The sequence below is a fragment of the Pseudophryne corroboree genome, chromosome 4 (assembly GCF_028390025.1).
Source record: "Pseudophryne corroboree isolate aPseCor3 chromosome 4, aPseCor3.hap2, whole genome shotgun sequence".
Taxonomy (NCBI): Eukaryota; Metazoa; Chordata; class Amphibia; order Anura; family Myobatrachidae; genus Pseudophryne; species Pseudophryne corroboree.
The window spans coordinates 504,166,029-504,454,386 of NC_086447.1; the positions used below are offsets into that span (position 1 = coordinate 504,166,029).

General features: G+C 43.5%; 1 protein-coding gene and 1 pseudogene across 1 annotated transcript; both read right to left on the minus strand.

The window, feature by feature from the left end:
* Nucleotides 1-16,646: 16,646 nt before the first annotated feature.
* On the minus strand, nucleotides 16,647-207,145 carry LOC134909859 (amine sulfotransferase-like). Its single transcript, XM_063917189.1, has 6 exons — nucleotides 207,046-207,145; nucleotides 158,345-158,444; nucleotides 81,037-81,166; nucleotides 62,614-62,708; nucleotides 47,945-48,125; nucleotides 16,647-17,051 (listed from the first exon to the last, which is right to left on the minus strand). The coding sequence occupies exons 3-6, from the start codon at nucleotides 81,053-81,055 to the stop codon at nucleotides 16,921-16,923; spliced, it is 426 nt and encodes a 141-aa protein (XP_063773259.1). The 5' UTR covers nucleotides 81,056-81,166; nucleotides 158,345-158,444; nucleotides 207,046-207,145; the 3' UTR covers nucleotides 16,647-16,920.
* On the minus strand, nucleotides 93,898-94,016 carry LOC134913663 (5S ribosomal RNA; annotated as a pseudogene).
* Nucleotides 207,146-288,358: the final 81,213 nt, after the last annotated feature.

Here is a 288,358-nt window from a genome sequence, read left to right on the forward strand (position 1 = left end):
GTCTCAGCTCAGTGGATATAGCTGAGTTAATTAAAGCAATGAAAGCCATTCTATCCTTAGAGGATTCAACAGAGCCTGTGTTATAAACCAAGGCACCTGTCTTTAAACATCCCAAAACAGTTAAGACTGAGTTTCCAGGTTCAGATCAGCTGACGAAAATCATGGAAGAGGCTTGGGCTATGCCCAATAAGAAGTTTAGAATTCCTAAGAAATGGAATTCCAATTATCCTCTTCCAGCTGGGGACTGTTTAAAAGGGAGGTGGCTCCTAAAGTAGATATGCATGTGATTCGATTATTGCGAAAATCTACATTACCTTTGCCTTCAACATGTAAAAAAATTGTTTTCCCTGTCTGGGGCAGTCATAAGGCCAGCCATGGCTTCAGCTTGGATGGCAAAGGCAGTGGCTGCCTGGGCTGATGCATTGGATGGGGATTTTTCAATAGAATCTAGAGAGCAAAAATCCCATATGGTACATATAAAACAGGCTGCAATGTTCTTGGAAGAAGCAGCATTGGATATGGGTACTATTGCCTCCAGGGCATCAGCTTCAACAATCGCTGCTCGCAGAGCAGTTTGGCTATGTATGTGGAAGGCTGATTCAGAATCTAAGAAGGTTTTGGAATCTTTGCCTTTTTATTGAGATATTCTTTTTGGTAAAGAATTGACAGATATTTTGGAGTCAGAAGCAGACTCCAAGAAGGTCAAGTTTCCTTCCATATACAAATTCAAACCTAAAGTTCCAGCTTTTTGGTCCTTTTGGTCTCAAGGAAAAGCTAAAAGAAAAAGTGATGGCAGGCAGTCCCAATACAAGAAGTCTGGTAAGACTAAAAAGCATTAGACTACCAGAGTACATGTTCCTATAGCACTGTCCCATCAGTGCTTTCTCAGGTTCGCTATCCTCCAACAGCATTTTCAGTTCCAGGCCCTACCTTTTGGGTTAGCCACAGCCCCCAGAGTATTTACCAAGATTATGGTGGTAATGGCAGCTTATCTCCGCCATCAGGGAATAAGAATTTTTCCATACCTCGACGATCTTTTAAATCTGGCATAGTCTCCGGAATTGCTCCTATGTCATCTGCAACAGACAATAACGTGTCTGCAAAGGCATGGGTGGCTCATAAATTGGGCAAAATCGTCTCTGGTTCCATCACAGCGGATGACTCACTTGGGGGTTGCACTGGATTCAAGTCTTCAGAGAGTAATTTTACCTCTGAACAAGATATCCAAGGTTCAGTCAAGGATTCAGGACTTGCTACACAGTCAAAAGGTATCCATTCACGCAGCAATGCGTGTGATGGGATTGATGGTGTCAACATTTGACATGGTGGATTATGCACAGTTCCACTCGAGGCCTCTGCAGCATCTGATTCTTGCCAAATGGATTGCAAGAGATGATAAAAATGCAGACTATGGTTCTTACGACAGAAGTAAGAAGGTCATTAGCCTGGTGGCTACAGACATCCCATCTGGACAAGGGGATACCCTTTTGGATATCAGATTGGGAAATTCTGACAACAGATGCCAGTCTCCAGGGATGGGAAGCAGTGTCAGGAAGGTTGTGTTTCCAGGGGAAATGGACCAAGGAAGAAGGTTGCTCGCCAATAAATATATTGGAACTTCTAGCCATATACATGGCACTGATTCAGGCAAAGGACATTTTTCGGGGAAAACCAGTTCAGATCCGCTTGGACAATGCAACGGCAGAAGCGTTCCTCAACCATCAGGGAGGAACATGCAGTCGAAAAGTGATGAAGGAGGTAAGTCACATACTAAAGTGGGCAGAACTTCATCATCCAGCCATGTCCACAGTGTTCATTTCAGGAGTCCTAAACTGGGAAGCAGATTTTCTCAGTCGACACGCCATTCAGGCAAACGAATGGGCTCTTCAACCGGAGGTCTTACAGATCCCAGTAGACAAGTGTGGGTTGCCAGAGATAGATCTCATGGCGTCCTGTCAGAACAACAAAGTTCTCGCATATGGGTCAAGAACAAAGGTTCCCAGAGCGATCTTTGTTGATGCCCTGTCAGTGATATGGGACTTTTATCTGGCTTATGTGTTTTTTCCAATCTCCCTATTGCCCAGGGTGGTGAGAAAGATACAGCAAGGAAAGGTTGTCATGATATTAATAGCTCCGGCTTGGCCCAGAAGGCATTGGTTCACAGATCTGCAGAGAACATGGATGGATGCCCCCCTCCTGCTCCCTCAACATCCAGATCTACTGATGCAGGGTCCTTGTTATCACAGACATCTGGATCGACTGTCCTTGATGGCATGGCTTTTGAAACCTCTATCCTGAAGTCAAGAGGATTCTCACAACAGGTAACTCAAACAATGCTCAGAGCAAGGAAACATTCCTCAGCTCGAATTTATCACCGAATATGGCAAACCTATATTCATTGGTACAGTGAACGGAAAATGGACCTTAGGTCTTTCAGTGTTTCCAGGGTCTTAGCATTCCTTCAGGCAGGAATGGATAAAGGTTGGAAGGTGTCTTCCTTGAGAGTGCAAGTGTCAGCATTGACTGTATGGTTCCAAAAGAAAATTGCCAACTTACAGGATGTGCGTACATTTTTCCAGGGAATGCTGTGCATTCAACCTCCTTTTGTTCCTCCTACAGTGCCTTGGGACTTAAATTTAGTCCTAAAGGTCCTTCAAGTTGCCCCATTTGAACCACTTAATGAAGTGGATCTTAAATGGTTGACAGCTAAAGTTCTCTTTCTACTGGCCATGGCATCAGCTAGAAGAGTGTCAGATTTAGGGGCATTGTCATGTTGTTACCAATTTATGATTTTTTATCCAGATAAAGCTGTTCTCAGAACTAGATCTTGGGTCTCTTCCCAAGGTGGTGTCTAAATTCCACCTTAACAAAGAAATTGTAGTCCCAGCTTTCCAGGTACTGGGCCTTTTTGCAGGAGATGCATCACTGGACGTGGTCCATGCCTTAAGGATCTACGTGGATCATACCAGTGCCATCAGAAAGACAGATTCTCTCTTCATTCTCTATGGATTTCAAGAGAGGATGGCCTGCTGAAAAGCAGACACTGGCAAGGTGGCTTTGCATGACGATTTCAGAAGCATATTCTCAAGCTGATCTCCCTGTTCCGGCTAATGTCTCTGCTCACTCATAAGGTAGGTCCATCATGGGCAGCACAATGTGGTGCTTGAGCAGAACAGATATGTAAGGCAGCCACATGGTCTTCCATTAACACATTCATTAGACATTATGCCATGGATACCTTTGCCTCTCATGACGTTGAATTTGGGTGAAAGATTCTCCTGTCCAATCAGGAGCGTCCCCACCACTAAATTGCTTTGGGAAATCCCAATGTTATCCTGTGGATAACCTGTGGACCCTGCCGGAGAAATATACGTTATGGTAAGAACTTACCGTTGATAACAGTATTTCTCCTAAGTCCACAGGTTCCACAGGGATCCCACCCTGATGCACCTGATTTGATGATCCTTTTACTCACTAACCTCTTCCTTTTTGTACGGAAGGGTGTGTATGTGTGTTCTTCTTGACTGATTAGGGCTATCTATGATGCTCCTGCCTTGAGCTTTGGAATACAACTGATTTGCCTGAGACAGGGGAATATATGGAACGGCCCATTGCATGCTGGGAGCCTGAAATGCTTTGACCAATTGGTGCAAATCCGCTGTCGCTTCATCATATCCCAATGTTATCCTGTGGAACCTGTAGACTTAGGAGAAATACCGTTATCAATGGTAAGTTCTTACCATAACGTATATATTGCACATATTAAAACAGGCGGCTATTTTTATGGAAGAAGTAGCCTTGGATATGGGTACAATTGCCTCTCAAGCATCAGCTTCAGCAATTACAGTTCGCAGAGCAGTTTGGCTACGTACATAGAAAGCTGACTCAGAATCTAAGAAGCTTCTAGAGTCTTTGCCCTTTACTGGAGATATTCTTTTTGGTAAATAATTCAACAGTGTTTTTGATTTAGAAGCATACTCCAAGAAAGTGAAGTTTCCTTCTGCATACAAATCCAAGCATATATTTCCAGCTTTTCGGCCCTTTCGGACTCAAGGAAAAGCAAAAGGAAAGGGTTATGGCAAACAGTCTCAATCTGACAAGTCTGGTAAGACTAAGAAGCATTGGACTACCCGAGGGCTGGCTTCCAGGTCAGAAGATAAGCCATCAGCCTGATGGTGCAGTCCTCCACCTGGGGGATCCCAGGGTGGGAGGCTGACTTGTTCATTTTGCACAGATCTGGCAGCAGTCCACCACGGATGCCTAGGTGTAAGAAGCAGTATCTCATGGTTATGCATTTGCCTTCAAGAAACACCCTCCTCAAAGGCTTTTTTTTTGTACCAGCCCGTCTTCAGTGGAAACGAAGGCCAGAACTTTTGCAAGTGCAGAAGTTGCTCCTGCGCAACGAGGACAATGTTTTTATTCCAACCTGTTTCTAGTTCAGAAGCCAAATGGATCATTCCGGCCCGTACTCAATCTCAAAATGCAAAACAATTACATTTTGGTGCCTCGTTTTCATATGGAGACTTTACGTTCCATTATTTTGGCCAAGGGGCCGGAGGATTTTGTGGTATCCCTGGATATCCAGGATGCTTACCTACATGTTCCTATGGCACTGTCCCATCAGTGCTATCTCAGGTTTTGCTATCCTCCAGCAACACTTTCAGTTTCAGGCCCTACCATTTGGACTGGACCAGAGTGTTCACCAAAATTATGGTGGTAATGGCGGCTTATCTCCGTCAGCCGGGGATAACATTTTTTCCATATCTTGACGACTTATTAATCCTGGCACAGTCTCAGGAATTGCTTCAGTGTCATCTGCAACAGACAGTAACTTGTTAGCAGAGACACGGTTGGCTCATAAATTGGGCATAGTCATCATTGGTTCCATCATAATGGATGACTCACTTGGGGGCTGTGTTGGATTTGAGTCTTCAGAGATCCAGGAGCTGCTACACAGTCAAGGGGAATACATTCACGCAGCAATGCATGTGATGGGATCTATGGTGTCGACATTCGACATGGTGGAGTATGCTCAATTCCATTTGAGGCCTCTACAACAATGTCTGATCCTTTCCAGATGTAATGGGTTACATCAGACAATGAAAACACAGACTATGAGCCTTTCTCTGGAAGGAGGTCATTAGCCTGGTGGCTACAGACATTCCATCTGTACAAAGGGAGACCCTTTTGGATATCAAATTGGGAATTTCTGACAATGGATGCCAGTCTTCAGGGCTGGGGAGCAGTGTCAGGAAGAAGTTGCTTCCAGGGGCAGTGGACCAAGGAAGAAAGTTGCCTGCCAATAAATATATTTGAACTTTGGGCCATGTATGGAACTCATTCAGACAAAGGATACCCTCCAGGGGAAACCAGTTAAAATTCACTCGGACAATACAACGGCAGTAGCGTACCTCAATCATCAGGGAGGAACTCGCAGCCAAAAAGCAATGAAGCAGGTAAACCACACGTTGAGGTGGGCAGAGCTTCATTATCCAGCCTTGTCTGCAGTATTCATTCCAGGAGTCCTAAACGGGAAGTGGCTTTTTTCAGTCGACACGCCATTCATGCAAATGAATGGGCTTTACACGCTGAGGTCTTAGAGACTCTGGTAGACAAGTGGGGGTTACCAGACAAAGATCTCATGGCGTCCCTTCAGAACAACAAAGTTCCCGCATACGGGTCAAGTACAAAGGATCCCAGAACAACCTTTGTGGATGCCATGTCAGTGAGATGGGACCTTCGTCTGGCCTATGTGTGTCCACTGATCCTCCTGTTACCCAGGGTGATGCAAAAGGTAAAACAAGGAAAGGGCGCCATGATACTAGTAGCTCTGGCTTGGCCCAGAAGACTTTGGTACACAGATCTGCAGAGGCTGTCGATGGATGTTCCATTCCTACTCCCTCAATGTCCAGATCTACTATCCCAGGGTCCTTGTTATTACAAGCATATGGCCTGTTGAACGTGCCTGGTGCTGTACCATAGAGTGCATGGCTTACAGACTGGGGGTGACTACACTCCCTTACTATCCCCTTTCTGTTATTCTTGCATTTTCTTGTTACTAACACTGTGTGTGTGTGTGTGTGTGTGTGTGTGTGTGTCTGTGTGAAAAGTCAAAAGCTGCACAGAAAGTTTTCACATGTAAAAAATGTTCTGCGAAGTTCACACAGTGACAGTCAGAAAATTCCCTGTTATGTGAGGATTGTGGGTCTGAGCCATCTGCTCATCCTTCACAGCAGCTGCAGGACGCTCCTGTTTGGACTACTCAGCTTACGGAGGTAATGTCTCTGTTAACCAAGGAACTAGAGGCTTCTCATCAAGATAGAGAAGCTTCCAGGTCCCAACACCTTGTCCAGAACCCTGAGCCTGAACCAGCAGAGGCTCGGTCCCTGGCAAGATCAGTTGACGGGCTCTATAAGGCAATGATGCCTTCCCAAACTCCGTCCTTAATTTCACCTTCTCAGGTTTCAAAAAAGAGGTTGCTAGCCTTAGTGTTACACGACTCTGACGTGGATATGCCTCTATTGGAGGAGGCGGAAGATGTACAGGATTCAGATGAAGAAAAGGTTTATGAGGAATCTGAACCAGTGGCTTAGGGTATCGAGGCGCTTATTACAACCATTCGTTTGGTGTTAAAGGTGGAAGAGCCGGAACAGGGCACTTCACGTCCTTCAAGGTTCGGCACCAAAAACTCACAGCGACATTTCCAGTTTCTGATGAACTGGATGCGCTCCTGATGGCAGCCTGGAAACACCGATGCAAAATATCAGGTATCGAAAAAATTTTTTGTCTTCCTATCCTTTTCCGGCAGATAGCAGAAAATTATATGAGACCCCTCCAATTATAGACCCCTCCGCGTCTCATCTGTCCAAAAAGACAGTTCTGCCGGTTTCAGGAGCAACCTCGCTGAAGGAACCGTCAGGTAGAAAGTTTGAGACTACCTTGAAGACGATTTACTCGGTGGCGGGGGTTTTACATCGCCTGGCGCAGGTAGGTTGTTGGGTCAACAAGGCTATGGAAGCCTGGATGGAACAATTGTCCTCAGGTTTGTGTGACAATTTGCCTCCTGATCAGCTGATACTTTTGGCAGAACATATTTGCGATTCAGCATTATATCTTTGTGAGGCCTCCAAGAACGTCTGTATCCTCGGAGCCAGAATTTCCGTTTTGGCTATCTCGGCCCGCAGAGATCTCTGGCTATGGCAATGGCAGGCGGATACTGAATCCAAGAGGTCAGAGGCGTTGCCTTTTATGCGCGAGGTCCTGTTCGGTGAGGATCTTGATACCTGGATTTTTCATGCCACTGGGGGTAAGTCGACTTATCTTCCTACAGCTGCTCCAGCTCCTTGACAGAACTATACAGGTCCTTTCGTGCCCCTTCCAGGTTTCAAAGCCATGCCAGGGGAGGAGCTTCCATCACCCGTGGCTCTCGAGGTAGAGGCAGAGGTTCAATGGCCTCAACCCAGCCAGATGGTAAGTCTTCCACCACACCCACTGCGTGAAGGGCATCCCTCTCACCTAGGGAACCCCAGAGTGGGAGCTCGTCTGTGGGATTTCAAGGAGGTCTGGGTACAATCTTGTCCAGATGCTTGAGTCAGGGATATCATCACTTACGGTTACAAACTTGATTTTCAAATACAACCGCCTCAATGTTTCTTCACCACGGGTTTGCCAGCTTCCGACGACAGGAGCGTCTTCTTGCAGGCGACGGTCCAAAAAGTCTTGTCCGCAAGAGTGCTGGTCCCTGTTCCCTCACATCAACGGAAACAAGGCTATAACTCAAACCTGTTTCTCGTACCAAAGCCAGATGGCTCGTCCAGGCCAATTCTGAACTTAAGGGATCTCAATCCTTTTTTGAGAATGTTCAGATTCAAAATGGAGTCCCTTCAGTCTGTTATTGCCGGTTTGGAACAGAATGAGTTCATAGCGTCCTTTGACATCAAAGATGCCTACTTACATGTTCCCATTTGGCCTCTACGTAAGGCTTTTCTCCGGTTCGCTATAGAGGACGCTTATTTCCAATTCCAGGCCCTTCCGTTCGGTCTCTCTTCAGCCCCCAGAGTGTTCACAAAGATCATGGCAGTCATGATGGCCCTACTTCGAGTGCAGGGAGTGACGATTGTCCCTTATCTGGACGATCTGTTACTGAAGGCCCACTCAGCAGACCAGTTGCTTTAAAAAAAATATACAGATAACCCAAGACCTTCTGATTCGGCATGGGTGTATCCTGAACTTCCCGAAGTCTCACTTATGCCCCTCGCAATGGTTTCTGTTCTTGGGGATGATCCTTGACACGGTTCGTCAGAAGATTTTTCTTGCTCAGGACAAGATCCTCTCTTCAGACGTTGGTGAGGTTGGTCCTTCGAAATCGTTGGGTATCGGTGTATCTGTGTACCCACCTCCTGGGGAAGATAGTGGTGGCGTTCGATGACCTTCCATATGGACCGTTGCACTCAAGGCCCTTCTAGCTGTGTCTCCTACATCAGTGGTCAGGATCTCGTCTATTTCTTCATCAGTGGGTGATGCTGTTTCCAAAGGAACAATTGTTTCTCCTCTGGTGGCTAATTCGACTCACCTGTTGGAAGGAAAACAGTTAGGTGTTTGGGATTGGACTCTCCTCACCACAGACGCAAGCCTGCGAGGGTGGGGGGCTGTGACCCCGGAACACCGGTTTCAGGTGGTGCTGGTCATATACTGTATACTCGAATTGGTGGCAGTGTACAAAGCACTTCTTTAGACAGATCACCTGCTTCATGGTCGGGCAGTCAGAGTTCAGTCCAACAATGCCACGACAATGGCATACATCAACCATCAGGGCGGCACTCGCAGCCGTGCGGCGATGAGAGAGGTCACCAACATCCTCCGCTAGGCAGAGGAAAATGCTCTGGCCTTATTGGCAATCTTCATTCTGGGGGTAGAAAATTGGGAGGCCGATTATCTCAGCTGCCAGGACATGCACCCAGGAGAGTGGACACTCAATCCTCAGGCGTTTCGTCAGCTGGTCCGCCGGTGGGGAAGACCACAGATCAACATCATGGCGTCACGCCTGAACCATCAACTGCCTCTTTACTACTCTCAGACGAGAGACCCGGTGGCAGCAGTCATGGAGGCCCTCACAGCTCCTTGGAACTTCCAGTTTGTTTATCTCTTTCCTCCTTTCCCATTACTACCTCGGGTTCTGAAACACATAAAGAGAGAAAACGTACTGGTCCTCCTAGTGGCTCCGGATTGGCCGCACAGGACTTGGTACTCGGCCCTACACCTGTTGTCAGTAGCGGAGCCTTGGCCCCTACCACTACAGGACGATCTACTACAACAGGGTCCTTTTATTTATCCAGACTTACGCAGGCTACGTTTGATGGCATGGCTGTTAAAAAGGCCATCTTGGGGAGGAAGGGGATTTTTCGTACGGTTATACCTACTATGCACCGAGCTCGGAAGTCAGTCACATCATCTCACTATTATAGCATTTGGAAAGCTTATGTGGCCTGGTGTGAACGCCTTCTTCATTTTCTGCTGGCGGGTTTCTCGGCAGGGCTGAGACTGAGGTCACTGAAGGTTCAGGTCTCTGCTCTTTCTGTTTTCTTCCGGAGGAAATTAGCCTTGCTGACAGAAGTTTAGATCTTCTTTCAAGGGGTTCTCTGAATACAGCCTCCCTTTCGCCCTCCGACGGCTCCATGGGACCTCAACCTGGTCCTCTCTTTTCTACAGTCTCCGTTATTTGAGCCTCTGGAGTCGGTGGAGATGAAATATATCACCTGGAAAGTGGTCCTGCTCCTGGCTCTGGCTTCAGCCAGATGGGTGTCGGAACTTGGGGCTCTCTCTTGCCGACCTCCTTACCTGGTGTTCCATGAGGATAGAGCTGAGCTTCGTACTCACATGTGATTTCTCCCGAAGGTGGTGTCCGATTTTCACATCAATCAGCCACTAGTGGTTCCGGCCCTCTCGGCAGATTCACCGGATTCCTAGTCTTTGGATGTTGTCAGGGCGCTTAGGATCTATGTAGATAGGACTTCTGCTATTCGAAAGTCTGATTCCCTATTTGTTCTGTATGATGCCGCCCATCCTTGATGGCCGTCTTCCAAGCAGACGTTAGCTCGTTGGATTCATCTTACCATCAGTTAAGCTTATTTGGCAGTTTCTCAAGAACCTCGGTCTTCCATTTCGGTGCACTTTACATGCTCTGTGGGACCCTCATGGGCGGCTGCCCGCGGGGTTTCCATGACTACTTTATGTTGCGCTGCCACTTGGTCAGGCCGATATACATTTATCAGGTTTTACAGGTTTGATACTTTTGCAGCCTCTGCATCACAGTTTGGCTGGGCAGTTTTACAGGACTCTCAGCACTCTCCCACCCGTCATGGGAGCTCTGGGTCGTCCCCACTGTAACTGCTCTCCAGTGTCCTCTAGTGGATGAAGGAGAAATCAGAATTTCGGTACTTACCGATAAATCCCTTTCTCCGATTCCACAGGGGACACTGGACGCCCACCCAGCGCTGTTTTCCTGCCTCCTTCACAGTTGTTTGTTCACAAGTTCCTTGGTGTTACCTTGTTTTAGGTGACTTAATTAACCTCCTCTGCTTTAACGTTGGTTTCTTCTAGTACTCCTCGGGCACAGTTTTAGTAGAGTGGGTTGGTGGATATAGTAGGGGAGGAGCTAGTCACATTGATAAAATTTAAAGTGCCAGCTCCCAGTTACTGCCTACTACTACAGTATATCCCCCACTGTAACTGCTCTCCAGTGTCCCCTGTGGAATCAGAGAAAGGGATTTATCGGTAAGTTCCAAAATCCTGATTTCATTGGTCACGACCTTTGTGGCACGTTGCCACACCCATTTTTGGCACAGTACCACTGAGACATTTTTTCTACTTGCACCGCTGATGATTGTTCTCCTATACCAGTGGTGGAACTAGCGTCAGTGCAGAGGCCACTCACAATGCAGAGGCCCATCACAATGAAGAGGCCCACCGCCACCGCCATTGCAATGAGTCACATTGACTCATTGTATGCCTCCGCCATCACTGCACTCACCGCCAGTGCCCAGGTCAGAGAGGCTGCCCTGGCCAGAGGCAAAGAGGGTGCTGCTATCCTCTCAGCTCCTCCCCCCAGACATAGTAGTGCTGTATACACGGATGGCCCGGCCAAAGTGGCCGTTCTCCGCTGTGGCTGTCTGACTCTCTCATTGCTGGCCTGAATGCTGGGAGGAGGGACAGAAGCTGTGGCCCTTAGAGTGGAACCAGGAAGCTGGAGCCAGCCATTTCAGCAGCCATGCAAAGTATGTTTTGGGGGGAAGTGGGGAAGATGCAAATTATGTGTGTGTGTAAACATATATACGTATGCACTGTGTGTGTATGTATGTATGTATGTCTGTGTGTAGATCTACATATGGTGTGTGTGTAGTTCTATATGTGTAACACTGTGTATGTATATGTATGAGCAGCTCATTATTAGTAGTCAGCCACCTTTGTGCCCTTGCCTCAAATAATGCATCTTGCTTATGCAACCAAGCCTGTCTCATCACATCAATACCCCTTTTTGACCGCCAGCAATAACCCGAATTATTGAACATGAGCACACAGCAACCCGGGTTGCTGGGAGGTCTGAAAGGGTCCTGTTGAAACAACCTGGGTCGAGCAACCTGGTATTTCAACTTGGATAGTGACCGAGAGTTCAACTTGGGTCATGGTGTAGTGTGAATGGGTAAGCAGGGTCGGCCATTCACACTATAAGAACAATTGAGCCAACCATAACATTACCAACTTGGCAACGTTGGACATGAGAAGCACCCATATATGGCTTTTGGGTGCAACCTAGCTACGCAGTGAAAAGTGGTATTATCCTGAAGATGGCACATGTTTGGTCCCAAAATGTTGAAGTAAAGTTGCATCATTATCAACCCTGGAGTGCCGTTCCATGTTTGTACACCTTAGGTGGTGTGTTACACAAGAAAGCTAATAATCTGCTTGGCCCAGTGCCCTCCTTTTACAGGCATTCACTGAAATATTATACAGTATATAAAGCAGTGGAGTGGCACTCATGGCACTATTAAACACACAGACTCCAAGCTAAATGCCTTGGGACATTTTAATACATTGGATTTATCTTGGAGTCTCTGCATATTTAATAGTGCCGTGAGAACTGCCCCACTGCTGTATGTATGTGTGTGTGTAATATATATATATATATATATGAAACAGTAGGTGTTTTTGAGTCTATAAATTCAGTAACAATGAGTGTTTAGTGTCGACGTTTCATAGAACAAATTCTTCCTTTCTTCCTTGTTTTGAGTGCCACCTTCTTTGTCTTCTCTACATGTTGGCTTTTGTAAATTTAAGAAGGGCACTGTACAGTATATATAAAATACATACAGTGGGGATTGAAAGTTTGGCCACCCCAGGCAAAAATTCATTTTAATGTACAAAAAGAAGCCAAGGAAAGATGGAAAAATCTCCAAAAGGCATCAAATTACAGATTAGACATTCTTATAACATGTCAAAAAAAGTTTGATTTTATTTCCATCATTTACACTTTCAAAAGAACAGAAAACAAAAAATGGCGTCTGCAAAAGTTTGGGCACCCTGCAGAGTTAATACCTTGTACTGCCCCCTTTGGACAGCTGAGACCTGGCAGTGTCATGGATTGTTCTCAATTATCATCTGGAAAGACCAGGTGATGTCAATCTCAAAAGTTTTAAAAGCCCAGACTCATCTGACCTTGCTCCAACAATCAGCACCATGGGTTCCTCTAAGCAGTTGTGTAGAACACTGAAACTGAGAATAGTTAATGCTCACAAAGCAGGAGAAGGCTATAAGAAGATAGCAAAGCATTATCAGATGCTCATATCCTCTGTTCGGAATGTAATTAAGAAATGGCAGTCATCAGGAACAGTGGAAGTTAAAGCAAGATCTGGAAGACCAAGAAAAATATCAGACAGAACAGCTCGCAGGATTGTGAGAAAAGCAAGTCAAAATCCACGTTTGACTGCACGATCCCTCCAGGAAGATCTGGCAGACACTGGAGTTGTGGTACACTATTCCACTATAAAGAGATACTTGTACAAATATGGTCTTCATGGAAGAGTCATTAGAAGAAAACCTCTTCTACGTCCTCACCACAAAAATCAGCGTTTGAAGTTTGCAAATGAACATATAGACAAGCCTGATGCATTTTGGAATAAAGTTCTGTGGACCGATGAGGTTAAAATAGAACCTTTTGGCCGGAAAGAGCAAAGGTACATTTGGAGAAGGAAGGGCACAGAATTTAATGAAAAGAATCTCTGTCCAACTGTTAAGCATGGGGGTGGATCAATCATGATTTGGGGTTGTATTGCAGCCAGTGGCACAGGGAACATTTCACGAGTAGAAGGTAAAATGGATTCAATAAGATTCCAGCAAATTTTGGACGCTAACTTGATGCCATCTGTAAAAAAGCTGAAGTTAAAGAGAGGCTGGCTTCTACAAATGGATAATGATCCTAAACACACCTCAAAATCCACTGTGGATTACATCAAGAGGCGTAAACTGAAGGTTTTGCAATGGCCTTTACAATCTCCTGACCTCAACATAATTGAAAATCTATGGATAGACCTTAAAAGAGCAGTGCGTCACAGACAGCCCAGGAATCTCAAAGAACTGGAAGACTTTTGTAAGGAAGAATGGGCGAAGATACCTCAAACAAAAATTGAAAGACTCTTGGCTGGCTACAAAAAGCGTTTACAAGCTGTGATACTTGCCAAAGGGGGGCAGTACAAGCTACAAGAATCAGGGCTAGGAAGCACAATATGCACTTGGGTCAAAAACTGGTTAGATAATAGGAAGCAGCGCGTTGTGGTTAATGGATATTTTTCAACTTGGACTGAAGTGCTAAGTGGTGTGCCGCAAGGCTCAGTATTAGGACTGCTATTGTTCAATATTTTCATTAACGACCTAACAGAAGGTCTAGAGAGCATGGTGTCAATTTTTGCAGATGATACCAAATTGTGTAAGGCTATAAATACAGAGGAGGATGCCGAGTCTCTTCAGAACGACTTAGTTAAATTAGAAGCATGGGCAGCCAAATGGAGAATGCGCTTCAACACAGACAAGTGTAAGGTAATGCACTGTGGTAACAAGAACATAAATTACACCTACCTACTAAATGGGGTAAATTAGGGGATTCTGTACTGGAAAAGGACTTAGGTGTCCTCATAGATAGCAAGCTAAGCAGTAGTACCCAAAGTAGGACTGCAGCAAAGAAGGCTAATAAGATATTAGCATGCATAAAACGGGGTATTGATGCTAGGGACGAGAGTATTATACTCCCGTTATATAAATCACTAGTGAGGCCACACCTTGAATACTGTGTACAATTCTGGGCACCGTACTACAAAAAGGATATCCTGGAGCTTGAAAAGGTACAGAGGAGGGCGACCAAACTAATTAAGGGCATGGAGACGATGGAATACAAGGAAAGGCTTGAAAGACTAGGCATGTTTACATTGGAAAAGCGGAGACTAAGAGGGGATATGATCAACATCCTCAAATATATAAGGGGACAATACACAGAGCTTGCGCGGGACCTGTATTTGGTTAGATCAACACAGAGGACTCGTGGACACTCGCTCAGGTTAGAGGAGAGGAGATTCCGCAAAATACGGCGTAAAGGCTTTTTCACGGTAAGGACAATACATGTTTGGAATTCCCTGCCCGAGGGAGTTGTAATGGCGGAATCTGTCAACACCTTTAAGAATGGGTTAGATAAATTCCTAATGGATAAGTATATCCAGGGGTATGGTGCATAGTCATGCATTATAGTTACTATAAATAGGGATAAAATGTAACGGCTGACAGCAGCATCAGTCAGAAATTTTAGTCAAATCATCATGCATAGGAGACCACAAATAGGTTGAACTCGATGGACAATTGTCTTTTTTCAACCTCAGATACTATGTATTAACTCTGCAGGGTGCCCAAACTTTTGCAGACGCCATTTTTTGTTTTCTGTTCTTTTGAAAGTGTAAATGATGGAAATAAAATCAAACTTTTTTTGACATGTTATAAGAATGTCTAATCTGTAATTTGATGCCTTTTGGAGATTTTTCCATCTTTCCTTGGCTCCTTTTAGCACATTAAAATTATTTTTAGGGTGCCCAAACTTTCAAACCCCACTGTATAAATATATTATACTGTTTTAAGATTTTTTTTATGAGAATGCAGTGTGTAGTATATGGGGGTCACTAATGCTATCTGTAGTGTATGGTCGTCACTAATACTGTCTGTAGTATATGAAGTCACTAGTGCTATATGTAATATATATATCGGTCACTAATGCTGTCTGTAGTATATGATGCCCTCCCCTCTCCTCCCCAATTTCTCAGAATTCCAGGCTCTTCCTGTCTGAAGCCGTCCTGCTCTAGCCACCAAAATCGGGAATCTGACATCACAACCTTATGACCAGCTCCGGCGCGAAAAAACAAGGAGGACAGGAAGAGTTGCCCTCCAATTGCTGCAGCTGGGCTATGGGCCCAGGTAAGTAAAGACCCTACAGAATCTAAGCCCAACCCATTTACACTTCTCCTGTGCCATCTGACCCATTCCCTACGTATATAGCACACACTCCACACAGGGTATCAGTATTGTTCATGTACCATGCAAACTAGTTTTCAGTCAAATCAGGATTATCCTGATTTGATTGAAAACTATTTTGTATTGTACATGAACAATACTGATGCCCTGTGTGCTGCTAGGCCTTGCCATCTTCCCCGTGGGGCATCACATTTTCTTTTGGGTGCACACCTTTGGCGCGCAAAAAGACCTTGGTTTGGGGGCCCCAGCAGGTTGTTGCACCTGGACCAACTGCTCACTAGTTCCGCTACTGTCCTGTACGTTTTTGATGATCAACACTTTGGATTTGTCTCGGGTTGCATTTCCCCAGCAGAAATGCATTTTCAGTAGCATCAGGATGTGCACCAAACCTATGTGGCCAAGTTATGCTAAGCATTACTTTTGGTATTTGGTTAAATACAAATCTTCGTTACACATATTGGGGTAATGGAGGTGTGAGGTGTGGTACCTCTGGACTGACTGAGCTGGATGGCCTTAGTGTGGCATACCTTTACATTCTATTAACACTTTTCACTTATTATTTTTTTAACACTATTTCTCTATTTTAATTGCATTTCATTTTTGTATCATTTTCTCTATAGCTTCGGCTTCCTAAATTCTAATTTATTAACACTATAGTTTTTACACTGGTATGCTACGCTGGGCTTTCTGGCTTATGCTGGTGTTTTGGGGTGCCACACCCTGCACCTAGATATAGCGCTAGGGACCCCAAATATACAGAGACGCCTTGATGCGGCTTTGGGGCTTATTCACACATTTGCGCAAATATGTGTAACGAAGATCTCTGAATTCTATTATCATGTGGAATTTATATCTGGTAACGGTTATCATTCAGGGTGCTGGGGGAAACAAATGCCTTTTTTTCTTGCTTAGAAATACCCCTCCCTTTTGAGCACCTGAATGATATCACTAAGCTAATTGAGCATCTACCAATATATATGTTAAATACAAATCTAAATGCTAGAAACAAAATCGTATGGTTTATTAGGAAGATATTTTGGAAACACAGTTAACAGTATGATGATAAAAATAAAAATCATACCAAATAACAGCAATAAAAGATCCATTTAATAACAAAGTACCATCAGTTCTATATATGATATGTGTTTTGTGCAGTAAAATCAACAGTATAATATGAAATGAAGTACACACTTTTGTTTGCAATATAATTTTTTAGAATCTGTTTTTAATTTCAATTTAATATTGCAACAAAAGAAAATGAGTAAAATATGGTTATTTATTCACATTTATTTAATTTGTTATCCAATAATGCGATAACTAGATCATGATTATAATTGTCATTTGTCATCCTGAATCTGGTTAGGATTCCGTTTCCTCATTGATGTCCCAGATAAATGTGATTGGCAGATCCCCCAACTTGTCTTTAAGTAGCTCATCAATTCTCTCACTTTGTGCCACAGTCATCAAATTTTTCCAGTCCCCAATAATACCTGCAGAACGAGACACATACCTATTACATACAGTAATACTGTATATTCACTTGTTGGATTAAACTTTTAGATGTGCAATTAGGATACAGAGTCAGGTTGCTGGAAATACATATACGATATGCCAGCGGTCAATTGACAGACACCGGCATCCCTATGCAGATAATCCTTGGTCGGGTAAGTATGTTCACCTTATCTCCTAACCCTCTCTTCCTGCAGCCTAATCCAAACCTCCCCCAGCCCCCCAGCCTAACCATAACACCCCCTGGTGGTGACTAACCCTCCCTTCTCCAGAGCCTAACCCTCCCTTCCCCACAGCCCAACCCTAACCGCCCCTCCCTGCAGCCTAATCCTAACCCTCCCCCCCACAGTCTAAAATTAACCTCCCCCCTATCCCGCGACTTACCGCTGAGGGCAGAGATCGATCGGGATTCTGGTGTTCGGGATTCCCGGCGCCAGCATTTGGATAAATGTCGGTATGCCAGCGTCAACATTCTAGCATTGGTATTTCAACTACCGGGATCCCGAACGCCCGTATCCTGAACGGATCCCGGTTGCTGCTCAGTGCTTTATTAAGCATTAAGGAGCTGGATACATAATACAAAGACCAGCAGCATTAGTGATACAATCTCGGACTTGGTAGAAACTTCAGAATTGCAGTTTCTCTGTCCATAGGGGGTAATTCAGAGTTGATCGCAGCAGCAAATTTGTTAGCAGTTGGGCAAAACCATGTGCACTGCAGGTGGGGCAGATATAACATGTGCAGAGAGAGTTAAATTTGGGTGGGGTGTGTTCAAACTGAAATCTAAATTGCAGTGTAAAAATAAAGCAGGCAGTATTTACCCTGCACAGAAACACTGTCTAGAACCCACCCAAATCTAACTGTCATTTGCCCAACTGCTAACAAATTTGCTGCTGCGATCAACTCTGAATTACCCCATAGTTACATATTTAAAGCATATATTGGGGATAACTTTTTTTCCTATTCTCCCAGCTTTAAGCCTACTCTTTGTTTCTATATCAATAGCTTTTGACATTGAATTGAATGGGGTACATAACAACATAAACCGTTAATAAATACGCCCATATATATTCATTTTATCAATATTATGCATGGTACCAGCTGTGGGGCAATATTAATATCATATATAAATACAAAACAAAAACACAATTGTTTTTGGCTCCAGTCAACACCACTGCAAATCTGTGTGTATCTAGAAAACTGATATGAAAGTACATATGAAGAGTTTGCTCAAAGCAGTTACGCTTCTAGGTCCTAATTCAGTAATGATTGCAATTCTGCTAACTAGCAGAATTTGCAATCATTTTGTCCGCATGCTGGGGGCCGCCTATCGCAGGACAAGGCTACCAAGCATGCTGACTTCTGCCTCCTCACCTTGATGAAGCAGAACTTGCGATCGCAGTGCAATTTCTGCTTCATAGTAGATTTTGTGGTTGCCTCCTGCCGGTGCACACAGGTGACCCGCCGCCATATCTGCGATCACTCCAACACCACGCCCAAGTTTCAGCGATGCCACCCCCGTTTGGCCTCTTTTGCCCCCACAATATTCCATCTCCGACTAGGATGCGCCCAAATCCTTTTATCAATTATTGCAGTTGGATCGCTTCCACAGTCAGCTTCCACCTCTGCATGCAGTAAGAGACTCTCTCCAGGTGCTACCTACCATTCTCACCTGTGCGTTGTTTATCTGCGTTCAGCACTGTGCTATTCCATCTGGCACTTAAAACAACCAGCTTGCTATTTACAAACTGTGTCCTGTTTTTACCTTGCTTGGCTTTGTGGACTTGTGAATATATACGGACTGTGTGAATCTTTTGCTGTTGGTTTCCAGACCAATCTGCGGAGCTACTATTGCCTAAGTTCACTGTCATCAGTTGCATTACTATTGTCTGCATATTTGATCCTGTTGCCATAGGCTTCCAGGCCGGTCATCACTGTTATTATTTCACTGGTTTACAAATCATCACCTGTCACTGGGGAATAGGGATAGCAATTGGTGTGTTCAGCATTGATGGCGAAACTGTGAGTGACCATCGATGGTCAGCATCAATTGTTTCACTCATCGATGGTCATCCCTATTATTTCAGTGAATGACCATCGGGCCAATCACAGCCATCTGATTCTCTCCTATCGATGTGAAAAACATTTGACATTGACCATAAACCATCGCTGATTAGGAATCATCGGTGGTTGATGGCCATACCTACCGGGGAATCTATTTCCAAATATTCTCGTACACATTCTTAGTTCTCCCAGCGGTAACTCTATTATTCCTCGGACATTTGATATACTTCTTTTTTATGCAGCAATGATATTATTGTCATTGTGGAGTCATCGGATTAGTGAGGGAGTTTCTTGACATAAATATAAATCCGAATTCCTAAGATTCCTAAACACATATAATATAATCATAAAACAGCGCATGTTATACTGTTTATGATCAACATTGTACCAGAGTTTAATTTCTAAATTTTTTTTTTATTGACAGGAGGAATCAATAACAAACAATATATGTATACAGTACAAATAGGCATGGATAGAATAAAATGTTAGAAAAAAAGGCATTTGTTTCCCCCAGCACCCTGAATGATAACCGTAACCAGATATAAATTCCACATAATAATAGAATTCAGAGATCTTCATTACACATATTTGCGCAAATGTGTGAATAAGCCCCAAAGCCGCATCAAGGCGTCTCTGTATATTTGGGGTCCCTAGCGCTATATCTAGGTGCAGGGTGTGGCACCCCAAAACATCAGCATAAGCCAGAAAGCCCAGCGTAGCATACCAGTGAAAAAACTATAGTGTTAATAAATTAATATTTAGGAAGCCGAAGCTATAGAGAAAGTGATACAAAAATGAAATGCAATTAAAATAGAGAAATAGTGTTAAAAAATTAATAAGTGAAAAGTGTTAGTAGAATGTAAAGGTATGCCACACTAAGTCCATCCAGCTCAGCCAGTCCAGAGGCACCACACCTCACACCTCCATTACCCCAATCTGGGTCTAAGATTAACCAGCAAGGAGCCACATGATAATGGCTCCTTACTACAATATGTCTAAGCTAAGAGCAACCTACCTTGGAGCAAACCCATAATGCTCCATGTGGCATGTCAGGGCCTGCATCTCCTCCTAATGCAGGAACCTCTCTGCCTCTCACAACAAACATATATATTGGTAGATGTAGAATAAAATGTTCCAAGTTTTATCTCACCACCATGCAATCCCCTGTGTCTCTAATCAGAGGTGCAATTCACATAAAACCAGTACACCTCAAAGTTGAGGTTTAAACCTCCTGGTTGTAATGTCCCTAGTTCATAAATGGTTCTCATTTCGGTTTTAGCTACTTGTTTTGTTAAATTTCTTTGCCTCCAGTGGCCTTTAACCTATTGGTTACCCAAAGAGCATTTGATGGCTAATGGAGAACAATTGTGTACCCTCTTACAGTGATTTGATAGCACATGGCTCTCCAATCCTTTATGGATATTTCTCAAATGTTCTCAGATTCAAACTTTTAATGGTTATAATGGATCACCCTATATAAAATAGACAGAATATGCATTCTATGATGTAGATTACATTTTTTGTATTGCACATATTAAACTCTTTGTCCTCAAAGTTTTTACCATTTATCTCTATCTCACTGATTTTTGTATTGCCTTTAAATTTAATCTCTTTGCAACCCATACGAGCCACATCGGTAAAAGCCCTTAGACTTTATTCTAGATTGTGGCTTAGTAGGAGGAAGGGCACTTCTCACAAGTGTGGAGCTATTGTTCAGTACTCACCTATAACTACATCTACATTTATTTGGAAGATACGAGTCTGTCACAAGATCTTTTAAAAGATATTCCAGTGTCTCTAGATGGATTTCTATAACAACTTGTATTGGCTATTGAACATTATAATAAAGGCCCACTCAAAAAATTTAAACTGGTTATCTTCACTCTCACATTTTTTAGGACTTAATACATGTTCTCTGGGGACCACTTCTGCTGCTTTTGTCACCAATCTTGGAGCATAGCCACAAGACAGGAATTTCAGCCTGTTAATAGACACCCTCTTTCGTACAATTGCATTTTAGGCTTCTCAATTGGCCATTGGATATTGAGTTTAGCCAATTTAGATGGTAATAACAGTCCCTCCTAATATAACATTTAGAATGTTTGTTTTGTAACATTTTTGGTTTGCAGAACATAATTTTACACATCTGCAGACACATCTAAAATAATTGTGTTGTCATTGAGATAAGTAAAACATGCCTGTAAAGATTCCTCTTCCCCAACTCCAAATAAAAAACACATCATCTAGTTAACAGGACCAGGTCCAAGTTATGCCAACATTTTTATGGGCGCATGGAAGAACAACTATGTTTGGGGTGAACATCCCCATAGAGTGAACCTGGGGTCCTGGTCCTGATACATAGATGATGTGTGCTTTAATTTGGAGTGAGGGATAGTAATCTTTAAAGGCTTTTTTTTACTTATCTCAAGGATAACACTCTGAATATTGAATTTACTTTTGATAGTAGTACAACATAATTTACATTTTTAGATGTGTGGAAAATTATGTTCCTCAAACCAATAATTTTGCCAAACCAACAGATTCTCAATGTTCTATTAAAAGGAACAGTTGTCACCATCCAAACTGGTTGAACTCAATACCCAGTGGCCAATTGAGAAGTGCCCTTCCTCCTACAAGCCACAATCTAGTATAAAGTCTAAGGACTTTTACAGATGTGGCTCATGTGTGGATTGCAAAGATATTAAATTTAAGGGTAATATGAAAATCCATGATAGAAAAATGGTAAAAACTTCGAAGTTAAGGAGTTTATTACTTGCAGTACAAAAAAGTAATCTACACTATAGAATGCATATGTGGCCTATTTTATATAGAGATAACCTCAAGACCTTTAAAAGTTTGAATTGGAGAACATTTGAGAAATATCCATTAAGGATTGGAGAGCCATGCGCTATCCAATATGTTTTTACTTTCTTAAAGTGTTAATAACGGCTGGTGGTCTATATGTGATATACGTATTCATATTTTTTATGTGATTTGTTTTTTTTATAACTGTAATAGAATAAGTGACACTTTTTCTTCAAGCGCTGTTTCTATTTGTATATTTTGGCTTCATAAATCTATCTTATTCTATTCTTTCCATAGCCTAAAACATTAATGGTGCTTTGATTTTCCATTATGTTGTATTCTATTCTAATCTGTGCTTTCTCCGCAATTTTGTCAGGTCCAGTGTGGGGAGATTTCTAGCCTTTCTATCAATTCATCCACGTGGGGCATGGGGTATGCATCAAACTGCATTTAGAAGTGTGGGGTTGGACCATTCACTGTTGGACTCTTCGATGACACTAAATTCTAGCATATTCTTAATCTTTTTAGAGACAGCCTTTTATTGTGCATCAGAAATTTGATATGGCTTTATGATTACATTGACCCCTGGTTCTGATATTGTCATGCTTTATTATGTCTGTTTGGCTGGGTTGCGCTGAGAACACATTCCTGTTCCTAATGAGGAATTCTTTAGCCTTGTTCTTTTGAGTAGCTAGCAGTATCTATGATGCCTTTACTTCAGGAACAGTGGGGATTGAAGTTACTGGTGGGTAAGGTTCAGCTGATTGGGCTACCCTATCCTTCCAGGGTTTAATTAGGTTAACAAGGTAAATTTGTTCAGGCTTTCTTTTACTTGGTTGGTATACTTTAAGAAGTTTGGATCTGGCTTGGGTAGGCAAGGAGTCTTGAAGTTAGTACTATGTGAGTATGGATGAAGCTGGGAGGCTTGATCCAGCTCTTGCTCATAGAGCGATCATAGATACTGGTATAGTAGGTTGGCACTGGAGAATGATGTTGGTGACTTGGAAGTGGATTGCCTGAAAGCATGCCCTGAATTGTAAAACATTATTGTACAGGAACAGATGCTAGAGAGCCAAGTAGAACTGGAATTAACTGGAACTGAACTGTAATGGAACTGGAACCGGACTGGAGCCGGAATGGAACTGTTATGTAACTAGAGCTGGACTAGAACCAGCAGGTGACCAGACTGGAAGCGGAATGGAGACCGGACTGGAAGCGGAATGGAGACCGGACTGGAAGCGGAATGGAGACCGGACTGGAAGCGGAATGGAGACCGGACTGGAAGCGGAATGGAGACCGGACTGGAAGCGGAATGGAGACCGGACTGGAAGCGGAATGGAGACTGGACTGGAAGTGGAATGGAGACCGGACTGGAAGCGGAATGGAAGCGGAATACTGGCCAGACTGGAACCAGCGTGCTGACTGAACTGGAACCAGCGTGCTGCCTGGACTGGAACCAGCGTGCTGACTGGACTGGAACTGAAGTACTGATTGGGGTGCGGCCGGAATGACACTACTCTCTTGTAAACTGGATGTATCAAGGGTAACAGAGACTTGTTTTTTTTACCAGACTGGAACAGAACAGTTAGGAACCGGAAAGCTGAAAAGAACCTGGGAGCTCAGTACAGATCTGTTACTTCAGGAGAAGAGACAGTTGTACTGGCAATTTGAGCCAGTCAGGAAGTGGGACTTATAGGGTTGAACATGAGGTCACTAGATACTATGGTCAGCTGCTGTTAGAGCAGCGTCCAGATTGACTATGGAGAGTCTACTGACTTAATCCAACATGTCTGTGTCCCTGCCTGGGTTTGGAGGGAACTCTGGCATTCAGTGTGAATCCTGATACTGAGTGAAACCAGAGCTCTGCAGAGAGACGCATTTAGGATTATACACAAAATGCTGAGAGTGCTGTGCAGGGACAGCACATATCAACTTCACTGACAGCTGGGCATAAAGAGCAGAGAGACCAGCTGCTGAACACAGGATCCTGCAGATTACTCACACAGAGAAGTTCTTGCACCAGTGGCTAATCAGCAAGTAACACAGACTGCACCTTATATGCTGAACTGCATGAGTGGAGGCAGAGGTAATACACAAGACATGAGGAATTTAGTCAGGATTGTGACACTTTATAGCTAACCTCATTCAGTTTTTTTCCTAATCTCAAACGGATTTTGCCATTTATCCAAAAACTTGCTTTCCACTGTGGGTATCAAAACAAGAACTCTATCCCAAGGGGCAAATGTACATACATGGGCATTCCAATTATATACTCTGTTTAGCAGGTTGGTCCTGCTCTGTATGTTGCTTGACAATGGGCACCGTTGTCGCAATCCTATTTATTGTAAACCCAATCATATATTGTAGAAAAATCATGCAGATTGGTATCGGTGCGCTGTGTGTTGCACACGTGCCTGATAGGAAGTGCGTCATGTGTTCCACATGACATCACTTCCACCCTAATCCGTGTATTCCGCCGGACGTAGCCCGTGCTCCATGGGACTTAATTTCCGCTTCCTCACTAGTCAATGAGTTCCGTCGGACATGGCCTGCGTTCCACGGAACATTATTTCCGCTTCCTTATTCAGTGAGTCAGAATTACGTATACTCTATTACCGGAATCTACCCCGCCTACTCCAGCCTTTTGCATTCCAAACCTCATTTCCGCGTTCCACAATATTACCGTTTAGCATGACATAATGATATTTCACTTGTGTAAATAAAATAATGTTAAAATGTTATTAATTTATAAAAAATTATATTAATCAATGGTATTAATTAATAAAGAAGCAAGGGAAGACATTCTAATTACAAGAACCACTTGATTTCAAACTCTTTGTTAAGTCCATCGGGAACGATGGTCCCAAACATATGAATCCACATCATCTCAGCTCTTGCCAACATTCTCTCTTGATCTCTCTCTTTTCAGTTAATTTTAACCTGTTGTATTCCCATAAACCACTTAATTCCTTTAGTACAGCAATTATCTGTGTTTTTAAAATGGTTTGATAAATTATGGGACTCTAGACCTTTTTTTATATTCCTGCTATGTTCCCCCATGCGTGTTTTCAATGCCCTGGAAGTGCGTCCTATATAAATCACGCCGCACATACATTCTATTAGGTAAATTACATTGCACGTATAGCAGGTAATAAAATCCATGATTTTATATTCCTTATAAATGGATTTTATTACCTGCCATACGTGCAATGTAATTTACTTACTCTATTGCTCCTTGCCAGGAGCTAAACACAGTACGCCTTTTATTCTATTGAAGCAATGTCTTGTAAAGAAGTGCTTTTATTCTTTTATGGATAGTACAATCTTAAAGGTGATATAAATGAAAATATCTTTATCTGGAAACAGTATTGCACCATATTTTCCTCCTTCTTCTTTTATATATGTGGATTGAGAAAACTTTACAAGTAATTTCCAATTTTCTTGTGAAGGAGGAAGTTTAATTTTGGAGTTCAATTTCTGATTAAGGACAATTATTTTTGAGAAGATTGGACATTGAATATAAGATCACTACATCTGAAATCTATGTGGTAGCGCCTGAGGTGTTTTTATCATTGTTTATTTTTCTGTGTTTTATAGGTGTTTGGGTTTCACCTTAAAACATCTAGGCAGCTTTATCCCACTAAGCGCCATTGTCTTTTTCAACAGCTGAACCACAAGGGGTCTCAATATTCACTTTCAGCAGTATTATAATGGTGGGTGTCACCATGTATGCAAGTTACACCAACAGTTGTTCGCTGGCATTTACCAACTCATCTTTCAGAATCAGAATTTTTATTGGCCAAGTACAGCTCCATGTGCACGGAATTTGTCTCCAGTCAACTGCATGCCAGAAAACATACATACATACACACACACACACACACACACACACACACACACACACACACACACACACACACACACACACACACACACACACATTAACATTCACAATACATACAATAATAGATCAAAATGTACCTCAAAAACTTAAAACAGTACCCTCTTATAGATAAAAACTGATGCAGAACTAGACTCTTTTTTTCAAGTGTTGAGCAAGCGAACCACTTGCAGAAAAAAACAAATCCAATATCTAGTGTTTTTTACAGGCAGTGCTCTATAGTACATAATGCAGAAGCATTTGGAACAGGGAACAGCCAGGATGCGACTGATCCCTTATAATATTAGTTACCCGTTTCTTCACCAAAGACAAATACAATTCCTGAACAGATGGACAATCAGCCCCAATAATCCTTTCTGCTGTTCTCACAACCCCTTTGATGCCTAAGCCTGTCATGTTCTGTAGCTAAACAAAACCAAGCTATACAGACTCAATTATAGCAGAATAAAAAAAGACAGCACATCTCTGGGAAGATTGAACTTTTTCAACTGACATAAAAAGTACATTCTCTGCTGAACCTTTTTTAACAGTAGCATCGGTATTGGGACCCCACTTAAGATCTCGTGCAATTGTGGACCCCAGAAACTTAAAAGAGTCAACCATAGACACAACATTGCCATCGATCACAAGTGGGGACACAGAAACCAAGCCCCTTCTAAAATCCACAACCATCTCAACCATTGTAAGAGGGTTTAGCTTCTAATTGTTCCTGCAGAACCACTTCTTTTTTTTTTTTTTAAACATACATTTTTATTGAAAATTTTTACACATAAATCGGGGAAACCGAAAGAAGAAATAGGGGAAACATGGGGGGGGGTCAGAATCAGATACCAGAATTGTTATAACATACGCTTGGTCCGGTAAACATTAGGTTACAATAGTCTTCTAAGAAGGTCACAAGAATAAAAGTAGAATAATATAGAAAGCATAAGGAGATACAGGAGGTTATAAGTCATATAGCGTTGACAAATCAATTAGCGGGGTGGCCACAAATGGATGAGCTAGACCAGCATTATATGTGGACCAGCTGGACCATTTCGTGAGAATGGAAGGTGAAGAAGATGAATATCTAGCTTCAGCTGTTTCGTAAATAAAATGCCTAAGAACTTTTTGTTGAATGACCGTCAATGAAGGAACAGTATCTGTTTTCCATAATTGGGCAATAACGGCTTTAGTAGCTACCAAGATATGTCCCAAAACATACCTGTCGACTGGGGGGAGATGTTCTGTGTATAGATGGAATAGCGCTAGAGCAGGGTCAGGGGGAATATTTGAACACAGGACCTTGTTAATCAACTGAAAAACTTCTTTCCATAAATGGCCGAGTAAAGGGCATTTCCAGAAAACATGAAAGATGTCTCCTGTATAACCGCACTTTCACCAGCATAATTTGGATTGTGAGGGACAGATTCTATGTTGTTTTTCTGGAATGAAATAAGCCCTCTGTATAAGTTTAAAAAACATTTCAGAATGGTTAATACATTTTGAAATCGTAAAAAAAGATCTAAATAGGTCATCCCATTCTTTATCTAAAAAGGTTCTATTTAGGTCCCTTTCCCATAGGTTCTGGGCCCTTAATTTACTCCTTTTGATGTTTGCTAGCTGGAGTTTGTACCACAACGAGATCCCGCCCCTATACGTTGGGGACACCAGATGGAGCTTAATATAAACTGGGAGGGAGGGTCTAGTGCCGTAAAATGTAGGGAATGAGTGTAGCCAACTTCTCACCTGCAAGTATTTGAAAAAATCTTGAGACCTTATTTCAAATTACTCCTGGAGTCGAGAAAAGGACATCACGGAACCCGCTGCATATAGATCACCTAGAGAGGAGAGGCCCTTCCTCCTCCAATCGCTCAAATCAATATTAAAGATTAGTGAAGAGAGGGATTCGAGTGACAGAGACGAGCACGGTAAAGTTATCTCATCTGAAGATGTTACCAATTTGTGCCATGCTCCTAAAGTGGTTTCAACAGATTTACAAGACCTCACCCCAATTCGCACAACAGAAAAAGGCATCCATAATAAATCAGGGAGCGCGACTGGCTGCATGCAATGGGTTTCCACCAATACCCATGATTTCGGGTTCCCAGCTTCAAACCAATCCCTAGCTTGAGTTAAGATACAAGCCATGTGATACATCTCTATGTCAGGGAAAGCAACGCCACCAGTATGCTTGGGTAAAATCAGGGTCTTTTTAGCAACTTTCGGTCGTGAGCCCCTCCAAACATACCTGGTCATAATTTGATTGAATTTAATGTATAGCAGTTTAGGGAGGGGCCTCGGTATGACGCGGAACAAATACATTAGTTGGGAGGAGGACCATTTTAGCAGCGGCAATCCTACCTAGCCAAGAAACTTTGTGCATCATCCACTCCCCAGTCAGCTCCGCAAATGCTTTTAATAAGGGGGTTAAAATTACGGTCAATCAACTCATCCTCCCCAGACAAATTAATTCCTAGGTACTTCAAGGAATGCTTCTGCCAGGCGTATCTATATAATTCTTTCATTCTGGAGATCACGTCTAAGGAAATATTAAACGGAAGGGCTTCAGATTTAGAAGTGTTAAGGTTATAATAAGAGACTTCTGAGTAGTGATGGAGAACGTTGTGCAGAGCTAAGAGAGATTCCTTGGGGTTCGTTAAGCATAATAATACATCATCTGCAAACAAACTTACTTTGTGTGCTACACCTCCGATGACTGGCCCCTTTATCAAATCTTGAGATCAAATTATAGCAGCCAGGGGTTCCACTGCCAGAACAAAGATAAGAGGAGATAAAGGGCACCCCTGTCATGTGCCATTAGTGATATTAAAACTCGGAGAGGTGCTTCCATTTACATAAACCCGAGGGCATGGAATATAGTGCTAGGATGGAGTCCATGATCCGTCCGGCAAAGCCAAACTTTTTAACGTCAACCTCATAAAGTCCCAATGCAATCTATCGAATGCCTTCTTGGCGTCTAATGAAAGAACTAGAAGAGGTTCTTTCTGTGCTGAGCAGTATTCAATTATATCGATCACCCTCCGCGTGTAGTCTGGAGCCTGTCTGTTCGGCACAAAGCCAACCTGATCAGGGCTAATAAGGTAAGGGAGAAAAGGGCTAATATGATTAGCAACCATTTTAGCGTATATTTTAAGATCTGAGTTCAATTGGTCTGAAATTTTGTACTGAGGTAGGGGGTTTCCCTGGCTTGGGAATGGCTACGATTTGAGCTTCCAACATTTCTTTTGGAAAGCTACCAATCTCTGAAGCTTCATTGAATACTGAGAGCAGCACCAGGGCCAAACTGTCCTTGAAGGACTTGTAAAAACCTGAAGGGTATCCATAAGGGCCTGGTGTCTTGTCTGCAGGTAGAGAATCTATAGCTTCCTCTATCTCATTGAAGGTCCAGGGGGAACTAATAACCATACACGACTCCAGAGACAGCGAAGGGAGCTCGAGACTATCAAGAAAATCCTGAATATCACCTTTCGTAGGTTGAAAGGTAGAGCTATCATCTTTTAAGTTATAAAGTTTAGAATAATAAGTTGCAAAGACTTTTGCAATCCCGTCAGGATCATGGACTCTCTTTCCACTATCCGAGTAAATAGTATGTATCTTACTCCTAGCTTTCCTAACCCGTAATTTGTAGCCATTAACTTACTGGCTCGGTTTCCATATACATAGAACTTTTGATTTAATCTATGTATGTTGCGGTGGACCTCTGCTAAATAAAAATAATTTACCTCATCTCTAGCATCATGCAACGCTTTCAGAAGAGTTTTATTATGTGGGTCACTCTTATGAGAGACCTCCAAAGAGGAAACCTTAAGTTCAGCGAGATCAAGTTTTTTTTCGATACTCCCTTTTGAGTCTTGCTGCTATTTGTATTGCAGTACCACGGAGTACTGCTTTGAGGGCACACCAAAAATTAAACACTGACATGTTCTGTGGAGAATTCTCAGAGAGGTAATGGGCAATAGTAAATTGGATAGCTTGTTTAGTTTCTGGATTTAAAAGACTCTGTTTACCCAAATGCCAGGGGCCGGAGAGACTAATCTGTTTGCTATATCCCACTTAATATGTAATAGGGAATGGTCGGACCACGACATGGGAAGAATAGAAATGTTATTGATGGATTGTGAGGTCCATTTGTCCGCCAAAGCAAAATCTATTCTCGAGTAGGTGGAGTGTACATGTGAATAATAAGCATAGTCCCTAACCGTTGGGTGTTTAACACGCCAGACGTCCAATAAATCATATTCTGCCAGTAGTTGGCGGAATCCGTGAGCATTCTTACGGAGCTGACCAGAGAGTGGGGTCTGTCTACATGAGTTATCAACCTCAGGGTCTGCAGTTAGATCAAAATCGCCTAGCAGAAGCAACGCGCCTTTGGTTAGTTGTACCTTAGCGCAGAGTTTCCTAAAGAAGACCAACTGTTTGGTATTGGGGGCATAACAGGACATTAAAATCACCTCTTTATTTTCTAGTTTACCCAGTACAATTAAAAATCTCCCCTCGGGGTCACTATATTGTGAAGTAAAAGAGAACGAACAGTGTTGAGAAATTAATATTGCAACACCAGCCTTCTTCGCTGGTCCATTTGCTAGGTAACAATGTGGGAATCTCGTATTAAAGAACTGCAGAGGCGCAGACTTAATAAAGTGTGTCTCCTGAAGAGCAACTATCTGCGCTTTAAGTTTGTGGAAGTAATTGTGTGCCATCCTCCTTTTATGTGGGGAGTTAAGCCCCTTCACATTCATAGATACTATGTTAACCATTGTAATGCGACATAGAATAAAATAAAGATGTATGTAACCAGCTTTAACATTGCATGTATAACATTCTGATTTGGGTACCAAGCGGTACTATCTATCAGATGGGGAGGGCAGAAGAAAAGAGGAAAGAGAAGACAAAACAGAAGAGAGAAAGAATTTGCCCCACTTGGGGGGCACAGTTGGATGCCTAACCATGGCGACTCTAAACTAAACTAAGGAGGGTAGTGGCCTAACCGCCAACACCCTGAGAAAAGTAATCTAGAGCGTAGCTCTACGGTACTCCAGTCCCGCCCCTCTGGATCGCCTTCCCTCCAAGCTAAGAAATGCTCGGTGGAATTAACAGATTAGTACATAAGAATAGGATTGAAGACAACCAGAGCGGGCGGGAAAAGCACCCAAAATACACTATGAAAACATCAAAGCCTCCTGAATGAAGGTAGAACATAATCATAAAACAAAAGGAGATCTCGTGGTAAACATACCCAACTCCATAGAGCTACTAATGAGATACAACTAAATTAAACATAAATGAGAACAGTGCAAACATGAGATGTAAATCATACTCAGATAGTCGTCACCGACTAGGCCCAGTTCCGCTGAAGAAGAAAAAACACAGGATACCAGCGCTGGCTGTACAAATTATAAAAAGACGGTTTGCTGAATATAAAATACAATCTATTAGACCATTAAAAAACAGGAATCGATTCCTATTATCGGATAGATAACACTTGTAATCATAAATCTCTCCCTGGAGAGATGTATTAAAAGTCCACTCTTCTCTGAGACATGTGTTGTAAAGGCTAGGACAATCTCCAGATAGCACTCTTCCAGTTCCGCTGAAGACCACGGTCAGGAGATGCTTGTGGGGAAAAGCTTGCAATGTTCCATTTCGTGAGGATCTTTTTACCATCCTCGACATTCGTAATTGCCACAGTGGAACCCTCTCGAGCAATCAGCAATTTTGTAGGGAAGCCCCATCTATATAGAATGTTCTCCTTACGCAAAATGGAGATGATGGGGTGTAGAGAACGCCTCTTAGCCAATGCATCACGGGACAGGTCACCAAACAACTGAAATGAACCGAGGGTCTCTGCAGACTCTTCCGGGGGTCTGGCAGATTTTAAGAGAGCTTCCTTCACGTGAAAGTAGTGCATCCTCATGAGTACATCACGGGAAGCTCCATCCAGAGCATTCCTGGCTTTGGGGAGCCTATGAATGCGATCGATAAGGAAGTCCACCTTTTGGTAGGAAGGGAGAAGCTTGCCGAAAAGTTCCACCGCAAAATCATTCAAAGCGCTGTTAGAGACATTTTCTGGAACTCCACGCAGTTTCAAATTGTTATGTCTCGATCTGTCTTCCAAATCGGAGATTTGATCCCTAAGGGCCGAGACTTTGGTCTGTAGCAACTAGTGTGAGGAAATAAGGTAGTTATGGGAGGCTACCACCTCACCCATTTTTGTTTCCAGATTGTCAGTGCGGCCCCCAATTTCATCTATAGATTTCTGGCAGTCTCTCATGGTAGCTCTAAATTTCACAGCCATATCGTCTTTAAACTTCGCCAGTAAACTTTTCATCACGCCCACTGTAAGTGAATCAATGTCCTCAAGGGAGATAGCTGGTCTGCCAGCTACAGTAGGAGGGGGCATTTTTGGTTGGATGGCGAGGGTACATGACTGGGTTCCTTAGAGACCTTGTTTTTCTCTTACTCAGACTTAGTGGTGAGAAGGGATGGTCTAAAATATGCCACCTGAGATACCGCCTTCTCACCTTTATTGTGTTCGGGAGGCATAGCGAAGACTATTGTGAAAAGCGTAGAGGCTATATATGCGAGAAGAGTTATAAAATATATCAGAGAGAGTTCCACGTGAAGGGCGATTTGTCATATCATGTCATAGAAGCAACGGGTAAGGCAGGAATGCGGTACTGAAATTACATAATTATCTTGCACAGGTGGCTGTGTAGAGGAGACCTGTCAAAATTTTTACAAAGGAGTTAATGGACTGGGCGAATAAGCATAAACAAAAAAAATTACTAAAAAAAAAAAAAGAGGTAAGCTCTGCATATATACAGTTGACCAACTGCTCAGAGTTTATCAGAGGGGGACAGCAATAGAGTCTTATACTGTTGTCTTCAAAGGGCTAAATGGTGGGGAGTCCTCTGTGAGCTGCTGCAAGATGCAACAAGTATAGGTACAGTCAGAGGCAGTCAGGAAGAAGAGTGTGCTCTGTAGAGTTTGTACCTGTTGTAGTGAGGCACACAGGCTGCAGTGCCCAACAAGTCGCTGGTACTTTCTAAGATGGCCGCCAGCCACCTCCCAAACCCTCCGGGCTGCGGGCTTCTCTGACCGGCTCCCTCCTGGCAAGAGAGCCGAGCCAGCTGCGGAGAGAGCAGTGGGTGGTCCGGCGGCTGCCGAGGCACTGTGATGCAGGAGGAGCGGCATTCAGCCGTGTGCTGTCCGCTCATGGTGTGCGCCGGCCCAGGTGCAAAATTGAGGTCCCGGCGTGAGGGATCCAGGCAGTCCATGGGAGCTCGGAAGAGTGCTCCCTAACTCCGCAGCTGGTGTCTGTTTCCCCAAGGAGGTGCACCGGGGCCCAGGTCGGCAAAAGAGGCAGGTGAGGGATCAGATGGGGAGAAATAGCTGCAGTTTATGTCCCCAGAAAGCAGAAGCTCCAGTCAAACGTGGCCGGTCTCCTCAGCAGCCAGGCCACGCCCCCAACCACTTCTTTTCTATATGTTGACTCATCCCTGTCTTTAATCAGACCAATGATAGTGGTTTCATCCACATATTTCAAAAATTTCACGGATTGCTCACCATCCACATAATCATTGGTATACAAATAGAAGAGCATAGGTGAGAAGACACACTCTTGAGAAGCGCCTGTGCTTATCCTAAGAACACTCAAGGTAACCTTACTGTACCTTCTTTCACATATTGTTTCCTGTCTGTCAAAAAAATGACTATCCATTCGCAGGTAGATACCGGAACCCCCAAATACAACAATTTGGAGAACAATATCGCTGGGATGATCGTATTAAATGCTGAGCTAAAGTTAATGAACAGGACACTTGCATAAGTACCAGGCAGGTCAACATGCTGCAAGATGTAATGTAGCCCCATATTAACCGCAACCTCAATTGACCTATTCGCCCAAAACACAAACTGCAAGCTTTCCAAACAAGGATCTGCCATCACTTTCAAGTGATTCAGCACTAAGTGTTCAAATGCTTTCATGACCAGAGATGTAAGGGCTATCGGTCTGTAGTCATTCAGGCTTGAGATGGCAGATTTCTTAGGTATAGGGACAATAGTGGAACACTTAAATCACGAAAGGACCACACACAGTTCCAAGGATCTATTACCTACTTAACTGACGATTTTTTCCCATCAAAACCGTTCCTTTTTTTTAATGTAATATACTTTCAAAAGTTTTTTTTTATATTTAAATATTATATTACGCAAAACGGCAGAATGGATCTCCTCATCAAAAACTGGGGGACACAGTGGGGCGGTGCGATCACATGTAATCTGACCATGCCAGTAAAGTGATTAAAGATCTGCATAAAATCAGGGGCCAGTTGCTAAGCGCAAAACTTCAGGACATATTTAGATACACCATCTGGGTCAGAAGCCCTATTGAGCTTTTGTCTGAATAGCTTAACCACCTCCACCTGGTCCACCTCAGTCCTTGAGGACAGCTCCCAACCTCAGGTGGAACAGTTGTTGAGGGTTAAGTATTAGATTTGAATTCAGGTCTTTCAAACTTGCAATAAAAAACATTCAACTCGTCGACCAATTTCTGACTCAGCAGCATGAGTAGGTGATTTCTTATAATTTGTAATAGCCTGCATGCCTCTCCACACAGATACAGGCTCGTTGGCCGAAAAGTTGTTAATCATTTTATCAGTAAAAACTTTTTTTGTTGGCCCCAATCTCCCTAGTCAAAGTGTTCCTAGCCTGGTTGTACAAAATCCTATCCTCACTGCTATTAACCTCATCCTTAGTTTGACGTAGGTGCCTAAGCTTGGGACTAAACCAGAGTTTATCATTACTAAAAACTCAAAGAGATTTTTATGGTACCCACACATCCTCACAGAAGCTGATGTATGATGTCACAATATCTGTTAAATCATCCAAATCATTAGCAACAGTCTCAAAAGTGCTACAATCTGTACAGTCAAAACAAGCTTGAAGTTTTGACTTGCCATCATCAGACCAACTCCTTACGATCCTTACCACAGGCTTGACCAGTCTGGGTGGATAGTGGAGTGGGCTAAATATTTATAATTTTTTGGTGGGAGAGCAGCTTGCGTGACTGCAGATATCTCCAGTTCCTGGAAATTGTTTTTTCCCATTAAAGCTAAAAAAATCTAACTAGAGAGTCCCACCTTTCATGAGGTACTGGGGACTTGGGGATCAGAGTTCAGGAGCCAGAGCAATCCACCAACAAAAATATAAAACTGCATATTAGGCGTGTGGAGCTGGGGCAGGGTCCAGCTGCTGGAAGGCTGATATCTCTGGCTCTGGGCAGAGTAGAGACAAGCTGCCAGTGTTCACCAAAAGGAGAGAGTCCCAGCTTTTGGAGTATATCCTCAGAAAAACTCTAAGTCAGACAGAACCCGAAATATCTGTCTGGGAAAAACAATTAACAAGCTTGGATGGGGACCATTGCTTTGAAGTCAGATATCTCCGGTTCCCCAGGGCCGATTTTCAAAAATATGGTACCCCTGGAAAGAGGGGACCCTCAGCTATCAGTCTAGGGCCCTTTTACTACTGGGGCCCTTGGGCAAGTGCCCATTGAGCCCATACGAAAAGACAGCCCTGCCAGCACCACCACGGACCTCTGCACCTGCCTCCACCTTCTCTTTATCCCCTCCCAGTGACTCCCTGCAGTGTCCTCTACACCCAGCTGGGGATGTCAAAGGAATGAGAGAGCAGCTGCTCAACCAGCCAGCAGCACCGCCAGCTGCACCAACTCTGACTGGGGGTGAGTGCCCATATGCGCTGCAGTTCTGCTCTGGAGTAGATGATCAGTGCTGTTACAGGGCAGATCAACCACACAAGGTGCACAAACATTCAGCACTGCAGCACAAAGGCAGCCATCAGCAGCATCATATTCACCATCAGCAGCCATCAGCAGTGCTGTATGTGAATTTCACAAGGGTAATTAAGCTTCCTGAATCTAACAATGCCTCTACATGGTTATCATCCATACAAATCTCACACGTGTTTTTCTCACTTCCAGCAGTGCGGGTATGGTAACCATGGGAACCACGACACATGTGTTCCACCAGGCCCGACTGCCGCATTCCACCAGGGCACAGGCAGGAAACCAGAACACGGGAAGCCTTCATAGCAACTCCTGGTGACAGGGGAATATATTATAACATTTTAATACATATTATCAAGAATAACACATACAAATACATACAGATAGTGGATAGGACAGGGTAAAATAAGCCACATCACTGAAGCCACACTCAATTCTACCATCAAAAGTAGCAGCATAATACAAAAGGAAAAACCCAAATAAATGTTCCAATTTATCTTTTCATTGAGTCCATTAGGGAAAATTATTCCCAACCTCATAATCCATTTGGATTCCCTAATCAACAGGCTTTTTGCCCTGTCACTGCCACGCAGTGACAAGGGAACATGATCAATCATAAAATATTTCAATGATGGCAATGGATGATTAAATTCTTTGAAATGTCTGGCAACTGGTTGATTTATCTTATGACCTAACAGCACCAAATGTATGACAGACCTATGAGCTGCCATTCTCTAACTAAATTTACGAGTGGTTTGGCCCACGTAGTAAAGACCACATGGGCATACCACTATATATAGTACAAAGGTTGAATTACAAAAGAGAACACAGCGTATATCATAGGTCTTATTAACATGAGGATGTTTGAAAGACTTGCGGGCAATCATGTGGCTACAAGTAGTACATTGGCTACACTTATAGCAGTCTGGTGGTTTAACATATACATTGCTAGGACTAGATTTATTTTTACCTGTAATGTCCGCCCGCACCAGTCTATCCCATAGATTTTGACCCCTTCTAAAAGTGGTAACTGGTCTTAATTCACTAAAGCAAGGCAGATTAGGGTCAGATTTTTCAGTGGGCCATAAAGCCTGGGTAGGTCTACTAACAATCGGACTAGCTGTTGTAAAATCAGATGCCCAAGGGATCATTTTTTCATTGTTCTTCTTGGATGGATTTAAGAGTTCACATCTAGGTAATAGCATCACCTGTTTTCTGCCTTCTTAAAGTCATCAAGTCATATCCCCTAATCTTAAATTTATCAATCAAAAGATCTAGTTGTTCAGACAACTTAGAAGGGTCACTTGTGATGTGCGCATACCGCATCATCTGTGACTTTGGCAACACCTTCTTCAGGGATTCTGGGTGATGACTTGATGCATTCAAGAAGGTGGTCCTATCTGTTAATTTGTGGTGAACGGTAGTTTCAAAAACACCATCCTTCAACAGTATATTAACATACAAGAAAATTTGGTGGCACTATACTTGTACGTAAATTTTATGGGCGAATCTAATAGATTGATCTCTTCCACAAGCGCTACAAATCTCTCCTCACCTCCTGTCCAGAGCAGAAAAATATTGTCTATATATTTGGTATACCAAAAAATATAGCCATTGACATTTACGTTTTCAAAAACATTTTATCCTCTTGTAAAAACATGAAAATATTGGCATACGAGGGGGCTATGGATGAACCCATGACACACCCTCATAGCTGTAAATAGAACTTCCTATCAAACAGGAAATAATTCCTGCTTATTGTCAACTCTAATAGGTGGAAAAACAGATCATGATTGAATAACACACCAGAAAGATATTTTTGTAAAAAACTCCTCATTGCTGACATACCATCACTGTGTGGTATAGACGTATACAAACTTGATATGTCAAGGCAACACATGAGGGTACCAGAGGGATCATCATGCAATTCCATTAGTTGATTTAAGAAAAAAGTTGTGTCTTTCAAAAAGTATTTCTTTTTGGAAAGTAACCTTTGGACAATGCAATCGAGCATAAAGTAACAAAATTATTGGAATGTTTAACGAGCGCAAAAAAGGATGCTGCCCACACCTATTCTGTACAATGTAACGGTGTTCCCTCACCCTAAACTGGACATATGGTATACAAAAATTGTACAGATAAGTATGTGGCGCTTCCACTTAAACAATCAATGAATAAATCACAATATGTATAGATTTGTGAGTTTACGTTCCTGTAGGATAAAAATCAGCAGGTGTATAAGGGCATCTTTCAACCGCTCCTCCAATTCAGTGTTGTCCCCATAACTTCATTGCCAGTATTCATAAAATATATAAATATACCGATATCTCATGCAATAGGTTTTTTTGGAACCAACATAAAAGACATTTAAAACTATAAAACAATAATATCCATAACATTAATAATAAGCACACAAGGTGCAGGAGAATCCATGTGTGGTAAAATATGAAAAAATTACCAGAGGGTTTGGAAACCGGAGTAGTTCTCAAAACAATGTAAATACACAGCCAGATAGCTACCCGGGAAGCTTTAATCTGGATACTGGCAATTCAGACTCCTGGATACCGCAGGGGAATTCGCCTGCACCTCACCAACGCGTTTCAAACCTATTCCAGGTTCTTTTTCAAGGTATGTGTACTCAGTACAAACATTTCCATCCTTAAATACTCCCACCCTCCAATCCTGATCTAAATCACATCCACATTACATCTGTTACAAAATGGCCACATCCATATGTTTACATTAATCATCATAGCAACAGGGTCATAACCTTATGTATTAAGAAAAGGAAATAACCAGGCATCCAGCCATAAAAGTTAAATGTTTAGTAGGAGTCCATAAACTTATACAGAATAGGACTTCATAAATTCAATCTTAATAAAAGATGAAAACTGCATACATTTAGCAACGCAATGAATCCTGCGTTGTCATGGTAGCCATAAGGACGTAATGTCATTTCCAAAGCATTGCCATAGCAACCACAAAAAGATAACGTCATTTCCAGAGTAACATAAACTTTGTTAACTCGGAATGATAATCTCAGTAAAACACATTAAATCAAGATCCCTTTCTTAAAAGGATCACTAAAAGAGGTGTTACTGTAATATTTAAAAGGTGTTATTGTAATATTTAAAAACCTTTAGGGACTTAATAATTACATAAAAAATAATACAAGAAAGGAGAATAGATACCCGTCCATGGCCACATCACACTAAATATTATTAAAACTGTATTAAAAACCACTAAACATTAAAGTTCCCTAATATATGAATCAGATCCGCTCGTCAAGGAACATACCCTGCGTTGCCATAGTAATGGAACAAGCGTACCATGACGTAATTTCCGGATTTATACAACAACAGTCCGTGTCGCCTGGCAACCAACGTGTCATCCGAACTGATAATAATAATAATAATCTAATTAGACTAATCCACAACAATTGTTTAGATGAATTCAATAGCAACAAACCTTATTACAATCAAAAAACACTTCGAAAAGAGGAACAATTTTCTATACATGGAAAGTACCATAAGCTGAAATAAAATGGGGGACAATAAAAACAGTGTTCATTGAAAGAGGAAATCCTTTTCTGTAATGTTCCATCAGAATAGAGTTCACTTCTTATCGAGGAGGGCCATCTTTCCAATATTCCATCCTATAGGTCTGTTGCATAGTAATTCAGTCAAGAATCTTGATCCGAAGGACATAATGACACTATCAATTGACAATGTCTATAATATTTGTCCTATTAAAAACACGTTAAAGGTTAAAGAACACAGTACGCAATTGGAGCAAAAGGTACCGCAAGGGTATGCGCAGACGCTGTGCACAGGGTGTGAACACAGGCATTGCAGATACTTACAGAATTAAACTAGAATAACTATACCTTAAGGAATGTACTTATACTGTAAACCTCTGTGTAGTGGTAGAGTGTAGATGCAACACAGTGTAACCTTATTAATTTAAAAGCTGTTCGAGCGTCACCGACGCTCTGAGAATACTTAACACTATAAGAAATACACAAATACCGTGCTTAGGGTCTAACGCCTTATATGAATGTTATACTTGCAAAAGAATAATACAATACAAGTCACACACTACAATATAACATAGACTAACTAACCAGATAACTACACAGGAAATACAATACAATACAATTACGTTTAAGGGAAAAAATGAGGGAGAAAGAGGAGAAGAGAGAGAGAGAGAGATATGGCTCACAATAACTATAAAGACAATATGGTTGCAGAGAAGCTTACACATGTGAGGAACAATCGCTGCGCAGTTAGTCAATGCTGAGAATCTTTGTGGAGAAAATACTTGAGCTTACCCATACTGGCTGTCCCTATATACACAACCCTACAATACCGCATGGGACAGAAGCTAGACTCCATTTTGGGAAAACTCCAATGATTCCAAAGACTGCAACACATGGTTGAAAGGGGGAGGGGAAGACACCCAGCAGCAGCTATTTCTTACAAACAAACTAATCTTATTTCACATTCCAAACAACTTCCTAGAACCATCTTATTCAATTTCACATTCCAAACAACTTCAGTATCTCAATAACCAGAGCATATTCATCACAAGACCAGATCACAATGTAACCACACATATCAGCCTGCCATTGCTACCAGCACATATTCCCAGATCTATCACACAAACAAGTTACAATATCCTATTTAAACCAGCACCATTGACCTTAAAGCCACCTGTCTATATTTCCTTATCTAGCCATGTGAATTCAATACTTAGCCTTTAGCTTGGAGGTCAGTCCTGGGGATGTAGCCGCCATGCTGCTGGGTGCCAGGTAGCTGTGTGAGTGAGTGAGCCCTGTGATTTCCAGTGGATAATATCATACCTGCATTCCAGCTGTGGGGGTGTGTCAACCACAGGAAGTGTGTCTTTCACAGTATGTGGGCTGTCTTGTATCAGGGAGCTGAGCATGTGAGCTTGGTTATGCAAAATGTTGGGTGATGACTAACACATTCCTGTCTTCTGGAGAGCTATTGTTTGGCGAATACAAAACAAAACCCTGTCTCTGGGTTTTGTTCGATATTCATGATGTCCACTTTCAGTTGAGACAATGACATCTCAGCAATCATTCTTCTGGAGACAAACCCTAACCCATTCGTAAACACAGGTGTTGGCCCTCCTCATTGAGTCTCAAAGCTCAGTGTAATTAAAGGCCATTGTACTCCGTCTGCGGGAAAGATACTGATTTGGAATACAATTAATCTTCAATTACTATTCCTGTGCTTAACTATGCATAACACCATGTGAAGCCCTCCCAACATGCAAACTATTGTTTGGGGAATCTCTAAGGTCAAAGAGCCATTTGAGACCCACTGATACCTGCTGGACTCAGGGGAATATTAACTTATAAAATACATTATATGGTTAAATTATGTAATGATTGAGTCGCACGCTACGAACACATAAACTCTACCGTAAATGCGCATACCGTGCGCCTGTGGGTGCACGCAACAGCGAGTATGCGCACGCACGGGAGAGCTCACGCATGCGCAGCGCGGACATGTATGAGGTGCAAATATGGCAGTGTGCATAGTGATATTTTTCTGACTTTGACACAAGATATATATATCACATTTAAAATATAGTATTTAAAAAGGTATTCTTTATTTAAAAAATGGTATTTTTCTTTTAAAAAAACAGTATTAAATAAACCATTTAAGATCAAAATCCAGATTCGTACCCCCAGGCACCAGGGTGTTGAACCTCTATATGAGCTCCATCATATCATGCTTGGATAACAAATGAGAACTAATATTAAATATCTTAGTTTTGCCCATCTCGGCATTAGACAATAGAGTAGCAAAAGAGTCAGTATCGATAGCCGGGGGCCTCCTTATCCTGATTTTGAACCGTGGGTTCACATGGTTCCGGTGTCCTTTTTTTTGCCTTTTTGGTCTTGCATTTCCTATAAAGTTTCTTTTTAATACCCCCTCTTTTGCCCCTTTGTGTCCTATGCTGTAATTTTACCTTCAGTTGGCCCGTCTCCTTCCCCTCTTTTTTTAGAACAGAGTGGGAGGACAGACAGTTTTAGGAGAGATTTCGAACATCTGAGAATTCTGAATAGAGATCAATCGGATAGACATTATAGGTCACCAATGAGGAGACCCCATTATAGACCACATAGGGATACATTTGAGGAGGATAATGAAAATTCCAGACAGAGAAGGGATGGAGATTTTAGACGCAATATTCTGATTTTACAGAGAAACCGGTTTGTGCCTCTGTACAGGGAAGGGGATTTTTTAGGGAGGGGAAGGAGATGGGCCAACCTAAGGTAAAATTACAGCATAGGACACAAAGGGGCAAAAGAGGGTGTTTTAAAAAGAAACTTCATTGGAAATGCAAGACCAAAAAGGTACAAAAAAAAGACGCCGAAACCATGTAAAGATGGGGTACAACCCACGGTTCAAAATCAGGATAAGGAGGCCCCGGCTAGCGATACTGACCCTTATGCTACTCTATTGTCTAATGCTGAGATGGGCAAAACTGAGATATTTAATATCAGTTCTCATTTGTTATCCAAGCATGAAATCTCTGTACTAGAGAAGGGCATGAAGTATGCTCCTACTAATTCTATTGACAAATTTACTACATTTGTAAACATACAGAAATTCATTCGAAAACTATGTATCATTTTTTTTGTCAAGGGAAACAGTGAGAACATTAAGAGAGATGGAACTGAGTGGAGGTACACATTTTAAACCTAGATCAGTATTTTATCCACAACATATGAAGGGGAGTCACACGGAGGCATTTATGAATTTAGTTCAGGATGATCTCAAAAATCTCAAGTATGATGGAGTGAGATGTAATCTTACATATAAAGAGAGAACGGCACTCAAAGAACTTAAGACCAACGCCTACTTGATAATCAAACCCGCCGATAAAGGCGGAGGGGTGGTACTTATGGACAAAGAGTGGTATATTAGAGAGGTAGAGTTGCATTTAGGAGATCACACAACATATCACAAATTGAGGGCAGATCCTACCAACAATATGTTGGAGAAATTGAGTTCCTTAGTGAAAAAATTTGGAGATCTAAAAATGCTTAATGACAAAGAACCGGAATTTATTGTTAATAAGGAACCTGTAGTGCCCATTATCTACTTATTACCGAAGGTCCATAAGGATCCATTGCATCCTCCAGGATGACCTATAGTCTCCGGAATTAATTCTGTCACAGCCAATCTGTCAGCAATGATCAACCACTTTTTACAACCCTTAGTGGTCACAAATAGATCACACTTAAAAGATACAAAAGATCTCTTAACCTTCCTACCCACGATTCCATGGGAAGAAGGCATGCATTTGGTGACAGCGGACATAAAGTCACTTTATACCATCATAAACCACGAGGCAGGTTTTTTGGCAGTCGCAGATTTCTTAAGTAGGAGTAACCTAGATACCATCACTCAGGAGTTTATTGTGGAAGGTGTAAGATTTATTCTGGTAAATAATTATTTCAAGTTTAACGTAGATTTTTTCCTTCATAAAGTAGGAACAGCGATGGGTACCAGGTTCGCCCCAAGTTATGCCAATATTTTTATGGGTAAATGGGAGAATGACTATATTTGGGAAACCAACCAATTCGGGGGGGAACCTGGTGTCCTGGAAACGCTATATCGATGATGTAGTCTTTCTATGGAAGGGTGAGAGAACAGATCTGGAGGAATTTTGCACCTATTTAAATACTAATACTTTAAATACAGAGTTCAGTTTCCACATTGATACAAAAGCGGTGGATTTCTTAGACTTAACAGTGTATATTGAAGACGGAAGATTGTGCACTAAGACCTTTACTAAGCCAATGGATTCACAAAGCTATATCGACCAAAATAGTTGCCATCACAAGAATTGGCTTGAGTCGATACCGAAAAGCCAATTCAAAAGAATAAGGCGCAATTGTTCTGATGAACACATTTATAGGCAAAAGGCAGATAATCTTGAGGAAAGGTTTAAAAAATGTGGTTATGATGAAATCTCGGTTAGAACAATGAAAAATGAAGTGGCTACTCTAGATAGAAATACCCTGTTAGAAGCCAAGGTCCAAAATAAATATAGTGCAAATCGCCTTGAATATGCCTTTATAAGGGGCTATAATATCCAACATAAAGCGCTTGAACATTCGTTTAGGAAGCACTGGGCCGTCATAAAAAAGACCCAGGTTTAAAGGAGGTCCTTCCTGACTACCCTGTATTTATCTATAGAAAGGCTCCAAACCTAAAGAATAAATAAGTACGGAGCGACTTACCTCCAGTACAAAAAGGAGGAATAATTAACACCAAAGGCTTCCACAGATGTGGGTGTTGTACTGGATGTAAGGAAATTAGGACAGATATGGGTAAAAAGGTAGATAAACTTGAAATCAATGGAAAAACACATGAAATACGAGATTTCATCACTTGCAACATCAAAAATGTCATATATGCTATAGAATGCCCGTCACCTATTTTATATAGGACGTACTTCAAGACACTTGAAAGTACGTGTGGGCGAGCATATTAGGAACATTAGGAAAGGGCTAGAAACCCATGCCTTAGCTAATCATTTCAGCTTACATCATAATTGCGATCCTAAACAAATTGTACGTTTCGTGGGCCTGAAACATGTGGAATGTAACCACCGACAAAGAAATCTATCAAAACTTTTAGTGAAGACAGAGATTCAACACCCTGGTGCCGGGGTGTATGAATTTGGATTTTGATCTTAAATGGTTTATTTGATGCTGTTTTTTTAAAAAGAAGAATACCATTTTTTAAATAAAGAATACCTTTTTAAATACTATATTTTAAATGTGATATATATATCTAGATAGTGTCGTTATGTCCTTCGGATCAAGATTCTTGACTGAATTACTATGCAACAGACCTATAGGATGGAATATTGGAAAGATGGCCCTCCTCGATAAGAAGTGAACTCTATTCTGATGGGACATTACAGAAAAGAATTTCCTCTTTCAATGAACACTGTTTTTATTGTCTCCCATTTTATTTCAGCATATGGTACTTTCCATGTATAGAAAATTCTTCCTCTTTTCGGAGTGTTTTTGATTGTAATAAGGTTTGTTGCTATTGAATTCATCTAAACAATTGTTATGGATTAGTCTAACTAGATTATTATTATCAGTTCGGATGACACGTTGGTTGCCAGGCGACACGGACTGTTGTCGTATAAATCCGGAAATGACGTCATGGCACGCTTGTTCCATTACTATGGCAACGTGGGGTATGTTCCCTGATGAGCGAATCTGATTCAATTATTAGAGAACTTTTAGGTTTAGTAGTTTTTAATACATTTTTAATAATATTTAGTGTGATGTGGCCATGGATGGATATCTAGTCTCCTTTCTTGTATTATTTTTTATGTAATTATTAAGTTCCTAAAGGTTTTTAAATATTACAATAACACCTTTTAAATATTACAGTAACACCTCTTGATAGTGATCCTTTTAAGAAAGGGATCTTGATTTAATGTGTTTTACTGAGATTATCATTCCGAGTTAACAAAGTTTATGTTACTCCGGAAATGACGTTATGTTTTATGGTTGCTATGGCAACGCTTCGGAAATGACATTACGTCCTTATGGTTACCATGACAACGCGGGATTCATTGCGTTGCTAAATGTATGCAGTTTTCATCTTTTATTAAGATTGAATTTATGAAGTCCTATTCTGTATAAGTTTATGGACTCCTACTAAACATTTAATTTTTATGGCCCGATGCCTGGTTATTTCCTTTTTTTAATACATAAGGTTATGACCATGTTGCTATGACGATTAATGTAAACATATGAACGTGGCCATTTTGTAACAGGTGTAATGTGGATGTGATTTAGATCAGGATTGGAGGGTGGGAGTATTTAAGGATGGAAATGTTTGAACTGAGCACACATACCTTGAAAAAGAACCTGGAATAGGTTTGAAACGCATTGGTGAGGTGCAGGCGAATTCCACTGCGGTATCCAGGAGTCTCAATTGCCAGTATCCAGATTTAAGCTTCCCGGGTGGCTATCTGGATGTGTATTTAAATCTTATTGAGAACTATTCCGGTTCTCAAACCCTCCGGTAATTTTTTCATCTTTTACCACACATGGATTTCTCCTGCACCTTGTGTGCTTATTATTAATTTTATGGATATTATTCTTTTATAGTTTTAAATGTCTTTTATGTTGGTCTCCAATAAAAAACGTATTGCATGAGATATCGGTATATTTATATCTTTTATGAATACCGGCACTGAAGTTCTGGGGACAACACTGAATTGGAGTAGCGATTGAAAGACGCCCTTATATGCCTGCTGATCTTTAGCCTACAGGAACGTAACTCACAAATCTATACATATTGTGATTTATCAATGATTGTTTAAGTGGAAGTGCCACATACTTATCTGTACAATTTTTGTATACCAAATGCAATCGAGCAGTTGAGACACAGGCTGTAACAAAGAATTCTACCCAGGCCTTATGGCCCATTGTAAAATCTGACCCTTATCTGCCTTGCTTTAGTGAATTAAGACCAGTTACCGCTTTTAGAAGGGGTCGTAATCTACGGGATAGACTGGTGTGGGCGGACATTACAGGTAAAAATTAATCTAGTCCTAGCAATGTATATGTTAAACCACCAGGCTTCTATAAGTGTAGCCAATGTACTACTTGTAGCCACATGATTACTTCCAAGTCTTTCAAACATCCTCATGTTAATATGACCTATGATATACGCTATGTTCTCTCCTGTAATTCAACCTTTGTGCTATATATAGTGGTATGCCCATGTGGCCTTACTATGTGGCCCAAACCACTCATAAGTTTAGTGAGAGAATGGCAGCACATAGGTCTGTCATACATTTGGTGCTGTTAGGTCGTAAGATTAATCAACCAGTTGCCAGACATTTCAAAGAATTTAATCATCCATTGCCATCATTGAAATATTTTATGATTGATCATGTTCCCTTGTCACTGTGTGGCGGTGACAGGGCAAAAAAGCCTGTTGATTAAGAAATCCAAATGGATTATGAAGGTGGGAACAATTTTCCCTAATGGACTCAATGAAAAGATAAATTGGAACATGTCACAATTTATTTGGGTTTTTCCTTTTGTATTATGCTGCTACTTTTGATGGTATAATTGAGTTTGGCTTCAGTGATGTGGCTCATTTTACCCTGTCCTATCCGCTATCTGTATGTATTTGTATGTGTTATTCTTGATAATATGTATTAAAATGTTATAATATACTCCCCTGTCACCAGGAGTTGCTATGAAGGCTTCCCGTTTTCTGGTTTCCTGCCTGCGCCCTGGTGGAATGCGGAAGTCGGGCCTGGTGGAATACGTGTCGCAGTTCCCATGGTTACCGTACCTGCACTGCCGGAAGTCCGGCTAACTGACCAGCGGCGGTGACTGTACCCAATTACTCGCTCCGGGACAGGTAAGTATGATTTATGTTGGGTATTTATATGGGGGGTGTTTGTCATGTATGTTGGTGAGGTCCTGATGAAGGAGTGGTAACCCCGAAAACGTTTGATTTTCAATACACCTGCTTTGACCATTCACAAGTCTCCTGAGTGCCATTTCTCATTTGGACTTTAATATGCTGCCTTTATGTGCAGCACCTGGAGCCGCTGTACTGAGCTGATAGAGTGCTGACTGCCATTGGATATATATATATATATATATATATATATAGAGGCATGCCAAGGCCAGTGACTGCATCTAATGATTTCACTGACTTCCTGAATAACCTGAGTATTACTCAGTTGACTGAAGTTTATGCAGAGGAATCGCGTTGGGTATGTGTTGCTGGCAGCCGGCATATCGATGCCGGGATCCCAGCTGCTAGAATGCCAGCAGGGGGGAGAGAACAATGAAACCCACTGGAGGCTCGGTGGCTCTATTCCCACTCTATGGGTGTCATGGACACCCACGAGTGGGAATAGCCCCTGTTTGCCTTGATTCCGGCTGTCAGTGGTCGGGATTCCGGCATCGGTATCCTGACCATCGGGATCCCGACTGCCAGCAATGTAACTACATCCCAAGGTATCAGATGCTGCATCATTGGATGTAGCAGCAGATCACAGAAGAAGCTAGGAAGCATTTATTTACACAAGATGCCTCATGTGGCATTGGCTTATTACATTATTACTGCATATGTTGGCTATGGGCAGGTACTATTTATGTTTCATCTGGAAATAAGTGAATACTGTATCAAATCCAAAAGTAAAGTACAGCACATATGTTAATACGTTAGTCTTTTGTCTTATTTATACTTAACCTTTGCGGAGCATGCCTCCTTTACTTTGGTCTAGCATATCCTCTGGAAGAAATTTATAATTAGCTAATGGATCTTCTTTCATGTTTTTAAATGTTGCTTTCTCCACAATTCTGTTTACTGCTTGGTCATCAAGCTTCACATCCAGAAACTGGCATATTTTCAGAACTTCAGATCGTAGATCCTAGAAAAACAAATGATCTTTATTTGGTTATAATACTTCTTACCCTACATGAAAAGTACAAAATGTTTTGTTTTTTTAAATACCATTTCATGTTATAACAAATAGGTCAATATTTAATTTTGTTAAAGCAATTACTTTACTAAAGTAAAATAAAAAAATTAAAAGCATGATTATCTTCCAGGCGTCATTCAGCAAATCTGCCTGAGCCCCCAATGGCTGCAGTGATTCAATGCTGAAAGAGGAGGGTGTCAATGTTCCTCCTACGGTATGTAAACTTACAATTGTTGTAACCACTTTATCATTAGATCAACAGTAGTTGTAATTTAGCAATAACTGAACAGTTGTATGATTTAAATGATGTGGAGTACTAAAAATACTAATTGATGTCAAAGCACCGGATTGGTGATTATATCCTTCCTCAGCTATAAGAAGAGCTGGGGCCAGTGCCATATACATAGTGACACCACAGAGCATCCCCTTCCCATATGACCCAAGCACTAAAAAGAAATATCCCAGGAATGGGGAAAGGCTCGAAAAGATTCTTTATCTCACTAACATTTGTTCCTACAGACATGTGATTACTCTCATATGAAAGAGGAACATCTGATCTGTCAAATAACAGTGACCCTTAGTATTGTCTGAGGATAAAATAATGCCTAACTTAAAAATGTGACCAGTCTGAAAAGTGACCAAATCAGCTCAGCAGTCTGGTGAAAGTAGCCTTAGCAAGCGAGAGGCGAATAGTGTGTCCTGGTTTCAATTTATACCTTACCCAATTAGACTTTTCTCCGGCTGGGTCCACAGGTTACCCACAGGATAACAATGGGATATCATGGAGCGACAGCAGATTGGTATCAAACGATCACAAGCTTTCAGGCCTCCCAGGATGCAATGGGCTCATCCTTATATCCCCGCCCACTGGCTCAGTCAAATCAGTTTTTTGTTTGGGTCGGCAGGAGTCGGACCATGGTCACAGAGCTGCTGTGTTAGACAGCCCTAAGCTTTTTTATTTTATTTTTATAGTCTTTTTTTATAGACTTACAACATTGTTTTGAGTGATCTTTCCTAACAGCGTCTTACACACATATTGGAAACAGTCGCTCCAACAACTCTTTGCTTACCCACGGTACCAGTGCTAGGCCTTAGGGATCAGTAGGCACCAGGATTAGTTTGAGGCTGCGATCCCTAGGGTTGATGTCAGCAGTGGGGAGTCATTCGCTCTCCTGGTCGCCCCTCCCCCCAGTTCATGACCAGTTCCAGGCGTCTCCCACCATGAACTGATTGCCTCACTTCCGTCTCAGACGCTGCCACGAGGCATCTCGGTCGCAGCATAGGCCGCTGCGTCTGTATACACTAAGGTTACCACTAGAGATTGGGTCGCAGACGTGTGCATCTGCATGCACTGGCATTCACTGAGCATCTGTGTCCACAAAAAAATACCGTAACGACAGTGTACAATAGTAGCGTCTGGATCCACTCAGCGTTCGCTAATGTATTGATCAATCCTGGTGTATCCCACTCTACAGAGTAAGGGTTATACAGCACTAAAATTCTATCTACTTTTGTTAGTATGAATAGTTATCTTTAGTGCCTATTGCATATGAGTCTGTGTACATTACTGTGGTTTTATTCGCAAATGCGTCTGAATACTTTAAATAAACTGTATAGAACAGAATTCAGTAAATGTACTCCTACATACTTGAAATGTGTTTGTAGTTGATAATATGCTCATATGACTAATGTATAACATGTGACTGACTGCTAGTGTGATTGCTGACTTTATATATGTTTGTCAGTGTCTCTTCTGAGCCTCAATGCTGGTGCTTGGGTTGGGGTCAGATTGATATCACTTTAATACAAGTAAAGTGATTACAGTCACACATTGTGTAGTATACTGTGTAAAGTTGATTATTATGTCTAAGAGCGGCAAAGGTGACGAGGTTACATTAACAGTAACACCATCATTTGTAGCATGTTTATCTTGTAAGGTCGGGTTATCAGCTCATCATCTGGCACATAATGGGTTATGTGCAAATTGTTTTTCGTTTCAGGATCCCTGTCCAACGACAAATAGATCCACCTTGGGCTATGTTTGCACAAACCTTATCCAGTATAGCTGACAGGTTGGTCCCCACAGCTTCATCCTCAGGAATAGGGTATACTATTTACCCATATATGTAGCTACTATCTTTTGGTTTAGTCCAAACAGCTTCCTCAAATCAACAAGCTCATAAACCAAGGTTAAATATATCATCAAATGCACAGGCTACACAGGATGATACATCAGATGAGGATAACTCCATTTACTCTTCTTCACCATATGAAGAACAGGTAAAAGGTTTCAGCTCAGAGGATATAGCTGAGTTAATTGGAGCAATGAAGCTATTCTGTCTCTAGAGGATTCAGCAGAGCCAATAAAAAAACTAAAGCACCTGTGTTTAAACGTCCCAAAACAGTTAGGGTTGAGTTTCCAGGGTCAGAAGAACTGATGGAAATTATGGAGGAAGCTTGGGCTACACCCAATAAGAAATATAGAATTCCAAGAAAATGGGATTTTTATTACCCTTTTCCAACTGGGGACTGTTTAAAAAGAGAAGTGCCGCCTAGGGTAGATACGCACGTCATTAGATTAGTTTGAAAATCTATTTTGCCATTACCATCAACATCATTAAATGATGTCACAGACAGAAGAGTGGCTGGTTTTTTGAAAAACATATTTTCTCTGTCAGGGGCAGTCATAAGGCCAGCTATGGCCTCAGCCTGGATGGCAAAAGCAGTAGTTGAATGGGCTGATGAAATGGAAAATGGGTTTTCAGCACTTACTAGGGAGCATGAATCCCATATAGCTCATATAAAACAGGCTGCACTATTCTTACAAGAAGCAGCAATGGATATGGGTACAATGCTTCCAAACCATCAGCCTTAACGGTAGAGCGATTTGGCTACATACATGGAAAGCTGATTCAGAATCCAAGAACGTTCTGGAAGCTTTACCTTTTGTTGGAAATATTCTTTTTGGTAAGGAATTCTGGAGTCGGAAGCCGAATCCAAGAAGGTCAGGTTTCCTGCCAGTTATAACCCTAGGCTTAGGGGTTCGGGATTTCGGCCATTTCGGTAGCAAGGTAAAGCAAAAGGCAAAAATGATTCAAAACAGACCCAGTACAATAAGTCTGGTAAAGCAAAGAAGCAATGGGCCACAAGAGGGCCAGCTTCCAAACCAGAACAGAAACCATCAGCCTGATGGTGCGGGCCTCCACCTGGGAGACCCCAAGGTAGGGGGCCGACTTCTTCAGATTGCGCACATATGGCATCAGTCGATGAAAGGTGCTTGGGTGCAAGAAGTCGTATCTCTGGGTTATGTTTTCCCTTTCAAGAAGCAGCCTCCTCGAAGGTTTTTTTGCACCAGCCCATCCAATATAGAGGCGAAGGCCAGAGCCCTGCAAGAAGCAGTTCAGAAATTGCTCTAATCTGGGGTAATTAGTCCAGTACCCCTGGCACAACAGGGGCAGGGTTTTTACTCCAACCTGTTTTTGGTTCAGAAGCTAAATGGATCATTCCGGCCAATTCTCAATCTGTTAATGTTAAACAAATACATTTGGCTCCCAAGGTTCCACATGGAGACGTTACGCTCCATAATTTTGTCCATGGAACCGGGGGATTACATGGTATCTCTAGATATACAGAATGCTTACCTGCATGTGCCTAGAGCACTGTCACATCAGTGTTACCTCAGGTTCGCTATCCTCCAGCAACTTTTTCAGTTCCAGGCCTTACCCTTTGGGTTAGCCACAGCCCCCAGAGTATTTACCACGATCATGGTGGTTATAGCAGCCTATCTCCGCAAGCAGGGGATATGGACTTTTCCATACCTCGACAATCTTTTAATCCTGGCACACTCTCAGGAATTGCTCTTGGTCCATCTTCAACAGACCATAAATTGTCTACAGAAACATGGATGGCTCATAAATTGGGCAAAATCATCTCTAATTCTGTCACAATGGGTGACTCACTTGTGGGCTGTATTGGATTCAAGTCTGCAGAAAATATTTTTACCTCTGGAAAAGATATTCAAGGTGCAGTTAATGACTCAGGAAATGTTACACAGTCAGACAATATCAATTCACGCAGCAATGCGAGTGATGGGTTTGATGGTGTCAACATTCGACATGGTGGAATATTCACAATTCCACTCAAGACCTCTGCAGCATATGATTCTGACCAGATGGAATGGAGTACATCAGACAATAAAGAAACAAATGATGATACTTCCAGTAAAGGTAAAAAGGTCATTAGCCTGGTGGCTACAGACATCCTATCTAGACAAAGGGAGACCCTTTTGGATATCAGATTGGGAGATCCTGACAATGGATGCCAGTCTACAGGGCTGGGGAGCAGTGTCCAGAAGATTATGGTTCCAGGGACAATGGACCACAGAAGATAGTCGCCTGCCAATAAACTTATTGGAACTCCGGGCCATATACATGGCATTGGTTCAGGCAAAGGACATTCTGCAAGGAAAACCAGTCCAGATCCGCTAGGACAATGCAACGGCTGTAGTGTACCTCAACCATCATGGAGAAACTCGCAGCAAAAAAAGCAATGAATGAGCTAAGTCACATACTAAAGTGGGCAGAACTCCATCTTCCAGCATTGCCCACAGTGTTTGTTCCAGGAGTCCTAAACTGGGAAGCGGACTTTCTCAGTCGACACACCATTCAAGCAAGCGAATGGGCTCTACACCTGGAAGTTTTTCAGACTCTAGTAAACAAATGGAGTTTGCCAGAGATAGATCTCATGGCGTCCCATCTGAACAACAAACATCCGGCATACGGGTCAAGAACAAAGGATCCCGGAGCGATCCTTGTGGACGCACTGTCAGTGAAATGGGACTTTCACCTAGCATATCTGTTTCCTTCAATCTCCCTGCTACCCAGGGTGGTGAGAAAAATAAAGCAAGCAAAGGGTGCCGTGATGCTAATATCTCCGGCTTGGCCCAGAAGGCATTGGTACATAAATCTGCAGAGGATGTCATTGGATGCTCCAGTTCTGCAACCTCAACATCCAGATCTACTGATGCTGGGTCCTTGTTATCACAGGCATCTGGATCGGCTGTCTTTGAGAGCGTGGCTGTTGAAACCTCTATCCCAAAGTCAAGAGTATTCTCACGACAGGTAATTCAAACTATGGCCCTCATTCCAAGTTGTTCGCTCGCTAGCCGCTTTTCGCAGCAGTGCACACGCTAAGCCGCCACCCTCTGGGAGTGTATCTTAGCTTAGCAGAATTGCGAACGAAGTATTCGCAATATTGCGAAAAGATTTTTCTTTGCAGTTTCTGCGTAGCTCGAGACTTACTCTTCCAGTGCGATCAGTTCAGGGCTCGTCGTTCCTGTATTGACGTCACAAACACACCCAGCGTTCACCCAGACACTCCCCCGTTTCTCCAGCCACTCCCGCGTTTTTCCCAGAAACGGCAGCGTTTTTTCACACACCCCCATAAAACGGCCAGTTTCCGCCCAGAAACACCCACTTCCTGTCAATCACACTCCGATCACCAGAACGAAGATAAAACCTTGTAATGCCGTGAGTAAAATACCAAACTTCTTAGCAAATTTACTTGACGCAGCCGCAGTGCGAACATTGCGCATGCGCAGTTAGCGGAAAATCGCACCGATGCGAAAAAAAATAACGAGTGAACAACTCGGAATGAGGGCCTATGCTCAAAGCAAGGAAACCTTCCTCAGCTTGCATTTATCACTGAATATGGCAAGCCTATATTCATTGGTGCAGTGAAAGATGTATGGATCCAAAATCTTTCAGAGTGTCCACAATCAATTTTTCCTTCAGGCAGGAATGGATAAGGGGTTGAAGGTGGCTTCCTTGAGAGTTCAAGTATCAGCATTGACTGTATGGTTCCAAAAGAAAATTGCCACTTTACAGGATGTGCATACTTTTTTCCAGGGAATGCTGCGCATTTAACCACCCTTTATTCCTCCTGCAGTACCTTGGGATTAAAGTCTGGTCCTCAGAGCCCTTCAAGGGGCTCCATTTGAACCACTTAATAAAGTGTTTCTTAAATGGTTGATAGCTAAAGTACTCTTTCTACTGACTATGGCATCAGCTAGAAGAGTGTCAGATTTAGGAGCGCTGTCATGTAAGTCTCCTTTTCTGATTTTCTATCCAGATAAAGCAGTTCTCAGAACTAAGTCTGGTTATCTTCCTAAGGTGGTCTCTAATTTTCATCTTAACGAAGAAATTGTAGTCCCGGCTTTTCAGGTATCGGGACTTTCTGCGGGAGAAGCGTCGATTGACGTAGTTCGTACATTAATAATCTACATGGATCATACCAGTGTCATCAGAAAGACAGATTCTCTCTTCATCCTCTACGGATTTCACAAGAGGGGATGGCCTGCTACTAAATAGAAGCTAGCAAGATGGCTTTGAATGACGATTTCAGAAGCATATTCTCGATCTGATCTTCCTGTTATGGCTAATGTCTCTGCTCACTCTACACGTAAAGTAGGGTATGGGCAGCACAACATGGTGCTTAAGCAGAATAGATATGTAAGGCAGCCACATGGTCTTCCATTAACACATTCATTAGACATTATGCCTTGGATACGTTTGCCTCTCATGACGTTGAATTCGGGTGTACGGTTCTCCTGTCTAATCAGGAGCGTCCCACCGCTAAAAATTGCTTTGGGAAATCCCATTGTTATCCTGTGGATAACCTGTGGATCCAGCCGGAGAAATATATGTTATGGTAAGAACTTACCATTGATAACGGTATTTCTCCTATGTCCACAGGTTTCCACAGGGATCCCACCCTGACGCACCTGATTTGAGAATCTTTATACTCACTAACCTCTTCCCTCTTGTATGGAAGGGTGTGCATGTGTGTTCTTCTTGCCTGAATAGTGTTGTACATAGTGCTCCTGCCTAAACATTTTGGAATACAACTTATTTGACTGAGCCAGTGGGCGGGGATATATGGACAAGCCTGTTGCATCTTGGGAGGCCTAAAAGCTTGTGATCGTTTGGTACCAATCTGCTGTCGCGCCATCATATCCTATTGTTATCCTGTGGAAACCTGTGGACATAGGAGAAATACCATTATCAACGTTAAGTTCTTACCATGACGTGTATTTTTAGTTTAAGCTTCAGTGTTCTAGGGCTTCAATAACTTTTAAAAATATATATTTTTTAAATCTACTAGATACAAACAGACACTTCAAAAGCTATATAAAGAAAATTGTGATGCAGTAATTAAAATTATACTTTTAGCTCAAATTACAATTTAAGAAATTCATGTATAAGTAAAACAACTGAAAGTGAATTATGTAGAAAAATAGTAATATAAAATAAATGCAAACTACAGCTTCTCCTAAACCGATTGGAAAAAATCTCCTGAACAAAGTGAATCCTTTTGAAATAAATGCTTTAAATTATACCTAGAAAAGAACTGTCCTTATCTGAAATAGTAAGAAAGACGGAAAATTAAGTGACTTACGTTGTTTTAGAACGTAATACAATTCAAACTAAAATGCACTTGTAATTTTCTTGCAATAGACTGAGACCTAAATGGTCTCTTAATTATGTCAGGCCTATCTGTATAACTAATCATAGTGTTTAGTAGGTTCATTTAAATCCTTATTCAGTATGCAATTTCTGCTAAGTAGCAGTTTCGGCAATCATAAAGTTGCCGCGCAGAAATTTAGAAAAAACGCCCATTGCAGAAATTGCGAATGCATCGCAATATGCAGGCTGATCGCAAAATTATACGCAATTACCACAACAAAGATTTTTCCTATCTACGCCATGCAAGGTCATCGACAATTATTGCAATACAAGAAGCTGGAAATGGTCATAGCTGATGTCAATAGGCTTCCTTAAAAAATACCTGGGTACGTCTGCGTTTTTTCAGACACACCGAAAAAATGGCAGGGTTCTGCCCAGAAATGCCGGCTTCCTGTCAGTCATACAGCAGCTGTGTACAAATAGCGGCTGAATTGCGATCACAATCTGTCCCTATATTTGCTCACATGTGCACAGTGCGAATGCTGCACATGCACAGTCATTCAATAATCAGCCGAATTGCGAATCGCAAATTTTGAAATCCTTACTGAATAAGGACACGGACACAATTTTCCTAATTTTGGCTCTGTAAGCCATCACAGCTGATTTGAAATGAAACAATGGCGATGCAATTGAAGTGCAGACTTTCAGCATTAATTCAAGGGGTTGGCCAAAGACTTTACATAAAAAGTTTAGAAATTGAAACCATTGTTAATTTATACACAGTCCCATGTTTTCAATGGCTCAAATGTAATTGGAAAAAATGACATAATCAGAAATCTGAAGTTCATTTTTAATAATTTGTTGAGGATAATTTGTAGATAATTTGCAGTATTCAATTCTTTTCACCCCCTTCTACACCCATTTTGTTTCTGCTGACGAGCGTGGTATAATCATTTCAGCTCGCTACATCTGGGGTAGCGAGGGTACCCAACCCTTTACGCAGCTAAACCTGATTACTATGGATGCGATATGTGCAATAACGGGGATCACTTTAGAAAGGAGATTGGGCGTGATATATCATTTGAATACCGCCCAATGACTGCCTGGAATCCACAAGCATCACCAAATGCTTTGCTGGGTTCCATTGTATAGATAGACAGTTATAAGATAGACAGTCATTATTTATTTATTTATTTATTAACAGTTTCTTATATAGCGCAGCATATTCCGTTGCGCTTTACAAATAGAACAACAATAATAGAACAAAACTGGGTAAACACAGACAGACATAGAGGTAGGAAGGCCCTGCTCGCAAGTTACAATCTATAGGGAAACAGGTATTGATACACACGGATAGATGCTACCTATTGCATAATGGTCCACCAGATTGCTAGGTTCTTAATGGGTTGTATGATATGATCACCCCGCAATGTTGGCCAAGTGTCAGGAGGGTGTGAGAGTAAAGAAAGACAAAATATTTGATTTTATGTATACTGTACAGAGAGGATGTAATTATATAGGGATGCACTAAAGGTTATGTGGGTGGGTCTGGAATTTAATAGGCTTGTCTGAAGAGGTGAGTTTTCAGGGAACGTATAAAGATTTGGAGACTAGAGGTGAGTCTTATTGTGCGTGGGAGGGCATTCCACAGAGTGGGTGAAGCCCGGATAAAGTCCTGTAATTCTGAGTGTGAACAAGTAATGCGTGTGGATGATTGACACAGATCTTGTGCAGAGCGGAGAGGTCGGGTAGGGAGATATTTTGAGATGAGTGAAGAGATGTATGTTGGTGCAGTTTGGTTAATAGCCTTGTATGTCAGTAAAAGTATTTTATATTTAATACTGTAGAATACTGGTAACCAATGGAGGGACTGACAGACCGGATCTGCAGACGATAAACATCTAGCGAGGAAGATTAGCCTTGCAGCTGCATTCAAAATGGACTGTAGTGTTGAGAGCCTATGTTTGGGAAAACCAGTCAGGACACTATTACATTAATCAATGCAGAGATAATGAGAGCATGGATTAGAGTTTTAGCAGTGTCTTGTGTAAGATATGGTCGTATTTTGGATATGTTTCTTAGATGTATGTAACATGATCTTGAGACAGATTGAAAGTCATTAGGTCGATCTCCTATTTTTGACAGTCAAAAGGTCGACAGGGTAAAAGGTCGACACAGGTTTTTAAGGGTCTACAACTTTTGCCTCATTTGCTATCCCTGTCACAAACTATTACCTTTAGTAACCTTGTGGTGAGCGAACGCATTTCAACCAGTGGTGTGCGGTGAGGTCAGTGGCTGGTGAGGCATTGCAGCCATAATGTCCGCAGAATCCTGCCGATGACCCCTACCACCACTGCGGCGAATGCCCGCTGCCTGCCTGCCTGCTGATTATACTTGTGATATATTGTACATTTTTATAGAAAAAAAAAATAGTGTTTGGGACTGGTAAGGGAGTGGGAGGAGGACATGAATGCAAATTTGTTGTCCAGGGCTCCCATTAACTTAATAGCATGTGGATGCAGCGCTATTAAGTTAATGGAAGTCCTGGACAACAAAATAGCCATCAGTGGGTGACAGGGAGAGGGTGACGCCAGAGAGAGGGTGACAGCAGTGGGTAACAGTGAGTGAGTGACGCCAGGGAGAGGGTGACAGGAAAAGCCTGATACCAGGAAGAGCGTGACGCCAGGGAGAGGGTCGCCATGGAGAGGGTGACAGCAGTGGGTGATGCCAGGGAGAAGGTGACGGGGAAGATGATGCCAGGGAGAGGGTGCCAGCAGTGGGTGATGCCAGGGAGAGGGTAGCAGCAGTGGGTGATGCCAGGGAGAGGGTGACGGGGAGGGTGATGCCAGGGAGGGGGTGACAGTAGGGAGAGGGTGATGGGGAGGGTGACACCAGAGAGAGGGTGACAGCAGTGGGTTATGCCAGGGAGAGGGTGACGCCAGGGAGAGGGTGACTGGGAGGGTGATGCCAGGGAGGGGGTGACAGTAGGGAGAGGGTGATGGGGAGGGTGACACCAGAGAGAGGATGACAGCAGTGGGTTATGCCAGGGAGAGGGTGACGCCAGTGAGGGGGTGACAGCAGTGGGTGACGCCAGGGAGTGGGTGACGCCACTGAGGGGGTGACAGCAGTGGGTGACGCCAGGGAGAGGGTGACGCCACTGAGGGGGTGACAGCAGTGGGTGACGCCAGGGAGAGGGTGACAGCAGTGGGTGACGCCGGGGAAAGGGTGGCTGTAGTGGGTGACAGGGAGAGGGTGATGCTAGGGTAAGGGTAACAGCAGTAGCAGCGGGTGAGAATGTTAAAGAGAGAAGTAAAGGGTGATGGGAACAGACCGTGAATGACAATTATATTGGTATTTACTTACATGGACCTGGACCTAGAACTGCGGGGATTGCCGGTGACAAGAGCAGCCTGAACAGGAACCTGGGGTTGGGAGAGAGAGAGTGAGAGAAGAGGGGAGAAGCGGGGAATCGTGGCCCCTCTCCCCCTCTGGCCAGACTGGACTGACTGGGGTATATTTACTAAGGTGCCAATTTCATTCGAGTTGGCTTTTTTTTTTCTAAGTGTGATCTCGGGAATTTACTAAACACAAATCTTGGCAGTGTTGGGGCTATTTGTATTGAGATACACTGCAGACTAAGAATTTGTTTTCTCAATCACTGCCGACATTAACCAAACACTGCCGGGAAAGTATGGAATTCCTAAATAAATTGAGCTTTCAAATAGACTAGCTTTTTGCTGGCGTGTTGTGATAGTCAGGCACGGATCAGTGAGATCTGTGCATGCTTATCTGTGGAAAAGGGTGTGAATGGGTAAAAAGTTAAAAAAAGAAATGTGTGGGGTCCCCCCTCCTAAGTATAACCAGCCTCGGGCTCTTTGAGCTGGTCCTGGTTGTTTAAATACCGGGGGAAAAATTGTACAGGGGTTTCCTGTATTTAGACAACCAGCACCTGGCTCTTAGTTTGGTCCTGATTCCAAAAATACTGGGGACAAAAGATGTAGGGGTCCCCCGTATTTTCAAAACCATCACCGGGCTCCACTAGCCTGGGAGATAATGCCACAGCCGGGGGACACTTTTATATTGGTCCCTGCGGCCGTGTCATTACCCCCCCAACTAGTCACCCCTGGCCAGGGTTCCCTGGAGGAGTAGGGACCCCTTTAATCAAGGTCTCCCCCCCCTTCCCTCCAGACACCCAAGGGCCAGGGGTGAAGCCCAAGTCTGTCCCCAGCACCCCTGGGTGGTGGGTGCCGGGCTGATAGCCATAAGTGTGTTAAAAAAAAGATTTTTGTTGTTGTTGTTGTGGAATTACAAGGCCCAGCAAGCCTTCCCCCGCTTGCTGGTTCTTGGAGATCCACAAGTACCAGAATGCAGGGAAAAAATGGGCCCGCTGGTACCTGTAGTTCTACAATTAAAAAGAATACCCAAATAAAAACACAACACACACACCTTGGCAGTAAAAATTTATTAAAACACACGCACTCACACATACTTACCTACAGATGGGTCCACGTTTATCCTGACCTTTAATAGGATTAATTGAGACTGGCCAGTCGGACTTAATCCCCTGCTGTAAAGACTTAATCCCCTGCTGTATTGTATTGTATTGCATCTGAGAACAAAAGATGAAGGGTTCATGTCAATAAGTCATGTTGTACCTAGGCGCAGAAAACTAGTCAAGATAACCGTGGACCCATCTGTACATCCCACGCCGATCACGTCCACTTGTCCAGTAGAGTCCAATAGGGGTACCTGTAAAAACTGAGAGAGATTACTTACTTACATCCCACGCCGATCACGTCCACTTGTCCAGTAGAATCCAATAGGTGTACCTGTAGAGGAGAGAGGGCGCACAAGTTGCTTTGTAAAAGAGTTTCCTCCCTATGCACTCAGGATAGAAATGTATGGATTTAGGTTTTTGGAAGGAGAGAGAACATGAACCTCGGATGAAGCTGTAGCTTCCGGCCTCCAGCTGCTCCTCTTGCCGGCGGAGGGAGCAGGTCTGCCAGCGGCTCTTGTCAGCATTGCCCGGTGCGAACACAGAGACACAGCGGGGAAAAATGCGGCAGGTGTGGGACTGTGGGTGACCAGGAAGCGGCCGACTCGGATGATGGAGAGGGAGGTGAGCACTCATGCATCAGCGTATGGGTGATTGGATCAGCGGATCCAGCCCTGGACCCGCTGTCCAATCACATCTAGCCCTATCGATAAGGCACTTATAATAGTGCCGCTTTCTCGTCGATTTTCAATGGGCTTTTATAGCCCACTGCTTGGCCACGCCCCCACTTTATCCTCATTCCCATTCACAATGGGAGGCACTGTTATCAGTACCTCTGAACATACTTTCATGTCTTACAAACAATATAATAATATAACGAAGATACTTATGACACAAAATATGTGTCATGAGTATCTTCCTTCTATTATTTTAATCATTAATGATGGGAGGCACTACCTCCCCTGCCTCCTCTGACTGCACGTCCCTGATGTCACCCTGCAGCACCTGGCTCATGTTACTGTGGAGGAGACGGTATTTTGGTGACACCTGGGTGTGGTCCACACCCCCCGCACACCCTTATGACGCCACTGGTCTCTCTGTACTGTGAAGCGCCGTCCAATCAACTTTGCAGAATTTGACTGTGTCAAAGCTGGCAGTATATCTCTACACTAGAGGTTCTCAAATGCAGTCCTCAAGGCACCCCAACAGTCTAGGTTTAAAGTTTATCCATGCTTGGCCACAGGTGACTTAATTAGTATCTCAGTCAATTTGATTTAACCATCTGTGTTGAGCCATGGCTATACCTAAAACCTGTACTGTTGGGGTGCCTTGAGGGCTGTTTTTGAGAAACTCTTCTCTATACACTTCTGTCACATAATCAATAAACACTAGTGACCCAGTGCCATTGGAAGCCATGCATGCCCATGCCATTTCACTCCTCTACCGTGTTTTATAGGTGATATGGTATGCTTTGGATCATGAGCCATTCCAAGGCTGCTTCATACTTTTTTCTTTCCATCATTCTGGTACTAAGGTTGATCTTAGTTTCATCTGACAAAGAATGCGGTTCTAGAACTGGGCTGACTTTTTTAGATTTTTATTGTTTATTGGCAACGTTTAATCTGGCCTTTGTATTTTTGAGGCTTATGGATGGTTTATATCTTGTGGTGAACCCTCTGTATTTGCTTTTGAAAAAAGGTCATCATCACCACTAACATCATCATCTACTTAAATATGCCACTAACATCACTATCAAATGCCTATAGACAACATGGCTAAGATAATGCTTTCCCAGGTAATTATGAAACTGATACATGTACATTAGTCTGAGGTTGTGTTACAAGTGTTATATTTAAAATCTTGCAGCATCTTATGCCAAGTACAATGATCTATGTATTACTTTGGAAGAATCACTCTGAATGACGACATCAATTATTAACCATTAATGGTCTAATGGGGTCATTCTGAGCTGATCACTTGCTGCAGTTTATCGCAGTGCAGCGATCAGGTCAGAACTGTGCATGCGCCGGCGCTGCAGTGCACCGGCACATGGCTAACAGCCGATGGCTGTCGTTGCCTAGCGATCACTTTTGCTTGATTGACAGGCAGAGGCGGTCGCTGGCCGGGAGGGGGAAGCATGGCGGCGTTTGGCCACCGTTTTGTGGGTGCGGTCCGTCCAACGCAGGTGTGGCTGTACCGTGAGGGGGGTGGGCCGCAGCAGCTGCATGACGTCACACGCAGCTGCTACAAGCCGGGCAGCGAGCAAAAGATGCGCTGGCCGGGAGCTACTCCTAAAGTACAAAAGCATCGCCGCTGTGCGATGCTTTTGCACTTCAGTGACGGGGCAGGGACTGACATGCGGGGCGGGCTAGTCCTGTGCTGGGCATCCCCCCGCATGTCTGTGTTCCTGATCGTAGCTGTGCTAAATTTAGCACAGCTACGATCAACTCGGAATGACCCCCTTAGACACTATGCTTACCTTAATCATGTCCTCATATGATAAAAAGAGACAGTTAAATTCCTCCTTGTGGGTGTACCAGTCCCTGGCATGATCAAACCACGAGCCAACAGTTACTGCAAAAAAGGACAAATAAAGTGTGACTGGAAAGCTGCTAGTTCCAATAAAGCTATCACATACAATATATCAAAAGAAATGTCACTGTAAGAGGGCGAGTATTTTAACCATTTGCCTGGCATGGTCGCATCAGATGGTCGCATCAGAAACTTCCCTCCACTGTTGCTCGTAGAGGGACCAGAAGGTACCTCTTCCTCTCTGCACCCTCTCCTCAGTATTGCCGTGCTGCTGATCATTGCTGATCGGTCAGCGCGGCAGGACCCCCCACCCAGCGGCTGCAGACAATGGCAGCTGCTGGGAAAGTGTAAATCAACCCCCCCAAAGCCCCCCCAGCCCCCCCGTGTACCTGGCAACTGTCTTGGGTGTAAAAAGTAACGTTGACATGTTCCAATGTTACCGATCTTCCCGAATGATGTTCCGATGTTTGAGATTTTTTTTTTTTTACTAAAATCATTTTGGATAAGATTAAATTGATGTTCTTCACCTAATTCACTCATAAAAAAAACTGTCAATTTCTGAGCATTTTTTTTGTAAAAATTGTCAGTTAAGTGGTTAAAGCCCGCCAGGGCACACTGCCAAGGGACGGGATGTAATGGAGTCCGAGTTTACCAGATGTGTGGGATGCCAAAGGAACTCTGGGGTTGTGTACTTCCTAACTACTGTATGGATGATTTTTTAAACACTTCTTAAAGATCTGCAAACATGTCTGAATTATATGGAATTTTTGGTTACTTTTAACATGTATGTAAATTTCTACTAACAGATATGCTGAATCAGTTATGTCAGGGCCGAAACTAGGATTTCCGTCACCCGGGGCAAGGTAGTAATTTTGCGCCCCCCACCACCACTACAAAATAATAAAAAAAAATGAAATAAAAAATACATAAATAATTAATAATATATATATATATATATATATATATATATAGAGAGAGAGAGAGAGAGAGGAGAGAGAGAGAGAATAGCGCCAAGGCTAATCCTAAATGACACACAAGATGAAGTATAATGAATGTGCTTAAGTGAAAAAAATATTTGTAGTTAAATAGAAAATATTTTGATACCCCCCATGGATTGATGGGTGGCAGATCGTGCCCAAGTATATGGATAAAATATAGAAAATGAAGTGCAGAAGAGCGCATAATGGTGTTTAAAAATTATAAAATCAATTCGCCATGTGAAAAAGTGCAAAGTGCAAATTTAAAAAGGATCGACTTAGCTTCCTTGGGAAACTGCTTCAGTCTGATGACACTTTTGAGACATGTAAAATAGAAATAAAAGCCAACATAGTGTGTACTGTTTAAATGATATACAATGCTCCACACTTTAGGGACCTTGCTAGTCCCAATACAGATACATGAACTGGATGAGCAATACCAGTTCCAATATGTAAGAGCTAGACACAATTGTAAAACATAAACAATATTTAATATAATAAATCCTGAAGCCAATGTAGGTAACACACGTACAAGATAAAAATGAATAAACAGCGTCGGGACCGGGACTTACAACTCACCCATGACTTCTTTGAATGGACAGATAAGCCATTTTAATCTATTTATTTTGTACGTATGCTACCTGCATTTGCTTCAGGACATTTGTTTACGTGTTAACAGGATTGGGCTGCTGCTCACCTTGTGATTCTAATTTGTGGACAGATAAGCTGTTTATTCATTTTTATCTTGTACGTGTGTTACCTACATTGGCTTCAGGATTTATTATATTAAATATTGTTTATGTTTTACAATTGTGTCCAGCTCCTACATATTGGAACTGGTATTGCTCATCCAGTTCATTTATCTGTATTGGGACTAGCAAGGTCCCTAAAGAGTGGAGCATTGTATATCATTTAAACAGTACACACTATGTTGGCTTTTATTTCTATTTTACATGTCTCAAAAGTGTCATCAGACTGAAGCAGTTTCCCAAGGAAGCTAAGTCGATCCTTTTTGAATTTGCACCTTGCACTTTCACATGGTGAATTGATTTTATAATTTTTAAACACCATTAGGCGCTCTTCTGCACTTCAATTTCTATATATATATATATATATATATATATATATATAATGTAAAATAAGGGTGTATAATGAGCGCTTAATACCTAAACGTTTACAATAAATACATAAAACAAAATTTGTGCATAACCATTCACGTCAATTCCAAACAGCACTCCCAAGTGTAGGGGCTGCAGTGTAGACTTTCTTATTGACTCATATTTCGCTGAGTCATAAATACAAATGTTCAATAGAAATAAAGTCTCTGCGCCTTCAGTGCTTTGGTGTGAAAACTTCCATCTGTGTATAACCAAAAAATATATATGCGTACCAGAAATATGATCAAGTTGTGCCTGTAGTGGTATCTTTAATTGGTCATCTTCCCTTGTCCTCTTACTCCATGTATAAACGCCCTCAGCGAGGTGTTAAACCACAATTTACATAGGCAGAGAGGGAAGATGTGTCAGCAAAATGCTCTTACTATTATAAAGTGACTTGTGACGTATTTGTGCCAATATATAAAATATTTTTTATATAAAGTGCTCTGTGCCTATAGTGTTTCTATAAACCACTATATTTTATGTGATTTCTAATATGAATAATCAGAATCACACCCAAGTGGCTAAAAGAATAAAAAAATAATAATAATAAAATAATAAAAGGAAGGTAATAACTCACTCCTTTTAAGGATGCTGCTCCTATGAGGTGATCCTTGACAAAGTCTAGTACCTCTATAAAGAAAGTTTTTTTCTCATGGAAAAAAACAAAAAGAAAAAAAGGAGCTAATAGTGTGATATAGTTTTTCACAATTTTTAATCACACACATACATAAACAATGGAATCGTACAATTTAAAAATCAATAATAAGCTTATCTGTTGTACAGGTCGTTGGAGAGGTAGTGGAAGCTGGTCCAACGCGTTTCGTCCCTTTAACAGCTTTTTTGGGACTTCCTCAGGGGTTATAGTGCATCTCCCTGCATTCCCATACTCTTTTATACCCTAAATGATCCTTTGGAACTCACTTCCGGTCACTCGCGACCGGAAGTGGCCCGTGCGCATGCTCCCAAATGACCCTATATTGTAGTTACTCCTGTGTGCGCGCCGGGAAACTACATTTCCCATAGTGCTTTGCGCCACACCGGAAGTGCTACTATCTGATTTGTAGAGGAGCGGCGCGTGACCGGAAGTGGTCACTCGAGTGTAAACACTGTGTCCTTACAGTGTTATCGTCCCTCCTGTGTGAGCGCCAGGGAACTGCATTTCCCATGGTGCTTCACGCTACATAGGAAGTACTATTAGCCTATTTGTAAATGGGCAACACGTGACCGGGAATGGTCACTCGAATGTAAACACTGGATAATCACAGTGTTAGTGATCTATTAGATCAGAGATATTTATGCCCTTGAGACAACCTTATATATTAGAGGTATAAATAAAGTTAATATACACTTAATTAGTGTTGTGTGATCCTCCACTTTTTGCATTTGAATAATGCTGCGCTTCTATTATTATAATTGGCTGTAACCATGACAACCCGTTTTCTGTTGGTATAATGACATATGGGGAATGCCTGGCAATGCATATGTACAAACATATTATACCATAATAATCCCGTAAAACATAATCTAAAACATGATATACCGACTTGGATAATTTCATACGGTATTAAAAACATTAATCTTATACGTATAAATACATGCATAAAATATTATAATCTGTAGATAAGATCCAGGACCATTTAAATATATGTTCAGGATTATATAAAATATAAAATATAGTGTCCCACTATTTAAATTAAAATGAGAGCAGATATAAACGAAAGAGGATAAGAGAATAAGATATAAAATGCTGAGAGGATTATAAATAAAGAAATATCATTTCTATGTACATTGTTATGTCCATAAACGAAAAACCAAGAAACGCCAGTACTATATTTGTGTCACAGTGCACAGTTCCTGACGTTCCCTAGTTCAAAGTCAGAACCCAATGTTACCATGTACTTTAATCATATGAATCGGTTTTTATTCCTATATCTTATAAAAAAGGTGCTAATTCATAATATTCATTAAGACCTGTAGGGGTTAATGTGTTTAGTTGGTATATCCAATACATCTCTCTTTTAGCTAATTTGTTGTCACGATCTCCTCCTCTATCGCCCAGAACCACATGTTCTATGGCTTTGAATCTCACATCATCTGGATTTGCATTATGATATTTGTTAAAATGTCTTGGTACTGAATGGTTGTCCATCCTGTTTTTTATAGCTCTGATGTGTTCCTGTATTCTCAGTCGTATGGGTCTCTTTGTTTTCCCTATATATTTAAAGCCACAGGAACATTCTAAAATATATACCACGTAAGTACTTGAGCAGTTCATCAAATCTTTGATTTTATAGGACTTAGACAAATCCATATTGCTGAATTGTTTGCCATCCTTATGTGTATATTTGCAAATACAGCAGTGATTACACTTATAGAAGCCAGTAGTTTTCATCCAGGAGTCTGTATTCTCCATGCGGATCGGTTTCAACATACTCGGAGCCAGTATTTCCTTTAAATTTCTCGCTTTTCTATAAATTATTCTTGGATGTAGAGGAAGTACAGGGTTCAACACTGCATCCGTCCGTAAAATATTCCAATGTTTGTTTATGGCTTTCTTGAGAATTCTTTCTCCACTATTATATGTAGTGATGAAGTTGAAATTTTGGTTTCCCAAGTCTTCCTTTTTCTTGTAAGTGAGCAGATCTTCACATTTCACCTCACGAGTTTTTAGTTTTGCTGCTTCAATCACGGATGTTGGATAGCCCCTATCTTCAAATCTAGTAGCGTATGTTGTCATTTGTTGTTGGAATTCTTCCTCCTTCTTACAGTTTCTTTTAAGTCTGCAAAATTGGGAATAAGGAATATTTGTTTTCCATTTCTTCTGATGGCTACTTTTAAAGTGAAGGTAGCTATTCCTATCCACTTCCTTTATGTAGTTCCTTGAGAATACAGTACCTTCTTCTGCTATCAGTACCAGGTCCAAATATTCAATCTCCTTGCTATGTACTTTGAAGGTGAAAGACAAATTGAGGTCATTCGCTGCAATGTAATCCATAAACTCCAATAGGAGAGACTCCTCTCCCTTCCAGATTATTATAATATCGTCTATGTATCTACGATACAAGACAATATTCTCCTTAAACCTGTTGTTGTTATATACATAACTCATTTCCCAACACCCCATATGCAAATTCGCAAAGCTGGGCGCAAAAACTGTCCCCATTGCGGTCCCGCATATCTGGAGGTAAAAGTCACTCAAAAATTTAAAATAGTTATGTGTTAATATAAAAAGAATAAGATCACAGATAAAATTCTTATGTTCCTCACTTAATTCAGGATCCTGTAGTAAGAATTCTCTGCAGGAGGCTATGCCTTGATGATGTATTATGGAGGTGTAAAGAGATTGGACGTCGATAGTCACCCAGAGATAATCATCCTGCCACTCAAAATTTTCTAGACATTGGAGGATTGCCGTGGTATCTTTCACATACGATTCAAGTTTTACCACATATTTATTGAGAAAAATTTCCACATATTCAGAAACATTTGCAGTCACAGAGTCTATTCCCGCTACTGCCTCCCCAAAATCCACAAAAGTCTTACGAACCCACCCGGCCGCCCCATAATACATCATCAAGGCATAGCCTCCTGCAGAGAATTCTTACTACAGGATCCTGAATTAAGTGAGGAACATAAGAATTTTATCTGTGATCTTATTCTTTTTATATTAACACATAACTATTTTAAATTTTTGAGTGACTTTTACCTCCAGATATGCGGGACCGCAATGGGGACAGTTTTTGCGCCCAGCTTTGCGAATTTGCATATGGGGTGTTGGGAAATGAGTTATGTATATAACAACAACAGGTTTAAGGAGAATATTGTCTTGTATCGTAGATACATAGACGATATTATAATAATCTGGAAGGGAGAGGAGTCTCTCCTATTGGAGTTTATGGATTACATTGCAGCGAATGACCTCAATTTGTCTTTCACCTTCAAAGTACATAGCAAGGAGATTTAATATTTGGACTTGGTACTGATAGCAGAAGAAGGTACTGTATTCTCAAGAAACTACATAAAGGAAGTGGATAGGAATAGCTACCTTCACTTTAAAAGTAGCCATCAGAAGAAATGGAAAACAAATATTCCTTATTCCCAATTTTGCAGACTTAAAAGAAACTGTAAGAAGGAGGAAGAATTCCAACAACAAATGACAACATACGCTACTAGATTTGAAGATAGGGGCTATCCAACATCCGTGATTGAAGCAGCAAAACTAAAAACTCGTGAGGTGAAACGTGAAGATCTGCTCACTTACAAGAAAAAGGAAGACTTGGGAAACCAAAATTTCAACTTCATCACTACATATAATAGTGGAGAAAGAATTATCAAGAAAGCCATAAACAAACATTGGAATATTTTATGGACGGATGCAGTGTTGAACCCTGTACTTCCTCTACATCCAAGAATAATTTATAGAAAAGCGAGAAATTTAAAGGAAATACTGGCTCCGAGTATGTTGAAACCGATCCGCATGGAGAATACAGACTCCTGGATGAAAACTACTGGCTTCTATAAGTGTAATCACTGCTGTATTTGCAAATATACACATAAGGATGGCAAACAATTCAGCAATATGGATTTGTCTAAGTCCTATAAAATCAAAGATTTGATGAACTGCTCAAGTACTTACGTGGTATATATTTTAGAATGTTCCTGTGGCTTTAAATATATAGGGAAAACAAAGAGACCCGTACGACTGAGAATACAGGAACACATCAGAGCTATAAAAAACAGGATGGACAACCATTCAGTACCAAGACATTTTAACAAATATCATAATGCAAATCCAGATGATGTGAGATTCAAAGCCATAGAACATGTGGTTCTGGGCGATAGAGAAGGAGATCGTGACAACAAATTAGCTAAAAGAGAGATGTATTGGATATACCAACTAAACACATTAACCCCTACAGGTCTTAATGAATATTATGAATTAGCACCTTTTTTATAAGATATAGGAATAAAAACCGATTCATATGATTAAAGTACATGGTAACATTGGGTTCTGACTTTGAACTAGGGAACGTCAGGAACTGTGCACTGTGACACAAATATAGTACTGGCGTTTCTTGGTTTTTCGTTTATGGACATAACAATGTACATAGAAATGATATTTCTTTATTTATAATCCTCTCAGCATTTTATATCTTATTCTCTTATCCTCTTTCGTTTATATCTGCTCTCATTTTAATTTAAATAGTGGGACACTATATTTTATATAATACTGAACATATATTTAAATGGTCCTGGATCTTATCTACAGATTATAATATTTTATGCATGTATTTATACGTATAAGATTAATGTTTTTAATACCGTATGAAATTATCCAAGTCGGTATATCATGTTTTAGATTATGTTTTACGGGATTATTATGGTATAATATGTTTGTACATATGCATTGCCAGGCATTCCCCATATGTCATTATACCAACAGAAAACGGGTTGTCATGGTTACAGCCAATTATAATAATAGAAGCGCAGCATTATTCAAATGCAAAAAGTGGAGGATCACACAACACTAATTAAGTGTATATTAACTTTATTTATACCTCTAATATATAAGGTTGTCTCAAGGGCATAAATATCTCTGATCTAATAGATCACTAACACTGTGATTATCCAGTGTTTACATTCGAGTGACCATTCCCGGTCACGTGTTGCCCATTTACAAATAGGCTAATAGTACTTCCTATGTAGCGTGAAGCACCATGGGAAATGCAGTTCCCTGGCGCTCACACAGGAGGGACGATAACACTGTAAGGACACAGTGTTTACACTCGAGTGACCACTTCCGGTCACGCGCCGCTCCTCTACAAATCAGATAGCAGCACTTCCGGTGTGGCGCAAAGCACTATGGGAAATGTAGTTTCCCGGCGCGCACACAGGAGTAACTACAATATAGGGTCATTTGGGAGCATGCGCACGGGCCACTTCCGGTCGCGAGTGACCGGAAGTGAGTTCCAAAGGATCATTTAGGGTATAAAAGAGTATGGGAATGCAGGGAGATGCACTATAACCCCTGAGGAAGTCCCAAAAAAGCTGTTAAAGGGACGAAACGCGTTGGACCAGCTTCCACTACCTCTCCAACGACCTGTACAACAGATAAGCTTATTATTGATTTTTAAATTGTACGATTCCATTGTTTATGTATGTGTGTGATTAAAAATTGTGAAAAACTATATCACACTATTAGCTCCTTTTTTTCTTTTTGTTTTTTTCCATGAGAAAAAAACTTTCTTTATAGAGGTACTAGACTTTGTCAAGGATCACCTCATAGGAGCAGCATCCTTAAAAGGAGTGAGTTATTACCTTCCTTTTATTATTTTATTATTATTATTTTTTTATTCTTTTAGCCACTTGGGTGTGATTCTGATTATTCATATTAGAAATCACATAAAATATAGTGGTTTATAGAAACACTATAGGCACAGAGCACTTTATATAAAAAATATTTTATATATTGGCACAAATACGTCACAAGTCACTTTATAATAGTAAGAGCATTTTGCTGACACATCTTCCCTCTCTGCCTATGTAAATTGTGGTTTAACACCTCGCTGAGGGCGTTTATACATGGAGTAAGAGGACAAGGGAAGATGACCAATTAAAGATACCACTACAGGCACAACTTGATCATATTTCTGGTACGCATATATATTTTTTGGTTATACACAGATGGAAGTTTTCACACCAAAGCACTGAAGGCGCAGAGACTTTATTTCTATTGCACATATATATATATATATATATATATATATATAGTTGTATCAAACAAGCAGCGGTACTCGGAGACGTGATGAAAGCAAAACGGTGTGTTTATTACATTAATTCAAAGCTAATTTTTTTTACATATTATATTATATAATAATTTTAAAATTAGAACTAAATGAAACAAAAAACACCACCACAACTATAGACTCTGCCTTTCATAATTTTTTCAAACATGAAAACATGAAAGATTGTCTTTTCTGACATATATATATTACAACCAGGGCCTCACTGGATATAAATGTATATGTATCCACAATCCGGCACTCCAAGAGACCATATAATACTGTGCTGTGTGCTCTCCAACAAAGGCCTTTTTAAACAGCCTCTCTATGCATCACACCAAACGGCGGCACTCCAGTCAAATAACAGCTCTGTACAGAATTTGCCACAGCGCAAGTTTTTTTATACTTAAAAAAAGTGCATTAAAAGCACTGAAAAGTTGCAATTCTGCACAGCGCTGTTATTTAATATATATATATATATATATATATATATACACACACACACACACACACACACACACACACACTCACACACAAAAACACCATATTAGCTCACTCACCCTAATCCAGTGCTACCGTCTGGCTGTGATTTTGGTGGCAAAATAGATTTTAGTATTCTACAGGCTTTATGCTGTGACGTCCGCTCAGTAATGTGCAGGGTCTGTGAGGCGGCTGTGTGTAATCCCCGCCACTGCCATGTGCTAACTCATCGGGCGGCTGTACGTAATTACTGCTCCCCGGTAATTGAGTTAAAGTGATCAGCTGTAATTCCGGGTTATTGCGGCAACAAGTATTTTGAATGCAGCTTTGGCTCCGGCTCTATATTGAAGTTTAGTGAGTGCTCCCTCTCAGACACCCCGCTGGCGCCTGCTCTCTCCCTTCTTGGTGCGGTGACAGCACACGCATGACGCGGAAGGCTTCCGAACCCGGAAGCGTGATCACTTGTAGCCGGCACCTAACAGGCAGTCAGCTATTAGACAGCTGCTGCCTTGTTAGAGTCTGTGGGCACAGCGCGCAGTGCCCTCACATAAGCAGCACCGGGTCCTGCCTTCCTAATAGCGCCCCCCCTCATTCCAGCGCCCGGGGCACGTGACCCCTTAGCCCCCCCCCCCCCCTAGTTGCGGCTCTGGTTATGTTACATACTGGAATTTACTTTTTTAGAATAGTTTATAATTTTCAGGTACATATTTTCTTCAACTTTTACTAAATGCTTTTCAAGTTTTTGCATTTGTGCTTATTAACCAAGTTTTTATTTAACCCTGCAAACTTGCTTATTCGTGCTTATTTGTTTGTCCCAGAACACAAAATACAGCATATACCCAATTATATCCAAAGAATATATAGCTGCTGATTCAGAGTTTGCAGCGAAGAAAAAAAAAAAAAAAAAAAAAACTTTTCTGTTGCCAAAATCATGTTGCAGTGCAGGTGCAGCAAAAGTATACGTTATGATAAGAACTTACCGTTGATAACGGTATTTCTCCTAAGTCCACAGGATTACAATGGGATATGATGAAGCGGCAGCGGATTTGCACCAATCGATCAAAGATTGCGGCCTCCCAGCATGCAATGGGCCTGTCCCTATGTCCCTGCCTCCTTGCTCAGGCAAATCAGTTGTAGTCCAAAGCTCAAGGCAGGAGCATCATAGATAGCCCTAATCAGGACATAAGAACACACATGCACACCCTTCCGTACAAGAAAGAAGAGGTTAGTGAGTAAAAGGATCTTCAAATCAGGTGCGTCAGGATGGGATCCCTGTGGATCCTGTGTACTTAGGAGAAATACCGTTATCAACGGTAAGTTCTGACCATAACATATATTTCTCTGGCAGGGTCCACAGGTTATCCACAGGATAACAATGGGATTTCCCAAAGCAATTTAATGGTGGGGACAGTCCTGATTGGACAGGAGAATTCTTCACCCGAATTCAGCATCATGAGAGGCAAAGGTATCCAAGGCATAATGTCTAATGAATGTGTTAATGGAAGACCATGTGGCTGCCTTACATATCTGTTCTGCTGAAGCAGCACATTATGCTGCCCAATTTGGACCTACAGTGGCAAACGCAGGATTTAAAGAGGGGTGTTTCCAAATGCAATCTCCATTTATTCCACTCTGTGGAACATTATAGATGATCTATAGCAGTCGTTCTCAACCTCGTCCTCAAGTGCCCTCTACAGTTCATGTTTTCCAGGTCTCCTCACAGGACTGCAAGTGAAATACTTAGCTCCACCTGTGGGTCTTTTAAAATGTGTAGGTGAGTAATAAATACACCTGTTCAACTGCTAGGTGACCTGGAAAACAAACTGTTGGGGGTACTTGAGCACCGACGTTGAGAACCACTGATCTATAGTATAGGCTGTAAGAAACAAATTTAAATGATATAAATAATATAAGTGGTCTGGAAAAGGTTAAACATACTATAATAAAGGCACAAACATTATGGAACTAGTACCTCACTTTCTAATTCCACATTCTCCCACCTCATGGTAAGGCTCCTGTCTCTTATTTCTGGTAGCTACTCTTTGGTCCAGTGCACTGAATAAGGGCTCAGAACCACACACAGCAAACTTTGTAGAAAAAGCTGCTACTGGGTATATGTGCAGCAACTCAGCATGATGTGGTGGCAGCTCTAGTAATCGTATTCTATACCATTGCTATTGTTGTCATAGTTTGCCACTTGCCAAGGGGAGGGGGGTTTCAGGGCAACCAGAAACCCCCCCTGCGTGTGGAAAATTACCTACCGTCAGAGTAGAGTGAGCAGAGACATTAGCCGGAACAGGGAGATCAGCCTGAGAATATGCTTCTGAAATCGTCATCTGAAGCCATCTTGCCAGCATCTACTTATCAGCAGTCCATCCTCTCTTGTGAAATCCGTGGAGAATGAAGAGAGAATCTGTCTTTCTGATGGCAATGGTATGATCCACATAGATCCTTAATGCACGGACCAAGTCCAGCGATGCATCTCCTGCAGAAAGGCCTGGTACCTGGAGAACCGGGCTTACAATTTCTTCATTAAGGTAGAATTTAGACACCACCTTCGGAAAATACCCAGATCTAGTTCTGAGAACTGCTTTATCTGGATAAAAAAAATCAGAAATGGGGAATGACATGATAATGCCCCTAAATCTGATACTCTTCTAGCTGACACCATAGCCAGTAGAAAGAGAACGTTAACTGTCAACCATTTAAGATCCACTTTATTAAGTGGTTCAAACGGGGCAACTTAAAGGGCTTTCAGGACTAGAGATAAGTCCCAAGGCACTGTAGGAGGAACAAAAGGATATTGAATGCACAGCATTCCCTTGAAAAAAGTATGCACATCTTGTAAATTGTCAGTTTTCTTTTGGAACCATACAGTCAATGCTGATACTTGCACTCTCAAGGAAGCCGCCTTCAAACCTTTATCCATTCCTTCCTGAAGGAATGCTAAGACCCTGGAAACTCTGAAAGATTTAGGGTTCATTTTCCAATCACTGCACCAAAAATATAGGTTTGCCATATTCGGTGATAAATGTGAGGTGAGGAAGGTTTCCTTGCTCTGAGCATAGTTTGAATTACCTGTTGTGAGAATCCTCTTGACTTCAGGATAGAGGTTTCAAGAACCACTCCATCAAGGACAGTCGATCCAGATGTCTGTGATAACAAGGACCCTGCATTAGTAGATTTGGACGTTGAGGGAGCAGAAGTGGAACATCCAGTGACATCCTCTGCAGATCTGTGTACCAATGTCTTCTGGGCCAAGCCGGAGCTTTTAGTATCACGGCACCTTTTCCTTGCTTTATCTTTCTCACCAACCTGGGTAATAGGGTGATTGAAGGAAACACATAAGCCAGATGAAAATCCCATCTCACCGACAGGGCATCCACAAAGATTGTTCCGGGATCCTCTGTTCTTGACCCGTATGTGAGCACTTTGTTGTTCTGATGGGACGCTATGAGATCTATCTCTGGCAACCCCCACTTGTCTACTAGAGTCTGGAAGACCTCCGGGTGTAGAGCCCATTCATTTGCCTGAATGGCATGTTGACTGAGAAAGTCCGCTTCCCAGTTTGGGACTCCCGGAACGAACACTGTGGACAAGGCTGGATGATGAAGTTCTGCCCACTTTAATATTTGACTTACCTCCTTCATCGCTTTTCGGCTGTGAGTTCCTCTTTGATGGTAGAGGTACGCTAGTGCCATCGCATTGTCCGAGTGGATGTGGACTGGTTTTCCCCAAAGAATGTCCTTTGCCTGAATCAGTGCCATGTATATGGCCCGAAGTTCCAATATGTTTATTGGCAGACAACTTTCTTACTTGGTCCATTGCCCCTAAAAAAAACACTTTCCTGACACTGCTCCCCAGCCCTGGAGACTGGCGTCTGTCGTCAGAATTTCCCAATCTGATATCCAAAAGGGTCTCCCCTTGTCCAGATGGGATGTCTGTAGCCACCAGGCTAATGACCTTCTTCCTTCTATTGTAAGTAACATAGTCTGTGTTTTTATCGTCTGATACAACCCATTCCATTTGGCAAGAATCAGACACTGCAGAGGCCTTGAGTAGAATTGTGCATACTCCACCATGTCGAATGTTGACACCATCAAACCCATCACGCGCATTGCTGTGTGAATGGATACCTTTTGACTGTGTAACAAGTCCTGAATCCTTGACTGTACCTTGGATATCTTGTTCAGAGGTAAAATTACTCTCTGAAGACTTGAATCCAGTACAGCCCCCAAGTGAGTCATCCGTTGTGATGGAACCAGAGACGATTTTGCCCAATTTATGATCCACCCGTGGTTCTGCAGACATGTTATGGTCTGTTGCAGATGACATAAGAGCAATTCCTGTATCTGTTCCAGGATTATAAGATTGTCGGGGTATGGAACTATTCTTATCCCCTACTGGCGGAGATAAGCTGCCATTACCACCATAATCTTGGTAAATACTCTGGGAGCTGCGGCTAACCCAAAAGCTAGGGCCTGGAACTGAAAATGCTTTTGGAGGATAGCGAACCTGAGATAGCACTGATGGGATAGTGCTATAGGAACATGTAGGTAAGCATCCTGTATATATTTTGGGATACCATATAATCCCCTGGCTCCATGGCCTAAATGATGGACCGTAATGTCTCCATGTGAAACCGAGGAACCCAAATGTATTTGTTCAGTACCTTGAGATTGAGAATGGACCGAAATGACCCATTTGGATTCTGAACTAAAAACAGGTTGGAGTAAAAACCCTGTCCTTGTTGTGCAGGAGGAACTGGGATGACTTCTCCTGACAAGCAATTTCTGAACTTCTTCTAACAAAGCCCTGGCCTTCATTTCTACCCGAGACAGGCTGGTACAAAAAAACCTTTGAGGAGGATGCTTCTTGAAGGCAAAAGCATAACCTAGAGATACCGCTTACTGCACCCAGGCATCTGCTGTAGACTGCTGCCAGATCTGTGCAAAGTGAATAAGTTGTCCCCCACCCTGGGGTCCCCCAGGTGGAGGCCCACACCATCAGGCTGATGGCTTATTATCAGTTTTCCCAACTGGTCCTCTGGTAGCCCAATGCTTTTTAGTCTTACCAGATTTGTTGTATTTGGGCTGCTTGCCATCACTTTTCCCTTTAGCTTTTCCTTGAGACCAAAAGGGGCGAAAAGCCAGAACTCTAGGCCAGAACTTCTGCTTCTGACTCCAGAATATCTGTCAATTCTTTTCCAAAAAGAATATCTCCAGAAAAGGGCAAGGATTCCAAAACCTTTTTAGATTCTGGATCAGCTATCCACGTACGTAGCCAAACTGCTCTGCGAGCAGCTATTGTTGAAGCTGATGCCCTGGAGGAAATAGTACCCATATCCAATGCTGCTTCTTCCTGGAACATTGCAGCCTGTTTTATATGAGCTATATGGGATTTTTGCTCTCTAGAAGCTATAGAAATATCCCCTTTCAATGCATCAGCCCAGGCAGCCACTGCCTTTTCCATCTAAGTTGAAGCCATGGCTGGCCTTATGACTGCCCCAGACAGGGAAAAAATGTTTTTTAGAAAACCATCCACTCTCATCAGTGACATCATTTAATGATTTTGAAGGCAAAGGTAATGTAGATTTTCGCACAAATCGAATCACATGCGTATCTACTTTAGGAGCCACCTCCCTTTTTAAACAATCCCTAGCTGGAAGAGGACAATTGGAATTCCATTTCTTAGGAATTCTAAACTTCTTATTGGGTGTTGCCCAAGCCTCTTCCATAATTTCCGTCAGCTCATCTGACCCTGGAGACTCAGTCTTAACTGTCTTGGGAATGTTCAAACACAGGTGCCTTGGTTTTTAACAAAGCTCTGCTGAATCCTTTATTGGTAGAATGATTTTCATTGCTTTCATTACCTCAGCTATATCCACTGAGCTTAGACCTTCCTCCTCCTCTTCGTATGCCGAAGTAGAATTAATTGAGCTTTCATTTTCCGATGAATCCTCATCTGAATCATGTGTAGCCTGTGAAGATTTACTTACCACATGCTTATTAGCTTGTTTCTTTTGAGACGCTGCTGCTGGAAGTGATACACCATAGGTGGGGAGCTTCATGTAGGGGTTAATAGTGTAACCTATCCCTGGTACAGGAGTTGGAGAAATTATCCGTTCAGCTATACTGGATAAAGTCTGTGCAAACATAGCTCAGGATGGATCTATCTGCACCTGAATCTGCGTTGTATTTTTCATTAACCCCTGGTGAAAGCTAAAACAATTTGCACACAAACCGTCCTGAACCATATCCTTAGAGGATAACACAGCTTTGCAAGACAAACATGATATGAGTGTTGGTGTTGCTGTGAGTGTACCTTCCTCACCTTTGCCGCTCTTAGACATGATAAATAATCAACACTTCCACAGTGTACTACACAATTTGTGACTGTAATCACTTTATATTTCTTAAAGTGATATACAATCTGACCCTACCCATGCACCAGCATTGAGGATCGGAATAAACAAACTGACAGAAATATAGTAAAGTCAGCAATCACACTAGCAGTCAGTCACATGTTATACATTAGTATAATAGGCAATATGAGCACATCATCAAGTACAACTACATTTTAAGTATGTAGGAGAACATATTACTGCATCATGTTTAAACAGATCTAACGTATTCAGACGCAATGCAAAAGAAACCACAGTAAATTAATACAGACTCATATGCAATAGGCACTTATCGAACTATTCGTACGCAAAGGGTAGATAGAGACTTAGTGGTGTATAACCCGTACTCAGTAGAGTGGGATACAGGGAGACTCACCTCGCTTCCAGGACCGATCAATATGTAAGCGAACGCTGAGGGGATCCAGACGCTACTAGTGTATGCTGCAACTCCATGAGCCTATAGTGAACACAGATGCTCAGTGAACACGGACGCACCAGTCACACAGCTGCCTATGCTGCGACTGGGTCCCCTTCGTGTACAGCGTCTGAGACTTAGCGGGAAACAGTTCATGGCAGGAGACTCTGAGAAAACTGGTCATGAACCTGGGGGAGAAGCGACCAGGAGAGCGTCTGACTCCCCACTGCTGACATCAATCCTAGGGATCGTGACCTCATACTATTGCTGGAGCCTCTGATCCCTAAGGCCTAGTGCTGGTGCACGAGAGGTGGCAGCCGCATCATCGACTGTTTGGTGGTCTCCTCCCAAAACAGTGCGGCTGTGTCCGTATTCCCCTTCTAAGCGGAAACCGATGCCTTACCTCCGTGCTCCGGCCACAGCCTGGTAACTTCTGCTGGACCTACTAGTATAACAGGCACAGACACCCGCCAAAACAGCACTGTATAAAATAAGAAAGCTTAGGCCTCTGACCATGGTCCGGCTCCTGCCGCACCAAACAAAAACGGATTTGCCTGAGCAAGGAGGCAGAGGTATATGGATGGGCCGTTGCAGGCTGGGAGGCTGGAAAAGCTTTGACCGATTGGTGCAAATTCAGCTGTCTCTTCATCATATCCCATTGTTATCCTATGGATAACCTGTGGACCCTGCCGGAGAAATGGCATATCTATAATTCAACTTCTTGAAATCTTCAGTTCAGGAGGGACATATGCACGCGCCAGAAGTGTGCACCCAAAATGATGGGATGTGGCCTCATGGGTAGGTGGACGTGGACTCATGTAAAGTGCTGCAATCATGAGCCATGCCCCTGTTTTTATTATTATGTGGGCATGGACTGCGGCACGGAGGTGGGAAGCAGGACAGTCCATGAAAAATGGGATTGTCCCATGGAAATTGGGACAATTGGGAGGTATGATAATGATTGCAGTGCACACGGGCTCCTTGGATACAGGTCACCCATATCTTCAGTACTTTCCTCTCTGGAGTACTGCCATCCTCAGCACAGTGGTGCAAAATCACTGGTAAAATGGCACGGCAGCTATTTTTCCAGGGTTTCTGCATACGCAGTAGCGAAATTGACAGTTAAATGGTCGCCGATCCATTTTCTTGGAGACTTGTGCATGCACAGTAAACTCTAGCAGAGTGTTAGATTCTTCTATCATTCACAAAACCTAGGCTTCCGGCTATAGGGGGTCATTCCGATTTGTTCGCCAGCAGATTTCGGCACTACTGCGCATGCGGCGCAATGCGCACGCACGCCGTACTATTACAACGATCTATGTAGTTTCACACAAGGTCTAGCGAAGCATTTCAGTCACACTTCTGGCCGCAGAGTGATTGACAGGAAGAGGGCGTTTCTGGGTGTCACTGACCGTTTTCAGGGAGTGTGTGGAAAAACGCAGGCGTGGCTGGGGAAACACAGGCGTGGTTGGCCGAACGCAGGGTGTGTTTGTGACATCAAAACAGGAATTGAATAGTCTGAAGTGATAGCAAGCTAGGAGTAGGTCTGGAACTACTCTGACACTGCACAAAATTATTTTGTAGCCGCTTTGCGATTCTTTCGTTCGCACTTCTGCTAAGCTAAAATACACTCCCAGAGGGTGGCGGCTTAGCGTTTGCATTGCTGCTAAAAGCAGCTAGCGAGTGAACAACTCGGAATGACCACCATAGAGAGGGAGTGGATAGAGACTACACATGCACCCCGTCTTCTCTTAATACCGCTCTGTGTGCTAGATATAAAATGTACAGAGAGGTTTAGATTTGGGAGTAGCTGGCCTTAGCTTGAATCTAACTTGCAAGATAAAAATAAAGCTGTCCAACATTTGTGGGCTATATGCAGAAGCAGACAGCATTCGCCCTGCATGCAAAAAAAGTATTTGCACCTCCTGAAATGCAACATGGTTTGACCAGGTTCAAAATTACTCCACTTTTTTATTCACTTTGCTCTTAACTCTGAACCAGATCATAGTGTAGAATTTACCCTTTTTCCTATTGTCTGTGGGGTTTTTTTTTTAAATAAAATTATATGCTGTCATTGAATGACATTAGTTCTTGTATTTAATGATTGTTTCACATAATTAAGCTTTATATGAATTACACAAATGTTATTGTACCTTTTCCTGACATATACATCTCAAAGAAGACTTCCCAAGTTATTGGTAGATGCTGTAGCTTGACAGAAATTTTGTAAAAGTGATAAAAAGATACCGCAACATCTTTTGGATTTCTTAAAACATAAATAACCTAAAGAAGAAAACTCAGTGTTATTTCAACATTTATTTTTATAAAAATAATTACATATATGTTATAATTGTGACTAATACGGGTGTGGATTAAAAGATCGACATCAATAGGTCGATAAGTACAAAAGGTCGACAGGATCAAAAGGTTGATGCAAAAAAGGTAGACAGTACAAAAGGTCAACAGGGGTAAAAAGGTTGACAAGAAAATGGTCGACACAAAAAGGTCAATACAAGTTTTGGGGGATTTTGGATGATTTTTGTATGTTAAATATGACCCAAATTAGTAGAAACGTGTTACCTTGTAGGATCGCTCCGCTCGCCACACTTCGGGAGAGGTTACTAGAGGTAATAGATGTTGGCATGGATAGTAAATTAGGCAAAAGTTGGAAAAACATAAAAAACAAAAATGTGTTGACCATACTGTATGTATGTTGACCTTTTGTGCTGTCTACCTGTTTACGTGATGAACTTTTATACCTGTAGGCCTATTGACTGTTGACCAATTGACTGTCGACCTATCATATGCCACATATAACCCCTTTCACACCAAAATCCCATGTCCAATCCAGGATAATAAACATGGTTTCAGCACCAAAGCACTGACTTGGGTTATGTGATCTGGATCCGTGACCCTGGTCCTGACCAAGGTTTTTTTTGCTGTAGCCGGATCAGATGTTCCCAGATTATGTTAAAATTATGTACCTGAGAACCTTTTAAACAAAACCCATGTCAAGTAACCCAGGCCTCCCCTTTTACACCTTACCTATCCAGTTTTTGATCCAGGAATAACCCTGGTCATGACCAGAGTCATGAAGCCAGCACACATAACCTGGGTTGGCCCTTTCACACAAATCTATGACACGGTTTACCAGGCTCTCTTTACTCCATAGGGGACACAGACTTTATGCTGGTAAAGGCTGGTGAGTAGGAGTCTGGGCACCTAATGATTGACATTTCTTTCCTAGCAGCCCAGACTTCCTCTCCCCTATACCCCAGGCATCCAGTCTTTGTTTAGTGTCTGCAGGAGCGGGCATGGTTTTATGGGGATGCTTTTAAGCAGCTTCTTATTTTATTTAACTTTTGTTTGATTTCTGGCTAGGCATCCTGCAGAATGCCCACACTGCCATACAGGGGCGGATTGGGAATCAAGAGTGGCCCTGGAAAAATTTCTAAAAGTGGCCCCATGTGGGCGGCACCGAATCAACTGTAGGTGGAGCCAATACCAAAGTAGGTGGGATTAATATTTCAAAATGTAATGTACATGGAGTTACACCAACAAAAGGCAGAACATGTTATATTAGCTGGATGTAACACTTTAAAAAGTTTAGAAAGTATTGTATTGTAGCAGACAGAAGTAATTAATAATTTAAAACTGGGGTGACATTCAAGCCTCTGCACACTCACTAAATTGTAAGGCAATTATAGCTACTTCATGCTATATTCTTTTACAGTGGTTCTCAAGCGGAGTCCTCACGGGGCACAAGCAGGGGTGCCACGGGATGTGGTCCAGGACCAAAACAGTGATTGGCAGCCACTATCACTGGTTTTGCCTATTTTAAACGTAGGGACAGAGAAAGAGATGAAGCAGGGATGTATGGACAGAGAGAGGCCGCAGGGAAGTATGGACAGAAGCAGCAGGGATGTAGGGACACAGAGGCAGCAGGGACAAATAGGGACAAAGGCAGGAGGAACATACAGTAGGGACAGAGAGAGAGAGAGAGGCAGCTATTAGTGGTGACAATGGGTGAGGGGTGAAAGGCTGTCAGTGATAAGGGGGGTAGCGGGTGTGGGGTGACAGGCTGTGAGTGGGGGTAGCAGGAATGGGGTGACTGGCTCTGATTGGGGTCAATGGGAGTGGGGCGACAGGCTGTGAGCGAGAAGGGGGTGTCGTGGGTTCGGGGTGACAGGCTGTAAGTGGGGTTAGTGGATATGGGGTGACAGGCTGTGAGTGGGGTTAGTGGGAGTTAATGAACGAGAACGTTCATATCGTGCATTTTATCTGCCAGTGTGCAGGGCCCATAAGGAATTACGGTTCCGCTATGCAGAAGTCTCCCAGTCAGTGCATCCGTGCATGGGGAATGCCGTGGAGGAGCGGGAATCGGAACCTGCGACAGCTTACATTCGCAGCAGTGTGAGGAGGTGGAGCCATAAGTGAGGAGAGAAAAGGGCACTGTGCTGTGTGGTTTGACACGGCGGCTGCTGCTGCGCGTCAAATCAGCAAACATCCACAGCCGAGGTCACTCACCCACACTTGTGGAGATGACACACCTGCTGCCTTCCATCCCTCCCGCCGGGACCCGCGGCGGCACAAACTGCTCCGTGGGCAACTTCCCCATCCCCACCCTTACATACTCCTATTGGCCCGGCAATGACATCGGGTGTGGCTACCCAGCTCCACACTCCCCGACTACCCCTACAGATCGAAGGCGGAACAGTGGAGGCTGGTAGAGCTCTTCATTCAGTAAACACCCTTAAAAGACGCTGCACAGGTTACACTGACCTGGCTGGCTGCGCCCTCCTCTGTCAGACCTGTCATGGCACCCAGGGCAAGCACTCTGCTCGCCCGACCTAGATACGCCTCTGGTTGTCCCTATCATTCACTTGTCCCCCCCCCCCCCCCTCAGATCTCCATTTATTTACCCAGACAGATCTCTATGTACCACTGGTACTGTAGCTCTGCAGGCAGCATGTCAGTCTACAAATAAATGTCCTGCAAGCTGCAGTGCCAGTGGTACATGGAGATCTGTCTGATTGGAGCAATCAGGACAGACTCAATGCCCTATTTCTCAAGTCCTGGCTGCTTCTTCCCTCCCTGTAGACAGGCCAGCATCACATCACAATGGTGGCCCAGGAGCACAGAGCAGAATGAGGTCAGAGTAGACTTATACTACTCACCTCTCCTGCTGAACATTGTGGCCGCACTGTCACTTCCCTTTCCCCTGAGGTCTGCGCCAATCAATGACGTTCGGCGAGCGGACCTCCTCTTCCTATCAGCTGAAGTGGTGGGGGCCGAGCCTGTTCTCCCATCGGCTGACGGCCACAGCCCCCACTGTGTAAACCGGGTCACCTGGGTGGGATGGGGGCAGAGCCTGCTCTCCCAGCGGCCGGTGGCCGCGTCATACTGATATTACACAGTACGGTATCAGTGGGTGAAGCACGGGGGGGGTGGCACGTAAGACAGTCGGCCCCGCACACCAATCGGCCCACCGGTATTCTCCCCGGTAAAGTCAGTGGCCAATCCGGGCCTGCTGCCATACCACTGACCCCTCAGCACTGGCAACTGGGTCAGCACCTTTGGCTGGAACTGCATAGCACACCACAGAGGAACAACAGCAAGATACACCTGGGGGACAAGTAAGATGGCTTCCTGATGCATTGTCACAGCTCTCACCACTGGTGAGGGAGACCACTGACGGTGAGTGCCCTGGTCATATCTGTACCCACACTAGACCACCAGGGCAGTTAGGCAATAGGGGACTACAGTGTAGATGACCACTTGTCCTGGGGTCCATGCCAGAAGGGGGAGGGAGGATCTCCCCATATTTCCCTCCCCCACCTCTTTGGTGTTTTCCCTTTAAGCAGGCATTCCACCACTTGGATATCCCTCCTCTTTCTCCTCCCTAACAGATGCTGAGAAGGCATTTTACACATTGCCTCTGCTTGTCTATGCAAAGAAGCATGGGCTCCTAGTCTCCCTGTATACTTCACTCTCAGTGGTCTCCTTCCCCCCATATTGTGGTTGGTTTGTTGAGCACTTACTGTCCATACTTATTTTGCAACTTCTGTTCATTGACTGCATTGGGGTGTTCACCAATTTGTTTATTGGCATTCACAATTATAATTTTCTGTATAGCCCTACTTATTTATTTGTGGTGCTTTATCATTCATTGCATTATACCTTATTGGCACACCACTGTTTGTGTAACTTTTGTGTGTGAGGTCTTCCTTGGATTTCATTACATGTTTCCCTAGGACAAAACACCTAGGGAGGTGGGTGCTCCGGTTTTGCGAAACTGTGGGGCTTGTACTTCTGTACAATCTACTTAGGCTCCTGACCATGATAATCTCTGTGTCTAATATGTCACAGCTACACAGCAAGAGGTCCCTTTGGCCACAGCTTTCAGTCAGTAACTGGCTGGACTACCATGCTTTTACAGGTAATGTTGCAGTTAGGGAATTACGTAGCTTGTAGCCCCCAGGCCCGTTACTCCTGCTAGGTTATCTACAGACGTGGCCTGGGTTACTAAAGTATTACCATCTCAAGGTGATTCATAACCCTCTGACATAGAAACAAAGTTGTTGCAGTCCTTCACTCAATTAGTGCAGGGTATGGTGCAGGTATCACATCTTTCCAGCAGATGCTAGACAGAGGCCACACATCCAAGCATGGGCCTATCAGTAGAGACAGTTCTATGTCCCTATCTGGAAATGTCCATGAGGAAAATGGGTCTGTTACCCAAGATGTTGAGACCTCCTCTATCCTGTAGGACTCCCTACCATGGTGGATGTAGATGCCCTGATCAAGGCAGTTCAGTCTGCTCTTCTGATCATGTATTTAGAGAAAACCCCTAAGTCCACTGTATCAGTATTTGTCAGAAGAAAGTAACTGCATCATTCCCTTCTTCTGTGCAACTAGAGGGCCTCCTAGCTGATTCATGGGCTTTCCCTATTAGGCTCTTCCAATTGCATTGCCACTTTTTATCCGCTACCAGCTGCGTGTCCAGTCAAACTGGAGTACTTTTTTAAAGCTGATGCTCATTTGCCTGACTAGTTAAGAATACTACCTCCCTATCTCTAATATGGCAATCATTAAAGATCTGATGATTAGGAAACTGGAAACTTTCCTCAAGGCAATTTATTTTACATTACTATTGCATGTCCAGCCCTCACAACTGCCTTGGTAGCTAAGGCCATTGAACACTAGGCAGATGCATTGGAGGATGGCCTCAAATATATCTGGGGATATTCTCTTTATTCCAGAACTGGACAAGATTGTGGCTACAGTGGTGGCATCAAAGATGGCCTTCCTTCCTTCCTTCCTTCTGAGGCAGCCCCCAGGTCACAAGTGTCTAATTTTCACTGCTTTTGTTCACAGGGCAAAGCCAAGAGCTTGTCTTTTTCTAGATTCCAAGGTTCCTCCTCCGGGTAAACTGTCTAGTCTACCAGACACCATGCCACCAAGCCAGCGGACAAGCCTGCCTCATGACGAGGTGGGCCTTTACCTGGGGGACCCCAGCGAGGCAGGCAGGCTCCAGCTTTTCTACAAGATTTGGATGGCGACCATGATGGACAGCTTCGTAAGATTTGTAGTCCCTGGAAGCTACGAACTGACTATTCGGGATCGTCCTCCAATCAAGTCTTCCAATAGATTCAAGAAAAGCAGGAGCACTGCGGGAGTACATACTTATCTCCAGGGTCATTATACCAGTTCCTTTGTCTTAGAAAGACATTTGGCTTCTATGCCAAGCTATTCTTGGTTTAGAAGTCAAGCCAATCCAACCAATCCTCAACCTGAAGTTCCTCAACTGGTACTTGGGGGTTCCCAAGTTCTACCTGTAGCCTCTTCACTCCATCATACTAGCCCTGGAACTGGGTGACTTCAAGGCCTCTTTGGACATCTTAGGATGTTTACTCATGTGAGTGGGTTCTGTATCCAGACATCTTTAAGCTCTTGGCATGATGATCGTTGTGGCTCTCATTTGTCCATGAAGTACTGGGTATGTGGTTCTTCCAGGCCTCTACATCCAGGGTCCACTGCATCTACCTTTACAGCTGGATCTTCTCTCTCAGGGCCCATGCTTCCATCCACATCTGGCTCATCTCGCTTTGATGGGGTGGTTCTTGAGACATCCTTCCTCAGAGCTAAGGGGTTCTCAAGGTTGCTCATTCATACCATGCTCAATACCTGGAACCCTTTATGCTTGGAACTCTTTTTGTCTTTAGTAAAGTTGTAGGCTTCAGCCCTTTCTGTGAACTTCCAAAGACAGATTGTGCTCTTGCCTGATGTACATACTTTCCTATATTGTGTCCTTCATGTGCAGCCTCCATTTATACCTCCAGTGACTCCATGGCACTTGTCTTGGAGGGGGGGGGGGGGTGTTGCTCTTCAATAATTTCCTTTTGAACCCTTGTGGGTATTAATTGGCTTTCGCGGAACACTGTCTTCCTTCTTGCCATAACATTGGCCATAACATTGGCCTGGTTGGTGTCGGACTTGAGTGCATTGTCATAATTGCTCTCCATTTCTGATTTTTCATTTGGACCGGTCTGTCCTTCGGACAGGATTGGGCTACCTTCCTAAAGTGATATCTAGGTTTCACATCATCCTGGAGATCATGGCCCTTTCTTTCCAACTACCAGATTCACTGGAGAAGGCCTCTTGAGATATCGTTAGTGCCTCCAAATTTTTGTGAACAGGACAAGAGATCTCCGTAAAACTGACTCTCTCTTTGTAGTGTATGACTTTTACCAATGGGTAGGATCCTACTGGTGGCGCAAAGACGGAATAATGGTGGTAATTTACCATAGTAGTCACTGTCCATCAATACCACCGGGAAAGTCCGTCAATTTTGCAGTAAATGGTCCACGTGTAAATTTAATTCCATTGAATGATATGTGAAAAAAAACACAAATGGTATATAGAAGTTCAGTTATTGTTCCAAGGAGAGTGAAAATTGGGTGACTTCTACCCAGACTTCTTAGACTGTGGTGATCTGGGAAGTGCAGTGGTATCTGTAATGGTTCACCCCGGTGTCAATGGTGAAAACAGCTCCTCACATGTGTGCTTACTTTCATACACTCCGGACAAAACCTATAAAGGTTTCTTTTTAGCCCTTATACGAAATATTTTTTATAGCCAAATTCAATATGCCACAAACATTCACGCTAAAATTCCTCTATGTATGATGCTCACATCCACGCTTACTTCAAGAGACGCCGTTCTTCCATATAACGGTTTCTTTCTCAGCAGGCTCGTTTGTCGTCCTCAATCACTCCATAACTTCGTATTATGCTCGGTATTAAGCACAAACACGAAGGGATGTATGAGGATTCATATACATTTATTGATAAAACTTCTTAAAAACAATTCTTGGATGATATACCACAACAAAAACAGCAATGCAGATGTTATACAATACAGCACAACAGTGAAACAGATGATAAACCTGGAGATCTCACCGTTTTCTTGCTGAATCAACTGTTTAGGGTGGTTCTTCAACACTTCACATGCTCCACCAATGCGTTTCTACTGATTAATCTTTGTCAAGGTGCATGCGGATTAGTCTATACCCTCTATTTATACATTGTGTGATATGTGCATCCGCCCCTTCCTGGGTGGGATCCAATTAATTTATTTTCCAATTGAGTTCTTACCAAAAACATTAGTACAGTAGATAGATCGTTTGTATTAAATATGTGTTCAGCTTAATTGGTTATATATAAACACATTAAAAAAGTATTTTATTAGTAATATTACTGTGCGTTCCAACTCGCGTGGAACGCACTGTATTTCCGCCGGACTTCCGGTGGGGGCGCCTATCATTACTGAGAGCTCCGTGCTACCGCCAGATGCTCTGTGTGGTCAACCACGCTGGCTGTTCCCGCCCCAATGTATATCAATTTCCTGGAACGCATGACGTGGTCCGGCGGCGCAGCTTCCCATGCCGGGTCCAGCCTCCTTCCTACTTATACCACCACATGCGTTCCATGTAATCTGGAACGCATGACGCGGAGGGCTGACGTAAAAACCCATCATGGGCGGCTATTTCCTACTCTGTGCGTTCCACTCCAGCTGGAACGCACTAGTGGTGGTTTTGTATATGAAGAGGGACAAAAAAAGGGATCATAATATAAAAAAATAAACAAACAATAGGGTTATAATAAACCTAGCTTCTGTTACCTTATATAATATCAATATTAAAATGGGTAATTGGTTTCCACAAATATACAGAATTCAAGGGTCTATTATCATAGATTTCCTATCTAATAACACACAACAAAAATAAATATCATACATTATTTTGCATAACAAATAAACAGAAATGCTTTTTGTTGCTCCTTGATCATATTGGTTGTAGGATTTGAAATACAAGTGGATAACACAGGACAATTATACTCTATAAGAATGGTGTATCAATGATGTCTATTGTAGCTGACTACATGAAGTTTCAATACCCAGTGATAGAGAGAGACAATGAGTATTATAAAAACCATTTTGTTTCAAAGTCCAGATTTAAGCTGGCTGATTGCAGAGTACCCATCTCAAAGATGCTCCGCATCTCTCTCTTTGCCAGTTCCTCCTCCATGTTGTTTTTCCTCCAATTCCCCTTTATAATGTGGATTCCACAAAAAGAGATCAGATCCGACAGCTGACATTGATGTAGATCCTTAAAATGGGCTGATACCCCATGGGTTCTTCCGATATATTGATTTTTACATGAACACGTAATAAGGTACACCACATGGTTACTATTGCAAGTAATAAACTGCTGAATCTGTCTGGTTCTTCCAGTGGAGGTGGAGGTGTACTCTGTAATTTTAGATACTGGACTTTTACAGTTTCTGCACATACTGCAAATGCCACATCTATGAAAACCCTTTGTCATGATCGTACTGGTTCTCTTCTTTTCTTGTACCACACTTTTGACCAACCTGTACTAGAGGAAGAAGAATTGATTATCTTCAAAAAAAATCCATATCCTACCCCCTTCATAAAAAGGGCTGCTTTATAGAGACCTTCGAAAAAGAGGTCAAAGAAGATCTGGATCACGAGATCTCCTGGAATAATGGATCAAGACATTTGAATAAGAAGGAGAGGGATGTGTTGAAGAACCTGAAGGAACAGTCTTCGATTGTAATAAAACCCGTTGATAAGGGGGGCGGCATAGTCATTTTAAATCTAGAAGACTATGAAGAAGAGGTCCTAAGACAACTGGGAGACGAACAAACGTACAAGAAATTAGGAGGGAACCCATCGGAACAGATTAAGAAGAAACTTACAACCTTTTTGGACAAATACAAGCACCGAAATACCATTACGGAAAAAAATTATAAATATATGTTGATTCAGAATCCATCCATACCGGTGTTTTATATTTTGCCCAAAATTAATAAGAGTCTGGAAAAACCACCCGGGAGACCTTTAGTTGCGGGCACCGAATCCCTTATGTCTAACCTTTCATAAATCATTGATCACCAATTACAACCTTTGGTTACAAAAACACCGTCTTACCTTAAGGACTCCACGGACCTAATAAAGAAATTAGAAGTTATAGAGTGGGAATCTGACTATCACTTGGTGACAGCAGATGTATCATCCCTTTATACCATCATCAACCACGTAGATGGTTTAGAATCGGTGTCACACTTTATATAAAAAAAGACCCATCTAAACTCATCCCAAGATTTTCTCCTGGAGGGAATAGAACTGATTCTAAAGAACAACTTCTTCTTCTACAATGAATCCTACTACCTACAATTAAATGGTACAGTCATGGGTACCAGGTTTGCCCCGAGCTATGCCAACTTGTTCATGGCGAAATGGGAACAGGAAACCTTGGGTGGTTGGAGTGGTGAAAGGGCGGACCTGGTTACCTGGGTTCATTACATAGACAACATTTTTTTTACATATGGCGTGGCATAGATTCTTCACTGCAAGAGTTTTGCCAATTTTTGAATAACAATAATAAGAACATTGTACTCACCTTTGATGTCAGTATAACATCTGTACATTTTCTGGATCTGGAGATTTTTGTGGAGGAAGGTTTACTACATACACGGACCAATACAAAACCAAAGGATTGTAACTCATTTATACCCTTCAATAGTAATCAACACAACAACTGGCTAACATTGGTACCCAAAAGTCAATTTCATCGAATCAGGAAGAACTGTTCGAAATTGGAGAACTATCAAATACAGGGCTCGAAACTCAAAAAGCAATTCACAGCTAAAGGATATACAGCACAGACAGTGGATATCCCTTTTCAGGAATACCAGACAAGGAATAGAGAAGAACTTTTGAAGTCCAAGAAGAAAGAGGAGAATCCTTCTGAAGATTTTGGGATACCGTTTATTACCAAGTTTAGCAGCCAGCATAAATAGATGGAATCCATCATCAAAAAACATTGGGGCATTCTTCTGCGGGATCCAGCGTTAAAAGGAACCCTAAAAGAAAGGCCCAGATTCATATATAGAAAGGCGGACAATCTCAAGAACCTTTTGGTCAAAAGTGTGGTACAAGAAAAGAAGAGTACCTGTACGATCATGACAAAGGGTTTTCATAAATGTGGCATTTGCAGTATGTGCAGAAATGGTAAAAGTCCAGTATCTAAAATTACAGAGCACACCTCCACTGGAAGAACCAGACAGATTCAGCAGTTTATTACTTGCAATAGTAACCATGTGGTGTACCTTATAACGTGTTCATGTAAAAAACAATATATCGGAAGAACCACTAAAAAATTGAAAGATCGAATGGCTGAACACATCCATAACATCAAAAAAGGAGTCACCACCCATGGGGTATCAGCCCATTTTAAGGATCTACATCAATGTCAGCTGTCAGATCTGAACTCTTTTTGTGGAATCCACATTATAAAGGGGAATTGGAGGAAAAACAACATGGAGGAGGAACTGGCGAAGAGAGAGATGCGGAGCATCTTTGAGATGGGTACTCTGCATCCAGCCGGCTTAAATCTGGACTTTGAAACAAAATGGTTTTTATAATACTCATTGCCCCTCTCTATCACTGGGTATTGAAACTTCATGTAATCAGCCACAATAGACATCATTGATACACCATTCTTATAGGGTATAATTGTCCTGTGTTATCCACTTGTATTTCAAATCCTACAACCAATATGATCAAGGAACAACAAAAAGCATTTCTGTTTATTTGTTATGCAAAATAATGTATGATATTTATTTTTGTTGTGTGTTATTAGATAGGAAATCTATGATAATAGACCCTTGAATTCTGTATATTTGTGGAAACCAATTACCCATTTTAATATTGATATTATATAAGGTAACAGAAGCTAGGTTTATTATAACCCCAATGTTTATTTATTTTTATATTATGATCATTTTTTTGTCCCTCTTCATATACAAAACCACCACTAGTGCGTTCCAGCTGGAGTGGAACGCACAGAGTAGGAAATAGCCGCCCACGATGGGTTTTTACATCAGCCCTCCGCGTCATGCGTTCCAGATTACATGGAACGCATGTGGTGGTATAAGTAGGAAGGAGGCTGGACCCGGCATGGGAAGCTGCGCCGCCGGACCACGTCATGCGTTCCAGGAAATTGATATACATCGGGGCGGGAACAGCCAGCGTGGTTGACCATACAGAGCATCTGGCGGTAGCACGGAGCTCTCAGTAATGATAGGCGCCCCCACCGGAAGTCCGGTGGAAATACAGTGCGTTCCACGCGAGTTGGAACGCACAGTAATATTACTAATAAAATACTTTTTTAATGTGTTTATATATAACCAATTAAGCTGAACACATTTAATACAAATGATCCATCTACTGTACTAATGTTTTTGGTAAGAACTCAATTGGAAAATAAATGAATTGGTGAATTGGATCCCGCCCAGGAAGGGGCAGATGCACATATCACACAATGTGTGATATCTTTAATCTTTAATGGTAAAAATCACCATTTGCGTCGGTGATATCAGTCAAGCTCTGTCCTAGTGACGCAAGATCACTAAAAATTACAGTTCCCTCGATAGAACTACATTTGACAAAGGTACAAAGCCAGAGAACTGCTACTGGGATTTACTAAAGCGGATATTAAATATATTTCTGGTGTCATAATAATGACACCAGAGCAGTTATAATCTTTATTGCAGCGCTTATATACAGACACAATCAGTTAAATCCACCACTCCCATGTGAGCTTCCAGTCTCCCACTATGTGAGTTAGCAGTGGATTCCCATTGGATGCACTCCCTGCTAATCGCACATAAGACAGGCAGCCCCAGGGGGAGGTGTTTTCTCCTCCTGGGCTGCCAGTCCATACTGCCAGTGGCAGAGAGCACTTCCAATGGGAAGCAACCTCATCTTTTATCATAGCAGCCCTATTTGGCTCTTAGCGGCTGCAGCATAGCCAATGCTGAAGTTTTCTGCCCACGTGCGAGGCTTGATTGTGTAGGTCAGAAATAAACAAACGCAGTCCTCAAGGCACCCCAACAGTCCAGGCTTTAACTATATCCATTGTAGGTTTTTTTTTTTTGCAAAGAAGCAAAAAGGAAGACTGTTTAAGTGTCTCTTTGGGGCACACTTTGTATAATTAAATGAACTTACAGATATAAATAGAATATGTGGTACAGTGTAAGAATAAAACTTAACTTTTATTAATCTAAACAGACGAAAGTGTTGCTGTGTATTACCGCAACAAGGTTTAAAAAATTATTAAATAACAATATGACGATATGTTACTCACTTATTGTGGGGTAGGTGGCAGAAAATTTGTCTGCACGCCCATTATTTTTTAAGTGAGCTATTTAATGTTGATCAAAGCGAAAATTTGAAGTCTCCTGTTTTCTCTATCAACTTATGAATTAATGTACATACGTGCATTCATAAGAGAGAAACAAGAAACCCGGCTTTTGCAACTCCGGACTCCTTCTATGAGAGTCAGCATAGGCATGTAGGTGCAATAATTAAATGGAGTGTGGGTTACTGATTGTTCCTGGGTGCATCACCGGATGGTGAGTTCCTTGATACTACAGTACCCAGTATTCCCAGAGGGTCACCCTTTCTGGTACTAACCAGGCCCAATGCTGCTTGGCTTCCAAGATCAGACGAGATCGGGCATGTCCAGCATGGTATGACTGTAGAAATTCAGGTCGACACCCACCAGCATAGGGGAATACCCAATGGGGAAAGGAAAATAATAACAATGTTGCAAATCCAAAAATGCTTACACGAAGAAGCTGGGGAAGTGTGGAACAAATAACTGATAATATATCTTATTACTAATATATAGAAATAAGTTCACAAAACAAATATCACTTAGGCAAGAATGTGATAACACATCTGAACCATTTGAGGTGATACCGTTAAGAGTAATAGTGTACCCTGATAATTGAGGTACCTTAGGTTCGTGACAACATAATTGCAGGTCTAACCTAAGTGCAAGCACATACCAAAACCAGACACCAAAATAGTTTTTTTTTGCAAGTACTGTTTATTGAAAATTTTACCAAAGTACAATAGACAATGTACAGGAGGATGGGGGAAGGGGAAGACAGAAGGAAAAATGGGAGGGAAGGGAGAGGGAATGGGGTACAGCAATGCAAACATATGATATCAAATAAGTAAGTATATCAAAAACCGTATGTCAACGGAGGGGGGCATTTGTAGTACGCCAGCCATGGGGACCAAATATCAGTAAAGGTAACTGCATTGCTCTCGATTACACTAGAGAGGAACTCCATATGGTAAGTGTCCCAGACAGCAGCAATCACAGCCGCAATGGATGGAATCGTGTGCGATTTCCAGTGGAAAGCGATTTTACATCTCAGTGCGGTCGTGATGTGCCAGATGAGCTTTTGTGAAGATTTCGGTGTTCCGGGAATGGGTCTCGGGAAAAGGAAGAAGGACGGGGAAGAGGGCATGTTCACTCCAGTGATTCGCAAAATCAGTCTCCGAGTGACCTTCCAGAGTGACGTTATCCCGGGACAATCCCAAAATATATGGAGCAGGGTACCCTCTGATCCGCAGCCCCTCCAACATCTATCCGATGCGGAAGGGAATATTCTACTCAGTCGCGTCGGAACCAGGTACCAACGGACATATAGTTTAAACGAATTCTCTCTGTGTCTAATAGAGGTCGCAGAGGAAACCAGATTCTTTTTAATCTGTTCCCAGGTGTCTGTCTCTATGTGCTCCTGTAAGTCAGCTTCCCAAGCTATTTCATGAGGGGCCAATGTGGGTAGGTTATGGGTGAGCATGAGGCGATATATCGTTGACAGTAGGCCCTTAGAGGGAGAACGAAGGAAGCATAATGATTCCAGAGGGGATCGGGATAAAGAGCTGTGTGATTGGAGAAATGCTATGTGAAAGCTAAGTAATTGCAGGTATTGGAAGAAGCATTGCGGAGGGAGTCCATATCGATTCTGTAAATCTGAGAAGGCTGGAAAAGAGCGTGACAGTGCAATATCGTTGATAAACAGAAGATCGTGAGCCGACCAGTGCTGGAAGGTATGTGAGGTCCGTCCTTCGGCGAACAGTGGGTTGTCCCAGAGGGGAGCAAGAGCAGGAGGGGAGGACAATAGAGCAAAGATCTTAGTGAGCCTATCCCATAGCGAGATGGTGAATGTTATAGATGGGAAATTAGTATATTCAGGGGGTCTGTGAGATCGAGGGATCCATAGAAGGGTGGAGATGGAGCGCACACGAACAAGTTCGGATTCCAATTAAACCCATCTACGAGAAGATATGTGCGAGTGCCAGAGAACGGCCTGTGATAGATGGGCCGCATAATAATACAATTTAATGTTGGGCACTCCAAGTCCACCCTCCCTGGCCCTGTTATAGAGCGTCTTGAATCTAACCCGAGGCCTTTTGCCTGACCATAGAAAGTGTGAGAATTTCTTCTGTAAGTCTAAGAACACTTGTGAGGGGATCCGCACCGGGAGTGCCTGAAAGAGATACAAGAGGCGAGGTAAGATATTCATTTTCAGAGCGTTGGCTCGGCCAGACCAGGAAATGAACTGACCAGACCATCTCTGGAGATCACCAGTAACACTATGAATCAACCCAGGGTAGTTAGCTGCATATAGTTGGGAATATTGTCTGGTGAGAAATACGCCCAGGTATTTCAGGTGGGATTTTTTCCAGTCAAATTTGAAATTGTTACATAGGGAGGCTTTCAACGGGGTTTGTAGGTGAAAGTCTAATACCTCTGTCTTAGAAGCGTTGACTTTGAAATTGGAAATAACACCAAACTCCTGTATAACTTTGAAAAGGTTTGGGAGAGAGATATGCGGGTTCGAGAGAGTGAGCAAAATATCATCCGCATATAGAGAGATCTTGAACTGAGAAGAGCCCACTGTGATCCCCGAGATATCCGGGCAGCTGCGGATTCTCTACGCCAGAGGCTCCATCATTAGCGCGAAAATTAAGAGTGACAAAGGACAGCTCTGTCTCGTGCCATTCGCAATCGAGAATGGAGGGGATAATAGGCCGTTCACTAGGACACAAGCTGATGGGGAAGCGTAGAGGGATTCAATGCCCGTGAGGAAACAGCCCGAAAGACCAAAGCGTCGGAGGGTGCAATCCATATATACCCATGATATGCGGTCGAACGCTTTTTCAGCGTCCAACCCCATCACCAGGGAGGGGACTCCAGAAGAGTCAGCGAAGTGCAGGGTATCGATCGCCCTTCTAATGTTGTCAAAGGCCTGTCTGCCGGGGATAAAACCGACCTGGTCCGGGTGAACCAGGGAGGCGATCATCCCCGCAAGCCGGTTAGCAAGTATTTTCGCAAATAATTTCAGATCTGAATTTAGCAGTGATATTGGGCGATAGCTACTACAGTCCGTGGGGTCGCGTCCAGGTTTAGGTATGACAACTATTTCCGCTCTAGTAGTGGAACTATCGAAGGGTGTACCAGCTAGAATCGCATTGAACAATACTGTCAAGGCCGGGGTCAGCGTACCATTAAACTTATTATAATATAAAGCTGGTAGTCCATCCGGACCCGGAGCTTAGGCATTTCTCAATGATTTGATTGTGATATCAACTTCCTCCGCAGATATCTCTGCATTGAGTAAGTCCATCTGTTGTTTAGAGAGTATCGGGAGGGGGCAGGAAGAGAGGAAGTCGTCTATGCGCTCTTGCAGACTAACGGGATCATCTAGAGTGGGTAGGTTATACAGGGATTGGTAATATTCCTTGAAACAGTGGGCTACTTGCTGAGGGTCATAAGTCAGCTTGTGGTGTTGGTCTTTCAGCGAGAGGATTCTATTCCTCTGTTTGCGAGCGCGTAAGCGGGAGGCTAAGAGGGAGTCCGCTTTGTCACCCTTGGAGTAGAACTTATGCTGTAACCATCGCATGGTCTTAGCGGCTTTGGCCGATAATATTTGGTATAATTGGCCTTTAAGAGCCAGGAGTTTACTATATATAGAGCGTCTGGGCGTCTGTTGGTGTCGGGTCGTTAGGTCTTTGATTTGGTTCTCGAGATCCGCAACCGCCCGGCGATCCTTTAATTTTTGGGCTTTAGTTAAAGAAATAAAATGCCCCCGAATGGTAGCTTTATGTGCTTCCCAAACTATTGCGGGAGATATTTCGGCCGTGACATTCAGGGAGAAGAATTCCTTCAGGACTTCAGTAGTCTGGACGATATAATCCTTTTTCAGAATGAGAGCAGAGTTCAATCTCCAACGGAAAGTTGTGGGGGGTGTAGGGGAGGAATCAACAGTCAAGGAAACCGCTAAATGATCTGACCACACCACAGGGGAGACCGAGGCCTTAATCAGGCCTTGTACAGTGGAAGAGTCTACTAGAAAAAGGTCAAGTCTAGAGTAAAGGTCATGGGGAATAGAGTAATGAGTGTACGTTCGTTCACACGGGTATAGTACCCTCCAAGCGTCGTAATATCCCGAGGACGTTATGTAGTCAGCCAATCGTCTGGATTCCCTAACTGTCGATGGGCTAGGGGTACGAGACTGAGTACGGTCCCACACTAGGTCTGGCATGGCATTAAAGTCTCCACCAATTATCACCCGTCCCTTCGTTGTGGAAGACACCCTGCTCCATATTAGGGGAATAGATCGAGGCTATAGTTAAAAAGGAGTCCCCAACTGTAGGACAACAATATTGAAGCGACCCTTGGGATCCGAGAAAGAGCTCTCAATAGTGTAATGAAGTGAGGCATGAAGCAGGATCGCAGTACCTTTACGCTTTTGGGGGGTTGTGGAGTAGAAGGCCTGAGGGTAGGCTCTCGAGGCCAAGGAGGGGTGTTCAGTTTTAAAGTGGGTCTCCTGTAAAAGAATTATGTCCGCTTTCTGTTTTTTAAAGAATTGGATGGCCATAGTACGCTTTTGGGGGGAGTTGAGTCCGTTGACATTCAGTGAAATAATGTTAAGAGTCATGGGGGGTTCCAGGGCGAAACTCTGCTCGAGGGAGGTCTGACCACCCAGAGTGTAGTACAAAGCTGCATAGGGGGGGTATAAGTAGGACGGGAGAAATTAGGGGCAAAAAACAAGGGGAATGGAGGCCATGCAGCCATCCGAGTATCCAGAAGAGGTCGCAGTCTGAAGGACACGACGTACAACACCACTATAGGACCCCATCCGCACAGGAGGGGGACCTGGTGTTGTGGGGGCGAGGCCGGGAGGAAAACAGAGGCATACCAACTGTCCACCAGCCAGAATAACAGGATAACGTGGGTCGTTAACGTGGGCATGCGGGGAGGGTGATCTGCAAGGCAAAAAGAGGGGGGGGGGATACCCCAGTAACTTGTAAATAGGGTCTGAGTGTACTCCAACTAGGGAGGGTCCATTCCAGTGACGGAATGATCCTAGCAAAGGGACAAACTATACCCTAATGTGTCACATTAAATTATCACAGTATAACATACGAATATGAAAGGATATAAACGTATAACAGGTAATAGAGATAGATAATTATCATTAATAAAGACAATCATAGCGTCGCCGAGCAGCGGCATGAGGCGACCCCGGGGATTTTCATATGGTAATATCACAAAGTCAGTGAGGTAGTGAGACGGGGAGGCAGGGTGTGAGGGTGCATAAGGGGAGCCGCATGCCACTGCGCAGGAAGAATGGGCACTAGGCACAAATGCAGCATAAACAAGAAAACAAACAACATCTTTATAACCTTAAATTAGAAAGAGATATTCTGTAAGTCCATGTAACAAAAACCTGAGAGTCTTGAGGTCGAGTAGTGTGTTCAGCGGGCGGTCGACCAATCAGCACGTGGGGGCCGTCCCGACTTCGGGTTCTCGGGGAATCTGAGGATGGTGCAGGAGGAGAAGTCGAGAAGAGCCCCAGTCGCCGCAGGGCCGACAAGCCATCGTCAGGGTTCTTCACAGAATGATTCCGACCGTTGCAGGTGAACTGAAGAGCAAACGGAAATCCCCATCTATATAGGATCTGGCGATTGCGTAGGGCCTTAGTGATGGGCAACATTTCCCTTCGGTTTTTTTTTTGAGCGTGGAGGGGGCCAGATCTTGAAAAATGAGGAGGTTTGATCCCTGATATGGGATAGCAGGAGTGCCTCGGCAGGCATTGAGCACTTTAGTTTTGATGTGAAAGAAGTGCATGCGGAGGACAATATCTCTCGGGGGTTGGTCCGGGGGAGGTTTTGCACGGAGAGCTCTATGTGCTCTATCCAGCAGAAATTGATCCTCTGAGAGGTCCGGGAGTAGTTGTTGAAAGAGGCCCAGGAGATACTCCGGCAGCGCAGGTGTATCTATCGACTCTGGTATGTTGCGTATTCGTAAATTGTTTCTGCACGAGCGATTCTCCAAGTCCTCGACTTGTTCGCGCATGAGGTCAACTTCCGACCGCAGTTCCGAGACTTCCTGAGTAACCACATCTTGATAGTTGCAGATATCATCAGTCTTACGTTCTAAAGCGTCAGTACGAGATCCCAGGGAGGATTTTTCCGTTTTAAGTTCCTGAATGGCCGAACGTAGTTCAACTCTGAATGTGGTCGCAATCCTCTGTACTAAGGAATCATAGGGGTCAGAGTCAACAGTGAGAGCCGAGTCAGATATGGATGGGGAGGATCCCGTATCCTGCAGAGTCCCAGGCGAAGCCGGGTGTTGGTTCACATTTTTGCCCCTTTTAGGGCCAAAGAATGACGATGAGTCTCCAGGAGGAGCTTTACGGTTTCTGTTAGACATGACCACTATATTTCAGAGCGGTAATGTGTAGATGTATAGAAAAAACTGTGAGCGGGGTGGGGTAGAGCCCAATGCCTTGCAGAGAGAGGAAGGTGTTTCACATGGACATCACGGAGGGGCTACACAGGGTGAATTTGAGACCCGGCCAGCGGTGACTCCCATTCCTCGATGATCCAGGGATATTCAGAGCCGGTGACTTTACTATGTGTGGAGTTGTTGCCACCTCTAAGAATCTTGAGAGGGTGGAAATAGAGGTAGTCTGCAAGATGGAAGGTAGAAAGGGAACTCCAGCCGTTCGGCTCAGGACCAGGGGGAGTGGAGTAGCAGGTTCAGGGGGGAGTCATGAGAGCGTCAATAGAAAGCCGTGTGCGAGACAGAGTCAGAGAGCCACGACACTGCAAGGGTCCTGTATGGTATGAAGAGACAGGCAGGAGCAGGTGGAAATTTTAATGGAGTGCACACAACTTTATGCAATAAGACCTATCCACCACCAGAGGGAGTCAGACAAGCAGGGATGATGGGTGCTGAGGATATAGTGTGGTTCCTGGCATGTACACCCCTCTCCAGGGCCAATATTGGGAGCACACCCGCAAGGTGAGGCCCGGCCACGGTCCAGCCGGTGACCAGGGCACCTCCAGGGCCAGGTAGCAGTGAGGAAGTGGTGGCCGCTGGAGCACAGACCACAGCAGCAGAGGGGGCCTCCAGAGACCACCAGAGCAGGTAGGAGCGTGCAGGAGGGACGGTACAGGCAATTCAGTGAGAGGGGTGTATGGGTGTACAGGCCGCCGGGGAGCACCGTCGCGGCCGCACTACAGTGCTGGAGCTCACCTGGTAGGACCCGGAGACGCGGATCTGACACACCGACTTCCCGCCCGGCAGTGCAGCTCCGTGCTGTGTGCGCGATCCTTCTCCTCAGCGGGGCGCGGGCCTAAGCTCCAAGCCTGGAGCGAGGTCTTCCTCTCGCACGGCCGCCGAGCGCCGCACAGTTCCGGCTCCCCGCCGACGGCTCTGATCGGCCGGGTCCAGAGCACAGCCGCAGCTCCTCAGTGTCCGCCTCAGGTCATCTTCAGCGTCCGCTCCGTACCTCAGATGCGGTGGGGGATTCCGCGGCAACGTCACTCCGGTCCCGGAAGGCCTTCCGGACTGACACAGAAGTTGAGGTCCCGGTCCGAGAGGTGCCTGCAGGCCGCAATCTGCGGGAGCTCCTAAAGGTGCTCCCCGATTCTGCGGTTCTGGCAGGGGTACTCCAGTAGTGATAGAAGGGGCTGAGGTTCTTCTTATTTGGCAATAGGAGCAGGAAAGAACTTTGAAATATGCTTTTAAAAATTTTCAGCAGCAGGAGCCCATGTGATGTACGTCTGCTGTCCTCTGCGTCCAGGCCACCACCAAAATAGTTTTTAACATAATTTTTCACTTAATAAAGATTGTGCTTTGGTGGGTGTGATTGTGCTTTGGTAGGTGTTATGAAGATATATAACACATAACCCATACAGAGTAAATCATCAAATAGATTGCAAAAAGAAAATTGCCATATGCGGTTTTTTTTAAAACATAGGAGGACATCAAATTACACATATGAACCAGCACAATATTTGTTTAAGTGTACACCTGTCTGTCTCTTGCAAGAAAATACACTTGATATGTTGATATTTATCACACTTGATAAGGACAGACAGTGTGCAGACAGGCATAAAGTATAGTAAATCCAGCAACCTCTCCCAAAGCATAAGTACTATTGTACAATAGACTCCCGGTATAATAATTGCTGTATTCAGAAACTAATTAATTGGTGCACTGATAAATACTTGTGACGATTTAAATGCACAAGGATTTTTTGTAAATGTGTGCAATAAGCAGGGGAGAAAACAAGCAAGTGCTGTTGCTGGGGGAGCTAGTGCTGGGGAAACAGCCTCTGTCTGTGCAGTATGCACAGAGTAAGATGAACTAATCCCCGCTATCGTTATGAGGTGCTGGGGATGAGAGATCCGTGGGGAGAGCTGTTCAGGGCTGCAGGGAGCGGTGTTGAATACCTGCCACGGGTGTGCTGGCGAGGAGTCCGTCCGCCGGAACTCCGTTACGGAGGTCCCGGAAGTCGGGCGCCGGACCGGAGTGACGCGCGTTTCGCTGGGAGGAGCTTGTTCACCTGATCGTCTGATCAGTCAGCCCTCCGTGTGAGCCTCTTAACTAATGCCTCTGCCAAACCCCTTATAGAAGGACGTGATTGACAGGTGCTGTGGCCTATGAGAAGATAAGGCTGGGACTCATTGAGGAATAGTGTAGAATCCACTGATGCAGCATTGATTAGATTACATACAGATGTAATGTATCATGAAGAAAAAACAACAACAAAACAAACAGAACTGGTCATTGCTTAATGAAGTTTCATTATTCTGAGGGATGTGTACTGACATTATTTAGGAAGTGATATATTGAATGTTTAAAATAAGGAGAAAACTACACTTATATTATAAATGGGTTGTAATTAATTTATATGCATTGACTGATCAGCGGTTTGGAATGATGTTGCTAATTTGGGTGAAATTAAGGGATGTAAGGAGAATAGAGAAAAGATCGTAGGTTAGAGTAGGGCATGTGAACCATGGCCCTCATTCCGAGTTGTTCGCTCGGTATTTTTCATCGCATCGCAGTGAAATTCCGCTTAGTGCGCATGCGCAATATTCGCACTGCGACTGCGCCAAGTATCTTTGCTATGAAGAAAGTATTTTTACTCACGGCTTTTTCATCGCTCCGGCGATCGTAATGTGATTGACAGGAAATGGGTGTTACTGGGCGGAAACACGGCGTTTTATGGGCGTGTGGCTGAAAACGCTACCATTTCCGGAAAAAACGCAGGAGTGGCCGGAGAAACGGGGGAGTGGTTGGGCGAACGCTGGGTGTGTTTGTGACGTCAAACCAGGAACGAAAAGCACTGAACTGATCGCACAGGCAGAGTAAGTCTGAAGCTACTCTAAAACTGCTAAGTAGTTTGTGATCGCAATATTGCGAATACATCGGTCGCAATTTTAAGATGCTAAGATACACTCCCAGTAGGCGGCGGCTTAGCGTGTGTAACTCTGCTAAATTCGCATTGCGACCGATCAACTCGGAATGAGGGCCCATGATTGTGGATGTCCTATGTTGGAAGGGGAAATAAAAAATTGTTTAAAAAAATAGATTGTTTAAAAAATACCTTGTTAAATCAATAAAGTGACACGAATATATCTCGAAAAAATGTTAAATGAAAGAAAAATAATAATAAATAAAAATAATAATAATAATAATAAAAATAATTAATTAATAATAATGGGAAAAGTACTTGTGATGTGTTATGTGTTTGAATGTTATATTTGCTGATGGAGGTGACGTGAGAAAAATAAGATTAAATGTGTCAGTGCCGGGAGTAATTGGATATCGGAAATTAGAATAATTATAGGGAGGTGGCGGTGAAACGGGAAAAAAAAACAACTGGTTGTGAACAAAAATAATATGAGTGCCAGAGTGTGAAATGATATTGAAGGATGCATGCTGCTGAGTGTAACAGGGGTGTGTTAGCTGTGGAATACTGGAGAGTTGACCGTGAAAGTGACACATGTGTAATAATGTGGGAGAGGGAAGAACGAGAGGGGGAAAAAGGTGAAAGGGGGAAGAAAGGGGGGGGGGGAGGGGGGGAAAGTAGGGGGTGAAAAAAAGAAATAAAGAAACAGTTAAAGGGGAGAGCAAGGAGGGGGAGGGGGTTGAAGGGGAGTGGTGGGGGAGGGAAGGGGGAAAGGGGGAAAAATTTTAAATGAGGGGAGGTTGTGGGTGTGGACTGGAGACAGTGAAGGGTGCTCTGTGTAGGGGATCCCTAAAACTCCTGGTGGATGGAAAAGGGAGGGAGGGGGAGGAAATATTGGGAGGGGTGAGGGAGTGAGGAGGGGTTGGGGTCGGAAAAGGGGGGTCTAAATTGCTGATTGTGTGAAGTTTGTGCGGGGAATGTAGGATGTTAGCTGGGATAAGGGATGAATGGAAATAAGAGGAAGGGATGTTGATTGATGTGAAGTGAAAGATGCTTAAATGTGAAGAGTGACACAGATGTAAGAAACAATGTATGTACAATGTTTCTTGTGGAGAATGTTTGATCTAGATCTATAAAAGAAGAAAAAGGAAAAGAGGTATTTTCTTCTTGATAGTGGATGAGGATAGGAGAAAAACTGTCCTATGATTATTGAAGAAGGAAACTAAAATTATGATCAACAGTCTTAAGGTTACTCCAGAAAGACATTATAATTGATGTATTCGTTCAAGCCATTGGGGGCTACCGTTCCAAGTTTAAATGTCCATTCACTTTCTTTCTTTAATAATGCTCTTGTTATGTCGCCACCCCTGATGCCTAATTTGATCTGTTGAAGACCAAATATTTTTAGTTCCTTAGGTGAGCCTGCATGGTGTTGAAGAAAGTGTTTGGCCACTGTAGTAATTTGTTTGAATTTTTGTTGGTCTGTTTTGGCGTTCCTGACTGATCCAATGTGCTCAAGAGCCCTTTGCTTGAGCATACGGGTGGTCATGCCCACATATTTCTTGTCACAGGGACAGGTGAGACAGTAAATCAAATTAGTACTTTTACAGTTGAAATAATTCATGATTTGTATGTTATTGTTGAATTTATCAACTATTTCTGACGTTCTGGAGATATGGGAACAGGCCTTGCATTCTCCACAAGGGTAGGTACCTGTAATGGTGGGGTTTCTTGTGGGTTGTGATATATAGTGGCTCTGCACTAGTTGATCTGCTAAATTGGGCGAGCGTTTCCAGCTCATGTCAATTGTGTTGTTCAATCTCGTAGCTAGATCACTATCTGATAGTAGTACTGGCCAATGTTGTTGAAGAATCCCTTTGATGTCTCTCCATTCTTCACAGAATGTACCTACAAATCTAAGAACATTGTCCTCTTTGCTTGGAAGTTTATGGTGAAATATTAATGACTCTCTCGGAATTTCTTGCAGAGATTTTTTTGATCTTTTAATGAGTCTTGAGCTGTACCCTCTTTCTTTAAGTTTCTTTGTAAGGTCTTTACATCTCTCATGATAAACCTCTTTACTAGAACAGTTCCTTTTAAGTAGAAGAAATTCCCCTTTAGGGATGTTTTGAATGGTGGATGGAAAGTGGGAACTTTGTTGGTGTAAGAGGGTGTTGGTGGCAGTTTTCTTCCTATATAATTCTGTAGCTAGCATATTGTCTCTTCCCCTATAAATCCTCAAATCCAGGAAGGAGATGCTTGCCGTACTCTGTTCATGGGTGAATCTAAGATTCAAGTTGTTGTTATTCAAGAATATTAGGAATTGTGATAGTTCTTCTTCTGACCCCTCCCAGATCATAAGAATATCGTCAATATATCGTGTCCAAAGGACGATGTGTTTTGTAAAGTGATCTTGGTCTTCATGAAAGACGACTTCCTGCTCCCACCAACCCAGGAAGAGGTTAGCATAGGTGGGGGCACATTCTGCCCCCATAGCTGTACCCCTTTCCTGGGTGTAAAAGAGATTATTGAATGTAAAGTAGTTTCTGCGTAAGGCAAAATCCAGAAGAGTTAAAAGGAATTCATGAAAATCATTCAATCCATTAGTCTGTAGAAAGTATCTCACTGCTTTGATACCTAGATCATGGTTGATGCTAGTGTAGAGAGCTTCTACATCTAGACTTACCAACAAGTGTGTGTCCTCCAGGAAGATGTTTTCAATTTTTCTTAATACATCCGTTGTATCCCAGGTGTAAGAGGGTAAATTGGTTACATAGTCTTTCAGGTGAATCTCTAGAAATGTGCAGGCCTTCTCCAATAGTCCTCCATTCCCTGAAACGATGGGGCGTCCCGGTGGCTTCTGTAGGTTTTTATGGACCTTGGGTAACAAATAAAAATTTGGCACCCTGGCGTTCTGGACTTTGAGGAAATCATATTCTGCTTGTGTAACTATATCCATGCTTGACCAGAGTGGATTAATTATTACCTCAGACAAATTTAATTTAACCATCTGTGCTGAGCCATGGTTAAAGTCTGGACTGTTGGGGTGCCTTGAGGACCGAATGTGGGAACCTCTGGTGTATATCTACCCCCCCTTATTTTTAGCGCACAATGGATAAGGGTCGAGGAGATGCTGTAACCTGGTAGGCTCCCCCACAAGAGGCGGGTAGGAGCTGCTGCTGGAAACAGTTACGCTTTACATAATTCATGTTTATCTAAAATAGAAAAAAGTTATGCCTTGTTTCTGCTGTTGTGGTCAAAGCGACAACTGGACACAAAAAAATAAACACATTGAATCCTCACTTATTATGAATATTTAAGAAGTATATATATTTTTACTAGAGATGAGCGGGTTCGGATTTACTCGGTTCTTTACGCCAGAATTATCGCCATTTCTTATTTTCTGGATTTTTCTTATTGGCTAACCAAAACACGTGACGTCCGATAGCCAATAAGGAGATTCGGGTAAATCCGAGTAAATCCGGACCCGCTCATCTCTAATTTTTATTAATGATTCCTAAAGCTAATTTCTGTAAAATAAGTTCCTTTAATTGTTACGTATTCACCATCTGTCATGGAAATGTACTAATTGTGACTGCTGTCAAATTTTGATCTGTTGATTACAGTTGTGCGGCTTTGAGTAAGTCACTTTATACAGTGCTCTTAGTTTAGTGTTTTTTGCTTAGTTGTGATATAAATATATATATTTTTTATTTATATAGATTATTCAAAATATGGGGTAGAGAAAGAAGACCTTTAAATGCGGTTACACTGCTGTAAATTGGTGAGTTTGCTTGAGCTTCCAGAATGTGTGCATGAGAAATCTGCCACAGACACCAAAGGCCTGAGTCATGCAGAGTCACACGCAGACTTCAATGATTTTTTTTTGCAACTATACCTGCACAAAAATCCCTGACAAATGGTTGAGGATCTAGGTAGACTAGAGGAATGGTCAAGAGTGTGGCAATTACAGTTTAATGCCAAAAAATGCAAGATCATGCACTTGCCTCTCAAAAATCCAAAGGCTACATATAGTATTAATGGCACTATACTGGAAACTACTGAGGAGGAAAGGGATCTAGGAGTCACTACTTCAGGTGACTTAAAGGCAGGTAAGCAATGTAACAAAGCAATGAGGAAGACTAGTCAGATGATTGGCTGCACTGGGAGAGGAATCAGCAGCAGAAAGAAAGAGGTAATAATGCCACTGTATAGATCATTGGTACGGCCTCATCTAGAATACTGTGTCCAATTTTGGAGGCCATATCTTCAAAAGGATATTAATACATTAGAGATTGTACAAAGAAGGGCAACTAAAATGGTGCATGCCCTACATCACAAAACTTACCCAGAAAGACTAAAAAATCTCAATATGTATAGTTTTGAGCAGAGACAGGAAAGTGGGGACATGATAGAAACTTTCAAATATATCAAGGGTCTTAACAAAGTTCAGGAGGGAATCATTCTCCAAATGAAGAGAAGCAATAGGACACGAGGACATGCACTGAAATTGGAAGGGGGGAGGTTCAAGGTAATTTGAGGAAAAATTACTTCACGGAAAGGATAGTGGACAAGTGGAATAGCCTCCCATCAGAGGTGGTAGAGGCTAAGACAGTAGAGCAATTTAAACATGCAAGGGATAGACATAAGGATATCCTTACAAAGAAATAGGGCTCAAATAATGTTTGAGATAAAAATATAGTAAAAAAAAGGCAGACTAGATGGGCCAAGTGGTTCTTATCTGCCGTCAAATTCTATGTTTCTATGTTTAATGTATAAATAGAGGGTAAAGACTAATCCGCATGCACCTTGATAAAGAGTAATCAGTAGAAACGCGTTGGTGGAGCATGTGAAGTGTTGAAGAACCACCCTAACCAGTTGATTCAGCAAGAAAACGGTGAGATATCCCAGGTTATCATCTGTTTCACTGTTGTGCTGTGTTGTATAACATCTGCATTGCTGGTTTTGTTGTGGTATATCATCCAAGAATTGTTTTTAAGAAATTTTATCAATACATGTATATGAATCCTCATACATCCCTTTGTGTTTGTGCTTAATACCGAGCATAATACGGAGTTGTGGAGTGATTGAGGTCGACAAACGAGCCTGCTGAGAAAGAAACCGTTATATGGAAGAATGGCGTCTCTTGAAGTAAGCGTGGATGTGAGCATCATACATAGAGGAATTTAACGTGAATGTTTGTGGCATATTGAATTCGGCTATAAAAAATATTTCGTATAAGGGCTAAAAAGAAACCTTTATAGGCTTTGTCCGGAGTGTATGAAAGTAAGCACACATGTGAGGAGCTGTTTTCACCGGGGTGAACCATTACAGATACCACTGCACTTCCCAGATCACCGTAGTCTAAGAAGTCCGCGTAGAAGCCACCCACTTTTCACTCTCCTTGGAACAATAACTGAACTTCTATATACCATTTGTGTTTTTTTCACATATCATTCAATTGAATTGAATTTACACGTGGACCATTTACTGCGAAATTAACGGACTTTCCCGGTGGTATTGACGGACACTGACAATAACGGTAAATTACCACCGTTATTCCATCTTTACGCCACCAGTAGAATCCTATCCAATCCCCCCTTTTTTGTATATTCTTCCACAGGTGTGTGTGGTGACACATCAGGGTAGGACCTTACGCCAGGCAGCAAAGAGAGTGCGCAGGAATATATCTCTGTCTTCGTACTTTTACCAATGGGGCTGGCTAAATACTAAAGAAGACTTTGGCCAGATGACTCCATTTGACTAACTGCCATGCTTACACTGCAGTGTACCTTCCAACCTCGGTTGTGGTGACAACTCATTCTACCTGGTTAGTGGGAACTTCTTGAGTAGCTCGATGTGGCTACTCTGTGAAGCGGCTTTGTAAAGTGCTCATGTAGTCCTTTGCCCATAAGTTTCTCAAGGTATATTCCCCTGACACCTTTGCCTCCACAGATGTACCTTGCGGGCAAAGGGTTTTCAGCGAAGCTCAGAAGCGTCCTTTCAGTTAGGGGAATAGCTTTCGTACGTCCCAGCTTAAAGCCTGTGTACCCTGCAGAGGTAGACGAAAAGAAGATTTTTGTGCTTAACTGTTAAATAATTTTCTTCAATTCCATAGGGGACACAAGGCACCCACTCCAGCAGGTTTGGCTGCATCTACTGTATGTTTGGACTTGTTTGTGTGCCGGTCTTCCTTCTCCTTCTTTTTACTCCTTGCTTTGAAATTTGCTAATTTAACTGGCTGCCTGTGGCAGGGGGTGGGGTATAGGGGAGAGGGAGCATGGGCTGCTGGGAAAGAAAAGTTAATCATTTGGTGCCCAGACGCCTACTCAACTACCTATAACAGTATAAAGACTGTATCCATTATGGAATCATAGAAATAGATTTAACGTTATAAGCAGTGCTCGAAGTGGGCTGGTACACAACGGTATGGCATACCAGCACTTCTTTGAGCACTGTCCGCTGAAATCCCCCGCCACTGCCGCATTGAGCTCACCTCTCGCTCCTGACCGCGGGGCTACTATTTCAAATCTGCTGCAGACCGACAGCCAATCAGGAGCAGCTACTCCTGATTGGCTGCCAGTCCGCAGCAGGTTTGAAATAGTAGCGCCGCGGTCATAGGACCTGCAGTGCCGCCAACCACAGCCTCCTCTCCTCCTTGCACCGCCTCCGCCGACCTCAGCCATCCGCACCATGCCGACTGGACCACAGTCTCCTCTCCTGCTTGCACTGCCGCTCCCACCCTCGGCCTCCTCTTCTGCTACACCGCCGCCGCCCTCAGCCATCTGTACCATGCTGACCGGACCACAGCTTCCTCATCCATCGCAGACCATAGCATCCTCACCCACTGCTAAATAGGTAATCTTACCCTGCTACCTTTCTGTCTCTCTAGTCCCTACTGTATGCCCTTGCTGTCCCTCTCTCTGTCCCTCTCCCTGTCCTTATGTCCCTGCTGTCACTTTCCATGTCCCTCTGTCACTCTCCATGTCCCTGCTGTCACTTTCCCTGTCCCTCTGTCACTCTCCCTGTCCCTATGTCCCTGCTGTCACTCTCCCTGAATTTTGTCTCATTACATGTGGCATAATGTGAATTTCGGCTCATACTGTGTGTTATAATGTGAATTTTGGCTTATTCTGTGTGCTATAATGTGATTTTCGGCTCATACCATGTGCTATAATGTGAATTTTGGCTCATACCATGTGCTATGATGTGAATTTCGACTTATACCATGTGCTATCACGTGAATTTTGGCTCATACCGTGTGCTATAATGGGAATTTTGGCTCATACTGTGTGCTATAATGTGAATTTTGGCTTATACTGTGTGCTATAATGTGAATTCTGGCTCATACCGTGTGCTATCATGTGAATTTTGGCTCATACCGTGGTCTATAATGTGAAAAGGGCACCAGTACTAGATAGTATAAGGGGTCCTACTATTGTGGTGCTTAATGTGTATAAGGGATATATGGTGTGGTAAACTACACTGAAAGAGGGATGCAATTGGATCCCTCCAACAGTGCAGGAAGAAGCCAATAGGCTTCTACAGGGTAACGTCCGCTTTTAATGGTGGTACCCTCTGCAACAAAGCTCCAGGATAGAGGGATTAGTGTATATGGAACTGCGATACAAAAACCAAAAATGGGTGTTTTACCGCATTTTTCCTTTAGTGCATCCCGCCCAGAGAGAGAAGATATAGCATTGGTTTCTGTCACATATACTGTATGCTACAGATTTTCCCCTATAATTGTATTAAGCTTGTTCTTACTAAGAAAACCTCATGTCGACTTTTTACTGTGTCATTATCCTCATCCTTCACAGGTATACTGTATGTTGTGAAAAAAATCCTTCGGATTTTGAGGTAAAAGTGAATTCTATTTATAATGAACAATTTTCTGAGGTAGGCACATTTTTTAAAAATATGTTAACACTAACATACATAAATAAATCATCACAGGGGTGCCAGCTCAGGCACAGATACAAAGTGCCAAAGTTTTGCATACATCTCAGATATATTTATATCTGTGCATGCTCAGGTTCTGTAGTGCACATAGTGATCTGGATCTTTGTCTGCAATGATGGTTGCAATGCTCCCTAAGCTGCAGCATGATTGACATGCTGTGGCCATTTTGGGGTGGCCAGCATTTCAGAAAACTGGTGCATACCAAGTCTGTAGCAGACTGAAGCAGCCTATCCCCACGTTCACACTGTGAGTGGAGTTGCTCTAGGCCAGTTAATGTTAACACACCGCCGTGTTGTCTGGAGCTGGGGTTGGCAGATGGATGGCAATGAGCTGGGTGACGCTTGCCGTGCTGTCTGGAGCTGGTGTAACAGAACGATGACGGTGAATGTGGCAGCACATACCTGCGGTGCAGACACACAAGCGGATGTACTCAGCAACTTAATGCCTGTCCTGTCCCCAGCTGGATCTGTGTCAGGATATCTTCTCTTACCCTGTGCTCTGGTTCCAGAATGATGATGTATAGCCTGGCGCACCTGCTGCAGTGACGCAGGAAATCACGGGTGCGCTGAGTTATTATGGGCTTTCCTGCTCCCCAAATGCAGATGTCCGGATTTCCCCAAATGCAGAGGAAAACTTTTCAGTGTTGGACAGTAGGCTACAAAAGGCTCACTCAGCTTAAAAAAGAACTTTCAATAAAGATTTCCCAAGATGCTCGGCAGGTGAAATTGTTTGTAGGCAAAAGGCTATCCCAGTGGATCGGGATATACCCAGGTCTCACAGTGCAAATCTTACAGTTTAGAGCAAGGTGCCAGAAAACAAATGCACAAGTGGCTGTTACCTTCAGATCCCTCTCCCAGTAAATGATGCCATATGTAGTGACAGGCTACAATGTCGAACACCATCTTACAATATAGCAGACCCCATAGAAACCTAAGGAGGCTGCTATTGCGATTAGGGATGAGACCTAGCAAAACAACTTAAAAACAACTAAAAACTTTTCCTTGGGGTTTTAAAACATGTACAGTAGCTCAGAAACCTGGGATAAACTGTTCAGTCATAAAGGGGACACCAAAAGAGCAATTAAATTGCTGCACCAATCAGGTGTCAGTGCTGCTTGCACCCACATTTTCTACTGGTAACCCCTTGAGTTGACAAGCAGATATGTGTGGAAAGTCTGTGGTTTGGGCGCTTATATGGTAGCTTGGGTGCTCTAACAAGGACTTTAGATGGGTTTAACTGCTATATACAGATGAAGCCTACCTCATCGTTGCAGTTTCTCCACCTAAACGGAGTATTAGTCACACTTTAGCTATAGCTCAGGTTGTTGAGTTGTTGCACGGACAGGCGCATTGAGGCACAACAAAATACACAGCATGCAATACACATCTTCCACACTGGGTGGCCTATGCTCCACTAATTCAGTACTGTAGAGCAAATATGTACATTATCATTACATGCTGCATGCAACAACTCTGCATTTGCTGTGGAGTTGTCCCATTGAATGTGCTCTCATTAGATTGCTGCACAAACCATGGGTGTTCCTGAGCGGTGAAGTGAATGCAAAAAAAGACATGGGTGGTTATGGGAGTGTCACCGCTCATGTCAGTGAATGCAGCTTGTTTTCCAAATACAAAGTCACATCCACAGTGGCCATGTTTAGAGGAATTTCAGAAGGAGACACTGCGTCTGCCATAGGCACACAATAGTACACAAGGAGAAGACTGAAACTAGCATTTGTATATTATCGTCTTTGCGACTCCGCTATTGTCGCAGCTGTGCATGCATTTGCATCCACTTCCTGTGACAGCAGCTCTCATTAATAATAGAACATGTGCACCAGCCGTACCATGGAGCAAGAGAGCCAAACTAATTTGATGGATATCTGCATATGTTAGCTCAGAATAGGATACAATGCTGCGCCCTCAACAAGTCCACTGCAAATGTATTCTACATGCTTAGTCTGTTTTCTGCCCCATTGTCACCTGGTAGCTCCCATCCAACTACAAATGAGAAGCAAGTGAGATGCATCACTCATAAGTACTGTAAGATGTGTAGCAGCAGAACCGTAACTAGACATTTTGGTGCCCTGTGCCAAAAGTAGCAATGGTGCCCCTTACAGGAATAGGGACAGTGCATGCCTTTTACACTCACACAAAAAATGGGTAAGGTCTAATGTGAAGGGGCATGGTCACACAATAGTACTCCCAATTCCAATTATGCAACACAGTAGTGCAACCTTAATCACATTTCACCTCACAATAATGCCCCTTATACACGTTAGGCCACACAGTGCCACACAGTAGAAATCCTAGATCACCACTGACATGGATTGCAAGTGATCCAGCTCTGCTAGTACTGCTTGGGTCTGTGGCTCAATACCATCCCCCTGGCCAGCAGTGGAGGATGTGGGTGTTCGGAGTTGGGAGAGTGGTGGTGGTGAGGATGTGGCTCTGTATTGCTAATGAGACTACTGCAATGTGTGAGCTGATCGCTCCAGCGAGAATAAGAGGAATGAGAGGGTGGAGCTGAGGCGGCGCAGGGGAGGGGGGGGGCGGTGTATTGGGAAGAGCAGAACGGCCGGGACACACTTTGGACACTGCATTACACCAGAAGGAGCCGAGCGCACAACTAATGAAAATGGGCACCCAGCAAAAAGGGTCTGGGACTCCAGGTCGACAACAAAAAGGTCGACACACCTTAGGTCGACGCCAATTGGTTGACACACCTTAGGTCGACATGGACAAAAGGTCGACAGGAACAAGGTCGACATGGAAAAAGGTCGACATGAGTTTTTTATGTGTTTTTTGGTGTCGTTTTCTTCGTAGAGTGAAGGGGAACCCCAATTAGTGCCATGCTTCGGGCATGGTGCCTTCGCTTTGCTCGGCACAGATTACCGTTCCAATCGTAGTCCACGTGGATCGTTAAGTATGAAAAGGTTCCAAAAAAGAAAAAAAAATTGTGAAAAACTAATGTCGACCTTTTTCCATGTCGACCTTGTTCCTGTCGACCTTTTGTCCATGTCGACCTAAGGTGTGTCGACCAATTGACGTCGACCTAAGGTGTGTCGACCTTTTTGTTGTCGACCTGGAGTCCGGATACCCAGCAAAAAAGACATTACGGCAGCGCCTGGTTCTGCACCTCCAGAAGACCTGTGCTGTGTGCAAGGCACCTTCGGCACCACCCTAGTTACTGCCCTTTAGCAGAATGTGATGCATGCACAGTTTGTTAATCATTACTTGGTTTGTCTGTATTCGGATTTGCCTACATTTTAGAATCAGGCCCACAATCTGCAAACTAACACATTTAACCAGCATATTCAAGAAATGGATGGTTGTGTAAATACTTTTGATCTTCGCTTTCTCAGATCCTTCGGCACCAGATAAGTAGACAGGTGTGTTGTGAAGATACGAGGAGAGGGACGGCTGTCATAATCAGCGTTGTACACATTGTATTCTAGCCATGGAGCTTTGGCCATGTTAACATCTTCTGATACATTCCATTGACTCTCTTTGAATATCAGACAGAGAATATTTTGTGTCCAAATTGTTCCTGTGCAAAGAAAATGGTGTTTAATTAGCTTCTGTTTGCATTATTTAGTATAATCAGTGCATACAATATAAAGATCATTGTGCCTGTAAACACAATGTAAAGAGATGTAAAGATGCACTATCGCTTTATTTTTTATTAATATATACAGTATGTACATTTTTTATGTTGTTTTGCAGTATACTCCCCATCTAGCCCTCACAGCCAGCAAAGTATTTTAGGGCAGCGTTTCAATATAATATAGGCAATAGACTGCACATAGGCCCTCATTCCGAGTTGTTCGCTCGCAAGCTGCTTTTAGCAGCATTGCACAAGCTAAGCCGCCGCCTACTGGGAGTGAATCTTAGCTTAGCAAAATTGCGTACGAAAGATTCTCAAAATTGCGAATAGAAATTTCTTAGCAGTTTCTGAGTAGCTCGGGACTTACTCTTCCACTGCGATCAGTTCAGTCAGTTTCGTTCCTGGTTTGATGTCACAAACACACCCAGCGTTCGCCCAGATACTCCCCCGTTTCTCCAGCCACTCCCTCGTTTTTCCCAGAAACGGCAGCGTTTTATCACACACTCCCATAAAACGGCCAGTTTCCGCCCAGACACACCCACTTCCTGTCAATCACATTACGATCACCAGAACGAAGAAAAAACCTTGTAATGCCGTGAGTAAAATACCGAACTTCTTAGCAAATTTACTTGGCGCAGTCGCAGTGCGAACATTGCGCATGCGCAATTAGCGGAAAATCGCTGCGATGCGAAGAAAATTACCGAGCGAACAACTCGGAATGAGGGCCATATCTTGTGACAAATCACATTGAGATACTGGCTCCAATTTGCCAAATGCAATAGCTATCTGTGGGCTGGGAAACCAAGTTGCCACTGATGTGAGCTGGGTTATAACCAGGGGTGGATTGGGATGGAAAACCAGCCCGGAAAATTTATGGAAGCAGCACTCATGGGGGTGCGGTCTGATGAGGGGGTGGGGTCTGTTGAAGGGGGTTGGATCCCTCCTCATAGGGCCTGATTGTATGCAATTGCACCCTTCCTTGTGTCTTTTGCTGCAGTTGTGTCTGAGACCAAGGGCAGATTGGGACTTAAAAGTGGCCCTGTACATTTTTGTAGTATTGGCCCATTATGGGGGGTCATTCCGAGTTGATCATAGCTGTGCTAAATTTAGCACAGCTACGATCGTAAACTCAGACATGTGGGGGGATGCCCAGCACAGGGCTAGCCCGCCCCGCATGTCTGTGCCAGACCCCCGCACAAATGCAAAAGCATTGCACAGCGGCGATGCCTTTGTATTTGAGAAGTAAGTCACGGCTAGTGCAGCTCCTGCGGCTGGCCGGGAGTTACTCGTCGCTCCCGCTGGCCGCGGCGGCTGCGCGACGGTCCGGCCACGCCTGCGTTGGCCGGACTGCTCCCCCTAAACGGCAGCTTAACGCCGCAGTTCAGCCCCCTCCCGCCAAGCAACCGCCTCTGTCCCCCATGGTCAGCACAAGTGGTATAACATACCGTGTAGCCATGGCAGCATCACTGGATGGCAGAGTTGCTGTACTGCAGAGATGGAATGACAATGAATGGGGACACTGCAGTGTAGTGAGTGCGGTGGGCTGCCTGTCATGTGGAGGGTGGGACCACATGACAACACACAAAACAGGCCCCACAGACATGTCAGCCTACCAAGAATCTTCCTGGTGAGTCGTATGGCCAATTTACCCACGGTTATAAAAGTGATGAGCGGGTTCGGTTTCTCGGAAACCGAACCCCCCCGAACTTCACCTTGTTTACACGGGTCCGAGGCAGGTTCGAACCTTCCCGCCTTGCTCGGCTAACCCGAGCGCGCCCGAACGTCATTATCCCGCTGTCGGATTCTCGCGAGATTCGGATTCTTTATAAGCAACCGCGCGTCGCCGCCATTTTCACACGTGCATTGAGATTGATAGGGAGAGGACGTGGCTGGCGTCCTCTCCGTTTATATACGAGACAGTTGATCTGATTGCTTTGCTTGTTTATTTTACAATTGTGGGGAGGATTGGAGAGCAGCTGTTAGGAGGAGTACAGTGCAGAGTTTTGCTGATAGTGACCACCAGTTTTTTATCCGTTCTCTTCTCTGCCTGAAAAAACGCTCCATACCATATCTGTGCTCAGTGTGCTGCATGATATATCTGTGCTGAGTGCTCACACTGCTTAATTGTGGGGACTGGGGAGCAGCTATAGCAGGAGTACAGTGCAGAGTTTTGCTGACAGTGTCTGCCTGAAAAACACTCCTGTGGCTTTTTTTTTATACTAGTAGTTTAGCAGTTTGCTGACAGTGTCCACCAGGTCCATTATACTGTATATAGCAGTACGGTAGGCCACTGCTGTACCTACCTCTGTGTCATCACTCGTCATCCATAAAGTATACTATCCATCCATCTACATTGTATACCTGTGGTGGCTTTTTTTTTTATACTAGTAGTTTAGCAGTCTGCTGACAGTGTCCACCAGGTCCATTATACTGTATATAGCAGTACAGTAGGCCACTGCTGTACCTACCTCTGTGTCGTCACTCGTCATCCATAAAGTATACTATCCATCCATCTACATTGTATACCTGTGGTGGCTTTTTTTTTTATACTAGTAGTTTAGCAGTCTGCTGACAGTGTCCACCAGGTCCATTATACTGTATATAGCAGTACGGTAGGCCACTGCTGTACCTACCTCTGTGTCGTCACTCATCATCCATTAAGTATACTATCCATCCATCTACATTGTATACCTGTGGTGGCTTTTTTTTTTATACTAGTAGTTTAGCAGTCTGCTGACAGTGTCCACCAGGTCCATTATACTGTATATAGCAGTACGGTAGGCCACTGCTGTACCTACCTCTGTGTCGTGACTCGTCATCCATAAAGTATACTATCCATCCATCTGCATTGTATACCTGTGGTGGCTTTTTTTTATACTAGTAGTTTAGCAGTCTGCTGAGTGTCCACCAGGTCCATTATACTGTATATAGCAGTGCGGTAAGCCACTGCTGTACCTACCTCTGTGTCGTCACTCGTCATCCATTAAGTATACTATCCATCCATCTACATTGTATACCTGTGGTGGCTTTTTTTTTATACTAGTAGTTTAGCAGTCTGCTGACAGTGTCCACCAGGTCCATTATACTGTATATAGCAGTACGGTAGGCCACTGCTGTACCTACCTCTGTGTCGTCACTCGTCATCCATAAAGTATACTATCCATCCATCTACATTGTATACCTGTGGTGGCTTTTTTTTTAATACTAGTAGTTTAGCAGTCTGCTGACAGTGTCCACCAGGTCCATTATACTATATATAGCAGTACGGTAGGCCACTGCTGTACCTACCTCTGTGTCGTCACTCGTCATCCATAAAGTATACTATCCATCCATCTACATTGTATACCTGTGGTGGCTTTTTTTATACTAGTAGTTTAGCAGTCTGCTGACAGTGTCCACCAGGTCCATTATACTGTATATAGCAGTACGGTAGGCCACTGCTGTACCTACCTCTGTGTCGTCACTCATCATCCATTAAGTATACTATCCATCCATCTACATTGTATACCTGTGGTGGCTTTTTTTTTTATACTAGTAGTTTAGCAGTCTGCTGACAGTGTCCACCAGGTCCATTATACTGTATTTAGCAGTACGGTAGGCCACTGCTGTACCTACCTCTGTGTCGTGACTCGTCATCCATAAAGTATACTATCCATCCATCTGCATTGTATACCTGTGGTGGCTTTTTTTTATACTAGTAGTTTAGCAGTCTGCTGAGTGTCCACCAGGTCCATTATACTGTATATAGCAGTGCGGTAAGCCACTGCTGTATCTACCTCTGTGTCGTCACTCGTCATCCATTAAGTATACTATCCATCCATCTACATTGTATACCTGTGGTGGCTTTTTTTTTAATACTAGTAGTTTAGCAGTCTGCTGACAGTGTCCACCAGGTCCATTATACTGTATATAGCAGTACGGTAGGCCACTGCTGTACCTACCTCTGTGTCGTCACTCGTCATCCATAAAGTATACTATCCATCCATCTACATTGTATACCTGTGGTGGCTTTTTTTATACTAGTAGTTTAGCAGTCTGCTGACAGTGTCCACCAGGTCCATTATACTGTATATAGCAGTACGGTAGGCTACTGCTGTACCTACCTCTGTGTCATCACTCGTCATCCATAAAGTATACTATCCATCCATCTACATTGTATACCCGTGGTGGCTTTTTTTTATACTAGTAGTTTAGCAGTCTGCTGACAGTGTCCACCAGGTCCATTATACTGTATATAGCAGTACGGTAGGCCACTGCTGTACCTACCTCTGTGCCGTCACTCGTCATCCATAAAGTATACTATCCATCCATCTACATTGTATACCTGTGGTGGCTTTTTTTTTATACTAGTAGTTTAGCAGTCTGCTGAGTGTCCACCAGGTCCATTATACTGTATATAGCAGTACGGTAGGCCACTGCTGTACCTACCTCTGTGTCGTCACTCGTCATCCATTAAGTATACTATCCATCCATCTACATTGTATACCTGTGGTGGCTTTTTTTTATACTAGTAATTTAGCAGTCTGCTGACAGTGTCCACCAGGTCCACTATACTGTATATAGCAGTACGGTAGGCCACTGCTGTACCTAAATCTGTGTCGTCACTCGTCATCCATAAAGTATACTATCCATCCATCTACATTGTATACCTGTGGTGGCTTTTTTTATACTAGTAGTTTAGCAGTCTGCTGACAGTGTCCACCAGGTCCATTATACTGTATATAGCAGTACGGTAGGCCACTGCTGTACCTACCTCTGTGTCGTCACTCATCATCCATTAAGTATACTATCCATCCATCTACATTGTATTCCTGTGGTGGCTTTTTTTTATACTAGTAGTTTAGCAGTCTGCTGACAGTGTCCACCAGGTCCATTATACTGTATATAGCAGTACGGTAGGCCACTGCTGTACCTACCTCTGTGCCGTCACTCGTCATCCATAAAGTATACTATCCATCCATCTACATTGTATACCTGTGGTGGCTTTTTTTTTATACTAGTAGTTTAGCAGTCTGCTGAGTGTCCACCAGGTCCATTATACTGTATATAGCAGTACGGTAGGCCACTGCTTTACCTACCTCTGTGTCGTCACTCGTCATCCATTAAGTATACTATCCATCCATCTACATTGTATACCTGTGGTGGCTTTTTTTATACTAGTAATTTAGCAGTCTGCTGACAGTGTACACCAGGTCCACTATACTGTATATAGCAGTACGGTAGGCCACTGCTGTACCTACCTCTGTGTCGTCACTCGTCATGGATAAAGTATACTATCCATCCATCTACATTGTATACCTGTGGTGGCTTTTTTTTTATACTAGTAGTTTAGCAGTCTGCTGACAGTGTCCACCAGGTCCATTATACTGTATATAGCAGTACGGTAGGCCACTGCTGTACCTACCTCTGTGTCGTCACTCGTCATCCATTAAGTATACTATCCATCCATCTACATTGTATATCTGTGGTGGCTTTTTTTTATACTAGTAGTTTAGCAGTCAGCTGACAGTATACACCAGGTACACTATACTGTATATAGCAGTACGGTAGGCCACTGCTGTACCTACCTCTGTGTCGTCACTCGTCATCCATAAAGTATACTATCCATCCATCTACATTGTATACCTGTGGTGGCTTTTTTTTTTATACTAGTAGTTTAGCAGTCTGCTGACAGTGTCCACCAGGTCCATTATACTGTATATAGCAGTACGGTAGGCCACTGCTGTACCTACCTCTGTGTCGTCACTCGTCATCCATTAAGTATACTATCCATCCATCTACATTGTATAACTGTGGTGGCTTTTTTTTTTATACTAGTAGTTTAGCAGTCTGCTGACAGTGTCCACCAGGTCCATTATACTGTATATAGCAGTACGGTAGGCCACTGCTGTACCTACCTCTGTGTCGTGACTCGTCATCCATAAAGTATACTATCCATCCATCTGCATTGTATACCTGTGGTGGCTTTTTTTTATACTAGTAGTTTAGCAGTCTGCTGAGTGTCCACCAGGTCCATTATACTGTATATAGCAGTGCGGTAAGCCACTGCTGTACCTACCTCTGTGTCGTCACTCGTCATCCATTAAGTATACTATCCATCCATCTACATTGTATACCTGTGGTGGCTTTTTTTTTATACTAGTAGTTTAGCAGTCTGCTGACAGTGTCCACCAGGTCCATTATACTGTATATAGCAGTACGGTAGGCCACTGCTGTACCTACCTCTGTGTCGTCACTCGTCATCCATAAAGTATACTATCCATCCATCTACATTGTATACCTGTGGTGGCTTTTTTTTTAATACTAGTAGTTTAGCAGTCTGCTGACAGTGTCCACCAGGTCCATTATACTATATATAGCAGTACGGTAGGCCACTGCTGTACCTACCTCTGTGTCGTCACTCGTCATCCATAAAGTATACTATCCATCCATCTACATTGTATACCTGTGGTGGCTTTTTTTATACTAGTAGTTTAGCAGTCTGCTGACAGTGTCCACCAGGTCCATTATACTGTATATAGCAGTACGGTAGGCCACTGCTGTACCTACCTCTGTGTCGTCACTCATCATCCATTAAGTATACTATCCATCCATCTACATTGTATACCTGTGGTGGCTTTTTTTTTTATACTAGTAGTTTAGCAGTCTGCTGACAGTGTCCACCAGGTCCATTATACTGTATTTAGCAGTACGGTAGGCCACTGCTGTACCTACCTCTGTGTCGTGACTCGTCATCCATAAAGTATACTATCCATCCATCTGCATTGTATACCTGTGGTGGCTTTTTTTTATACTAGTAGTTTAGCAGTCTGCTGAGTGTCCACCAGGTCCATTATACTGTATATAGCAGTGCGGTAAGCCACTGCTGTATCTACCTCTGTGTCGTCACTCGTCATCCATTAAGTATACTATCCATCCATCTACATTGTATACCTGTGGTGGCTTTTTTTTAATACTAGTAATTTAGCAGTCTGCTGACAGTGTACACCAGGTCCACTATACTGTATATAGCAGTACGGTAGGCCACTGCTGTACCTAAATCTGTGTCGTCACTCGTCATCCATAAAGTATACTATCCATCCATCTACATTGTATACCTGTGGTGGCTTTTTTATACTAGTAGTTTAGCAGTCTGCTGACAGTGTCCACCAGGTCCATTATACTGTATATAGCAGTACGGTAGGCCACTGCTGTACCTACCTCTGTGTCGTCACTCATCATCCATTAAGTATACTATCCATCCATCTACATTGTATACCTGTGGTGGCTTTTTTTATACTAGTAGTTTAGCAGTCTGCTGACAGTGTCCACCAGGTCCATTATACTGTATATAGCAGTACGGTAGGCCACTGCTGTACCTACCTCTGTGCCGTCACTCGTCATCCATAAAGTATACTATCCATCCATCTACATTGTATACCTGTGGTGGCTTTTTTTTTATACTAGTAGTTTAGCAGTCTGCTGAGTGTCCACCAGGTCCATTATACTGTATATAGCAGTACGGTAGGCCACTGCTTTACCTACCTCTGTGTCGTCACTCGTCATCCATTAAGTATACTATCCATCCATCTACATTGTATACCTGTGGTGGCTTTTTTTTATACTAGTAATTTAGCAGTCTGCTGACAGTGTACACCAGGTCCACTATACTGTATATAGCAGTACGGTAGGCCACTGCTGTACCTACCTCTGTGTCGTCACTCGTCATGGATAAAGTATACTATCCATCCATCTACATTGTATACCTGTGGTGGCTTTTTTTTTATACTAGTAGTTTAGCAGTCTGCTGACAGTGTCCACCAGGTCCATTATACTGTATATAGCAGTACGGTAGGCCACTGCTGTACCTACCTCTGTGTCGTCACTCGTCATCCATAAAGTATACTATCCATCCATCTACATTGTATACCTGTGGTGGCTTTTTTTTTATACTAGTAGTTTAGCAGTCTGCTGACAGTGTCCACCAGGTCCATTATACTGTATATAGCAGTACGGTAGGCCACTGCTGTACCTACCTCTGTGTCGTCACTCATCATCCATAAAGTATACTATCCATCCATCTACATTGTATACCTGTGGTGCCTTTTAGTTGTGCGCATTAAAATATGGAGAACAAAAATGTGGAGGTTAAAAAAATTGGGAAAGATCAAGATCCACTTCCACCTCGTGCTGAAGCTGCTGCCACTAGTCATGGCCGAGACGATGAAATGCCATCAACGTCGTCTGCCAAGGCCGATGCCCAATGTCATAGTACAGAGCATGTAAAATCCAAAACACAAAAGATCAGTAAAATGCCTCAAAAATCAAAATTAAAAGCTTCTGAGGAGAAGCGTAAACTTGCCAATATGCCATTTACGACACGGAGTGGCAAGGAACGGCTGAGGCCCTGGCCTATGTTCATGGCTAGTGGTTCAGCTTCACATGAGGATGGAAGCACTCATCCTCTCGCTAGAAAAAAGAAAAGACTTAAGCTGGCAAAAGCACAGCAAAGAACTGTGCATTCTTCGAAATCACAAATCCCCAAGGAGAGTCCAATTGTGTCGGTAGCGATGCCTGACCTGCCCAACACTGGACGGGAAGAGCTTGCGCCTTCCACCATTTGCACGCCCCCTGCAAGTGCTGGAAGGAGCACCCGCAGTCCAGTTCCTGATAGTCAAATTGAAGATGTCAGTGTTGAAGTACACCAGGATGAGGATATGGGTGTTGCTGGCGCTGGGGAGGAAATTGACAAGGAGGATTCTGATGGTGAGGTGGTTTGTTTAAGTCAGGCACCCGGGGAGACACCTTTTGTCCGTGGGAGGAATATGGCCATTGACATGCCTGTTCAAAATACAAAAAAAAATCAGCTCTTCGGTGTGGAATTATTTCAACACAAATGCGGACAACAGGTGTCAAGCCGTGTGTTGCCTTTGTCAAGCTGTAATAAGTAGGGGTAAGGATGTTAACCACCTCGGAACATCCTCCCTTATACGTCACCTGCAGCGCATTCATCATAAGTCAGTGACAAGTTCAAAAACTTTGGGCGACAGTGGAAGCAGTCCACTGACCAGTAAATCCCTTCCTCTTGTAACCAAGCTCCTGCAAACCACACCACCAACTCCCTCAGTGTCAATTTCCTCCTTACCCAGGAAAGCCAATAGTCCTGCAGGCCATGCCTACTGCTCACCAGTGTCCTAAAAAATGCAGTTGTACCCAATGTCCACTTAACCACGGACATGTGGACAAGTGGAGCAGGGCAGACTCAGGACTATATGACTGTGACAGCCCACTGGGTAGATGTATTGCCTCTTGCTGCAAGAACAGCAGCGGCGGCACCAGTAGCAGCATCTCGCAAACGCCAACTCGTTCCTAGGCAGGCTACGCTTTGTATCACCGCTTTCCAGAATACGCACACAGCTGAAAACCTCTTACGGCAACTGAGGAAGATCATCGCAGAATGGCTTACCCCAATTGGACTCTCCTGGGGATTTGTGACATCGGACAACGCCACCAATATTGTGCGTGCATTACATCTGGGCAAATTCCATCACGTCCCATGTTTTGCACATACCTTGAATTTGGTGTTGCAGAATTATTTAAAAAACGACAGGGGCGTGCAAGAGATGCTGTCGGTGGCCCGAAGAATTGCGGGCCACTTTCGGCGTTCAGGCACCGCGTACAGAAGACTGGAGCACCACCAAAAATACCTGAACCTGCCCTGCCATCATCTGAAGCAAGAGGTGGTAACGAGGTGGAATTCAACCCTCTATATGCTTCAGAGGATGGAGGAGCAGCAAAAGGCCATTCAAGCCTATACATCTGGCCACGATATAGGCAAAGGAGGTGGAATGCACCTGTCTCAAGCGCAGTGGAGAATGATTTCAACGTTGTGCAAGGTTCTGCAACCCTTTGAACTTGCCACACGTGAAGTCAGTTCAGACACTGCCAGCCTGAGTCAGGTCATTCCCCTCATCAGGCTTTTGCAGAAGAAGCTGGAGACATTGAAGGAGGAGCTAAAACAGAGCGATTCCGCTAGTTATGTGGGACTTGTGGATGGAGCCCTTAATTCGCTTAACCAGGATTCACGGGTGGTCAATCTGTTGAAATCAGAGCACTACATTTTGGCCACCGTGCTCGATCCTAGATTTAAAACCTACGTTGTATCTCTCTTTCCGGCAGACACAAGTCTGCAGGGGTTCAAAAACCTGCTGGTGAGAAAATTGTCAAGTCAAGCGGAACGTGACCCGTCAACAGCTCCTCCTTCACATTCTCCCGCAACTGGGGGTGCGAGGAAAAGGCTAAGAATTCCGAGCCCACCCGCTGGCGGTGATGCAGGGCAGTCTGGAGCGAGTGCTGACATCTGGTCCGGACTGAAAGACCTGCCAACGATTACTGACATGTCGTCTACTGTCACTGCATATGATTCTCTCACCATTGAAAGAATGGTGGAGGATTATATGAGTGACCGCATCCAAGTAGGCACGTCAGACAGTCTGTACGTATACTGTCAGGAAAAAGAGGCAATTTGGAGACCCTTGCAGAAACTGGCTTTATTCAACCTAAGTTGCCCTCCCTCCAGTGTGTACTCCGAAAGAGTGTTTAGTGCAGCCGCTCACCTTGTCAGCAATCGGCGTACGAGGTTACTTCCAGAAAATGTGGAGAAGATGATGTTCATTAAAATGAATTATAATCAATTCCTCCGTGGAGACATTCACCAGCAGCAATTGCCTCCAGAAAGTACACAGGGACCTGAGATGGTGGATTCCGGTGGGGACGAATTAATAATCTGTGAGGAGGGGGATGTACACAGTGAAAGGGGTGATGAATCGGACGATGATGATGATGAGGTGGACATCTTGCCTCTGTAGAGCCAGTTTGTGCAAGGAGAGATTGATTGCTTCTTTTTTGGTGGGGGCCCAAACCAACCAGTCATTTCAGTCACAGTTGTGTGGCAGACCCTGTCGCTGAAATGATGGGTTCGTTAAAGTGTGCATGTCCTGTTTATACAACATAAGGGTAGGTGGGAGGGCCCAAGGACAATTCCATCTTGCACCTCTTTTTTCTTTCATTTTTCTTTGCATCATGTGCTGTTTGGGGAGTATTTTTTTGAAGGGCCATCCTGCCTGACACTGCAGTGTCACTCCTAGATGGGCCAGGTGTTTGTGTCGGCCACTTGTGTCGCTTAGCTTAGTCACACAGCGACCTTGGTGCGCCTCTTTTTTTCTTTGCATCATGTGCTGTTTGGGGACTATTTTTTTGAAGTGCCATCCTGTCTGACACTGCAGTGCCACTCCTAGATGGGCCAGGTGTTTGTGTCGGCCACTTGTGTCGCTTAGCTTAGCTTAGCCATCCAGCGACCTCGGTGCACATTTTAGGACTAAAAATAATATTGTGAGGTGTGAGGTGTTCAGAATAGACTGAAAATGAGTGGAAATTATGGTTATTGAGGTTAATAATACTATGGGATCAAAATGACCCCCAAATTCTATGATTTAAGCTGTTTTTGAGTGTTTTTTGTAAAAAAAACACCCAAATCCGACAAAAAATTTTCATGGAGGTTTTGCCAAAACGCGTCCGAATCCAAAACACGGCCGCGGAACCGAATCCAAAACCAAAACACAAAACCCGAAAAATGTCCGGTGCACATCACTAGTACAGATTCTATGATTTAAGCTGTTTTTTAGTGTTTTTTGAAAAAAACACCCGAATCCGACAAAAAATTTTCGTTGAGGTTTTGCCAAAACGCGTCCGAACCCAAATCACGGCCGCGGAACCGAACCCAAAACCAAAACACAAAACCCGAAAAAATTCCGGTGCACATCATTAGGTTATAACCCCACATGGTTGGCCTTACAGTGTGTTTTGTATGGGATGTATACAAATAAATATATTTCTTTAGGAAAAATAAATAGTTTTCCTCCCTAATTTTAAACTAAAATACTATTGCAGTCCCAGCATACCCTCCCACCAGTCATCTGGCAAAGCATGCTTAGACTTAGTAGTTTCACAACAGCTGATAGCTACAGGTTGGCCAGGCCTGTATTATTGTCAAAATGGAACAACTGGGAGGAGTAGTAGTAGAAAAAAACAGTGTCACTGGTTACTACTAACTAATATCGATGGATTTTCTCATGCTCATGCTCTGACTGCACCCAATTTATTTTAATGAGAATGACAGGTGCGATTTCATTTTAGTTGTGGTCCCTCAAAGTACAAGTTGTTTGTTGTTCCATATGATTTTTGTTTTGCAAATACATTTTTTTCAATGAATTATGTTTTTAAAGGAGTGTGTGTCTTTACTTATCTTTTTTTTTCCACATGTACTGCTGGTGGCAGAGGGATTTGGATCCCAAGCATGGTTATAGTTCTACCAACATGCAGCCACTACAATAGAGTATTACAGGGTTTGCTGTGACTTGTAGTTTGGCAGTAAAAAATATATTAAAATGTGTGTGTCAAAAGTGAGCCCTTGTTTTTGACCGAGAGCATGGCCATAGCCTGGAGGAGGTGGCTGTGTTTTTTGTTGTGCCCTTGAAGACAGCAAGTAGAATCCATCTACAGTGGAAGAAGAATGGACACCAAGAATTTCAGCGACAGAACCGTGGCCAAAGACTTGGATTGGTTTGAAGAGCACCAGACTGACGTGCCACATCTCACGTGGCCCTCCAATTTGCCAGATCTTGGACTTTGGGACTGTTTGGCTGGGTCTGGCATTGTACTGTTGGAGCAGTTTCTGACACATTTGGAACCTATTGGTGGTTGCTAGGTGCCCCAAATGCCTGTGGTCCTGATTTTTCTAGATCCACTTTCGGCCACCCTTCAGCCGCTGAGATTCTTGGTGTCCAGGCTTCTTCCACTGTAGATGGATACTACTCACTGTCTACGAGGGCACACCAACAAATACCTCCACCTCCTCCAGGCTGTGGTAGTGCTCTTGGCCAAAAACAATGGCGCCCTTTTGCCACTCTGTCACGTCACATGTATGACCCATTGTTCTACCTGAAAAAGAAACAATGTCTCAACAAATTTGCTTTGTATCAATACCTCAGACATTCACAATAATTTTAGTGTCACCATCTACACACATGTTCATGTCCTGCATCATTGAACTTAAACCTGTAGTCTTTCCACAGTCCATATTATTTTGTCCGGTGTTTTTAAGTACCAATAATACAATACGTGCTTACTGGTGGCAGCCTCTCCCTGTGACAGTGTATACAATGTTTCAATATGATCAAAGAGAAAACTAGCAAACTAGCATGTACTAAGTAACTAAATGATATCAGCCTAATCCAACCAATTTATTATCTGCCCAATCGGATAAAGAAAGTACCAAATATATATACATATATACATATATACAAGTGGTAGATCAAAAGGTGATAAATAAATGGATAAATAGGCAATAATTAATTACAGGAAAGAGTAAATAAGTATAGCTAACTGACACACTCCTTAAAGTCCACTAGTGTGCACGATCTCCAATGTTTGATATATCCTCACAGATGTAGAGTCATCCACACATTTCTATATACGAGAAAAACAGAAAAACAAAAATACAATGTGTAGTATTTCCATCAACAATAAAGAAGGAATTATAACCCTCTTGTGTCCAGAAAAAGAGGGGTGACAAAGGTAGTTCTCATGATAAATGACAGGAAAGGTCCTCACCACTGCTTTAAAGATTAGTCAGAGCCAGGGCCGGACTGGCCATCTGGCACTTCTGGCAAATGCCAGAAGGGCCGATGGCCACGTGGGCCGGTCCAGCGGTCACTGAGACGCGCTACCGCTCAGTCCGGCGGCAGCGCGTCTCAGCTGTCAGGATTGGAGAGCTGTGAGGGACAGGGGTGAGAGCGCCGGGCGCCCGCCAGCACGGCTGTGTCTGGCGCGGCGCGTATAGCGGACTTCAAAGCAGCCGCCGGTTCGTGAGCCAATCAGAGCTCGCGGACCGGCAGCCAATCAGAAGCCGTCGGTCCGCGAGCTCTGATTGGCTCACGAACCGGCGGCTGGTTTGAACGCTATACGCTGCCGCGCCAGACACAGCCGTGCTGGCGGGCGCCCGGCACTCTCACCCCGTCCCTCACAGCCTGGAGAAGGAGGAGCAGCAGCAGTGCAGCAGCGGTAAGCAGCTGCAGCACTGGCTGCTGTGGGGGCAATTGTATACCTGGCACTGTGGGGGCAATTGGCTGGCACTGTGGGGCATCTGTATACCTGGCACTGTGGGGCATTTGTATACCTGGCACTGTGGGGGCATCTGTTTACATGGCACTGTGGGGGCATTTGTATACCTGGCACTGTGGGGGCATCTGTATACATGGCACTGTGGGGGCATCTGTATACCTGGCACTGTGGGGGCATTTGTATACCTTGCACTGTGGGGGCAATTGGCTGGCACTGTGGGGCATTTGTATACCTTGCACTGTGGGGGCAATTGTTTACCTGGCACTGTGGGGGCATCTGTAAACATGGCACTGTGGGGGCATCTGTATACCTTGCACTGTGGGGGCATCTGTATACCTGGCACTGTGGGGGCATTTGTATACCTGGCACTGTGGGGGCATTTGTGGATCTGGCACTGTGGGGGCATTTGTATACCTGGCACTGTGGGGGCAATTGTTTACCTGTCACTGTGGGGGCAATTGTTTACCTGGCACTGTGGGGGCATCTGTATACCTGGCACTGTGGGGGCATTTGTATACCTGGCACTGTGGGGGCATTTGTATACCTGGCACTGTGGGGGCATTTGTATACCTGGCACTGCACTATCGGGGGCATATAATGTAAATTTCGGCTCATACCGGGTGCTGTAATGTGAATTTTGGCTCATACTGTGTGGTATAATGTGAAAGGCGCAGCAGTACTAGATAGTATAAGGGGTCCTACTATTGTGGTGCATAATGCGTATAAGGGGTGTATGGTGTGGTAAACTACACTGAAGGCCACGCCCCCTTTGAGTGGCCACGCTACCTTTTCCGGAGCGCGCGCCGAAGGCGCGCGGTTAATTACAAACCTCACATTTCCATACCCCCACTTAAAAATTTCCACTTCAACCACTGGTTGTGTATATTTTAATAGAGAATGATGTACGCCTGTATGTTGTTAGAATATTAATTATATTTGTAAGAACATAGACTAATAAGTGGGAGGAGTCAGGAATAGTAAGGGGAGGAGTCACAGAGGTGGGCCTGTGTGCTTCAAAAATGCCAGGGCCTATTTTTAGTCCCAGTCCGGCCCTGGTCAGAGCGTACCGAATACTCACTTAAATTGTGTGTTGGAAGAACTTATCAAGGTTTCTTGAAACCAATTCAATAGTAGAGACAGATCCTATTAACATACATGGATCAGGAAGTTAATGTGTACCCAACTCACTTGTTTATGGATTAGGATCCACATATAGCAGTTTCTTTAAATGCTGATTCCACACATATGTTGGCTTGATTAAAATGAGATTTATTCCAAACACAAATTAAAATAGACTGGATCGAAACGTCGTTGGTACTGAGACTAGTGGACTTCAACCAGGACAAATCCAAAGACTTTTTTTCCAGTATCTTGGAGGTATTCCAACACTTTAATGCAGGTTCTAGTCTGGACCTTTTATCTGTTTTCTGACTTTGTAACATACCACCCTGACTTGAACATTTATCTAGAACTCTGACTTTCAGTATACAGTATATATATGGATTGTCACTTTATCGTAATTAGTTTAGATGTTTCAGTCTATTTTAATTTGTGTTTGGAATACATTTTGTTTGAATCAAGCCACCATATGTGTGGAATCAGCATTTAAAGGAACTGCTATATATAGATCCTGGATCCTAAACCGTGAACAAGTGAGTTGGGTACGCATTATCTTCCTGATCCCTGTTATTGTTGCACTAGCACGAAGCACTTTATGAAAAATATTTGTAAAACAAGGAAATAGGAAAAATCCATGGAAATAAATATGTGGTATGTAAATATAGGAACACTATATAATGCACTGATGAAGATTTTTGAACATTTACATGCTGGGAAATGCTTAAATGATTTTTTGTACACAGTTGAAAAATGTGGTCAGATATATATGGCCAATTGTTTAAATGATTTGATATTTGTGGTAATGGTATTTAGCAAAGGTAATAATGCATTGGATCACGGGGGGATTGGGAGATAAAGATAAGGATTATAGCAATACAAAATATGAGATCCATCTGAGTGTGGAGGAGGGCATGGGGCATTGGTATTGGAAAAGAGGAAATGGCTTAGCTAGGTGAGGGAACCTCACGGGAGGGACGCCTGTAGCGATTACAAAAATCTTAAAGTGCAGAGGAACGGTATTTCTGTAAAAGACTTAAAAAGGACGTGAAATGGGGCATAAAATTAAGATGGCCTCATGGAATGTAGGGGGATTGAATTCCCCAGTAAAAAGGGAAAACATAGTGGAACATCTAAAAAGAAAACAATCTGAAGTGGCCTTTATTCAGGAAACGCACTGGTTAATGTTTATTTTCTTAGTGCAGCTCATAATTCACCATAATATACTGTACTGTAGTGGTTGCCAATTGCAGAAATCAATCTCTATTGCAAAGTATGTTAAAATCCAAGTAATTGTATACTCTGTGTGCACCTGCATAGCCGGAAAGACCTTCCAAAGTTCGCTGTCTCCATCCCCTAAAGTTGATCAGAATTTCTGGTTCAGCATAAGAATTGTTTCTGCCCTTAGAATAAGGCATACAGTATAGCCAGAAAAGCCTGCATTCTGCAAATACCACCCCAATCTGCAAAAGCCTAGTCAGGTCATCAGAAGGCATACAGCATTGCTCCCCTTGCAATACCTGCCATCTTCAAGAGCAAACTATTTATCATGCTAAAAAAATAGGTGAATGATGTATAAAAACTAGTGATGTGCACCGGACATTTTTCGGGTTTTGTGTTTTGGTTTTGGATTCGGTTCCGCGGCCGTGTTTTGGATTCGGACGCGTTTTGGCAAAACCTCACCGAATTTTTTTTGTCGGATTCGGGTGTGTTTTGGATTCGGGTGTTTTTTTTAAAAAAACCCATAAAAAACAGCTTAAATCATAGAATTTGGGGGTCATTATGATCCCATAGTATTATTAACCTCAATAACCATAATTTCCACTCATTTCCAGTCTATTCTGAACACCTTACACCTCACAATATTATTTTTAGTCCTAAAATTTGCACCGAGGTCGCTGGATTGCTAAGCTAAGCGACACAAGTGGCCGACACAAACACCTGGCCCATCTAGGAGTGGCACTGCAGTGTCAGGCAGGATGGCACTTCAAAAAAATTGTCCCCAAACAACACATGATGCAAAGAAAAAAAGAGGCGCACCAAGGTCGCTGTGTGACTAAGATAAGCGACACAAGTGGCCGACACAAACACCTGGCCCATCTAGGAGTAGCACTGCAGTGTCAGACTGTTAGGCGCCGGGGTCCGCTCGGCCGTGCGGCCCGGCGCCTAGCAACCAGGGACGCCGTGCGCGTTCAGCCGCCGGCTCCCTGGCAACGCTAAGACGCCGGGCGCACGGAGCCGCTCTGACCTTAGCAACGGGGACGCCACGTTCAGCCGTGTTCCCCGTTGCTGGGTCTATTCTCATTACCCTGATTATGTGCTGACCGTGCAGCATGCAAGCTGCACGGCATTTCTATTTGATTGTCCTGTCTGGATCCTGATTGGAGGGTGCCTGAATAAAGGCACCCTCAGGACTTCTTACAGACGCCGGTGATAGCTTCCTGTTTGCCTGTGTCTGCTGCAGAGAGTTCCCAGTCCCGGTCTTTTCGGTTGTTCCTGTCCTCAGAGATCCTGTACTCGGAAGTTACCATCTGTTCCTGGAGTCTGACCGAGCACCTTTAACATCTGGTGGTGTTCGTGAGTCGCGGCGCAGCCGTGTGTTGCGGCTTGTCCGCTTCTGTTTATTATTTTGTTTAATTGTGTTCTGGAGCTTTGCGGAGGATTCCGCTTCCACAGATCCACTCTGGTGTCCGGCGGTGCCGGATAGGAGTGTCGGATCAGTGGATCCTTGGTTGTCCTTTTTCCTGGCGGCTAGTCCGCACATACCTTTTGATTTAGTTAGTTAGCTTGTAACCCCTGGCCTGGTTGCTTAGTCAGAGGGACCCTTGTTATCACCCTGTCTCGGACTTCCCCTTGTCTCCCATTAAGACCTGCGGGGGCATCGGGGTTGGGCAGACATAATCCGCCCTTCGAACGCGGCTGCCATGGGCTCAAGCAACCATAGTCTCGCAGGGGATTTCTGATAACACGGGCGAGACAACGGAGTTAGGGCGCCAGGGGTTACTAGGCTATCCAGCTCCCACAACCAGCTTATTTTCCTGTACTCAGATCCCTGCCATAAGATCTCCTCCGGTCTGGAGTACAGGAATCATAACATTATCACCGGCCTACAAAAGAAAAGATTTAACTTACAGTAAATTTTTTCACTTTTTAGTTGGGAGATTTTTGTCGGCCTTATGAATCCCACCGGTGTTGGGCCAAACCCTGGCCAGCTTCTTGTAAGTCAGATTCAGGAACTTACTCAGATGGTTCAGGATCTGTCCCTCCGGGTGAGGTCACAGGAAGATCTGTTACGGACTTCCCCGAGGGTCATCCCTGAACCAAAAATGCATCTGCCTGACCGTTTTTCTGGGGATAGAAAACAGTTTTTTAATTTTAAAGAATCTTGCAAACTGTATTTTCGTTTAAGACCAGTTACCTCAGGTACAGAGGCTCAGCGGGTTGGGATTATTATTTCTCTACTTCAGGGGGATCCTCAGACCTGGGCTTTTGGTTTTAAGACAGACGATCCGGCCTTATCGTCTGTAGACGCCTTTTTAAAATCTTTAGGGCTATTGTATGACGACCCTGATAGAGAGGCGTCCGCAGAAAGTCAGTTGCGTGCTCTTAGACAGGGTAGGAATCCCGCAGAGAATTATTGTACGGAGTTTCGCCGTTGGTCGAACGACTGTGGCTGGAATGACCCAGCCCTGCGCAGTCAGTTTCGCCTCGGCTTATCGGAATCTATAAAAGACAGTCTCCTCCAGTATCCCGCTCCTGAGACCCTCGATAACCTCATGGAGCTATCTATTAAAATAGATCGTCGGCTCAGAGAGCGGAGGGCTGAAAAAGGGGCATCTGTCGGGTCCTCTCCCTGGGTTCCTTCCATTCCTGTAGACATAGAGGAGCCTATGCAGATTGGTCTCTCCAAATTGTCTCCGGAAGAAAGAACCAGGAGGCAAAATTATGGTCTGTGTTTATACTGCGGAGGTAAGGGACATTTTGCCCGTAGTTGTCCAAACAAGTTGGGAAACTTCTTGACCAAGTGAATTGTGAGGGGGTTCACTTTGGTCTGCAGCTCATCTCCTCAAATAATTCACTGTTGGTTCCTGCTAAAGTTTCCTATGGCAGCCTCTGTTCCTCGGTCTCTGCTTTTGTGGACAGTGGAGCTGCAGGAAACTTTATGGATTTAACATGGGCCAAGGCCTTAGGTATTCCTCAGCTAACCTTAGGTAGGTGTATCACCATGCATGGTTTAGATGGGAGTCCTTTATCCAATGGGGTTATTTCTCTATGTACACCTCCTGTTTTGCTCTCGGTGGGAGCTCTGCATTCTGAAAAAAATGAGTTTTTCCTTACCCATTGTCCAGCAGTTCCTGTGGTTCTGGGTCATCCTTGGCTGGCCTTTCATAATCCCGTCATTGATTGGCAGTCTGGGGAGATCCTACAATGGGGTACCATCTGTGATAAAGAATGTATTACGCTTCCTATCCGAGTAGCTGCCGCCAGTTCCGCACATATTCCTGGGGAATACCAGGATTTTGTTGATGTGTTTTCCAAGGGCAATGCGGATATTTTGCCTCCCCATAGGCCTTATGATTGTGCCATTGAGTTAATTCCTGGTGCCACGTTGCCTAAAGGAAGGTTATATGCATTGTCTGGTCCTGAAACTGTGGCCATGAATGAGTATGTGAAAGAAAGCCTTGGGAAAGGGTTTATCAGGCCATCTAAATCCCCTTTAAGTGCAGGTTTCTTCTTCGTAGAGAAGAAGGATGGTTCACTCAGACCCTGCATTGACTTTAGAGCTTTGAATAAAATCTCAGTAAAGAATACTTACCCTCTGCCGCTGATCTCTGTCCTCTTTGATCAGCTACGTTCGGCTGTTATTTTTTCTAAGATTGATCTTAGAGGAGCATATAACCTCATCAGAATCAGGTCAGGGGATGAGTGGAAAACGGCATTTAGTACTCAGTCGGGCCACTATGAGTATCTGGTCATGCCATTCGGCCTATCTAACGCTCCGGCAGTTTTCCTGGATCTCATTAATGATGTGCTCCGTGAGTTTCTGGGAAGATTCGTCGTGGTCTATTTAGACGATATTTTGATATATTCTGACTCCGTGGAACAACATGTTACCCAGGTGCGTCAGGTGCTAAAGAGATTACGTGAAAATCACTTATATGCCAAGCTGGAGAAGTGTGAATTTCATGTCACGGAAGTATCCTTTTTAGGGTACATTATTTCCCCTTGGGGATTCCGAATGGAACCAAAAAAGCTCCAAGCCATCCTTAGTTGGGCGCAACCCACCAATTTAAAAGCAATTCAGCGCTTTTTAGGGTTTGCAAACTACTATAGAAGATTTATTCACTCTTTCTCTGACCTAGTTGCTCCCATTGTGGCACTTACTAAGAAGGGAGCAGATCCTACCAATTGGTCATGTGAAGCGGAGTTATCTTTTCAGGCCTTAAAACAAGCCTTTGTCTCAGCCCCTGTCCTTAGACATCCCAACCCAGAATTACCTTTCATTATTGAGGTGGATGCCTCGGAGGTTGGAGTAGGGGCTATCCTTTCTCAGAAGGATCCAGATTCCCTTGAGTTACATCCTTGTGCCTTTATGTCCAGGAAATTCTCATCTGCAGAATCCAACTACGATGTTGGTAACCGGGAATTGCTGGCTATTAAATGGGCTTTCGAGGAGTGGAGACATTGGCTTGAAGGAGCTACCCACACCATTTCAGTTTTGACTGATCACAAAAATCTTCAATACATTGAATCGGCTAAACGACTGAATGCCCGACAGGCTCGTTGGGCTTTATTTTTTACTCGTTTCAAATTCATTATCACCTTCAGACCAGGTTCCAAGAATACCAAGGCAGATGCCCTGTCACGCAGTTTCCTTCCGGTTCAAGACAACAGTCCTGTTACTCCCATACTTCCGCCTTCAGTCATTCAGGCAGGTCTCACACAGGATGTATTTTCCCAATTAAAGCTGCTTCAACATCAAGCTCCGGGAAATACTCCTGCTAGTCGTCTTTTTGTTCCTGAGTTTTTGAGAGCAACTGTTTTGGCGGAATTTCATGATAGCAAAGTTGCAGGGCATCCGGGAATCGCTAAGACTTTGGAATTAGTATCCCGCTCAGTATGGTGGCCTGGTCTTTCCAAAGACATTAAAGAGTTTGTTTTTTCGTGTCAGGTCTGTGCACAGCATAAAGTTCCCCGTTCTTTGCCTATTGGTCAACTTATGCCCTTGAAAGTTCCTCTTAGGCCATGGTCGCATATCTCCATGGATTTTGTGGTGGATCTCCCTCTGTCAGCCGGATGCCGAGTCATATGGGTGGTAGTGGACCGTTTTAGCAAGATGGCCCATTTTATTGCTCTTCCCCGATTGCCATCTGCCCAGGGATTGGCAGTCTTGTTCCTCCGTCATGTTTTCAGACTCCATGGGTTACCCACTGATATTGTTTCTGACAGGGGTCCACAATTCATTGCGCAATTTTGGAAGTCTTTTTGTGCTTCATTAAAGATGAAATTATCATTAACCTCCGGCTATCATCCACAATCCAATGGACAGACTGAGCGAGTTAACCAATCTCTAAAACAATATTTGCGTTTGTACTCGGCCAAACTCCAAAATGACTGGTCTGAGTTTCTTCCATTGGCGGAGTTTGCTTATAATAATGCCTGTCATTCCTCCACCAATGTGTCTCCATTTTTTGCAGTTTTTGGTTTCCACCCCAGAGCTAATTCATTTTTTCAACATTCCTCTGTCTCCTCTCTGGCCCTGACCTCTCATCTTAAACTTATTTGGAAAAAAGTGCACCTGGCTCTCAGAAAAGCAGCTTTCCGGGAAAAAAAATTTTCTGACAGGCTCCGGCGGCCGTGCACTTTTAAAGTAGGAGACAGGGTGTGGTTGTCGACTCGCAACATCAAACTTCGACAAACCTCAGCCAGATTGGGTCCTAGATTTATTGGACTATTTCTCATTATCAAAAAAGTCAATCCAGTTGCTTTCCGGTTACGTTTACCAAAAACTTTACGGATCGGAAATACCTTCCATTGCTCATTGCTTAAACCATATGTTTCGTCCAGCAGATTTCCTCGTAAAAAATCTCAGGGGAGATCACCAGTTAATGTACAGGGTCAGCAAGAGTTCTTGGTTGAGAAGGTTCTCGATTCCAAGTTGTCCCGGGGTCGGCTTTATTTTTTGGTGCATTGGAGAGGTTATGGGCCAGAGGAAAGGTCGTGGGTCCTGGATGAAGACCTTCATGCCCCAAAGCTCAAAAGGGCATTTTTTCGTGAATTTCCTCGGAAACCTGGCTTTAGGGGTTCCTTGACCCCTCCTCAAGGGGGGGGGTACTGTTAGGCGCCGGGGTCCGCTCGGCCGTGCGGCCCGGCGCCTAGCAACCAGGGACGCCGTGCGCGTTCAGCCGCCGGCTCCCTGGCAACGCTAAGACGCCGGGCGCACGGAGCCGCTCTGACCTTAGCAACGGGGACGCCACGTTCAGCCGCGTTCCCCGTTGCTGGGTCTATTCTCATTACCCTGATTATGTGCTGACCGTGCAGCATGCAAGCTGCACGGCATTTCTATTTGATTGTCCTGTCTGGATCCTGATTGGAGGGTGCCTGAATAAAGGCACCCTCAGGACTTCTTACAGACGCCGGTGATAGCTTCCTGTTTGCCTGTGTCTGCTGCAGAGAGTTCCCAGTCCCGGTCTTTTCGGTTGTTCCTGTCCTCAGAGATCCTGTACTCGGAAGTTACCATCTGTTCCTGGAGTCTGACCGAGCACCTTTAACATCTGGTGGTGTTCGTGAGTCGCAGCGCAGCCGTGTGTTGCGGCTTGTCCGCTTCTGTTTATTATTTTGTTTAATTGTGTTCTGGAGCTTTGCGGAGGATTCCGCTTCCACAGATCCACTCTGGTGTCCGGCGGTGCCGGATAGGAGTGTCGGATCAGTGGATCCTTGGTTGTCCTTTTTCCTGGCGGCTAGTCCGCACATACCTTTTGATTTAGTTAGTTAGCTTGTAACCCCTGGCCTGGTTGCTTAGTCAGAGGGCCCCTTGTTATCACCCTGTCTCGGACTTCCCCTTGTCTCCCATTAAGACCTGCGGGGGCATCGGGGTTGGGCAGACATAATCCGCCCTTCGAACGCGGCTGCCATGGGCTCAAGCAACCATAGTCTCGCAGGGGATTTCTGATAACACGGGCGAGACAACGGAGTTAGGGCGCCAGGGGTTACTAGGCTATCCAGCTCCCACAACCAGCTTATTTTCCTGTACTCAGATCCCTGCCATAAGATCTCCTCCGGTCTGGAGTACAGGAATCATAACACAGACAGGATGGCACTTCAAAAAAATAGTCCCCAAACAGCACATGATGCAAAGAAAAAAAGAGGTGCACCAAGGTCGCTGTGTGACTAAGCTAAGCGACACAAGTGGCCGACACAAACACCTGGCCCATCTAGGAGTGGCACTGCAGTGTCAGACAGGATGGCACTTCAAAAAAAATAGTCCCCAAACAGCACATGATGCAAAGAAAAAAAGAGGCGCACCAAGGTCGCTGTGTGACTAAGCTAAGCGACACAAGTGGCCGACACAAACACCTGGCCCATCTAGGAGTGGCACTGCAGTGTCAGACAGGATGGCACTTCAAAAAAATTGTCCCCAAACAGCACATGATGCAAAGAAAAAAAGAGGCGCACCAAGGTCGCTGTGTGACTAAGCTAAGCGACACAAGTGGCCGACACAAACACCGGGCCCATCTAGGAGTGGCACTGCAGTGTCAGGCAGGATGGCACTTCCAAAAAATTGTCCCCAAACAGCACATGATGCAAAGAAAAATGAAAGAAAAAAGAGGTGCAAGATGGAATTGTCCTTGGGCCCTCCCACCTACCCTTATGTTGTATAAACAGGACATGCACACTTTAACGAACCCATCATTTCAGCGACAGGGTCTGCCACACGACTGTGACTGAAATGACTGGTTGGTTTGGGCCCCCACCAAAAAAGAAGCAATCAATCTCTCCTTGCACAAACTGGCTCTACAGAGGCAAGATGTCCACCTCATCATCATCCTCCGATTCCTCACCCCTTTCACTGTGTACATCCCCCTCCTCACAGATTATTAATTCGTCCTCACTGGAATCCACCATCTCAGATCCCTGTGTACTTTCTGGAGGCAATTGCTGGTGAATGTCTCCACGGAGGAATTGATTATAATTCATTTTGATAAACATCATCTTCTCCACATTTTCTGAAAGTAACCTCGTACGCCGATTGCTGACAAGGTGAGCGGCTGCACTAAACACTCTTTCGGAGTACACACTGGAGGGAGAGCAACTTAGGTAGAATAAAGCCAGTTTGTGCAAGGGCCTCCAAATTGCCTCTTTTTCCTGCCAGTATACGTACGGACTGTCTGACGTGCCTACTTGGATGCGGTCACTCATATAATCCTTCACCATTCTTTCAATGGTGAGAGAATCATATGCAGTGACAGTAGACAACATGTCAGTAATCGTTGGCAGGACCATCAGTCCGGACCAGATGTCAGCACTCGCTCCAGACTGCCCTGCATCACCGCCAGCGGGTGGGCTCGGAATTCTTTGCCTTTTCCTCGCACCCCCAGTTGCGGGAGAATGTGAAGGAGGAGATGTTGACGGGTCACGTTCCGCTTGACTTGACAATTTTCTCACCAGCAGGTCTTTGAACTGTCTGCCGGAAAGAGAGATACAACGTAGGTTTTAAATCTAGGATCGAGCACGGTGGCCAAAATGTAGTGCTCTGATTTCAACAGATTGACCACCCGTGAATCCTGGTTAAGCGAATTAAGGGCTCCATCCACAAGTCCCACATGCCTAGCGGACTTGCTCTGTTTTAGCTCCTCCTTCAATGTCTCCAGCTTCTTCTGCAAAAGCCTCATGGGGGGAATGACCTGACTCAGGATGGCAGTCTCTGAACTGACTTCACCTGTGGCAAGTTCAAAGGGTTGCAGAACCTTGCACAACGTTGAAATCATTCTCCACTGCGCTTGAGTCAGGTGCATTCCCCCTCCTTTGCCTATATCGTGGGCAGATGTATAGGCTTGAATGGCCTTTAGCTGCTCCTCCATCCTCTGAAGCATATAGAGGGTTGAATTCCACCTCGTTACCACCTATTGCTTCAGATGATGGCAGGGCAGGTTCAGGATTGTTTGGTGGTGCTCCAGTCTTCTGTACGCGGTGGCTGAATGCCGAAAGTGGCCCGCAATTCTTCGGGCCACCGACAGCATCTCTTGCACGCCCCTGTCGTTTTTTAAATAATTCTGCACCACCAAATTCAATGTATGTGCAAAACATGGGACGTGCTGGAATTTGCCCAGATGTAATGCACGCACAATATTGGTGGCGTTGTCCGATGTCACAAATCCCCAGGAGAGTCCAATTGGGGTAAGCCATTCTGCGATGATCTTCCTCAGTTTCCGTAAGAGGTTTTCAGCTGTGTGCGTATTCTGGAAAGCGGTGATACAAAGCGTAGCCTGCCTAGGAACGAGTTGGCGTTTGCGAGATGCTGCTACTGGTGCCGCCGCTGCTGTTCTTGCTGCGGGAGGCAATACATCTACCCAGTGGGCTGTCACAGTAATATAGTCCTGAGTCTGCCCTACTCCACTTGTCCACATGTCCGTGGTTAAGTGGACATTGGGTACAACTGCATTTTTTAGGACACTGGTGACTCTTTTTCTGACGTCTGTGTACATTTTCGGTATCACCTGCCTAGAGAAATGGAACCTAGATGGTATTTGGTACCAGGGACACAGTACCTCAATCAAGTCTCTAGTTGGCTCTGAATTAACGGTGGATACCGGAACCACGTTTCTCACCGCCCAGGCTGCCAAGGCCTGAGTTATCTGCTTTGCTGCAGGATGACTGCTGTGATATTTCATCTTCCTCGCAAAGGACTGTTGGACAGTCAATTGCTTACTGGAAGTAGTACAAGTGGTCTTCCGACTTCCCCTCTGGGATGACGATCGACTCCCAGCAGCTACAACAGCAGCGCCAGCAGCAGTAGGCGTTACACTCAAAGATGCATCGGAGGAATCCCAGGCAGGAGAGGACTCGTCAGACTTGCCAATGACATGGCCTGCAGGACTATTGGCTTTCCTGGGTAAGGAGGAAATTGACACTGAGGGAGTGGGTGGTGTGGTTTGCAGGAGCTTGGTTACAAGAGGAAGGGATTTAGTGGTCAGTGGACTGCTTCCACTGTCGCCCAAAGTTTTTGAACTTGTCACTGACTTATGATGAATGCGCTGCAGGTGACGTATAAGGGAGGATTTTCCGAGGTGGTTAACGTCCTTACCCCTACTTATTACAGCTTGACAAAGGCAACACATGGCTTGACACCTGTTGTCCGCATTTGTGTTGAAATAATTCCACACCGAAGAGCTGATTTTTTTTGTAGTTTGACCAGGCATGTCAATGGCCATATTCGTCCCATGGACAACAGGTGTCTCCCCGGGTGCCTGACTTAAACAAACCACCTCACCATCAGAATTCTCCTTGTCAATTTCCTCCCCAGCGCCAGCAACACCCATATCCTCATCCTGGTGTACTTCAACAGTGACATCTTCAATTTGACTAACAGGAACTGGACTGCGGGTGCTCCTTCCAGCACTTGCAGGGGGGGTGCAAATGGTGGAAGGCGCAAGCTCTTCCCGTCCAGTGTTGGGAAGGTCAGGCATCGCAACCGACACAATTGGACTCTCCTTGGGTATTTGTGATTTAGAAGAACGCACAGTTCTTTGCTGTGCTTTTGCCAGCTTAAGTCTTTTCTTTTTTCTAGCGAGAGGATGAGTGCTTCCATCCTCATGTGAATCTGAACCATTAGCCATGAACATAGGCCAGGGCCTCAGCCGTTCCTTGCCACTCCGTGTCGTAAATGGCATATTGGCAAGTTTACGCTTCTCATCAGACGCTTTCAATTTTGATTTTTGGGTCATTTTACTGAACTTTTGTTTTTTGGATTTTACATGCTCTCTACTATGACATTGGGCATCGGCCTTGGCAGACGACGTTGATGGCATTGAATCGTCTCGGCCATGACTAGTGGCAGCAGCTTCAGCACGAGGTGGAAGTGGATCTTGATATTTCCCTATTTTAACCTCCACATTTTTGTTCTCCATTTTTTGAATGTGTGGAATTATATGCCAGTATCAATAGCAATGGCCTACTACTATATATACTGCGCACAACTAAAATGCACCACTGGTATAGAATGTAGATGGATAGTATACTTGACGACACAGAGGTAGGTACAGCAGTGGCCTTCCGTACCGTACTGCTATATATACTGGTGGTCACTGTGTCAGCAAACTGCAAAACTAAAATGCACCACAGGTATAGAATGTAGATGGATAGTATACTTAATGACGACACAGAGGTAGGTACAGCAGTCGCCTTCCGTACCGTACTGCTATATATACTGGTGGTCACTGTGTCAGCAAACTGCAAAACTAAAATGCACCACAGGTATAGAATGTAGATGGATAGTATACTTAATGATGACACAGAGGTAGGTACAGCAGTGGCCTTCCGTACCGTACTGCTATATATACTGGTGGTCAATGTGTCAGCAAACTGCACAACTGAAATGCACCACAGGTATAGAATGTAAATGGATAGTATACTTAATGACGACACAGAGGTAGGTACAGCAGTGGCCTTTCGTACCGTACTGCTATATATACTGGTAGTCACTGTGTCAGCAAACTGCAAAACTAAAATGCACCACAGGTATAGAATTAGAATGTAGATGGATAGTATACTTAATGACGACACAGAGGTAGGTACAGCAGTGGCCTTCCGTACCGTACTGCTATATATACTGGTGGTCACTGTGTCAGCAAACTGCACAACTGAAATGCACCACAGGTATAGAATTAGAATGTAGATGGATAGTATACTTAATGACGACACAGAGGTAGGTACAGCAGTGGCCTTCCGTACCGTACTGCTATATATACTGGTGGTCACTGTGTCAGCAAAACTCTGCACTGTACTCCTCCTATATAATATTATACTGGTGGTCCCGACTCCCCAGTCCCCACAATAAAGCAGCACACTGAGCACAGATATGGAGTGTTTTTCATGCAGACAACGTATACTGGTGGTCACTGTCAGCAAAACTCTGCACTGTACTCCTGCTATATAATACAGCTGCTCCCCAGTCCCCACAATTAAGCAGTGTGAGCACAGATATATGCTAGAGAGGTGCACTTGAAATTTTTCGGGTTTTGTGTTTTGGTTTTGGGTTCGGTTCCGCGGCCGTGTTTTGGGTTCGACCGCGTTTTGGCAAAACCTCACCAAATTTTTTTTGTCGGAATCGGGTGTGTTTTGGATTCAGGTGTATTTTTCAAAATACTGCTTAAATCATAGAATTTGGGGGTCATTTTGATCCCAAAGTATTATTAACCTCAAAAACTATAATTTCCACTCATTTTCAGTCTATTCTGAATACCTCACACCTCACAATATTATTTTTAGTCCTAAAATTTGCACCGAGGTCGCTGGATGACTAAGCTAAGCGACCCTAGTGGCCGACACAAACACCTGGCCCATCTAGGAGTGGCACTGCAGTGTCACGCAGGATGGCCCTTCCAAAAAACACTCCCCAAACAGCACATGACGCAAAGAAGAAAAAAAGAGGCGCAATGAGGTAGCTGTGTGAGTAAGATAAGCGACCCTAGTGGCCGACACAAACACCTGGCCCATCTAGGAGTGGCACTGCAGTGTCACGCAGGATGGCCCTTCCAAAAAACACTCCCCAAACAGCACATGACGCAAAGAAGAAAAAAAGAGGTGCAATGAGGTAGCTGTGTGAGTAAGCTAAGCGACCCTAGTGGCTGACACAAACACCTGGCCCATCTAGGAGTGGCACTGCAGTGTCACGCAGGATGGCCCTTCCAAAAAACACTCCCCAAACAGCACATGATGCAAAGAAGAAAAAAAGAGGCGCAATGAGGTAGCTGTGTGAGTAAGCTAAGCGACCCTAGTGGCCAACACAAACACCTGGCCCATCTAGGAGTGGCACTGCAGTGTCACGCAGGATGGCCCTTCCAAAAAACACTCCCCAAACAGCACATGACGCAAAGAAGAAAAAAAGAGGCGCAATGAGGTAGCTGTGTGAGTAAGATAAGCGACCCTAGTGGCCGACACAAACACCTGGCCCATCTAGGAGTGGCACTGCAGTGTCACGCAGGATGGCCCTTCCAAAAAACACTCCCCAAACAGCACATGACGCAAATAAAAATGAAAGAAAAAAGAGGTGCAAGATGGAATTGTCCTTGGGCCCTCCCACCCACCCTTATGTTGTATAAACAGGACATGCACACTTTAACCAACCCATCATTTCAGTGACAGGGTCTGCCACACGACTGTGACTGAAATGACGGGTTGGTTTGGACCCCCACCGAAAAAGAAGCAATTAATCTCTCCTTGCACAAACTGGCTCTACAGAGGCAAGATGTCCACCTCATCATCATCCTCCGATATATCACCGTGTACATCCCGCTCCTCACAGATTATCAATTCGTCGCCACTGGAATCCACCATCTCCGCTCCCTGTGTACTTTGTGGAGGCAATTGCTGCTGGTCAATGTCTCCACGGAGGAATTGATTATAATTCATTTTAATGAACATCATCTTCTCCACATTTTCTGGAAGTAACCTCGTACGCCGATTGCTGACAAGGTGAGCGGCGGCACTAAACACTCTTTCGGAGTACACACTTGTGGGAGGGCAACTTAGGTAGAATAAAGCCAGTTTGTGCAAGGGCCTCCAAATTGCCTCTTTTTCCTGCCAGTATAAGTACGGACTGTCTGACGTGCCTACTTGGATGCGGTCACTCATATAATCCTCCACCATTCTTTCAATGGGGAGAGAATCATATGCAGTGACAGTAGACGACATGTCCGTAATCGTTGTCAGGTCCTTCAGTCCGGACCAGATGTCAGCATCAGCAGTCGCTCCAGACTGCCCTGCATCACCGCCAGTGGGTGGGCTCGGAATTCTGAGCCTTTTCCTCGCACCCCCAGTTGCGGGAGAATGTGAAGGAGGAGATGTTGACAGGTCGCGTTCCGCTTGACTTGACAATTTTCTCACCAGCAGGTCTTTGAACCCCAGCAGGCTTGTGTCTGCCGGAAAGAGAGATCCAAGGTAGGTTTTAAATCTAGGATCGAGCACGGTGGCCAAAATGTAGTGCTCTGATTTCAACAGATTGACCACCCGTGAATCCTTGTTAAGCGAATTAAGGGCTCCATCCACAAGTCCCACATGCCTAGCGGAATCGCTCCCTTTTAGCTCCTCCTTCAATGCCTCCAGCTTCTTCTGCAAAAGCCTGATGAGGGGAATGACCTGACTCAGGCTGGCAGTGTCTGAACTGACTTCACGTGTGGCAAGTTCAAAAGGTTGCAGAACCTTGCACAACGTTGAAATCATTCTCCACTGCGCTTGAGACAGGTACATTCCACCTCCTATATCGTGCTCAATTGTATAGGCTTGAATGGCCTTTTGCTGCTCCTCCAACCTCTGAAGCATATATAGGGTTGAATTCCACCTCGTTACCACTTCTTGCTTCAGATGATGGCAGGGCAGGTTCAGGCGTTTTTGGTGGTGCTCCAGTCTTCTGTACGTGGTGCCTGTACGCCGAAAGTGTCCCGCAATTCTTCTGGCCACCGACAGCATCTCTTGCACGCCCCTGTCGTTTTTTAAAAAATTCTGCACCACCAAATTCAAGGTATGTGCAAAACATGGGACGTGCTGGAATTTGCCCATATTTAATGCACACACAATATTGCTGGCGTTGTCCGATGCCACAAATCCACAGGAGAGTCCAATTGGGGTAAGCCATTCCGCAATGATCTTCCTCAGTTGCCGTAAGAGGTTTTCAGCTGTGTGCGTATTCTGGAAACCAGTGATACAAAGCGTAGCCTGCCTAGGAAAGAGTTGGCGTTTGCGAGATGCTGCTACTGGTGCCGCCGCTGCTGTTCTTGCGGCGGGAGTCCATACATCTACCCAGTGGGCTGTCACAGTCATATAGTCCTGACCCTGCCCTGCTCCACTTGTCCACATGTCCGTGGTTAAGTGGACATTGGGTAAAACTGCATTTTTTAGGACACTGGTGAGTCTTTTTCTGACGTCCGTGTACATTCTCGGTATCGCCTGCCTAGAGAAGTGGAACCTAGATGGTATTTGGTAACGGGGGCACACTACCTCAAGAAATTGTCTAGTTCCCTGAACTAACGGCGGATACCGGACGCACGTCTAACACCAACATAGTTGTCAAGGCCTCAGTTATCCGCTTTGCAACAGGATGACTGCTGTGATATTTCATCTTCCTCGCAAAGGACTGTTGGACAGTCAATTGCTTGGTGGAAGTAGTAAAAGTGGGCTTACGACTTCCCCTCTGGGATGACCATCGACTCCCAGCAGCAACAACAGCAGCGCCAGCAGCAGTAGGCGTTACACGCAAGGATGCATCGGAGGAATCCCAGGCAGGAGAGGACTCGTCAGAATTGCCAGTGACATGGCCTGCAGGACTATTGGCATTCCTGGGGAAGGAGGAAATTGACACTGAGGGAGTTGGTGGGGTGGTTTGCGTGAGCTTGGGATTTACTGGTCAGTGGACTGCTTCCGCTGTCGCCCAAAGTTTTTGAACTTGTCACTGACTTATGATGAATGCGCTGCAGGTGACGTATAAGGGAGGATGTTCCGAGGTGGTTAACGTCCTTACCCCTACTTATTACAGCTTGACAAAGGCAACACACGGCTTGACAAATGTTGTCCGCATTTCTGTTGAAATACTTCCACACCGAAGAGCTGATTTTTTTGGTATTTTCACCAGGCATGTCAACGGCCCTATTCCTCCCACGGACAACAGGTGTCTCCCCGGGTGCCTGACTTACACAAACCACCTCACCATCAGAATCCTCCTTGTCAATTTCCTCCCCAGCGCCAGCAACACCAATATCCTCCTCATCCTGGTGTACTTCAACACTGACATCTTCAATCTGACTATCAGGAACTGGACTGCGGGTGCTCCTTCCAGCACTTGCAGGGGGCGTGCAAATGGTGGAAGGCGCATGCTCTTCACGTCCAGTGTTGGGAAGGTCAGGCATCGCAACCGACACAATTGGACTCTCCTTGTGGATTTGGGATTTGGAAGAACGCACAGTTCTTTGCGGTGCTTTTGCCAGCTTGAGTCTTTTCATTTTTCTAGCGAGAGGCTGAGTGCTTCCATCCTCATGTGAAGCTGAACCACTAGCCATGAACATAGGCCAGGGCCTCAGCCGTTCCTTGCCACTCCGTGTGGTAAATGGCATATTGGCAAGTTTACGCTTCTCCTCCGACAATTTTATTTTAGATTTTGGAGTCCTTTTTTTACTGATATTTGGTGTTTTGGATTTTACATGCTCTGTACTATGACATTGGGCATCGGCCTTGGCAGACGACGTTGCTGGCATTTCATCGTCTCGGCCATGACTAGTGGCAGCAGCTTCAGCACGAGGTGGAAGTGGATCTTGATCTTTCCCTAATTTTGGAACCTCAACATTTTTGTTCTCCATATTTTAATAGGCACAACTAAAAGACACCTCAGGTAAACAATGGAGATGGATGGATACTAGTATACTTATGGATGGACTAGCGACTGCCGACACAGAGGTAGCTACAGCCGTGGACTACCATACTGTGTCTGCTGCTAATATAGACTGGATGATAATGAGATGAAATTAATATATATATATATATATATAATATCACTAGTACTGCAGCCGGACAGGTATATATATTTATTATGTAATGACTGATGACGGACCTGCTGGACACTGTCAGCTCAGCAGCACCGCAGACTGCCACAGTAAGCTACTATAGTAGTATGTATCAAGAAGAAAGAGAAAAAAAAAACCACGGGTAGGTGGTATACAATTATGGATGGACCAGCGACTGCCGACACAGAGGTAGCTACAGCCGTGGACTACCGTACTGTGTCTGCTGCTAATATAGACTGGATGATAATGAGATGAAATTAATATATATATATATATATAATATCACTAGTACTGCAGCCGGACAGGTATATATATTTATTATGTAATGACTGATGACGGACCTGCTGGACACTGTCAGCTCAGCAGCACCGCAGACTGCTACAGTAAGCTACTATAGTAGTATGTATCAAGAAGAAAGAGAAAAAAAAAACCACGGGTAGGTGGTATACAATTATGGATGGACCAGCGACTGCCGACACAGAGGTAGCTACAGCCGTGGACTACCGTACTGTGTCTGCTGCTAATATAGACTGGATGATAATGAGATGAAATTAATATATATATATATATATATATATATATATATAATATCACTAGTACTGCAGCCGGACAGGTATATATATTTATTATGTAATGACTGATGACGGACCTGCTGGACACTGTCAGCTCAGCAGCACCGCAGACTGCTACAGTAAGCTACTATAGTAGTATGTATCAAGAAGAAAGAAAAAAAAAAACACGGGTAGGTGGTATACATATACAATTATATATATATTATATACAATTATATATATATATATATATATATATATATATTAAACTGGTGGTGATTAATTAAACTGGTGGTCAGGTCACTGGTCAGACTATCAGCAACTTGCAAGTAGTACTCCTAAGCAGACAATCACAATATATACTGGTGTTCAGTGTGGTCACAATGGCAGTGTGGCACTCTGGCAGCAGAGTGCCAGCAAAAGTGTGCACTGTACGTTAAAATATGTACTCCTGCTCTCAGACTCTAACTGCTCCCCACTGTCTCCCCCACAAGTCAGATATACAGTCACACTATCACTTCAGCAAGTAGTAGTACTCCTCCTAATGCTCCCCAAAATTACTAAAGTAAATAATACTGTGTCTCTCTCTACTCTAGTAGTCTCACTCTCTATAAACGGAGAGGACGCCAGCCACGTCCTCTCCCTATCAATCTCAATGCACGTGTGAAAATGGCGGCGACGCGCGGCTCCTTATATAGAATCCGAGTCTCGCGATAGAATCCGAGCCTCGCGAGAATCCGACAGCGGGATGATGACGTTCGGGCGCGCTCGGGTTAACCGAGCAAGGCGGGAAGATCCGAGTCGCTCGGACCCGTGTAAAAAAAACTGAAGTTCAGGCGGGTTCGGTTTCCGAGGAACCGAACCCGCTCATCTCTAATATATGCAGCACACTGAGCACAGATATGGAGTGTTTTTTTCAGGCAGAGAACGGATAAAACTGGTGGTCACTGATCAGCAAAACTCTGCACTGTACTCCTCCTATATTATTATAAAGCTGCTCCCCAGTCCCCACAATGATATAAGCAAGCACAAATATTTGCATCAACTCAACAATCAATAAACGGAGAGGACGCCAGCCACGTCCTCTCCCTAACATTTCCAATGCACGAGTGAAAATGGCGGCGACGCGCGGCTGCTTGTATGGAATCCGAATCTCGCGAGAATCCGACAGCGGGATGATGACGTTCGGGCGCGCTCGGGTTAACCGAGCCATACGGGAGAATCCGAGTATGGCTCGGACCCGTGTAAAAAGGGGGATGTTCGGGGGGATTCGGTTTCCGAGAAACCGAACCCGCTCATCACTAATAAAAACCACAAGAGACAGCATTTAATATAACATAATGAAATATGCTGTATAGGGTACATCAGTAACACTTATGATCTGTTTTATTATTCAAATAATTAAACATTTAGTTGACATATTTCAAAATAGATGATGCAATCAAAATACACAGGCTACTGAATGTCTTTGACTTTTTGTTAACTTGACAGATTCCCATTTATTTTTCGTATCCATGGATTTATAAAAAAACAAAATCCTAAAGCTGCATACATCATTTACTTAGAATTACTAACTTACCAGATTTTGGGTAGGTGACAATAAAAACATCACTGTCTCTAATTTCCATATGTTCTATAGAGTCCACATGTTCCGGTGTAACGAAATCTGTATAAAAGTACATGCCTTTATGCTTGAACATGAAAGAGTTACACAACTCATCCACCAATGTTTGGTCCATGATTCCGTCTAACGTAAACCTGTAACAGTTAGATAGGTTTATTAAAAAAAACTTGGCTTGATGGGGGGAAATTGAATTGATCGCCTAAAGTCTCCCGTGACAAAAACTCGACTTTACAGCAATTTGTTCCCGATGGTGTTATCAATATTAATTAATTTATGGAAGCAGCCCTAATGGAAGTGAGGTCTGTTGTGTGGGTGGGGTTTGTGGATGGGTGGGATTCCACCTCATAGGGTCTTATTCTGAGTTGGATGCAGTTGCGGCCTTGCGTATTTCTTTTGCTCTAGTTGTGTCTGTGACTATATGCTCATGATGCTACAATGCAGTTCCCTAGTGTACTTCCTAGTATCCAAATATGTCAAGACTGTCAGTGTCTACAGATGCTGCAATCATGCTTTGTGCATCTTTAGACGCCACCATCGGTCGCACCTTTGAATCTTTCACCAGCCATATGCTAGAGCAATTCAACATCTCTATATGCAACCAATTTCAGCAACATGTTCACACTATATGGGTGATTCAGGTGCTCATTCCGAGTTGATCACTCGCTAGCAGTTTTTAGCAGCCATGCAAATGCTCTACTGCCTCCCACTGGGAGTGTATTTTAGCTTAGCAGAAGTGCAAACGAAAGGATAGCAGAGCAGCTACAAAAAATTTTTGTGCAGTTTCAGAGTAGCTTCAAACCTACTCAGCGATTGCGATCACTAAGTTCAGACCATTCAATTCCTGATTTGACGTCACAAACACGCCCAGCCACGCCTGCATCTTTCCTGGCACGCCTGCGTTTTTCCGAACACTCCCTGAAAACGGTCAGTTGACACCCAGAAACGCCCTCTTCCTGTCAATCACTCCGCGACTGCCTGTGCGACTGAAAAGCATCGCTAGACCCTGTGTAAAACTACATTGTTCATTGTAATAGTGCGGCACGCATGCGCATTGTGCCACATACGCATGCTCAGATGTGCCGTTTTTTGTCTCATCGCTTCGCTGCACAGTGAACGAATGCAGCTAGTAAACAACTGTTAATGACCACCTCAGACGTAAATTTAGCACATCTACGATCAGCTTCTCTGACATGTGGGGGGACGCCCAGCACAGGGCTAGTCTGCCCCACATGTCAGTCCCTGCCCTGTCGCACAAGTACAGAAGCATCGGACAGCGGCAATGCTTTTGTACTCTAGGAGTAGCTCCCAACCAGCGCAGCTCCTGCGCGCTGGTTGGGTGCTACATGTCGCTGTGTGGGTCACAGCAACTGTGTGTAATGTCACGCAGCCGCTGCCCACCCCCCCCAACAGTCTGGGCATGCCTGCGTTGCCCAGACCATGCCCCCTAAACCGTGGCTAATTGTCACCGCCCCGCCCCTTCCCACTCAGCGATCGCCTCTGCATGTCAATCAGGCAGAGGCGATCGCAAGCATAAGACAGCCATCGGCTGTCTGGCATGCGCTGGTGCACTGTGGCGCCGGCGCATGCGCAGCTCAGACCCAATCGCTGCTGTGCGAAAATGCACAGCAGCGATCGGGTCTGAATGACCCCCTATGTTACATCTGTGTCTAATTAGCCAACTCCCTGTAACCACACAGGAATACCCAATACATTTACAATACGCATCTGCGTTCATCTCTGAATAATCCATAGTACAGCTTATATTATAAAATCATAAATAAGGTATAATTGCCATTGTGGTCATGGTGTGAGCTGGGTGGATGGTTGGTTTCTAGGTAACCAGAACCTTGCTCCCACATTCCTGTATTTGCCTATACCGTACCTGTCTAATTAGGAAGAGATTTATTGGTCCTGATGATTTTCACATGTGCAGTAAAAAAAACTCACTGGAAAAATGTCAGCTGCGCAAATTTCTCAGAGATCTGTGCATGCACAGTAGACTTTGACACAGCACCAAAGTCTACTCATTTTCCCCACTGGCTAGAGTGAAGGGGGCTTGGATGTAGCCTGCACATGGGCAACCTCATCTCCTAATACCTGCCTGCAGGTGTGTCTGTACAAAGGACCTAATTCAAGGTTGATTGCAAAATAACATTTTCCCCTAATGGGCAAAACCATGTGCACTGCAGGTGTGGCACTGGATGGATATCCTATTAACTTGGATTTATAGGGCTATATATGGCTATATAGGTACCATCACCCATATACTGGAGATAACCTGGGTGAGACACCTACATTTTCCCTAAAAGGAACCCTCACTTCTCACTAGCCAGCACAGTGCAGCTGAAAGGGTTAACAGCTTCCCCTTGCCTAGGTTGCTAGGCAACGCCAGCAACCAAAGGTCATCAACATGTGGAGCACTAGGTCCCAGGTGCAGACCTGCAGAGCAGGAGGAATCGAAGCTGCTGATTGGGTGGTGCAGAGTGGGATAAGTAGGAGGTGGGGCTACCTCCTGAAATGATTGCTGAGGAGTCTCCTGGGGTGACAGGGAGAGAGACGCTGTGGGGAGTGGTGCTCTGAGGTAAAAATGTGGAGAGTGATGCTGCGCTGAGGTGATGCTGAGGAGGCATGCTGTGGAGAGCGGAGCTGCTACTGAGGAGAGCCGCCGGATAAGCCAGAGCCACAGAAGCTGCGTTGCAGCAAGGGGAGACCAGCACCAGGGACAGTGCCACTGGTAGAGAGCAGGGGACCCGCCGAGCACTGCCGCCACTTACAGGTATTTACCCCAGACAGCACCCTCCAACAAGTGACATTATACAATGAGGAGCAGGATTTAGAGGAGGGAGAGAAAGATTGAGTTGATCCCTGCAGTGCAGTGAGACTTCTGAGTGCTTCAGCCAGTAAAAGTCGCAGTCTAAACCCAAGTTAACTGCAAGTTACCTCATGAGAGTGAGTTAGGCACACTAAAGACACCCTCAATTAAAGAAGGACTTGCCTTTCCTCAGACAAGAGCCCAACCATAGAGAGATAGACACTCAGCATAGAGATCCACTACAGTACAGCACACAAAGTACAGGAGGCTTGCTGATAGAAGGAACTGTGCTCTGCTAACTTAACCTGCTTCCTCATTTCTGCAATTACCTGAGTGCCTGCATGTTTGATTCTGCATTGCTTTATTACTTCACCTTTGCTTGGTATTTAACTGAAGACTGCTACAGTGCTTATTTGTAGGTGGAACTGTGTCATGAGCTGCATTTCCCTATAGACTGACAAATTCTGTCAGCTGGCTTTTGTGAAACACATTTGCCTGCAATCTTTTACCTCATGCACTGGAACGGAACCCTGCTGCCTGCATTGCCAGCTTTGCCTCAATCCTTCTGTTCTGCTTAGAAATTGCTCTTGCTCACATTTTCAGCTTATGCATGCTTTCCTTTATTGACTGAGCACCGTTAGGAATCCGCATGCCTACTTTCACTGAACGGCTGACCCTATGATGTATATTTGCTGTCTGAACTTCAGCATTTCAGAACTGGGCTATTGTCTGCGATATATCAGCTGACTTCAGGTTCGCTATAAACTGAGTGTATGCTTAGGTAAAAGCAGATTATAGGTACCACTAGGGTTAGACACCCCAGTGTGAGCATAATGGAAGATTGCAAGCTACCAGTTTAGTAATGCTTATGTACATGGTACACTGATTTGTTTGATTATAAGGTGACCTAGTCTTACTGTTCGCGACTGTACCGTACCTCTTTATATGTATTATTTGTATTTATATGTGAAACGTTATTTGCCTTCGATCAATTGATATCCCAGTGGTGACCAGTTGTTCCTGAATAATAAATCTTTCTGTCACCGTCCTAACGCGTGGTGACCATAGTATTGGGTCCTCTGGGGTTGGGGTTCCTCTGCCTAGGCTTCTAGCAGTGAGGTGTGGCTAGAGAGGTGACTCCAGGTGAAGAATCCAGGTATGTCCACCTGCACCTGCACAACACATCCTCAGATATAACATGTACAGAGAGTTAGTTTTGGGTGGGTTATTTTGTGTCTGTGCAGAGTAAATACTGCCTGCTTTATTTTTACACTGTAATTTAGATTTCAGTTTGAACACACCCACCCAAATGTAACTCTCTCTGCACATGTTATATCTGCCTCACCTGCAGTGCACATGGTTTTGCCCATTAGGGGAAAATTTTATTTTGCAATTAACCTTGAATTAGGCCCAAAGTCCTTTCCTTGTGTGCTTCCATGCATCTGAATGTACAAGGGGGGTAATTCAGACCTGGTCGCATGCAGGCTGTTTTTTGCACTGCTGCAACCAGTTAATTGCCGCCTACAGGGGAGGGAGTAATAGCTGTGCAGGGGTGCAAACGGCTGTGCAGAGAGCTGCACAAACAAATGTTTGTGCAGTTTCTGCACAGCCCTAACTTACTCAGCCGCTGCGACGATCCGGGCTGTTGCTGATGTCAGAAATCCGCCTCCTAAATGGCTGGGCATGCTTGCATTTTCCAGGGCACTCCCTGGAAATGGTGAGTGGTCGCCCACGAATGCCTTCTTCCTGTCAATCTTCTTACTATCGCCCCTGTGATTGCTTTCTTTGTAGAATCTGTCGCTGTCCAGCGACCCATGTCACCAGAAGCAACGTGCCAGCGCATTGCGGACCGCACGCATGCCACTTTCAGCATCCGCACATGATGTCATACCCATTGCTTCCTTAGATACAGCAATGGTCGCACCATAAAAACTGCATTAGCTCTATATCAGTCTTATTAATAAAGCAATCACATATGGACCATGCAGCTCTCAATCACATGCAAATATTGATACTCTGTCCATGTGTGTTAGTGTATACTTTGTGCATCTGACATAAAGCCTAACTACAATGCTACTAATGCAGAGCTGACACTGGGCCTGATTCAGAGATGTATACAAAACAAATGCATTGCATTCACATCTGCAAATTAGTACTGCCACAGGAAGTAAGGCACCTGAGACATTGCAGCTGTATAGGGGCTTACAGCCTCAATCATGCCACTGAAATGATCGCAACACACCTGCGTTTTTGCTATCACTGTCCATTACCACCCCAAACAGTCCTTGACTGCCAATCACTTTGTGAACAAATTGTCTCTGCCATCACTATCGCAAGACCATCAGACTGACGATAATCACTCATCTGTGGGTTTATGTACATCTCTGAATCAGACCCACAGATTGCAATTTGTCCATATAAATATCTATAAATAATTACCTCTTTGTGCAGGAATTTTACATCTGCATTTTATTATGCAAATGAGTTGAAAGTCAGCATCAGCCCCATAATATTTAATGGCAATGGCAGTCACACCCATGGGTAAAGCCTATGAAACGTTCCCGAGAAGACTTAAATGTGAGTTGTTTCACAGTGACCCAGGCTTATTACCAACTGCTGCCTGTGATGGTGCACAGTGCTGCCCATTTCTCTAGGGGCTGCTGTCCTTAGTCATGAATACTTAGGAGAGCCATAGCCACCATCACCGCATGGGCAGCTAGAAAGGCCTCTACACTTATCAGAGCAGATATTTAGTAACAGGGATTTGCTGCTTCACTTATTTTAATATAGATCAGTGTCTGGCTGATGTTTTATATCTCCCCTGTGTTGCTGGGACTGTACTGCTGGCGTCACATCACAGCATGACCTCCAACCTACCCAGCTGACATGTGCTACTGCGCATGTTAGCTAGCTAAGTTGGAGCAAGTGAGTGGATGGATGGACATTTTGCTGCTGGAAGCAAGATCTACATCCATCGTTGAATAACCCCCATATTTCAGAAGGGGAAAATTCCACATGTTTTAGCAACTCTAGCTGTGAAGGGAAAGGGAAGACTGGTACTGTAGCTCCGTATCAAAGCCAAAAGATGATATGTGGCTCCTGGAAAGTAAGGTTCTATAGACGAACAGTAAAGTAAGGGGAAAAATACACACTTGGCTATTAAACGATGGTGCCTGGTGCATAAAACATGCTGTGCTATACTGTCTGTGCTGTTTCCAGAGTCTCACAAATGGCTGTGCTCTGTATAGTCACTATATAGGGGGCATGCTGCTGTAAGCTGTGCTATACACTGCTATAAATTGTACTGTTTAGTGTGCTCTGTTCATGTGCATCTATAAGCTATGAGATAAGCTATGTTTAAAAATAGAAAAATAAAAAGACAATATATATTCTATTGTTTGTACTGTTTGGTGCACTTTACTCTACAGCACTTTGTTCACGTTCATCTGAAAGTGCTGTGACTCTACACAGTTTGAACCGAGCTGCAAGTTCAACAATAGAAAAAAAATCTATCTATCTATCTATATATATTTATTTTGTTTGTACTGTCTTGTGAACTTTACTCTAGCACCCTTTGCTCAAACCTTGTGACTCAACACTGTTTGAACTGAGCAGCAAGTTCAAAAACAAAAACTGCATATTAATCTATTGTCTGCACTGTTTTGTGCACTATACTCAAGTACGCTGTGGCAACATTTAATAGATGTGTTATAAACTGCTGTGTGCTTGTGCCACTTCTCTGTCACTTAGTAACCATCCAACTCGCTGCAGTCTTTGTGAAAACAATATTGTGAGCTGTGATATGGTAAAAATTGACTGGAAATGAATGTTATTGAGGTTAATATTACTCTAGGAAGAAAAAAAGGCCCAAATTATGTGATTTTAGTTTTTTCGTCAATTTAAAAAAAAAAATCCAAATCCAAAACCAGTCACTATAATTTGTCAAATCCACATCCAAAAGCGAATGATGAATTAGAGACAAATCAAAATCCAAATCCACCAAAAATAGCCCGGTGCAAATCTCTAATATATGTAAATAATATATAGCTGTCCGGCATTCAAGACAATCATAGCAGCTTGTTCAAGTGTCCTTCCTGAGTGAAACAGAGTTTGCACCATAGATGGATCATGTACTGCTCCCCTAAAGGTGTACCCCCACCAGAGAAGGCACTACTGTGTGGTGTAATATGAATAAGGAGCAATATGGTGTGGATTAATGTGAATTATTGACACCACTTTGTGATGCAAAGTGAATAATGTTGCACTGCTTTGTGGCATAATTTAAATTGGGTCAACTATTGCATGGCCACACCCCTACCCAGTAGCCAGTGAAGTATGGCAGTACTGATTATGATGTCACAGATGAGAGAGTGTGGATAGCAACTGATGAGCAGTGGGGTGTACTTCTGCTTTCCATGTATTGTGTGCTAAGAATCCCTGTTACATTTGCATTGCAGGGATTAGTAACTGGCACCCTGGATGACATTATAATCATTACTGCCATACTTTACTGGCTATGCCCTATCTCATCTGATTTTGGATGCTAAGCAGTGCTATTAATGGTCAGTACATGGATGGGAGACCACCTAGGAATACCAGGTGCAGTAATTATATCATTTTGACACAGAAAGTAGAAGTAGTGGAGAAACCCTCAACCTGAGCTTTTACTTTATCCTCTCCACTAGAAGGTAGCCCTGCACATTTTACCTTACCTTCTCTATTTACAGACCACACACTTATTACCTACTATTCCATCAATAGGTATTTATCCCGTCCCCCATGCAGACAATCAAGCCATTTCTCTTGACAGAACATTAAGTCTTTGTTTACAACCACTCAACCAGCAGTGATTATCTATTGGCACAATTAAGAAACCGATATTGATACCCAAATCAAAGTGCCACATTATCATAACCTAATATTGTCACCTTACTTTCTTCATCTATATTACATTCTGAACACCTCAAAACTACATGGTCCCCCTTAGAGGGTCCATTGGAGGTGCTCACCTTGTTCTAATCTTTACTGAGAAACTTTATCCTTGTAAATTTATGTTTGTAACCTTACTTTCTTTTTTATAATTGATTAAAAAGTAATTTTAAAATCTTTTTCATTACTGTATTGAGTGTCCCAACAATGAGTCTTTCTTTCCTCTCTTTTTTTCTTTTAATGTTGTGATGTAGCCAAGTATGTATTTGTTAATCTGGCTCTGTTCTCATATTACTGATTCTACTAATATCTCTGTCATTAATATCCCTATATACTACAGAGTGTCCACCATGTGTTTGAACATGAGTCACAGCTCATACAACAAATATGGATCTATTGATCTGTCAACCCTTAAATTCCAACAATTATAAACTACTGTAGATATTATTTGGTTTACATAGTATTAGTACAAAAAAATAGAGCTTAATGATGATGATGATGATGATGGTCTTACAATATATCTGATCCTTTTACAGGTGCAACATTGGCAATTTACTGAATCTGGAAGAATATGGACTACATATAGAACCATAACAATGCCTACCAGGCCATGGAACAAACAGTATCATTTACAATTTTAGCCTCCGTATCATAATCATTTATTACATGTGAAGCATTCTTTCAATACCTGAGCTACCATTGGCTCACACATACAGCACCAGTAGTATCTGCTCCTGTAGAAAACAGTAACAATCATTGTACTTACTGTACAGAACAGAGTGTAACAATCTCTTGTCTTGTAGGATGCAATGAAAGATCTGTGATTCCTATGGACTCTGAAGACTGGATGCCGTGTAGAATATTCTCTGTTGAAATAATGGATGGTATTAATAACAAGCAGATGCCAAAAAAAAAAAGCTATTGGCAGCACCAAGAGTTCAGACTAGGACAGGATCATTAATACTAGAGATGAGCGCCTGAAATTTTTCGGGTTTTGTGTTTTGGTTTTGGGTTCGGTTCCGCGGCCGTGTTTTGGGTTCGAACGCGTTTTGGCAAAACCTCACCGAATTATTTTTGTCGGATTCGGGTGTGTTTTGGATTCGGGTGTTTTTTTCAAAAAACACTAAAAAACAGCTGAAATCATAGAATTTGGGGGTCATTTTGATCCCAAAGTATTATTAACCTCAAAAACCATAATTTACACTCATTTTCAGTCTATTCTGAATACCTCACACCTCACAATATTATTTTTAGTCCTAAAATTTGCACCGAGGTCGCTGTGTGAGTAAGATAAGCGACCCTAGTGGCCGACACAAACACCGGGCCCATCTAGGAGTGGCACTGCAGTGTCACGCAGGATGTCCCTTCCAAAAAACCCTCCCCAAACAGCACATGACGCAAAGAAAAAAAGAGGCGCAATGAGGTAGCTGTGTGAGTAAGATTAGCGACCCTAGTGGCCGACACAAACACCGGGCCCATCTAGGAGTGGCACTGCAGTGTCACGCAGGATGGCCCTTCCAAAAAACCCTCCCCAAACAGCACATGACGCAAAGAAAAAAAGAGGCGCAATGAGGTAGCTGACTGTGTGAGTAAGATTAGCGACCCTAGTGGCCGACACAAACACCGGGCACATCTAGGAGTGGCACTGCAGTGTCACGCAGGATGTCCCTTCCAAAAAACCCTCCCCAAACAGCACATGACGCAAAGAAAAAAAGAGGCGCAATGAGGTAGCTGTGTGAGTAAGATTAGCGACCCTAGTGGCCGACACAAACACCGGGCACATCTAGGAGTGGCACTGCAGTGTCACGCAGGATGTCCCTTCCAAAAAACCCTCCCCAAACAGCACATGACGCAAAGAAAAAAAGAGGCGCAATGAGGTAGCTGTGTGAGTAAGATTAGCGACCCTAGTGGCCGACACAAACACCGGGCCCATCTAGGAGTGGCACTGCAGTGTCACGCAGGATGTCCCTTCCAAAAAACCCTCCCCAATCAGCACATGATGCAAAGAAAAAGAAAAGAAAAAAGAGGTGCAAGATGGAATTATCCTTGGGCCCTCCCACCCACCCTTATGTTGTATAAACAAAACAGGACATGCACACTTTAACCAACCCATCATTTCAGTGACAGGGTCTGCCACACGACTGTGACTGATATGACGGGTTGGTTTGGACCCCCCCCAAAAAAGAAGCAATTAATCTCTCCTTGCACAAACTGGCTCTACAGAGGCAAGATGTCCACCTCATCTTCACCCTCCGATATATCACCGTGTACATCCCCCTCCTCACAGATTATCAATTCGTCCCCACTGGAATCCACCATCTCAGCTCCCTGTGTACTTTGTGGAGGCAATTGCTGCTGGTCAATGTCTCCGCGGAGGAATTGATTATAATTCATTTTAATGAACATCATCTTCTCCACATTTTCTGGATGTAACCTCGTACGCCGATTGCTGACAAGGTGAGCGGCGGTACTAAACACTCTTTCGGAGTACACACTTGTGGGAGGGCAACTTAGGTAGAATAAAGCCAGTTTGTGCAAGGGCCTCCAAATTGCCTCTTTTTCCTGCCAGTATAAGTACGGACTGTGTGACGTGCCTACTTGGATGCGGTCACTCATATAATCCTCCACCATTCTATCAATGTTGAGAGAATCATATGCAGTGACAGTAGACGACATGTCCGTAATCGTTGTCAGGTCCTTCAGTCCGGACCAGATGTCAGCATCAGCAGTCGCTCCAGACTGCCCTGCATCACCGCCAGCGGGTGGGCTCGGAATTCTGAGCCTTTTCCTCGCACCCCCAGTTGCGGGAGAATGTGAAGGAGGAGATGTTGACAGGTCGCGTTCCGCTTGACTTGACAATTTTGTCACCAGCAGGTCTTTCAACCCCAGCAGACCTGTGTCTGCCGGAAAGAGAGATCCAAGGTAGGCTTTAAATCTAGGATCGAGCACGGTGGCCAAAATGTAGTGCTCTGATTTCAACAGATTGACCACCCGTGAATCCTTGTTAAGCGAATTAAGGGCTGCATCCACAAGTCCCACATGCCTAGCGGAATCGCTCCGTGTTAGCTCCTCCTTCAATGCCTCCAGCTTCTTCTGCAAAAGCCTGATGAGGGGAATGACCTGACTCAGGCTGGCAGCGTCTGAACTGACTTCACGTGTGGCAAGTTCAAAGGGCATCAGAACCTTGCACAACGTTGAAATCATTCTCCACTGCACTTGAGACAGGTGCATTCCACCTACTATATCGTGCTCAATTGTATAGGCTTGAATGGCCTTTTGCTGCTCCTCCAACCTCTGAAGCATATAGAGGGTTGAATTCCACCTCGTTACCACTTCTTGCTTCAGATGATGGCAGGGCAGGTTCAGTAGTTTTTGGTGGTGCTCCAGTTTTCTGTACGTGGTGCCTGTACGCCGAAAGTGTCCCGCAATTCTTCTGGCCACCGACAGCATCTCTTGCACGCCCCTGTCGTTTTTTAAAAAATTCTGCACCACCAAATTCAAGGTATGTGCAAAACATGGGACGTGCTGGAATTGGCCCAGATTTAATGCACACACAATATTGCTGGCGTTGTCCGATGCCACAAATCCACAGGAGAGTCCAATTGGGGTAAGCCATTCCGCGATGATCTTCCTCAGTTGCCGTAAGAGGTTTTCAGCTGTGTGCGTATTCTGGAAAGCGGTGATACAAAGCGTAGCCTGCCTAGGAAAGAGTTGGCGTTTGCGAGATGCTGCTACTGGTGCCGCCGCTGCTGTTCTTGCGGCGGGAGTCCATACATCTACCCAGTGGGCTGTCACAGTCATATAGTCCTGACCCTGCCCTGCTCCACTTGTCCACATGTCCGTGGTTAAGTGGACATTGGGTACAGCTGCATTTTTTAGGACACTGGTGACTCTTTTTCTGAGGTCTGTGTACATTTTCGGTATCGCCTGCCTAGAGAAATGGAACCTAGATGGTATTTGGTACCGGGGACACAGTACCTCCAACAAGTCTCTAGTTGGCTCTGCAGTAATGATGGATACCGGAACCACGTTTCTCACCACCCAGGATGCCAAGGCCTCAGTTATCCGCTTTGCAGTAGGATGACTGCTGTGATATTTCATCTTCCTCGCAAAGGACTGTTGAACAGTCAATTGCTTACTGGAAGTAGTACAAGTGGGCTTACGACTTCCCCTCTGGGATGACCATCGACTCCCAGCGGCAACAACAGCAGCGCCAGCAGCAGTAGGCGTTACACGCAAGGATGCATCGGAGGAATCCCAGGCAGGAGAGGACTCGTCAGACTTGCCAGTGACATGGCCTGCAGGACTATTGGCATTCCTGGGGAAGGAGGAAATTGACACTGAGGGAGTTGGTGGGGTGGTTTGCGTGAGCTTGGTTACAAGAGGAAGGGATTTACTGGTCAGTGGACTGCTTCCGCTGTCACCCAAAGTTTTTGAACTTGTCACTGACTTATTATGAATGCGCTGCAGGTGACGTATAAGGGAGGATGTTCCGAGGTGGTTAACGTCCTTACCCCTACTTATTACAGCTTGACAAAGGGAACACACGGCTTGACACCTGTTGTCCGCATTTCTGGTGAAATACCTCCACACCGAAGAGCTGATTTTTTTGGTATTTTCACCTGGCATGTCAACGGCCATATTCCTCCCACGGACAACAGGTGTCTCCCCGGGTGCCTGACTTAAACAAACCACCTCACCATCAGAATCCTCCTGGTCAATTTCCTCCCCAGCGCCAGCAACACCCATATCCTCCTCATCCTGGTGTACTTCAACACTGACATCTTCAATCTGACTATCAGGAACTGGACTGCGGGTGCTCCTTCCAGCACTTGCAGGGGGCGTGCAAATGGTGGAAGGCGCATGCTCTTCACGTCCAGTGTTGGGAAGGTCAGGCATCGCAACCGACACAATTGGACTCTCCTTGTGGATTTGGGATTTCACAGAACGCACAGTTCTTTGCGGTGCTTTTGCCAGCTTGAGTCTTTTCAGTTTTCTAGCGAGAGGCTGAGTGCTTCCATCCTCATGTGAAGCTGAACCACTAGCCATGAACATAGGCCAGGGCCTCAGCCGTTCCTTGCCACTCCGTGTGGTAAATGGCATATTGGCAAGTTTACGCTTCTCCTCCGACAATTTTATTTTAGGTTTTGGAGTCCTTTTTTTTCTGATATTTGGTGTTTTGGATTTGACATGCTCTGTACTATGACATTGGGCATCGGCCTTGGCAGACGACGTTGCTGGCATTTCATCGTCTCGGCCATGACTAGTGGCAGCAGCTTCAGCACGAGGTGGAAGTGGATCTTGATCTTTCCCTAATTTTGGAACCTCAACTTTTTTGTTCTCCATATTTTATAGGCAGAACTAAAAGGCACCTCAGGTAAACAATGGAGATGGATGGATTGGATACTAGTATACAATTATGGACGGACTGCCACGGTTAGGTGGTATAAAAAAACCACGGTTAGGTGGTATATAATACAATTATGGATGGACGGACTGCCTGCCGAGTGCCGACACAGAGGTAGCCACAGCCGTGAACTACCGCACTGTACACTGGTTGATAAAGAGATAGTAGTATACTCGTAACAACTAGTATGACGACGGTATAAAGAATGAACAAAAAACCACGGTTAGGTGGTATATATTATAATACAATTATGGATGGACGGACTGCCTGCCGAGTGCCGACACAGAGGTAGCCACAGCCGTGAACTACCGCACTGTACACTGGTTGATAAAGAGATAGTAGTATACTCGTAACAACTAGTATGACGACGGTATAAAGAATGAAAAAAAAACCACGGTTAGGTGGTATATATTATAATACAATTATGGATGGACGGACTGCCTGCCGAGTGCCGACACAGAGGTAGCCACAGCCGTGAACTACCGCACTGTACACTGGTTGATAAAGAGATAGTAGTATACTCGTAACAACTAGTATGACGACGGTATAAAGAATGAAAAAAAAACCACGGTTAGGTGGTATATATTATAATACAATTATGGTTGGACGGACTGCCTGCCGAGTGCCGACACAGAGGTAGCCACAGCCGTGAACTACCGCACTGTACACTGGTTGATAAAGAGATAGTAGTATACTCGTAACAACTAGTATGACGACGGTATAAAGAATGAAAAAAAAACCACGGTTAGGTGGTATATATTATAATACAATTATGGATGGACGGACTGCCTGCCGAGTGCCGACACAGAGGTAGCCACAGCCGTGAACTACCGCACTGTACACTGGTTGATAAAGAGATAGTAGTATACTCGTAACAACTAGTATGACGACGGTATAAAGAATGAAAAAAAAACCACGGTTAGGTGGTATATATTATAATACAATTATGGTTGGACGGACTGCCTGCCGAGTGCCGACACAGAGGTAGCCACAGCCGTGAACTACCGCACTGTACACTGGTTGATAAAGAGATAGTAGTATACTCGTAACAACTAGTATGACGACGGTATAAAGAATGAAAAAAAAACCACGGTTAGGTGGTATATAATACAATTATGGTTGGACGGACTGCCTGCCGAGTGCCGACACAGAGGTAGCCACAGCCGTGAACTACCGCACTGTACACTGGTTGATAAAGAGATAGTAGTATACTCGTAACAACTAGTATGACGACGGTATAAAGAATGAAAAAAAAACCACGGTTAGGTGGTATATAATACAATTATGGTTGGACGGACTGCCTGCCGAGTGCCGACACAGAGGTAGCCACAGCCGTGAACTACCGCACTGTACACTGGTTGATAAAGAGATAGTAGTATACTCGTAACAACTAGTATGACGACGGTATAAAGAATGAAAAAAAAACCACGGTTAGGTGGTATATATTATAATACAATTATGGTTGGACGGACTGCCTGCCGAGTGCCGACACAGAGGTAGCCACAGCCGTGAACTACCGCACTGTACACTGGTTGATAAAGAGATAGTAGTATACTCGTAACAACTAGTATGACGACGGTATAAAGAATGAAAAAAAAACCACGGTTAGGTGGTATATATTATAATACAATTATGGATGGACGGACTGCCTGCCGAGTGCCGACACAGAGGTAGCCACAGCCGTGAGCTACCGCACTGTACACTGGTTGATAAAGAGATAGTAGTATACTCGTAACAACTAGTATGACGACGGTATAAAGAATGAAAAAAAAACCACGGTTAGGTGGTATATAATACAATTATGGTTGGACGGACTGCCTGCCGAGTGCCGACACAGAGGTAGCCACAGCCGTGAACTACCGCACTGTACACTGGTTGATAAAGAGATAGTAGTATACTCGTAACAACTAGTATGACGACGGTATAAAGAATGAAAAAAAAACCACGGTTAGGTGGTATATATTATAATACAATTATGGATGGACGGACTGCCTGCCGAGTGCCGACACAGAGGTAGCCACAGCCGTGAACTACCGCACTGTACTGTGTCTGCTGCTAATATAGACTGGTTGATAAAGAGATAGTATACAATACTACTAATATACTGGTGGTCAGGCACTGGTCACCACTAGTCACACTGGCAGTGGCACTCCTGCAGCAAAAGTGTGCACTGTTTAATTTTAATATAATATTATTTATCATGTACTCCTGGCTCCTGCTATAACAACCTGCAGTGCTCCCCAGTCTCCCCCACAATTATAAGCTTTATATACAATACATTGATGTGCAGCACACTGGGCTGAGCAGTGCACACAGACTGAGTCACTGTGTGACTGTGTATCGTTTTTTTCAGGCAGAGAACGGATATATTAAATAAAACAAACAACTGCACTGTCTCTGGTGGTCACTGGTCACTGTGGTCGTCAGTCACTAAACTCTGTCTGCACTCTCTTCTAATCTACAGTATCACAGCAATCTCTCTCTCTCTCTCTCTTCTAAATCTAATCTAAATGGAGAGGACGCCAGCCACGTCCTCTCCCTATCAATCTCAATGCACGTGTGAAAATGGCGGCGACGCGCGGCTCCTTATATAGAATCCGAGCCTCGCGAGAATCCGACAGCGTCATGATGACGTTCGGGCGCGCTCGGGTTAACCGAGCAAGGCGGGAAGATCCGAGTCGCTCGGACCCGTGAAAAAAAAAGTGAAGTTCGTGCGGGTTCGGATTCAAAGAAACCGAACCCGCTCATCTCTAATTAATACTAGGGACAATGATCTGGCATTGACTGAATGACACAAAGTACTTTATACACACATTTTATAAATTAATATAACAATAGATTCATATAAAAAACACCCTTATACCTACTAAAGTGAAATGTCTCTTGATATGATACTTAAATTATAAACAATATCAATGCAGTAAGAGACTGCTGCCCCTATACCATGGAAAACAGTGTGACTCTGGTGCTGGTGCATCTTTGGATGTCTCTGGTGTGTTTCCACACTGCACATCTCCCAGGGCTAAGTGTACTTCATCACTGATGATGCTGAGTCATACATTACTCAGACACATCTACACTTGCAGCTGAAGGAGGATAACTTGGTGGTAGGAGGACATTCAGACATAACCTAAATAAGTTTAGCAAGGGGTTGTCAGGTTCTGTCAATGGTGCTGTGGACTATGTAGAAACGTGCTTGGGATGTTGACATTGACCATGTCAACATTCATCATGTTGGCACTAATGAAATGTCAACATGATTAAAATGGCAACAAAACAGTGTGTCATGGTATAGCACTCACTGACCTGTTAGCTGATCTTTGGCAGTGTTTTCTTGGTGATGGTGATGGTCTTCCAGTGCTCCGGAAGTGAAATGAGTAATGTTAAATCAAGTCACTAAAATTAACCCTAAACCTCCCCTCACTTTGCCTAACCCTAACCCACCACTCTCGCAGCGTTCCCCTAATGTCAGCATTCTGCAGAATGTCAACATGTCACATGTTGAAATTGCAGATGTTGACATTGTGAAAATGTTGACATTTAGCAGATGTGGACATGTTCCGTGTTGACATATCAACAATGTCAACATCATAATTGTCAACCTAGTGGGGTCAACATTATGACTGTCGATATTGTTGTTGTCCACATGGCAAAACAATCTTAATTCCATTTAAATGTCGACACATTTTCATTAGAAGGATTTTAATATGTGATGAATATATTTCAAAGACAAGCTTTCAGTCTTTCTGCATTAAGTTCTTTGTCTGGAGCCCAGGACCTTCCTTTTGGGTTAAAGCCCTTCCAATGGACTAAGTAGTAGACGTGGCTATGGATCTTCTTAGAATTAAGAATTTTGCCCCCCCACAAGTGACACTAATAGTCCAAATGTGTCCTAATGGATTCATTGCAGACTCATGCCTCATGACACTTGACAAACTCTTGGATGAATGTCTCATAAATGGCCACCATACTGCTCTTTCAAGTATTTGAAAATTGTTGGGAATTCCTGCACTCAGGTGGAGCATTATGCTTTTACGTGACTGGAAAAATCCTGGGAAAGTGTTGCCACAATCTTATTTAGTGGAATGGTAGGATCTTTAGGCAAGGAATAAAGATGAGAGGTCAGGAAAGTTCAGGATATGGCATCTCACTTAAGGTTATTTAAACTTGATCTTTAAGTAATAGTACAAAAAACAAGTGACCAGCAGACAGCCGCAGAAGCCTGATGTGCTATGACATGTTAATGTGATGATCTGTAGGACTAATGCAGGAGTTTGTGTGTCTGCAAGTGGAGAGCCCATACCACCCACTGAGTTTATGTCACACGGCACAAGAGCACTTGTACCAGACCCAGGCTAGGGGCAAGAGATCTGTTAGAATCAGGCTTCTCATCCCCTAACGCATGACTTGGAATTACAGAAATCTTATGATACATGCCCACAATACTCCCATGACACTGCAAAACATCAGGGTAGTATATATGATAACGAACTCAGAAAAAGATTTTACAATTTTTAATCAATTATTAAAAAGACAGTAAGGTTACAAACATAAATTTACAAGGATCAAGTTGCTCAGTAAAGATTAGAACAAGGTGAGCACCTCCAATGGACCCTCTAAGGGGGTAGCATGTAGTTTTGAGGTGTTCAGAATGTAATATAGATGAAGAAAGTAAGGTGACAATATTAGGTTATGATAATGTGGCACTTTGATTTGGGTATCAATATCAGTTTCTTACTTGAGCCCACAGCTTCCCCTACACCCAGTCATGGGCTGCCTCTTCTACCCCACACGGTAGCAAACACTGGGACAGATTGGATAGCTCCCAGCATCAGAGCAGTGAGGTGCCGCTATTCGAGGGTGTTTAGGCGTCGGGGCCTTATGCCGTGAAGTGCCCACCACCATCAGACACCTGGGCTCACTGCTACACTTCGGTACAGTAATATCTATTTGCTTGTTCCCCCTTCTCCCCCTCCCCCCTGAACCTCTCTCTGTTGCTTATCTCTCTTTCTCTCTCTCTCCCTGACACTGGGCCTAATTCAGACCTGATCACAGGAGCAAATTTGTTAGCAGATGAGCAAAACCATGGGGGTCATTCTGAGTTGTTCGCTCGCAAGCTGCTTTTAGCAGCTTTGCACATGCTAAGCCGCCGCCTACTGGAAGTGAATCTTAGCTTATCAAAATTGCAAACGAAAGATTAGCAGAATTGCGAATAGACACTTCTTAGCAGTTTCTGAGTAGCTCCAGACTTACTCGGCATCTGCGATCAGTTCAGTCAGTTTCGTTCCTGGTTTGACGTCACAAACACACCCAGCGTTCGTCCAGACACTCCTCCGTTTCTCCAGCCACTCCCGCGTTTTTCCCAGAAACGGTAGCGTTTTTTCACACACACCCATAAAACGGCCTGTTTCCGCCCAGAAACACCCACTTCCTGTCAATCACATTACGATCACCAGAACGAAGAAAAAACCTCGTAATGCCGTGAGTAAAATATCTAACTGCATAGCAAATTTACTTGGCGCAGTCGCACTGCGGACAAAGCGCATGCGCATTAGCGACTAATCGCTCCGTTGCGAGAAAAAAATAACGAGCGAACAACTCGGAATGACCCCCCATGTGCACTGCAGTGGGGGGGGGGGGGGCAGATATAACATGTCATGTGCAGAGAGAGTTGGATTTGGGTGGGGTGTGTTCAAACTGAAATCTAAATTGCAGTGTAAGAATAAAGCAGCCAGTATTTCCCCTGCACAGAAACACTATAACCCTCCAAATCTTACTCTCTCTGCACATTTTGTATCTGCCCCCCCTACAGTGCACATGGTTTTGCCCATCTGCTAACAAATTTGCTGCTACGATCAGGTCTGAATTAGGCCCACTGTCACTCTCTCCCCCACTCTCTTCCTGACACTGACACTGCCTCTCTCTTCCACTCTCTCTCCCTGACACTGTCTCTCTCTTCCTCACTCTCTTCCTGACATTATCTCTATCTGCCTCTATCCTTGACATTCTCTCTCTCGACACTGTCTTTCCATGACACTGTCTCTCTCTTCCTCTCTTCCCACTGACACACTCTATCTTTTATATTGTCCCTTTCTCTTTCTCTCAACCTGACTTTATCTCTCTCTTTCCCCTGACACTGTTTCTTTCTCCCGCCCTCCTACCTAGACACTGGCTCTCTCGTCCTCCTTCCTTGACACTGTCTCTCTCCCTGAAACTGTCTCTCCCTCTCTCCCCCTGACACTCTCTCCTTGACACTGTCTCTCTCCCTCTTTCCCTGACACTGTCTCTCCCTTTCTCTCCATGATGCTCTCTCTCTGACACTTTCTCTTCCTCTCTCTTTGACACTGTTTCTTCCTCTCGCTCTACCCCTCACATTGTCTCTTTCAGTCTCCCTGACAGTCTCTCTTTTCCTGATGCTCTCTCTCTTTGACGCTACCTTTCTCTCTGTGACATTTTCTCCCTGACACTGTATCTCTCTCTCTCTGACACCCCCCTCTCCCTCTCCCTTACACCCTCTTTCTTTCTCTTCCTGCTCTCTCTCTCTTCCTGATGCCCACTCTCTCTCTCTATCCCCTCTCATTGCTATCTCTCTCTTTCTCCCTGACACCCTCTCTCTCGCTCCTCCCTTTCTTTAATTCCCTCTTTCTGCTGCAGGGTACACTGGGGTTCACAGGGAATAACATCAGGGTGTAGAGTAGGATCTTGATCCGAGGCACCAACAGGCTCAAAGTTTGACTGTACCCAAGATGCATAGCGTTGTTTCTATAACCCCTCCTCCGTGCACAGGAGCTCAGTTTTTATTAACCAGTCCAGTGCAGTAGCAGGTAAAAGAGACGACAATCATTAGTAGCCACATACACCACACACTTACGACAGGAGAGGGTGTCAGCGGCTAATGCCATACCAACCCAAATAAGTTAAGTGTGTCAGGGTGGGCGCCCTGTAGAGCCCAGTGTACCTCGCAGAAAGAAATTTAACAACGGTAAGTTCTTACCATAAATCTCTTTTTCTGCTGCGGGGTACACTGGGCTCCACAGGGAATGTCAGGGATGTCCTAAAGCAGTTCGTTATGGGAGGGCGCGCACTGTAGCGGGCACAAGAACCCGACGTCCAAAAGAAGCATCCTGGGAGGCGGAAGTATCGAAGGCATAGAACCCAATGAACGTGTTCACTGAGGACCACGTAGCAAACTTGCACATTTGTTCAAGGGTCTCACCACGGCGGGCCACCCAAGAAGTTCCAATAGACCGAGTAGAATGGGCCTTAATGGTAGCAGGAGCTGGAAGACCAGCCTGTACATAAGCATGTGCAATCACCATTCTTATCCATCTGGCCAAGGTCTGCTTATTAGTAGTGATGAGCGGGTTCGGTTCCTCGGGATCCGAACCCCCCTGAACTTCACCCATTTTACACGGTTCCGAGGCAGACTCGAATCTTCCCGCCTTGCTCGGTTAACCCGAGCGCGCCCGAACGTCATCATACCGCTGTCGGATTCTCGCGAGATTCGTATTCTATATAAGGAGCCGTGCGTCGCCACCATTTTCACTCGTGCTTTGGAGATGATAGCGAGAGGACGTGGCTGCGTTCTCTCAGTTTCTGTGTTCAGTGTGCTGCAAATATCTGTGCTCAGTGTGCTGCAAATATCTGTGCTCAGTGTGCTTGCAAATATCTGTGCTCAGTGTGCTGAAAATATCTACGTTCTCTGCCTGAAAAACGCTCCATATCTGTGCTGCATTGTAGTATATAGTAGGAGGACAGTGCAGAATTTTGCTGTGACCACCAGTATATATCTAGCAGTACGGTACAGTAGTCCATTGCCCTACCTCTGTGTCGTCAAGTATACTATGCATCCATACCTGTGCTGCATTTTAGTTGTGCGCAGTATATAGTAGGAGGACAGTGCAGAATTTTGCTGACCACCGGTATATATATATAGCAGTACGGTACAGTAGTCCACTGCTCTACCCCTGTGTCATCAAGTATACTATGCATCCATACCTGTGTTGCATTTTAGTTGTGCGCAGTATATATTAAGAGGACAGTCGTGAATTTTGATGACCACCAGTATATATATATATAGCAGTACGGTACAGTAGTCCACTGCTCTACCTCTGTGTCATCAAGTATACTATGCATCCATACCTGTGCTGCATTTTAGTTGTGCGCAGTATATAGTAGGAGGACAGTGCAGAATTTTGCTGACCACCAGTATATATATAGCAGTACGGTACAGTAGTCCACTGCTCTACCTCTGTGTCATCAAGTATACTATGCATCCATACCTGTGCTGCATTTTAGTTGTGCGCAGTATATAGTAGGAGGACAGTGCAGAATTTTGCTGACCACCAGTATATATATATAGCAGTACGGTACAGTAGTCCATTGCGCTACCTCTGTGTCGTCAAGTATACTACAAAAGTTCAGTAAAATCAAAATTAAAAGCGTCTGATGAGAAGCGTAAACTTGCCAATATGCCATTTACGTTCATGGCTAGTGGTCCAGATTCACATGAGGATGGAAGCACTCATCCTCTCGCTAGAAAACTGCAGTGCCACTCCTAGATGGGCCAGGTGTTTGTGTCGGCCACTTGGGTCGCTTAGCTTAGTCACACAGCTACCTCATTGCACCTCTTTTTTTCTTTGCATCATGTGCTGTTTGGGGACTATTTTTTAAATCTGCCATCCTGTCTGACACTGCAGTGCCACTCCTAGATGGGCCAGGTGTTTGTGTCGGCCACTTGGGTCGCTTAGCTTAGCCATCCAGCGACCTTGGTGCACCTCTTTTTTTCTTTGCATCATGTGCTGTTTGGGGACTATTTTTTAAATCTGCCATCCTGTCTGACACTGCAGTGCCACTCCTAGATGGGCCAGGTGTTTGTGTCGGCCACTTGGGTCACTTAGCTTAGCCATCCAGCAACCTCGGTGCAAATTTTAGGACTAAACATAATATTGTGAGGTGTAAGGTGTTCAGAATAGACTGGAAATGAGTGGAAATTATGGTTATTGAGGTTAATAATACTATGGGATCAAAATGACCCCCAAATTCTATGATTTAAGCTGTTTTTGAGGGGTTTTTGTAAAAAAACACGCAAATCCAAAACACACCCGAATCCAACCAAAAATTTCAGGGAGCTTTTGCCAAAACGCGTCCGAATCCAAAACAAGGCTGCGGAACCGAATCCAAAACCAAAACACAAAACCCAAAAAATTTCCGGTGCACATCACTACTTATTAGGAGATCAGTTTTGTAATTGGTGCCATGCAGTATGCAGGCATACAACAGGTGGGCTGCTCCAGCAGCCCTGAGAGAGCTTTTATAAGTGAAGATAGAAGACTTCAAGGGCTGCAGCAGTGATAGATGTCAGTCTGACATCTCCTGCTGCAGCTCCATCACCTCCCCCAGCGGCGCTGTATACTACCGCGTCCTAGTTGCCGGGTACTTACAGCGAAGGCTCCGGTTTTCTCCCCGTTAGTCACACACTCGCCGAAGTTCTCCTGGTTCATGTGACCACACTCAGGGATGAGGTAAGTGGGAACCCTAGGTGGGTCCCACTGAAATCGCGGTTCGGCGCGGTCGGTAGGAGGCGGGCAGCGCGTGCTGGCGTGGACACTGTGGTCAGGCAGGGACTCCGCTAAACCACCAGGGCAAGGGCACAGGTCATTTTTTTCCTAATAAAATAAACGTTTTTATTACAGCACATAGTACCAGTGGTGAGGTCCTGCAGGGGGATAAGGATTGGAACTGTAGCCCCACCCCCAGCCCCAGGGCGTCATTTACAGTAATGTTCCCGCCCTGTAGCTGTATATATCTCTCTCCAGTCAGTAGAAACAGAAAGAGGCGATCTCCCAGCGATGCTATGTATAAATTCTTGATCCGTATGTATTCCTGGGTTCAATGAGATGCATTCACATAAAGGTTTCTTTAATACTGCATACAATCGACCACCATCAGCTTATCTACACCAGGCTTACCTTTATGATAAGCCCTATGTGCGCTCAAAGGTATCTTTTCCGGTCTCTATGTCTGGACCTTTGTTGTCTCCACTCGAATGGATCCAAATGACAGCGAATAGTAGTAAAACATATGTTTTTATTTAAAAACCAAAATTACCCACCGACATTGTGGGAATGTAAAAAAACAAAATTGATAAAACTTGAACAATAAAAACAAAACACTATACAAGGTACCCTATATATGAGACCAAAGAGCCACTTCCAATGGTACCGGTAGGATGGATAGGGTGAATGTTCTCAATTTTTGAGGATGAAAAAAATTACCCACAAAATGCCGCCAACCACCGTGGAAGGGTCTGGTCCAGGGTCCCCTTGTGGAAAACCAACGCGTTTCGGATAAAATCCTTCCTCAGGGTATGCAGTGGAAGTGACCCCCTAGCCTTTTTATATCTGACTGACCATACCACATGTCAATCCTGGCCAATCCGGTTCCACTGTTCCTAAATATACATTAAATTACGTCATATTCCTTTCCAATCATCATAAAAACATAGTTCATAACAATATCATACTATTCAGCTGTCAATATTTATCAATATCCAAACAATAACCTCAAAAACTCCTAATTCCATTTAATTGGTGGGGATGATAATCCGGAATGGACTACAGGAACAGTTCATTATCAATGAAAAACGTCACTCCTTCCGGATGTTAATATCCACAAATTCCTGGTGAGCCTATGGTCCTGTGTCCCCGCATGTTTCTGTCCGCCGGATGTTCGTGTCTGTGTTGTATACTGGTCTCCATAGAGACCGCGCGTCATTTCCCCCCGCTGTTTGCGGTCCGTCGCGGCCGGAAGTCGTTATCACGTGATCTCCTTCACTTCCGGCAATTGGACCGCAATACGGAAGTCCACATCCGCCGTATTGAGACGCACAGCGGTGTATTCATCCATCCACATAGGATTAACATGGGAAAAAACAGAAGTGTATATCAATCCATTTGTATTTCATTAATCCTCCTTTATAATAAAGCTGCATGGTCTCTACATCCATTCATACTTATGAGATACCACTAAAAATTTACGATAGGCACATTTTAAAACCTTATTTTCTTATATTCATGTTAACACTCATAAATTCAATATATAGTCTATGTTGTTGGAAAAAAAGATATTAATGTTACCAAAACTATTATAATTATCCATAAATCCCTTCTTTATTTCCATATGTATATTTTATCCCAACATGCACCATTTAGTTGAGCGAGGGGGGATCTACAGAAACCACTTGGTTTCGAAATCTAAATTTAGACCTTTAGGATGAAGTGCTTTTAGTTCGTAGATTTTTCTCATTTCCGCCCTCGCCAATCTCTCCTCATCATCATTCTTGCGCCAATTGGATTGAATACTCATAATAGCACAAAAGCTCACAAGATGGTTGATATTACACTCATGTGCATTTTTAAAATGCTGGGACACACTGTGTGTTTCAAGGCCTTTCTTAATATTTCGGACGTGCTCTGCCATCCTCACCTTTAGTGCCCTTGTTGTGCGTCCTACATATTGTGTACCGCATCGGCATTCTAATAAATAAACACAGTTCTTGGTGGAACAGGTAAGGAACTGTCTAATTGGATACACCACATTAGTTTGTAGGGACTTATATTCCGTTATTTTACTCCCATTCCCCTTACAACAGCGACACATGATGCACATCCCACATCTATAAAAACCTTTCGATTTTACCCTAGTCTGCATTTTTGGGGCCGTCACCACACTATTAACCACATTCTCCTTCAGATTTTTGGCTTTCCTATATACAAAGCTTGGCCGGTTTGATATATGCTCTCTTAACATGGGGTCCCTATTTAAGATATCCCAGTGTCGCCTAACAATTTTTTCGATCTGTGCGTATTGGCTATTGAAATCGGTAACAAATGATATTCCCCTAGTACTGACATCGTCCTTTTGTTTACCTTTATTAGCATTTAAACATATATCCCTATCCAGACGTGCACTCTGATCTCTAGCTGTTCTTATTACCTCCAGATCATATCCTTTTTGTTGGAACTGATCCTGCAGAACATTGGCATGTTTTTCATATTCCCCAATATCCGTACAGTTTCGCCGAATACGGTGAAACTGACTTTTGGGGATACTATGTAACCAATTATGGTGGTGATTGCTAGTATAATCAATAAAAGAATTGCAGTCGGTCTTTTTGGTGTAATTGCTAGTTTTAATCATGCCATCCTCCACATAAATTCTTAAATCGAGGAAATTGACCTCAATTTCACTTATCTCAAAAGTGAGTTTTATATTATATTGATTGTCATTAAGGTGTGTGCAGAAGGCCTCTAGAGTGTTGCGGTTGTCAAAGTCAGAAAAATATCTCTATACACACTGCCATATTTGCACCTCACACTGGTCCGCGCTGCGCATGCGTGCGCTCTCCCGTGAAGGCGCATACCCGCTGTTGCGTGCACCCGCTGGTGCACGGTATGCGTATTTACGGTAAAGTTTGTGTAGTCGTAGCGTGCGACTCAATCGTTACATATTTTCACTAATAATGTATTTTATAGATCATGGTCCCTTTGATAGATTCTGAAAGTTTGGTTAACATAGCATGTTCCTGAACGGAGAGATTCCTCTTTGTATTGTACGAAGGGTCTAACAGGGGTCATACAGCAGTGTTTGGTACCCATCGGAAGAGTATTTAAATAGCAATATTCCGGTGTTGGTTTGGAGCGGATTAATCGCTCGTGCGAATAGTTATGGACATAAGAAGTTTATGTCCATTTACTATTATTTGTTCATACTTAATCATGCGGCGGGAAAACCAGTATCCCACCTACCTGAACAGTTGGAAACAGTCACAGCCCACCTGTATGAATCAACCTATGACCTTTTGTTATAATGCAGAGCCGAATTCCTGTGTCCAATGAACAATGAGATTGTAGGGACCATTGAATTGTATTGTGTGTGGGGCATAAATAGCGGGCCGACCATATCCAACTTCACTCTCATCAACGGTTCTCATTGCTGATAATCGGGAGCTGGATATCGAGGCGCATGCGATCGTTTCCCCTTGTGCGTAAGTTCTCTCCGTAATCATATTGTCTTACTGTGAGCCATTTCTCTCTCTCCCTCTCTTCTCTTTCTCTCGTATTTTCCCTTGATTAGACTTAATTGTATTGTATTGTATTTCCTGTGTAGTTATCTGGTTAGGTGGTTTATGTTATATTGTAGTGTATGCTTTGTACTGTGATTCTTTTTGCAAGTATAATAGTCATAATACATATAATAGGTTTCGGACCCTAAGCCCAGGTATCTGTGTATTCTTTTTAGTGTTAAGTATTCCCTGAGCGTCGGTGACGCTCAAGCAGCTTTGTAGTTAATCAGGTTACACAAGGTTGCACTTACACTTTGTCTCTACACTAAGGTTTGCTGTGTATTTCATTGCCAAAGGTATAGATATAAAGGTTTAACGTTGTGAGCGTCTGCATCGCTGGTGATCTCCTCGTGGTCCCGAGCGCCGCTACGCTATAGCGAATCATTACGATAGTCAACAGCCAATAGCGTGCCTGCCTGTGATCACTTGGCCGTGAGTGAACGTGACACCTGAGCGTCTCGATCACGGCTAAGCGATCGATACGCAACTTGCGTACCCTTACGGTACTTCTTACGTAGATAGCGTACAGTGTTCTAAGACCTCATATAGGGTTATATATACGATAAATATTTAGCTTTATCAATTGGAGGCTCGTCCTGTCCTTCACATATCTGCACTAGGTAGATCAGCAGACATTATCCCTCAGCAAAGGGCGGGAGGTTGTCTCGTAGTGCTGACGGGATAAGCGTCTGCTTCGCTTAGATAAAAGAGTGCTGAAGGAATCCGGGAACCGGAGGTAAGAACAAAACGCTAGTGTCTTTTAAAACTGTATTTTTCTGTCTTGCGTACACACGCACGCACACATATATATCTGCATTTCCTTTTCATTTTCGTATATCACTCTCCTGTCTGCCAGTTTTTTTTTTTTTAGTTGATAAAAGTGCTAAAAGAGATTTGCTGTTATTTCATAGTTTAAGAATAGAGGTAACATAGTTAAAGTGTAGACAAACACACAGTTTTGCCTGGGAGATAAGGCGAAGTCAGTGTGGTGTGTGGTAGATGACCAGGGATCATCTACATTGATAAAAATATAAATTGTGTTACGGTGGATCTTTGCTTTGCGTACACGTGTCCCTAACAAAAGACTTGTGTACGCAATCCAAAGGCAGACGCACGCAGCGTACATTACGCAACGGAGCGTCCGGTTACACCCACGTAGCTCAAGTCACGATAAGTTGATTTTTAACGCAACGCGATAAGTAACGCAAAGCGGTAAATAGCGCCACAGGCGATAAATAACGCAAGTCTATTTTTGGAAATCCGAAATTTAAATTAACAGATCCTGCTTCTAATTGGTAACACAGCTGGGCTAAAGAAAAATTTCTGCGCAGAAATAGAAATAGAAGCAAAAGTGTACATGTGATGAGTGAGTGTTTTTTTATTACATAAGTTTATATAACTTAGAGGTTGAACCAAAAAGAAAAGTCGAGTACTCGTGAGGGACATACGTGTAAGTGACGTGCACGGTGGCTAGGGAGGCATCCTTGGTTAAACATAATATTTGAGCATTAGAGTATAGCGGACCAGTATAGAACAAGACCAGGAGGTCAGACCAGGAGGTCGTACAGAACAAGACCAGGAGGTCATAGTAGACCAGCAGGTCCAGGTACAGTAAACAGGGAAGTCCGCTATACAGTTCAGAGGCACAACACCAAAAGAAGGGTTGGTGCAAGACCCATATAGGCCGTACAAGCTCTGGCTGAAGGAATTCGCAGTCGTAAGTTTCGATTCCATTGGTCTTTCCGTACATAAGCTTAGTTGTTTGTGTACTGAACGACTGGACCGCACGTAATTGTGTACAGTAGTTAGTAATCTGACCTAGTACCATTAGAGTAAAGGGGTCACAAACGCTATTTGTACATTCTGACGTGATTTGTGTAATTTTTTATTTTTTCAAGAAGGGAAGTTCGCTGGTCACTCAGGAACTATCTGACAACCTCACCTTTACTGGAAAGAGTAAGTGTTCTGCGGATAACCCTCGCATGTTCCAGTAAACAAAGGTTTTTATAGGTGCCCTGGGTCGAGTGCGCCAGCACCATATCGGTGTGATCAGGTCGCATTGGTCGGCGTGGGCGAGTGAGTGGGGTACTCGGTAAACCGCCACCGTCAGCCTATTGTGAACAATCTGGTTTTCTGTAAGGGTTCGCTGAAGACCTTGATATAGAGATCAGAGGTAGAGCAGGCAACGCCTGCAGAGTTATGGGGGCCAGTTGTTCAGGTAGGGGGCGATCAACCTCGGTTCGGGTTGATCCTGTAAACCGTCCAGTAGGATCGGCCAGGTACGTAATGTGTGAGAAATATGGAAGTCACACAGAGGTTTTATGTGATGAATGGGAGAGAATGACGGTACAAGACCGGGAGAAATTCTCAAGAATAGGTAGCTTCAGCCCAGAGGTGTTACAAAATTTAAGGAGGAGGATATGTCTCATAAAATCAACAAAGAGACGAGTTCAGCATTATGATTATTTACAGTTGTGGCAACAGGAAGGTGAGATACAGAGAGGTTTGGCTCAGGCGGCAGGATCTGGCTCTAACAGAAAACTGATTGCCACGGCCCCGCCGCCACCATATATAGCAGGAGAGAAGTTGATTGCGGAGAAGGACGCACTAAGGTGTAACGCACAATCACTTAGTAACTGTGTAAATGTTAATGATAATGTTAACCCATTAACCCATACAAGTATTAACCCGTGCAAGTTGTACCCTGTTTTGAACTTTCCTCAGGAGTGTGATCAAGAGGACGAAGCGACAACGATTTCAGCGCTCTCTCTAGCAGCCACCATAGCAGAGACCACAGTAGGCACAGCTCTACCCACGAGATTAGTAAAGGCCCCTAGCGGAGGGATAGGTGAGGTCGTATCGACTGGTAAGTACGGCACCATGCATTATACTGAAACATTTTCACCACAAGCTGTAGAATCTACACAGAATGAGGTTGTTAGAATTACTCCTGTTAGGGTAATAGCAGTTCCCAATGGGAAAACAGATGTATCAGGAGCCACTCCCATAAGGAACATTGCCATGTACAGCCCATTTTCCCGAATGGAATTAAGGACCATAGTGTCTGAATTCCCTGACCCTAGAAAAGATTTAGTTGCCAGCCAAAAATACATCACAGACTTAGGAAACACTTTAGAGCCCAATAATAAAGATTGGCAGATATTGCTAAGAGCTTGTTTACCCTCCAATGTCGACTCAGCTCAATTTTTAGCTGATTGTGGACTAGATCTGGATGTACCTCTTACAGATGTGTACAACAAAGATAACGTAAAAAGGATAAACTTACAGTTAAAGGAGCATTTCCCAGCAGTTGTTAAATGGAACAAAATATTTTCCATTAAACAAAAAGAGTCAGAAACAGCTGCAGAATATTTTCACCGGGCACTATTAGAAATGGCAAAGTACACTGGTATAGAGGACATTAGGACAAATCCAAACCATCAAGAAGTAGCAGTATCTGTACTAATGGATGGTTTGAAGGAAACATTAAAGGCAAGGGTACAGACCACGCAACCATGTTGGCGAGGTCTGTCAGTGTCCACTTTGAGAGAGGCTGCTATTGATCACGACCGAAACATCACCAGACACAGGGAGTCGCAGAGTGATAAGCTAATGTCGGTAAGTATACAGGCCCTGACCACAAAGCAGCCTGCGTATGTACCACCAAACCCTGTGGGTAAGTCAACTATGGTAACATGTTATTCTTGTCAAAGACAGGGACACTATGCACGAGACTGTAGAGCGAAAAATTCGCAAAGATCATACCAACCCCCTAAACAACGACACAACACACGACATAGGGATCAGGGTCCACAGAGACGGAGTTATGAGCCACATACAGGGGAAACAAAAAGATATCCCCCGAACAGAGACTGGCATGCCTCTGGTAGTTCCCAGCTAACTCCCTCGCAAGTAGTTGCTGCCAGCGGGATACAGGCCGGTCACCATACCCAATAGGGGTGTGGCCATACCTGTAATCTGCAGCCAGTGAAATTGATTGCCAACCTTGGAAGTGAACCCGAGGTCGCAATTAATGTAGCTGGTAAAACTTTAAACTTTCTTGTAGACACAGGGGCGGCCAAGTCAGTGATAAATTCGACAGTGGGCATGAGAACCACTGGTAGGACAATTCCAGCCATGGGAGTAACAGGAGTAGTCCAGCACTACCCTGTTAGCAAACCAGCCGAGATTACAATAGGGCCTTTGCATACCAGGCATTCCTTTTTGCTGGCTGCATCGGCACCAACCAATCTCCTGGGAAGAGACTTACTGTGTAAAATGGGGTGCGTCATTTATTGTACTCCTGAAGGTGTATTCTTGGACATACCTGAGAATCACGCTCAGGAAGTGCGAGACATGTTAGACTCCCCATCAAAATTAATGTCACATACCATTATGACAAATAGGAATCCATCCCAAGTAGAAGAGATGACATCTCAGATACCAGAGTCACTTTGGACAAAAGACGGACAGGACACTGGATTAATGGCAAACGTAGCTCCAGTAGTTGTACAAGTAAAAGATGGTAGGATAGCTCCAAAAATCCCACAGTATCCTCTGAAGCCAGAGGTGGAGTTAGGAGTTTACCCAGTAATAGAGCGCTTGCTACAACAGGGCATTCTGGTAAGAACGTCCAGCACTGCCAATAGTCCCATCTTCCCTGTTAAAAAGAGTGGGGGGAGGGGTTACAGGCTAGTGCAGGATCTAAGGGGGATTAACAAAATAGTTGAGAGTCAGTTCCCCGTAGTGCCAAATCCAGCTGTCATCCTAATGCAAATCCCTCCCACTGCCAAATTTTTCACTGTTATTGACCTCTGCTCCGCTTTCTTTTCGGTACCTCTGCACCCTGACAGCCAATATTTGTTTGCATTCACATACAGAGGAGTCCAATACACGTGGACTCGACTACCCCAAGGTTTCATAGATAGTCCAAGTATATTTTCCCAGGCTTTGCATGATTGTTTACAGTCTTTCCAACCAGACAGTGGATCAGTATTGATACAGTATGTGGACGATTTATTACTGTGTTCAGATTCACTGGAAGCATCTCTGAAGGATACGAAACAGCTCCTGTTTCATCTTTCAGACACAGGACACAAGGTTTCCAAAGACAAGTTGCAATTATGCCAAACTAAGGTAAAATATTTGGGACACTGTCTAACACAAGGACTGAGACACCTGACCGCTGATAGAATCCAAGCAATTAGAGACATGACCCTGCCACAAACCCAGCAACAGATCAGAACGTTTTTAGGAATGTGTGGGTATTGCCGTAATTGGATCCCAGGGTTTTCCATTTTGGCGTTACCTTTGCAGGAAATGGTCTCCTCAAACAAACCTGATAGGATTTCGCATACAGACGAGTCCGAAACAGCATTTGAGAGACTCAAACAGTGCCTAACGCAGGCACCAGCACTAGGTATGCCAGACTATGGGAAACCCTTTGAACTATACGGAACAGAAAATGCTGGTTGCGCGGCAGGAGTACTAACCCAAAAACATGGTGATGCCAGCAGGCCAGTTGCATACTACAGCGCTTAGCTAGATACGGTAGCGCGATCCCTCCCCACATGCTTGCGAAGCGTTGCTGCAATAGCATTGCTAGTGACAAAAAGCGAAGATGTCGTGCTAGGCCACAACCTCACAATCCATACACCACATGCAGTGTCAGCCTTATTGAATTCTGCCCAAACCAGACACGTCTCATCAGCGAGGTTTACAAGATGGGAATTAGCACTAATGGCCCCCGTAAACATCACCATAAGGAGATGCAGTGCATTAAATCCTGCAACATATCTCCCAGGTGTGCCTGGTCAGGCACAAAGGGTGGAAGGTGAGAGTGATGGGGAAGGAGGATTTAATACAAAGGAAGATACACATGATTGTATGGAATATTTGACCCAAAATTTTACCGCAAGGCCTGACATCAGTGACAACCCACTGGAAGATGCAGAACTCACGTTCTACACGGACGGTAGTTGTCACAGACAGTCAGACTCGGGAGACTTGTGTACTGGATACGCAGTCGTAGATGACCAAGACACCATAGAAGCGGAACCGCTAGGCCCACCTCACTCAGCCCAGGTTGCTGAACTGGTCGCCCTAACCAGAGCATGTGAATTGGCTAAGGGTAAGTCAGCCAATATCTACACCGATTCTAGATACGCATTCGGGGTAGTCCATGATTTCGGAGCCCTATGGCGCCTCAGAAATTTCATGACGGCAGCTGGTACACCGGTAGCGCATGCAGCTCACATAAAAAGGCTTCTAACAGCGATACAGGAACCCGACAGAGTGGCTGTTATCAAATGTAAAGCACATACATATAGCCAAGACCCAGTATCACTTGGTAACAGCTGAGCAGACGAAGCTGCTAAGTTAGCAGCTGCTACCCCCATACAGACAGACACCACACAACTGATGGTATTCAATACCATCAACACACAGAAGTTGTGTAAAATGCAAAATTTGTGTTCCACACAGGAAAGAGCGGTCTGGAAGGCAAAGGGATATGGCCAGGAGTCCTCAGGGCTCTGGACGGATGGTCATGGTAAACCAGTGGCCCCCAGAGCATATCTTCCATGTCTGGCTGAAGCAGCTCACGGGCTGACTCATCTAGGCAAGGAGGGAATGTGCAAATTGGTAAGAGCATATTGGTGCGCCCCAGGATTCTCCTCTCATGCGAGTAAAAGAGCAATGTCATGCCTTACCTGTCTGAGAAAGAATATTGGAAAGGCAATACCTACAGAACCATCCCATATCCCACCTGCCGGCGGCCCTTTCCAGGTAATACAAATTGACTTCATTCAATTACCCCCTTGTCGGAATTTGAAATATGTACTTGTTTGTATAGATGTTTTCTCGAATTGGGTCGAAGCATTTCCTGCAGCTACAAATACCGCTATGTTTACAGCTAAGAAAATTGTGCAGGAATTTGTATGTAGATATGGTATCCCTAGAATAATCGAAAGTGATAGGGGTACCCATTTTACAGGTGATGTCTTTCAAGGAATGTGTAAGTTGATGGGAATTGATAGCAAGCTGCACACTCCGTACCGTCCACAGGCGAGTGCGAAGGTCGAAAGAGTGAACAGCACTATTAAAAATAAATTGAGTAAAGTGATGGCAGAGACAGGATTGACATGGCCAGAAGCTTTACCCATTGCACTGTACAGTATCAGAACCACTCCCAGGTCCCCTCTTAATCTTTCCCCCTTTGAAATCTTATTTGGTCGACAACCGCATGTCATGATTAACCCTCAGGATGATTTGAAATGTAACAATGAAGTAACTGTAAAGTACTTGATTAACATGAGTAAACAGTTAAGGAATCAAAATGATAATCTAAAGTTGGTGATTCCTGATCTACCTGATAGTAATTGTCATGACATTGAACCTGGGGATTATGTAATGATACGAAATTTTCTACGCTCAGGTTGCCTTATTGACAGATGGGAAGGACCATACCAGGTCTTATTGACTAGCACTACAGCATTGAAAGTTGCTGAGAGAGAGACTTGGGTCCATTCATCCCACTGCAAGAAGGTTGCTGATCCAGAGAAGTCCCGTGATAAGGAACAGACGGTAGAGGTTGTATCACTGGAGTGTCTGTTCCAGGAGGACTGAGGCGGCACCTGAGCCTTGAAGACCGAAAGCAGTTGTCGACTCCCCACTCCCTTTTATTGTTTTTCTCCACTTCCCATCCCCTCTCCCTTGAAAATTCTTTTTCCCCTTTCTCATTTTTCTTCGTTTCCTCCTCAAAGATGGACTTGCCCCAAGAGACTGTGATCCGGATTTTCCTGTTGACCATGATGTTGACCAGAGCAGTCTGTTCCGGCGAGAGTACCATGGAGGTCGAGAGAGGTTCTGGAATGGGTTCTGATGATAAAGATGGAGGCGTAGTTTTCCAAGATCAACCTAACCAACAAGCAAAGGCGAGTATCAGAAAACGATCCGATAGCATTGATCATAGAAGAAATTGTGACGGATTGTTAGCTGAAGAAAACTGTATCTGTAGGCTCTGTAACAATGTCATTGAGGATGGGTGCATAAAGAAATGCCAATCCAGTTTTAATATCCATATGGACCGGCATCCATTGAGTGATTATCACTCCTTAGTGGGTAATGTATTAAACAAAACAGATTGTTGGGTATGCTCTCAAGTACCTCAGGGTCATAGCAAATCAGGACTAGTACCATTTCCTTTAACGATAGGGGAGGTACTTGAGTTAAATGGTGGGAGACCGGTGGACCGGAGGTTTAATATCTCCAGCCCTCCTAGTTTGAAGCTCCACCAATACCACGTGGATAGGTCCCTGTTATGTTTTAACATCTCCAATCCCAGAAAGCCGGGAAATTGGGAAGTATCATGGAGTAACCACACCATGACCTTTTCACATAGAGCAGATAGAATGCCTACAGATACAGAGATTGTACGCCACATAGCCAGTAGAGGAAAATCTTTCCGGTATAGATACACCTTAGGAAATAGGATTACTAGAGTTGGAGAAGTATCACCAGGATACTGTGCACATATCGTACAACCTGATACGTGCATTAAGCAGATGGAAGAATTAGGGCTAGGAGATTTCACCTGGAAGGTGTGTAATATGGTAATGTCTTTCTCCGTCCCATATGTTCTCCCCGATGATGCATATTTCATATGCGGGAGAAAGGCGTACAAGTGGCTTGCCCCAAACTCGGAAGGATTGTGTTATATTGGAAAAGTATTGCCTGAAGTAATGACTGTAACACATGACAAAATGAAAGACATACACCGTGGTGCCCAAGCTCCTTATACTCACACTCATTACGAGCACCTCGTTAAAAGACAACTGTCAGAGAGGTTAGAGCATCCGGCCTCTGATCTGATCCATGAATCCACCGGGATTCAGGTTCTGGTGGCGTTAGATTTCACTCGCACCGCTCGAGGAGTGATGAATTATAGATACATTTCCGCACTCGCCAATTTGTTAGATAATATCACTGAAATGTATGATGACACGTTTAGATACACTGGAAGAGAACTTCAAGCTTATAAAACAGAACTGGTACAGCATAGAATGGTTCTTAATTACCTCACAGCAGTGACAGGCGGATATTGTGTTACATTGGCAACACAGTACGGCGTGAAGTGTTGCACGTATATCACAAATAGCACCGAGGACCCGGTCGAGGTCATAGACCAAAAGATGGACGATATTCTCCAATTGAAGTGGGAATTTCGCCGAAAACACAATCTCACTCTTGCTGCTGTAGGTAATGAGCTGACTGGTTGGGTGTCATGGTTGAACCCGCGAAATTGGTTCTCCGGTTTGGGAGACTGGGCTCAAGGAGTCATAATGGATGTTGGAAAGTTTCTACTATGTATCTTAGGTGTCGTTATATCGATTGGATTGATATTTAGATGCGGGCAGGCTTTAATGAGGTGCAAACAAAGTACCAGAGTGATGAGTTTGAGGAGTGAGGAAACTGTAATTAACCTGGATTTGATTTACGACCCAACGATAGAAACAATGATGTGATGAAAATGCGATTATACGGTCCGTTTCTTTCACCTGTTTTTCTGGTTTTCCTCCAAGATAACAAGACCCCCTTGGACGAGGAAGTTGATGAGACGCTATACAGACAACGGATGGACCAAAGAAGGAGTTTTGACCACTTGAGATATGGACATTTGATGAACTTTGCCATGGATCCCCAGTTTCCCTAGAATTCTTAAAATTACGCTAGCCCAACATTTTTTGTAAATCTAATGGCATTGACAAAGCTTATTGCTCACGCCTAATGAGCAAAACAGCGCAAAGAAGACGACTTTCAACTGATACCGAACAAAACTTCAACCGACAGATGTACATTAACCTGACATAGAATACCACCGCATTTACCGTAATTATGTCTTTTCTTCATTTCTACAACCCTCAGGTAATGACACACATAGTATAGGGAATACAGGCACAGATATCAGCAATCACATATTCCCCCATTCATGTATCATCAACTAAAATGTGCTCCCCATTTTGTTCAAAATCCGAAAAGAGCTCGGTAAAGTTTGACAGCCCATCCACAGACCCGTACCACGGGATAAGAAGGAATTCAAATGTATACTTCGCAATACCTCGAAGCTTGATTTACAACACGTACGGCACGATGATACATGACCCCCCAAACATGGACTCATACACACATGCTTCTGCTATCACACTAGGTCATACCCTCTTCACACCTACTCCTCTCTCCTCCCTCACCCAACCATGGAAATGAATTAACCCCTGACATATATTTTTCTCCTTTTGAAATGTTTTAGAAGGTGGCAGTTATTATTGACTGCCAAAGGGTGGACTGTCAAAGTCAGAAAAATATCTCTATACACACTGCCATATTTGCACCTCACACTGGTCCGCGCTGCGCATGCGTGCGCTCTCCCGTGAAGGCGCATACCCGCTGTTGCGTGCACCCGCTGGTGCACGGTATGCGTATTTACGGTAAAGTTTGTGTAGTCGTAGCGTGCGACTCAATCGTTACATATTTTCACTAATAATGTATTTTATAGATCATGGTCCCTTTGATAGATTCTGAAAGTTTGGTTAACATAGCATGTTCCTGAACGGAGAGATTCCTCTTTGTATTGTACGAAGGGTCTAACAGGGGTCATACAGCAGTGTTTGGTACCCATCGGAAGAGTATTTAAATAGCAATATTCCGGTGTTGGTTTGGAGCGGATTAATCGCTCGTGCGAATAGTTATGGACATAAGAAGTTTATGTCCATTTACTATTATTTGTTCATACTTAATCATGCGGCGGGAAAACCAGTATCCCACCCACCTGAACAGTTGGAAACAGTCACAGCCCACCTGTATTAATCAACCTATGACCTTTTGTTATAATGCAGAGCCGAATTCCTGTGTCCAATGAACAATGAGATTGTAGGGACCATTGAATTGTATTGTGTGTGGGGCATAAATAGCGGGCCGACCATATCCAACTTCACTCTCATCAACGGTTCTCATTGCTGATAATCGGGAGCTGGATATCGAGGCGCATGCGATCGTTTCCCCTTGTGCGTAAGTTCTCTCCGTAATCATATTGTCTTACTGTGAGCCATTTCTCTCTCTCCCTCTCTTCTCTTTCTCTCGTATTTTCCCTTGATTAGACTTAATTGTATTGTATTGTATTTCCTGTGTAGTTATCTGGTTAGGTGGTTTATGTTATATTGTAGTGTATGCTTTGTACTGTGATTCTTTTTGCAAGTATAATAGTCATAATACATATAATAGGTTTCGGACCCTAAGCCCAGGTATCTGTGTATTCTTTTTAGTGTTAAGTATTCCCTGAGCGTCGGTGACGCTCAAGCAGCTTTGTAGTTAATCAGGTTACACAAGGTTGCACTTACACTTTGTCTCTACACTAAGGTTTGCTGTGTATTTCATTGCCAAAGGTATAGATATAAAGGTTTAACGTTGTGAGCGTCTGCATCGCTGGTGATCTCCTCGTGGTCCCGAGCGCCGCTACGCTATAGCGAATCATTACGATAGTCAACAGCCAATAGCGTGCCTGCCTGTGATCACTTGGCCGTGAGTGAACGTGACGCCTGAGCGTCTCGATCACGGCTAAGCGATCGATACGCAACTTGCGTACCCTTACGGTACTTCTTACGTTGCTAGCGTACAGTGTTCTAAGACCTCATATAGGGTTATATATACGATAAATATTTAGCTTTATCACGGTCACCACCCCACACGAAGAGGATATCATCAATATAGCGATTCCAAGACACCAGACTGTCTACAACCAATAGTTCAATCCACTCAGTCATACTTAAGGGACACCATAAGTATTATCAATAAATTGATGAAAGTAAAGTGGCAGCCAGGTTTTTTGATGGTTACAGCAGATGTACAATCGCTGTATACCATCATAGAGCATGAACATGGGTTAGCAGCCACGGGGTTTTTTCTGGATAAAGTGGGGACCAATGAAAACGAGAAAGGATTCATTTTGGATGGCATTTCCCTCATTTTGAGAAATAACTTCTTTTGGTTCAAGGACAGTTTTTATTTACAACTTCTGGGGACAGCGATGGGCACCAGACTGGCGCCCAGTTATGCTAATCTATTTATGGCATATTGGGAGGAGCAGGCGGTGTGGGGCGGCCACCAGCTGGGCGCCAGTCTGGTGTCTTGGAATCGCTATATTGATGATATCATCTTCGTGTGCGGTGGTGACCGCAACACTCTAGAGGCCTTCTGCACACACCTAAATGACAATCAATATAATATAAAACTCACTTTTGAGATAAGTGAAATTGAGGTCAATTTCCTTGATTTAAGAATTTATGTGGAGGATGGCATGATTAAAACTAGCAATTACACCAAAAAGACCGACTGCAATTCTTTTATTGATTATACTAGCAATCACCACCATAATTGGTTACATAGTATCCCCAAAAGTCAGTTTCACCGTATTCGGCGAAACTGTACGGATATTGGGGAATATGAAAAACATGCCAATGTTCTGCAGGATCAGTTCCAACAAAAAGGATATGATCTGGAGGTAATAAGAACAGCTAGAGATCAGAGTGCACGTCTGGATAGGGATATATGTTTAAATGCTAATAAAGGTAAACAAAAGGACGATGTCAGTACTAGGGGAATATCATTTGTTACCGATTTCAATAGCCAATACGCACAGATCGAAAAAATTGTTAGGCGACACTGGGATATCTTAAATAGGGACCCCATGTTAAGAGAGCATATATCAAACCGGCCAAGCTTTGTATATAGGAAAGCCAAAAATCTGAAGGAGAATGTGGTTAATAGTGTGGTGACGGCCCCAAAAATGCAGACTAGGGTAAAATCGAAAGGTTTTTATAGATGTGGGATGTGCATCATGTGTCGCTGTTGTAAGGGGAATGGGAGTAAAATAACGGAATATAAGTCCCTACAAACTAATGTGGTGTATCCAATTAGACAGTTCCTTACCTGTTCCACCAAGAACTGTGTTTATTTATTAGAATGCCGATGCGGTACACAATATGTAGGACGCACAACAAGGGCACTCAAGGTGAGGATGGCAGAGCACGTCCGAAATATTAAGAAAGGCCTTGAAACACACAGTGTGTCCCAGCATTTTAAAAATGCACATGAGTGTAATATCAACCATCTTGTGAGCTTTTGTGCTATTATGAGTATTCAATCCAATTGGCGCAAGAATGATGATGAGGAGAGATTGGCGAGGGCGGAAATGAGAAAAACCTACGAACTAAAAACACTTCATCCTAAAGGTCTAAATTTAGATTTCGAAACCAAGTGGTTTCTGTAGATCCCCCCTCGCTCAACTAAATGGTGCATGTTGGGATAAAATATACATATGGAAATAAAGAAGGGATTTATGGATAATTATAATAGTTTTGGTAATATTAATATCTTTTTTTCCAACAACATAGACTATATATTGAATTTATGAGTGTTAACATGAATATAAGAAAATAAGGTTTTAAAATGTGCCTATCGTAAATTTTTAGTGGTATCTCATAAGTATGAATGGATGTAGAGACCATGCAGCTTTATTATAAAGGAGGATTAATGAAATACAAATGGATTGATATACACTTCTGTTTTTTCCCATGTTAATCCTATGTGGATGGATGAATACACCGCTGTGCGTCTCAATACGGCGGATGTGGACTTCCGTATTGCGGTCCAATTGCCGGAAGTGAAGGAGATCACGTGATAACGACTTCCGGCCGCGACGGACCGCAAACAGCGGGGGGAAATGACGCGCGGTCTCTATGGAGACCAGTATACAACACAGACACGAACATCCGGCGGACAGAAACATGCGGGGACACAGGACCATAGGCTCACCAGGAATTTGTGGATATTAACATCCGGAAGGAGTGACGTTTTTCATTGATAATGAACTGTTCCTGTAGTCCATTCCGGATTATCATCCCCACCAATTAAATGGAATTAGGAGTTTTTGAGGTTATTGTTTGGATATTGATAAATATTGACAGCTGAATAGTATGATATTGTTATGAACTATGTTTTTATGATGATTGGAAAGGAATATGACGTAATTTAATGTATATTTAGGAACAGTGGAACCGGATTGGCCAGGATTGACATGTGGTATGGTCAGTCAGATATAAAAAGGCTAGGGGGTCACTTCCACTGCATACCCTGAGGAAGGATTTTATCCGAAACGCGTTGGTTTTCCACAAGGGGACCCTGGACCAGACCCTTCCACGGTGGTTGGCGGCATTTTGTGGGTAATTTTTTTCATCCTCAAAAATTGAGAACATTCACCCTATCCATCCTACCGGTACCATTGGAAGTGGCTTTTTGGTCTCATATATAGGGTACCTTGTATAGTGTTTTGTTTTTATTGTTCAAGTTTTATCAATTTTGTTTTTTTACATTCCCACAATGTCGGTGGGTAATTTTGGTTTTTAAATAAAAACATATGTTTTACTACTATTCGCTGTCATTTGGATCCATTCGAGTGGAGACAACAAAGGTCCAGACATAGAGACCGGAAAAGATACCTTTGAGCGCACATAGGGCTTATCATAAAGGTAAGTCTGGTGTCGATAAGCTGATGGTGGTCGATTGTATGCAGTATTAAAGAAACCTTTATGTGAATGCATCTCATTGAACCCAGGAATACATACGGATCAAGAATTTATACATAGCATCGCTGGGAGATCGCCTCTTTCTGTTTCTATTGTATCTATAGAGGAGTGGTGCTCCTTTTTGGAGATCTGCCGAGCTGAAGCTAGGGCGCAAGTTACTTTTCAATCCAATTTTTTTTGTCTCTCCAGTCAGTGTTTGGGCGCCATTACACAGTGCAGCACTGTTCCTGGGGCTGTTTGGGCAAATCCTCCTTTGTAAAGCCACCTGCATGTCAGCGCTGTGCATTTTACAAGACACTTAAGTATTCTACATGTCTGTTGACAGTGTTAGTTAAGAAACAGTGCATTTGGTCAGGGTTATATAATACAAGTACCCTGAGATATACATACAGTCTTTACTGTGCATTTATATATCTACTAATTATATAGCTATACTGAGTATTACTTTGTATTGCTAGTCCAGTGCAGTTTTATTGCATGTCATCATTTTTGCGTTGTACATTGTGACTATATGTGTGTGCATGTAGTTGCTGTGTGACCTCCATTTCATGTCTCTCACTCAGATTGCTATCCCTATATTCTATGACCTGAGGGGGCTCAGTGCGTCAGGTTTATTATCTGATATAGACGTCTCACAAGATATACTCATTGTGTATGTTTCTTTGTGATCTTTAGTCACTATATACCTCTTGAATTCCCTGTTTGTGGAATATATAAGCTGCACAGGGGGTGCTAGTCAGGTATATTGCTTCTGATATTGTACTGTGTTTGCCTGAGATTGTTCTTTTAGCTATGTCAGCTACAGGGGGCAACAGAGCTGGAGCTGAGCCCACAGTGTGTGGAGGTAACGCTGCAGGCATGTTTGAGGAAAACTTGGCAGCAGAGAGTTCAGGTTCTGGGGTTCCCTACCCCCCAGTGAAATAGTGGCAAAGGGGTTTTAAAATGACCCACCTTGGGCTACATTTTCCTCTATATTAACTAGGGCCCTCATTCCGAGTTGTTCGCTCGCTAGCCGCTTTTCGCAGCAGTGCACACGCTAAGCCGCCGCCCTCTGGGAGTGAATCTTAGCTTAGCAGAATTGCGAACGAAGTATTCGCAATATAGCGAAAAGATTTTTCTTCGCAGTTTGAGTAGCTCGAGACTTACTCTTCCAGTGCGATCAGTTCAGTCAGTTTCGTTCCTGGTTTGACGTCACAAACACACCCAGCGTTCGCCCAGCCACTCCCCCGTTTCTCCAGCCACTCCCGCGTTTTTCCCAGAAACAGCAGCGTTTTTTCACACACTCCCATAAAACGGCCAGTTTCCGCCCAGAAACACCCACTTCCTGTCAATCACACTACGATCAGCAGAACGAAGAAAATACCTTGTAATGCCGTGAGTAAAATACCAAACTTCTTAGCAAATTTACTTGGCGCAGCCGCAGTGCGAACATTGTGCATGCGCAGTTAGCGGAAAATCGCACCGATGCGAAGGAAAATAACGAGCGAACAACTCAGAATGAGGGTCTATGCTTGTAACTAAACTTACGTCCCTATGCGACCTCCTGTGCCGGTACAACAGATCATGGTCCCTGCAGTTAATCCGCCCTGGGCAGATCTAATCTCCAGTCAGTTACAGCAATTAAACCAATCACTGTCTAAAAAGACCAAGGATTCATCTAAACAGGCCATTACTTCCTCGCAGTCTACCACTGTCCCAGACACCTCATCTGATAAGGATGGTGTTTATACTGACCCCTCAGATTCTGATCCTGATAGTTCTGATGGGGAGGCTGGTCGCAGGTAGATGTTCCTGACTTGTTGGAGGCGATCAGGATGATTCTTCAGATCACTAATGACGCAGAGCCTGATGCCGTTCCTAAGAAACCGGACAGGTTCAAATGTAAGAAAGGGGTAAGCAAGTTTTACCTCACTCTGACCACTTAGTGGACATACGCCAGGAATTCTGGGAAACACCAGGTAAGAAATTCACACCTTACAAGAAGATGCTGGCTCGCTATCCTCTTGCTGTGGAGCTAAGTAAAAATTGGGAAACATCCCCACCAGTGGATTTGCAAGTGGCACGGCTGGTAGTATCCTCAGCTCTGCTTGTGACTACCATCACATCTCTGAAGGAACCGACGGATAAACGTGTGGAGGGTTGTTTAAAGGCTATTTACACCCTAACTGGTGCTGCGCATAGGCCCACTATTGCAGAAACTTGGGCTGCAGAGGCCATTGAGGTGTGGGCCCAGGAGTTAGAGGCAGAGTTGCCTTCCAATGCTTCTGATCATGCTAGACAATGCCTGTCGTATATTGTCACAGCTTCACATTATGTGAAGGAGGCTGCTTCTGATGCCGGTTTTCTTGCGGACAAGGCTTCTACTACATCAATCCTGGCTCGCCGGATTCTTTGGTTGCAGTCCTGGTCCGTTGATCTGGACTCCATGAAAACACTGGGGGTGTTCCCTTTTAAAGGAGACATTCTTTTTGGAGAAGACCTAAACAAGATAGTGGCTGACTTAGCTTCTACCAAAATGGCATATCTGCCTAGTACTGCTCCTTCGGCGCCTAAGGCAAAGAGTACTTCCTCTCGTTCCTTTCGTCCTCTGGGAAAAGCAAAAGGTCAGGCGTACGTGAAACATGGTTGCACTTCCAAACCTACTAAGCCCAAACCCAAACGGGCCTGGGCTGCCAGTCAGCCTGCTTTCAAAACTGACAAGCCTCCCGCATGACGGGGTGGACCTCCCCCTGGGGGATCCCAGGGTGGGGGGCCAACTTTTATGGTTTATCCAGGAATGGTTGAAGACCACTTCCGATGCCTGGGTATGGGAAGTCATCACTCTAGGTTACGCCATATCCTTCAAGAAACGTCCCTCTCATCGGTTTTGCCTGACAGACGTCCCTTCGGATCAGGTGAGGGCAAAAACTCTTAATTTGGTGGTACAGTCCCTCCTGGACACAGGAGTGGTAGTACAAGTGCCTCTGGCTCAGAGAGGCAAGGGGTACTATTCACTGCTGTTACTAGTCCCGAACCCGAATCGGTCGTCCCGGCCCATTCTCAACCTCAAGTCCTTGAACAAATTTGTTAGGGTTTCCAAGTTTTGTATGGAAACTCTTCGCTTTCTTTTGTTCTGCCCTTGGAACCTGGGGATTATATGGGCACCCTGGACATACAGGATGCTTACCTGCATATTTCTATTGCAATGTCACATCAGCAGTACCTGAGGTTTGCTGTGGGCAACCTCCATTACCAATTTCGGGCATTACCTTTTGGCTTGACCACGGCTCCGCGAGTCTTCACCAAGGTCATGGCGATGATGACGGCTGTACTCCGCCATCAAGGGGTCAGGATCCTACCGTATCTGGACGACTTGTTAATCCTGGCAAATTTCTCAGAAGTTCTCCTATGCCATCTGGATCTGACTATCCAATTTCTGCAAGCCCACGGGTGGCTCATCAACTGGAAGAAATCTTCCCTGGTCACTGCGCAGAGCATGGTGCACCTGGGAGTGTTGTTGGACACCCGCAACCAGCAGTTGTTCTTGTCTCAGGAGAAGGTCCTGAAGCTTCAGATTCAATATTTCCTATCTCGTCCGCAAGTGTCAATACATTTGGCGATGCAAGTGCTAGGTCTCATGGTTTTCGGCTTTCGACATGCTCAATTCCATTCAAGCCCTCTGCAGAAACAGATTCTTGCCAAATAGGACGGCCTGCCTCACCGGATCAGGTCTCACATGATCTCCTTGTCTCCTTGTCTCTCCTTGTCGTCGGTCACTGAGCTGGTGGCTCCAGGACCGACGTTTGAGCGGGGGTCGTCCCTTCTGGATCTCCAACTGGGTCCTTCTGACGATGGATGCCAGTCTGAGAGCCTGGGGCATGGTGTTGGACCAACACTCCCTTTAGGGTCGGTGGACCAAGGAGGAATCTCTCCTTCCAATAAACATTCTGGAGCTGCGGGCGGTCTTCAACACGCTGAACCTGGCCCAGCATCTAATTCAGAACAGACCTGTTCAGGAACAGTCGGACAACGCCACCACAGTGGCGTACATAAATCATCAAGGCGGCACTCGAAGCTACATGGCAATTAGGGAAGTATCAAGGATTCTTCAATGGGCGGAACACCATCTGCCAACCATATCAGCGGTATTCATTCCGGGGGTCCTCAACTGGGAAGCGGACTTTCTCAGTTGTCAGGACGTGCATGTCGGGGAGTGGAGCCTCCATCCAGAAGTATTTCAACTCCTCGTGGACAAGTGGTGCACTCCGGACGTAGATCTGATGGCGTCTCGACAAAACCACAAGGTTGCGGTCTTCAGAGCAATAACAAGGGATCCTTAAACATCGTTCGTGGACGCACTGGCAAGCCCATGGAACTTTCGGTTGCCATATGTGTTCCCTCCAGTGTCTCTACTGCCCAGAGTGATAAGGAAGTTCAAACAAGAAGGCAGCATACTACTTCTGATTGCTCCCGCGTGGCCCAGACGGCATTGGTTCTCAGACCTCCTGGGCCTCTCGTTAGGGCGTCCCCTTCTACTTCCACAATGACCAGACCTCCTCGTTCAGGGCCCTTGTGTCTACCAGGATCTGGCCCGATTGGCTTTGATAACATGGCTCTTAAAGCTTCTGTACTGAGGGCCAAAGGTTTTTCGGAGGTGGTCATTCAAACTATGTTGAAGGCCCGTAAGCCGGCTTCTGCTCGGATTTACCATAGGATCTGGAATTCTTACTTTGCTTGGTGTGCAAATAACAATCATGATGCTTACAAGTTTAGTACAGCCAAACTTTTGGTTTTTCTACAGCAAGGCCTGGACTTAGGTCTTCGTCTAGCCTCCCTCAGGGTTCATATTTCTGCCTTGTCGGTATGGTTTCAGAGAAAAATTGCATCTCTGCCTGATGTTCATATCTTCACTCAGGGTGTGTTGCATATTCAGCCTCCTTATGTCCCACCTGTGGCCCCTTAAGATTTGTTGGTGGTCTTGGAGGCCTTGCAAGAATTTCCATTTGAACTTCTTGCATCCGCAGATCTTAATTGGCTTTTCCTTAAGGTCTTGTTTCTGCTAGCCATTGCCTCTGCTAGATGCGTTTCAGACCTGGGTGCCTTATCCTGTAAGTCCCCCTATCTGATTTTTCACCGTAATCTGGCAGTTCTTAGAACACGCCCTGGTTACCTAGGTGGTGTCTTACTTTCACCTTAACCAGGAGATTGTGGTTCCTGCCTTTAATTCTCCGGAGTTTTCTTCTGGAGAGCAGTCTTTAGATGTGGTATGAGCTCTCCGTATCTATGTGAAGAGAACTGCTTCCATTCGGAAATCTGAATCTCTCTTCGTACTGTTTGGTTTTCACAAACGTGGCTGGCCTGCTAATAAGCAGACCTTGGCCAGATGGATTAGAATGGAGATTGCACATGCTTATGTACAGGCTGGTCTTCCAGCTCTTGCTACCATTAAGGCCCATTCTACTCGGTCTGCTGTACCTTCTTGGGTGGCCCGCCATGGTGCGACCCTTGAACAATTGTACATGGTGACTACGTGGTCCTCAGTGAACACGTTCATTAGGATCTATGCAGGGGCGTTTTAAGAGAGGACTAGGCCCGGGTGCAGCCTCCTCCGTTCGGGCACCATCATCTCTGACGGCAGCGCTGAGAGTCTGAGCACTAGAGTGCTCATATTCTACTGCGCATGCGCAGATCTCCGGGAAAATGGCGCGGCAGTCATTTTCCCTGAGATTTCTCTACTGCGCATGCGCAGAACTCCGTGAAATTGGCCTCTGGGCCCTTTTCTTGGAGTTTTAACACCACTGTGGACGTCGCTGCGGGACTCCGGAGGGGTGAGTATTCAGAAAATGGGTGCAGCGTGTGCGGTGGGGGCCCCTCTGGACTCAGGGGCCCATGTGCACCGCACACACTGCACACATTATAGAAATGCCAGTGGTTCCATGCCTTCGATACTTCGGCCTCCCAGGATGCTTCCTTTGGACGCCGGGTTCTTGTGTCCGCTACAGTGTGTCCCCTCCCATAAGGAACTGCTTTAGGACATCCCTGATGTTATTCCCTGTGGAGCCCAGTGTACCCCGCAGCAGAAGACAAGATTTATGGTAAGAATTTACCATTGTTAAATCTCTTTCTGCGAGGTACACTGTGCTCCACAGGGCGCCCACTCTGACACACTTAGCTTCTTTGGGTTGGTATGGCATTAGCAGCTGACACCCACTCCTGTCGTGAGTGTGGGGTGTATGTGGCTACGAACGATTGTAGTCTCTTTTACCTGCTACTACATTGGACTGGTTAACAAAAACTGAGCTCCTGTGCACGGAGGCGGCGCTATGCATCTTGGAAACAGTCAAAGCTTTGAGCCTGTTGGTGCCTCGGATCAAGATCCTACTCTACACCCCGATGTTATTCCCTGTGGAGCCCAGTGTACCTCGCAGAAAGAGATTTAAAAACGGTAAGTTCTTACCATAAATCTCGATTTTTACATGAAACAATCTCTCTTCCTTTCTTTCTTGCTCCTCTCTCTCTTTCACCATCTCCCTGACAACCTTTTTGTCTCTCTCTTCCTCCCCTCACTCTCTCTCCTGCTACTCTAAGTGGCATTGTAGTGACAACACTGGGGGGCCCTTTCAAGATCTTGCTATGGGGCCCATGATATTCTAGTTACGTCCCTGCCCTGCTCACTGTAAATTAGCTTTAGTAACAGAAATTAAACTGATCATATAGAAGATGTTTTGTCACAGTCAGACCGGCAATTTCCATAATCCAGTGAACAAATTATTTTTCATGGAAAATAATTTTTTTTTGTTTAAACAAAAACAGAAAACTGTTTAAATAAAAAACATACCAAGCATAACAAAATGACTTGGGCACACTTGACAAGTATCCACACGGCAGCAAACACTGGGACAGATTGGATAGCTCCCAGCATCAGAGCAGTGAGGTGCTGCGATTCGAGGGTGTTTAGGCGTCGGGGCCTAATGCCGTGAAGTGCACGCCCCCATCAGACACCTGGGCTCACCGCTACACTGAGGTGCAGTAGTATCTATTTGCTTGTTCCCTCTCCTCCCCCTCCCCCCTGAACCTCTCTCTGTTGCTTATCTCTCTCTCTCTCCCTGACATTGGGCCTACTTCAGACCTGATCATAGCAGCAAATTTGTTAGCAGATGGGCAAAACCATGAGCACTGCAGGGGTGAGGCAGATATAACATGTGCAGAGAGAGTTGGGTTTGGGTGGGGTGTGTTCAAACTGAAATCTAAATTGCAGTGTAAAAATAAAGCAGCCAGTATTTCCCCTGCACAGAAACACTATAACCCCCCCAAATCTTAATCTCTCTGCACATGTTATATCTGCTCCCCCCCCCCACCCTACAGTGCACATGGTTTTGCCCATCTGCTTACAAATTTGCTGCTACGATCAGGTCTGAATTAGGCCCACTGTCACTATCTCCCCCACTCTCTTCCTGACACAGACACTGCCTCTCTCTTAACTCTCTCTCCCTGACACTGTCTCTCTCTTCCTCACTATCTTCCTGACACTGTCTCTATCTCTGCCTCTATCCTTGATATTCTCTCTCTCGACACTGTTTCTCCTTCTCTCAACCTGACACTGTCTTTCCCTGACACTTTCTCTCTCTTCCTCTTTTCTCCCTGACACACTCTATCCTTTATACTGTCCCTCTCTCTTTCTTTCAACCTGACTTTCTCTCTCTCTTTCCCCTGACACTGTTTCTTTCTCTCGCCCTCCTTCCTTGACACTGGCTCTCTCGTCCTCCCTCCTTGACACTGTCTCTCTCCCTGAAACTGTCTCTCCCTCTCTCGCCCTGACACTCTCTCCTTGACACTGTCTCTCTACCTCTTTCCCTGACACTGTCTCTCCCTTTCTCTCCATGATGCTCTCTCTCTCTGACACTATCTCTTCCTCTCTCTTTGACACTGTTTCTTTCTCTCTCTCTTCCCCTGACATTGTCTCTTTCAATTTCCCTGACAGTCTCTCTTTTCCTGATGCTCTCTCTCTTTGACGCTATCGCTTTCTCTGTGACACTCTCTCCCTGACACTGTATCTCTCTCTCTCTGTCACCCCTCTCTCCCTCTCCCATACAACCTCTCTTTTTCTCCTCCCCTTCTCTCTCTTCCTGATGCCCCCTCTCTCTCTATCCCCTCTCATTGCTATCTCTCTCTTTCTCCCTGACACCCTTTCTCCCGCTCCTCCCCTTCTTTAATTCCCTCTTTTTACATGAAACACTCTCTCGCAGAAAGAGATTTAACAACGGTAAATTCTTACCATAAATCTCGATTTTTACATGAAACACTCTCTCTTCCAATCTTTCTCACTCCTCTCTCTCTTTCACCATCTCCCTGACAACCTTTTTGTCTCTCTCTCACTCCCCTCACTCTCTCTCATGCTTCTCTAAGTGGCATTGTAGTGACAACAGTGGGGGGGGGGGGCTTTCAAGATCTTGCTATGGGGCCCATGACATTCTAGTTACGCCCCTGCCCTGCTCACTGTATCTTTAGTAAGAGAAATTTAATTGATCATATAGAAGATGTTTTGTCACAGTCAGACCGGCAATTTCCATAATCCAGTGAACAAATTATTTTTCATGGAAAATCTATTTTTTTTGTTTATACAAAAACAGAAAACTGTGTAAATAAAAAACATACCAAGCATAACAAAATGACTTGTCCACACTTGATAAGTATCCACAGTAAAAAAACAAACAGGAAGTCTATGTGGAAATTTATTTGTAGAAAAATCTACTAATGACTAACGAAAATTCAAGACAATCATAGCAGCTTGTTCAAGTGTCCTTCCTGATTGAAACAGAGTTTGCACCATAGATGGATCATGTACTGCTCCCCTAAAGGTATACCCCCACCAGAGAAAGCACTACTGTGTGGTGTAATGTGAATAAGTAGCAATATGTTGTGGATTAATGTGAATTATTGACACCACTTTGTGATGCAAAGTGAATAAGGTTGCACTGCTGTGTGGCATAATTTAAATTGGGTCAACTATTGCATGGCCACACCCCTATCAAGTAGCCAGTGAAGTATGGCAGTACTGATTATGATGTCACAGATGAGAGAGTGTGGATAACAACTAATGAGCAGTGGGGTGTACTTCTGCTTTCCAGGTATTGTGTGCTAAGAATCCATGTTACATTTGCATTGCAGGGATTAGTAACTGGCACCCTGGATGACATTATAATCAGTACTGCCATACTTTACTGGCTATGCCCTATCTCATCTGATTTTGGAAGCTAAGCAGTGAAATTCATGGTCAGTACTTGGATGGAAGACCATCTAGGAATACCAGGTGCAGCAATTATATCATTTTGACACAGAGAGCAGAAGTAGTGGAGAAACCCTCAACCTGAGCTTATACTTTATCCTCTGAACTAGAAGGTAGCCCTGCACATTTTACCTTACCTTCTCTATTTACAGACCACTCACTTATTACCTACAATTCCATCAATAGGTATCTATCCCGTCCCCCATGCAGACAATCAAGCCATTTCTTTTGACAGAACATTAAGTCTTTGTTTACAACCAGGAGTGATTATCTATTGGCACAATTAAGAAACCGATATTGATACTAGTGATGAGCACTGGAAATTTTTCGGGTTTTGTGTTTTGGTTTTGGGTTCGGTTCCGCGGCCGTGTTTTGGGTTCGAACGCGTTTTGGCAAAACCTCACCAAATTTTTTTTGTCGGATTCGGGTGTGTTTTGGATTCGGGTGTTTTTTTCAAAAAACCCTAAAAAACAGCTTAAATCATAGAATTTGGGGGTCATTTTAATCCCAAAGTATTATTAACCTCAATAACCATAATTTCCACTCATTTTCAGTCTATTCTGAACACCTCACACCTCACAATATTATTTTTAGTCCTAAAATTTGCACCGAGGTCGCTGGATGACTTAGCTCAGCGACCCAAGTGGCCGACACAAACACCGGGCCCATCTAGGAGTGGCACTGCAGTGTCACGCAGGATGGCCCTTCCAAAAAACACCCCCCAAACAGCACATGACGCAAAGAAGAAAAAAAAGAGGCGCAATGAGGTAGCTGTGTGAGTAAGCTAAGCGACCCTAGTGGCCGACACAAACACCTGGCCCATCTAGGAGTGGCACTGCAGTGTCACGCAGGATGGCCCTTCCAAAAAACACCCCCCAAACAGCACATGACGCAAAGAAAAAAAGAGGCGCAATGAGGTAGCTGTGTGACTAAGATAAGCGACCCAAGTGGCCGACACAAACACCTGGCCCATCTAGGAGTGGCACTGCAGTGTCACGCAGGATGGCCCTTCCAAAAACTACTCCCCAAACAGCACATGACGCAAAGAAAAATGAAAGAAAAAAGAGGTGCAAGATGGAATTGTCCTTGGGCCCTCCCACCCACCCTTATGTTGTATAAACAGGACATGCACACTTTAACCAACCCATCATTTCAGTGACAGGGTCTGCCACACGACTGTGACTGAAATGACGGGTTGGTTTGGACCCCCACCAAAAAAGAAGCAATTAATCTCTCCTTGCACAAACTGGCTCTACAGAGGCAAGATGTCCACCTCATCATCATCCTCCGATATATCACCGTGTACATCCCCCTCCTCACAGATTATCAATTCGTCCCCACTGGAATCCACCATCTCAGCTCCCTGTGTACTTTGTGGAGGCAATTGCTGCTGGTGAATGTCTCCACGGAGGAATTGATTATAATTCATTTTAATGAACATCATCTTCTCCACATTTTCTGGATGTAACCTCGTACGCCGATTGCTGACAAGGTGAGCGGCGGCACTAAACACTCTTTCGGAGTACACACTTGTGGGAGGGCAACTTAGGTAGAATAAAGCCAGTTTGTGCAAGGGCCTCCAAATTGCCTCTTTTTCCTGCCAGTATAAGTAAGGACTGTCTGACGTGCCTACTTGGATGCGGTCACGCATATAATCCTCCACCATTCTTTCAATGGGGAGAGAATCATATGCAGTGACAGTAGACGACATGTCCGTAATCGTTGTCAGGTCCTTCAGTCCGGACCAGATGTCAGCATCAGCAGTCGCACCAGACTGCCCTGCATCACCGCCAGCGGGTGGGCTCGGAATTCTGAGCCTTTTCCTCGCACCCCCAGTTGCGGGAGAATGTGAAGGAGGAGATGTTGACAGGTCGCGTTCCGCTTGACTTGACAATTTTCTCACCAGCAGTTCTTTGAACCCCAGCAGACTTGTGTCTGCCGGAAAGAGAGATCCAAGGTAGGTTTTAAATCTAGGATCGAGCACGGTGGCCAAAATGTAGTGCTCTGATTTCAACAGATTGACCACCCGTGAATCCTTGTTAAGCGAATTAAGGGCTCCATCCACAAGTCCCACATGCCTAGCGGAATCGCTCTGTGTTAGCTCCTCCTTCAATGTCTCCAGCTTCTTCTGCAAAAGCCTGATGAGGGGAATGACCTGACTCAGGCTGGCAGTGTCTAAACTGACTTCACGTGTGGCAAGTTCAAAAGGTTGCAGAACCTTGCACAACGTTGAAATCATTCTCCACTGCGCTTGAGACAGGTGCATTCCACCTCCTATATCGTGCTCAGTTGTATAGGCTTGAATGGCCTTTTGCTGCTCCTCCAACCTCTGAAGCATATATAGAGGGTTGAATTCTACCTCGTTACCACTTCTTGCTTCAGATGATGGCAGGGCAGGTTCAGGCATTTTTGGTGGTGCTCCAGTCTTCTGTACGTGGTGCCTGTACGCCGAAAGTGTGCCGCAATTCTTCTGGCCACCGACAGCATCTCTTGCACGCCCCTCTCGTTTTTTAAATAATTCTGCACCACCAAATTCAAGGTAAGTGCAAAACATGGGGCGTGCTGGAATTTGCCCAGATTTAATGCACACACAATATTGCTGGCGTTGTCCGATGCCACAAATCCACAGGAGAGTCCAATTGGGGTAAGCCATTCTGCGATGATCTTCCTCAGTTGCCGTAAGAGGTTTTCAGCTGTGTGCGTATTCTGGAAAGCGGTGATACAAAGCGTAGCCTGCCTAGGAAAGAGTTGGCGTTTGCGAGATGCTGCTACTGGTGCCGCCGCTGCTGTTCTTGCGGCGGGAGTCAATACATCTACCCAGTGGGCTGTCACAGTCATATAGTCCTGAGTCTGCCCTGCTCCACTTGTCCACATGTCCGTGGTTAAGTGGACATTGGGTACAACTGCATTTTTTAGGACACTGGTGAGTCTTTTTCTGAGGTCTGTGTACATTTTCGGTATCGCCTGCCTAGAGAAATGGAACCTAGATGGTATTTGGTACCGGGGACACAGTACCTCCAACAAGTCTCTAGTTGGCTCTGCAGTAATGATGGATACCGGAACCACATTTCTCACCGCCCAGGATGCCAAGGCCTCAGTTATCCGCTTTGCAGCAGGATGACTGCTGTGATATTTCATCTTCCTCGCAAAGGACTGTTGGACAGTCAATTGCTTGGTGGAAGTAGTAAAAGTGGTCTTACGACTTCCCCTCTGGGATGACGATCGACTTCCAGCAGCAACAACAGCAGCGCCAGCAGCAGTAGGCGTTACACGCAAGGATGCATCGGAGGAATCCCAGGCAGGAGAGGACTCGTCAGAATTGCCAGTGACATGGCCTGCAGGACTATTGGCATTCCTGGGGAAGGAGGAAATTGACACTGAGGGAGTTGGTGGGGTGGTTTGCGTGAGCTTGGTTACAAGAGGAAGGGATTTACTGGTCAGTGGACTGCTTCCGCTGTCACCCAAAGTTTTTGAACTTGTCACTGACTTATGATGAATGCGCTGCAGGTGACGTATAAGGGAGGATGTTCCGAGGTGGTTAACGTCCTTACCCCTACTTATTACAGCTTGACAAAGGCAACACACGGCTTGACAAATGTTGTCCGCATTTCTGTTGAAATACTTCCACACTGAAAAGCTGATTTTTTTTGTATTTTCACCAGGCATGTCAATGGCCATATTCCTCCCACGGACAACAGGTGTCTCCCCGGGTACCTGACTTAAACAAACCACCTCACCATCAGAATCCTCCTGGTCAATTTCCTCCCCAGCGCCAGCAACACCCATATCCTCCTCATCCTGGTGTACTTCAACACTGACATCTTCAATCTGACTATCAGGAACTGGACTGCGGGTGCTCCTTCCAGCACTTGCAGGGGGCGTGCAAATGGTGGAAGGCGCATGCTCTTCACGTCCAGTGTTATGAAGGTCAGGCATCGCAACCGACACAATTGGACTCTCCTTGTGGATTTGTGATTTCGAAGAACGCACAGTTCTTTGCTGTGCTTTTGCCAGCTTAAGTCTTTTCATTTTTCTAGCGAGAGGCTGAGTGCTTCCATCCTCATGTGAAGCTGAACCACTAGCCATGAACATAGGCCAGGGCCTCAGCCGTTCCTTGCCACTCCGTGTGGTAAAAGGCATATTGGCAAGTTTACGCTTCTCCTCCGACGATTTTATTTTAGATTTTTGAGTCCTTTTTTTACTGATATTTGGTGTTTTGGATTTTACATGCTCTGTACTATGACATTGGGCATCGGCCTTGGCAGACGACGTTGATGGCATTTCATCGTCTCGGCCATGACTAGTGGCAGCAGCTTCAGCACGAGGTGGAAGTGGATCTTGATCTTTCCCTATTTTTGGAACCTCAACATTTTTGTTCTCCATATTTTAATAGGCACAACTAAAAGGCACCTCAGGTAAACAATGGAGATGGATGGATACTAGTATACTTATGGATGACGAGCGACTGCCGACACAGAGGTAGCTACAGCCGTGGACTACCGTACTGCGTCTGCTAGTGTAGACTGGATGATAATGATATAAAAATATATATATATCACTACTGCAGGACAGGTATATATTGTATAGTGACGGACCTGCTGGACACTGTCTGCACTGCAGACTCCTAAACTACTAGTATGAAGAAGATAGAAAAAAAAAAAAACCACCACAGGTAGGTATACAATTGTGGATGAGCGACTGCCGACACAGAGGTAGCTACAGCCGTGGACTACCGTACTGCGTCTGCTAGTATAGACTGGATGATAATGATATAAAAAAAATATATATATATATATATATATATATATCACTACTGCAGGACAGGTATATATTGTATAATGACGGACCTGCTGGACACTGTCTGCACTGCAGTCTCCTAAACTACTAGTATGAAGAAGATAGAAAAAAAAAACCCACCACAGGTAGGTATACAATTATGGACGAGCGACTGCCAGTGCCGACACAGAGATAGCTACAGCCGTGGACTACCGTACTGCGTCTGCTAGTATAGACTGGATGATAATGATATAAAAAATATATATATATATATCACTACTGCAGGACAGGTATATATTATATAATGACAGACCTGCTGGACACTGTCAGCACTGCAGACTCCTAAACTACTAGTATGAAGAAGATAGAAAAAAAAAACCCACCACAGGTAGGTATACAATTATGGACGAGCGACTGCCGACACAGAGGTAGCTACAGCCGTGGACTACCGTACTGCATCTGCTAGTATAGACTGGATGATAATGATATAAAAAATATATATATATCACTACTGCAGGACAGGTATATATTATATAATGACGGACCTGCTGGACACTGTCAGCACTGCAGACTCCTAAACTACTAGTATGAAGAAGATAGAAATATAATGAATGACGGACCTGCTGGACACTGTCAGCAGAATGCGTTTATAGAATAAAAAAAAAAAAAAACACCACACGAGTGTTTAACTTTTTCAGGCAGACAATATACTGGTGGTCACTGCTGGTCAGTCACACTGGCACTCTGGCAGCAAAAGTGTGCACTGTTAAATATGTACTCCTGCTATAACTGCTCCCCAGTCTCCCCCACAATTAAGCTGTGTGAGCAGTGAGCACTACTCAGCACAGTCAGATATACATAGATGATATTATCATGCAGCACACTGAGGCTGAGCACAGATATGGTATGTGACTGTGTATCGTTTTTTTTCAGGCAGAGAACGGATTATATTAAATAATAAATAAAACTGGTGGTCACTAGTATAACTATGAGCAAAACTCTGCACTCTCTGAGTACTCCTAATGCTCCAGTAAATCAAGTGTCTCACTCTCTATCTAAACGGAGAGGACGCCAGCCACGTCCTCTCCCTATCAATCTCAATGCACGTGTGAAAATGGCGGCGACGTGCGGCTCCTTATATAGAATCCGAGTCTCGCGATAGAATACGAGCCTCGCGAGAATCCGACAGCGGGATGATGACGTTCGGGCGCGCTCGGGTTAGCCGAGCAAGGCGGGAAGATCCGAGTCTGCCTCGGACCCGTGTAAAAAGCGTGAAGTTTGGGGGGGTTCGGTTTCCGAGAAACCGAACCCGCTCATCACTAATGGATACCCAAATAAAAGTGCCACATTATCATAACCTAATATTGTCACCTTACTTTCTTCATCTGTATTACATTCTGAACACCTCAAAACTACATGCTACCCCCTTAGAGGGTCCATTGGAGGTGCTCACCTTGTTCTAATCTTTACTGAGCAGCTTTATCCTTGTAAATTTATGTTTGTAACCTTACTGTCTTTTTAGTAATTGATTAAAAAGTAATTTTAAAATCTTTTTCATTACTGTATTAAGAGTGTCCCAACAACGAGTCTTTCTTTCCTATTTTTTTCTTTTAATGTTGTGATGTAGCCAAGTATGTGTTTGTTAATCTGGCTTTGGTCTCATATTACTGATTCTACTTGTAGCTGTCTAATGCCGTAACTGGTCTTGGGAACACTATTAGTTATTACACAAAGAAAATGAAAATAAATTCAAACTAAAATAATTGTGAGCTATTTGATTTTGGGTTGGTGACCAGAATTAATATCTCTGTCATTAATATCCCTATATACTACAGAGTGTACACCATGTGTTTGAACATGAGTCACAGCTTATACAACAAATATGGCTCTATTGATCTGTCACCCCTTAAATTCCAACAATTATAAACTACTGTAGATATTATTTGGTTTACATAGTATTAGTACAAAAAATAGAGCTTAATGAAGATGATGATGATGGTGTTACAATGTATCTGATCCTTTTACAGGTGCAACATTGGCAATCTACTGAATATGGAAGAATATGGACTACATATAGAACCATAACAATACCTACCAGGCCATGGAACAAACAGTGTCATTTACAATTTTAGCCTCCGTATCATAATCATTTATTACATGTGAAGCATTCATTCAATATCCGAGCTACCACTGGCTCACACATATAGCACCAGTAGTATGTGCTCCTTTAGAAAACAGTAACAATCATTGTACTTACTGTACAGAACAGAGTGTAACAATCTCTTGTCTTGTAGGATGCAATGAAAGATCTGCGATTCCTATGGACTCTGAAGACTGGATGCTGTGTAGAATATTCTCTGTTGAAATAATGGATGGTATTAATAACAAGCAGATGCCAAGAAAAAAAGCTATTGGCAGCACCAAGAGTTCAGACTAGGACAGGATCATTAATACTAGGGACAATGATCTGGCATTGACTGAATGACACAAAGTTCTATACACACATTTTATAAATTAATATAACAATAGATTCATATAAAAAAACACCCTTATACCTACTAAAGTGAAATGTCTCTTGATATGATACTTAAATTATAAACAATATCAATGCAGTAAGAGACTGCTGCACCTATACCATGGAAAACAGTGTGACTCTGGTGCTGGTGTATCTGTGGATGTCTCTGGTGTGTTTCCACACTGCACATCTCCCAGGGCTAAGTGTACTTCACTACTGATGATGCTGAGTCATATATTACTCAGACACATCTACACTTGTAGCTGAAGGAGGATAACTTGGTGGTAGGAGGACATTCAGACATAAGCTAAATAAGTTTAGCAAGGGCTTGTCAGGTTCTGTCAATGGTGCTGTGGACTATGTAGAAACGTGCTTGGGATGTCGACATTGACCATGTCAACATTCATCATGTTGGCACTAATGAAATGTCAACATGATTAAAATGGCAATAAAACAGTGTGTCATGGTATAGCACTCACTGACCCGTTAGCTGATCTTTAGCAGTGTTTTCTTGGTCAGATGATGGTGATGGTTACTACACAATACAGAAATATAGGAAAACTTTGTGCGCAATAAAGCAGCTGGTATAGTCTCAAAGATTCCTGGAGGTTTCCTTCACCCTCCACCAATAAAGTGCACAACAAGAAAAAATGGAAACTGAGACTTAACTAGCGCATTCTTAACTTCTGCTGATACTTGTTGTTCCACAAGATTCCGTTACTCACAATCGAGTACCATATAAATGAAAAAGGTGTATATAGTGAAGTACTGTTTTAATAGTAAAACATATATAACACACAATTAATAAAATATAAGTACAGTCAGATATTGCACAAATCCCTTCAAGCAATGTGAGGACAGGCTAATTACCAGATAATTCAGAACTGTGATTAGACAGTTCTGAAAGCGCATGGAAGATGTAATAAGGGATTTCCGGATAGTCCCACCATGCAGGCATAAGTTCTTACTGGATACTGGTCCTTATGTCCGTCCCCAGGCTTGTCAGGAAACAACCTACGCGTTTCTACCCCTAGCTGGGGTCTTTGTCAAGGTATTGAAATCTGAATGCTTCCCTTTCTCCTCATGCTGATATTTAAATACCAAACCACCAATGAAAATGCCAGGCACCCAGCTGGATCCTATACATCATTCCACACTACCAGTTCCATGATCCTCTGCTAAAAGCGTCCATAGCAACTCCAATCCCAATCTAAAGAAAAAGGGTGGGCGGGTTCGTTACCATGACGACCCGCTCATCCGTGCAGGTTCCCCTCCAGCGCTGCATGGCGCGACGTCACCTCCGGTCCTGTTTCTATGGGAACTGGTGTCTCCAATGCTCCGGACTTCAGCGCCATGTGTAGCGCGTCGTTACGAGACCCTCTGTCCAAATATCACACCCGCTACCCGACGTCCATTCCAAACGGTTGTTCAGGCGCTCAAAATTCGTGGTCTTTTTGTCTGTCACTTATATTAAAATAGGATACCACCTCAGTCAGGTCATAAAGTCACTTCCTGTGACATCATATAAAGAGTGAATACATTATTCCAATGTCCATGTCTCCTAAAATGTAATGAAATAATGCAAAAAAATAACAATAAATAGACAATAATAATGCAAATATAAAAACCTCATTTAAAAACACCATTTATAGGGTGAATAAAATAAAAATAATTTAAAAACACCCAAGTGACTAATCTAGTTAGGGGATTAAAAAAGTGTTTTTATACTGAAAAAGTTTCCGAATTAAGCTGAATGGAACCTAGGATAACCCTAAAGAAACCACTTGACCTCGAAGTCGGAGTTAATCCCTCCAGGCTTCAGAGTGCCAAATTCATAAATCAACTGCATTTCCTTTTCCGCTAGTTGACTTGAAACATCCTTGCATCTCCAGTTACCTTTCACATGCTTTATCCCACAAAAACGTCTAATAGCTGAAGTACTGCTATGGTGTACAGTCCTGAAGTGTTCAGATAAAGCATGCGTGTTCAAACTTTTCCTTATGTTTCTCAGGTGTTTTAAGTCAACTAGCGAAAAAGGAAATGCAGTTGATTTATGAATTTTGAGCGCCTGAACAACCGTTTGGAATGGACGTCGGGTAGCGGGTGTGATATTTGGACAGAGGATCTCGTAACGACGCGCTACACGGCGCTGAAGTCCGGAGCGTCGGAGACACCAGTTCCCATAGCAACAAGACCGGAGGTGACGTCGTGCTGTGCAGCGCTGGAGAGGAACCTGCACGGATGAGCGGGTCGTCATGGTAACGAACCCGCCCACCCTTTTTCTTTAGATTGGGATTGGAGTTGCTATGGACGCTTTTAGCAGGGGATCATGGAACTGGTAGTGTGGAATGATGTATAGGATCCAGCTGGGCGCCTGGCATTTTCATTGGTGGTTTGGTATTTAAATATCATCATGAGGAGAAAGGGAAGCATTCAGATTTCAATACCTTGACAAAGACCCCAGCTAGGGGTAGAAACGCGTAGGTTGTTTCCTGACAAGCCTGGGGACAGACATAAGGACAAGTATCCAGTAAGAACTTATGCCTGCATGGTGGGACTATCCGGAAATCCCTTATTACATCTTCCATGCGCTTTCAGAACTGTCTAATCACAGTTCTGAATTATCTGGTAATTAGCCTGTCCTCACATTGCTTGAAGGGATTTGTGCAATATCTGACTGTACTTATATTTTATTAATTGTGTGTTATATATGTTTTACTATTAAAACAGTACTTCACTATATACACCTTTTTCATTTATATGGTACTCGATTGTGAGTGACGGAATCTTGTGGAACAACAAGTATCAGCAGAAGTTAAGAATGCGCTAGTTAAGTCTCAGTTTCCATTTTTTCTTGTTGTGCACTTTGATGGTGATGGTCAGGTGATGGTCTTCCAGTGCTCCCGGTGGTGAGTAATTTTAAACCAAGTCACTAAAATTAACCCTAAACCTCCCCTCACTTTGCCTAACCCTGACCCACCACTCTCGCAGCGTTACCCTAATGTCAGCATTCTGCAGAATGTCAACATTTCACATGTTGAAATTGCAGATGTTGACATTGTGAAAATGTTGACATTTAGCAGAATTGGACATGTTCCGTTTTGACATATCAACAATGTCAACATCATAATTGTCAACATTGTGGTGTCAACATTATGACTGTCGATACTGTTGTTGTTGAAGTCAAAAAATATTACGTACACATCACATGCAAACACCAAACAGAGTGGCCTATGTGTGGGTGCGTGGTCACCGTGCGTGCGCATACACGCACACTATGTACACTGGCTCACGAGCCTTGCGGATTGGCGCGTGGTATGAGTATATATGGTAGCATACCCATTCGTACAGAAAAGCCACAAATACATATTCAATATTCTATTCATATAGTGCGTAATTTACACAGTCACCACACACTTTTCCAGCAAGTTACATATACTCAAAAGGTAGAACAATAGAGTTATTCAGCTTTACAGGATGTGAGGGGACAGAGCAAGGTTAGGACTTAGTGTTTGGTATCCAGATGTGCAGTGTTTTGTGATCTACATTCCGGTTGCTATTTGCAGTTGATCGCATGTATCTGCATGTAGATATATGCAGAAATATAATATTAGCAAACTTTTATGATACTGTACTCAGGCTATTCGGCGGGAACCCAGTGGCGAACACCTGCAAGCACACCTGAACCAAGCATCGTCCACTCATTCAAAGCAGCCTATGACCCCTCATGTACGGTTAATTACCTGCCCCATGACCTATGGAAGAAGAACTTACATTTCCCATTGTACTGTATTTGGACACATTGTGTAAAAGAGAGTCCTCCTGGCCAGGCTCAGGCTTTTCTCTGAAAGTCATCTTGCTAAGACTGACTGAGTCCTGGATCCGGGAGTGCTCACGAACAAACGTATGTACTATTGGTTGTAGCTCTTCTCTGTAATATTGTTGAATCTTTTATCTGTATCTTTTGAGTAAATATTGTTGATGCTTTGGACCACATTTAACTACTGGTGTCGCATTCCATTCTTGTTTGGGGAATAAGGTGTAATCAGCAACATGTGTCGCTGCATTGTGCACACAGCGTTTCAGCATGTATACGCAATGTGCATACATATCTTAGCGGTTATTTGCTTATGTTTAGTGGCCACAGCGGCCCGAACCACAGTGTGATACCGTATTGTTTTTCCTTGTTTATTAATCAAACTTTACATTGTCCTCATGGCAGAACAATCTTAATCCCATTTAAATGTCAACACATTTTCATTAGAAGGATTTTAATATGTGACTGAATATATTTCAAAGACAAAGTCTTTGTGCATGTGGAGATCCCCTGAGCAGCTTTCTATAGTTCTCCATCAAATTGAATTTATGTTGTGAACTTGAAAATTAACTCACACACTTACGAGGGTCTTTTCTGCTAGACAGCTGATGGCTGACAAGTTGTTACTTCTGTGTAATAAGGCTTCAGAGCACATTCAAGAGCACTACAACTATAACATCCACCTTTCACATAGAGCTAATCATGATCACAGGAACAAGGATGCGGCCAGAATACAGGCTCAGGTAGTGGATATAGGACTAAGGGGGACATTTACTAAGCAGTAAAAAGAGCGGAGAGGTGAGCTATTGGAGAAGTGGCACCATCAACCAATCAGCAGCTCTGTATCATTTTATAGTATGCAAATTATAGATGTTACGTCAGTGCTGATTGGTTGCCATGGGCCACTTCTCCACTGGCTCACTTCTCTGCACTTATCACTGCTTAGTCAATGTCCCCCTAAGTGGCCAATGAGGAGTAGGCATTCTGTGATGTGTCTATCTGCAGTAATACTGCTATTAGCACAGCCTGTCTTTTGTGAAGCTGCTAACAGCACAGCCAGAAGTAGCTGCTGTTAGTGCAGCCTCCTTACATGCTAACACTGCACAGCATCAATGTCCTGGCATAACATTGCTCCCCCTCTGAGTAGGATGTTAAAGGACTCCAAAATAAATATTAATGTGGGCACAGCTTTCAGTCTTTCTGCATTAAGTTCTATGTCTGGAGCCCAGGACCTGCCTTTTGGGTCATAGCCCTTCCAATGGACTAAGTAGTAGACGTGGTTATGGATCTTCTTAGAATTAAGAATTTTGCCCCCCACAAGTGGCACTAATAGTCAAAACGTAAGTGTCCTAATGGATTCATTGCAGACTCATACCTCATGACACTTGACAAACTCTTGGATGTCATGTCTCATAAATGGCCACCATACTGCTCTTTTAAGTATTTGAAAATTGTTGGGAATTCCTGCACTCAGCGGGAGCATTATGCTTTTATGTGGCTGGAAAAATCCTGGGAAAGTGTTGCCACAATCTTATTTAGTGGAATGGTAGGATCTTTAGGCAAGGAATAAAGATGAGAGGTCAGGAAAGTTCAGGATATGGCGTCTCATTTAAGGTTATTTAACTTGATCTTTAAGTAATAGTACAAAAAACAAGCGACCAGCAGACATCCACGGAAGCCTGATGTGCTATGACATGTTAATGTGATGATCTGTAGGACTAATGCAGGAGTTTGTGTGTCTGCAAGTGGAGAGCCCATACCACCCACTGAGTTTATGTCACACGGCACAAGAGCACTTATACCAGACCCAGGCTAGGGGCAAGAGATCTGTCAGAACCAGGCTTCTCATCCTCTAATGCATGACTTGGAATTACAGAAATCTTATGATACATACCCACAATACTCCCATGACACTGCAACACATCAGGGTAGTTATATATGATAACAAACTCAGAAAAAGATTTTAAAATTACTTGTTAATCAATTATTAAAAAGACAGTAAGGTTACAAACATAAATTTACAAGGATAAGGTTGCTCAGTAAAGATTAGAACAAGGTGAGCACCTCCAATGGACACTCTAAGGGGGTAGCATGTAGTTTTGAGGTGTTCAGAATGTTAAGGTCCATACACACTTAACGATAAAATGAGCGACGTCACTCATTTTCCCCCTCCTTGAGCGACGTCGCTCATTTTATCGTTAAGTGTGTATGCCGCCAGCGACGACCGATGCGCGGCCCCGTGGGTTGGCAACGATCGTCGCTGTCGGTAGGGCATGCATGAAGGATGTGGACTGTCGTCCACGACCTTCATGCAGGGCTGGCGGGGGCGTGACAACACTGAGCAATATGAGCGGTCATATCGCTGTGTGTACAGGCGGCCGCCGACCGGCCGGCCCGGGAGGGGGAAACGTTAGACGATGTCGCTCACAGAGCGACATCGTCTAATGTGTATGGGCTTTAATATAGATGAAGAAAGTAAGGTGACAATATTAGGTTATGATAATGTGGCACTTTGATTTGGGTATCAATATCGGTTTCTTAATTGAGCCCACAGCTTCCCCTACACCCAGACATGGGCTGCCTCCAAAGTCCACCTATCCCTCGGATACCACTATTAGTATGCACCCGCCCACCCCTTCCCACGATGTAGGATGTAGCAGGATGTAGCAGCTTCTCCTACCCCACACGGCAGCAAACACTGGGACAGATTGGATAGCTCCCAGCATCAGAGCAGTGAGGTGCCGCGATTCGAGGGTGTTTAGGCGTCGAGGCCTAAAGCCGTGAAGTGCCCGCCACCATCAGACACCTGTGCTCACTGTTGCCTCTGAGGTACAGTAGTATCTATTTGCTTGTTCCCCCTCCTCATCCTTCCCACATGAACCTCTCTCTGTTGCTTATCTCTCTTTCTCTCTCTCTCCCTGTCACTGGGCCTAATTCAGACCTGATCATAGTAGCAGATGGGCAAAACCATGTGCATTGCAGGGGGGGGGGGGGCTGATATAACATGTGCAGAGAGAGTTGGATTTGGGTGGGGTGTGTTCAAACTGAAATCTAAATTGCAGTGTAAAAATAAAGTGGCCAGTATTTACCCTGCACAGAAACACTTTATCCCCCCTTTAACACTTTAGCCCATCTGCTACCAAAATTTGCTGCTACGATCAGGTCTGAATTAGCCCCACTGTCACTATCTCCCTCATTCTCTTTCTTTCTGACAGTGACGCTATCTCTGCCTCTATCCTTGACATTCTCTCTCTCGATACTGTTTCTCCTTCTCTCCACCTGATACTGTCTTTCCCTGACACTGTATCTCTCTCCCTCTCTCCCTCTCTTCCCACTGACACACTCTATCCTTTCTGTCCATGATGCTCTCTCTCTGACACTATTTCTTCCTCTCTCTTTGACACTGTTTCTTTCTCTCTCTCTTCCCCTGACATTGTCTCTTTCAGTCTCCCTGGCAGTCTCTCTTTTCCTGATGCTCTCTCTCTCTTTGATGCTATCTCTCTGTTTGTGACTGTTATGCACACCAGTGCCAGCAGGAATGTACTGGTGTCTGAACGGTGAGGGATGCAAAACAAATGAACTCACAGACAGACTGGGGAATATGACATTACATACACAGAAGGTGATAGGGTAACAAAATAAACACAAAGTGAACAGAGAAGCCCAAAGGCTAAGAAACTGGGTGTCTCCCTAGTATTAGGAATGCTAAGATGGAAAGAAGCGAGATGTAGTGATTTAATATGTAGAGAACCCGAAATGCTGTTGCTAAGGGCAACAGCAAAACCCTAAAGGGTTACCAACGGGTGTGGCAGTAAACTCCTTGGTCAGAGATGGAATAATAGACACAAGGAGAGTCTCCACAATCCTAGTCCTCACTTGCAGTGCACTGGTTCAGCTTACTGCCACTAAACTGACACCTGAACACCTTGCACAGTGAGAAAGGATTTTGGCAGGCAAGTCTGAGAATACAGCCGCAAACTTGCTAGGTTCACAGAGTAGCAAAAGAACCCCAGCAGGTTAAACGACTGACTCCAGTCTTACTGCTAGGTCTGGATTGGCAGAGTGTAATACCAAATCCCAAGGCCTATTTGCAGTAAGCAACAAACAAATACAAAGTTTACACAGTACTAGCTAGCTTTCAGGAACTGACTAACCAACAAAGATTCAGCAGCATCTGCCTAACCTGAGAAGAGGGTTTATATAGCAGGTGCTGTCCACGCCCCACTCAGACCTCACAGACTGTGAGCACAAAAACCAGCACCGGATCCCCTGCCGTGCACAGAGCCTGTAACCACTGTACAGCAAAAGACCCGAACCGGAGTATCAGCTACGCTTAGGTTACTCCGCTAGCACTTGTCTCCCGGTTGCCATGACGACGTGGCAGCACAGAGCAGGAGACCCTAACAGTACCCCCCCTCTGACGAGGGGTCAAAGAACCCCTATCACCGGGTTTATCGGGGAACTGCGAGAAGAAAGAGCGTAACAGTCTGGGGGCATGAAGATCACAACTGCGCACCCACGACCGCTCCTCCGGGCCATACCCCTTTCAGTGCACCAAAAATGACAGCCGACCCCGAACCATCTTGGAGTCAAGAATCCTTTCAACAACAAACTCCCTCTGGCGACGTATCAGAAGAGGGGAAGGTCTTCCACTGGAAGAAGGATTACTAATCGCCGTTTTAAAAGGGAACAATGAAATGTTTTATTGATACCCAAAGAACGGGGTAGATCTAACTGAAATGCCACCGGATTGATAACCCTAGTGATCTAATAAGGACCGATGAACCGGGGGCCTAACTTATGAGATGGCTGTCTCAACTTCAAATTCTTGGTAGACAACCAGACGAAGTCTCCTAATTTGAAGCTGCAGGGTCTTTTCCGCTTATCAAAAACCCTTTTGGTCACTAATGACACAGACACAAGGGCTTTCTTCACTTTCCTCCAAATACCTCTAAGGACCGAAACCACAGAGGAACCACCAGGCGTGGAGTCCAGGGGGTCAAAAGAATTGGCCTTAGGATGATGCCCATACACACAAAGGAAGGGAGAGATCCCTGTAGCAGAGTGAGCCGCGTTGTTATAGGCAAACTCCGCCATGGACAGATGAGCAACCCAGTCAGTCTGACACTTGGAGACATAACACCTGAGGAACTGCTCCAAGGACTGGTTCACCCTTTCAGTCTGCCCATTAGACTGCGGATGGTAGCCTGACGACAAGCTGACAGAAATCTGGAGATCAGAACAAAATGCCCTCCAGAATTTGGCCACAAACTGGGATCCGCGGTCAGAGACCACATCAAGTGGCAACCCGTGGAGGCGCACAACATGCAGCATAAATAATTCAGACAGGCATCTGGCCGATGGCAGCCCAACCAATGGAACGAAGTGCGCCATCTTCGAAAACCTGTCAACGACAACCCAGATGGCTGTCATCCCCGAGGATTTGGGCAATTCCACCACAAAATCCATTGAAATGTGGGTCCATGGCTTAGATGGAATAGAGAGTGGATGTAATGGGCCAACAGGAACCCCTCTAGGAGTTTTATTTCGGGCACAGATGTCACATGCCCGAACCCACTGATCCACATCCCTAGCCACCGAGGGCCACCACACCGCCCTAGATAGCAACTCCCGAGTTCTGGCAATACCCGGGTGACCTGCCGACTTCTTGGCATGGAATTCCAGGAACACTCGCTGTCTTAACCTAGGAGGCACAAACAAAAGACCTATCGGAAGGTCTGGAGGAGCCTGCTCCTGTGCTCTAAGGACTAATGACAAGAGGTCCTGGGTAATGCCCACTTTAATACATGATGGGGACACAATGGGCAATGGCTCCTCGGTGGTCTCCTGGATTGGAGCAAAACTCAGCGAGAGCGCATCAGCCTTGATGTTTTTTGACCCAGGGCGATATGTTATCAAAAAATTAAAGCGAGCAAAAAACAAAGCCCATCGTGCCTGCCTGGCATTGAGGCGCTTCGCTGACTCTAAATATGTCAAATTCTTATGGTCGGTGAGAATTGAGACCACAAACTTAGCCCCCTCAAGCCAGTGTCTCCACTCCTCGAGTGCATCCTTAATAGCCAACAATTCCCGGTTACCCACGTCATAATTCATCTCGGCAGGCAAAAATTTACGGGAAAAGTAAGCACAGGGATGAAGGCGATTATCAGACACCCCTATCTGAGAGAGCACTGCCCCAATACCCATCTCAGAGGCATCCACCTCCACCACAAAAGGACGCTCTGGATCTGGGTGTCGCAGCACCTTGGCCGAGACAAATGCCCTTTTGAGACGGGCAAAAGCCGCTTTGGCCTCACAAGACCAGTGAGCAACATCCGCCCCTTTCTTAGTGAGTGTCACCAAGGGCGCCACTATAGACGAAAATCCAGCGATAAATCGTCTATAAAAATTCGCAAAGCCCAGAAAACGCTGAAGCGCCTTCAAACTAGTAGGCTGCACCCAATCCAGGACTGCCTGTACCTTGGAACCCTCCATTTGGAAACCTTCTGGGGAGATATTATATCCTAGAAATGCGATTTGCTGAACTTCAAATTCGCACTTCTCCAGCTTCGCCCCAAGCCGGTGGTCTCTGAGTTTCTGGAGAACTAAGCGTACATGCTTCCGATGTTCCTCCAGGGAATGGGAGAAGATTAGGATGTCATCTAAGTATACAACTAAGAATCTATCCAAATATTCCCTGAGCACATCGTTCATGAAGTCCTGGAAGACTGCCGGGGCATTACAGAGCCCAAAAGGCATCACCAAATATTCATAATGCCCTGAATGGGTATTAAAGGCAGTCTTCCATTCATCCCCCTCTCTTATTCGGATTAGATTGTACGCACCGCGTAGGTCAATCTTAGAAAAAATGGTGGCAGTACGAAGCTGGTCAAACAAGACCGAAATGAGAGGCAGTGGGTATGAGTTTTTAATCGTGATACGGTCCAATTCCCTGAAGTCGATGCAGGGTCGCAACAAACCGTCCTTTTTACCCACGAAGAAGAACCCCGACCCAACTGGAGACTGTGAAGGTCTGATAAATCCCTTAGCCAAGTTCTCCTGAATGTACTCTGCCATAGCCTGAGTCTCAGGACGTGACAGGGAGTACAACCTGCTCTTGGGAAGCTTAGCATTCGGCAACAAATCAATGGCACAGTCATAGGGGCGATGGGGAGGTAGTACCTCTGCAACTCTTTTGGAGAACACGTCCGCAAAATCTGCATAACATCCTGGCAAACTTAGCTGCGAAAGCCTGACTGGAAGGCTCAAGCAACTCCTGAAACAATCAGTACCCCAACTAAGAATCTCCCCAGAGACCCAGTCAAATTGAGGATTGTGGGCCCTTAACCAGGGTAACCCCAACACCAATGGGGCAAAAGTACAGACAGTCACATAAAAGGACAATTTTTCAGAGTGTGTGGCTCCAATAAACAAAGAAATCTGGCTAGTGCAAGAGGTAATTTTACCCTGGGATAATGGTTCCCCGTTTAACCCACAAATCTCAATTTCTGATGCCAAGGGTACTAAGGGAACAGAGTGTTTCAGGGTGAATTGGCAGTCCATAAAAACCCCAACGGCCCCACTGTCCACAAAGGCCTCAGTCTTGACAGTTTGACCGAGGATCTTCAAGGTCACCGGAATGATAAAAGTCTTTTTGGGAAATTCGGACTTCTGGCCTGACAGGATATTTCCCATCACCCTCAGGCCCTGAAGTTTTCCGGCTTTTCTGGGCATGATACTACCACATGACCTTTATTCCCACAGTACAAACATAACCCCTGCTGTCTCCTCCGCGTCTTCTAACGCGAGGAGAGGCGGGTAGCCCCAATCTGCATAGGCTCCTCGGAAAATTCCTCAGAGTCTGAGGTTCCCTTGGGAAAGAAGGAAACCTCTGTCTCCCTTTCAAGCCTGCGCTCTCTCAGCCGTCTATCCACCCGAATGGATAACTGCATGAGCTGATCCAAGCTATCAGGCAAGGGATATTGTACCAGTTGGTCTTTTAACTGGTTAGAAAGACCTCTTCGGTACTGGTGTCTCAGGGCTGGGTCATTCCACTGGGTATCATGGGCCAACCTCCGAAACTCCGTACAATAAACCTCAACTGGCCTTCGCCCTTGCTTAAGGATCGAAATCTGAGCCTCGGCTGAGGCCGTCTTGTCAGGGTCATCATACAACATGCCCAGTGCCGTAAAAAAAGCATAAACACTTTTAAGCGACGGACAGTCAGGCTGCAACCCATATGCCCAGACCTGTGGGTCTCCTTGTAGCAAGGAAATCACTATGCCCACCCGCTGAATCTCCGACCCAGAAGACTGAGGCCTAAGCTGGAAATATAGCTTGCAGCTCCCCTTGAAACAAAAGAACTGCGAGCGATCTCCAGAAAAACGATCCGGGAGATTTACTTTCAGCTCCTTAACCCCTGAAGGTACTGATGCTGCGGGAGCTCCGCCAGCGGCCTGTGAGGTGTGCATTTTAATGGACAAATCATTAAATTGTTGAGTCAGGACCTGCACCTGATCGACCACCTGTTGCAAAGTATTTTGAGGGGTATGCTCCATATTCCCACAAAATTTCAACAGGAGTATTGGGCTGCTGAATATGTTATGCACACCAGTGCCAGCAGGAATGTACTGGTGTCTGAATGGTGAGGGATGCAAAACAAATGAACTCACAGACAGACTGGGGAATATGACATTACATACACAGAAGGTGATAGGGTAACAAAATAAACACAAAGTGAACAGAGAAGCCCAAAGGTTAAGAAACTGGGTGTCTCCCTAGTATTAGGAATGCTCAGATGGAAAGAAGCGAGATGTAGTGATTTAATACGTAGAGAACCCGAAATGCTGTTGCTAAGGGCAACAGCAAAACCCTAAAGGGTTACCAACGGGTGTGGCAGTAAACTCCTTGGTCAGAGATGGAATAATAGACACAAGGAGAGTCTCCACAATCCTAGTCCTCACTTGCAGTGCACTGGTTCAGCTTACTGCCACTAAACTGACACCTGAACACCTTGCACAGTGAGAAAGGATTTTGGCAGGCAAGTCTGAGAATACAGCCGCAAACTTGCTAGGTTCACAGAGTAGCAAAAGAACCCCAGCAGGTTAAACGACTGACTCCAGTCTTACTGCTAGGTCTGGATTGGCAGAGTGTAATACCAAATCCCAAGGCCTATTTGCAGTAAGCAACAAACAAATACAAAGTTTACACAGTACTAGCTAGCTTTCAGGAACAGACTAACCAACAAAGATTCAGCAGCATCTGCCTAACCTGAGAAGAGGGTTTATATAGCAGGTGCTGTCCACGCCCCACTCAGACCTCACAGACTGTGAGCACAAAAACCAGCACCGGATCCCCTGCCGTGCACAGAGCCTGTAACCACTGCACAGCAAAAGACCCGAACCGGAGTATCAGCTACGCTCAGGTTACTCCGCTAGCACTTGTCTCCCAGGTGCCATGACGACGTGGCAGCACAGAGCAGGAGACCCTAACACCTAGGTAGGCTATGCTATGTATCACCGCTTTCCATAAGAGGCACACAGCTGGCAACCTTTCACGGAAACTGAGGAACATCATCGCAGAATGGCTTACCCTAATTGGACTCTCCTGGGGATTTGTCATATCGGACAACGCCACCAATATTGTGCGTGCATTACATGTGGGCAAATTCCAGCACGTCCCATGTTTTGCACATACAATTAATTTGGTTGTGCAGAATTTTTTTTAAAAATGAAAGGGGTGTGCAGGAGATGGTGTCGGTGGGCTAAAAAATTTCGGGCACCCTTTCAGCATTCTGCCACTGTGTGCCGAGGACTGGAGCGCCAGCAAACACTCCTGAACCTGCCCCGCCATCAACTGAAGCAAGAGGTGGTAACGAGGTGGAACTCTATATGCTTCAGAGGATGGAGGAGCAACAAAAGGCCATTCAAGCTTATACAAACACGTACGATATAGGCAAAGGAGGGGTAATGCACCTGTCTCAAGCGCAGTGGAGAATGATTTCCGTCTTGTGCAAGGTTCTCCAACCCTTTGAACTTGCCACATGTGAAGTCATTTCAGACACTGCCAGCTTGAGTCAGGCCATTCCCCTCATCAGGCTTTTACAGAAGCAGCTGGATAAATTGAAGGAGGAGCTAAGATGGAGCGATTCCACAAAGTATGTGGGACTTTTGGATAGAGCCCTTCATTCGCTTTGCCAGGATTCAAGGGTGGTCAATCTGTTGAAATCAGAGTACTACATTTTGGCCACCGCGCTCGATCCAAGGTTTAAAGTATATGTTGTATCTCTCTTTCCAGCAGACACAAGTGTGCAGATATGCAAAAACCTGCTGGTTAGTAAATTGTCAAGTCAAGCGGAACGTGACCCGTCAACAGCTCCTCCTTCAATTTCTCCTGCCACTGGGGCTGCAAGGAAAAGGATAACATTTCCTAGCCCACCCGCTGGTGGTGATGCAGGACAGTCAGGAGCGAGTGCTGACATCTGGTCCGGACTGAAGGACCTGCCAATGATTACTGTCATTGCATATGATTCTGTCACCTTTGAAAGAATGGTGGACGATTATATGTGTGACAGCATCCAAGTAGGCATATCAGACAATCCGTACGTATACTGGCAGGAAAAAGAGGCAATTTGGAGGCCCTTGCACAATCTGGCTTTATTTTACCTAAGTTTCCCCCCCTCCAGTGTGTACTCTGAAAGAGTGTTTAGTGCAGCCGCTCACCTTGTCAGCGATTGGCGTACGAGGTTACTTCCACAAAATGTGGAGTAGATGATGTTCATCAAAATGAATGATAAAGTCTTCTGGGAAGACCTTTACAGCAATTGCCTCCAGAAAGTACACCGGAACCTGTGATGGTGGATTTCAGTGGGGACGAATTAATACTCACTGAGAAGGATGTGCACAGTGAAAGGGGTGAGGAATCGGAGGATGATGGTGAGGTGGACATCTTGCCTCTGTAGAGCCAGTTTGTGCAAGAAGAGATTGATTGCTTCTTTTTTTGGTGGGGGCCCAAACAAACCAGTCATTTCAGCCACAGTCGTGTGGCAGACCCTGTCGCTGAAATGATTGGTTTGTTAAAGTATGCATGTCCTGTTTATACAACATAAGGGTGGGTGGGAGGGCCCAAGGACAATTCCATCTTGCACCTCTTTTTCTTCTTTGCATCATGTGCTGTTTGGGGACTAGTTTCTTTTTGTACCATACTGTCTGTAACTGCAGTCCCACTCCTAGATGGGCCAGGTGTTTGTGCCGCACACTTATGTCGCTTAGCTTGGCCATCCAGCTACCTAAATGCACCTCTTTTTCTTCTTTGTATCATGTGTTGTTTGGGGCCTTTTTTATATCTGCCCTCCTGTCTGACACTGCAGTGTCACTCCTAAATGGACCAGGTGTTTGTGCCACACACTTGTGTCGCTTAGCTTTTTCATACAGCCACCTTGGTGCAACTTTTAGGCCTAAAAACAACATTGTGATGGTGTGAGGTGTTCAGAATAGACTGGAAATGAGTGGAAATGAATGCTATTGTGGTTAATAATACAGTAGGAGCAAAATGACCCCCACATTTTGTGATTTTAGCTGTTTTTATGTTTTAAAAAAAAAAAACATCTAGATCCAAAACCAAAACACAAAAGAGTGGTTTTGGCAAAACCAAGCCAAAACCAAAACACGAAAATGGAATTGGAATCAAAACCAAAACACAAAACACAAAAAGTGCCAGCCACACATCTCTAGTTTCAAGCCTCACTGGCTCCATGCCCAAATCTGTCTGATCTTGGAAGCTAAGCAGTGTAGGCCTTAATCAGCACCAAGAAGGCGACTTCTTGGGAAGATTAAGTACTGTAGAAACTAGAGATGAGTGGGTTCAGTTCCTCGGGATCCGAACCCCCTCGAACTTCACCTATTTTACATGGTTCCGAGGCAGCCTCGGATCTTCCCGCCTTGCTCGGTTAACCAGAACGCGCCCGAACGTCATCAACCCACTGTCGGATTCTCGAGAGATTCGTATTCTATATAAGGAGCCACGCGTCGCTGCCATTTTCACTCGTGCTTTGGAGATTGAAGGAGACGACGTGGCTGCGTTCTCTCCCCGAAAAGCTCCGTAATCTGTGCTCAGTGAGCTGCAAATAATCTGTGCTCAGTGTGCTGAAAATATCTACGTTCTCTGCCTGAAAACACTCCATATCTGTGCTCAGTGTGCTGCAAATATCTGATCAGTGTGCTGCATTGTGGGGACTGGGGACCACCAGTATATAATATATATACTTTTCTATAGCTTCTATACTGCTTGTCAGGACACATGGTCACAGTTACACTGCTCTGTACTGATATATACAATAATATATATACTTTCCTTTAGCGTCTATACTGCTTGTCAGGACACATGTGTCACAGTTACACCTCTCTGTACTGATATACAGTAATATATATACTTTTCTATAGCTTCTATACTGCTTGTCAGGACACATGGTCACAGATACACCGCTCTGTACTGATATATACAATAATATATATACTTTTCTATTGCCTCTATACTGCTTGTCAGGACACATGGTCACAGTTACACTGCTATGTACGGATATATACAATAATTTTAAATCATTTTCTATAGCTTCTATACTGCTTGTCAGGACACACATGTGTCACAGTTACACCGCTCTGTACTAGTGATGTGCACCGGACATTTTTCGGGTTTTGTGTTTTGGTTTTGGATTCGGTTCCGCGGCCGTGTTTTGGATTCGGACGCGTTTTGGCAAAACCTCCCTGAAAATTTTTTGGCGGATTCGGGTGTGTTTTGGATTCGGGTGGTTTTTTTACAAAAAACCCTCAAAAACAGCTTAAATCATAGAATTTGGGGGTCATTTTGATCCCATAGTATTATTAACCTCAATAACCATAATTTCCACTCATTTTCAGTCTATTCTGAACACCTCACACCCCACAATATTATTTTTAGTCCTAAAATTTGCACCGAGGTCGCTGGATGACTAAGCTAAGCGACACTAGTGGCCGACACAAACACCTGGCCCATCTAGGAGTGGCACTGCAGTGTCAGACAGGATGGCACTTCAAAAAAATAGTCCCCAAACAGCACATGATGGAAAGAAAAAAAGAGGTGCACCAAGGTCGCTGGATGGCTAAGCTAAGCGACACAAGTGGCCGACACAAACACCTGGACCATCTAGGAGTGGCACTGCAGTGTCAGGCAGGATGGCACTTCAAACAAATAGTCCCCAAACAGCACACGATGCAAAGAAAAATGAAAGAAAAAAAAGAGGTGCAAGATGGAATTGTCCTTGGGCCCTCCCACCCACCCTTATGTTGTATAAACAGGACATGCACACTTCAACAAACCCATCATTTCAGCGACAGGGTCTGCCACACAACTGTGACTGAAATGACTGGTTGGTTTGGGCCCCCACCAAAAAAGAAGCAATCAATCTCTCCTTGCACAAACTGGCTCTACAGAGGCAAGATGTCCACCTCCTCCTCATCGTCCGATTCCTCACCCCTTTCACTGTGTACATCTCCCTCCTCACAGATTATTAATTCGTCCCCACTGGAATCCTCCATCTCAGGTCCCTGTGTACTTTCTGGAGGCAATTGCTGGTGAATGTCTCCACGGAGGAATTGATTATAATTCATTTTGATGAACATCATCTTCTCCACATTTTCTGGAAGTAACCTCGTACACTGATTGCTGACAAGGTGAGCGGCTGCACTAAACACTCTTTCAGAGTACACACTGGAGGGTGGGCAACTTAGGTAAAATAAAGCCAGTTTCTGCAAGGGCCTCCAAATTGCCTCTTTTTCCTGCCAGTATACGTACGGACTGTCTGACGTGCCTACTTGGATGCGGTCACTCATATAATCCTCCACCATTCTTTCAATGGTGAGAGAATCATATGCAGTGACAGTAGATGACATGTCAGTAATCGTTGTCAGGTCCTTCAGTCCGGACCAGATGTCAGCACTCTCTCCAGACTGCCCTGCATCACCGCCAGTGGGTGGGCTCGGAATTCTTAGCCTTTTACTCGCTCCCCCAGTTGTGGGAGAATGTGAAGGAGGAGCTGTTGACGGGTCACGTTCCGCTTGACTTGACAATTTTCTCACCAGCAGGTCTTTGAACCTCTGCAGACTTGTGTCTGCCGGAAAGAGAGATCCAACGTAGGTTTTAAATCTAGGATCGAGCACGGTGGCCTAAATGTAGTGCTCTGATTTCAACAGATTGACCACCTGTGAATCCTGGTTAAGCGAATTAAGGGCTCCATCCACAAGTGCCACATGCCTAGCGGAATCGCTCTGTTTTAGCTCCTCCTTCAATGTCTCCAGCTTCTTCTGCAAAAGCCTGATGAGGGGAATGACCTGACTCAGGCTGGCAGTGTCTGAACTGACTTCACGTGTGGCAAGTTCAAAGGGTTGCAGAACCTTGCACAACATGGAAATCATTCTCCACTGCGCTTGAGTCAGGTGCATTCCCCCTCCTTTGCCTATATCGTAGGCAGATGTATAGGCTTGAATGGCCTTTTGCTGCTCCTCCATCCTCTGAAGCATATAGAGGGTTGAATTCCACCTCGTTACCACCTCTTGCTTCAGATGATGACAGGGCAGGCTCAGGAGTGTTTGCTGGTGCTCCAGTCTTCGGCACACGGTGGCTGAATGCCGAAAGTGGCCCGCAATTCTTCGGGCCACCGACAGCATCTCTTGCACGCCCCTGTCATTTTTTAAATAATTCTGCACCACCAAATTCAATGTATATGCAAAACATGGGACGTGCTGGAACTTGCCCAGATGTAATGCACGCACAATATTGCTGGCGTTGTCCGATGTCACAAATCCCCAGGAGAGTCCATTTGGGGTAAGCCATTCTGCGATGATGTTCCTCAGTTTCCGTAAGAGGTTGTCAGCTGTGTGCCTCTTATGGAAAGTGGTGATACAAAGCGTAGCCTGCCTAGGAATGAGTTGGCGTTTGCGAGATGCTGCTACTGGTGCCGCCGCTGCTGTTCTTGCTGCGGGAGGCAATACATCTACCCAGTGGGCTGTCACAGTCATATAGTCCTGAGTCTGCCCTGCTCCACTTGTCCACATGTCCGTGGTTAAGTGGACATTGGGTACAACTGCATTTTTTAGGACACTGGTGACTCTTTTTCTGAGGTCTGTGTACATTTTCGGTATCGCCTGCCTAGAGAAATGGTACCTAGATGGTATTTGGTACCGGGGACTCAGTACCTCAATCAAGTCTGTAGTTGCCTGTGAATTAACGGTGGATAACGGAAACACGTTTCTCACCGCCCAGGCTGCCAAGGCCTGAGTTATCCGCTTTGCAGCAGGATGACTGCTGTGATATTTCATCTTCCTCGCAAAGGACTGTTGGACAGTCAATTGCTTACTGGAAGTAGTACAAGTGGTCTTCCGACTTCCCCTCTGGGATGACGATCGACTCCCAGCAGCAACAACAGCAGCGCCAGCAGCAGGAGGCGTTACACTCAAGGATGCATCGGAGGAATCCCAGGCAGGAGAGGACTCGTCAGACTTGACAGTGACATGGCCTGCAGGACTATTGGCTTTCCTGTGTAAGGAGGAAATTGACACTGAGGGAGTTGGTGGGGTGGTTTGCAGGAACTTGGTTACAAGAGGAAGGGATTTAGTGGTCAGTGGACTGCTTCCGCTGTCATCCAAAGTTTTTGAACTTGTCACTGACTTATGATGAATGCGCTGCAGGTGACGTATAAGGGAAGATGTTCCGAGGTGGTTAACATCCTTACCCCTACTTATTACAGCTTGACAAAGGCAACACACGGCCTGACACCTGTTGTCCGCATTTGTGTTAAAATAATTCCACCCCGAAGAGGTGATTTTTTTTATAATTTGACCAGGCATGTCAATGGCCATATTCGTCCCACGGACAACAGGTGTCTCCCCGGGTGCCTGACTTAAACAAACCACCTCACCATCAGAATCCTCCTTGTCAATTTCCTCCTCAGCGCCAGCAACACCCATATCCTCATCCTGGTGTACTTCAACAGTGACATCTTCAATTTGACTATCAGGAACTAGACTGCGGGTGCTCCTTCCAGCACTTGCAGGGGGCGTGCAAATGGTGGAAGGCGCCACCTCTTCCCGTCCAGTGTTGGGAAGGTCAGGCATCGCACCCGACACAATTGGACTCTTCTTGGGGATTTGTGATTTAGAAGAACGCACAGTTCTTTGCTGTGCTTTTGCCAGCTTGTCTTTTCATTTTTCTAGCGAGAGGATGAGTGCTTCCATCCTCATGTGAAGCTGAACCACTAGCCATGAACATAGGCCAGGGCCTATGACATTGGGCATCGGCCTTGGCAGACGACGTTGATGGCATTTCATCGTCTCGGCCATGACTAGTGGCAGCAGCTTCAGCACGAGGTGGAAGTGGATCTTGATCTTTCCCTATTTTACCTTCCACATTTTTGTTCTCCATTTTTTAATGTGTGGAATTATATGCCAGTATCAATAGCAATGGCCTACTACTATATATACTGCGCACAACTGAAATGCACCACAGGTATGGATGGATAGTATACTTGACGAAACAGAGGTAGGTAGAGCAGTGGCCTACTGTACCGTACTGCTATATATTATATACTGGTGGTCAGCAAACTGTGCAAAACTGAAATGCACCACAGGTATGGATGGATAGTATACTTGACGACACAGAGGTAGGTAGAGCAGTGGCCTTCTGTACCGTACTGCTATATATTATATACTGGTGGTCAGCAAACTGTGCACAACTGAAATGCACCACAGGTATGGATGGATTGTAAACTTGACGACACAGAGGTAGGTAGAGTAGTGGCCTTCTGTACCGTACTCCTATATATTATATACTGGTGGTCAGCAAAATTATGCACTGTACTCCTACTATATACTACAATGCAGCACAGATATGGAGCGTTTTTCAGGCAGAGAACGTATAATACTGGTGGTCACTGGTCAGCAAAACTCTGCACTGTACTCCTCCTATATAATACTGCTGGTCCCCAGTCCCCACAATAAAGCAGTGTGAGCACAGATATATGCAGCACACTGAGCACAGATATGGAGCGTTTTTCAGGCATAGAACGTATAATACTGGTGGTCACTGGTCAGCAAAACTCTGCACTGTACTCCTCCTATATAATACTGCTGGTCCCCAGTCCCCACAATAAAGGCGTGTGAGCACAGATATATGCAGCACACTGAGCACAGATATGGAGCGTTTTTCAGGCAGAGAACGTATAATACTGGTGGTCACTGGTCAGCAAAACTCTGCACTGTACTCCTCCTATATAATACTGCTGGTCCCCAGTCCCCACAATAAAGCAGTGTGAGCACAGATATATGCAGCACACTGAGCACAGATATGGAGCGTTTTTCAGGCAGACAACGTATACTGGTGGTCACTGGTCAACAAAACTCTGCACTGTAATCCTGCTTTATAATACTGCTGGTCCCAAGTCCCCACAATAAAGCAGTGTGCGCACAGATATATGCAGCACACTGAGCACAGATATGGAGCGTTGTTCAGGCAGACAACGTATACTGGTGGTCACTGGTCAGCAAAACTCTGCACTGTAATCCTGCTTTATAATACTGCTGGTCCCAAGTCCCCACAATAAAGCAGTGTGAGCACAGATATATGCAGCACACTGAGCACAGATATGGAGCGTTTTTCAGGCAGACAACGTATAATACTGGTGGTCACTGGTCAGCAAAACTCTGCACTGTACTCCTCCTATAATACTGCTGGTCCCCAGAATAAAGATATTTGCACTGCAGCCCCCTGAAACAAAGTGAGAGGACGCCAGCCACGTCCTCTCACTATCATTTCCAATGCACGAGTGAAAAATGGCGGCGACGCGCGGCTCCTTATATAGAATCCGAATCTCGCGAGTATCCGACAGCGGGATGATGACGTTCGGGTGCGCTTGGGTTAACCGAGCAAGGCGGGAGGATCCGAGTCTGCCTCGGACCCGTGTAAAAAGGGTGAAGTTCGGGGGGGTTCAGATTCCGAGGAACCGTACCCGCTCATCACTACTCTGTATTTCTACTGATATACAGTAATATATATACTTTTCTATAGCTTCTATACTGCTTGTCAGGACACATGTGTCACAGTTACACTGCTCTGTACTGATATATATATTCAATAATATATATACTTTTCTATAGCTTCTATACTGCTTGTCAGAACACATGTGTCACAGTTACATCGCTCTGTACTGATATATACAATAATATATATACTTTTCTATAGCTTCTATACTGCTTGTCAGGACACATAGTCACAGATACACTACTCTGTACTGATATATACAATAATATATATACTTTTCTTTAGCCTCTATACTGCTTGTCAGGACACATGGTCACAGTTACACTGCTCTGTACTGATATATACAATAATTTTAAATCATTTTCTATAGCTTCTATACTGCTTGTCAGGATACACATGTGTCACAGTTACACCGCTCTGTACTACTACTGATATACAGTAATATAAATACTTTTCTATAGCTTCTATACTGCTTATCAGGACACCTGTGTCACAGTTACACTGCTCTGTACTGATATATATATACAATAATATATATACTTTTCTATATCTTCTATACTACTTGTCAGGACACATGTGTCACAGTTACACCGCTCTGTACTGATATTTACAATAATATATATACTTTTCTATAGCTTCTATACTGCTTGTCAGGACACATGGGTCACAGTTACACCGCTCTGTACTGATATATACAATAATATATATATACTTTTCTATAGCCTCTATACTGCTTGTCAGGACACATGGTCACAGTTACACTGCTCTGTACTGATATATTCAATAATTTTAAATAATTTTCTATAGCTTCTATACTGCTTGTCAGGACACACATGTGTCAGTTACACCGGTCTGTACTACTACTGATATACAGTAATATATATATATATATATATATATATACACACTTTTCTATAGCTTCTATACTGCTTGTCAGGACACATGTGTCACAGTTACACTGCTCTGTACTGATATATATATACAATAATATATATACTTTTCTATAGCTTCTATACTGCTTGTCAGGACACATGTGTCACAGTTACACCGCTCTGTACTGATATATACAATAATATATAAACTTTTCTATAGCTTCTATACTGCTTGTCAGGACACATGGTCACAGATACACTGCTCTGTACTGATATATACAATAATATATATACTTTTCTTTAGCCTCTATACTGCTTGTCAGGACACATGGTCACAGTTACACTGCTATGTACTGACATATACAATAATTTTAAATCATTTTCTATAGCTTCTATACTGCTTGTCAGGACACACGTGTCACATTTACACTGCTCTATACTACTACTGATATACAGTAATATATATACTTTTCTATAGCTTCTATACTGCTTGTCAGGACACATGTGTCACAGTTACACTGCTCTGTACTGATATATATATATATATATATATATACACACAATAATATATATACTTTTCTATAGCTTCTATACTGCTTGTCAGGACACATGTGTCACAGTTACACCGCTTTGTGCTGATATATATATACAATAATATATATACTTTTCTATAGCTTTTATACTGCTTGTCAGGCCACATGGGTCACAGTTACACCGCCCTGTACTGATATATACAATAATATATATACTTTTCTATATCTTCTATACTGCTTGTCAGGACACATGGGTCACAGTTACACCGCTCTGTACTGATATATACAATAATATATATACTTTTTTATAGCTTCTATACTGCTTGTCAGGACACATGTGTCACAGTTACACTGCTCTGTACTGATATATATACAATAATATATATACTTTTCTATAGCTTCTATACTGCTTGTCAGGACACATGGGTCACAGTTACACCACTCTGTACTGATATATACAATAATATATATACTTTTCTATAGCTTCTATACTGCTTGTCAGGACACATGGGTCACAGTTACACCGCTCTGTACTGATATATATACAATAATATATATACTTTTCTATAGCTTCTAGTATTACAGTGCAGCATTTTGGTGACCAACAGTATACATATATAGTACAGTACAGTAGGCCATTGCTATTGATTTATTACTGGCATATAATTCCACATATTAAAAAATGGAGAACAAAAATGTGGAGGATAAAATAGGGAAAGATCAAGATCCACTTCCACCTGGTGCTGAAGCTGCTGCCACTAGTCATGGCAGAGATGATGAAATGCCATCAACATCGTCTGCCAAGGCTGATGCCCAATGTTATAGTAGAGAGCATGTACAATCCAAAAAACAAAAGTTCAGTAAAATGACCCAAAAATCAAAATGAAAAGCGTCTGATGAGAAGCGTAAATTTGCCAATATGCCATTTACGACATGGAGTGGCAAGGAACGGCTAAGGCACTGGCCTATGTTCATGGCTAGTGGTTCAGCTTCACATGAGGATGGAAGCACTCATCCTCCCGCTAGAAAAATGAAAAGACTTAAGCTGGCAAAAGCACAGCAAAGAACTGTACGTTCTTCTAAATCACAAATCCCCAAGGAAAGTCCAATTGTGTTGGTTGTGATGCCTGACCATCCCAACACTGGACGGGAAGAGGTGGCGCCTTCCACCATTTGCACGCCCCCTGCAAGTGCTGGAAGGAGCACCCACAGTCCAGTTCCTGATAGTCAAATTGAAGATGTCACTGTTAAAGTACACCAGGATGAGGATATGGGTGTTGCTGGCGGTGAGGAGGAAATTGACAAGGAGGATTCTGATGGTGAGGTGGTTTGTCAGGTACCCGGGGAGACACCTGTTGTCCGTGGGATGAATATGGCCATTGACATGCCTGGTCAAATTACAAAAAAAATCACCTCTTCGGTGTGGAATTATTTCAACAGAAATGCGGACAACAGGTGTCAAGCTGTGTGTTGCCTTTGTCAAGCTGTAATAAGTAGGGGTAAGGACGTTAACCACCTAGGAACATCCTTTCCTTATACGTCACCGGGAGCGCATTCATCAGAAGTCATTGACAAGTTCAAAAACTTTGGGTGACAGTGGAAGCAGTCCACTGACAACTAAATCCCTTCCTCTTGTACCCAAGCTCCTGCAAACCACACCACCAACTCCCTCAGTGTCAATTTCCTCCTTAGACATGTCCCTGGCAAGTCTGACGAGTCCTCTCCTGACTGAGATTCCTCCGATGGATCCTTGAGTGTAACGCCTACTGCTGCTGGCGCTGCTGTTGTTGCTGCTGCGAGTCGATCGTCGATCGTCATCCCAGAGGGGAAGTCAGAAGACCACTTTGTACTACTTCCAGTAAGCAATTGACTGTCCAACAGTCCTTTGCGAGGAAGATGAAATATCACAGCAGTCATCCTGCTGCAAAGCAGATAACTCCGGTCTTGGCAGCTGCAGTGGTGTTAAACGTGTGTCCGGTATCCACTGTTAATTCACAGGGAATTAGAGAATTGCTTGAGGTACTGTGTCCCCGGTACCAAATACCATCTAGGTTCTATTTCTCTAGGCAGGTGATACAGAGAATGTACACAGACGTCAGAAAAAGACTCACCAGTGTCCTAAAAAATGCAGTTGTACCCAATGACCACTTAACCACGGACATGTGGACAAGTGGAGCAGGGCAGACTCAGGACTATATGACTGTGACAGCCCACTGGGTAGATGTATTGCCTCCCGCAGCAAGAACAGCAGCGGCAGCACCAGTAGCAGCATCTCACAAACGCCAACTCGTTCCTAGGTAGGCTACGCTTTGTATCACCGCTTTCCATGAGAGGCACACAGCTGACAACCTCTTACGGAAACTGAGGAACATCATCGCAGTATGGCTTACCCCAATTGGACTCTCCTGGGGATTTGTGACATCAGACAACGCCACCAATATTGTGCGTGTATTACAAATGGGCAAATTCCAGCACGTCCCATGTTTTGCACATACATTGAATTTGGTGGTGCAGAACTTTTTTAAAAAATGACAGGGGTGTGCAAGAGATGCTGTCGGTGGCCTGAAGAATTGCGGGCCACTTTCGGCATTCAGCCACCGCGTGCCGAAGACTGGAGCACCAGCAAACACTCCTGAACCTGCCCCGCCATCAGCTGAAGCAAGAGGTGGTAACGAGGTGGAATTCAACCCTCTATATGCTTCAGAGGATGGAGGAGCAGCAAAAGGCCATTCAAGCCTATACATCTGCCTATGATATAGGCAAAGGAGGGGGAATGCACCTGACTCAAGCGCAGTGGAGAATGATTTCCATGTTGTGCAAGGTTCTGCAACCCTTTGAACTTGCCACACGTGAAGTCAGTTCAGACACTGCCAGCCTGAGTCAGGTCATTCCCCTCATCAGGCTTTTACAGAAGAAGCTGGAGAGATTGAAGGAGGAGCTAAAACGGAGCGATTCCGCTAGGCATGTGGGACTTGTGGGTGGAGCCCTTCATTCGCTTAACCAGGATTCACGGGTGGTCAATCTGTTGAAATCAGAGCACTACATTTTGGCCACCGTGCTCGATCCTAGGTTTAAAGCCTACGTTGTATCTCTCTTTCCGGCAGACACAAGTGTGCAGAGGTGCAAAGACCTGCTGGTGAGACACTTGTCAAGTCAAGCGGAACGTGACCCGTCAACAGCTCCTCCTTCACATTCTCCCGCAACTGGGGCTGCGAGGAAAAAGCTAAGAATTCCAAGCCCACCCACTGGCGGTGATGCAGGGCAGTCTGGAGTGAGTGCTGATTTCTGGTCTGGACTGAAGGACCTGCCAACGATTACTGACATGTCGTCTACTGCCACTGCATATGATTCTGTCACCATTGAAGGAATGGTGGAGTGACCGCATCCAAGTAGGCACGTCAGACAGTCTGTACGTATACTGGCAGGAAAAACAGGCAATTTGGATGCCCTTGCACAAACTGGCTTTATTTTACCTAAGTTGCCCACCCTCCAGTGTGTACTCTGAAAGAGTGTTTAGTGCAGCTGCTCACCTTGTCAGCAATCGGCGTACGAGTTTACTTCCAGAAAATGTGGAGAAGATGATGTTCATCAAAATGAATTATAATCAATTCCTCCGTGGAGACATTCACCAGCAATTGCCTCCAGAAAGTACACAGGGACCTGAGATGGTGGATTCCAGTGGGGACGAATTAATAATCTGTGAGGAGGGGGATGTACACAGTGAAAGGGGTGAGGAATCGGACGACGAGAAGGAGGTGGACATCTTGCCTCTGTAGAGCCAGTTTGTGCAAGGAGAGATTGATTGCTTCTTTTTTGGTGGGGGCCCAAACCAACCAGTCATTTCAGCCACATTCATGTGGCAGACCCTGTCACTGAAATGATGGGTTTGTTAAAGTGTGCATGTCCTGTTTATACAACATAGGGGTGGGTGGGAAGGCCCAAGGACAATTCCATCTTGCACCTCTTTTTTTTTATTTATTTATCTCTGCATCATGTGATGTTTGGGCTAATTTTTTTAAGTGCCATCCTGTCTGACACTGCAGTGCCACTCCTAGATGGGCCAGGTGTTTGTGCCGGCCACTTGTGTCACTTAGCTTAGTCATCCAGCGACCTTGGTGCAAATTTTAGGACTAAAAATAATATTGTGAGGTGTTCTGAATAGACTGGAAATTAGTGGAAATAATGGTTATTGAGGTTAATAATACTATGGGATCAAAAGGACTCCCAAATTCTATGATTTAAGCTGTTTTTGAAAAAAAAAAAAAACACCTAAATCCAAAACACACCCGAATCCGACAATAAATTTTCATGGAGGTTTTGCCAAAACGCGTCCGAATCCAAAAAACGGCCGCAAAACCGAATCCAAAACCAAAACACAAAACCCAAAAGATTTCCGGTGCACATCTTTAGTAGAAACATGCATAAAACTCCGCCATACCAGTACGGTGTTTATGGTACTACACATATAATGGCACGCACGATATAAGCACGAGCATTTAATATGCATGGTAATAATTGAAACACATCTAGGTCTGTGTATATATATATGTGCATATATATATATATATATATATATATATATATATGTAGTATATGTGTGTATATATATGCACAGTCGGACACAGTTCCACCTTAGTCACACTTTTTTATCATCCACTTTTTTTTACCATCCTCTTCTAATTTCTTCCTCTATAAGTATACTATTATTATCACATTAACATGCACTATTATTCACAGGAAATACCCTAGTCTATAATTTATCACTACACTAATAATTCCCCCTCTGTGGAGAATCTACACTTATATTTTTATTATATCATATAAATAGAATTTGGTAAAATTCCTTCTCTTTAAAGTTAGGTCTCTATGCAAAATTATTTGGGAATAACCCATTCTTAGCTGGTGTTTATAAATATAAACTACTGATTATATATTGCAGCATACCCTATATTCCCTTTGGAAATTTGTTATATAAATTTATTACCATCCATATATACCATATAATAAATATTAAATGCACTTTCTTTATCATTCTTTTTACATGAGCTGCGTTGGTATATGACATAGATAAAAAACCAAAACCGCCTGTCTGCAGTTTATGGTACCCTTGAAAATGGCCGCCAGCAATTTATATCAAAGAGAAACATCCACTCAAGATCCCTGGATCGTGACTATCTGACTCCGCTGAGATCGACACCGGAAGTGGGGCGTCCAAGCAGCAATCATTGGACGGAAGTGTAGCAGACCTCCGCTCACATGACTTTCTAACACCCGCGAGACCGGAAGTGGGGCAGATGCACATGCGCAGAGCACAGCCGCTGACACAGGAAGTGCGGCGGAAGCTCTCTAATTTAATGTAACAAACTGTTGAACTTCATTTTTATCTGCTGTATGCTCGTTTTTCTATACTTATTTAATTCAAAGCTTCTCCATTATTATCTGAACCAGCTCCATCAGTAATATTTACTGTTTTCAGTCTAAGATCACTCATTTTATTTAGTAATTGGTCTTCAACAGGGAGTGATGTCATAATTGGATTTCCCAATACTAATAGGTATATAATACAGTCCTTTTCATTTGACACTTACCCCTTGATGAAGTCAGACTGACGAAACGCATTGGGCACTCCTGTATGACCCTTCATACTAAGATAAGCTATTTTTTTATATACAACAGATTGTTTATTCTAATTTTCCTTTTTTCTTGATGCTATAATTAAAAAAAAAAAAAAAAATATATATATATATATATATATATAAAATATATTTTAGTCCTTTTTAGATTACACATACAATTTCCACCCCATGATATGTATGTATATGCACTGAAGCTATGCTTTTTTTAACTTTCATGTCTCTTGAAAATAAATTTATTGTCAAAAATATTTTTATATAAGAAACTTTCCATGCTCCATACTTATTTTTAATTCTATTACGTCTTCTAAAATATACTTTTTAACAATGTAGGTCACCTGAACCCCTAGTCCCTTGCATTTTATCGTAATTTAATACAGCATCTTACCAATGCTGAAATTTTAGGCGTTGGCTGATGCCCTGTAATATACAATAGGGAGTGTTTTTTTGTCAAATATAGACACACGTGGCGCTATACTTCTATTACACACACATTATATATATATATAATGTATATATATATAGAGAGTATCCTTTTGTGGCATTCAAGTTGTGTCAGGGAATGGAGAAAAGGAGATGTGGAAGAAAGACTTGCCCGAACCGAAATGAGGAGCATTTTTAATTTGGGCTCCTTGAAACCTAAGGGTCTTAATTTAGAATTTGAAACAAAATGGTTCCTCTAATGATCCTGGATCATCACCAATTGATTCCTCTGATGTCCTTTTAACTACTCCCCAATCCACGACTCCGCTCCATCATTGCCCCCTCCACCCTCCTCTCTCCTTCCCATGTCACTGTAGTTTATATTCTTGTTACCATTATATCTTTGTCAGTCGCACGTATATCATCAGTATTGATATAATATGGATATACATATCCCGCAAGTATTCACAATCATTGGATTAGTCCATATTTCAATATTCTTCATATTTTATGATACTGTATTTTTTAATTATGTATTTTTTATTTAGGTGTTGTTCTTTGATTTTATGTGTCAACCTCATCCATGAGGGTAGATATTGAGGATGTACCATCCTCTTCCCTCCAATATATTGCAGGCCATTGCTACTATCCGGAACGCACAGCCGCTATCTGTGGACTGTGCGCTCCATTAATTGGATATGCACCTCCTCCTCTGTCTGTGGAACACATGACCATCACTTTTGTGACATGCGTTCCACCACTGTAACAGCCTTTGATTATCCCCTTGTTTCACGTGGAACGCACACGTTACCTCCTATTACTTCCGGGATCATGTTCGCTCCACCAGTATCACCTGGAACGCACAGCCACTTCCCGAGGACTGTGCGCTCCATCCACCGGACATGCACGCCCCTCTCCGCTTGTGGAACGCATGACCGTCACTTCCGGGACATGCGTTCCACCATTCGATCAGCGGGGCGGATGATATTCCTGTCCCGCAGGGCACACACATGTCATCACCCGCTACTTCAGGGATCGTGTGGTCCCAGTAACCTTACTCCCTTATTAGAGAGAGTTTTCCATCACTTTCAGTATATTACACGCGTGTCACTTCCGTAACCATGTGCGTTCCAAATACTGGAAGTGATGTGTTGGGTACTTTCAAAGTGCTGTGTAACTCCTAAAAGTGTGTTTTTTGATATTAAAGGGTTGTAATTTAGCCCTGTTTACTGATCTACTTGGCCATATATAAGGCATTATGTATTTTTAATATTATTTTATTACTATTTTGTGAATCTGTAACCACACACCCCCATCACATGCCTTCCTGTTGTGGGGTATAAATATCGGCACTAGTGCCCTCACTACACACCTTGAAAAAGAATTCTTTGTCGAAACGCCTTGGTGTGAGGGCCAGGACCATTAGGGACTTACTGGAACGGTATTTACAAAGGTGAGAGAAATCCAGACTTTAACATCTTGCACTCATCTGTGTATTCCTACCTGGGGTCCTTTGGCAGCTTTTTTATGTTGTTTTAGAAATTTCTGTAATAAATTATTTTTGTTCGTGTGTCACCACTTCGCCTCCTCATTTTTGTGGCACCGGGTTTTGTTTTTCCATACGCATAATGTGAGATGAGTGGAGTTTGGTACCAAGAACCGTTAGGACCGTTCGGACCATTTCAAAGATACCTTTATATACAAGTCCCCGCATCATCCAGTGTGAGTTGGGTACGCCCACCATTTTTACCATTTGTTCTACCTGTGTGAGAGTGGCCTTGTATGAGATTATCAGGATTAAGATCTATGAACTACTGGTAGAAGTAAAGATACCTTTACGTGTTTTCACCTTTTCTGCACAGATGTGAGTACGGTACGCACCCTTCCATTAAAGGAATAAGTTTAGAGGAGTTGCTCTCTTTTTAATGGTCACCCATCGCAACGTACTTACTACACTATCAGCCGTTTTCCTGTCTCCTTTTTCCCATTCTTGAGGATAAGAACCATTCGAGTGTCCTGTTTGGAGGAATAGGAGGAAATGCAGTGATACTAAAGATACCTTTATACGAGAGGCACACCACGTTTTAACGTGAGTACGGTACGCACCAAGCAATCCCTACTTCAATCTTTTGGATTGGGACCACTTTAAAGACACATTTACTTATAGGTTCACTCACGATTCCGTGTGAGTTGGGTATGCCCACCATCTCCATCACTGGTTTACTTGTAGTATAACCCCCTGAATCACCTTTAGAAGTTAAGAACACCTATCACGACGTACTTACTACACTATCAGCCGTTTTTCCTGTTTCTTTTTTCCAACTTTCAAGGATAACAACCATTTGGGCGTCCTGTTTGGAGGAATAGGAGGAGACACAGAGAAGGGATACTAAAGATACCTTTATATGAGAGGCACATCACGTCTTAACGTGAGTACGGTACGCACCAAGCCATCCCTACCCTAATCTTTTGGATTGGGACCACCTTAAAGACACCTTTACGTATAGGTCCACATACCAGAGGCGTCACTTACATGTTTGACACCCGGTGCGGCTCCTGGTCAAAAAGGGGCGTGGCTTCGTGGGTGCCCTCAGAAGGGGCGTGGCTTTGCGATATGGGTGTGTGGTTGCGCTGCACATGGGCGTGGCTTCGCTTCCCAACCCCCGTTTCCGTGACTAAGGGGGTGCGGGAGGTGCTGGCTGACCCCGGAGACTGCAGTGTCGGCTTCTTCACAGTGACAGAAGTCGGGCACTGCACGTAATGTTACAGTGCAGTACCCGGCTCCTGTCACTGAACAGGAGCCGACACTTTGGTGACACCCCTCGGTGGTTGACACCCGGGTGCGGGCCGCACCCCGGTTGTGACACCACTGCCACGCACTATTCCGTTACGCACCCCCTCATCCAGAGAAGAAGGAAATAGAAACCATACACCTGTTACGAACTTACTACACTATCAGTTGTCTTTCCCTTCTTACCCCCGAGGATACGAACTCACCAAGGACCCCATTCGGAGAAGTAGGAGGAAAGACAGGAATGAAGCTCTAAAGATACCTTTATAAGAGAGACACACCACATATTGTGAGTATGGTACGCATCAAGTCAACGTGCACTTTCCTATGAAAAAGAACTGAGAAAAAGAACTGAGTGTTTATCAAAGACTGTGTACCACAAACCCACCTCTTTATATTGTTCCATCATTTGATGAGCGCAGACGTGATTTCTAATTTTTTTTGTGCAATTATATAAGTCAGGCTTAGAGTTTAGAGAAAGATAGTATGTGTATAATAGAGGTAACCCTTTAACCAGAAGTAATAGTTAAATATTCATGTTGTTACAGCATATAAGGGGTTAAGAAGGATGCTGTGTGCAGCAGGTGAAGCAAGAGAGGGATAGTTGTTACTGCACGTCACTGGAGGAGAGTCTATAAAAAGCATGCAGGGAGTGACAGTTGTTAACGGTTCCGTGGTCAGAGGACAGACCTTGGTTCCCAAAGCCTCTGAGGTAGAGAACTAGTAGAAAACCCCGCAGCAGCGACAGAGACTCAAGGATGTAGCTGGCATAAGACAGGAGTGGGAGAGGTGGAGCGCAGCGGAGGAAAAGTGACAGGTGCGGTGGCGCTGTATTTATACTTGCCTCTCCTTCCGGGTGTGAGGAGTGAGACGCCTCTGGATCAATGAAAGCAGCGATTAGAAAGGCTCTGTGGACCTGTACTGATTCCTACACAGCTGAAAAATGCTATTGAACGAACAGATCTGAATTAGGCCCCATGTGCACTGCAGGGGGGCAGATAAAACATGTGCAGAGAGAGTTAGATTTGGGTGTGGTGTGTTCAAACTGAAATCTAAATTGCAGTGTTAAATTAAAGCAACCAGTATGTACCCTACACAGAAACAATATAACCCACCCAAATACAACTCTCTCTGCACCTTATATCTGCCCCACCTGCAGTGCACATGGTTTTGCCCATCAGCTAACTAATTTGCTGCTGCAATCAGATCTGAATTAGGCTCATAGTACTTTAAGCACCTTCCTAGCTACAGTGCAGTCCAACACACAGCAGCATATGCTGGGATAAGGAGAAGTGCTGTTGGCGGGGGTGGAAGGGGTTTCGACAATTTGGGCCCCTGCTGGGCCCCTTTATCAGGCCTGGGCATGGGTAAATAGTACCTACTCCCCCCCTCTTGGCACCCCTGTGATTGTCCATGATTCTGAACCATAAAGTAATATTGTTCTAACCGATGCGTTGAATACCTTAATTTTTGTGGCAATAGAAATACAAAGATGTAAGAGGACACATCTGTACTTTTTGTTCCTTGAAAAAGAAAAGGCTACATATTAAACAGCTTTAACTCCTCAACCCTTCTTCCAATTTGGTTTTTGAATACCCTCAAATTAAAGCCAATAGTCTGCATTTTAGAACCATATTCCTTATATAACTGTAACTTAAGTATGTGTTGGTAAATAGCTAAATGACAAAAAATTATTTGTGTCCAAATAGTTTTTTTGCATCCAAAGGATTTTTGTAAATCGTTTGAGTACCGGGTTTGTTATTTAGAACATTGAAGTACATGTTGTAAATTCAAGCCTTCAAAATATTGTGCAAATAAGATATTGGGATTTGGAATTCATTTTATTGGCTGATATTTAATACGGGATGATAATTATTTGCAATTCCATTCTGTAGGGAACAGGAAGATTCAGCCACTTGATGGCATATGAGTCTAAAGGGCCCCATACACTTACCCGACATGTCCGTCTGACATGTCACAGGTGATCACCCCGGCAGCCTCCCGGGGGGCAGGATCACCCAGGATACATTGTATGCTGTCCTTTTGCATACAATGTATCTTGGCCGATCCTGGGTGATCCCAGCCATGCCTGCGGGGTCGGACATGATTGAATGTGCAGCACATTGAATCTGGAGGATCCGATTTGATGCTCATGGGAAGGCGCATCGGATCGGAAACACATCCAAAATATACGATTTCATCCTATATATCGGGCCGAATGCCCGAGATCGGATGAAATCGGGCATTATCGCCCTAGTGTATGGGGCCCTTTAGGGTGGGATGTAATGCCGCCCGAGGTCAGCGGCCATGTGGGATGGTGGACAAACTCTGCCTTTTTTTTTTAAAGAAGCAATCACTTACAAGGCAAAACCATGCCTTGTAGGTGATTGCCCCTTTGAAAAAACGTCCAAGCTCGACCGGCATCCCACATGGCCATTGCCCCAGATTTCTGTTCTACAGCTTCACATAAATCTAATAATACAGTGACTGTTATAAGGTTATTAAAATGTATCCACCACCAATGCCCTGTTCAATCCTGTCCCTGTACAGTTTAATTAAATTATAAAGTTTTCCTTTCATTCTCATACTTGTTACATTCACCATGTTTGTTACACTTAAATTTTCATTGTCTTTTTTTAATAAACGTTTTATTAATTTCAAAGTATAACAACAAGATTGAAGTACAGTACATACAGTACAGGAATATATTGAGTGTACGTAGGTGAATAAAATAGCATAACATTGGGGACGCAGTTCATTTCCCAAACGATGGGATCCCGGTCGTTCAGGATACCGATGCCAGAATCCCGACAGCTGGCAAGGTCAACAGCGAGAGTACCGGCGAAACAGGGCCATTCCCACTCGTGGATGTCCACGACACCCATAGAGTGGGAATAGAAACTGTGGTGAGCGCAATGAGCCACCGAGCCCTCAGCATGGTGAGCGCAGCTTGTGTCCGGGATGCCACTGTCGGCATACTGATGGCCGACATCCCATCAGCTGGTAATTCCTACTGAACCCGAAATGCTGGCAGTTGGAATCCCAACCAAAGCCTGGTATTCACACGAGGGGGAATAGAATAGCTCACCACTGAGACCACAGCATGGCGAGCGCTGTCTAGCTGTTCGGATTCTGGCTGTCGGAATTCCGGCATCGGTCTCCTAAACACCGAGATCCTGACCGTCGGGATTTCATACCGGACCCTAATATTGGTGTATATCGATAATAAGCCAAAAATTTGTCAAAACAAAATGTCAAGTAATGAAGACCAAGCTCAGGTTATTAAAGGTTCTAGTAAAAAAAATCAATGCATAACAATCTAAAAAACAACAAATGTTAATTTTTAATGATCATGTTTAACTGTTTCGTGATTCTGTTGATTGTGGCAAGTGTACTGTGCCATATCTGATGTATAACTATGGGGTCTTGTTTGCTGTGGGAATAATATCACTGTATGTGGTGAGAGAATTTCCAGGCTGTTATACGTACCTAGTAATATTGATGATGATGATGATGCGGTCAGCTACATTACAATGGAAAAGCTATCCATTAAGTATTATTAAAGAATCTAATTAAACAGTGTAACACCACATAGCATATAGAGCAGGCATTCCCAACCACGGTCCTGGAGGCACACTAACAGTGCAGGTTTTAGTGATATTCAGGCTTCAGCACAGGTGACTTAGGGGGTCATTGCAACCTGATTGCACGCTAGGATTTTTCACTGCACTGCGATCAGGTCAGAACTTCGCATGCGTATGCATCACAATGCGCAGGTGCGTTGTAGAGGTACAAAGCGGATCGTTGCTATGCGATGGATTTTATGAAGAATCCATTCGCACAGTACTAAATGCAACAATAAACTGTCACACACATGCTTGGATGGAGCAGCCTTATGCAACACCCATGAGGCTAGGGGGGCTGCCCATTCAGGGACTTCATATGACTATGACCGCGCCTTGGGAATCTATTTTGGTGGTGATCATGTCTGACAATTTCCGAACTGGCAGTTTCTCGTAGAGAAAGGAAATCTGCCAGGAGCAAGGGTCCTTCTTCAGGGGTTTTGTCGATATCTTTCATCACAGGCCTGGGAGAAAGTATTGACTAGGTCTGTGGAGGGCCTCATAGAGATCATGGGATCTTCGACCAGAGTCGTCACAGGTTCTACTGAATACCCGCCAAAAAAGTGGTTACTCCTGGCGATAGTGCAACCAGATGACTCTAACACAGAGCTCTTCCCTGGAAGAGGAGGAAGATAAGTTGGGTGGTGTATTGGAAAGTGATGATTTTTTCACACAGAACACTGAGCCAGGGACTCAGGGAATTGACCTTACCATGGCAGTCTGGCAGGTGTTGAAGATCCAGGACAAGAGACTTTGTTCAAGGTGGCTTGGTTCCAGACTTTCTCCGCAGTTTGAATTTGGAATCTGGTGTACATAGCTTACAAAATCGATTTCAAAACTTCACTTTCTGTTCGATTCTTCACTACGGGTCTTCCCATCTCCACACAGAAATGGGCAAGCGATACAGGACCCTCAGGATTCAGAGGGACAGATTTAGCCACGCTCATCATGGCTACATCTGACCAGAATGTGCGCTCCGGGCGTGACTAGGAGTGTTACGTTCCTGATGCTCAGAACTAGAGAGATATTGCGTAGTAAGTCCAGAGCACCAGGACGTGACGCTGAAATAAGGGATGGTACGGGAATAGCCCCTAGCACCCTACCTCCATTGTTTTACCCGTGTGGTCAGTTCACGCCTGAGTGACTATGGTTTCTTGGGCCCACGGCAGCCGCGTTTGAAGGGCGGATTAGGTCTGCCCAACTCCGATGCCCCCAGGTCTTAGAGTGAGACAAGGCGTGAGCCGAGACAGGATAATAACAAGGGGACCTCTAACTAAAGCAAACAGAAAACTAGGGGCTACTAGCTGCCCTAAAACTAAATATATGTGCGGCACGCCGCCAAAGGAAAAGAACAACAAAAGACACCACTGTCCACACCCCCACACGGCACCGCCGTGTACCGGGGAGGACAGTGAAAAGCAGAAACCTCCGCAAAAACCACCAATACAAAATGAACACAAGGACTTAAGCGGCCTAGGCCGCAACCCGCGGCAGAAGCTGCTACTCACGAAACCGGGAGAGAGCCCCAACAAGCGAGAACCCTCAGATGACTGCAACAGGTTCACTTGGACAGGAAGGATTCCCAGGACTGGCTTCAGAACTCCAGGACTCAGGAGCGCAGGGAGCAGGATCGACCAGATACAGCTGACCAGGAACAGACGTTGCAAGGCAGGAACAGCATACAGGAAGCTATCACCGGCGAGGCTGTAGTGTGCTGGCTTCCATAAAAAGGCCCTGCTGGCCAATGACAGGAGGGCCAGCAAGACCAGCCCCCAGACCCTAATTACTAGTTGCCGTGCAGCTGCCCTAGCAACTAATCAATCTTTATCTGGCAACGGGGAACGCGGTCCGCCAATGGCTTCCCCGTTGCTATGGACCCAGCGGCTGTGGACGCCCGGCATCCTAGCGTTGCCAGGGACCCGGCGGCTACAGTACGCACGGCGTCCTGGCGTTGCTAGGTGCCGGGTGGGCAGGGAGAGAGGTGCGGCGGCCGTGAGCGTCGCTCTGAAGCAGACCGAGCTGCGCCGCGGACCGCGGCACCTAACAAGGAGTTTCTTGCCATATCCACTGAATGGGTGCGTGTGCACCTTAGACGGTCATGTGGTCAAGGGAAATAGGTGTGAATGTGCCTAGATGTAGCCATAATGAGCATGGCTACATCTGTACTGAATCCAGATCCATTGCATGAACAACGGCAAGGATTCTACTCGAATCTGTTTGTGGTTCCAAAGCCGGATGGCTATGTAGGCCCATCCTGAACCTGAAATGGTTAAGCCTCTATTTGACGTTCTACCAGTTCAAGATAGAATCACTCCATGCAGTGATTGTGGGTCTGGAGCCTGCGTATTACCTTGTGACCCTGGATACTATGGATGCGTATCTATACATTCCCATCTGGGAGCTGCATCAGGTGTTTCTTCAATTTGCCATCAGGGATTCCCATGATCAGATCTTGGGTTGCCGTTTGGTGTGTCCTCATCACCCAGTGTGTTCACCAAGGTGATGTCCGTGATGATAGCACATCTCCGGTCCCTGGGAGTGACAGTTTTACCATGGGCCTAATTCAGACCTGATCGCTAGGCTGTGTTTTCGTTCATCCTGCGATCTGGTCTGAACTGCACATGCGTATGCACCCCAATGCACAGGCGCGTCAGTCCGCAGTGACATGGATAACCCGGATGGTGCGAGAAAAGCGTCCTTCTCAGGCTATTCAGCAGATGGCTGTGAATGAAAAGTGTGTCTATTTACCTCTGCATCTGCCTCCTGGGGAAGATTGTGGCCTCCTTCGAGGCTCTTCAGTTCCGAAGATTCCACTCAGCTATATCTCCTGTCTCAGTGGTCAGGGACCCATCTGCATATACATCGTCTGATATTTTTCACCACTCAGACCTGTGTTTTGCTGCTGAGGTTGCTTCTGTCCCACCATCTCACAGCAGGTCAGTCCTTCGGCATTTGGGTTTGGATCATTCTGACCACAGACATCAGCCTACGATGTTGGGGCGCCGTTGTTCTCTACAACCAGTTCCAGGCATGCTGGTTGCATCAGGAGACACTGGGGCAAGCAGTGCGTGTTCAGTCAGACAGCGCTTCAGCAGTGGCCTATATCAATTGGCATGGAGGAACAAGTTGCTGCATGGCCATGCGCAAAGTCAGTGGAATCCTGAAACTTCAAGCCATGGTGCTTTCTGCAATGCTCATTCCAGGAGTGGAGAATTGGAAGGTGGACTATCAGTCATCAGGATTTCCATCTAGGTGATGGCCTCAAGACACAACAGTCAATTGCCCAGGTACTGCTCCTGAATGCCGGACCCAGCAGCAGACTCTGAATTCTCTGACAGTACCCTAGATGTCTTGTATATCTGTTCCCTCCTTTTCCCTTCCTGTCTTAAGTACTTGCGGCAAGGTTCATTCATGTACCCCTACTTACCATGGCTGTGTTTAATGGGGTGGCTGTTGAGGCCGCTACCCTGAGATGCAAGGATCTGTATTCCCACCACACTCCGTTCCTGGAAACTATATCGTATATGGTGCTCCTATGTGTCGTGGTGTGAGGGTCGCGGGCTGCTGCATCTTTTTCATATTCCTTATCTGCTTTTCTTTCTGCAGGCAGGGCTAAATGTTAACTTGTTATTGGGGTCACTAAAAGTCCAGTTGTCAGCCTTATCTGTATTTTTCAGGCAGCATTTAGCCCTCATACCTTAGATATGGACTTTCCTCCAGCGTGTCCTCTGGGTTCAGTTGCCTTTTGTTTTACCTCCTTAGATGTAGTTCAGGCTCTCCGTATCTATGTAGCCCATACAGAGGCATTGCGCAAGTCAAATACTCTATTAATCCACTATGATAATGCTCAGAGGGGTTGGTCAACTAGTTCTAAGCAGACTTGGCCAGGTGAATCCATTTGGCCATCAGTCAGGGTCATCTTGCCAACGCTAGACCTCCACCTGCTACCATCTCTTTGCACTCCCCATGCTCACTGGGCACTTCTTTTGCTGCACGAAGAGGCGCATACACGTTGCAACTTTCCCATGCGGCCACCTATTCCATAGTACATACTTTTGTTCGGTTTTACAAATTTGACACTTTTGCAGCTTATTCCAATTCAACCACTAAGATTTGCAGGGTCCTCAGGACTCTGCCACCCTTGGGGAAAACTGTGGTTCCCCCATCTCTTGAGCTCCAGTGTCCCTTAGTGGATGAAGGGGAAAAAGAGGATTGGCACTTATCGATAAATCAGTTTCTCCGATTGCACAGGGCACACTGGACACCCAAATAGTGCTTTTTTCACCTGCCTTGTTTTTCTGGCTTGGTGTTCTCTGCCTGTGTTGTGTACTGTCTGTTGTCTGGCTTGACCGTTTTTTTCCCTTGTGTGAATTCCTTTTCCTCAGGTTTCTGTTACTCGTCTCAGTTCTCTATCTCCTCTCGGGCTCTGTTTCTCTAACTGGGGCTTATAAGGGATAAAGAGGGAGGAGACAATCAATTTCTAAGTTCAAAGTGCCTGCTCCACTCATCCACCCAACTATACCCAGTGTCGTGAGATCCAGTGTCCCCTGTGGAACAAAGAAACTGATTTGTTGGTAAGTACCAAAATCCTCTTTTTTTAACATTTACATAATCTTTTATGTTTATTAAGTTACCCAAGTAAACAAATAGTGTAATGTTTGTATAGACTCAAACAAGGAGCACTTATAAAATAACATTGAATGCAATTTATTAAGAATACACATAAAATAGCAATAATTACTGCATAAACATTTGTAACCAAAAATAAAAATCAATATAAACAATCTAAGATGGCAGTGAATGAAGCATAGCAATTTAGATGTAATATAAAATGAAGCTTAAAATGAAATTAGCAGAGTTGAGGTCCATATATTGATAGCATAAAGCTGTTTAAATCCAGAATCAATGTGAAGATTTTTTTCCAAAAAGCATGAAGTCCACAGCTGTAAATAGAGTGGAGTGGAGACATTATGCTCACCCCTGACCAAAGATTAGTTCTCACCCGCTGCAGGTATTGACCGTACTTTCCAGTCGATGGCAGTGCAGACATATGAGCTCCAGATAGCTGATCGGTTCCCCCTCTGTAGGTATGCAGGGAAGGGGGGAAATGGTGAGCCCACAATACCTAGTCTGCTGACAGGGCTTGTTGCAAAGCAACAGTCAGTTGTTAAATGTTCCTGACGCAGCGGGCAGCTGGGGGAGGACGTATCCACTTCGAATGATAGTTGCTGCTTATTCCCAAAGGCGGACACTCAAGTTCTGTAGTCCTCAATGCATTTCTCTGCCACAGCAAATGGCAGTTTCTTCAGGAGGTATAAATGATCAATGAACAGGTGAGCTGGTATTTAAACTGGTTGTGGCCAATCAGCTCCTGGTGTTGTTCATTCACACCTGAGATTTTTAATTAGATATATTCATTGCTATGAGTAAAACAAAGTGAGTCCATTCACTGCTAGAAGTCAATAATTGCAATAAATATAGGTGCTTTACATGTAAATGTTAACAATAAATCTCATATGAAGAATATATATATATATATATATATATATGAATGTGTAGACACATAAGTAACATCCCTATATAATAAAGCCAAATTAGTGGTCGGGACATCCCATAAGAGCTCCTAAGTTTGATTAGTCATTATAACCATACAAAACAATAGTATCTTTGAGTGCTCTTAGTTTCCACTGATCTCCAGTGGCTCAACTAATAAGTAACAAGACTACGGCAGAGATGGTCACAGGTTTGAGACCAACATACATAGAATTCTTTAAATAAAAGTAATTTGTTAGCAATTATGTTTTGTAGGTTTATGAAATTATATATATACTTTTTATATTTAGTAGAGGAAATTGTATTCTAATTCATCAGTTGTAAATATAAAGTTAACCTAACGAAAACAAAACAAAAAAAAGTCGCATCCCTATATAATAAAGCCAATTTAGTGGTCATGACATCCCATAACAGCTCCTAAGCTTAGTCATTATAACCATACAAAACAATAGAATCTTTGAGTGCTTTTAGTTTCCACTGATCTCCAGTGGCTCAACTAATAAGTAACAAGACTACGGCAGAGATGGTCACAGATTTGAGACCAACATACATAGAATTTTTTTAAATAAAAGTAATTTGTTAGCAATTATGTTTTGTAGGTTTATGAAATTATATATATATACTTTTTTATATTTAGTAGAGGAAATTTTAGTCTAATTCATCAGTTGTAAAGATAAAGTTAACCTAAAGAAAATAAACACAACTCAAATGTTCAATTTAGTTAATTAACTACTTAGAGAGACGAGAGAGCGGAGTGTTATCAGTCAACATGCTACTCATTTAGCCCCACTAAACATAAAATAGAGAGTATATATAGGCATATAAAGTCATATAAAGTAGGGTGGCTGGAATATCAAGCCAACATAGCAGCCCAGTGGAATACATTAGTAAAACAATATGTGATTCAAGAAATAATAAAGACACACATATACTTAGTCATTATTACCATACATAACAATAGTATATTTTTGTGTTCTTAGGCTCCAGTGGCTCAACAAGCAGCTAACAGGACTACGACAGAGATGGTCACAGGTTTGAGACCAGCATACAGTACATGAAGTTCTTTTGAATAGAAGTAGTTTATTAGCAAGTATACTATATGGGTTTATGACATTTTATATATATATATATATATATATACATATACATATATATACACACATATATATATATATATATATGTACAATAAAGAAAGGCACTCCAGAGACTTACATATAGTTGAAATCTGTATTAGGTCAAACTTTTTCGGGGATACAACCCCTTCCTCAGGACCACACCAGTACAAAATAGTGATAAAATGACCTTACCTATATATCCCACCAAACACTCACCTGCCGCTTATCAGCTCGTTAGGAGCAAATCAATTTGCCTCACAGACAAACCCATTTCCACCACAGGTGTATCGGTTGCCATGGGAACAACCCACTCATGTTCCGCAAGGACCATAGCTAACCTGCGTGCGCTGGTAGTCTGGAACGCAAAGGGCAGCTCACTGCGGCTCTTGGTAGTGACGTCGTCAACCGCAGCCACTCCCAGCAGCACCCGACGGAGCGGGTCGCCAAGGAGACATGTAAACACAGTCTCCACAGCGCCAGCACCGTATCCACGAGTACACTGCAGAGAGTGGCTCAGGAGATGTTCACCTACTCAATCAGCAGCAGGGGTGTATAAAAACAGAACAATATAAATCTTAACAAAAAATAATAATGACAATGATAATAACACTGTGCAGGTAGAGACAATATCGATAATTATAGTGCAAAACATCAAATTGCAAAAAATACAGTAAAATTAATATGCAACATATCTAGTAATTTGTCACAGGAATTATAACATGTTTCAATTGATCTTTTCATTGAGGCCACCAGGAGAGATGGTCCCCAGACGAACAATCCATTTTTTGGATTCTTTGATTAATAAAATTTTTGCTCTATCACCCCCCCCCCCCCCCCCCCCCCCCCGTAATGAAGGGGGGACATGGTAATTATAAAATGCCTAAATGAGGCCAAAGAATACCCGGCCTCCGTAAAATGCTTTGCAACAGGTTGGTTGATTTTGCGGCCTAGGGAGGACAAATGAATGGCTGAACGATGTGCAGCCATTCTTTCACTAGATTTACGAGTAGTTTGTCCCACGTAATGTAAATTACAGGTACAAACCACCACATACACCACATAGGAAGAACTACACGAAAGCACATGACGAATATCATACACCTTGTTCACATGTGGGTGCTTAAATGATTTACATGCCACCATATGACTACAGGTGGTACAAGAACTACATCTGTAGCACCTAGGGGGTTTAAAGTACACATTACAGGGCAACTTATTGCCCATTCCTGTAATATCAGGGCGTACCAAACGGTCACGTAAATTACGGTCTCGTTTAAAGGCCGCCACTGGTCTTACTTGTGAAAAACAGGGTAGCTCCGGGTCAGATCTAACTATAGGCCATAAAGCCTTAGAAGCTTGCTTAACCACTGGACTAGCAGTAGTAAACTCGGACACCCATGGGATAATCTTATCATCACGTTTGTTAGACCCACTCAACAAGACACTACGAGGAATCAAAAGTACTTCTGGGGACCATCTCTCCTCTCCTCAATGAAAAGATCAATTGGAACATGTTATAATTCCTGTGACAAATTACTAGATATGTTGCATATTAATTTTACTGTATCTTTTGCAATTTGATTTTTTGCACTATAATTATCGATATTGTCTCTACCTGCACAGTGTTATTATCATTGTTATTATTATTTTTTGTTAAGATTTATATTGTTCTGTTTTTATACACCCCTGCTGCTGATTGAGTAGGTGAACGTCTCCTGAGCCACTCTCTGCAGTGTACTCGTGGATACGGTGCTGGCGCTGTGGAGACTGTGTTTACATGTCTCCTTGGCGATCCGCTCCGGCGGGTGCCGCTGGGAGTGGCTGCGGTTGATGACGTCACTACCAAGAGCCGCAGTGAGCTGCCCTTTGCGTTCCAGACTACCAGCGCACGCAGGTGAGCTATGGTCCTTGTGGAACATGAGTGGGTTGTTCCCATGGCAACCGATACACCTGTGGTGGAAATGGGTTTGTCTGTGAGGCAAATTGATTTGCTCCTAACGAGCTGATAAGCGGCAGGTGAGTGTTTGGTGCGGTATATAGGTAAGGTCATTTTATCACTGTTTTGTACTGGAGTGGTCCTGAGGAAGGGGTTGTATCCCCGAAAACGTTCGACCTAATACAGATTTCAACTATATGTAAGTCTCTGGAGTGCCTTTCTTTATTGGACATATATGCTGAACTTTGACTGAGCACCATGAGCAATTTGACTTTGGAAGTTTGAGTGCCGACTGCTTTTGGATATATATATATATATATATATAAGAAAAAGGCAATAGATACAGCGCTGGTTATTTAAATGGAATGCAGTATTATTATATATACAATTATATACAAGTGGAACCACAAAGTCACTCTATGAGTGCTCAAAGCACTAGATCCTCCTTCGAAAATTTAGGATCGCTGCTCCCCTTAGTCAGTCCGAACTCCCACGAAGATAAATATCTGTCAATAAAACATATAGAGGGGGCGCTCCATAGTGCGTAAACTTTTTTTTTTTTTTTTTTCAATCAAACAAACACATAGGTAATTGTAACAAATGTAACTGTTACATTCGTACCAGAAGGCAACCTGTGTGGGCTGGTTACCACATGATTCCACAAATAATCACCAGGCAGTACTGGAACCGGGGTCAGACCAAATCGCGCTGGAATCCTCCACCCGCCGGCGGCAGTTTCCCTGAGACTCTCGGGCAGGATTACACACGTCCGCGACTCCTCGATCAGTCAGCTGCAGGGATTGTCAGTGCGTCAACAAACTCCGCCTTAACGCGTTTCGTCATCGACTTCGTCAGAAGGCTGGAGTCTGGGACGCTAGGATCAGTATTTAACAATCCTCAACAAATTAGCATCAATCATTAAATAAATACACCTGTACGGCTGTTTGAAAGTTAAAAACCTTAAAGTGCTATGACATATGTAAATACATATATATCAACATTAAAACTAGTTAAAATTAACCCTTAAAATATACAGGGAATTAAAAAAATTGTTTTTCAAGTACAAGTACTATTGTGCAAAAATCGTAAACCACAAATAGCCATACAGTTTACAAACTCATTAGTAAAAAATACATTAATAAAAAATGCATATATGTACACACCTTTTAACACACAAAACAGAGAACATTACTCATAATAGTCACGGTCACGGTTTTAGCATACATAGTTTTTACGAGAAATACTTTAGACAGAGAACAAACCATCATCAGATAAAAAATATAAATAAATATATAATTAAAGTTATCAAACCCTAAGGATTTGGTAACATAATTAGATCATACTGGTACAAGTTATACTAATACAATTATGCTGGTGAAATCTAGGGTACAAGTCCTAACATCATCATTTCAGAAAAGGTGTAACTTCAAACCCTTCATTTAAACCCTCTGGTTTTAAAGTCTTAAGGGTCAGTATCCAGAAGGTTTCCCTTCTTTCCAATTCACTGTCCCTATCACCACCTCTCTTATTCTGGGCCACATGTTCTATGCCTTTGAATCTTAGCTTGGTAGGATCACTATCATGGTATTCCTTGAAATGACGTGGAATACTGTGATTAAGAATTTGATTTTTAATATTTCTTGTATGCTCTAATATGCGGATCTTCAGCATTCTTTTGGTTTTCCCTATGTACCTGTATCCACAGGGACATAGGAGCATGTATACTACATGAGTAGAATTACAATTAATGAAGCTGTTGATCTTATATTTCCTCGTGTCATTTTTTCCCCCAAAATCAGTTTTCTCCTTATCTATTAGTTTACATATCTTACAGCTTCCACAAGCATAGCAACCTTTAATATCATCTAAAAAATGCTTGTCTTTTTTCTCTCTGATTGGTTCCAACCTACTACGTGAAACCAATGATTTGATATTCCTTGCTTTTCTATAGAATACATCAGGCTGTTTCGGAAGATGTTCTCCAAGCACTGGATCTAGTTGTAATATGTGCCAATTCTTTTTTAGTATTGCCTTAATAGCTCCAGCCTCGTTATTATAATCCGTGACAAGTGGGCATATTCCCTTCTTCTTATCAAATTGAACAATATTCTTATCTTTATAAACCAATAAATCATTTCTTTCCCTTACCCTCGCTCGCATTTTCGACTGTTCAATGAGACCAACAGGGTAGCCTCGTTCCAGAAACCTATCAGTATATGTAATTGCTTGTTTATCAAATGTATCCAAACTGGCACAGTTGCGCCTGAGCCTTGTAAACTGTGAAAAAGGAATATTCCTTTTCCAACTAGGTAAATGACAACTGGAAAAATCAAGGTAACTGTTACAGTCAACCTTCTTAAAGAAAGTATACGTATTGATTTTGCCTGTTTCTCCAGATTCTGAACTATCAAGGACAAGATCCAAGTATTCTATTCTCTGTTTGTCAGTGTTGTGCGTGAACTTTAAATTGTATTCATTGATGTTGATAGCCTTAATGAACATCTCCAGTTGTTCTGCACCTCCACTCCATATTATCAGGATATCATCGATGAATCTTTTAAACAGAACAATATGTTCAGTATATTGTGCCAGGGCAGTGCTTTCCCATTCACCCATATAAATATTTGCTAGGCTAGGTGCGCAAATCGTGCCCATCGCCGTCCCGCATGACTGGATAAACCAATCATCAAGAAAGGTGAAATAATTCCTCACCAGCACAAAGTATAAACACTGACAGATGAAATCAATTAACGGAATATTTAATTCAGGATCATTTAAAAGGACTTTCCGTATTGCTTCAATTCCTTTTATATGTGGAATAGCCGTATATAAAGACTGTACGTCTATAGTACACCACATATAATGACTTTCCCATTTTACATTCTCCAGAACTTGCAAAACATGAGTGGAATCACGTAGATGGGATGGAAGATTTAGTACATATTTCTTAATATAAACTTCAACAAATTCTGACACATGCGCAGTTAAGGATCCTATACCCGCTATGATGGGGCGCCCTGGAGGTCTGATAGAATTTTTATGCAGTTTTGGTATATGATAAAAGGTGGCAATTTTTGGATGTTTATTTAAAAGATAATTATATTCCTCCTGTGATATACATTTATTCTTAATCCCGTTATCTAAAATGGATTGTAATTCACTCACAAATTCTGTGGTGGGGTCTCCACTAAGTTTACAATATGAGACCGTATCACTCAGGAGGTTATATGCCTCTTCAATATAATAAGATCTATCCAATATAACTATACCGCCCCCCTTGTCTGCGCTCTTAATCACTATTTCTGGATTATTGGCGAGACTTTTTAATGCAGCATATTCAGATTTTTTTAAATTGGGGGGTGTCGGATTTGTACTTCTATTAAGTTTTTCAATGTCTTTCCTCACTGTTTGGGCAAACATTTCTATATGTGGAGCCTTAGATTCTATGGGAAAATATGTGGATTTAGGCTTAAGTCCTGATGTTAATCTTGTAGTTTCATTGCTCCAGTTTTTTAAAGGGGCATCCTCTTTACGTAGATAATGCCTTTTAAGTGTTAGATTTCTAACATATAGGCTAAGATCTATGTAAAGATTGGTTTTATTCACATGACAGGTCGGGGCAAAGGACAGTCCCTTTTTTAACACATTTTTTTCCTCTTTGTTCAGCTCTACTTTAGATAGATTGAATACACATACGTCCTGACTGGTTATTGCATACTGCGTTTCTTGGATTCCCTTGCTACTCCGTCCTGCTCCTCTCCTTCCTCTAGTTGTCTTTTTTGACCTGGACGAGTAGGTGTCCCTGCATAGTGATATCTCTCTACCCTGTTTTTTAACCTTGGTGGTCTCTGATCCTCCTGAAAATCCAAGCGCTCATTCGTCATGGCATCCCTATTTGATGCCAGACGTTCATATCTATTCCTATGGATAAACCCATTGGATTGGAAGCTATCTTTCTGGTTCCTTTGATAATCATGCTGGGGATTATATGCATGGTTCCGTTGTCTAGGCCGAACCTGCTGCCAGTCTCTATTTTTATTCTTATTCTGTGACCAATCTCTATTTTTATTCTGAGAGGGACGTCTATTCGGTCTTGTTTTCCGATATTCCTGGAACACTGGCTCAGATGGTTGGTATACCACCGGTTTATTCCAATTGGATTTATTGCGGGTCTGATTTCTTTCTATACCTCTATTAATATATATATATACTTTTTTATATAGTTATTAATGGAAATTTTGTTCTAATTCAACAATTGCTAGGATAAAATTAACCTGCAATAACAAAAAAATTATAAATAATAATAAACTCAAATTTTCAGTTTAATTGATTAATTACTTAATTCAAGAGATGAGAGAGTGGAGTGTTATCAGTCAACATGCTGCTCATTGCGTCCCACTAGACATAGGATAGAAAATATATATATAAAGACATATAGAGTCATATAGAGTAAAGTGGCTAAAATATCAGGCCAACATAACAGCCTAGTGGCATACATTAATAAAAGTATATGATTCAAGAGGTAGTAGAGACACACATTAGTATGTTATTTGAACTGGTAGGACATGAGTGGGAAAGGAACTAAATATATGATAGATGTAACATTAGAGAGTTGTCATAATCATAGTACCCTATCATTATTACGATGACTATTCTTATAAAAGACGGTTATTCCTAGAGCTGAGTGGAACCGAACCCCACGTGGTTTACACAGGTCCGAGGCAGGCTCGGTTGTTCCCGCCTGACTCGAAAAACCCGAATGAGTCAAAACGTCATCATCCCGCTGTCGGATTCTCGCGAGATTTGGATTCCATATAAAGTGCCGCGCGTCGCCGCCATTTTCACTCGTGCATTGTAGAGAGAGCGGAGAGGACGTGGCTACGTTCTCTCAGTGGAAATCTCAATATCAGTGCTCACTATCAGTGCTTACTTATTGCTGCTCAGTAATACTAGTAGTGTGTCTCTCCTTCTCAGTGTCAGTTCTCAGTAGTATCCTCATCAGTGCTCAGAATCATTGCTCATTGTCTTGTGCTGCATTGTGGTGCTCAGTATACTACAGTACATTACTAATAGTCCAGTGCTGCATCTTGCTGCCCAGTGTCAGTTCTAGTATCCTCATCAGTGTCCAGTATCACTGCTCATTGTCTTGTGCTGCATTGTGGTGCTGAGTATACTACAGTACATTACTAATAGTCCAGTGCTGCATCTTGCTGCTCAGTGTCAGTTTTCAGTATTATCCTCATCAGTGCTCAGTGTCACTGCTCATTGTCTTGTGCTGCATTGTGGTGCTCAGTATACTACAGTACATTACTAATAGTCCAGTGTCTTGTGCTGCATCTTGCTACGGTGAGGGGTGCTCTGGTAGTGTCCTGTCACTGTGCATAGGTCATCATCATTCCAGTCACAGTGGTATCTGATATCTATCTAGTGGTATATAATTCCAGACATTGCCACCGTCTAATTCCAGATATATTACTGGCATATAATTCCACACATTAAAAAATGGAGAACAAACATGTGGAGGGTAAAATAGGGAAAGATCAAGATCCACTTCCACCTAGTGCTGAAGCTGCTGCCACTAGTCATGGTAGAGACGATGAAATGCCATCAACGTCATCTGCCAAGGCCGATGCCCAATGTCATAGTAGAGAGCATGTAAAATCCAAAAATCAAAAGTTCAGTAAATTGACCCAAAAATCTAAATTAAAATCATCTGAGGAGAAGCGTAAAATTGCCAATATGCCATTTACGACACGAAGTGGCAAGGAACGGCTGAGGCCCTGGCCTAAGTTCATAGCTAGTGGTTCAGCTTCACATGAGGATGGAAGCACTCATTCTCCCACTAGAAAAATGAAAAGAGTTAAGCTGGCAAAAGCACAGCAAATAATTGTGCATTCTAAATCACAAATCCCCAAGGAGAGTCCAAATGTGTCGGCGGGTGCGATGCCTGACCTTCCTAACACTGGACGGGAAAAGGTGGCTCCTTCCACCATTTGCACGCCCCCTGCAAGTGCTGGAAGGAGCACCCACAGTCCAGTTCCTGATATTCAAATTGAAGATGTCACTGTTGAAGTACACCAGGATTAGGATATGGGTGTCACTGGCGCTGAGGAGGAAATTGACAAGGAGGATTCTGAAGGTGAGGTGGTTTGCTTAAGTCAGACACCCGGGGAGACACCTGTTGTCCTTGGGATGAATAAGGCCATTGACTTGCCTTGTCAAAATACAAAAAAAATTACCTCTTCGGTGTGAAATTATTTCAACAGAAATGTGGCCAACTGGTGTCAAGCCATGTGTGGCCTTTGTCAAGCTGTAATAAGTAGGGGTAAGGACGTTAACCACCTAGGAACATCCTCCCTTATACGTCACCTGGAGCGCATTCATCAGAAGTCATTGACAAGTTCAAAAACTTTGGGTGACAGCAGAATCAGTCCACTGACAGCTAAATCCCTTCTTCCTCTTGTACCCAAGCTCCTGCAAACCACACCACCAACTCCCTTAATGTCAATTTCCTCCTTAGACAGGAATAGTCCTGCAGGCCATGTCACATGCAAGTCTGACGAGTCCTCTCTTGACTGGGATTCTTCCGATGGATCCTTGAGTGTAACGCCTACTGCTGCTGGCGCTGCTGTTGTTGCTACTGGGAGTCGATCATCATCCCAGAGGGGAAGTCGGAAGACCACTTGTACTACTTCCAGTAAGCAATTGACTGTCCGACAGTCCTTTGCGAGGAAGATGAAATGAAGATGAAATATCACAGCAGTCATCCTGTTGCAAAGTGGATAACTCAGGCCTTGGCAGCTGTGTTGGTGTTAGACGTGCGTCCGGTATCCGGCGTTAGTTCACAGGGACTTGGAGAATTTCTAGAGGTAGTGTGTCCCTGGTACCAAATATCATCTAGGTTCCACTTTTCTAGGCAGGCGACACCAAGAATGTACAGAGACATCAGAAAAAGACTCACCAGTGTCCTAAAAAATGCAGTTGTACCCAATGTCCACTTAACCACGGACCTGTGGACAAGTGGAGCAGCGCAGACTCAGGACTACATGACTGTGACAGCCCACTGGGTAGATGTGTTGCCTCCCGCAGCAAGAACAGCAGCGGCGGCACCAGTAGCAGCATCTCGCAAACGCCAACTCGTTCCTAGGCAGGCTACGCTTTGTATCACCGCTTTCCATAAGAGGCACACAGCTGACAACCTCTTACGGAAACTGAGGAACATCATCGCAGATTGGCTTACCCCAATTGGACTTTCTTGGGGATTTGTGATATCGGACAACGCCACCAATATTGTGCGTGCATTACATGTGGGCAAATTCCAGCACGTCCCATGTTTTGCACATACAATTAATTTGGTGGTGCATAATTTTTTGTAAAGCGACAGGGGCGTGCAAGAGATGCTGTCGGTGGCCCGAAGAATTGCGGGATACTTTCGGCATTCAGCCACTGCGTGCCGAAGACTTGAGCGCCAGCAAACACTCATGAACATGCCCTGCCACCAGCTGAAGCAAGAAGTGGTAACGAGGTGGAATTCAACCCTCTATATGCTTCAGAGGATTGAGGAGCAGCAAAAGGCCATTCAAGCCTATACATCTGCCTACGATATAGGCAAAGGAGGGGGAATGCACCTGACTCAAGCGCAGTGGAGAATGATTTCCATGTTGTGCAAGGTTCTCCAACCCTTTGAACTTGCCACACGTGAAGTAAGTTCAGACACTGCCAGCCTAAGTCAGGTCATTCCCCTCATCAGGCTATTGCAGAAGCAGCTGGAGAGATTGAAGGAGGTGCTAAACCGGAGCGATTCCGCTAGCCATGTGGGACTTGTGGATGGAGCCCTTCATTCGCTTAACCAGGATTCACAGGTGGTCAATCTGTTGAAATCAGAGACTACATTTTGGCCACTGTGCTCGATCCTAGGTTTAAAGCCTCTCTTTCTGGCAGACACAAGTCTGCAGATGTTCAAATACCTGCTGGTAAGGCAATTGCAAAGTCAAGCGGAACGTGACCTGCCAACAGCTCCTCCTTCATTTTCTACTGCCACTGGAGCTGCTAGGAAAAGGATATAATTTCCAAAACCACCCGCTGGCAGTGAAGCAGGGCAGTCAGGAGCAAGTGCTGACATCTGGTCCGGACTGAAGGACCTGCCAACGATTACTGACATGTCATCTACTGTCACTGCATATGATTCTGTCACCATTGAAAGTAGGCATGTCAGACAGTCCGTACGTATACTGGCAGCAAAAAGAGGCAATTTGGAGGCCCTTGCACAAACTGGCTTTATTTTACCTAAGTTGCCCCCCCTCCAGTGTGTACTCCGAAAGAGTGTTTAGTGCAGCCGGTCACCTTGTCAGCGATCGGCGTAGGAGGTTACTTCCAGAAAATGTGGAGAAGATGATGTTCATCAAAATGAATTATAATAAATTCCTCTGTGGAGTCATTTACCAGCAATTGCCTCCAGAAAGTACACAGGGACCTTTGATGGTGGATTCCAGTGGGGACGAATTAATACTCTGTGAGCAGGATGTACACAGTGAAAGGGGTGAGGAATCGGGGGATGAGAATGAGGTGGACATCTTGCCTCTGTAGAGCCAGTTTGTGCAAGGAGAGATTGATTGCTTCTTTTTTGGTGGGGGCCCAAACAAACCAGTCATTTCAGCCACAGTCGTGTGGCAGACCCTGTCGCTGAAATGATTGGTTTGTTAAAGTATGCATGTCCTCTTTATACCACATAAGGGTGGGTGGGAGGGCCCAAGGACAATTCCATCTTACACCTATTTTTTATTTTTCTTTGCATCATGTGCTGTTTGGGGACTATTTTTTTAAGTGCCATCCTGTCTGACACTGCAGTGCCACTCCTAGATGGGTCAGGTGTTTGTGCCGGCCACTTGGGTCGCTTAGCTCAGTCAACCAGTGACCTCGGTGCAAATTTTAGGACTTAAAATAATATTGTGAGGTGTTCAGAATAGACTGGAAATGAGTGGAAATTATGGTTATTGAAGTTAATAATACTATAGGATCAAAATTACCCCCAAAATCTATGATTTAAGCTGTTTTTAAGTGTTGTTTGAAAAAATAACATCCAAATCCAATACGCATCCGAATCCGACAAAAATTCAAAAGGGTGGTTTTGCCAAATGCGTCCGAATCCAAAACACGACCGCGGAACCAAATCCAGAACAAAAACACAAAACCCGAAAAATGCCCGCATCACATCTCTAGTTATTCCTAACGAGGGAGGGGGACAAAAGGAAGATATAGACAAAAATTTTTATCATTATGATTCAAGTGAATTGAGTCTAATATAGAGAAAAAGATCATAACCAAAAAGCATGATAACTAATTTAGATATTGTTCCGCTCCATATTCTCATTTAAACCCATGGGGAACAAAGTATCTAAAGCACAGATCCAGTATGCTTCTCTTTTACATAAAGGATTGTATCTATCGCCACCTCTAAATGTCTTATTAACATGTTCAATTCCCTGGATAGATAGAACACTGAAATCTCCTCCGTGCGCTGAACAGATTTCTTAAGGGTAAGTCTTCTGTGTTCCAAAAACCTGGTATTTAGTGAACAAATTGTTCTGCCAACATATTGAGTGCCACAAATACAAGATATTAGGTAAACCACAAAGGTGGTTTGGCAATTGATGTTACCTATAATATTGAAAAGTTTCTTGTCTCTGGATGATGAAAATTGTTGACTCTCATTTAGAGATTGACAAGTAATACATCTTGGTTTCCTACATTTGGAGCAGCCTACTTTGGGGAAGCTTGATCCTAAGGTAGAGGTAACATAGTAACATAGTAACATAGTATCTAAGGTTGAAAAAAGACAATTGTCCATCGAGTTCAACCTATTTGTGGTCTCCTATGCACAATTATTTTGTATAAAATTTTGACTGAAGTTGATGACTGCCATAACGTTTTACCCCTCTTTTTTATAATAACCATAGTGCGTGACTATGCCCCGTAACCCTGGATATCCTTATCCATTAGGAATTTATCAAACCCATTCTTAAAGGTGTTGACTGAGTCAGCCATTACAACTCCCTCAGGCAGGGAATTCCAAATACGTATCGTCCTTATCGTAAAAAAGCCTTTACGCCGTATTAAGAAGAAAAAAGTATATAACTCGGCGCTGACTTAGTAAGGAATCTCCTATATAAAGCCACTAAATGTCCGGGTATGCTGCAGCTCTATCCAGGAGATCACTGATTCTCCCAAAAAAGTAAAAAAACTACAAACTAATTAACAAATAAAGCGCTGCATACCGGAAATCATTTTTGTGCTTTTTAATAACACATTAATCAAACAATTAGTTGACAAACATATAACACACATACATAGACCCGGCCGTTATTAAAATTACCTTAATGATAAAACTTATCAATCCATAAATGCAGATCTCACATCATACTCTCTATTTCAAACATGGCCTATCAATGATGCATCACTGGTATGTTAATCAACTGATAACATATATATAATTGCGCTGAGGGGCCCCTGATGACTAGGATTCAACCCTCAACTAATTAGCAGCGTATGATATCCAGTGTTCAATCACAATTATGTCCGTATAGGCCAATGGAATGCTGAATGTGTTAATATCCAAATGACAGGTTAATTGGTTAGTAGAGCCAGCAATGTCCGTAACTTAGATTAGGTCAAATGATGGTTAGTAAGTCACTGCTGTCCTCCAAAATTAACATGGACATACAACCATATTAATAAACAGCCCTCTGAATGAGGCTCTCATATTCTGTCCTGGGCACTGGTTACTGAGCGGGCTTTGTTTGTCAGGGGTTCTCACCGACCAGCTGATTGTCTGCTGTAACAAAGTCTCTGCTGCCGACTCCTCCCTTATACTACGCCTCACCTCAGACCCGTTTAGGTAGATGTGTCCCAGATGTAGATATGACCAGGTCCGTGTGCTTTGGACCTCTCTCTCAACGCGTTTCTCCACCTAAAGACTCAGCGGCTTCCTCAGGAGAAATAATGTACATTATTTCTCCTGAGGAAGCCGCTGAGTCTTTAGGCGGAGAAACGCGTTGAGAGAGAGGTCCAAAGCACACGGACCTGGTCATCAGGGGCCCCTCAGCGCAATTATATATATGTTATCAGTTGATTAACATACCAGTGATGCATCATTGATAGGCCATGTTTGAAATAGAGAGTATGATGTGAGATCTGCATTTATGGATTGATAAGTTTTATCATTAAGGTAATTTTAATACCGGCCGGGTCTATGTATGTGTGTTATATGTTTGTCAACTAATTGTTTGATTAATGTGTTATTAAAAAGCACAAAAATGATTTCTGGTATGCAGCGCTTTATTTGTTAATTACTTTACGCCGTATTGTGCGGAATCTCCTCTCCTCTAACCTGAGCGAGTGTCCACGAGTTCTCTGTGTTGATATAACCAAAAACAGGTCCTGAGCAAGATCTGTATATTGTCCCCTTATATATTTGTAAATGTTGATCATGTCCCCTCTTAATCTCCTCTATTCCAGTGTAAACATGCCTAGTTTTGCAAGCCTTTCCTCGTATTCCAGCGTCTCCATACCCTTAATTAGTTTGGTCGCCCGCCTCTGAACCTTTTCTAGCTCCAGGATATCCTTTTTGTAGTAAGGTGCCCAGAATTGTACACAGTATTCAAGGTGTGGCCTCACAAGTGATTTATATAACGGGAGTATAATAGTCTCATCCCTAGCATCAATTCCCCTTTTTATGCATGCTAATATCTTATTAGCCTTCTTTGCTGCAGTCCTACTTTGGGTACTAATGCTTAGTTTGCTATCTTTGAGGACAACTAAGTCCTTCTCCAATACAGAATCCCCTAATTTTACCCCATTTAGTATGTAGGTGTTATTTTTGTTCTTGTTACCACAGTGCATTACCTTACACTTGTCTGTATTGAAGCGCATTCTCCATTTCGCTGCCCAAGCATCTAATTTAACTAAGTCGTTCTGAAGCAACTCAGCATCCCCCTCCGCATTTATAACTTTACACAATTTGGTATCATCTGCAAAAATTGACACCATGCTCTCTAGACCTTCTGTTAGGTCGTTAATGAAAATATTGAACAATAGCGGTCCTAATACTGAGCCTTGCGGCACACCACTTAGCACTTCAGTCCAAGTTGAAAAAGATCCATTAACCACAACGCGCTGCTCCCTATTATCTAACCAGTTTTTGACCCAAGTGCATATTGTGCTTCCTAGCCCTGATTCTTGTAGCTTGTAGATAAGTCTCATGTGTGGTACAGTGTCGAATGCTTTGGCAAAATCTAAAAAGATTACATCCACCTCTTTACCCTGATCTAGGTTTGTGCTTACTGTTTCATAATAGCCAACTAAGTTGGTTTGACAGGATCTGTCCTTCATAAACCCATGTTGATTCCTTTTAATGACCTTATTGACTTCAAGGAACTTCTGAATACTATCTCTTAGAATACCTTCCAATACTTTCCCCACTATAGATGTAAGACTAACTGGTCTATAATTACCTGGTTCAGCTTTACTTCCCTTTTTGAATATAGGCACTACTTCCGCTATACGCCAGTCTTTGGGAACCATACCTGATATTACTGAATCCTTAAAGATCAAAAATAGCGGTTTTGCAAGTTCAGAGTGAAGCTCCATTAGAACCCTTGGGTGAATAGTACAATCGGGACCTGGTAACTTATTAATCTTTAAATGTTTTAATCGGTCACAGACTACTTCCTCGCTTAAATAAGTACCTATCAGTGGGATATTCTCATTATTGAGATTATGTGTTAGCCTCTGAATTGGGTCCTCTCTAGTAAATACTGTTGAAAAAAACTCATTTAGTGTGTCCGCTATGTCATTATAATTTTTGCTTAAGACTCCCAACTTGTCTTTTAAAGGGCCTATACTCTCCTTCTTTAATCTCTTGCTATTAATGTATTTAAAGAATTTTTGGGGATTCGCTTTGCTTTCCTTTGCTACTAGTTTTTCAGTTTCTACTTTAGCCGCTCTTATTTCCTTTTTGCATATTTTGTTACATTCCTTATAGTGCTGAAATGACTCCGCTTCCCAATCAGATTTGTATTTTTTAAATGCTCGCCTTTTCTTGCCCATAAGTTCCTTTATCTTTTTGTTAAGCCACATCGGTTTATGATTTTTATTCCTTTTTTTGCTGCTCGTAGGAATAAATTTGAGTGTATTTTTAGCTAGCAGGAATTTTAGTACCTCCCATTTCTCCGTAGTATTTTTCCTAAAAACAAACCTTCCCATTCAATATCCCTGAAAAATACCATCATCTTTTCAAAATTCGCTTTGCTAAAGTTTAGAGTCCTAGTTGAGCCAGTATAGGGCTGTTTATGAAAACTAATATTGAATGTGACCATATTGTGGTCACTGTTTCCTATGGGTTCCCCTACTATAATACCTGATACCAAATCCCCATTGTTTGTTAATACCAGGTCTAAGATTGCATTGTACCTTGTTGGTTCCTCAATTAGTTGAACTAAGTAGTTTTCATTAAGTGTGTTTAAAAACATATTGCCCCTAGCAGTATCACATGAATTGTTTTTCCAGTTTATCTCTGGATAGTTAAAATCTCCCATCACTACTATGTCTCCTACTCCTGCTGCTCTTTCAATTTGCTTTAGTAACAATTCCTCATCAGATATGTTGATTCCAGGCAGCCTATAGCATACTGAAAGGACACAGAAGGGAGAACGACCATAATGAGGTCGTCACCCAGAGAAGGCTTACTTGGTGGCGCACTCTTTTTTTATATATAATACGAAATTGTTATAAAATTAAAACTTAACATTTATTAAGATCATTTAAGATAAAGGGTCAAATAAATATACAAACAAGACAAAACAAAACAGGTCAGTCAAAATTGACTTGAGATGATCCTGAACCATAACATAATTTTTACGTGATGCCTGTTCATTATGTCATGTGAATAAATGAGATCTCACAATAAGTGGATCCATATATGGCCACGTATCTGCTACTATTACAAATATGAAATCAAAAACATTTTTTTTAGATAATTCAGTAATATAAACAGTGTATTGTTAACTGTGTAGCAAGAGTAACCCATCAAAGGTTACTTCTAGCATACAAAAGTTGAAAAAATGTGTGAAACAATAAGTGAAAATATAGGTTAGATAATTGGTACGGGTAGCTAAAAAGTATCTGGAGATTTCTCTCAATAAATTATGAAATCTCTTGCTGAAAGCATATACCCGATGAGCGGTAACAGTTGAATCTACTGTCGTATAGTCCCTTGAATGGGAGGAAATAGTAGTCCTCTAAAAGGGCAGGAATGGTGTAGCTGCACGCTTTTTAAAATTGATTACATTTGGAGTCAAAATTTGATACATCAAAGAATAGTCAAATGGACAGTCAAATAGTAGTCCTCTAAAAGGGCAGGAATGGTGTAGCTGCACGCTTTTTAAAATTGATTACATTTGGAGTCAAAATTTGATACATCAAAGAATAGTCAAATGGACAGTCAAATAACGATCCATAACCTTTTTTGGTTGAAAAATCTGATGCGTTACACCCAATGTATCAGAAATTCATCAATAGAAAAACTACACCGTTGACCTCTCCCCTTTGTATGAACTGTCAGTTTATATTCATTAACATGTTTCTTTCCAGGAAATCGATAATTGACATAGCAGAAAACAAAAGACACGAGGTTCATAAAATGCAATAATTTCCCATGAAGATATACACATGTATATAAGTTCCTTAATTGTAAGGCATAAAAATCACAGTCATTATGACCATTTCATCTACCTTTATAACATGATATATGGGAAAGAACCATCAGGTCCATAGCTGTCTCATAATCAGACCCCACATGTAGCAGTATTTGGCAAAAAACAACAAAAAATTATTTATATTGTGACTGACAATGACAACAATGTATCATAAGATAGTATACTTTGTTATAAAGCAATAAGCTGCTAAATCATGTAGGAAATGAGTGAGAGAAAGTATAAGCACTTCCCGGCAATGACAGACTGGTTCCCCTATCTGCTATCGTCTCATGTGCAACTGAATGCAGTGAATGAGGCCGTTGAGAGTTCAGGTCACATCTGATACCGGGATGGAAGAAAGAAGTGCGAGTTGCTTCTGCTGTCCCGAAAAGAACCCCTACTTCCCTGTTGTGCCGCCACAGTGCAGAGACCGTAGGGGGACTATGCTGGATGAGAGAGCCGCTCTGAAATGTAGCGTGTGTGGGTCACCATTCCTGTGTATGCGAACAGATGCAAGGAGCCGCTCACGTGACCAGACGCCGGGTCGGGCTGAGGATTCCACGCCCCCGGAAACTGTGTACGTCTGGTATGCCGATGACGTACGTTTCACTGAGGCTTGTTCACATCGGTATTGCATAGATCTGTGAGCCAGATCTATATATGTAGCAGTTTCAGTGCTTAGGGCGTAACTAATCAATTAAGCATAATTATTGTAGTCTCTAGAGCAGTTTTACGGACCAGGGGATAATAAATACATACATAAGGAGAGGGGTTTGTTATTGGGAGAAACTTTCCCCAGATGGAGACAAAATATTAATTCTCCTATTATCCCCTGAGTGGTTTGCGGATCATAAGTAACAATAACACATGATTGAGATCAATAAACTCTGTTAACAACTAACAGGTGAAAAAGTTAAATATATTCAGTGCTTCAGTTCAATCAAAGATCATTGTTCAAAATAGTTGATATCATTCGTACCTATTATTGAAATGTCTGACAGCATTGTGTTTCTGTGGAGTACAATTATTGATGTCCCTAGAGCAGTATACGGACCAAAGGTAGAATTTGAAAAAATCTAACATGTTTGTATTCAGAGACATATATCCTAATTGTCACAGAAATATTGTTTCTCATATTATGACCAGAGCGGTTAGTAGATCAAAGGATAATTCATATAACTTACTTCTACTTAATGGGCTCAATTTCCAAACCAAATTAAATATATTTGCTAGTGTCAACTCAATTAAGGACTACTTCTCAACTAAGTTGATATAATTGATAGACACTGGTAACACTCTAGTAACATTATATCTACAGCAATGTTAGACTCGTAATTTATTCACCACTATTAGGTGAAGCATTTTTTGACATGTTACCTCTAGAGCGGTTTGCAGGCCAAAAAGGTCTGATAGATCAAGATTCCATTTGGTAATCTCTGTATCTGAGTGTTTAATATATTTAAGTGTTGTCCACAGACCATTGCCAGACAAAGTTAGTAAACATTGGTAATAGTCTGGCAATATGGCATACACAAAAAATATATATGCGCGCGCTCCAAGTTGTATCAGATTTAATGCTTAATTCTATAACAGATAGAAGACACCATGGTAGTCATATATTAAAAGAAAGAGGATGCTGATCGTCACAGAAATATGAGTTCTGAGTGTTAGAGAATAAAATAAATTAAAATAAATTTGATAATTCCTCCAGAGCTAATATCATTTCTTGATCCTGTTCATCAAAAGTGATTGAGCCCTCGTTAAGAGGTACAATATCATTGTCCTCTTGCTCTATCATAGGTTGTGAATGCCGAGGTAGATATTCTTTTTGTTCTGAGTCCCTTCGTGCATGATATTTCATCAACAGAAGTTTGCGGCCAAATAATTTAATATCCTTTTCCCATTGGAAGCGATTGCAGCTCTTCTGGGGTGCGAAGGATAGACCCTTCCTAAGGACTGTATCCTGTTCAGTTGTGAGAAGGTGGTCTGATAAATTGATTATCTTCATTGCAGAGTCTTCTTTTAGTATTTCTTCTTGTAATTCACCTTTCTTTTGGGATACCGGTCCGTCCCTGGAGTGTCCCATCTCTGGGTCTCGTATCTTCCTCTTTGACCCCCTCCTCATTTTTCTTTTGCGGGGAGTGTTCTTCCTCCCCGCTTGCCCCCTAAAAAAGGGTCCTGCTCACTGTTGGACTGTTTTCTGGAGTCCACTCTTTGGGTTTCATGCATCTCTTCCCCTCCTGAGGATTCTATCTCTGAAGATGTGTATGATTCCTGATATTTTTGTCTCCTATCAGGTTCCTTGAATCCCTTGTTCCATTTAAAGATTCTATTACTCAGAAAGTCTCTTTTGTCACGCATGAATTTATTCCTCTTTCTTTCTATCACGGTGTCCTCATAGGTTTCCAATTCTTTGTCTTGTTTCTCAAACATTTTCTGAAAATGGGCATCCTTTTCCCACACTTCCAATGTTTTGGTTAGTTTATCAATTTCTTTACCAATCTCCTCTAAGACTAAATTGTCATGCTTTACCAAGATGTTCATTAATTCTTGTGAGCACTTGAGGAGACAGGCTTCCCATTCCTTACTCAAATTTTCGGTGATCAGATCAAAGGCTGGAAACACCCTTGGTCTAAGACCCCTCGGGGAAATTTTATGTTTAAGATAATTTTCCAAACTGGTTAGATCCCAATTTGTGCGTATCTGTCTTTGTAGTAATTGTTTTAATCGTAATAAGTCCTGATCCCAATTTGATTCATTATTTTGTTCCACCATGGCGTCCGGGAAGATGCTGCTCAAATCTTCCATTTTACGCCTCCCACTCAAGGCATTCTTCACTGAGAAATTAGCCATGATTTAAATAGTTAAGTTGTTTAATTGATAATGAAATTTACTTCAATGTATGTATTTATATATTGAATTTAACCATAATTATGTGCCAGCTATGCACAACAGTAATCAATTATTGTGCCGTGCGGAATGGCCAGAAACTGAGATTGAACTCAGCATATAGTGAATGTTCAAAGAAAAGAAAGAGGCATATAGTCTCTAAGGGCCACGCACAGGCTAGATTAACCTAGATAAGAACCAACCATTTTACAAAAGATCATTAAACAGGTACAATACCCTGTATGCCATAAAGAGGGCTGGAGGTGCACCAATAAGCAAAATACAATATTGAAAGGACACAGAAGGGAGAACGACCATAAGGAGGTCGTCACCCAGAGAAGGCTTACTTGGTGGCGCACTCTTTTTTTATATATAATACGAAATTGTTATAAAATTAAAACTTAACATTTATTAAGATCATTTAAGATAAAGGGTCAAATAAATATACAAACAAGACAAAACAAAACAGGTCAGTCAAAATTGACTTGAGATGATCCTGAACCATAACATAATTTTTACGTGATGCCTGTTCATTATGTCATGTGAATAAATGAGATCTCACGATAAGTGGATCCATATATGGCCACGTATCTGCTACTATTACAAATATGAAATCAAAAACATTTTTTTAGATAATTCAGTAATATAAACAGTGTATTGTTAACTGTGTAGCAAGAGTAACCCATCAAAGGTTACTTCTAGCATACAAAAGTTGAAAAAATGTGTGAAACAATAAGTGAAAATATAGGTTAGATAATTGGTACGGGTAGCTAAAAAGTATCTGGAGATTTCTCTCAATAAATTATGAAATCTCTTGCTGAAAGCATATACCCGATGAGCGGTAACAGTTGAATCTACTGTCGTATAGTCCCTTGAATGGGAGGAAATAGTAGTCCTCTAAAAGGGCAGGAATGGTGTAGCTGCACGCTTTTTAAAATTGATTACATTTGGAGTCAAAATTTGATACATCAAAGAATAGTCAAATGGACAGTCAAATAGTAGTCCTCTAAAAGGGCAGGAATGGTGTAGCTGCACGCTTTTTAAAATTGATTACATTTGGAGTCAAAATTTGATACATCAAAGAATAGTCAAATGGACAGTCAAATAACGATCCATAACCTTTTTTGGTTGAAAAATCTGATGCGTTACACCCAATGTATCAGAAATTCATCAATAGAAAAACTACACCGTTGACCTCTCCCCTTTGTATGAACTGTCAGTTTATATTCATTAACATGTTTCTTTCCAGGAAATCGATAATTGACATAGCAGAAAACAAAAGACATGAGGTTCATAAAATGCAATAATTTCCCATGAAGATATACACATGTATATAAGTTCCTTAATTGTAAGGCATAAAAATCACAGTCATTATGACCATTTCATCTACCTTTATAACATGATATATGGGAAAGAACCATCAGGTCCATAGCTGTCTCATAATCAGACCCCACATGTAGCAGTATTTGGCAAAAAACAACAAAAAATAATTTATATTGTGACTGACAATGACAACAATGTATCATAAGATAGTATACTTTGTTATAAAGCAATAAGCTGCTAAATCATGTAGGAAATGAGTGAGAGAAAGTATAAGCACTTCCCGGCAATGACAGACTGGTTCCCCTATCTGCTATCGTCTCATGTGCAACTGAATGCAGTGAATGAGGCCGTTGAGAGTTCAGGTCACATCTGATACCGGGATGGAAGAAAGAAGTGCGAGTTGCTTCTGCTGTCCCGAAAAGAACCCCTACTTCCCTGTTGTGCCGCCACAGTGCAGAGACCGTAGGGGGACTATGCTGGATGAGAGAGCCGCTCTGAAATGTAGCGTGTGTGGGTCACCATTCCTGTGTATGCGAACAGATGCAAGGAGCCGCTCACGTGACCAGACGCCGGGTCGGGCTGAGGATTCCACGCCCCCGGAAACTGTGTACGTCTGGTATGCCGATGACGTACGTTTCACTGAGGCTTGTTCACATCGGTATTGCATAGATCTGTGAGCCAGATCTATATATGTAGCAGTTTCAGTGCTTAGGGCGTAACTAATCAATTAAGCATAATTATTGTAGTCTCTAGAGCAGTTTTACGGACCAGGGGATAATAAATACATACATAAGGAGAGGGGTTTGTTATTGGGAGAAACTTTCCCCAGATGGAGACAAAATATTAATTCTCCTATTATCCCCTGAGTGGTTTGCGGATCATAAGTAACAATAACACATGATTGAGATCAATAAACTCTGTTAACAACTAACAGGTGAAAAAGTTAAATATATTCAGTGCTTCAGTTCAATCAAAGATCATTGTTCAAAATAGTTGATATCATTCGTACCTATTATTGAAATGTCTGACAGCATTGTGTTTCTGTGGAGTACAATTATTGATGTCCCTAGAGCAGTATACGGACCAAAGGTAGAATTTGAAAAAATCTAACATGTTTGTATTCAGAGACATATATCCTAATTGTCACAGAAATATTGTTTCTCATATTATGACCAGAGCGGTTAGTAGATCAAAGGATAATTCATATAACTTACTTCTACTTAATGGGCTCAATTTCCAAACCAAATTAAATATATTTGCTAGTGTCAACTCAATTAAGGACTACTTCTCAACTAAGTTGATATAATTGATAGACACTGGTAACACTCTAGTAACATTATATCTACAGCAATGTTAGACTCGTAATTTATTCACCACTGTTAGGTGAAGCATTTTTTGACATGTTACCTCTAGAGCGGTTTGCAGGCCAAAAAGGTCTGATAGATCAAGATTCCATTTGGTAATCTCTGTATCTGAGTGTTTAATATATTTAAGTGTTGTCCACAGACCATTGCCAGACAAAGTTAGTAAACATTGGTAATAGTCTGGCAATATGGCATACACAAAAAATATATATGCGCGCGCTCCTAGTTGTATCAGATTTAATGCTTAATTCTATAACAGATAGAAGACACCATGGTAGTCATATATTAAAAGAAAGAGGATGCTGATCGTCACAGAAATATGAGTTCTGAGTGTTAGAGAATAAAATAAATTAAAATAAATTTGATAATTCCTCCAGAGCTAATATCATTTCTTGATCCTGTTCATCAAAAGTGATTGAGCCCTCGTTAAGAGGTACAATATCATTGTCCTCTTGCTCTATCATAGGTTGTGAATGCCGAGGTAGATATTCTTTTTGTTCTGAGTCCCTTCGTGCATGATATTTCATCAACAGAAGTTTGCGGCCAAATAATTTAATATCCTTTTCCCATTGGAAGCGATTGCAGCTCTTCTGGGGTGCGAAGGATAGACCCTTCCTAAGGACTGTATCCTGTTCAGTTGTGAGAAGGTGGTCTGATAAATTGATTATCTTCATTGCAGAGTCTTCTTTTAGTATTTCTTCTTGTAATTCACCTTCCTCATCAGATATGTTGATTCCAGGCAGCCTATAGCATACACCCAATACTAACTTATTTATTCCTTTTTCCCCGCATGCAATTTTTTACCCACGTAAAGACACACCCCTCCACCCTTTCTATTTAGTCTGTCTCTCCTAAACAGTGTATAGCCCTCTAGATTGACTGTCCAATCATGAGATTCGTCCCACCAAGTTTCAGTAATGCCTATAATATCATACTGTTTGCTTGCTGCAAGTATTTCTAGTTCGCCCTTTTTACCAGTAATGCTTCTAGTGTTTACATACATACAACTAAGATAAGTATTTTCCCTTGCGTTAGGGACATCTTTCACCTTATGTAGCAATGATGACCTGTAATCGTCATTGGTTAGTGCTTTGGTAAAATCTCTTTTAGTACCCATGTTAGTAACCTTACCGCCTGCTCTTACCCTCCCCCCAACTTCTCCCCCATTTCGTTTACTACCACCATCCCCACTATTCTCACTGCATGACCCGTAGTTTCTAGCTAAACCCTCCCCCCAGGCTCCTCGTTTAAAATCTCCTCCAACCTTCTAACCATCCCTCCCCCCAGAACCGCTGCCCCCTCCTCAGTCAGGTGCAATCCGTCACAACAAAAGAGATGGCGCCTGACTGAGAAGTCCACCCAGTGTTCCAGGAACACAAATCCCTCTTTCCTGCACCAATCCCTAAGCCACACATTTACCTCCCTAATCTCCCTCTGCCTCTCTGGACTAATGTGTGGCATGGGTAATAATTCCGAGAATATTACCTTAGATGTCCTTGCCTTAAGTTTCTTTCCTAAGTCCCTATAGTCTTTCTTAAGGACATCCCATCTTCCGCTAACTTTGTCATTGGTGCCAACGTGCACCAAGACCACTGGGTCTTTCCCAGCCCCTCCCAACAATCTATCTACCCGGTCCGTGATGTGCCGTACCCGAGCACCCGGGAGACAACAGACTGTACGGCGATCACGGTCCCGGTAGCAGATTGCCCTATCTGCCTTCCTGATGATAGAATCCCCTACCACCACCATCTGACTAGGTACCTCACTATCTTTTATCCCAACTGCGCCAGAGGGACCGCTCCTCTGGATGCTAGAGGGAGCAGTCTCCTCCGGCACGTCATTTCTTCACTATCATCCTCCGATTCCTCGTCCAGTAGGGCAAATTTGTTCGGGTTTGATAGTTCGAAGATGTTGAGCCTCCCCCTCTTTTTCTTCCTTCTAACTGTGACCCAGCTGGCTACCTGATCATCATCCTCTTCTACAAGTGACCCCTCCCGCAACTCCTCCACCGTTCTGTCTAAACTTTGCTCGAGATTGTGAATCTCCCTCAGTTGCGTAACGGTTTGCTCTAGATCAGTTACCTGGGCTTCCAGGGCAACTGTTCGCACACACCTCGTGCAGATGTAATCACACTGGGCCAGTAGCTCCAGGTGTGCATACACCTTGCACGACATGCACTGAGTGAGGTCCCCAATCACAGCCCCTCCCATATTGTTGTAAGGTCTAACTCCCTGTTACTCTCAAAGAAAAAGCAGCAAAAAGAAAAAGTAGAAGACAAACAATCTCACTTATACAATAATTAAGCTGACTTATACTTATCTATCTTTGGCAATTGATGTCACCTATTATATTGAAAAGTTTCTTGTCTCTGGATGATGAAAATTGTTGAATCTCATTTAGAGATTGACAAGTAATACATCTTGGTTTCCTACATTTGGAACAGCTTAATTTGGGGAAGCTTGATCCTAAGGTAGAGGTAGTGGCTATATTCATCTTAGAAACGTGAGAACTAGATGTTAAGGAACCCAGAGATGTCTGGAAGTGGCTAGGTAACAAATAGTTTTGTAAGTTATTCACTTTCTTGTAAATAACTTTAGCTTCCTTTTCTAGTGAGCCAATCCAAATTCTGTCCATTTTTAAAATGGGAAAGTTATTATTGATAATTTTCCTGATCGAATGTGAAGCATTATTATATTTGGAAATAAAAATTGGTTCCTGATTTATTTGTCCTTTTTATGGGGGGACCTTCAGAGGTGGTTATTGACAGTAAATCTACCCTATCTTTTAATTTTGTATCATTAAGGGCTTTTTCCAATATATATTGAGGATAGCCTTGATCTCTAAGAGACTGCGTAAGTTCTTCACTTTGAGTTAAAAAATCTGTCTCCTCAGAACAGTTTCTTTTGAGTCTAAAATACTGACTCTTCAAAATATTATTTAACCAAGGTCTATAATGGCAACTAGAATAATTAAGAAAGGTATTACAGTCAACCTTTTTCTTGAAGGTTTTAGTATGCAGCTTTCCACTTGACAAATTGGCATGTAGCGTAATATCCAGGAAAGTGATCTCAGTACAGTGAATCGTGCTAGTGAAAGTGAGACCATATGTGTTAGTGTTCAAGTGTTGAACAAAAGATGCGACAGAATGAGTATCCCCTCTCCAAATAATAAAAAGGTAATCTATAAACCTGCCATAGAGCACCAGGTTCACCCCAAAGGGGCCACCCCAGATATATCGATCCTCAAGGTGCCCCATATATAAGTTGGCAAAGCTTGGGGTAAACCTGGTGCCTATGGCAGTGCCATGTGTCTGTAAATAATAATCACCATTAAACATAAAGTAATTATGTCTAATATAAAATATATGGCATCTAGAATGAATTGGTTTAAATCTTCAGAAAGTGAAGTATCAAGATCTAGATAGTGTTTAATTACATTTATTCCATTAGTGTGAGGAATATTCATGTAAAGTGACTCCGCATCTCAGGTGACTAATATATAGTCCTCCTGACACTTGATATCTTTAATCAAGTGTAAAAAATGGGTGGTATCCCTAATATTTGATCTAAGATTTTTAACAAAGGGTTGTAAAAAAGTATCCTCAAATGCTGATAAATTAGAAGGGAGGGAACCCACACCAGAGATAATGGGATGACCAGGGGGTGAAGTGAGGGATTTGTGTATTTTAGGGAGGCTATCCTTAGTATATATTGGATAAAGCACTTAATGATACAAAATTAAAAGATAGCGGAGATATACTGTCCATAACCACCTCTGAAGGTCCCCCCATAAAAGGACAAATAAATCAGGAACTAATTTTTATTTCCAAATATAATAATGCTTCACATTCGATCAGGAAAATTATCAATAAGAACTTTCCCATTTTAAAAATGGACAGAATTTTGATTGGCTCCCTAGAAAAGGAAGCTAACATTATTTACAAGAAAGCGAATAACTTACAAAACTATTTGTCACCTAGCCACTTCCAGACATCTCTGGATTCCTTAACATCTAGTTCTCACGTTTCTAAGACGAATATAGCCACTACCTCTACCTTAGGATCAAGCTTCCCCAAAGAAGGCTATTCCAAATGTAGGAAACCAAGATGTATTACTTGTCAATCTCTAAATGAGAGTCAACAATTTTCATCATCCAGAGACAAGAAACTTTTCAATATAATAGGTAACATCAATTGCCAAACTACCTTTGTGCTTTACCTAATATCTTGTATTTGTGGCACTCAATATGTCGGCAGAACAATTCGTTCACTAATCACCAGGTTTTTGGAACGCAGAAGACTTACCCTTAAGAAATCTGTTCGGCGCACGGAGATTTCAATGTTCTATCTATCCAGGGGATTGAACATGGTAATAAGACATTTAGAGGTGGCGATAGATACAATCTTTTATGTAAAAGGGAAGCATACTGGATCTGTACTTTAGATACTTTGTTCCCCATGGGTTTAAATGAGAATATGGAGCTGAACAATATCTAAATTAATTATCATGCGTTTTGGTTATGATCTTTTTATCTATATTAGACTCAATTCACTTGAATCATAATGATAAAAAAATGTTGTCTATATTTTCCTTTTGTCCCCCTCCCTTGTAAGGAATAACCATCCTTTATAAGAATAGTCATCCTAATAATGATAAGGTACTATGATTATGACAACTCTCTAATGTTACATCTATCATATATTTAGTTCCTTTCCCACTCATTTCCTACCAGTTCAAATAACATACTAATGTGTGTATCTACTACCTCTTGAATCATATACTTTTATTAATGTATGTCACTAGGCTGTTATGTTGGCCTGATATTTTAGCCAATTTACTCTATATGACTCTATATGTCTATATTTTCTATCCTATGTCTAGTGGGGCTAAATCAGCAGCATGTTTACTGATAACACTCCACTCTCTCATGACTTGAATTAAGTAATTAATCAATTAAACTGAAAATTTTAGCTTATTATTATTTAATATTTTTTGTTATTGTAGGTTAATTTTATCCTTATAATTGTTGAATTAAAACAAAATTTCCTCTAATAACTATATAAAAAAGTGTGTATATATATATATATATATATATTTATATATAGATATAAAATTTCATAAACCCATAAAATATAATTGCTAATAAACTACATCTATTTAAAAGAACTTAGTGTATGCTGGTCTCAAACCTGTGACCATCTCTGTCGTAGTCCTGTTAGCTGCTTGTTGAGCCATTGGAGCTCAATGGAAATTAAGAACACAAAAATATACTATTGTTATGTATGGCAATAATGACTAAGTAAATGTGTGTCTTTATTATTTCTTGAACCACATATTGTGTTACTAATGTACTCCACTGGGCTGCTATGTTGGCTTGATATTCCAGCCACCCTACTTTATATGACCTTATATGCCTATATATACTCTCTATTTTCTGTTTAGTGGGGCTAAATGAGTAGCATGTTGACTGATAACACTCCGCTCTCTCGTCTCTCTAAGTAGTTAATTAACTAAATTGAACATTTGAGTTGTGTTTATTTTCTTTAGGTTAACTTTATCTTTACAACTGATGAATTAGAATAAAATTTCCTCTACTAAATATAAAAAAGTATATATATAATTTCATAAACCTACAAAACATAATTGCTAACAAATTACTTTTATTTAAAAGAATTATATGTATGTTGGTCTCAAATCTGTGACCATCTCTGCCGTAGTCTTGTTACTTATTAGTTGAGCCACTGGAGATCAGTGGAAACTAAGAGCACTCAAAGATACTATTGTTTTGTATGGTTATAATGACTAAACTTAGGAGCTGTTATGAGATGTCATGACCACTAAATTGGCTTTATTATATAGGGATTTGACTTATGTGTCTACACATTCCTATATGTGTATATATATATATATATATATATATATATATATATATATATATATATATATTCTTCATATGAGGTTTATTGTTAACATTTACATATAAAGCACCTATATTTATTGTAATTATTGACTTCTAGCAGTGAATGGACTCACTTTGTTTTACTCATAGCAATGAATAGATCTAATTAAAAATCTCAGGTGTGAATGAACAACACCAGGAGCTGATTGGCCACAACCAGTTTAAATACTATCTCACTTGTTCATTGATCATTTATACCTCCTGAAGAAACTGCTGTTTGCTGTGGCAGAGAAATGCATTGAGGACTGCAGAGCTTGAGTGTCCGCCTTTGGGAAAAAAGCAGCAACTATCATTCGAAGTGTATACGTCCTACCCCAGCTGCCCGCTGCGTCAGGAACATTTAACAACTGACTGTTGCTTTGCAACAAGCCCTGTCAGCAGACTAGGTATTAAAGCTATAAAATAAAATAAACTATACAAAGGTGCTTTTTAACTACTAAATTATTTTTAGGTGTTTATAGCGCCCAATTTCTCAGTATAATCTATTTCCCTGTGATACTATTAAACAAATAATAGGATGTTTTTTTCAATTTTATTTTGGAGAGGACAGCACCTACATGTATAGGTCGGTACAGCAAATTATATTTTTTATTCTGGTGTTACCAACACTGGCTGAATGCACAACACTACTTTTAACGCCTGTAAAGATTTTTCTGCCTGAAGATTTGATGACTGATTATTTTGCCTTGTTCAGGTCAGTCAAGGGGACAGCTATGGCGGCAATATTTTGTATAAATATATGGTAATATTACATAAGCCTTATCATTTCTTTTGTTTCTTATTTAATGGACTGTTTTGAACCACTTCAGTTTTATTAAGCTGTGGATTAATGAATCTTCTCCCTATATTACACCCAAGACATTTCACCTGTTCCATCCATATGCAGCACTTCTTTTGATTAGCCATCAATCCTGCTTCTTGGATATAGTTTAACACTGCTTGTACTCTGGATAAATAAGACTAATAGTCAGGACTATTCATGACTATATCATCAAGATAAGCAGCACCATATTGTCTGTGAGGTCAGAGAATTGTATTTGTCATACTATGAAATGTAGGGATGGACCAGTGTAACTCAAAGAGAAACTTATTTTATGGAAACAGTCCTCTCTAGTGGGTAGAAAGCTGTCTTTTATTTTGCCCTGTCTGCTAATGGCACATGCTGGTACCCTTTTCTTACATCTGTTATGGTGAGATATCAGGCTGTCCATAGCTTTTCAATCACTTCATACACACTGGGCATCAAATGTAGTTAACTGATTACAGTTCCAAAAGTCATTGCAGAAGTGCAAGCTACTGTCTGGTTTTGGGAATTGGACAATGGGAATTGACCACAAATTATTTCATGCTTCAATTATGTCTTGCTGTAAAATTATTTACTTTCCTTGGACTCCTCCTTTCATCAGTTTGTGGAATTTTGTGGCTTTACAGTAGATTAAGTAATTACATTATGCTGGTGTGGGACCAGATATTTCTAAAAGCACATTATCTGTTACCTCTATAGACTCAGCCATCTTATTTCTTCTTCTACTTCTTCTTCTTCTTCTTCTTCTTCTTCTTCTTCTTCTTCTTCTTCTCCTTCTCCTTCTCCTTCTCTTATATAGCGCAGCATATTCCGTTGCGCTTTACAATTAAAATAACAGTAATAGAACAAAACTGGGTAAAAACAGACAGACATAGAGGTAGGAAGGCCCTGCTCGCAAGCTTACAATTTCTTAAGACCTTATCTTTAAGCAGTAGCAGCACTAAATCCTTATAGAAAACAAAAATTAACTGAGCCCCACACATACATCAACTACTTCACTGCAGCGATAGTTTCATGTTAATAGCTGGACATTTTGTTATTTGTGATATTTTCAATTGTAACATTTTGGATACTCATATTAACAAGTAGGCTGCTATGACTGGACAGAGAAACATTAGCCAAGGAGCACATCTCAGAATCAGATATACTGTACTATACATGTATTTGCACAGAATGGAGGAGATTAAGTATATAAGCTTTAAGAAGTTTTAAAAGTTGCGTCTCCATATAGTAACATAGTAACATAGTATCTAAGGTTGAAAAAAGACAATTGTCCATCGAGTTCAACCTATTTGTCGTCTCCTATGCAGGATTATTTGGTCTAAAACTTTGGCTGATGCTGATGTCAGCCGTTACGTTTTATCCCTCTTTTTATAGTAACTATAGTGCGTGACTAAGGACCATAACCCCGGATATCCATATCCATTAGGCATTTCTCTAACCCTTTCTTAAAGGTGTTGACTGAGTCTGCCATTACAATTCCCTCAGGCAGGGAATTCCAAACACGTATTGTCCATACCGTGAAAAAGCCTTTACGCCGTATTGTGCAGAATCTCCTCTCCTCTAACCTGAGTGAGTGTCCACGAGTCCTCTATGTTGATCCAACCAGAAACAGGTCCTGCACAAGATCTGTGTATTGTCCCCTTATATATTTGTAAATGTTGATCATGTCCCCTCTTAATCTACTCTTTTCCAGTGTAAACATGCCTAGTCTTGCAAGCCTTTCCTCGTATTCCAGCATCTCCATGCCCTTAATTAGTTTGGTCGCCCGCCTCTGAACCTTTTCTAGCTCCAGAAGATCCTTTTTGTAGTATAGTGCCCAGAATTTCACACAGTATTCAAGGTGTGGCCTCACTAGTGATTTATATAACGGGAGTATAACACTCTCGTCCCTTGCATTGATTCCCCGTTTTATGCATGCTAATATCTTATTAGCCTTCTTTGCTGCAGTCCTACTTTGGGTACTGCTGCTTAGTTTGCTATCTATGAGAACACCTAAGTCATTTTCCAGTACAGAATCCGCTAGTTTTACCCCATTTAGAGTGTAGTTGTTATTTTTGTTCTTGTTACCACAGTGCATTACCTTACACTTGTCTGTATTGAAGCGCATTCTCCATTTCGCTGCCAATGCTTCCAATTTAACTAAGTCGTTCTGAAGCGACTTAGCATCCTCCTCCGTATTTATAGCCTTACACAATTTGGTATCATCTGCAAAAATTGACACCATGCTCTCTAGACCTTCTGTTAGGTCGTTAATGAAAATATTGAACAATAGCGGTCCTAATACTGAGCCTTGTGGCACACCACTTAGCATTTCAGTTCAATTTGAAAAAGATCTATTAACCACAATGCGCTGCTCCCTATTATCTAACCAATTTTTGATCCAAGTGCATATTGTGCTTCCTAGCCCTTTTTCTTGTAGCTTGTAGATAAGTCGCATGTGTTGAAAGCTTTGGCAAAGTCTAAAAATATTACATCTACCTCTTTACCCTGATCGAGGTTCGCACTTACTGTTTCATAAAAGCCAAGTAAGTTGGTTTGACAGTATCTGTCCTTCACAAATCCATGTTGATTCCTTTTAATGACCTTATTGACTTCAAGGAACTTCTGAATACTATCTCTTAAAATACCTTCCAATACTTTCCCCACTATAGATGTAAGACTGACTGGTCTATAATTACCAGGTTCAGCTTTACTTCCCTTTTTGAATATAGGCACTACTTCCGCTATACGCCAGTCTTTGGGAACCATACCTGATATTACTGAATCCTTAAAGATCAAAAATAGTGGTTTTGCAAGTTCAGAGTGAAGCTCCATTAGAACCCTTCGGTGAATTCCATCGGGACCCGGTGACTTATTAATCTTTAAATGTTTTAATCGGTCACAGACTACCTTCTCGCTTAATTAAGTACCTATCAGTGGGATATTCTCATTATTGAGATTGTGTGTTAGTCCCTGAATTGGGTCCTCTCTAGTAAATACTGTTGAAAAAAACTTATTTAGTGTGTCCGCTATGTCATTATCATTTTTGCTTAAGACTCCCAACTTGTCTTTTAAAGGGACTATACTCTCCTTCTTTAATCTCTTGCTATTAATGTATTTAAATAATTTTTTGGGATTCGCTTTGCTTTCCTTTGCTACTAGTTTTTCAGTTTCTACTTTAGCCGCTCTTATTTCCTTTTTGCATATTTTGATACAGTCCTTATAGTGCTGAAATTACTCCGCTTCCCATTCAGATTTGTATTTTTTAAATGCTCGCCTTTTCTTGCCCATAAGTTCCTTTATCTTTTTGTTAAGCCACATCAGTTTATGATTATTATTCCTTTTTTTGCTGCTAGTAGGAATACATTTGAAAGTATTTTTAGCTAGCAGGGATTTTAGTACATCACATTTCTCCGTAGTATTTTTTCCTAGAAACAAACCTTCCCATTCAATTTCCCTGAAATACTCTCATCATTTCAAAGTTGGCTTTGCTAAAGTTTAGAGTCCTAGTTGAGCCAGTATAGGACTGTTTATGAAAACTAATATTGAATGTGAATTATTGTGGTCACTGTTTCCTATGGGTTCCCCTACTATAATACCTAATACCAAATCCCCATTGTTTGTTAATACCAGGTCTAAGATTGCATTGTACCTGGTATGTTCCTCAGTTAGTTGGACTAAGTAGTTATCATTTAGTGTGTTTAAAAACATATTACCCCTAGCAGTGTCACATGAATCGTTTTTTTCCAGTTTATCTCTGGATAGTTAAAATCTCCCATCACTACTAAGTCCCCTACTCCTGCTGCTCTTTCAATTTGCTTCAGCAACAATTCCTCATTAGATACATTAATAACAGGCGGCCTATAGAATACACCCAATACCAACTTTTTAATTCCTTTATCCCCACATGCAATTTCTACCCATAACGTCTCAACAGTGTCTACAGTCCCCTCCTGAATATCTTCCCATATATCAGGTTTTAAAAATGGCTTTACATAAAGACACACCCCTCCACCCTTTTTATTTAGTCTGTCTCTACTAAACAGCGTATAGCCCTCTAGATTGACTGTCCAATCATGAGATTTATCCCACCAAGTGACCCACCTAGCTACCTGATCATCCTCTTCTACAAGTGACCCCTCCCGCAACTCCTCCACCATTCTATGTAACTCCTGCTTGAGATTGTGAATCTCAATCAGTTGCGTAACGGTTTGCTCTAGATCAGTTACCTGGGCTTCCAGGGCAACCGTTCGCACACACCCCGTGCAGATATAATCACACTGGGCCGGTAGCTCCAGGTGTGCATACATCATGCACGACATGCACTGGGTGAGATCCCCAATCACAGCCCCACCCATAGTGTTTGTAGGGTCTAAATCCCTGTTACTCTCAAGGAAAAAGTAGCAAAAAAGAAAAAGTAGAAGCAAAACAATCTGGGCAAAACACTCACTTATACAATAATTAAGTTGGCTTATACTTATCTATCTTTGTGCGGCCCTTGATCCTTCCCTTTTATGCAGCCGTAGTCCCCGGTATCTCCAGTGGCAGCAGCTGTAATGGCAGCAGTCTGCGTCCCATTCTGTCCTCTCCTCTGATGACTGCAGCCGCCGACTTCCTCGTCCCCTTGTGCAGCTCAGTAGAGGGTTCTGACCCTACAGTCTGGTGGTAAAGAAAACAATATGCAGCAGCATCCCCAGAGATTCCTAGTACACACACAAAAGGTGCACAGACAGAAACAAAACCAAAAACACCAAAACAAAACAGGCACCCTACACACCCAAAAACTCTGCCCCTCACACACACTCCAAACTCAGCCCCTTGCTTACACACTAGTCCCAACTCCCCACACACAGTAATCTCAGCCCCTCTCTCGCACACACAATTATCAGCCCCTCAGTAACACAAACTGTACCCCTTACTCACTCAAAAAAGCCTTTAATAAAAAAAATGTTTCACTGAGAGCGGGAGCAGTAGCTGTTTAACTTGCTGCACTCCGCTCTGCCCCCCCTCTCAGTCACCGGCTCCCAAAACCTCGGGCTGGTCCGGCACCCCTTCTCACGGCTCCCCCTCAGGCTGATCCGGCACCCCCTCTCAGCAGCTCCTCGGGCAGATCCGGCACCCCCTCTCACGGCAGCTCCTCCACTCACTCCGCACTCACCCCTCTCTCACCCACACGCACTCTCACATGTGCGCCTGACCCGGCTGTCACTTCCGGTACTGGTTCTCGTCCTCCGTCTGCACTGCACCTTCTCCATCAGCACCAGCACCCTGCTCCTCCATCAGCACCCCCTGCGCCTCAGTCAGCACCCAATATATAACTTTAAATACATACTTGATAAGAATAGGACACCAGCCACATATTTCTAGATAGATTATCACAGACTCAGAGCATATTATTGTTACATAGTATAAGTTAAGTTCTCCTTGATCGTTTTACTGTTGAGCTTTTATGTGCTATAAGGGGCAATACTACTGTGTAGCAAAGTGTAAATAAATGGAATAAAGTGTATATAGGGGTAATACTGTGTGACATAATATGCAATAAGTGGTACTAATCTGTTGCATAATGTGAATAAGGGGCTGTACTGCATGATCTAATGTGTATAAGGGGTACTAATGTGTATAAGGGCTACTACTGTGTGGCATAAAGTGAATAAGGGGCACTACTGTGTAACATAAGGTTAATAAGGGATGTGAGGACACGGATTCTCTGATCACTCAGGTAAACAGTTTAGTAAAGTGGCAAATGCCCTTTATTGTAAATATACACACACAGTACACAATAACATTATTAATTGTAAGCCAGGATGGTATCTTACTTACTAAGTCCCCACAATAGTTCAGAATTACAGTCTCCTGAGGTTACCTGCCAGCAGTAATTCTGTGTCTCCTGGCCTGGAATACCAGCTCACACAGCGTCCTGCGCCATGGATTTTTGCCACTGATGGCACCGCAATGCCTAGTCAGCGCCTGCACTTCAGAGGTACATCCACTCTCTGACCTTCTGTCCAAATCTCTCCCTCGCCCCAGAAGAGGTCACTCTTCTTGTTATACCCTCCGCTGTCTATTTATCACACAAGCTGGTCAGTCAGGAGGTCACAGAGGACTGGAGATGAGGTGTCTGGGCTCCTGTACACAATGGGGTGTATAGGATCAGATTACCTGCAGCTCCTTACATAACCTGTTTAATACATAACCTACTCATCCTAATCACATCTGATTGTACAGCTAGGGGACTTACATTACAATGAACTGATTTAACTATGTTACTTAAGGGGGGTACTGACGGAGCGATATTCTAAGCAATCTGACTAGATTGCTTAGAATTTAAGCATTATCGCTCCGTGTGTACCCCCTACAGCAATAGCGATGCACAGCCCCATGCATCGCTATCGCTGGTGCTAGATTGGCCTGCTGGGTGAAATGAGCGCCCCCCCGTCACCCCCCGCGTGCTCAGCACACATCGCGCTGTGCTGAGCGCGGGGGGGGGGGGGGGTGTGCTGAGCAGGTTGCTCAGCACACATCTCTCCCACATCGGCCCGTCTATGTGGGCCTTAACACTCTGGCATACAATTACACACATTGCACACAGTATAACCAAATAAACTACATATTCCTAATATTACAGATAAAATATAACTGTACAATATAATAACAATATAATACCATACAATATTGCCTAGCATATAACTAATAACATATCGGCAATTAGTGGATTCCATGGGTAGGACCAGGGCTAGGAAAGTAACCGCATGTATTTTACGGTTGTGTGACACGAAGCGCCGGCTGTGTCATCACATAACCTTCCCCTACTTTCTAGCCATGTCTCATGGATAGCTTAAGCTTGCTGAAAGCAGTGTCACTCTCCTGCATCAAACAGTCTAGGCCCCATCATAACAGTTATTACCTGGAGTATCTTGTGAGGCACCTTGAAAATGGTGAGGGAGTATCTAGAGTTAAAGACCACACAACTAACATACTTTTATTGTCATCATTTTAAATACATCTTTGTAAACACTATATGAGGAATTTTATGTGAAAAATGTATTTGTTCTAACATGTGTTATTAAAACAATTTTTTACTAATTGGCCTTGGGCCTCTTGTTTGGGTGACCATCTTGGTGAGGGGTGTCCATTACAGGTTCCCAGATACAAATCTTCTCCAGTATTCAATTCTGACTTATGGAAACAACACTGGAAGAATCATTGTAGATACAGTCTTATTTAGCGCACTTGGGAAACTGTTTTCTATTCTGTATGCTATTGAGGTCCTCCAACAGGGACCTCTCCAGTTGTGCTGCTTTGAACTTGGCGCAAGATAAAGATACTGTTGTTTGTCATATATATAAATATATATATATATATACATACTGTATAATATATATATATATATATATTTATTTATTTGAGATGTGCACCAGAAATTTTTCGGGTTTTGTGTTTTGGTTTTGGATTCGGTTCCGCGGCCGTGTTTTGGATTCGGACGCGTTTTGGCAAAACCTCCCTGAAAATTTTTTGTCGGATTCGGGTGTTTTTTTTCAAAAACCCCTCAAAAACAGCATAAATCTGTTATGATTCCAGTACTCCTGACCGGAGGAGATCTCATGGCAATGGCCAGAGTACTGGAAGGGAATGCTGGTTACGGGAGCTGGAAAGACTAGTTGCCCCTGGCGCCCTAACTCTATTGTCTCACCCGTGCTATCGGAAATCCCTTGCGAGACTATGGTTTCTTGAGCCCCTGGCAGCCACGTTTGAAAGGCGGATTATGTCTGCCCAACTCCGGTGCCCCCCGGTCTTAGTGAGAGACAAAGGGAAATCCGAGGCAGGATGATGACAAGAGGACCTCTGACTGACAACAGGCCAGGGGCAACAAGCTAACTAACCAAACCAGAAGTATGCGCGGAAAAACCGCCAGATAAAAGGACAACCAAAATCCACTAGTCCGTTACTCCTACCCAGCACCGCTGGATACCAGAGTGGATCTGTGGGAGCGGAATCCACCGCAAAAGCTCCGAAACACAAATAATAAATAATAAGTAATAAAGCGGCCAAGCCGCAACACACGGCTACGCCGTGACTCACGAACACCACTGGATGTTTAAAGGTGCTCAGTCAGGACTCCAGGAACAGATGACAACTTCAGAGTACAGGACAACTGAGGACAGGAACGACCGGGTACAGCAGGACTGGAAACACTCTCAGCAAACAGATACAGCATACAGGAAGCTATAACCGGCGTCTGTGAGAAGCCCTGGGAGTGTACTTAACAGGGAGTCCTCCAATCAGCTGTTTAGAGGCTGATTGGACTAAATGCCATGCAGCTGCCTTGCTGCACGGCCAGGAAACAGGTGCCCTTATTAATTTAAATGGACCCAGCAACGGGGAACGCGGTCCGCCAGTGGCATCCCCGTTGCTAGGGTCCGTGCGGCTCCGTGCGCCCGGCGTCTAGCGTTGCCAGGGAGCCGGCGGCTGTACGCGCACGGCGTCCCTGGTTGCTAGGCGCCGGGCCGCACCGACGAGCGGACCCCGGCGCCTAACAGTACCCCCCCTTGAGGAGGGGTCAAGGAACCCCTAAAGCCAGGTTTCCGAGGAAATTCCCGAAAAAATGCCCTCTTGAGCCTCGGGGCATGGAGATCCTTATCCAGGACCCAAGACCTTTCCTCTGGACCATAGCCTTTCCAGTGCACCAGAAAATAAAGCCGACCCCGGGACAATTTGGAATCGAGAACCTTCTCCACCAAGAACTCCTGATGTCCCTGTACATCTACTGGTGATTTCCCCTGAGAGATCTTCCAAGGAAATCTACTGGAAGAAACGTATGGTTTCAACAGGGAGCAATGGAACGTATTTCCGATCCGGAGAGCTCTTGGTAAACGTAACCGGAAAGCAACTGGATTGATTTTTTTAATAATATGAAATGGTCCAATAAATTTGGGGCCCAATCTAGCTGAGGTTTGTCGAAGTCTAATGTTACGAGTCGACAACCATACCCTGTCTCCCACCTTAAAAGTGCAAGGACGCCGGAGCCTGTCAGAAATTTTTTTCTCTCGAAATGCCGCTCTTCTGAGAGCAAGGTGCACTTTTTTCCAAATGACTCTGAGATGAGAGGTTAAGGTTAGCGAGGAAACAGAAGAATGTTGAAAAAAAGAATTAGCTCTGGGGTGAAAACCAAAAACTGAAAAGAATGGAGACACATTAGTGGAGGAATGACAAGAATTGTTGTAAGCAAACTCCGCCAAAGGAAGAAACTCGGGCCAATCATTCTGGAGTTTGGCTGAGTACAAACGCAAATATTGTTTTAATGATTGATTAACTCACTCGGTCTGCCCGTTGGATTGGGGATTGTAGCCGGATGTTAAAGACAATTTCATCTTTAATGAGGCACAAAAAGACTTCCAGAATTGTGCAATGAATTGTGGACCCCGATCAGAAACAATATCAGTGGGCAACCCATGAAGTCTGAAAACATGGCGGAGAAACAAAACAACCAATCCCTGGGCAGATGGCAGTCGGGGAAGAGCAATGAAATGGGCCATCTTGCTAAAACGGTCCACTACCACCCATATGACTCGGAATCCGGCTGACAGAGGGAGGTCTACCACAAAATCCATGGAAATATGA

Bases quoted from the DNA above. Each gene is read 5' to 3' on its own strand.
- LOC134909859 (XM_063917189.1), bottom strand. The intron at 48,126-62,613 runs GTAAGCATAGTG...TTGTTTTTCTAG, and splicing joins CATATGAGGACATGATTAAG to GATCTACGATCTGAAGTTCT. The intron at 17,052-47,944 runs GTTAAGTATAAA...CTCGTTCTGCAG, and splicing joins AGGAGGCATGCTCCGCAAAG to GTATTATTGGGGACTGGAAA.